Source organism: Argiope bruennichi, chromosome 9, assembly GCF_947563725.1.
Source record: "Argiope bruennichi chromosome 9, qqArgBrue1.1, whole genome shotgun sequence".
Lineage (NCBI taxonomy): Eukaryota > Metazoa > Arthropoda > Arachnida > Araneae > Araneidae > Argiope > Argiope bruennichi.
Window position 1 is genome coordinate 89,547,340 of NC_079159.1, and position 257,240 is coordinate 89,804,579.

General features: G+C 29.5%; 2 protein-coding genes and 6 non-coding genes across 9 annotated transcripts; 5 read left to right on the plus strand and 3 right to left on the minus strand.

The window, feature by feature from the left end:
* Window positions 1-3,482: 3,482 nt before the first annotated feature.
* Window positions 3,483-131,381, minus strand: LOC129984030 (uncharacterized). Of its 2 annotated transcripts, none has more exons than XM_056093784.1 (23): window positions 131,279-131,381; window positions 47,602-47,955; window positions 43,604-43,758; window positions 42,071-42,236; window positions 39,991-40,184; window positions 38,008-38,180; window positions 36,572-36,787; window positions 35,139-35,228; window positions 33,746-33,949; window positions 31,921-32,181; window positions 29,414-29,626; window positions 27,884-28,027; window positions 27,665-27,794; window positions 23,594-23,748; window positions 23,133-23,213; window positions 22,477-22,656; window positions 21,572-21,644; window positions 20,867-21,055; window positions 19,157-19,330; window positions 14,986-15,164; window positions 13,622-13,799; window positions 5,981-6,192; window positions 3,483-4,242 (listed from the first exon to the last, which is right to left on the minus strand). In XM_056093784.1, the coding sequence occupies exons 2-23, from the start codon at window positions 47,907-47,909 to the stop codon at window positions 4,102-4,104; spliced, it is 3,816 nt and encodes a 1,271-aa protein (XP_055949759.1). In that variant the 5' UTR covers window positions 47,910-47,955; window positions 131,279-131,381; the 3' UTR covers window positions 3,483-4,101. The 2 variants fall into 2 exon arrangements, with proteins under 2 accessions (XP_055949759.1, XP_055949758.1); XM_056093783.1 differs by lacking the exon at window positions 131,279-131,381 and adding an exon at window positions 61,164-61,308.
* Window positions 81,826-81,909, plus strand: Trnal-uaa (transfer RNA leucine (anticodon UAA)). The gene has a single exon. It is a non-coding gene; the product is annotated as a tRNA-Leu (tRNA).
* Window positions 131,382-145,990: 14,609 nt separating the features above from the next.
* On the plus strand, window positions 145,991-216,006 carry LOC129985330 (uncharacterized). Its single transcript, XM_056095315.1, has 14 exons — window positions 145,991-146,162; window positions 174,493-175,176; window positions 183,884-184,010; window positions 185,797-185,833; window positions 187,562-187,627; window positions 187,748-187,790; window positions 187,894-187,982; window positions 189,050-189,116; window positions 203,536-203,602; window positions 203,772-203,830; window positions 203,951-203,999; window positions 205,703-205,823; window positions 207,668-207,742; window positions 213,094-216,006. Exons 2-14 carry the CDS (start codon window positions 174,615-174,617, stop codon window positions 213,163-213,165), a joined length of 1,434 nt encoding a protein of 477 aa, XP_055951290.1. The 5' UTR covers window positions 145,991-146,162; window positions 174,493-174,614; the 3' UTR covers window positions 213,166-216,006.
* Trnal-uaa (transfer RNA leucine (anticodon UAA)) lies at window positions 181,835-181,918 on the plus strand. Its single transcript has one exon. It is a non-coding gene; the product is annotated as a tRNA-Leu (tRNA).
* A 5,881-nt stretch (window positions 216,007-221,887) lies between the features above and the next one.
* Window positions 221,888-222,004, plus strand: Trnal-caa (transfer RNA leucine (anticodon CAA)). Its single transcript has 2 exons — window positions 221,888-221,925; window positions 221,959-222,004. It is a non-coding gene; the product is annotated as a tRNA-Leu (tRNA).
* Window positions 222,005-222,978: 974 nt separating this feature from the next.
* Window positions 222,979-223,095, minus strand: Trnal-caa (transfer RNA leucine (anticodon CAA)). The gene is made up of 2 exons: window positions 223,058-223,095; window positions 222,979-223,024 (listed from the first exon to the last, which is right to left on the minus strand). It is a non-coding gene; the product is annotated as a tRNA-Leu (tRNA).
* An 18,492-nt stretch (window positions 223,096-241,587) lies between these two features.
* Trnal-caa (transfer RNA leucine (anticodon CAA)) lies at window positions 241,588-241,704 on the minus strand. The gene is made up of 2 exons: window positions 241,667-241,704; window positions 241,588-241,633 (listed from the first exon to the last, which is right to left on the minus strand). It is a non-coding gene; the product is annotated as a tRNA-Leu (tRNA).
* A 1,077-nt stretch (window positions 241,705-242,781) lies between these two features.
* Trnay-gua (transfer RNA tyrosine (anticodon GUA)) lies at window positions 242,782-242,870 on the plus strand. Its single transcript is given in 2 exon segments — window positions 242,782-242,818; window positions 242,835-242,870. It is a non-coding gene; the product is annotated as a tRNA-Tyr (tRNA).
* Window positions 242,871-257,240: the final 14,370 nt, after the last annotated feature.

Genomic DNA, 257,240 nt, shown 5'->3' on the forward strand with positions numbered 1-257,240 from the left:
TTAACTTTTTGCACTCTAGAGGTGATTCGAGATCAATATTTTGTTGCGGCAACTCTTGCAAAAAATACAATGAACGCAAAGAGTTAATTATCATGATTGTTTTTTAAAATTATTTAAGAACTTAAAGACCATCCTATACCTTGTTACCTTCATTTTCATGTTTTCTTTCAATTTTAATTTAGATTTGCACGTATGTAGTTGAAACTATAAAATTGTGATGATTGTCATTTGTTGTTTAGTACAAAGTGAAATTTTATTTAATTTTATTCTATCAATGATTCACATTGAAGCACTGTATTGAGAATATACAGAAACGAAAAGTGTTTTGTGGATTATAATCGTTATTAAAGGTATTAACAATATTTGATATGAGTTTATTTAAGTTATTTTATTAAATGTACGAAATTATATGTTTGTTTCATGCTTTTGCAAGTAACAAATAATAATTTTGATTGTTTGTAACATTGTTTTTGTTACAGCTGAAAACAATATCAATTCACGTTAATGTTAATTTTAATAATGTTTCCAAATCAAAAGTTAATTCAATAAAATATTTCTGCTCTATATATAGGAGAATCAGCTAAAAGACTATTTAATAACAGAACATATTTCGTAAATTGGTAATATCAGATATTGAATTCAAATATATCACCACATTAGTAATAACTGTCCATTAAAGCACAAGTAATTGCAGCATAACAAGGAATGACCTTAACATTAAAATTTGCATTACATCTTTCTTTTTTTCAATGGTAATATAGACTTTCATATCGAAATTCAGATTTGAAGTATAAAACTTAACTATTTCATGAGGAACTAATTATTAATGATTTGTTTGAAATGTGAATAATTTAATACTAATTTATTAATCCTAAAAAAAGAAATTAAAAAAGATTTAAATTTGTAATCTAAAATATTGTAGTATCATAACGTTTTAGTGTTGAATTGTCTGTCTTAATGTCTGTCATTAATGTTAATTGTCTGTCTTATTTAAAACTTATTTTTACATACACAACAGCGATGCATAGACACCAAAAATTATTTAATATCGATGCTATGTTTATGACTATAAATCCAGTAATTAAAACAATGAAAGATATTGTAAAATGTATTTAAAACTATTTTCACAAAACTTATTAAAATTAGAGAAAATTTGCACAAAAATAAAGTTGGTTTCACCAAAATGCTTATTTTCTAAATTTTAAAATGGCATTAAGTTTAAAATTTCGTAATAATATACTCCAAAGTTTTTGATGGGAAAAAAAATAGGACTAACTTTTAATTAAAAATCTATTGGAAATTAAAAATGCTTTTTTATTATGCACAAACTATCCAGGAAGCACAAACCAACCAGGAAACCATTATATTACAAATTCGGTAGCTCTAAATCTAACGATCTATTGCCCCCCCCCCCAACATACATCCAATGAAAAAAAAAAAAAAAAAAAAACCCATGCTATCATATATATATTTTTTTTCTTTTAGCATGTACATTTTTGTTTGCAGATAACTTTGCCCAAACATGACACAGGTTTGGGGAAAAAATGAAGAGCTGAAGCAAAATAAATATGATTAATTGAATAATAAAAAGAATAAATTTATACAAAAAGTGCTAGCAATATTAAAATAGTTATACAATTATTACCTAAAAAAAATGAGTGATATCAAGAATAATAAAGTTTGATTCCAAAAACACTGAAATCTGCCTTTCCATGGAAATGTCTCATATGTATGCCAACTTATAGCATTATTAATTTTTTATAAAAAATTATATTAATAACATAACACAATAGACACACATACACAAAGAAAAGAAAAGTCATGTTTTCTCCATAACAATCTTTAAATACAAAAGTAATAAATAATAAGACAATAAGTTGAACAATGTTTTTTTATTTAAAAAATTCAGAAACACTTTGAATATATACATAGTCCATTCATATTTCATTATTTGGGCTTGTAATTCTGAATATAACTGAAGTCTCGCAGGTATAATTACAGCCAAATATAAGTGAGTACAATAGTGACTTTTTTTTTAGAAGTTAATGAATAAAAACATTTTCAAGTAAAACGAATTTTGATACAAGCACAGAACATTACTAGAAATCCATTTAAAATATTCAATGACATTTAAATTTATTTCGCACTGGCGATGAAAAAATGCTTAACCATAAAAAAAAAGAAATGTATACAAGTTAAAAAATAAGGTCCAAAGGCTTGTTTACACATATCTTAATAAATTGATTCATTCTATAATTAAAAAATTCTAAAGTCAAATCTCAGTTTTAAAATACGAGAAAATGAATTTGTATTGAGTTTTATTTACATCAAAGCAAAAATCACATTCAGTGGAATTTGGCTAATTCGATTGTTTTAATTTCTAACTTGTTCCTCTAAATACTTCTATTCTCCTGTTAACATAATGGTAAAATATTATTTATAATTCAAATTATAGATTTAAAAATATTATCCTTAATTCTTTTTCACACATCTTTTCCAAGCGATTAAAAAATGAACAATTTTTTAAGGTCATTAATTTACTTATGAACTATGATCAAGTAAAAAATGTATCAAATCAATTTATTATCAACAATCATATAATATTTCCCTTTTTTAAAATAAAAAAATCGAATTCATTATATATGAATTATACTATTTATTTTGAAGATTTATTCTACAATTTTCGTTTTTAAAGTGCAGTATACTGTTTACTAAAATTATTTATATATATGATTATTTTTTAAATTGCTTTAAATCTTTATTACATTATTTTATAAATACATTTTTCTTTTGCTTTTCATTTATTATGATAATTTATTTAAAATGATAATCAAAAATCTTTATTGTTGTATTAAATTTTAAAATTATCATTTCCTCTTGTTGTAGTCATTTTCAGATCTGGCTTTTCTTAATTCAAATTTTTAGATGAATCAAATTTTTATTCCTATCAGCTTCGGATTAGCCAATTTCACTGAATTAATATCATTATGCCATTGTAGCATAACATGCCAAATTTAGCATAAATAAAATTTTAAAAAATCATTGATAATTTTTTTGTTAAAATGTGTTAAATAGTTTGATTGAAGTTATTTTAAGCAAATATGATGATGATTAAGATGTGAAAACATAGTTTGATTTTTTAAGTAGCAATACACACACAATAAGTATTCCTGGTACAATATAATTTATAAAGAAAGAATTATTTTTCCTTTGAAAGTTAAAAGTATTTTTTAATACATGCGAAAATTATACAAATTAAATATATAGCATTATAATATGTGATGTAAAAATGAAGTAAACAAATTTTTAAATTATTCATTCCATTATTTCATATATTTTATCAAGTGAAAATTCTGATCTTTTATCTCATTATTTTAATTAGTGTTATTCACCAATAAAGCTAAAAATATAAAATGACAATTCAAGTCAGTGATCAAGCATATAAAATAATAAAACCTTTTATTAATGAGAAATATATACACTAAAAAAATTACATGAATTTAATTAAACCATTAAAATTTACAACAATATAATCTTTTTCAAAATTTGTACTTGCCATTAAATTTTATTGATTTTGCACTGAAAAATTGGTTGAAAATTTTAAATCCCAGTAAAATTTTAGAAACCAGTTTAATAAATTAGATTGCTGTACAATTTACACTGACAAGTGAATGCATCATTATGATTTCAAGCTTTATTTGTTAAACAACATTATTATACGCAATATGTTTTGCCCCCAATTAAGTGCAGGGAAAAAAAGAAGGGGGAGGCAATCCTAAATTATTAAAAAGAGGAGTATTGCGAGATATTTGGAAAATATAAAAAAAGTCAATTTTCTCAAAAGCTTTTATTTCAGTTTTTCTCCCATTAACTGTTTTATTCATTTTCACCACTCATTTTTTTTGTTTTTTTTGTTTTTGCATCTGAATATTTCTGAAAATAAACAATATTTTCAGCATCAACAGACAAAATATATGCTTTAATTCATTGCAAATGGTTTGAACTTTTTCCATAATAATAATATCAGAAACCAACTTAAGAAACCTAAAGAATTGCTACTTAAAACATTAAAAAAATTATGTATAACCTACAAAATCAACATCATAAAATTGTACAGACTGAGCATCTCACAACTCTGTTTCGTCTGGAGTTATTTTCCCAAACGACCGGACTAGGATCAGGAATTGAGACAGTTTCAGATGCAGTATCATCAGGTAAAGGTACATCATTTTCCAACAAATCCTATAAAGCAAAAAAATTGTATTAATTACCATTGAAAATTAAATTAGTAAAAGCAAATTACAGACTATCATGCCAGCATGAATTTTGGTGGACATTTCATTTGGTTATGAAATCCAAAATGGAATGGAAACTGTTAAATTGAATTGCTATCTACAAAATTTAATCTAAAAATATGCAACAAATAATAATCAAGAATTATCATTTTTTTCTTTGAGAAGTACATATGAGCACACTTGATGAAATCAGGCTTTCAAAAGTAGAAGCAGAATTCCTGTTCTTTTTCTGCATGAAAAGCCTTTTGGAGGATTTTTTTAAAGTTATTCTCAGTATTTTAAAAGCAATTTAGAATATAATAATTTGATGTACCACAACAAAAACAAGTTTATTAAAAAAATAGTTGTGCACGAAATTTCTATCAAGATTACATCATTTCAAACTTGCTTTTATAGATAAATAAGACAAAAAAAAAAAAAAAAAAAAAATTGAACTATAATGGGGAAAAAAATACAATTTGAAATCTAAAAAAATTACTGATTAGGATAATATTTCAAATTATTTCCTTTTTCAGAAGTTTGAAAATTTTATTTTCGAATATACAAAATGTATCATTAAAAGGGATAAAAAAAAATAATGCCATTTTTACACTCTCTGTCTAGAGGCAACAACATGAAATTATGGCTGATCTTTGGTGCCAGGTGGTCATAATAATTTGGGCACTCAGTGTATATCCTAGTATCTTCAGATGACATCTTTGTTAATCAAGAAATAAAAGATTAAATAATCAAAGACTGACAGATTTTTTACGGCCCATCACAAGCAAATTGTGTATAGAAATTGTCTAAACTTACACAAATGCTTATACATGAAAAGATACAAAATAAATTAAAAGAGAAGAAATTAATTAAAACAAATATTTTATCATTTTTAATAACATGCTTCATATTTTTATTTAATATAAGATGATGTATATCAAATAAAAATCCAATCATTTTCATATCCAATTTCATCATTCAAAGATTGAATTTTACATAATAATGCCACTAATTTATAATATTGATTCCCTACACAGTTTCTTGGTAGGGAAGAGAGTTTTACAGATGTTTTAATGACTGGTGAATGCATGCCGGATTGATAATCCTTCCAAAATTGGCGACAAAAACGAAAATCCCTGAAACTACTGGAATTTTGTCAATATATTAGGAGAGAAAATACAATATCCTTCTAAAAGTTTCTTTGACTTGTCACTGAGACTATAAAAGTCTGGGAGCCAAAGCTTAAGCAAGCAATTGAGCGAAATCTCCAAGTGTTAATCACCCGTGGAATTCTCTCCGAGGGCTTTCTGTTGTTGCAGTTGTCTAATAATGATTTGTTGTCCATGTGCTGATGTTTACAGCATATACTGTTCTTGAACACACTTTGTTTGTTTTCAGTTGCTTGTATTTCATGCTTTTTCATCGAATAAAGTTATCCATTGCTGATATTTCATCAAATAAGTAATATTTGTAATAACGTTTTATATTTTTAAATGAATAAAAATTAATGTTTGATTTACAAATTAAATTTAAAAAATAATAATTTCAATATCTTTTAAAGCAAAAACATATAAAAATGCTAGGGCTGGCAAAAAATTTTAACTTTTAGATGCATTTAATAACAACTTCAAATGCACAATATGAGAATGATTGCTATAGAAATTGATTAAATATTTAACTGTTGATATAATGTATACAAAATTTACCTGACTCTCAGTTTGACCTAAAGTTTCAAGAAATTCCTCAGGATTCCTGATGATGACCGGGGTTGATGAAGGAACATGTTTTTCCGATGGAGGGTTTGTCATGCGAGGTGACAGAAATGAAGGTGAGATGAAATGTGAAAGTCGCTCCACTATATTGGAGAACCTACTCTCCCAGTCAGTTTGTTTTCCATTACCACCATGTCCACCAATACCTAAAAGAAAGAACACCAGATTATTTGTTAGTTACAAAACATTAATTGAATAATGCTTTAAGAAAAAAGAATTATTAATTAATAGTTCTTTTTTCAAACATTTATTTGATGCATGCATTATAGATAGTTTATCTCAAAATAATCACTGACTCTTTGAGAACAATACAATCATTGCCAACTCACATTTTTAGTATGAGGAATAAATGGTATTATCCATTGAAACAATAATATTATGAGTGGAATACATCAAAATAACTCATACTCTGAGTTAAAGCTTTATATTAAAAACAATATTTTTTATACAATGCTGAAACATGTAAAAACATCCCTAAATAGTAATATGGGCATTGATCAATATTATGAGTTGTCATTGATTACATACAGATATAACTCTGGGAATATATTTTACAAAAATATGAGAAATAAAATTAACAGGTAATATAGTATAATTTTATTTAATAATTTATTTATCTCCTTTTAATGTTTTTAAGCAGTGCCCAGTGGCCGCTCTAAAAATTTGTTGATGTATGCTAAATGTTACTTCTTAGATGGATGTACATAGAAGGTGCTACTATCTTTGTGTAATTCAATTAGTGTAAAAAATATTACATATTATCCACAAGAATTATCTGTTCTTCTAATAATAAAGATGTACTGCTTATTGATGGATTTTCTGTATGACACACATTATGAAGATATAAAAATTATAAGTATACTCTTGTAAGGTACGTTGAATGAAAACCATATTAAACTTTAAAACAAAGTGAGCTCTGTTATTGTTTTGTTTCAAGAAATAAAAAAAGGTGCTGCAACAATCAAAGTTTTTGTTCAAAGAATAAATATAGTACTTGTTATCGTCGATTAAAAATGGATGTATTAGAAGAAAATACGGATGACGTTATGTAGTTATTCAGGCTTTATTTTGTGCAACCGCTTTCAACGGGTTACAGCATTCGAATGAACAAGATCACATTTGTTGTAGGTGGCGCTCTTGCATGCCATGACGTAACATTCCGCCCGGCGTTGAAATATGCAAGATTTCAAAACACTTTTAATTATACAATTAGCTTACATTTTCTAAAACCAAATAAACTATTCAGATGAAATATTTACAAGTGAACAACAAAATTGCAAAATATATACAAATTGAATATTAAACATGATATAAATACAATTATTATGTACATACAATATATACAACTATCTTAACTATTTTAATTTTCAAAGTTATCCCTTATTGGTAAGAGACAAATTTTTGAAATAGGGCGTGTAAAAATACCTGTGTTAGTTTTTAATTTAACAACTCTTACTCTGCCTTCATTTCCATAAATTATCTCTAAAATTCTAGCCATTGCCCATTTGCAAGGAGGCAAATCATTTTCCTTTAACAATACTAAACATCCGACCTTAACATTATTTTTTTTTGAATTGCCACTTATTTCTTTGCTGTAAGTGGTTCAAATAGTCAATTTTCCAGCGTTTCCAAATTGTTTGAACACATTTGGTAGTATATTGCCAGCGCGACAACCTATTGTCAGAAATGTCTACAATTTCCGGTTCAGGTATTGAAGTTATTGGGCGTCCAATGATAAAGTGTCCAGGAGTTAAAACTTCATATTCATTAATATTATCTGATAATGGAATTAAGGGACGTGAGTTAAGTATACCTTCAATCTGAATTACTATTGTTTCAAATTCTTCAATAGTTGTTTTACTGTTAGCTAAAGTTCTATAAAGATGGTGTTTAAATGATTTTACTCCTGCTTCCCATAAGCCTCCGAAATTGGGAGAAGAAGGGGGTATAAATTTCCATTGGATTGATTCTGCGGATAGGTAATTGGCTAAAGTCTCATTAGTCTGACAAACTAGTTTTTTTAAGCGATTTAATTCTGAAGCTGCACCCTTGAAATTAGATGCATTATCCGACATCAATGTTGCAATGCGGCCTCTACGGGCGCAGAGTCTCTTTAAAGATGCAATGAAAGCTTCAGTCGTCAAATCTGTTACCGTTTCTAGGTGAATAGCTTTAGTTGACAAACATACAAAAATCGCTACATAAACCTTTGAATATATTCCCTTTCTTTGGTTTTTAAACTTTATTTGAAAAGGACCACAAAAATCTACACCAGAATTTAAAAATGGAGAACTAGGAGTTACTCTTTCTGAAGGTAAATTTCCCATTAACTGGTCTAACACCCTAGGCCTTTGCCTAAAACATCTAATACAATCATGGACAATTTTTCTTGCAATACCTTTACCATTTAAGGGCCAGTATTGTAGTCTAATTTGATGTAACAAACCTTGTGCACCAATATGTAGACATTTTTTATGTACATGCTCAAAAAGTAACTTAGTGAATGTATGTTTACTGGGTAAAATTATTTGATGTTTAGATTCAAATGGCAAGTCAGAATTTTTAAGTCTACCGCCAACTCTAAGTAATCCTTTTTCATCTAGGAATGGATCTAAAGATCTTAACTTACTTGTTTTAGAAATATTTTTACCTTTATTTAGTGCATCTATTTCTGATTTAAATTCACTCAACTGAGCTACACTAGCTAAATATTCAGTACTTTTTTGCAGCTCCTCAGTAGTTAAATATTTACTTATCTTATTACGAGACTCCTTAGCTTTAGTGTTGTTAATAAACCTGAAAATAAAGCTAACTATTCTAATTAATTTTATGAAATTATTTGTATGATTAAAGAGTTCATCATAAAAATTTGAATTAGAGTCATTAATATTCAGAGTCACAACACATTTTAGTTCATCAACAAAAGCAAAATCCTGCATGGATTGATTGTCTACTGGTTCATCAGCAAGTTCATCTGGACCAGCAAACCACATTTTATTTCTTATGAGTTCATCTGCACTGCATCCTTTAGAAATAATGTCAGCAGGATTGTTTTTGCTACTTACATGTTTCCAATGACAATCTGATGTGAGCGTTTGGATCTCCGCAACCCTATTGCTGACGAATGTTTTTAGCTTATAGGGCTCAGTCTTGATCCACGCCAAAACAATAGTAGAGTCTGTCCCAGTGAGATAACATCAATGGGTAATTGCAGAATTGGAACTATCTTTTTCACTAATCTAGATAACAGCAACGCAGCACACAGTTCAAGTCGGGGAATGGTAAGTGACTTTAATGGAGCCACTCTGGATTTGCTGCACACTAGACTAGTTTTAAACTGTCCAGATTGGGTGAAGCACTTTAAATAGACAACAGCAGCATAGGCACGTTCTGATGCATCAGAAAATCCATGAATCTCAATGCGAACTGCATCAGGAAGTAGAATAAACCTTTGAATTCTGAAGTTGTTTACTTCCGAGAGTTTTATGTAGAACCTTTTCCATTCTGTCATTGCATCAGATGGTAATTTTTCATTCCAGTCCAATTTTATCTTCCAAAGTCCTTGGATAAATATTTTTGCCTTTGTAATGAGAGGGCCTAAAAGTCCAAGTGGATCATAAAGACTCGCTATTTCTGACAGCACTTCCCTTTTTGAAAAAGAGTCCTTAGGCTTGATCTTTACCTTATATGTAAAGCAATCTTCTTTTGGATCCCAAAACATACCTAATGTTTTTACAGAACTAACACCTTGTTCTTTCGAAAATGAATAGGATGTGGTAGACAGGTTTTGTAATAAATTAGAGTTATTAGCGACCCATTTGTGAAGCTCAAATCCAGCTCTTCCGAGGAGTTCAGAAATCTGGGTTTGAAGATTTTTAGTATCTTCTAGCGTTGCATCACCTGACAGAATGTCATCCATGTAGAAATCAGAACAAATCACATCTGCAGCCTTAGGAAAGTCCTTTTTTTCCTCATCTGCTAAAGCTCTTAAGGTCCTGGTAGCCAAAAATGGCGCAGAAACTGTTCCATAGGTTACTGTAGACAGTTTGTAAATCTTCACTGGACCATCAGCACTTGATTTCCAGACAATACGCTGTAAGTCTCTTTGAGTGGGATCGATCAGTATTTGTCTGTACATTTTTTTAATATCTGCACTAAATGCATATCTGTGCTTTCTGAATCTACTTACTATGGAAAAAAGATCTTGCTGAATAATACCTCCATTTAGTAAAATGGAATTCAGAGAATATCCACTTGTTGTTTTTGCACTTGCATCAAAAACCACTCTTAAGGGAGTTGACGTTTTCTCAGGTTTATATATCGCATGGTGGGGAATGTAATAGTTCACATTGCTATCAGCTTCAATTTTAATCTCCTCCATGTGTTCTAAACTCACATATTCTCGCATAAATTCCTTATATAAGATTTCCATAGTATTATTTTTGTTTAATTTATTCCAGATACCATTTAGGCGCTTGATTGCATTTTCTTTGGAATTTCCTAGTAATGATTCGGCATTTTCCTTTATGGGTAACTGAACTATAAATCTTCCCGTTTTATCTCTTTTATAGGTTTTAACAAAATGCTCCTCACAATCAATTTCTTCACTCTTTGTTATTTCTTTAACATTATCCGGCAATGATTCCAATTCAAAAAATTGTTTAACTGCTTCATCTAAATTTGGTTCACTTACGAGATAACAATTGGCCTTTTGAGGTAACTGGGGAAGAATGCCTGTAACTAAATAACCAAACTTAGTATTTTGTAATATTACATCTCCATTTTGCAGACGAAGTTGCTCAGGTTTTAAAATCTCAAAAAATAGCTCACTTCCTAATAGTATATCAATTTGACCTGGTGTGTGGAAATTGAAATCAGCTAGTTCAATTGAACAGGGAATATTTAATGCAGATATATTTAATTTCGATACAGGAATCTCATCGGTTATTTTAGGAAGAATAGAACATTTCACCATGTGTGAAAATGAATAATCTCGATTTGATACTTCAATGTTAGCAGCGTGTTTAATAAACTGCGTAATTCCATTTATACCAGTTATACCTTGTTTTATTGATTTTAGTTTGATTCCCAATTTTCTAGCTACATCTTCTCGAAGAATACATGAAGTCGAAGCATTGTCTAAGAGCCCTCTTAATTGAACTCTCCGACCATCTGCAGTTTTCACATAAATAAGAAGAGTGTTTAATATAACTGATTTATTCCCTTCTATCGCCTGTTTAGTCTCTCTCGGATTCAACGTCAAAGCAGATACTTCGGTTAGTACGTTTAGTTTCGGTTTCGTTTCTGCATCTGTTTGGCTTTCGCTCGCCCGTGCCCTTGAATCTGAAGTGGTAGCGCGATTTTCAGCTGACTCATCATGTATGAGCGAGTTATGCCTTTTACCGCAACTTGGAATGTTGCAAGAATATTTTGATTTGCAGATCCCCGGGTGAGGTTTAAGACAGTTAATGCATAATTTGTTATTCCTAACAAAGTTCTTTCTGTCATCGATAGACATATTTTGAAAAGTAACGCATCTAAAACGTGCGTGATAGTTTTTGCATAAAATACAAGCTTTAGCATTGGAATTTTTATTATTAACTATAAGTGTTTTCGCTCTTTTAAATATGCTCGTATTTTGTGGACGTTCGTATTTACTTGGAATACGGTTAATACTTTCTAACAAAGAACTTCGCTTTTCTAGAAACTTCATCAAATTTTCAAATGTAGGAATTTCTGCCGTATTTAGAGAAAGCTCGAATTGCTTCCTTGTCTCTTTATCTACTTTCTGTAGAATGATGTTTACAAGCATTAAATCAGATAGCTTATTTTGTTCGAATGTAAGAACCTTTAACGCTCTGATGTTTTTATTAACGCAGTCTATTAAGGCACACAGTTCTTTAGCAGATTCGCTACGAATTTTCTCAAAATTTATTATTTCTAATATATGAGATTCTATCAATTGACGTTGATTCTCATAACGATCTGATAATGCTTTAAAGAGTGATTGAAAGTTATCACTAGACGATTCTAATAATTTAGCTTCTCCTTTTAAGCATGCACGGAGATAATACAGCTTTTGAGAATCATTTAATTGCTCATTGTTGCTAATTAAATTAACAAATAAATTTTTAAAATTTGCAAAATCAGCTATTTTTCCAGAAAATTCTGGTAATGGAATTTCCGGTAGTCGGATTTTAGTTACTGCATTATCCTTTGAAACAGGGTTAATTTTAAATTCATCTTTAATTGAATTTAATAGCAATTTCAGACCTACCTCTGTTTCTTCAATCCGTATATTTATTTGATCAATATCTTCTAGGATGGTTTCTATATCTTCCGACGTTTCAATACCGCAATATTGTTCGGATATCTTGTCCAACTGTGCTTGCAATTGTCCAAGTTTCCTTAATTTCACTTCTAATTCCATTGCGTTAATGTCCTTGGAAGCTGACTTTTCGGCATTAAAACTTTCGATTCTTTTCAAAGTAGTTTTTATCGAGCCTTTCAGTTTATTTAGTTTCTTTTCTGAAACCGCTTCTTGGTCATCGCTTTTTTCAACTTTTTTATCCATGGTATTTGCTCCGGCTCGACGGACCAATGTTATCGTCGATTAAAAATGGATGTATTAGAAGAAAATACGGATGACGTTATGTAGTTATTCAGGCTTTATTTTGTGCAACCGCTTTCAACGGGTTACAGCATTCGAATGAACAAGATCACATTTGTTGTAGGTGGCGCTCTTGCATGCCATGACGTAACAGTACTATCCTTACATACTTTACAAATGTATAACATGAAATATTTGTAGCATTACCCTGCATTAAACATAGCTTCAAAAAGTTATTTGATTAAAATAAGGAAGACAAATTGTAACACAGCATTGAACAAATTTCAGTTGACAAGTATTCAAAATAAAAATTCATTCACTTGCTTCTTTTGAGAAAACATTTATTATATTGCACTTTCAATTAGAAAAACCGGATAGGAGGCATGATTTAGCGTAAAATCTATTCAACTGACCCCATTCTCACTATAAGAAGATTTAGGCACTAAGGAAAATGGAATCGAACTTCATCTGACAGTTTTTAAGAAAAAAGATACTGGAATACATAACCGAAATGCATCTAATAAATAAATTGCTTACTAAAATTCGGTTGAACAAGTCACTTTTTAAAGTTCTTTGGATAACAGCATGCAAAATAAAATTGTACATTTTATTTTAGAATCAAAAAGATATTTCAAACATATTAGAAAAAAAGAATGAAAAATTAAATATACTTCCTAAATAAATGTTAAGTTATAAGACTAATACGGAACCTAAAAATCTTGAAAAGACATTATAGTTAGAATCTGAAATTTGAAATGAGTTTCTCTTAGTACGATAATTCTTATTATATTCCAGAATTTTTCTTATTTATGATAATATTTTTCAAAAAAGTCATTAAAAGAATAAAGAAAAATATAAAGTCGATCAAAGAATTTCATTTACAACAACATTAGATTTGAATAAATTTTATGTCATACTTTTTATAGTAAAAAATTGCTTTTAAGGGCATTAAAAATAATATTTACCACATAAATCAATGTAAACAAGTGAACTGAGAATAAGTGCTAAAGCTCCAGGTGGTGGCCATGGCATAGGTTCCAGAATTATAGGCACTATCGGTTTACGAAGAACATCGGCTAAGCTCATTTCTCTTGTGCACAAAGGTGAAAGGACATAGCGAGGTGTGAGACAACATAAAACAACCTATAAAAAGTTGTTTCCAACTATATTATTTCACTTCACCCAAACGATTAATCAGGCAGGTAAAAATGGACCAAATTTTTAAAATATCTCTTCATTTAGCAGTAGAAGAATATATAATTACACAAAAGTCTATTATAAAAAATGTATATAAATTTAGTTTAATATTAATCTATCTATATGAATTTAATATTATACTATCATCATATTAATTATCTATTTTGAAGATACGATGCTATTTTTGAATCAAATTTATAAACTTGACTTGCAGTCAAATGATAAGTATAACCCTCAGCTAGTATTCTCAATGTCAGATTTAGATAGTTTACAATTCTAGACAATGTAACTCCTTTTTAAATAATTCCTCAATTTAACTTCATATTTCCAAACATTTTTAACTTCATCAATATGTTAATGATTTACTTTTGCAATGTTTTTTTATCTTAGTAACTTTTTAAAACTATACGATTGATTTTAAACTTTTTAAAAATAAAGTAAGAAAATTCTTTAAAAAATTTATCACAATTATTAGTTAATAATTTTCATATTTATAAATCATTATAAAGAAACAATTCATTTCAAACAAATGCAACATCAAAAATTATTATTTTACTTGACTTATCAAATGAAATATAACATTACTCAATGATTAATAATTAATATTTCAACATTAAAAAAATAATTACTTATAATTTACTTAATAATAAAATAAATAATTTAATATAAACATATATTGCAGTCCTATTTTAGAATCCTTAAAATATATTTTTTTCACAAATTTATGTGGCAACTAGTCTTAAAACACCCTTTAATTTACTCTTTACTTCAGTAAAGCTGCCTATTTGGAAATACAGCACTTGGTACTCTACTGTACAAATATTCATCTGTGTATACCAGTCAAACATGAATGAGAATTAAAAATATATAATTATATTTATAAGGTTCATGTTATAATTTTGAAATATAACCATATTTTTGTATATCAAAGTTATAATAGTACTTGATAAAATAATATTTAAAATTTATATTATACTCCAATTGTACCTACATCTTCTCACAAACATGAGCACACAGAACTATAAGTCTAAATATATTCTACCAAAAATACTGATCTAATAAAAAAAGTAAGAAAAAATTATGATAACAAATATAAATGGTCTAAATATTATGAAATTAAAAAAAAAAGTACCTTTGCTTTATTAATCCCTTCATATATCTTCCCATATAATGCTTCACCTCCCTGAAGATTGCCAACATCCATCCAGCAAGGAAAACCAGCAAGCTCTATGCGTCTTCTCAAATGCAAAACAGTATCTTGGGATTCCCACTGATAACTAATGAACACTGGAGGTGAAGGAAGTTCCGGTCCTATCGTACATACAGAAATAATATTATATATGCATACACACAAGTTGTTATCAAAAGAATGGAAACACCTGTGAATAAAGGTGACATTTTTGAATGCGCTTCATAAGCACCAGTTTTTTTTATAAATAGCAATATTTATATATTCTGGTAGTATATGTTAGCTTTATTAAAGTTCTGTAATTCTTGTATTTTTTTCAAAAGTGTTGGACCTCTCAGATTTTCAAAGAGGCCAAATTGTAGGAGTAATAGTAGTACCAAATTGTAGGAATAAATTGGAAGCTTTTAAAATTTTCAATAGTGTCTTTTCTTTTCTCAGTCACATAACTGCTTAAAAATATGTGCTTTACATTATATATATATATATATATATTGCTCATCTTTTTTAATAATTTTTGACAGTTCATTTTTAGAATGTCAACTGATATAGATATGCATTTAAATATAAAAATAACTATTGATTAGTATTTTAAAAAATTGTGGATAAAGTCACTTTCCGTTCCTCCCCCCCCCCTTTGCAGAGGCGGCGATAACAGGGGGGCAATTGCCCCCCTGTCGGAAGCCTCTTGCCCCCCCGTCGGCAAACGTGTTCACCATTTTAGGACGGTTGTAGAGAGTAGCGCATTATCGAATATGATTATTTAAAATCCACCTTAGTTAATATCTTGTAAACAGTTGAAGTGTCCCAAGTAACGGTTAAAGTAATTTGACTATATTCGGCGAAATAATCAATAGGGCGGTAGGCCAATAATATACTGTATTTTGCGGATAATTTTTGATAGACCGAACTAAGAACTGAATGCAATGGATGTCGAAGATATTAAATTCGCAGATTTTCAGACCTGCCGTTCATTAAGCTTATAATTTGTACTACTTTTGGTAATATAACCGACAAGGTAACAAGTGAATAAGATATCGACATGGTGATATTCTCATTTTGCTAGCAATTTATGATCGGACGACTATGAAAATGCGGTGAATGCCGAAGACATTAAATCTGCAGATTTTCAGATATTTGATTGAAATGTCGTTCATTTAGCTTATAATTTACATTAGATTTGGCAATATATCAGACAAGTGAATAAGATATCGCAATCTGCCGGCAACTTTAGGCGACCGACTATGAACTGAATGTCGAAGAATCTATTCACAAATTTTCAGACATTTGATTCAAATGTCGTTCATGAAGCTTTTAATTTGCACTTCTTTTGGCAATATAGCCGACAAGACAACATGTGAATAAGATATGTCCCATTTTGTCAAAAAATTTTAATCTGTCGACTAAGAATTCAATGTGAATGGTTGTTGACGAGTCCAAATTCTCCATCATTTTATTTAAATGTCATAACGTTCATTCAGCATTTAATTTATAATAAATTTAGTATAATAATCAATAAGCTGTCCAATGAATAAGACGTCACATTTTTCCTGACTAATCTTTGTCCTTCGGGTAAGATTTTATCATAGATTATGGAAAAAAATTGTTTTTATCACTTCGATTACCTCCAGTGGATTAGAGAAATTGATGCTTTTATATTATTCATGAATAAGACGATAGAGTTGTTTTCCATAATTCTTCATTCAAATTCAAGTTCAAAAATTTATCGTCATCTTATATATATAATTATTACTTCCTCAATAACGAATTGATAAATTTATTTTATTCATCTCACTATGAGAATTGTCTGATTAAAATCTAGTTAATGGTTAAACTAAATTTAATAAACCATTTAATACTCTTTTCTTTTGACACTCTTGTGAATATGCATGCTAAAAAGTGTTATTTTGCTGTAGCCACATTATGTGAATTCATTATAAATCACTGAATTAAGTAAATTGTATAATTGTAAATTAAATTTATTTAACAGTATCTGTTTTCTTTTGCAATCTAATTTATCAGGCTACAATTATTACACTAAATAAATATTGCTGACTGCAGTTGACGACAAAAAAAAAAAAATATTTGTGGTTTGATAGCTTTTTAGCTACACTAAAAGAGTTTACCCAAATATGCAATTTGTTAAATAAATAAATAAATTACAACCTATCTTCAGACTCTCCATTCAATATTATGACTATATAATCGGGAACGTATCGTTTATATATTATTTTTTTTCTTTCAATTACTATTTGCGGCAAAAACTATATAATTTCAGATGCTTCTAAATTTTTAATAGACTTTGTATAAAGATGCCTTGATAAAAAGATGATTAAAATAGTTATTTTTAGAATATTCATAAATAACACATTAACCCCTTGACATACGAACTTACCTAACTTCCTAATAAGATAGCAGATCTTATTTCGGACAATTAATGTTATTTTTATCCCTAGAATAATATAAGGGCATTTGAGGTAATGATGCATTTTCAAAAGATTTTTGCATTTTAAATTACTTAATATTTCACTTAATTTCAGATTTAAAATTCAATAATTCCATAAGTGATTCAGATTCGCCATTGTATACAAAGGAGTTAAGAAAAATCAATGCATGCAACTAAGGGGATAAAACTCACGTTTTGGGGTGAATGTTAGCTAGCAATAACGTCGAATTAAAAATGTACTTAACCATAGAACGCATGCTTAAAAATGAAGATAGGGGAATTCATATTCAAGATTTAATTGTTTTTTTAATAAAATGCATTGGTTTTTAATCCTAAATATATATATATTGAAAAATAAATACGTTGGGGATCTAACGTTGAAGCAGTCCATATTTCATAAGAATATTTTTCATATATTACATAAAATAGTAAGTTTATACATAAATTTAGAAAATATTTTCTCCAGCTTTCTTAAGGAACAATAACATTGTATCTTTTCAGCATTCTATATTGTTCTTGTCCGATCTATAGTAAATTTTTGTTGAGCACGCACACTTATTTTCCTCGGATTCGAAACACCTTTGCTCGTTGTTGCAATCCTTACTTAACAAATATTTTAGGTAGGAAACTACGCTGAAAAATCTATTTTTGGAGAAAACATCGAATGTGTTTTATTTATTATTCTATATTTCTAAAAAATTTCTTTTATAAAATTTTTTCTTTCAACATTCATTTTATATAGATTCCAGGATAAGAACATGCATTTGTTCATTTAGAATGACATGCCATTTTGGCGCAATTTATGTTCCTATTTGTATACTACAGCCTAGAATAAAATATAATCATATTTTTTTCTAAAATTAGATCTCAATGCAATTAAATCTCAAGAGTTTCATAAAAAATAGGCTCAAATATTAGCGATATTTTGACAGACAGTAAAAGAAACTGAGAGCAACATTTTTTTTTACAAATATCTTTGCAAATTTTTAACAGTGAAAGAAAGGGTCGGTATCTGAGTAAAAAAGAAGCTAAATAATACTTTATTTTCTTTAATTAAATGTAAAATTAATTATTATGAGTTATTTTGAAGCCAAATTAGATATATTGGGCTTGCCCCCCTGTCGGATTTGTCTTGCCTCCCCGTCGTCAAATCTCTGTCGCCGCCTTTGTCCCTTTGTTAAAAAGAGAACTAAATTCATACATCAAATAGCAGTGCTAACAATGGATGAAATTATTTAGTAAATTAATCAACATTGTACGTGTATGGATATAAAATTTATATGCAATAGTTGCACCACATTTTGACATGTATTTTTTCTGGAAAGATAAGGCAATATGTTCAGAAAAGGATAGTGTAGTATTAAATTAACCTAAAAACTAAGATAAGAAGCCTAAAATTATTTATTAATGTTAAGTGAATACACTGTTTCAACAGATGCTCACATAAAACCAACTCGTTCAGAATACTTTTATACATACGAAATTGAGAAGAACATCTATGTTGACTGTATAATGAATATATACATTCATGGAAATTTACATATGAATAAAATGAAATTAAGTCTTATATATAGCAGCTATCTAATTGAACTACATCCTTCATCATAAAAAAATATATTGCACATTATACAGTTAACATAATTTTATATTGAATACATAATATATGTTTACCTAATTCAGCAAAAATATAGTCTGCAACATCTTGCCTCCCCATTTGTTCTAAGCAAGTGATCAAAAGATCAATGCAATATCTGGTTCTTCCATTACTATCAATCCAATTGTTTAGTACTGAAACAGGTGGAATAGTTTCTTCAGCAAATCTTCTAATTTCTCTCTCACTATAACCTGAAATGAATTTTAACAGTTAATAATGAAATTACCAAGAATTTTTGAAACGAACATTTCATTAGCACACAAAAAAAACTTAGAAAAGCGGAAAAAGTCTAAAATGTAAAAGTTCATGTATTTATGAAACTTTTCCATTTATGAAACAGATATTTTTAAAAAGTACCTGACATTTGTAGAGTGATATTTTTTTTGTAACTAATTTAAATTTGCACTTTTCTTTAAAATATATTTTTTTCCCCTTTTAAATATTAAATGCATCATATCATACAGTAAGGAATGGCCATGATTGTCTCACTCCACAGGGCGATATTTAGCCAAATTTTGCATCCTGGGTTCCAAGGTCACACCCAGAGAGCATTGAACAGAAAGGGAGGGGGTGTGAAGAAGCAAGGAGAGAGCAATAGGGGGTGTGATGTCCAGTAGTGTTTGCTGATGTATTAGAAACGATTCTTGAGCCACCAAAGCTGTATATTCTCCAAATGTTAACCCCTGTAATATAATATAATTTAATTGTAATTAAATCTATAGCCCAGAATCTGGCACTTGGTCTTTATTTATGCTGACAGGCATTTGGCCACATCTACACTACATTAACTGATAAATTAACAAAATGGCAACTCGGGCCGTTGTGAAACGCGGGAACTCGTCGTGACTGGACAAGAAAACCTTGCTCATATACAAGCTTACAGTTTTATTTAAGAAAATTGCAAAATCAAATATTGATTGAATTTTTTTAATCTATGCTTTTCAAACATTTCCTTGAAATAAAAATCAGTAAACAATTATAAAATTTCTATCATTACCGTCTCTTTCACTTTTTTTTTTAAATTTAAGAATAGAAAACTTACAACTTTTATTTTTCATATATATAAATACTTTTTAAAAATATGGATGGATAAGAAAATACAGCATTTTTTCAGAATATTTATAAAAAATCACAGTTTCTTTTAGATTGCTAAAATGTTTTAGAAAAATAATTAAAATTTATTTTATTCCATTAAAAGATATTAGACATAATTATGTTTAATTTTCAGATTTTATAATGCTACTAAATTGTAATTACATTTTAAAAAGTATTAGATATAAATAGTGCTTTTATGCAGATTCTTTCAATAAACTATTTGAAATGCTTAAAAAATTTATTTGAATATCAATGATCCTTAGAAAACATAAAAGAAAATTTTGATTCTATGCATTAAGTAGTTTTTCTTCATATCTAATCAAACAAATACATCTCATTAACAGATAAAATTTATTTATTTTAATTATCAGTAGAAAATTGCTTAAATTAGAAGTATTTAAAATTCTATCAGGAAATCAATCTTCTGTATATTTCATTAATTAATTTCTTTTTTGTTATTTCTAGTTCCTTCAGAATGATTCCATTGGAATTACAAAAAAAAAAAAAAAAAAAAAAAAAAAAAAAAATCTTTGAAATATAGATGTAAAAGAAACTTTGATGTATATTTTGTATAATTATTAATAATTTCTTATAACTTACAATAAGCTTTCATAAAAAGAAGAATATTTTACCTAATCTTTTGGCCAAAGCTATCCAATCTTGTCCAGTATTAGCACGAGTTAACATTTTCCCCACAACACTTATCCAGGGTGCTTCTTCACGTGCAAAATCAGCATCATTCCAATAGAAATTTCCTGCAATAGGGGTAGAAGAACCATCCATTGATAATCTGATGCTGTTAGAATATTTTGCTGGATCTCCTAAAGCATATGAAACAATATTTATTGTAATGAGTAAATGTTACATTTAAGATTCCAAGCTCATCATTAAAAAAAAGTGATTGGAAAAATTTAGAATAGAATAAAATATTAGTTCAATAAATATTCAATTTTTAAAAATATTTTAGACATAATTATCACAATTATTTAGCAACTAAAGGAATTAACAACGTCTGTTCTTGATTCCTACCACAGAAACTAGTTGAGCATTTACTGTAAGCTTTCCATTGAAATTCATTTCTGTTGCAAAGCTTTAGCTAGAAATAGTATTTTTTTAATGATCACCATTATGCAGATTTGTTTTCTAGCTAGTCCAATTTCACAGTTGACAAAAAAATTCATTAAAAACTTAATCCTTTCTGAAAATGTATTATTTCTCAAAATTGCAAATTTTAAAGATTTTAAATTTCTTTTCATAATTTAACTTTAATGATTTATAATTAAAAGTTTCAACCTGTCCCATTTAAAATCGCAACTATAAAAATAATTCTTATTTACCTTCAATTGAAGTACTAAAGAAATATTTCTGAATAAAATCAGTTTTCACAAGACGATGTTCACATTCCACAACCTACAAGACAAATATTTTAAAAACAAATTAGAGAATATTAAAGTAAAAAGTTTTAGACTAATGAAATAGGATATTTATTTATCTAAAACATTATAAATAGAAAAATTTATCATTACATAATAATTCTAATTTAATAAATTGGAATATTGTATAATATTTGGTCCATATTGTACAATTTTCTGAATATTAAGATATGTAGAATATTATTTCAATATTGCATAATATTTTCATAAGACTTAAATTTTCAAAAAATAAATTTTGTTTAAAGAAAAGTTTATGCATTATAAATACAAGTTGGGCTTTAAAATATTAATGACATTGAAGAAATCACTTGATATGAGACAATTCAATTAAAAAAAAATAATTTTTTGGGGAAGGCCTATTTTTTTAATCCACTGCAAAAATCTCTAAATATAAATTATCACTTGATCATGGTCTTCATTACACCATGCTCCTATTCTATATTATTGATCGTATAAGATAACTGATATAAATGTCTCAGCATCAAGGTTAGTCAGAAGAAAATGCTTAAAAATATTTAGATCCTAAATCTAATTTATGACATGAAAGTGGATGAATAATTTTTAAAAAGTTTTCAAAAACACTTATGGAATTAAATAAAAATGCATGTCCATTACATTCATTAAAATTTCTTACAGCGTTTGCATAATTAATGAATATCATGTAAAAAGCTATCAATCAAATAACTTCATAATATAGTAAAATTCATTACATTAATTAGTATGTTAACCAAAAGGTAATGCACAGATTTATTTAAATCCATAATCACTGACACTTAAATTGAAAGTAATAAAGGAAAGAATTGACCTGCCTTTTTGGTTAAACAGTCATTAAGAGGCAGAAGATGCATGCACTGTTGATCCGTACATTGCTTTATATCATGTATTTTGCAAGGTTTTGCACATGGACATGGGATATTTAAGGAATATGACATTCTCTTGAACCAGATATCACGTAAATGTTCAATCTCTCTTTCTAGTAAATGCCGCACCTAAAAAAGTCAATTTTGTTACAGAAACAAATATTCATATTTCATTAGAAAATTCTCAGAGTAACAATAATGACATTAATTAAAAAAGTAAGAAATGCTATTATATCAGAAAAGCATGGAAACAACTGGAATTATGTTTTTAAAATCTATTTTTTTAGTTCCTTTTACAGTAACAAATAACTTTCCTCCATGAAGGTTACAGCTGAAAAGACAGAAACTGCAACATATGAAAGAATTAATTTAGGACATGAGATTCAGAAATAAAAAAAATAAAAAAATTTATAATGTCAAATCAGAACTTATTTTTAGAGAAATGGATAAACTTAAGATAATAGATAAAAGACTTACTTTAATAGAAAGGATTAAAAACATTAGTTACAAATGTATCAAGAATATGAATTCACTTTTCATGTTTAGTTTAAATATTTTATCAAATGTAAATATTATTAATATGGTTAACAATAATCATTTGTTACCTTTGAACATATGTGAGGAGAAGGAAAAGATAATTTTATTCCTTCTTCAGCTTCTAAATACTTTCTTTGGGTTATAGTAACCTGCAAAATAAAAGATTAAACTTTTGTTAAAAGTTAAAATAATTTATTGTTTGCTTTGATAGTTTTGCAACAAAATTTCTAATTAGCATAATATCATTTTTGGAAAAAATTAATAACAAATATTTTTGAATAAGTTGCCATTTGCCTTTGATTAGGTAAAATGTTAAGGATACTTCTCTGCCATTTCAATTTAATAAACCACTAATCAGTACATAAGATAATATATCATTTATTTAATTAGTATTTGAAATTTGAAATTCAAAAGGAATGTAAAAATATCGATTTTTAAAAGTAATAAATAATGCTGAATAATTAAAAATATTAACAAACAAATTATTCCAAAAAATTAATAAGAAAAAAAATTGCAATTCTATACATACTTGTATTCTATGTTCATGTATTTTTTGTAAGCGAATGCTATGGTTATAATCAACAGGGACATCATCTCTTCGGGAAAATAAATTTGAATTATCTTTCCAATCATGCCGTGAGGACCACCGAAACAAACGAACAAGAAGTTTTGTAAAAAAACCAACTAGAAAAAGAAAAATCAGTCATTATAAGAAACAATACATATCAACAAAACAATAGAATGACATATATGGTGACCTGAACTAGTTCATTTTAAATAAATTTTAATTGTACTTGCTTTTATTTAATTTCCATGTTTATAAAGTAGTTATAGATAAAATAGGGACATAGTACAATTGATCAGATATTTTCTTTTGCCAGAATGTCAGGGATTCTTAAAACTTAAAACCAACCAACCACACTGCGGCTGTTCTTTTGGACAAGAGTTGAACTTTGACAAAGTCTAGAGACAAAAGCTCATGACAAAACTTTATGTTTATTGTATTAAAGGAAGTACCCTGACTTGGATTTCTGATATTTTAAAGCACAGATAATTTAGAGTAAAATACAAAAACACTTTGTCTGACCCTTTCAGACTGAGACATGAATTAACTCAGGGGTCAGTACTGAGCCATTATTGTTTCCACTATATATTGCTGGCATCGAAGAGGTAATCAGTAACTACTGTAACGTGAGGTGTTTTGACGATGACATATCTTGTGGCATTCTGCTTCTCACTTAGGGAGAATTGAATCTAACATCAATTCTGCACTAACCGAGGTATGTTCTTTTGCTGAAATACATAAACTGACATTCAATACCTCAAAGTCACTGGTAGATTTCTTTACTACCTTTCCTCTCCCCATCTTGTTGATGGGTCGAGCCCTGTACAAACTACATAATACAATTTATTTTTAATGTATTGCACCTTTTATTTATATGTAATTAATTACTGCCCATGTACCTAACCTGCCTTACACCTAACTCGGGTAGGCAGGGGGATTGCGGGTTTGCACTTTCTTTACTAGTAGCAGACGTCTTTCTAACTACCAACCATGTGTCTTTATGAATGGCTGTCAATTAAATTATACAAAAAATGCCAAATACTTGTGTTACGTTTTCGATTAAGAGATATTGAGCAACAGACATACAGAGGCTCTTATAAATAAATGTAGTAAAAGACTCAACATACTTAAATATATCTTTGGACGAGACTGGGGTGCAGATGCTTCTACATCTCTCTGATCAGTCCAATTCTAGAATATGGTTTCCTGATTTACTTTTGTGCCTCAAAAGCTAACTTAGACAAACTTGAAAGAGTGCTTCAAGAATATTTACCGGCCTTTGTAATAGCTGCTCTAAAAATATTGATTGTACTGTACGAGAGTGATCTGCCACCTCTTTCTCTGAGAAGAAGTCACTGTCTTTCAAAATATTGCAACAAGCTCTATAGCCACAATGATCAGCACAGAACTTCTGCTTACCTTCATCCATGGTATAATAATAAGCATTTAAAGAAACACAGTCCTTTTTCCTTCACAAAAGAGATGGGTATACCTTCTGGAGTTGTGGAACTACATTTCTTAAAGTCTTATTGGAATTTTAAGTTTGACCTTGATCGAATTCATTTCCATACTGATCTCTAGGCCAAGGTAAGCAAAAAGTCAGAGTTACCTGAATTTACTAGATAAATGGCTCTAGAAACAATTCATAACATTCCATCTTCGGTTCTGAAAATGTACACTGATGGCAGTAAAGGAAATGGTGGCATTTCTGGTAGTGACGTGCACATAGAGACTCCTTAAGGAGCTACTGATATTTTGATTAGAAATCCTGACAACTGTTCTGTATTCAGGTCCGAATTTATTGCAATCTATGAGGGCCTTCAATATATCGACACATCCTCTGAAGATGTCTTCAGGGACATTTGGATTTTAACGGACAGTCGTGCCTCTATACAGCACTTTTCTCATTGGACAAAAGTGGGGGACAAGACTAACATGAATATCTTAGACCTTATTGCCAGGCTCTCCGCTGAACACTCTATACACTTTCAGTGGGTCCCCTCACATGTTGGTTTAAATGGTAATGAGATAGCCGATAACTTAGCTAAGACAGCCTCAGCTGACATATTTCATGGTGATGCAACACTAACTTATTTTGAAATCACCTTTATCACAAAGGTAGAGTTGAGTGCCCTTTGGAGGGTTGCTCACCCTTGGTATTTTGGTAAGAGTCCTGGTTGGTATCACCGTCTGGATATCTCTAGAAATGGTTCTCTCTCATGTTTTGAGTGGACACACCAAATCCCTCACCTTCCAACATGGCCAGAGAATCTTTGCTGAATGCCCATGGTGCAAGGCAGATAAAACCTCCCCCAATCATATTCTTAAATGTTTAAATTTTAATATTTGAGATTTTAAGGGATTTGTATTGTTTTCAGACTTTTTAGAGATCTTTGATTTAATGGAAGTGGTATAACACAGCTATACCACCTGGGATCAGAAAGAACAACAGATAAAATAGAGTAATTGATAAAAAAAAATGATTGTTTTAAGAAATATAGATAATTCATGTTTCAAAAACGGAGAAACATTTTCAGAATTATACTTTGGCATTTATTTGTCAATGTGAAAATTCAAAAGCAGAGTAAACTAAATGTATTTAGTATTATACATTTCTTACCTTAAAACCCTAGATTTATTTACTGTGTTTATACATAAATGTTTAACCATTCTATTTGATAATATTAAGCATAATTATTAGTATATAAATATTACTTAAAAATAAATTTTAAAAAATGTAAAAATCTAATAAAATTGGCATAGTAATTAAATTAGCAGGAAAGAACGGTACAAAATTTGTTTGTATAGAATCATTTTCCTCCAAAATAACAACTAGAAAACTTCACAAATTCCCAAATTTAAAAAACAACATGCTTAACATATCTTTGGTTGGAAGGATGATTTTGGGATTTTTTTTTTAAGGTTTTTAATTTAAATAAAAATAACATAATGCACAATTAAAATTATTTTTGGTCATGCATTTTAAATGACACCTTTATGTAGAAATAAGTAGAAAGCTAAATGGAGAATATATATATATATATTTCCTATTATTATGTAGAAATAATAGGAAAGCTAAATGGAGAATACTTCTGATTGTTTATGGTTTGTAAATATTATAAATATTCTACTTTCTGAATGCATTTGACATTATATAAATTTAAGGATAAGAATTATTAATAATTTAAAATTCATTTCGTAGCATTTCATTATTTAACATAAATAAAGTTTGTATTAAATATTTCATTTCAAGTTTAATTAGAAGTATTCTCCACTCAACTTTCCTGTATATTTCCAATTAAAGATATCATTCATAATTTATAGTCAAAAAACATTTTAACTGTGTATTATTTTATACTAAATACCGATAAAAATATGTTTAGAAAATAGTTATTTTTATTTTAATATACAGTTACTTCCAGAAAAAAAGCATATTAAAATGTAGAATGAACAAATCATGTGATAAGTAACATATAAATAATTTCACATAGATTCTGACATGTTTCAAACTTGAAGTGTTTCTTTATCAAGCTTAGTTAATAAAATGTGATCCTTCCTTAGAGTTGATGTTCAGTTAATTTTAACTGGTTTGATAACAAACTTTTTGTGTTCTCATAGTTTAAAAATTATTTTAGTGCAACCTGTTAATTTTTTTTCCAGATTTAATTAGACTTCTTTATCAAATAATTTATTATAAAGCAAGATTTTAGCTCTGGTTGAATTATATTTATTCTATATGATTAATAACAATGTTTTGATAATATTGCTTTAATTTCTTTAAAATTGATCTTTGAATGATTGCTTTTACAAAGCATTGTTTAAAAAAATGAAACCGAAAGAAAATTTACAAGAAAAGTAAAACCACTTTATAATGAATAAAGATTGCAATAAATAATTTATTTCAAGGTATCAAGATATTAAAAATTACTTTTCAGAACACAAATTTTCAAATTCCAGAAAGCATTACCAAAAGTGTTTAATGCCTCATCCATTCCAACAAATAAATTTAAAAAGCAAACTTGGCAAATAACAAACCTGGAAGGAGACCAGAAAAATCAAGAATCAAAATAAGGCCTTCAAAATTTGAGCTACATTCCATCTTCGGCTCTGCGAGCCATGGGATCATGTACTTTGGCAGTTTAGGTTCTTCATTTATCTCAGTCAACTGAAATTTAATTTTAAGCCCTTTCAAGAAAAACGTAATTGTGAATATATTCTTATGATGCAATAAATTCTAAAAGTTGACCAATTTACCTCCTCTGGCATTTCACAAATCACATCCAAACTATTCAAAATATCTAGTAGAATTGTCTTATGATGAAATGCATTTGGCCACAGACTGTCTAAATTTTTAGAGAGTATGATATCACTGTTTATTGAATTTTCATTAGAATCATTCTGTAAAATAGTAAAGTTGTATTAGATACAACATTATACTTATTGCTTAATCACTTTTAAAATTGAGAAACTTCGATAAAAAAAAATGTGTCTTCCAACTGTACCATTCTCCAATAAAATATCTCAAAATTAAATTCATTAAAAAACAGCAAAGTATATTCCTCAAAAATAAATTTAAACAATTTTTATTTTCAAAAAATTTAATTTCCTTCTTTTTATTATCTTATTCAATTATAGTTTAAAAATGTGCAACTCGATTCTAGTAAAGTAAAATGCCTTTGCATAATATTTGTTTTGCATAAAGTCATAGGGCCTTCAATACACATTAATAAACTTGTTAACTATATTTATAAAAGAAACTATTTAGTGGATTTACAGGAAAGATAATTAGAATTTGAGTTTTGAAATTCAGCATAAATATACTTTAACAGGTAAAAATACACACCTCAAAGTAAATTTTTTGAAATTTTAAATATCAAGTGAAATTCTAATGTTTCCCTTCTGTAGCTTCCAAAATAATTTTTACACCGTTTTAAAAGTGTTATTTAATTTATAATAATTTAATTGCCATATAATTTTATTACAGGATTTTGGCAACTTAAAAAAAATTTACATGATTTTTAATAATAGATTTTATTGTTGAAATGGAATTTCATTGTTTCATACAATATTCTGAATTTCTTCCACTATTGAAACATAAGGAAATTATATTACCAAACAAGAGAACTTATAATTTGATATAGATTATCTTGGGAATTAAGTTTTTAATAGTACTATGATGTAATTAGATTTGGTTTCATTAGACAAACTCCTCCTTCACTGAGGAGTTCATAAACATTAATTTATATACAGGGGAGTTAAATTAAGCACAATCAATATTCCAGGCAAGCAAGTTGGTAACAAAAGGCAGCTAGTAATTAAACAAAAGTATTGGCAGATGGCATTGATGAGCAATTAAAAGTTAGTGTCATACAGACATTTTATTCATTTATTGTAAGACTATGTTAAAAAATACAAACGCAATGGCCTTATTGAATTTAATGGGATGCAAGAAAATTGCACATTAAGATACAATAGAAATCTCATTTTCTAAATGAATAATACTAACAATAAATGAATCAGTTTAGAACTATAAACAAATACAATTAATTTAAAACCCTCAATGCATTAGAGTCATATTTTTCATTACTCATTTGCAAATACTATTACAAAGGTATATGAAGGAGGAAAAAAAAAATAATGAGTTTACACATTATAAATCTGCAAGTTCTGGATTTGAGAAAATAAAAAAAAAATCACATATCACTCCAGATTCCAACAAGGTAAAAAGTTCAGCACATAAAATTAATATATGTAACAAATAAAAAAAAAATCTAATATCCTTACTTTTACAGATAAATGCATATCAGTACTCAAAAGTTGATAAGCATAACTAATAAACCACTGAGGCTTCAATATAACCATTCCACTAATATCATCAGTTTCATGAAGCTGTTCTGAGCCCATGTGCCATAATTTCCCCTGATGATGATAGAAATGGACCATGGAGTAAAATTCTTCATCAGATTCAATATTTTCTAAGCGAGCCACTTCAGAAAGCTGTTAATAAACAAATGTCAAATACTAAAACAATTTTTACAAAATAAATTAAATTTTAAAAAACACTTTTCCTTGATCCTTTATAAAAGTGTCCACTCACAGCTTATTTCCTTATTAAAATCAGTTCAAATGGTGGAAATGATAAAACATTATGCAGTTAATTTTTAAACTATATAATTTAAAAGAATGTGACTTTCATTAAGTCCTATATAGCCTGTATAAAGATTGCAGAGTAGGACCTTTAATCATAGAATATTTAACAACATAATAATTGATATGATAATTTTTTTATAGTTTGACTTACCAAAATGAAATTATATATTCCTTTCATCCTAGAAATACATTACTGCTTTGTAAATTTTGAGACATCATAGTAAAAGAGAACCATGAAGAGAGGAGGAGAAATCATGTGTTTTAAGCATTAAAAGGCATGAACAATAAATATACAAATATGCTTCTTACTAAACAATAATTAATATACTAACTAACCTGTTACTAAACAATAATTACAATATATATGTTACTACTAATAATAATACACCTGTTTTTTAAACAATAATTAGCATAGTTGATTTTTAAAAAATTAACAATAAAACTTGGGTAGAAAAACTATATTTCATACAAATAAATCTTTTCCTGTCTCAGTATATAAATAATGTGCATAAATTTATGCATATTAAATAATAAATTTCAATTATTCATCATTTTATTAAATATTAAATATATCCTTGTTCAAATATGAAGAAAATATGATTTTCTACATAAAACAAAGTTTAAAGGAACAGTATTTCAGACTTACAGCTCAGAACATTCAAAGGGGGTTAACACAAGATTGCAAAAATTGCAAAATGTTGCATATCAAAATTTAATAGAAAGGTAGAGTGGGTACTAAAAGAAACATCTTAACAAATACCATTTTTAAGCTGAAAACATATCTTATATGTATTAATTTAATTGATACTTATATCAAATGTAAGTAGCTATTACACTCCTATATAATGTGCAACTTGAAATAAATACATGCCGCGACTAATATTGATTTTATATATTACAGCTAAATGATATTTATAATAAAAACTATTTTACTATTTTCCCCTCACAATTAATAAAAGGCATTATTCTTCTCTTTCTTTAAGTTCTAAAATACAGATTACCATTATTACTACTTCTTAAGAACTCAACTTTTTACTCACAATGCTCTGAAAACGAAAATTTTAAATCTACTAACCCAGTATGTATGTTGAAATATTATATATTTTCTAAAAGAATACTTTGCACATTTAAAAGAACGATAACAAAGAATGATATTTCTATAAAGACAATGATGAATTGTTGTTTAAAGAGAGTAATTTTTAAGAAGAAAGATTATAAACAAAAAAAAACAGATATTAAATTATCTGGAACAAGAAATTCACAACTATGAGTTACATTCAATTTTTCTTATGATATCAGAAAAAATAAATCATTGCCTTTATTGTTTTCATTGCTCTCTGTTCAATGGAAACAAGCATACAAAATACAATTTTCTGAAACCTTAATAATTTTTATCAAAATTATTAAATCAAACATCAACACATTAGAAAAAACCCATTTAATTTTATTTCTACTATCACCTGACTATAACATTAATTGAAAAAAAATATTTTTAATAAAATGTAAAGCTTATTACAATAAAAAAAAACATTAATAGTTTGAAATATTCATTTATATTACTGCACTCTTAGGAAATAAATTGATACCTCCCCTCTTATCTCCAAACAATACACACTTAAAAATAGAGCTTTTATTAAAACTGAACATTTTAAAAGATAATTACAACATGAAATAATAATAGAATTAAGGTATGAAGGTCAATAATTATGAAATTAAGGTATGAAAAATAAAGTCATCAGACAAGCTTGCAGAAAATAATCTGTATTAGCAAAATACATTTTATGTGTTTTGTGGTTCTGAATTGATTAAGATTCTAATGTCTTAACTTTTATGAAGGCAAACTTTACTTATATAAGGGGGGGGGGGTATGACATTTTTAAGGAATGCAGAAGGAACTATCACAGCATATTGCCACTTTAATGTTAGAACAATATTAGAATAATATTATGCTACTCAGAAAACTGAAAGAAAAAACACAGACATATAAACAAGATGTAATCTCTAGTATTACAACATACAAAACAAAATCTCTATTGTAAAAAAAAAAAAAAAAAGAGATCTACAAAGATAGAAAAATAAAACTTGCAAATATATATGAATATATAATGTAAGTTTAAGAATTTAATATTCCATTAAAATACCTTATTTATATCAGCAAAATAAACTTCTCTTTCAATCAATCTATCAATAGCTTGCTCAAACAGCATCCATTTTAATGGAATTTCAGTTCCAAAGTGAGGTAGTTGTAAGGAAAGCTCTTGAATTTTCCCCCTTAACTCAACAATCATACTGTCAACAGCTAAAGTCTCAGGATTTCCAACATAATAGAAAGTGGGATGCACAAGATGGTAATACACTTTATCTTGGATGCTTTCTTTAATTTTATTAAACTGATGTTCTACCTAAAAAAAGAAATAAAACATTGAAAAGCATAGTTTTATTCTGACTCCAAGAGAAAAAAAAAATAAACTGCCTAAAATAAAAGCAACTGTAAATGTAACATGATATATAAAAATGAAGAAATAATCTTTAAATGCAAAAATATTTAAAGTCATTATAAACTGTTTGACTTTCTAAAGAAAAATTAAATGTTCTGTTTTCATTAAAATTCATCAATGTGATAAAAAAGAAACTTTTTTTTTGCAAATTATGTATTAAATACAAGAAAAAAAAACCCTTAAAATATAATGGTACAGTACATTCCCGATTATCCGCGGAATTGGGTGGCGCGGCCGTCGCGGATAACAAAAATCGCGGATAATCCGAAAAAAGCAAAAAACGGGTATAGCAAAAAAGAAAACAGTGATTCCAACTTTGAAAAATCGTTTTATGTACAATAAAACGTAAAATAAACAGCAGGAAATGTTTAACTAACGCTTAATATTTTAGTATATCACTCAAAACTAACTTAAAATGCATTTTGTTAATGAAAACAGAAAAGTGCTTTGTATTTACGAGAGGCGTCAAGGATACACAGAAAAATTAATACATATGTACTGTTTTAATACTGTAATGTATTATGTAATTACAAAAGCATAACTGTAAAACTGCACCATTTAAAAAAAATCAGTCAAAAAAAAAAAAAAAAAAAAAACTTTGTGCGGCAGGCGCGGATAACCTGCCCGCGGATAATCGGAAGTCTGCTGTAATTAATAATCAGTTTTATTTAAACAAAAAGGAACAAATCTATCAACTATACACTACATTCTGTATATTTGGTACTATTAATCCATAGTACATACGATCATCAAATCAATCAATTAATAACGATTACAATGTTTAATTCTTTGATGTATATTTTGAGAAGGCTTTAAATATATGTAATGTATTTAAAACACTTTTATGCACGCTTATGTTATTACACTTATATACATAAGTGTTTCAAAAAGTCTATTCTTTTCTGATGCTTAGATTAATTAGATGATTTTAAAATATGTTATTTAGTTAGTTAGATTATAATTTTATGATCAATTTTTATGATTACTAAAACAGTAAACAACTGTGGTTAATAATTCTCTTTTTATTTTCAATATATAGGAGAAATTCAGATTCTAAAAAAATGTATCTTCAATAAATGTTAGCTCATTTCATCATCTCATTTTCAATGAATGTTAGCATGTGCAAGTAAATCATTTAAATATAAAATATTTTTAATAAAATACCAATGTATTAAAAAGTGGAAATTTTTTTGTGAAATTATTTTCTACTTTTTAATCTTAAGATGTATTATTTTGCAAACTTTGGTGGTAAGGAAATGATAATGAAATTGGTGATTAATGAATAAATTCTGAAAATATTAAAATGGTATATTGGCATCAAGAATGCTCATGTGAAAATTATTTTAATTTATTATTAAAACATTGGAAAAACAGTGAAAAAACCTTCATAAAATTCCATCTTAACAACAAACATGAAACAAGTCAAGCAAAATAAAAGTACTTAAAAAGTGAATTATTTGTTACTTACCCCTGATTCAAAAGTTGTTGAATCTTCTTGAATACCAACAATTAAAACTGGTGGGAACAAAGTGCAAATTAAATCATTTATAATGTTTTCTTCTGCCTGATTCTTATTTTCATCTTTTGGATGAGCTAATGAAACATAAATCATTTCTAGCCAAATATTGAGCAAAGAAAGTGTTGTAAGATTGTAGCTGGGTGGAAACTCCATCTGTTTTGAAAAAAAATATTTTTTCATAATTGTAACAAAATATAAATTTTAAAATAAAATTTTTGTACGTTACTATACACATCAAGAGAACTAAGCCTGGTGTAAAGTAAGCTTGAAAAGAAAAGGATCTAATTGAGTGAATAAGAAAACTCAACATAGTTAATTAAATTTAATTATGCATATATGTAATAACTTAAGCCAATCACTTTAAAACATATTTTGAACTAAAATCATTAAAGCAAACAAGTCATATTCACAGACTAAAATGGGCCGATTACATGAAGAACATATTTGGTTGACAAATAATAATACTCAACCTCTAAAATTTCATTGAATTATTTCCTTAAATTATTAAATTTTCAATTTTAATACCATTTTCAAAAGAATTGAATTTTAAAATTGAATTACAAAATTTGTATAGAAACAATGGTTATATAATCTTATATTAATCATACTACAATGATATTCAAGTTTATATGTTTATGTATGCATGTCAAAAATTTGTAGGATTAGTTCTGAAGAGTAAAAATAGATCACAGAAAAGATTCAAGCCTGCAGCAATAGTGACTTTATATCTTGGTAAATCAGTGTACCAAATGATACTATTATGCTAACATACAGAATAGTTATAATTGGTAATAACACATGTATGGTAGTAATTCTCTAAATTACACTCTTTTGGTGAATCTAATAATAAACTGAATAACTCTTAAAGTTCTCCAATTAAAAAAAAGTTCTCATAACATTATCACTGGGCACAGAACTGAAAATCTCAATCATCTGGGCTGTGATTTAACAATGTTTTACAATGAATATACTTGATTTACAAATAAAGTTTAATTTCATTTATAAAACTAATGATTTATGTATACAGTATTATTACTATTTAAAGAGAATTTATTCAATTATAAATACATTTTAATCACAGAAATAAATATACAATTTTAATTTACACAAGCATTATTATCAAAAAATTATGGTTTAAAACAGCTTTTTAAAGTATATATTATAACTCCATGCATCATTTTTCATAAAGAAATTTAATAAAACATTGCGAATATTGCAGTATGACATGAATAATTCATGAAATGTATCAAACATCCTTTCTATAAAAAAAATTAACGAAAAATTTTAAAAAGTTTTTTAAAAAACTGAATCTATTTTCTACAAGATAAACAAGAAATCTTACTCCATAACCTTCAGTACTTTGAATAGGATTGTCCAAATCCTGAGCCAAGTCAAAAACAAAAAGATAAATTGTTTGTGGCGAAAGGAACAACTGTAAAAGAAATTATCCTTCATTTCACTTATAAAATGATTTAAATATATGACAGAGTAACTAATAATTTTGATCCCATAAATTTATGACAATATAAATAAATATTAAGTAAATTTTCTATAATATTTGCAATTCGTAGAATTGATAATTTATAAATAATCTAAAAGCATTAAGTGCTTAATCGATTTTCCACTTCAAACTTTTCTGATAAAAGAAATAATAGTGCAGATATTGTTTAATGCTATATAGTTATGCAAAGTTTCCTAGGTACAAATTGAAAAAATATGCTTAGTATATTTCCATATTTTTAATTCTCTCTTCTTGTTTTTAACCAAATTAGCAATTTACATCAACTTATAATTTGTAAGTTAAACAGGAATCAGCATCTCTGTGAAGCTTTTATTAATAGATTCCAATTTTCCATCTTCTCTTTGTCCATTAATAAAAAAAACCTGTTTCTGTTTATAAATTCGACTACCTGAACAATAACCTTTGACTTCAATTTTATCACTATTTAAACTTGTGGCATTAAAAAAAAAATGAATTTCAGAATTAAATTGAATTAAATCAAATCAGTCAAATTAGCTTTCACTAAAAAAATATTCAAGAAAGAAAAATAAAAACATCAGATATTTTCTTTGTTTATTTTTTTATGAATCATCTGATTTATTGAAGATCTAAACTAATAGTGTCTGAATTCAAAGATAAGCAATTGTAAATGACTTGATTTTCAAATAAGATACAAAATTTTTTAACTGCATCAAATCATACATTTAATATCAATTTCATGCCCCTCTTCTTTCTGCAAATTATAATAATTTTTCCCATTCTTTTTTTACACACTTTTTTCATATACATGCTTGAAAATTATGTAACAGAAAGAAAATATTAATAGAACATGTAAATGCTCAATCAAAGTGGAAATCATGAAATTCTTGTCAATAATTATAAGAGAAAATTTCTTCCATTGAGAATTCCACAGAAGAAATTTGGAGGCTTGAATATATGTTACAAATATATATACATTTAAAATATTATCACTTAATTTTTTTTTTAGAATCTTTCTTTTAATGGAGCTATAAAAGTACATATTTATAACATTAATAGCTAAATCAATAAACAATTTATAGTAATTTAATATTTCTCACTAACAATAAAAGCATAATTACCAGAGTATTATGCTGGTTTATATACCTATTATGCTGCAATTATATACCTAATTTTCCAAAATAATAGACAAGTATAGATATTTCTTACATATATATTAAATCTCAATACATATTTTTAAGTAACTAAAAAATACAATATTAACACAAAATATTTTGAATTTGATAAATAAGTACCTGATGTAAAAATAAATATTTTGGATGGCCACTATAATTCCAGATATTAAAAGTTATGGTGACATTATCAGATGATTGCTTTTCATTTTCCTTTTTCTCCCAAATTTGCTTACATTCTGATTCTTTAAGCATAGCGTCTACCAATTCTACAACACGTCTAGGAAGGTCATCAGGCAATTCTTCATTTTCATTTGAAATGCTGTTATCTTTAGAATTCTAAAATGAAATTATTACATTGTCATAAAAGCAATCTGAATAAAATTCATTTAATTTAATGCAGCAATAAATGGGAAAAAATTTGTGGCGATATAATATGCATGAATTAAGCTCACATATGAATATGAAAAGGAAAATTATTAATAAGATAAATAAAAATGTGAAAAGCAAAAAAAAAAAAAAAAAAAAAAAAAAGATTGATACAAGATTCACAGCTGGTTTGACCAAATTGATTATCCTTTCATATATTTTTGTAGTCAAAAATATTATTCTATAAAAGTTATAATTTATAATTGAAAACTTCTTAAAATATGTCTTGTATGTATGCATTTGGAAAAAGATTATTTATTTGTAATCATTTAATATTAATAAAAAAATAATATTTATAATCATAGAATTTATATATTACTACTATATTAGTTTAAATATAATTTGAATATCAGTTTTTGTATAAAATTGTTCCATTTGTAGTTGAAAAGAGACTGAGAGAAAAAAAAAAAAAAAAAAAAAACCATCAAAATAACCTCTTTTGAACAATCAGACAAATAAATTAAGAATATTTTTACTTTCAAAGATGATTTTGCTAAGTAACAAGCTGCAATTACAAAAAAAAAAAAAAAAAAAAAACAATAAAACTTCATAAAAATTATTTAAATAATCACTAAGTAAATTTCACAAATAATGAAATAATCACAAATTTGAATTAGTTATATGACAAATTAGAAATCAATAATGTAAAATAAAAATTTTTAAAAATTTCTTCAAGCCAAATTTGTTCATATATAACATATTCTACATAAATTCTACATAAAATGAATTTCAATATTATTGTGAAAATATAAGCTCAAAATAACATTATTGCATAATAGATTTGTTAAAAAAATTTTTTTTTGATCTCCTTTTTATAACATAAATGACCTTCTTAAAATAAAAATAAAACAAAATAAGAATACTTTTATGATCAATATAATCGATATAGAAAAAATTTCTTTCCTTAAATAATCATTGCAAATTAATTATTCTTTTGAATTATAGACTTAAAAATCAGATAGTATCAGCTCTATATCAAAAATGGATTATTCAAGAATCTGAAGACACAATTTTTTGTCAATCCTACTGAATGAAATCTATGAATCTATGAATGAAACAAAAGAAATTTGATGAAATAAAGCTACGTATATGAAAGGTTATTAAATTTTGAGGGGATTGATAAAACATACAGATGCTTCTTCTTGTTTTGACATGCTTCGTGACATCTTTGAAAGGCTTGACTGGAGTCTGAAACCAGGGGTTTTCTTTCTCTCTTGCTCTTTGCTTCTTTTTCTTTGTAGAATCATTTCTTTCACAATATTGATGGCAATGGCTTTAAAATATTCTTCATCGGCAGATATTACTACAGCAAATAAAAATATGAAACAAATTATACATTGTAAAATAAAAGACCCAAAAAATCAGAATTACATATTGAAACTACAGTATGTTCCAGAAATATAGATTAAATTTAGTAGAAACCACACTTAAGGAATCCACAAAAAGAGTAGGAGAGCCTTCAGAAGTTTGCAAGGTGAACTGAAAATAGTAGATTTTTTTTAAATATATATAATAGAAGAGATAATTAGATTTACTGTAGAAAAAAATCCATATGAATAGGGCTTTTGAAACTAAATGATGCAGCCCTAATAGTTTTACTTTGAATAGTTCTGGAGTTAAAAAAATAATTGTCCTTCTTGTTCCTTTCTCATTGTTTAATATCTGCAAGCAAAAATTGTTCAGAAAAACCAACTTAAGACATGATATAAATTCACAAATCACCATTTAATTTGAGCATTATAAATGTAGCATTAATTAATGCATTATCTATCTGTTTCTATTTTTTTTAAAATTCTATAATCAAGTTGAAATTTTTTAATGAAAATGGAGTCATAAAAATGTTTTCCAGCCCTCAAAGGTCTATTAGTGGTAAAATTTCATAAATATTGCAATAAAAAATAGGTACAAAAGTAAATTTCATTACTGTTATATCAAAATGTCAAACTCTTATATCAATTAGCTACATCTGATCTCAGAGAGCTGTATATTTTCACAAAATGCCATGTGACATCATTGGTCCCAGTTTCTACACAAAAATTTTATATTTTCAATAGTTTTTGTCACACATTTTGATATAACACTGACAATATGCAAAAATATTAGTATTCAATATAAAAAAATCTTGTAAACATCACTTGGCACAATTTTTACAAGATATTTCAAACATTTACTGTCATTTTTATCTATGGTTGTAGAATTCACCAATTCACCTTCATTTGGGGACAGGAAGACAAAATAGACAAAATAGACAATTAGACAATAGACAATAGACAATTTACAATAGACAAAAAATTCAACTTTTTAAACTCTTTTTAGGAAGCTCTAGACTACTATCAAATCAAAAATAAAAGTAATCTATGCAAATAAATAAAATCATTTCTGATTGCATCCCGAAATATTGTATACTATAGAACTTAAAGCCTGAAATATTATTTGGCATATGTAATTTTTCAAATTTCTTAATTATTACTTTTTTTTCTAAAACAGTAGCTAAGATTGTTGGATATGTAGAGGAATAGCAAAAAGATTATCAGATTTTGGAAACTGAATTATTTCTAAATCTCAACAATCTCTTTGCAATACTTTACATATTTAACAGCTTACAAAAAAACTTAATTATAATATATATATATATGCTATTTTTATTAAATTATTCACATTATAATAAAAGTATTATATTTAGAACAAAGCATTTCTTCAAACTTAAATTTAAATATAATTTTTTAAAAATCAATCTTCCAGGATCAGGAGTCAATTTCATTCAAAATCATAAAAGAATTTCAAAATTCATTTTAAAAAGGAAGTGATCATTAGAAATAAAGTTGCATCACTTCTATTTTATAACAGCCAATTAAAAAAATTACAAAAGCAGATATTGAGAATAGGATACAAATTTACTTCTTGCTTACAAATATTCTGCATTAAATATGAAAATACATTTTTTTTGATAAAAAAATATTCTAAGGTATGACAAACCCGATACATATTTAACAAAATCAATTACAACATCTAACAACAATATTCATCATATGACATTTTTATATTATAAATATTTCTGTTCAAAAAATTAAATGAATAAGAAATACAAAAAAAGATTACATAATTTCACTAACTGAGAGGTGGTTCATCTTCACTTTTTATAACATTTTCATCTTCCACAACATCTTTTTCATCATTATTATTTGCATCTTCTGTTGAAGACTTGTTTTTTACTTTCACTAATGTCCAAGGTTGACCATTAGAATTTTCAGAAGTCTGACAAACACAAGATGTATCAATCCCATCATATTCAGTTTCAAATGTTTCACTGCAATGAAATTAAAATTTTCAAATCTTTCAAAATAATTTGCAAAATCTTATTTAAGCCATTTAAAAATAAAATATGTATTTATATACAGATATATTGTTGCAACATGCATTATTTCACAAATCCTAGAGTTTTAATTAAATCAAAGTAACATACATAAATAAAACCAAGACAAATGATTGAAGATACAATTACAGTTCTTAAAATAATGCAATATCTCTATCAAATTATGCTAGTTTGTAACAATTAATTATAAGCATGGAAATAATTTAATGAAAGATCAAATTAATAATTTGCATTTTTTCAGTGAATATTCTGCATTTTAATATATTTACATATTTTTAAAAATTAAGAAATGAAATATTAGAAATATATTTTTAAGGTACATTTAGATAAAAGTTGAGATTTCTCAATTAATGAGTTTAACACCAATAATAAATGCAGATTTAAAATTTATCAATCTTAGCTTATAAGACAATGGGATATATTATAAAACAAAGACATAATCTAAATAGCCACTCAAAGATAACTTTTCAGTATTATTAATTAATAATTTCAATTGGTAATAAAGGTAATAAGTTTTTTAAAATGACATAAATTGATTTAAAATTAAATTAAATTAATCATCAACAAATTGTAGAAAGATCAAACAAAATTCATACTTATCATATAAATTAGTAATAAAATAACAGAATAAAGTTGTATTTTTTTTTTAAATAAAAAGTTTATATATTTCCAAATTAACAATATCCCCCCCCCTTCTCTTGATGCTTGCACCATTAAGACACAAACTGGTGATTGAAGCATGTGTCTAAAAGAATTGCAATAATTTTTTTAAGACATTTTTTGACAAATATACTCTTTTGGTTCAAGCAATAGTAAAAATCAGCTATTAAAACATATCTAATATGTCCTTTCTTTAGTTTATGAACATGACATTCAAAACTAAAATTATTGGTATTGTTATCACAAATATAGCTTTTTTTGTAATATGATCAAAAGTTTATTTAATTCAGCACAAATTTTAATAATCTTTAATAAGGCATTTTAATAGAGTTATTTAAGATACATATTTCCATTTATAACCTACAAATAATGCTATGATATTATTAAAACAATAATCAATGCTTCCTGATCAGTTATCTTCAAAAGTTAAAAGAGGAGAATAAATTATCTTCAGAAATGCAAAATGGATAAGTAAAATAAAACACACTAGAAAAAACTAATCTCAGCAATTTTTTATTGATGCAGCATCTTATAAATATAATTAATAAATAAATTTGATCTTATTTGCTTTTTATACTATATCTGGGTTCAAAAGTCTAATAAAATCAGAGATTTTGGATTAGTCAATTACAGATGATTTCTGATTTAATTATCTTTAAATCTACAGCAGTTTTTAATTATTAAAAATTAGTTTTGGAGAAAAGTGCCAGTACTACAATAAAACTTTTGCACAGGCAATATCATGTAAAACTCGTGTTTTTTATGAATAAAAGGATAAGAAACGTTGTGGATGATTCATTCTAATTATTTAATTCTTCATTGATTTTTCTAATAGTACATATTTTTAAAATATTCTTTACTACACATAAACAGCATGAAAACAAGTACAAAGAATTTTTTTCAAAAGGGAGAACTTGATGATACCTAAATCATAGCAGCACGATTTTATTGAATATTTTAACTATGATAAATTTCTTAAATATTTTCCTAACAAATATTGAAAATAAAATTAAAGAATGATATAGTAATAATTTTTGTGACTTATATTACTTTTGTTAATTATATTGCCCTTTCCTCTGGAATCAGGATACATAGTTTAAGAAAATGATTTTTGGTAAGCATAATTAATTTTTCATGAAATGTCAGTTTGATTATCATACCTTGATTTGACAAGAAGTTTCTTTAAAACAGTTTTCTTCCCGTCTGGTGGTCCAATTAGTGCTAATCTTGTATGATAATAGGGATTACTTCCATTACTCAATGCATGTTGGTAAGCTTCTACCGCTTCAGGACCCCTTGCAATAACTTCTGTAGGAGCACTTCCAGCTAGCAAAAAGTTAGGTAACATAATATAATGATAAGAAATTATAAATACATGAAAAAAGACAGACAAAAAAATTAAAGATTGAAGACATTGTTTAAATTTTTTCTCAGAGAGACAGCTGAATTTTTATTTCAATTTGTGTAGATTTATTAAATGATGGATATTATTTCATCATTATGCTATATAACTAAACTTATAAATACCAAAAAAAAATTATAAATAGTGTTAATTCTCTATCAATTTATTTTTTGTTTCTCATGCAATATAAATGTGTTTTATAATTTTTTTAAATTGTAATATATTTCTATGTATAAACATGTATTTATATGAATAAAAATGCATAAGTACATTATTAATGGACATTTATATTTGTTTTTGGCATAAAAATGGGGATTTTAAATTCTTTCAAACACTCGCCAAAAAAAAAAGAAATTAAAAGAAATCTCATAAGAAATATACAATTTATTTTTTGCATTAATATAAAAAATTAACTTATAACAACTATTTATGCTTTTGACAAAGAAAACATGATTAAGCCTTTAATTCTAAAAAGGCTATAAATATATTTTACTAAAATTAAACCATTGTGAATGGAACCAGATTCATTTAACCATTTAATGAATGATAAATGTATTCTAATGCTTTATGGAAACAATTCATGTGAAAACATTCTATATGATCCAGAATTGCCAAAGTAAAAGGAATGTCAAATATTTAACCACCATACTTAGTTAATACTCAAATAATTATATTTTATTGTAATTTCTATATTTTTGCAACTTTATAAATGTGCTATTTATTCTCATGAACATGGTTATTACTAGTACAGGAGTTGGATACTTAAGTGCATACTTTTATTTTGCATCAATAACAAAACCACTTCGATTATTATGATTGGTATAAATATTTTTCAATCTCTAAGTTTAGGGCCTACATGAATAGAATATATCAATTTTAATCAAGTTTTTAAAATTTATAATTAGAATTAAAACAAAATTAAAATTTATCTGAAATTTAGTAAAAAAAATGTTAATAAAAAAAAATTTTAAGCAAGATTTCTTTCAATTAAAATTTTATTAATAAGAATATTTTTTTAGTCAGTCTTTTCCTTTCAAACTTGTAATTAACATAGTAATAATAAAGAGAATTATATCTGACACTCAGTTGATTATTTCAACCATGTACTAAAAACATTGTAGAAATTGAATAGAAAATTTAAAGAATTTTTAATTACATTTTATGTAATTCTTAATTGGCATAAAGTAATTGATTTAACAATTTACTTTTAAAAAATTTAAAAAATCATTAATTTTTAAAAAAATTAAAGAGATCAATAACAAATTTTTAAATCAAAACAATGGAAACTTACAACTGGAGACAAATTTTGCAGAAACACTTATCCCATATAAATCCAAGATTATCCATAACTGCTCCTTCACAGGTAAATTATTTATTATGGTGCCTTTATGGTCATTGTTAACAAACAGGTGAAGTTGTCCCTTACTGTTCACATAAAAAGTCAGCCTGCAAAAAAAATTAAGATTTTTTTTCCATGTTAAAATATTAGACAGTGGAAAAGAAAATCAAACATCTTTAAAGCCAGAAAAATATACTATAATATAATAAATGAGATTTTTAAAATGAAAAAGCTCAACTTCTTAACATTAAAAGGAATTTAATGTGTTATAAATTTTTAAAAAATATTTATTAAATACTACAAATTAAACAGACAATGAAATACTAAATTGCTTGACAAAAAAAAAAAAAAAACTTTTAAACCACAAATGGTTCAATAATTATAATAATTCAATTTTTTAAAAACATTTTTTTTTTTTTTTCCATTAAACGTTATTCAAAAGCATTAAAAAAATATATTCAAAATTTTCACTTTTTCATCTAAGTATTTTAGTTAACTTTATTTTAAAGAGAATTCATAGAATGAACAATATAAAAAAATTACTTTGGATTTTAAAAGGCGTATAGGCTTCTAAAAGATGAGTTTTCTCTTGCCTTCTAATAAAGTAAATAACTGAAGACAAAGTTCCAGAAATTTTAATTAGGTTAATGAATGTTTCATATTTAACGACTTATGAATTTATAAATTTATTTGCCTAACTTTACGTTTCAAATATACAGAACAACGTATTTGCAACATGTTATGAAAATTTTTATCTAAACAAGATTCTGAAGTTGTTTATCTTCAATAAAATTAATTAGTATAAAACTATTTTTTAAACAAATGAGTAGAAAAGGTACCAACTTATTTTATTTCTTTAATTAAGCATTTTTTTTTTTTTTTTCACAAACTCCTTTCCTTTTATTTATTCTTACACCATTTCAATTCATCGGATATCGGTAGTGACACAGAAATCAAATTTCCCACAACATTTGTGTTCCGTCAATCCATTGCCAGGTTTACAAATCAATATTAGAACAAAACAATATTTCTGTTTTTCGTCTGCTACAATATCAAAACTGGAACTTTGTGCAAGCATATCATATATGTGGTGACTCAGTTTTAAAACCTGCATTGCACAGAAAACGCGAATATACAGGCATTATATTTGCGATGTTGATTTTCTTCTTCCCTTTTCTGAAAAACAGAAGTCAGAAAGATCGGAAGACATTATTGTCTTGATGTGTATTCCGTTAGTTTTTCTTTTTATGGAATCAACAAAGCAAGGGATTTTTTTATCCGGTAGGAAAAATTTGCAGTGCTGCTGTTATGCAGATTTATAACAGGCATATTGATCCATAAACTATAGTATTATTCCGGATAAATGTTTCTTGCCTGTAAAGAATGTGTGGAAATATTGGCAGAAATTAAATATTAACAAGGAATCTATATTCTTTATTAAACTTTTATTGTATCCATATACAAAAACAATTGGAATCTCATTTACAAATTTAGAAACATTTCGAGCAATTAAAACTGCTTTTATATTGGCCATGAAACTTAAAGTGCAACACTGGAACATGCATAAACATAAATAATTTATCGCAAATGGTATTATCTTTATTGAAAGGATTATCGGTATTTCAAAAGTATCTTCAACTATTTCTGTCTCAATTTATGTCTTATCGCAACTAAATGAGTCGTACTTATGGAACAATAAAGTCTTCAATTTAGTAAAAGCATAATAGTACTTTACATCAGCATTGACGAAAACGTTTATGTATTTAATATTTTTTTAAAAAATATTTTTAAGTATTGACCTTTCTTTATTAATTTTGGGCCTTACAAAAATGGAGATTTTATTTTATTTATTTTGAAAATAAGAGAAAAATTAAAAATATACTTCTGAACAAAGAGAAAACCCGTAATAAAATAAAATAAAATAAATGGTAAAAATTCAATTCAATTAATAGGAAATCACTTTTTTAGCTATTCCTGATCAGTGTAAATTAACTCCTGAATTCTTTGTTGCATTCATTAACATATTGGGAAATTCACAAAATTTTTATTTGCGACTATGATTGTGCTTTAGAATCTTGTTACTCATCGGATATTCTCCATTTGATGATTCTTGGTAAATGAATTAGCTAAAACATTACTTAACAGCTCTATTTGAATGCAGAATTTATTCTTCCAAAGATTTACACTTCTGTATGCCTTTATCTCTGAAGATTTGTTTTGAAATGTTGAATGCTAATTTACTTCGCCTTTTAACTAAAATTATCAAAGTAAAATAAAAAATTATACTCAATTTTTTTACATTCGTCTTATTTAATAAAACATTTGTAATGGTCTCCGAGAAATAATCTCGTACACTATCTAATAAAGATGCTATCTCCCTTCTCCCGTATAAAAGTATGCACCTTGGGAAGGGCATTGAAGTCAAGAATGTCAGATATTCTTCATAGGATAGAACATATATATACATATATATTCCATGCATGTTAGATCATTGGCTAAATCCGGTCTGACTGCCTGTTTTTGAAAACGGTTTGGGAAGATGGAAGAGGCATTATTCGACATGTGATTTTTTTTTTTCTATCTTTACGAAAAGCAATTATTTATAAATACTCTGTACAAAAACACTTTAATCCAACACCCCTTAAATAAGGTATACTGATTTCCTTTTCTACGTTAAAACTAGAATTATGATTGATGCAATAGTTGATAGGTTCACGCAATATCAACATTAAACTCGATGTTCATAAATTATGTAGAAAACACAGTCGGATAATGAACCTTGAACTTGAATGAAAATGCTAATATCGATTTCCGATCAAAATATATTTAAAGAGGGAAACAAATAAGGTAATAATAGGGCATTTATATTAATAATTTTAACGAACAAAACTTTTATTTTCCAAAAAGGAAATTTAACGGTTTTTTTAAATATAAATTTCGTTGTTACAAATTTTAAATGGGCTATTATTTGGATTGCATTTCTTTTTACTTTCGCACATAAAAGTATACAAAGCAAAAGTAATTGTAATAGTCAAAAAAAATATGAATTCGAAATTTTGACAAACTTTCAACTTACAAACCTCTCTGAGTTTGAAAAATACATTTTTGGAATTATGTCTGTGAACACGGTAACTCAAAGACGTGCAGAGCTAAGTGGATGAGATTTGGTATGTGGTCTTCATACTAAATTTGTAATTAAAAAATTTTTTAACGAAATTTCATACATTAGAAGTTTGTCTGTCTTCTGTCCGACTAAACATGTAAAAACATAAAGAGCTAGATGAATAAAATTTGGAATATAATTTTAATATCCAAAGTGTGGATTCATATTAAATTTTGGTACTTTTCCGTTATCCGGGCGCAAGCGAAAAATCACCAAATAATGTAGAATTCCGCCAAATGCATATAAATGCGATAACTCAAAAACGTAGCGATGTTGATTAACTAAATTCGCTATGTAAACATGCCACTAATGTATAGCTCAATGCCAAATTTGGTTTCAATCTTTTGACAAAAACATGCCAAAAAAAAACACATTCGGTTTTTTTTTACTATAGTATGAAGTACAAAATTATCATGGACAGGACTCTGAAAATAAAAATCTGAGTATTCAAGGCCTTTCCCAAGGTCCACAATTTGTCGGTGGGAGATATAACTTTTTTATTAAGAATTATATGGGAAAGCTTCAGGAAGGAAATGAGTGTTTAGCTAAAATTGTGGCAGGAGATGAGATTTGGATTCACCACTTCGCACCTGAAAAGAAACGGAGTTCCCTCAAATAGAAACAATTCACTTCCCCTACTCGAAAAAAGTGTCGAACTGTAATCTTCTGTACTAACTGTAATCTTATTTCACAGAAAGCATTTTTAGTAACATCATATTATTAATTACAAACTTTATAACACTATGGTTCTCTGTTCTGAATCTCCCGATACCAAACACATACATACCTGTTCCCATTTTTCGCCCAGGCTTCAGGCAAAGGCCTCGCCCAGAATCCGGGTTTGGACGTCAAATCAGGGCACACATAGCGCGGCAATTTCTTGTTGACAAATGTGGCGGGGTCCTGCATGGTGACCCCGATGCGAAGCGCTCCAGTCCAGTCTTCATTGGCTCCCAGATGCAGGCAGATGCGGGAATTGATGGACAGTGGTTTGCTGCTGAAAGCAATGCCGTCACAGAAAGAACTGGTGCGGGACGCCCGACTTCCGCCTTCGTCGATGACCACGTTGCAGCCATGGACGTTGTGAAATTTCATTGTGGACGATCATCGTTGACATCGATCTGTCCGCAGCTTTCTACGGCTAGAAATAAGATTTTCGAATTTTTCAGATATTAAGTAACAGAAACTGTATGTTGAAATATGAACTAAAGCTGCAAGAGATACAAATATTCAAACTTATTGCGAGAATCCAGGACACAAGTCTTTTTACTTTATTGCATACGTAGTATAAAGATAATATGGTAATCAGCTAAACATTCGAATTCGAGATATTGACGCATCTCCACATTTTAGACCTTCTGAAGTTCGAAAAACACATTTTTTGGAAAATATCCATCTGTGACAAAGATAATTCCAAAATGCTTTAAGCTAGATGGTTGAAATTTGGTATACAGACTAAACACTTAATTTACAGATTTCTATCGAATTTTGAGCAAAATCTGCTCTGAGAAAATCCGCCTGTCTGGCTGTGCGAATATATGTTTACACGACAGTTAAAAAACGAAAGAAGTTAGATAGATAAAATTCAGTGCACAGATTTAACATCTATACTGTAGACACCTGCCAAATATTGAGCCAAATCCAACAACAGGTTGACTGTCTGTCGGTCTGCAATTTTAGAAATATGCAAACCGATAATTCAAATTCGCAATGACTTAAATATATCAAATTTGGTGTAGAATTTTGTGACAAGAAGTGCTGTTGTGCGTTAATTTTTGTTTCAATCGGTTGGGAAAAACGTGTCTAAAACACAAATTGGTTTTTGGCTACTATGTAACACATGCCGGGGATTAATCGCCGAATAACTCGCCAAGAATGACACGATCGATTCTGTAAAAATGCTAACTTCATGCCAGTGGCTAATATTTTCTATTATATGCCAAATCCATGTAAAGGGTTCTCTGTCATAACAAGTTCATTACAGTGTATGCGAGAAAGTTATGTTTTTTTATTAATCATACATCTGGCGCAGTATAGCCTATTCTGGCTCTTGTGCCAATAAAACAAACAACCAACCAACCAGCGAGAAAGTTATGGGGAGACAATTCCCGGTACTTTTCCGTTAGCTGGGTGCAAATATCGCCAATTGTGAACCAAACGCGAATTTGGCGGAATTCTATATTATTTGGCGATTTTTCGCTTGCGCCCGGCTAACAAATTGTGAACCAAATGCGAATTTGGCGTAAGAAATTTGGCTGAATTCTACATTATTTGGTGATTTTTCGCTTGCTCCCGGCTAACGGAAAAGTACCCGATTCTCGCTGGTTTTGTTGGTGTCTTATCGATACTATTTTTCACCCAATCAATTATCTAAATCAATCAAACATTAACGGAAAAACAGTGACAATGATATGCTCGAAACTTTCACGTACCTTCCCTAGTAAAGGTGCAAAAAATTCCCTTTCCGTGCATAAAAATTGTGAACCTTGAACAAAGCCGCGAATGTTCAAACGTTTTTTTTTCTTGCCTGTGCACTGTGTTTGGCAGTATAGTAATGAAAACCGAATATATAGTTTTAACATCTTTTTCTCGATAGCTTGAGGCCAAAATTTGAAGAGGAACTACGATTTTAGTAACAGGAGTGCATACCAAATTTCATTTATCTAAGTTCTTTCATTTTTGAATTATCGCGTTTAGATGCTGCGAAAGTATAGACCTACAAACGATCAATTCCTTGTCGGATTTACTTCAAAATTTGATAAGGATTTATACTTTAGATGCTAAACTGTGTACCAAATTTTATTCATGTAGCTCCCTGCACTTTGTAGTTATCACGTTTATTTGCACTCAAACACACAGACGAATTTTCTTCGAATGGATTTCGCTCACGATTTGATTGAAATCTACACATTTGATGTAAATAACTACATACAAAATTTCATTCATCTGTATCAAAGCGGTTTTGGATAAAGTGAAAAATAATGTACACCCGAGTTTGTCGCCAATATTGCAACCCATCGGAACGCTCTTCTAGCAACCCTAATGCTGTTTTGTTTACTATTTTTTGCAATGGTTGAGTTGTACATAAACTACAATTGCATCATGAAAAATGTTAAATTAAAAATATTAAAAAATATCGATTAAAGATTTTAATTTTGTTCTTTATTATAATTAAAAGTTTATTAAATAAAGAAAGTTAAGCTTATAATTAAAAGTTATTTTCTTCTTTCTTTTTTTTAATGTGAATACGTACAGAAAATATTTATTCTTTTGCAATTTTTAATTGTCAGTATGTGCTTTAAAAAATCGTCTGCATTCTCATTTTAAAAGACAGCTGCAATGGAATTCTTCGCAGTTCTCGTATTTCTTTTGATGCTCTAACGGTTGGTTCCCTTCATAATTTGTTATGTCGGGAGTATTTCGAACCTGTAGAATGGATGAAGGGTGAGTTAAATATGTATATATATATATTTTTTTACGAGTTGATGAAGTTAGGAAAGGATGTTTGTTTGAAATTTTGTATTGAGAATGGTTTGATATCGAACCGGCAGAAGGTGAATTGGAATATATTTTTTTACGAGTGGATGAAGTTAGGGAAAGGATGTTTGTTTGAAATTTTGTATGGAGAATGTTCCGATTGCTTCTTTCTCCGTTCTTTCTTTTATTTTGGTTATGTGCTGTTTCTGTTATCCACACAATCCTTATGTCCAATGTGCTAGCGAAGCTACTAGGTTCCCTCTCCCACTGCTAGCGAAGGCGTAGGATGTTTTTTTAAGTTAAAAAATTCTGCCTCAATGGTTATCAGTAAAAAGCCCTAATTATATGGCGGGAAATGGTAACCGTAACTGTTCCGCGGATGTATTTGTTTATTATGTCCGCCATTTTTATTGGCGACATGGCATTGTTGGCGCAGCAGGAGCACACTATAATTCACTTTTACCGCGGTTTTGAGTAATCGTGTTCACAGACAGTCAGAGTGACAGATAGACATAATTAGAATAATGTGATTTTTGGAACAAGAAGATTCGTCATAATCCCGAATCCGAACTTTTTGAGGATTATAATATTTTTTCTTGTATACTTCGTCTTCAAGAAATAAGCAACTTAACTATTTATTCTTCGAATTTCTGGCATAATGTAACAAGAATTATGAGTAGATTCTGTAGTGTCATGAGGATCAAATAAGAAAACTGAATGACATCCCAACGCCCAAATGAGCCTACAATTCGACCCAAATTTACAATTCTGGTGTAAAGATCTTATGTTAAAATTCGTCTATATAGCTAATTGCGTTTGTTTGATTGTTTGAATGAGGGGGATTTAGGGATTTTTAGATACAAAGGCTGTCATCCCAGCGTTCAACAATATCTTCAATCAATAAATGTCAAAAAATTTCAAGTGTTGAAGGAAAATATGGAGAGAGAGTTTATCTGCAAATGCTTTGCTCGTGAGTTGTTTGAAATTACAGCTTGAAAGAGAGTTGAGGCCCAACTTCGACCACAGGCAACGTCTTACGCTTGAGTATTTTCGGCAGTGCAGTAAGATATGATCCAAATTATTCAAAGAGTGGCATGTTTCGCAATTTGGTTGATTCGACAGGTTAAAACGATGTAGAAGGCCAGGTGTAATGAGTGTTTTGGTAGATATTCTAGCGCAAATGATGTCTTCTCTTCTATTTCTTGTCCATTTAGCAATATTTTTTATGTCTGGAATTTCACCAAGAATTTCATAATATTTGCTCTGTCTATAGCTGTCTGTTGTTTTTCTTTTTGAGATTTGTTTGATGCGTGAGATGATGTCTTCCGATGCGATCCATTCAATGCATGGGCTGATTTCTGTAACTGATTTGGCGATCAAGTCCGCTTTTTCATTCCATAAAATTGTCGAATGCCCTGGGATCCATAGAAAAGTAATATGTTGGTTAATCTGAGATTTTTCCACAATTTTATGAATAATGGATGGGGATTTATATGAAAATTTTTGAAGTGCTGTAAGAACTGAAAGACTATCTGTAAGAAGAAGTAAATGTTTCTCAGGAACGGAAGCTAATTGCGTTTTTTAGTCAACATGTTTGAATACTCTCGAACAGATGCATCGAAAAGAAATCAATTCGGTGAAGGATATTTGCCAAATTTTATATACAACTACAATACAACAAATGCGTACCAATGCTGCATAGAAGTAGACACCTCAACATGTTACTAATTCCAAGATCTTGTTGCAATTGATGCGGATATGTATAGAAAAGAGAGAAACCTATATACCCCCCTCCCCCTACCTTGTTGCACAATACCATTTTTTACAAAAGTTTAAAAATCAGTATAAATGATATTTAAGTAAAATGAAAGAAATTCATTTTTTATAAACTTACGGACACATTAGGAAAAATACAAAATATGTAGACAACTACTCACTTCTCCTTTCCAATATTTTATTGAATAAAGGAATTGTAGTTTTATTGGTTCAGTAACAAGCGTGACAAAATCAGCGACACTCATTTTTCTTTCTAGAAACTAAACCCATGAAATATCGGTTACTAGTTTACAAACACTACAGTTTGAAATGTTTAGTATGACAAACAGGCTTTCCGTAACCATGGAAACAGGATAAAACAGGGTTTCCCTCTCATTTCGCCCCGCCTGCATGCAAATAGTATGCTGCTGAACATAATGCAAGAAATACGATTTCTTTCCAAGAAATGTCCCGAAGGGAAAAAATAAGGTTAATAAGAGCTTGGAGGTTCTTAGAATTCAAAGCACATGGAGATTTTTTTTTTAAGAACTGTTTCGTGCTTGCGAATGTGTGTGACCTAGTGATGTACTCGGGTATTTAACCAGGCCACAAATATCTTGGGAATCGTAAAAACATGGAGAAATGATGAATAGAATTAGTTCATTACAAGGGCACTAATGGTTTTAAAAAGTTGGCTCTTTCTTTTAAACTTAAGTTTTTATTTTATTTTTAATTAGTAACATTTTTCGAAAGAAGTTAACAAATAAATAATAAAGAAGAATAGATCATATAGTGAAAAACATCATAGCATGAAAATACTTTAAATTTGTCTGTGTGTCATTTTTTTTAAATTGGCTCTGTTATATAACTGCGAAAAGACGCACAACTTTTTTAACGCCGTCGCAATGCGCGCGAGTATAAATCCAGTAACTAAAACAATAACAAGTTTTATTATAAAACATAATTATTGATATTATTAAAAATCATTAAAATTAGAGAAAAAAACTGTACGAAAATGATATTGTTATCGGAGAAGTGCTAATTTTTTTAAATAGTGAAACTGGTTTTATCCGAAGTTACTAAGGGGCATCTAGACTTAAGTCTAATTTTAAGAAACTCCTCAATCATGTTTTATTAATCCATCATCACACACACTGCGTCTTTTTGATCCATCCTTTCTCATTTGTTTAGGCATTCCAGGAATTTATGTAAGATTACACCTGTTACTTCCTATACTTCAAATCACGTCCGGGTCACCAATTTAGTGGTTTGCGATGCGCGAGGATAGAACCTGGGATCTTGTAGTTCGCAGTCCAGTAACATGACCAGAGTACAAAAGCAATTGCTCGGGTAGCGTAGTTGTTAACTGGCTTATATACTATTCACCACACCTTCATATGGGAGCTAGATGAAGATTAGAACAACAGAAAACCATGAAATAATGCATTACAGGAGGTTTGGGATCGAATAGTGCCTCCATGTGCTAACGTTTCAGATTCTTTTAATGTTATGGGTATGACGGCGAGAAGCACAAATTCAGAAATCTTTTCGGTAAGTCTTCCTACTGATAGTGAAAATGATGATAACTCAAATTTGTGATATAGTCATGAAATTTTGGAAACTGATGATGATACAAAATCGGAACAAAACACAGATTCTAAATACTCTTGAAAATCAAATCGAGTCCTTTCCTCTCGTGAAAAAAATAGCAAATCCTTATATAAAATATCTTCTTTCATTATATGAATAAATTTTCTGGAAATTTATTATAAGTATTCATTTTGTTTATTCATTTTGTTCTGAATGAGGAATAATGAAAGTATTTTTTGAGTATGTACAGGGTGGTTATAATTATAATGCAAGTGCTTGAAGGATTGTAAAAGAAAAACTACTTGGAGTATGTTGAAGAAATGTGGTATATGTTATATTTACAACATGGGGAAATGAATTACACAATAAAATAAATTAGTTCAACTTTTTGTCATAGGTGTCGCTTTTTAATGACAGTATTTTATGCATTGTAATTATAACATTTTTCTTTGTTAAAATATGAAATGCGTAATGTATTACAATATTTGTTCAATATATGCATTACAATATTTGTTCAATACGGGATCCTTCCAGTCCTATCAAATGCTGTAGACGCAAGACAACGTGATCCACAGTAGCACCGAATGTTTCCTGCTGAATTTCTAGGATATGTCTGGTAATACTGCTTTTTAAAGCAACAACAGAGTTAGATTTGACCTTGTAGACGCGATCTTTCAAATATCACCACAGCCAGAAATCGCAAGGATTCAAATCAGGTGAATGAGGTGGCCACACATTTTGGAAACATCTGCTAACTATACGATCCTCACTAAAAGTTCGGTGAAGCAGTTGTGTAATACAATGAACAATGTGGGGTGGTGTTCCATCTTGCATGAATATTGTTGAATCGGGACAGTTTCTGTCTTGCAAAGCAGGAATCACATTACTTTCTAAAATTTGAGCTTAACTAGTGCCTGTTACGGTGCAGCAAACTAGCCCTGTTGGTGTAAGATTTTCGAAAAAAAAAATGGACCGATAATTAAGTCAGCAGTCATACCACACCAAACTGTAACAAACATTGAGTGCAAGGGTTTTCCCAAAATAATATGTGATTGGATGAGCACAAATATCCTACAGTTATGGGTGTTGACTTGTCCGGATAAAGTAAAATGCGCTTCATCGGTCCACAAAATCTTTTGCATCCATGATTTGCCTTCATTAATTTTGGCAAAAATGAAGTTAGCAAAATCAGTTCTTTGTTGTGGATCGCCTGGTTGCAAGTACTGCAAAATTTTAATTTTATACGGATAGAGTCTTAAAATGTAGCGCAAGATTTTGAGTACGGTCGCCCAGGGTTTTGATAAAGTCCTTGCTACACTTCTAGCGTTTACAGGTCGCTGATCCACTAACCCTGAATCCATTGCTTTTCCAATCTCTTCCACAACTTCCTGACTCATAGATCTTCTTCCTCTATTTCCAAGGAGCACTCCGAGTTCTCCTGTAGCTTCAAATTTATTAATAATTTTCTTTAAGTCATTCAGACATCGGTCCTTATCTCAAATCTTTTAGACGGCGATATTCTTTTGGTAATAACATTTTACTAACAAAGCACTTTCTACCTTTGACAAAGTCATGACTATAACTTAAAGATACATGAATTTTATCATCATAATGATTTTAAAATTGAAGTGGTATTCATTTTGACATAGTACAGAGTAAAAACAACGTTTTAATAATCTGCAACGTCATCTATTGCAAAAAAAAAAAAAAAAAAAAAAAAAAAAAAAAATTAACTAAATTCTTTTTATTGTGTAATTCATTTCCCCATGTTGTAAATATAATATGTACCAAATTTCTTCAACTTACTCCAAGTAGTTATTCTTTTACAGTCCTTCAAACACTTACACTTTAATTATAACCACCCTGTATATATGAATGAAAGAAAAATTGGGAATTTTTAAAGCTGTATGTTTAAGTTTCTTTTTACCAAAAATTTTCAAATGTAAACTATTTATAAAATATAGATTTTTTTAATTCTTCCAATATTTTTTTACAGGGGAAAAAACTACTTACGTTAAAAATAATAAGTTTTATTGGAATAGAATTGAGAAAAAGGAAATGAATACAGAAAAGGTATAAAAAAAGAGGGCTAAATTTAGTTTCTGTCTCTCTTCTTAAAAATAGCATTTGTATCTTAAATAACAACCTATTTTCATGGAAAAACATTTATGTATTCTGCCCATATTTTATTTTTATGCAAATAGCCAATAAGATAAGGGGAAAGTGCCTGAAGATTTCGGGTTAAAATGACTCAGCGCGTGTGCTAATGTTCTAAAAATGGGTGCGTCTCCTGATAGACGAAATTATGTGAAATATTATTATTTAAATGAATGTGTACTTTATTCTTTAATTAGGCAGCAAATGCCTTGCATTAGTTTGGCGAATTATAATATAGATCTTTGGTGTGATTCTAATATTTTTACTGAATCTTTCGTTTCTGAATATTGTGTCGAATTTTATTGATTAAAATCATAGCGCTTATGAGTTATTGTATTTATATTCAGGCAAAAAATAGACCGACAGAATTATCAACCCCTTGTCATGTTTTATTTAAAATTTGATTAGAATCTATATTTTAGGTCCCTGTGTATCAAATTTAATCTATCTTGTTCATAAAGTTTTGTAGTTATTGAACTCATTTGCACAAGAACAATAAGAATGACAGGTTTCTTCTGAATAGATTTAGTTCAAAAGTTGATAGATATCTACAAATTTCATCCTTAGTCATATATTAAATTTCATCAATCCAGCTCACATTTTTGAGACGTTCACAGACAGACAAAATTTCAAAAGTGTATTTTTTGGACCTGGTGAGGTTAGAAACGCTTAGATTCGTCAAACTCGAGTTCGAATTTTTTTGGCCATTACAATATTTTTCCATACTTCATATACGAAGTAAAGTAAAATTTAAACTAAAGATTAAATCTAGCTATCTCTTTTTTTTTCTTGCTTAACGATCATATACAAAAGAAAATGTTTAATTTAAAAAATTATTATTAACCTCAAATTTCAAAAAGCAATTTATATTTTGGTTCTTTACGTATCGTCTGACGTTTTCACATAAAAACCAGGAAAATAAAAAATATGAAATTTATGAAAATATGAAAAATATGAAAATAATAAAAATGAAATTTTTTTTTCACATAAAAAAAAAATTTCATTTGTTAAAATAGCTCTTGAAATTAATATTCTTTATTCTAATGTTGGAAGAAATTTGTGCTGCTCCCTCAATGGCACCATCCCCAGATTTAATTTCTATGAATTTATACTTTCTAATTTTAAGTACCCTTGGTTCCACCCAATTCTCCCTAAAAATCCTTCAACTGAGATTTCTGCCACAATGAATTATTTTTTTAAAAAAAATCTAGAGAAGCATTGCGTGCGACCTTACATATAAATTGTCTTCCTTCCAAATAACTGCAGAGTTCCGTGCTTAAAACTATGAACTTCTTTCGTTTGCATGTGCTAAAAATTTTTCCCAAGTCATTAAGGATTCTCTTCAAACTGTTATTATAACAATATCTCACAATTAATTCAAAATTTAACAATTATAAACTTGATTTCAAACAAAATTCTACTTGATAAGTTCACATACAATTATCAACTAATTTGTAATTCAGGTATGAGAATATAATTAAATATTCATTCTCTGTCTCTAACAAACTCGTCAATAGAATCTTCATGTCTTGATAAAAGAAAAAAAAAAAGAAAGAAAGAATGAATAAAATAATAGTAATAGCAATAACAAGGATTTGAATTTCACTTTAACAATGAAATAAGAAGTTATAAATTGTGCTTAAAATATTTTTTTGAAAAAGAAAAAAAAAATTATATTACAAAAAATAGGTATTATTGGAAATATAATTTATTCATTATAAAGATGATGTAAAAATCATTTAATGCTATAATATTTTTGAAAAAAGTATGAAAAATGACAAAATTTCGTTTACTTTTTTTATTAATTAAGATTTTAACTAAGATTTTAAAAAAAATTGCTCCGAAGTGCATGTCTTCTGTTCGTCTATCTGCGAATTCTATTTCTAGACTCCGAAATATTTTTTACGCCCGAAAATTAAACAAATTCACTCACTCAAGAAATTAGAGGTATAGTGATAAGGCGGGGAAAAGACACAGACTTTTGATTAATTTAGGATTGACACGACAGGCAGCTAAATCTACCCATAATAGATATTTCTATTAACAATAAAAAATAATATGTGTGCAATTACATTGGAGCGCTACAGGAATAGTTTGTACTTAATAAACCTTACTTACTCTTAAGGATTTCCGCAACAATACATTTTTAAATTTGAAATTTTGATAATCATGTAAACTACTACTATTTTAGAATGCCATTCTGCTCATAGTGCTATGCGACTCCTTAATTTTTGTCATTTCGTATAAAATGTGTGCATTTATTTTGAAAAGAAAGTGATTAAGCTTCTCTTAATCCAGTAACATGCTTGCTGAATCAAAAAATCGTTTGTAAACAAAAAAATATAAGAACGGAAAGAAGATTAACTAAATTCTGATATTTTATATGTTCTGCAGAATCTATTACATGATTTACTTAACATATCAGAGGATTATTGAATAAATGTTTTTCTGACTTAATAATAAAATAAATTTAGCTTAATACAATAAGAAAATTAAACGTAAAGGCAAATGAGCAAAAACAAACGAGCTTTAAAAAAATCCATTATTGTCCATTCCGAAGTTAAATTCTATCTGTAATGATCAAAATAATCAAAAAGTTTACTATAAACTCCTCATATTGGCACAATCTTAACATCGGAAAATACGTCGAATTTTCATATTTTGATCATCAATAATAGAAAAAAAGCGAGTTTGAAATATTAAAAGTAATAAAGACATAGATTTCAATTTCACCTCAACAATGAAATATATTATCACAAAATGTACTTAAAATATTTTTTGAAAAAATGATTGAAAAAGAAAATATATATAAGGCAAAAAAAGTTGGTGCAATATATGAAATAATTTCTTGAATTTTAAAGATGTAAAAATAATTATTGTGCTGAAATATTTTCAGGAGTATTGGTGAAAAAAATATCAAAACTTCGCCTAACTTTTTAGTAATTAAAATCTAATTTAAATTTCAAAAAAAAAAAATTCTATTAGCAAGTAAAATGTTTTCAAATTCCTTTCGATCCTTAGACAAATATAATGAAATTTTATATAATGAATCAGTCACAGATAATATTTTTATTGTTGTCGCATAATGCAGACATTTATTTCAAAATAAATAATTACAAGATTAAAAATATAAAAATAAAATACAAACATGTTTGTTTCAAGATTTAAAATATATTTATAAGTTTTGAGGTTTTTAGACAAATGCCATTACATTGCTTAGCTGTCAAGAACTAAAAACTTATCGTCTGCGTTTGAACAAGATCGTCTGCGTTGATTCTTTAAATCCAGATTTCATTTAAAAAGATTATTTATGATGAATTTATTAAAATTCATAATTATTTCATTTTATGATTCATTAAAAATTTATCGTCGGATTTTTATAATTACATCGGAGTGGGTAATATTGTCTGTTTTCTTAATTAATAATGAAACTAAGATATTTATGAACTTTAAAATGGTGTAAATATAACTATTAATTAGAAAATTTTTAGACACTTTTTATAAAATATCCCAGACCGATTAAAATCCAATGAAAATTACTCTAGTCACCGAATTCACAGAATAATCATGATTAATAAATTCTTGTTGTTTTAAAATATCATTCCGATATAGGGAAAGGAATTACGTATCAATGCACAATACATACTAACTTATATGTACATATAGTATGTATATGCAATATTTTTCTGTTAATAATATAGAATTGCGACTATTTGACACACAGGTGACTGTATTCTGTATATAAAAAAAAGAGAGTAGAATTCACCAGGCCTATTTTTTTTAATAGATCAACTTCGTTTCTTAAATCAACTTAATCAACTTCGTTTCTTAAAAAAGTTTGATATCAGATATTTAATATTCAGTAAGAAAACAATATCATTAAAACATTCCAGGATAATCACGACAAAATCACAAAATACAGAAATGCACATAATTAGTGATGGTTGGTCACGCCCTGGATTACCCAGGAAAATTCCGAATTCTAATTTCTTTTTCTGGTATGAAAAGTCTTGAAATTCAATTAAATGTCCCGAATTATTTTGATTTTCACTCCGCTGCATATTGTTCATATTATAAAAAAGATTAAGTAGAATACTATTGGGAATGAAGAATTTGTTTAACGAATTATCTTTTCTTTGTTTCCTCTTATCTTTCTGCTTTTATTTTAATGAATTTTATAGTGAATTTTAATGTTTAGCTATTTTATTGTTCCTACTATTCTATGTTTTATCTTTCTGCTTCTATTTTAATGAATTTTAATATGTAGCTATTTTATTGTTCCTACTATTCTATGTCTTATCTTTCTGCTCTATTTTAATGAATTTTAATATTTATCTATTTTATTGTTCCTACTATTCTATGTTTTCTTTCTACTTCTATTTTAAAGAATTTTAATATTTAGCTATTTTATTGTTCCTACTATTCTATATTTTATTTTTCTGCTTCTATTTTAATGAATTTTAATATTTAGCTATTTTATTGTTCCTATTATTCTATGTTTTATCTTTCTGCTTCTATTTTAATGAATTTTAATATTTATCTATTTTATTGTTCCTACTATTCTATGTTTTATCTTTCTACTTCTATTTTAATGAATTTTAATATTTAGCTATTTTATGGTTCCTACTATTCTATATTTTATTTTTCTGCTTCTATTTTAATGAATTTTAATATTTAGCTATTTTATTGTTCCTATTATTCTATGTTTTATCTTTCTGCTTCTATTTTAATGAATTTTATAATGAATTTTAATATGTAGCTATTTTATTGTTCCTACTATTCTATGTTTTATCTTTCTACTTCTATTTTAATTAATTTTAATATTTATCTATTTTATTGTTCCTACTATTCTATGTTTTATCTTTCTGCTTCTAATAATAAATTTTAAAATTAATTTTAATATTTAATTATTTTATTGTTCCTGGATTTTTTAAATTTTGTATATACATACTTATTTTTTGGATTTTTTTTTCTACAACATTTTCCTGTTAGATAAATAATCGAGATGCGAAATTTTGGGAAAATCCGATGACTATTATGAAATGAATATGATGTTATTATATTTTATTATGTGATAATAATGAAACTGAAGAGTTGTTATTCTTGCAGACAGTTATACAATTAATCCTAAAAATTTTGTATAAATACAGTTTGCATAAATATTTTTTATTAAACTTTCTTTTATGATTATACAAATTTATTAAAATCTAGTTTCCTCAAAATATAAATTGTGAAAATTTTATCTTCAAATCAAAACAAAAAGACCAAAAACTTCTTATGTACATATTTTCTAATCCCACCCAAACAAAACACAGTTATTTCAACATGAATAAAATATTCAAATGCATAAATCGAATACAACATACTAACCTTGAATATGTCTCCCTTTCCACATAGTCGCCTAATATTCTAAACTGTTTCCTTTCCGTTATTCCGATCAGCGAAAAGAAATCTCTTTTTATTTTCACATATTTCTATCCATCCCGCCAATGGTTTTAACGTCAACACATCATTGCCTATGCGGCCGCTTTCTAATGCCTTTCGTGAGAGTTTGCCTTCTGTTGTTTTTCGCACAATGACACTTAGCCCCAAAAAGCGCGGCTGTCGCCATGGCAACGCTTTTCTCTGTTGTTCGACGCCGTCAATCAATCATAAAGCGTTGCTACGTTTGGGTCGTTACTTAGAAATTCGTATAGGTTATGATACTTTTTAAGGAAATAATTAATAGTTGCTCTTAAAATTCTTCGCCGACACACAAATGATCTATCGGTTCATTGTTCTCCCCTAATGATTGAAAGGGGATGACAATTACCAGGAATTGAAGAGGGGATTTATTATTCGTTATGACCCATTTGAATGGTATAAAATATGTAGAATTTCGATGGAGATAATATATGTGAAATAAAGAGGTCTTCCTGTTTTTCGGAAAAGGGATATTAATCGATTAATCGAGTAACTTTAATACTATCATCTCGTTTAATGGATACTAGTAAATTGGCAGATGTCACCGATTATTAGAAATACTCCCCAATTTCGAATGCTTAACCTGAACTGGAATTAGATGACAGAAATGGACCTGGATTTTCCTGATTAGCAAATAGCTTTTATTAAAAAATGTTGCATCAGTTTAAATTTTTTTTTAAGTTACTGGATCCTTTACACTCAGATGACTTTTCTCAAACATTGTAGTAGATATTATACCATTTTAATTTATCTTGGTTCCGATAGTTGAAAAAATACTTGCAAAGTTATAAAAAATTGTAGATTAGTTTTTTCAAAGAAAAAAAAATTAACTCATAAAAACATACTGTTAATTCTATTACTCAAAGGTAAACAAACTAAGGATGTAACCGTAACTGTCAGTACCAATTTTGTATCAGTTTATTACGAATCTGTAATATTGCTTTTTTTGCAACATCAGTATCATTGCTAATATAAGAAATTTATAGATGTTTTAATGGAAGCTGAATAAATGCTAAGTCAAAGAAGCTCAATATTGGTAACAAACTCAGCGACCATTGAGTGACAAAAATGAAGGTTCTAGGAAATACAAGGTTTATGGCGATATCTCCATTAAGAGTTGAGAGTTCTAGATATTTCTAGAAAACTCATTACCTGCCCGGAGCCTACAAAAGACGAAGAATTCGCACGAAGAAAAGTTCTGTCTTTCTATCTTCTGTCTTTGATCGCAGAGTGAGATAACTAGTTATTTGCGCTCAGCTGTTTTGTATTCAGGACCAGCTTCCTACCTATAAGTGATGTTCTCTGATTACGGCTCGGAAGGGTTTTTACCAACTCCTTGCTTTGTATTTTTCACGGAATAAAGCGTTTATCAGTTGCCGAGATTGTTGGTCTAGCATTTTAATTTCACTGGACAGTAACATTTGAAATGTTAATGGCTTCCAGTAAATATTGTTTGGAATTTTGACGTCAATAAATAACTTTTGAAGTATATAATTTAAAAAATACGATAATTCGTTTCACGTGCCGTACGAAATGCAATTCATTAAAATTGAATCCCACACCAATATTGAATAAAAGCACAATTCTATTATTTGCAGAACTTTTCTTGATTCAATAATATCATTATGAAATATGTTCTTAAAAGAATAACAAAAAACTTTTCTAGTTTATTCAGTAAGTCCATTAAACAGATTGCTTTCCAAGACTTCGTATTCTGATTGACAGGCTCGTTTTCCAGAAAGCATATCAATCCTGATTTCAGAAACGAAAAACATGAAAGAATAATAAAAAAAGGGGAGAATTGTTAACTTCATAAATTGATCACAGAATGGCTAAAAGAAAGGGATATGCACATAAATGCGAGAAAAAGAAAAATGGCGCAGCTTCGAGCCCAGTCGATATTGCCTTGTCTACACGAAAACATCGGAACAGTTGTATAAGCTCACATTATCTACAAAGTTTCAGAAATTATTCTTAAAAGAAAACAGTGTTTGCTATGGAAACCATGTACAGGTTTCCATTTTTCTGTAGAAATGTATCACAGAAACCTTATTATTTTTTTTCATACTGAAAAAATGTAAAACATTCTATTTTGATCTAATTTGGTACATCTTCTTCTTCATTTTCTAGATTTTAAAATTTGAGGTTTTGCTGCAAGAAGAAATTGATTCTTGGTTCTTAATTAAGAATAATTTTAATATTCATAAAATTTATAATGATGGTAAGCTATAATCATTCGAAAAATTATATGGCTTTAAAAATTATATTATTAAAACTTACAAATAATAGCATTGAGTTAAATTTCTAAATTTATTTTACTAAGTTTATTCCCACAATTCAAGTGGATCACTTAAAATTTTTGTTAATTTGAAAATTGAGAGTTCTGAATTCTTTTATATTTCCATACACATAATTCACAGAATACGAACGATTACAACTAATTATGTCTTTGTTTTACGTAATCAACTTTGGCATCATTAAAATTCTTCAAATAATATCCAAAATTGTGTTTCCCATGGAACGCTTGAAATTAGATTTTAATTAGAAATAGTTTTCAATGATTTCTTTGAAAAAAAAATTTTTTTACGTCACTTTAAAATTTAAAATACTGTCCATTCATCGTTTTGTGCAGAAATCGCAACATTTTTTTAAAATTAATGATAGGAATATTTTTAAACATTTCAGGTCATTAACCGATGTATCAAAAGGATTATTTTCTGCAATACAAAAAAGAGTTTTAATTTTAGAAATCAATCCTTTTAAATTCTTTGTATTAATTTCCAAATCGGTTACTCAGATTTCACACTATTACCATATTCACAGCGGTTTAGACCAAACACCAGTATTGCATAAAATAAACAAACGTATATGGGTAGTTAGGTTAAGAAACAATCCTATTTCCATTCATATCGAACGCAAAAGAGGAAAGCAGGTGTTGTAATTAGGTGAAGGAAATAGATGTATTACAAGGTCCATAATAAAGATGTGGATTTAAAACTGCATAATTTCATGTAGCAGAATGAAACCATTTTCGTCATAAATTTCCGGGTACATGTATAAAGGTATATTTTGGTTTGGATATAATTGCGATAATGATTTTTTTTTTCACTCTCACAATTGGAATTTCCAGAATTGTGAAAAGAATTTATTTTTAAATTTTGTTTTATATGATATTTTGGTTGATATTCCCATTCGGAGGGGGGGGGGGCACCCAATATTAGAGTGGTGAGCCTTAGTGGATATAATAATGTTTGTGCTTTCTGAACTCACAACCGATGACGTAACGTACCTCTATGAGGATGGTGCATAACTGCTCGTAATTTTGTGCCCACCATGGTGTTCAATAGTAGAGACTCAGACATTCAGTTTATTCCAGATGCCAAGGCAAGGAGGGGGTAATTGTTTGTGATTAAATGGGGGATACAACGACTGAATGCAAAACATCTTTAATTATTCATATTTTACATGTTGTTTAGACTGAGAAATATTATTTACCGTCAAATTCGTGCGAAACTTCCGTACACATTCAATTCTGCCACTCTAAAAAAAAAATTAATCTTTTGATGGGTTGTTGAAATTAAATATTCAGGATAATTTAATAATATATTTAATATTAAAATAATTTATTAATATTAGCGTATATATAATACATGCATAGAATAGTTGATCAAAATGCAATTATCTTAATTCGCTTTTCATTTTCGATAATTGATATAAAAATATTTTTTTAATGTTAATGATTCTTGGGAATAAAGAGATATATAAATTGTTTCTGTGTAAATACAAAATTGGCAAATATAATCCAGCTCTTTAAAGTGTTTATCTTTAAGATTTATTGACAATTATTGCAAAGGCAATTTTCAATAGAAATGATCTGTCAAATGATTGATAAAGGAAATGAATGATTGAAATGATGAAAAAAAGTATGCAAGGGAAATGATGAACAGCACGATTGCACCAGATAGGGAAAAGGTTAATCGGTTCTATACCATTTCCCAGCCAATTAACTGAGTGGCGACAATATATTCAGAGAAATGAATGATATTTTTCTTGCTCCATTGATTCAGTTTTGCTTGTCATTTAAATTTCTAATCTAAATGAAAAAGTTGTTTTTCTTCAAGATGAATTAATCGGATGTTTAAACTAGATAAAGAGCTAAAAGAATACAAATGGTTGTCAGTCTCTACATCAGATTGCACGCAGTCGTGGTTGCAATCTTTGCAATTTCTTTTCGTAATATTTTGCACAATGTGTCCATTGATTTTTTGCTGTCTTCATTTTTCGGACATAATATCGCTGTACTGATAATTCTGTAGACGTTGTGGACATAGTTTAAATCGCACTATTGTAGAAGATACAAATGATTGTCAATACCTCATGTCAGATTGCACGTAGTCATAATGCAAGCTTCGTTATCTCTCTCCAATGCTTCATACAATGTGTTTGTTGATTTTTGAGCAATTTTTCAAACATATCTCTGTGTTGATAATATCATTACCATTGCTGACATAATTTAATTAGCACAGTTAGTATTGCTTTTAATTTTTTCTTTTAACTTGGATTTTAAACAATTAGCACTGTGCATTTCAAACCAAGTAGGCTAGGTCAGGCTATTAAAAATTCCTATTTTTTTTTTTTTTTATCTACTAATGCCTTGTTCATATTTGTTGACTTTGTATTTATATATAAATGTCCAGTGAAATCTACAACGTAGGGCGGGGTTAAAAATATTCCTGCCCCTTTGGTTCGCGTCATTATCAGTCATTATTAGTCCACTTCATTGTTGGGATTCTGTCTTACTTGACATAAGACAGAATCCCAAAGTCTGTCTTGTGTCAGGTAACTCAGGCATTTTGCTACCATTTTGCCCCTCTAATTTAGTTACGAAAACCACCGGTACTCCAAATGTACACATTATACACATTATGGTACAAATGGAATACTAAAATATTGTATGTTCAAAATTATACACATAAAAAATCTTATATATTTCAACTATTAAAATACATTTCTAGTCAGGAATTTCACTTAACTGTGAAATTTTATAAACTTTTTAAAGGGATTTAAGCCCTTGATGAGCATCTAGCATTCGACAAATTATGTTATCAATTATTTGCAATGTATTTTCCAGGCGATCAGCTTGTTTCTAATATTATTTTGCAGTTCCATTAATTAACTAATTGAATTAAGTACCACGGTAAAAACGTTCATAGAAGCAGTCCGGTATTTACATTATAAAGCTAACATTTTAAAAATACAGATGTTAAAATTCATTAATTTACCTGTGTTATCATAAAGTTTATGATACCAAAACTAAATAGGAAGTTCACTTCGTAACTTCCCAAGAAAGTCTAAAACTTATAATTTTAATTACATTTTTCATGCTAGATTCCAACAAAATTTAATGAGAAAGCGTATCCAATTTTTATCACTTTATTTTTATGCCGATTCATGATATTATCACTTCAGTGATCAGTTATTGTTAATATTTTTTATTTGTTAATATTTGTCAGGTAAATTTTTAAAAAAATTTATCTGACATTGACTGCCTTCCTATTAGTGAATCACTATTTATTTGATGCTATTATAGTGATTTGTTTTATTTGACTATTCTTGTTGTTGTTGTTTCTAATGGCATTTGCCATGAGCAAGCCCGTAGGCGAAGTCAGCGACTTTAAGAGGAAGGTGCGTCTCTTCTTTTTAGTAGCGCCAGCAAGGGCCAAGAGTACGTCTCACCTACCCACGCATCACATTCGCTTGCACAGTCCCTTTTTATAGGTGGGAGGGGGCATATTCACAAATCTCACAGATAGAACAGAAGAACAACCGTACCCGAACTGGAACTCGAACCCAGGACACCCAGATCACGGGGAAGACTCGCTACCCCTATGCCAGGACGCCGGCTGACTGTGCTTGAAGGTTATATATAAAGAAGACTATACTACAAGGAAATAAAGGTTATCAAAAGAGAGAATTGCATGGCCTCAAATATTTTTAAATCTGAATATTATTAACAGGGTCTGAAATATCTGATCTCATATTTCACATAATATTTCTGATATTTAATAATATTTCAGATAACAGATCTGAAGTATTTTTAACACGATAACAGCTTGCCTTAACATATCTCCTAGTTACTTCAGAAAAAGGAAAGTTGTCAAACAGAAATAATATATAGGGTTCTCAGTGAACGAAAATACAAAATAATTTTTTCGGTCGAAAAAATCCTTCTAAAAGGTTATTGGTAAATGCTTTTAGGCTAATACATTGAATAAGTTGTACCTTATCAAAACTACTCACTTAAAAAAAAAAAATCATTCTCTTCCTCTCAGCAGTTCTTTATCTGAAACTCCTGCCATGATATCGCCAACTGAACAAATTTCAAAATTATGAAGTCTATCTCAAAATAGTTTTCGTTTATCTTGAAAAAGTGTCATTAATCTAGATAAAATGCGAGGTAAACACGCCTGTCATTAAGCGGATTTATGAATCTAATCTTACACTTCAAGTGTTTAAATGGAAAACCATTTTCCAGATTAAAACATTAACTTAATTTCAATCATTAAACAAAACCTCAAACGTGGCAATTCCAATAATTTAACTGATACATATTTATACAAATCAAAGGCAATCATTTTTTTAATGTTGAAACGGAAATTTTGAAAAATGATGTAGTGTACTATTAATAATAAAGAAGAACATGTGTCTGAATATGTCACCTTGTTCGTGTACATATAAACTTTGGAAGATCAAATTCTGTAAATTCAAAGAGATTTTCTTGAAATTCGATTTTTAAATTAATCAAATTATAATCAATTTAAAATCAAGCCAGATTTTGGAATTTTTACTTAACTTCTTCAAAAGTATTATTGTTCAAAAATACTTTTAATACCGTTTTAAAATTTAAAAAAATTATTTGATTAATAATAGCAACTAAATAACGCTAAATAAATGTCTTCTTAAGATTTGATAATTTTCCGAGGTTTTTTTTTTTTTTTTTTTTTTTTGCTTAATTTTCAATAACATATTTCATTGCCGCAAAGAAATTCAAACCGTTTTCATTATTTCATAAAATATTCAATTGTGTGATAAAACTCAGAAAAAAAAAAGTTGCATTTATTGTTTGTACAATTTAGAGGCGAAATCGAAAGTGAAGCTCCGATAACGGAAAACAATGCTGTTGGACTACTCGAAAAGTTATGTTTTTAATGGCACTTGATGCACAGGCATGCCTATATAAATTGGCGCTCAGGGCAAATATTAATACAGCGCCTCTCCTCTCTTTTTTTTAAATACAATCCTCACATTTCACAGATCACGAATGTTATGCCGGGGAAGATATAAATTAAATCTATATAAATATATATAAAGCATCTTTTATGTTATTTGATGTAGCTGCCAATCAATGAATGCATCTAATCGCGTCTAGCAGATAATTAAACTAATTATAAGTAAGGGGGAGTGGTTTCCATAAAATTTTCCTACATACTTTCTAATAAAGATGCCACTCCTCCTCTCCCATCGCATAAAACTGCGAATCTTGGATAAAGCCTGGAATATCTTCTTGCATGGTATAGGCGACCAATAGTTAGTAAATATATATATATATATATATATATATATATGTGGGAAAAGGCAACGACCAGCATTAATGTTTGAAATATATTTATTAAGATTAAAGTACAAAGGACAAAACATTACTACATAGAACATAAAAGATACATGAGCGTGAGCTACACGTCTTGCAGTCTCACTGCCCAACTCTCGTCTGCCAATAATGGCGGGAAAGCATCACGTGATTAATGACGTGACGCAACATGGCCAGCATGGCGCCATACAGGATACGGGATCTGTCAGCGCTTCCCACATCGGCCATCATGACAGGATAGGCGACCTCGCCTTATGGTATACAGTACAATGAAGTAAATATATAAGACAAACAGCAAATACAGGAAAATAATTTGTAAAATTGAAATATTCACAAGATAAAACAAATAAAATAGTCATACCATCCGTGACAGCATAAGTATATAGCAATACAATAGCGTGCACTGGAAATATCGAATAACTAACTAAAAATAAAAATAATATTAGTGTTGAACATATAAAAATATAAAAACACAAAATAAACAGAGAAAAAAAAATCAAAGTCTATATCGTCCAAATATACACACACAAAAAGAAGGAAAATAGTTCTCTTTCTCTTTAAGTAGTGTTCAGTGTTTTCTTTTGAAACACAATTCAAGTGATATGTTCTATATTGCTGGACCATGGTTTCATATATTCTGCACAAGTTGAAGTTTTTGATGGTCCATCGAAGAAATCACACTTTTCAACATCGTATGTGTCGTTTGCTTTAATTTTGATCACTTTATATGGTCCGAGAAATTTTTGTTTCAATTTCAGACCAGGGCCAAATTGAGTGCGCTTGATTGCGACGAGATCATTCAATTGAAATTTTTGAGCATGTTTCCTACGCAGATTGTAGGTACGGCGATTTTCTTCTTGGATTTTGAGGATTTGTTGTTTTGCATCTTTACGGAGCTCATCACGCTGTTGGAGAAATGCAGACTGGATCTCTTCGTTGACGATTTCGAGGATTTTTATATCATGCTCAGATTTCATTTTAGTTCCAAACAGAATTTCGAATGGAGTAGAATTGATACTTCGTTGAAATGTAGAATTAATAATTTGCTGAACGGAAGCAACATGGCTATACCATTTCTCAGGGTTTTCTATGGATAGCTTGGAGAGTACAGATATGATAGTAGAATTAAGTCTTTCTACCTGACCGTTTGATCTAGGAAGTCCAGCTGTAATAGCAATATGGGTGATTTGCTGCTGTTCACAATATTCTTTGAATGACGTAGATGTGAAAGCGGTACCTCTGTCCGTAATAATCCTTGAAGGATTACCGAAAACTGATCTTTGGCATTCGAGCTTATTGAGAACTTCAGCGGTGTCGGTGGACTTGGTCGGGTAAAGCCACACAAACTTCGTAAAGGAATCGATGATCGCCAGAATATGCTTATATTTCTTAGAAGTGCTGGGAAGAGGACCCAAATGATCAATATGGTATGTATGAAAGGGAGTATCGTCTTTGTCAAGTGGATGCAAAGTGCCATCTAATTTTCCACGTTTTCTGTTATTTAGAATGCATGTTACACAGTTGCGTATGCATCGTTCAATTTTCTCTTTCAAGTTCGGAATAAAGAATTCTTTGTTTAACATTTCCTGCGTGCGTTTTACTGCAAAATGGCCTCGTTCATGACAGGATTTAATAATGTTGGCCTGCATATCATCAGGTACGACAAATAAATCGATTCCGTCTAAGTTCTTATATAAAATGTTGTTCTTGACTATGTAGTTCTCGTAAGGTGCATTTTGAAGTAATGCTTTTATAGCTGTAATATGCTCATCTGTCTGTTGAGCTTTGAAAATTTGAAGATTGACACAGTCTTGAATGATCATGCAGCATGGGCTTCGGCTAAGAGCGTCGACATGAGTCATCTTTGAACCGGTTCGATGCTCTATTTCGTAGTCAAAATCCTGAAGGTATAATGCCCATCGCGAAATGCGGGAATTCATTTCTTTTTTATTTAACGTTTTGACGAATGCATTACAGTCAGTGATAATTTTAAAGTGTGATCCGAGGATGTAAATTCGGAATTTTTTAAGAGCTTTTACAATGGCGAGTACCTCCAGTTCATAGCTGGTGTATTTTCTTTCGCTGTCAGACGTTTTCTTGGACATATAATACACTGGATGGAATTTGTTATCATCTTTGGATTTTTGTAGTAGGACTGCCCCCAAGCCATCAATTGACGCGTCTGTATGAATTTCAATGGGACTGCCTTGATTAAAAATAGTTAAAACGGGTTTATCAGAAAGTAACTGTTTTAAGCGTAAAAACGCAGTTTTTTGCTGAGCTTGAAATAGAAAGGGGCTGTCCTTACGAAGAAGATCACTAAGTGGTTTTGCTATAGTAGAGTATGAGGGAATAAATTTTCTAAAGTATCCCGTAAGACCTAGAAAACGTTGTACGTCTTTTGCATTTTTTAACTCAGGATAATTAAGAACGGCTTTAGTTTTGGAGGGTGAAGGGAGCAATTTGCCGTGTTCTACTACGTGACCCAAAAATTCAATCTGACTATACAAAAATTGACATTTTTTAAAGTTTATATCTAGTCCATAATCGCGAGCTACTTTTAGAACAGTGTTAAGGCGTTCGAGAGCCTCAGATTCATTATTTGCGGGAATGACGATGTCATCCATATACAGGAGGACAATGCCTTTTGCAATAAGATCACGAAAAACGGCATTTATGTTTCGCATAAAGACAGGAGGACATGAACTTAAACCGAATGGCATATAACGGAATTGAAATTGACCTGTATTTGTGACGAAACTGGTGTAACAACGACTTTTTTCTTTTACCGGCACATGAAAAAATCCGTTACGCAAATCGAGAGTACTGAAAATTTTAGCATTTTGAAGACGATCTAAAATGTCATCAATTAATGGTAGTGGATAATGGTCTTTAACTAATTTACGATTTAATTTTCTATAATCTATACAGACTCTATGTTTTCCATCTTTCTTACGAACTACGACAACTTGACTAGCATAGGGTGAAGAACATGGTTCTATAGTTCCATTTTTTAACCACTCGTCTATCTGCGCATTTACTATATCACGTTCGGCAAAGGGTAAACGTCGAGGAGAGTGGAAAATTGGCTCATCGTCAGTAAGCGTTATATCAAGTGCGATGCTCGTGGTTTTAGTTTTGTTAGGTTTATAGGCTAACAAAATCTGTTCAACCTCATTGCGAGTTTGTTTAGAAATATTCGGACCTATATCAAACGTGGGAGTTTCGGCAGAAATAGCCATTATAAAACTGTCAGTTTCAACAGGATCATCAGATTTAGAAATTTTGGAAAATACAACACCGTCAGGTTTAATTGTCAAATTTGCCTGATTTATTACGTCGCAACCTATTATTAGGTCATAAGTAGTACAATTATTAGGTACCACAGAAATAAAAACAGGAAAACTTTGTCAATAATAATTTCAGATTCAAAGGAACCTATTATTTTAGTTTGGGAAAAACCGAATCCAGTTAGTGTCATCTTGTTATTCGTCAACGGCGGCGATCCTAGTTTAATCCATGCAGAATGTTTGAGAAGTGTCGAAAAACTACCAGTATCGACTAATCCGGAAAGTGTATTATTAAGAATAACAACCTCTTTATGCATATTCGACGGAGAATGCAATAAATATAAAGTGTTGACATTATCCCGTGGGGTAGAACTGTCATTCCGAGTAGTACGATGACAATCGGAAGATTTATGTCCGAAAAAATTACAAGAAAGACATTTAGGACCACGATTACGATTAGGGCAAGACTTTGCGATATGTCCAAAATCGTTACAGTTAAAACAACGCGTCTTACTGTTAGTCGGATTACTAAGATTCAATTTTGATTCTCTTTGTTGGACAGGGATTTTATGTATTGTATCACGTCTTTGGCCGTCATTAGCATATCTAGAATACGACATCTTTGAATTATTTGCGTTCATTGCACTTACGATAGTTTCGAAAATTCGTAATTTTTCTTTAAACTCAGAATAACATTTTGCACCATAAAGAATAATTTTATCAGAAGGAGAACCCTGTATCCCATTTATTGTGTATTGAATAACAGAACATTCATCAATAAGGGTTTCAGACTGATTCGCAATTTCACGCATGGCAATAAAATATTGCATAAAAGTTTCATTCGAGTGCATTTTACGTCTTTCTAGTTGTTTATGTATTTCAATAGAAGTTACTTTATCGGAAAATTCATTAATGAATGCACTTTTAAAAGCATGATAGGAATTTAGATTTCTTTGAGAGAATAAAGATTTAGCTGCGCCGGAAACTAATCTCTTTACAAAGATTAATTTTTGTTGTTCGCTTAAAGAAGGAAAAAGAGAAAAATTCTCTTCAACATCACAAAAAAATCTTTTAATCGAATAGGAATCATTTCCTGTGAAATTTCTACAACTACTACAGAGATCGCGTAATAAAAAACAAAACTGAAGGTTTATTTCATTCATCGTTTGTTTATTCGAGGGATCATTTTCGAGTGATTCCCTTTTGGCGCCAGTAATTAATGCCTGACTGTTATTTATTAATGTTTCGTCTGAAGTTACGGGGATGGGGAAGGAAGAATTATTACCCCCATTACTTGTTGAACTTTCGGTTTCAGAAATCTGTTGAGGAGATAAAGGTTTTTCTTCTGTTTCCGATAAAAAACTAATGTCTAGCGATTTCTGAAATTCATTTAAATTTGTTAGGGCTTTAAAAATATTTTCACACAAATTATCTTTGTTACTTTCGTTTACTTCTAAATGTAATAAATCAGAAACGGAGATAAAATCAGATAAAGAAAAAATCTTCAGCAATTCTTGTTTATGTTTTTCTACATCTAAATTTTCAAATCTTTCAAAATTTCTCATTCTTTTTCGAGAAGAATGGTCAAAATTACTGTAACCTAACACAGAGTTAAGCAATTTTACGGAATTAGTTTTTGCATATTTAAGGGAGTTAGCGATTAATTCACTATCGCCTAGTTTTAAAGACATTGTAATGAATTAAAACAGAACTAATGCACATTCACTCGGGATTAAAATTTAAAGGGAGAATGGAATAAAGTAACGTACTATACTATAAATTACAAACTTGGAAAAAAATTGCGCCTACCTGGTTGGGAGCAGTCGAATAATTCACTCTTAAAAGTTCTTTTTTTTTTTTAAAGCAGCCAGTATATGTCAGCACAGTTGCACAAGAACACGAAGTAATTGAACCTTTAACGTTTCCACTTGAATCATATCCATCCAAAACGTGCACTAACGTCCATTAAAATATCCACGGCAAAAATCCACTCTTATCAAAATTCTTAGCACAATTTGGCGGGATTTGCTAGGGGTATTCACGAGAAAGGCCGAGCCCCCAAAAATGTGGGAAAAGGCAACGACCAGCATTAATGTTTGAAATATATTTATTAAGATTAAAGTACAAAGGACAAAACATTACTACATAGAACATAAAAGATACATGAGCGTGAGCTACACGTCTTGCAGTCTCACTGCCCAACTCTCGTCTGCCAATAATGGCGGGAAAGCATCACGTGATTAATGACGTGACGCAACATGGCCAGCATGGCGCCATACAGGATACGGGATCTGTCAGCGCTTCCCACATATATATATATATATATATATATATATATATAGTTAGTAAATATACATGCCAAAGTATATAAATAATTTTGGCATGAATTTCGTATTTTTATTAAATCGATCGTGTGATCCTTGGCGATTTTATTGATGATTAATCTCCGACTAACGACAGGTACTTGAAAATCAAATTTGTGTTTAGACACATTGTTTTCAATTGATTAACACCTAACTTTGACATAGAACTACAATTGTAGTCACAAAATTACATATCGAATTTCATATGATGATGATGTCGTGTCCGCGTTACCACGAACAGGGGGTGCAGTAGCTTCTGAGGGTAAAGACCCCTGAGCACCCGATGGCAGAAGTCTGACTTCTAGCTTATATGTCTGACTTCTAGCAGAAGTCTGACTTCTAGCTTATCACACATTAGCTTGCACAACCCCTTTTTACAGGGGGGGGGGCACATTCACACACCTCACAGATAGAACACAGACTCGAACCCAGGTCAAGGGAAGACGCGCTACCCCTATGCCAGGACGCCGACCTGAATTTCATATATTTAAATCCTTGTGGTTTTGAATTAAACCCATTCATATGCTTGGGAAAATACAGACTAACAAACAATTAACTCCTTCACGAATTTAGTTCCCCATTTGATAAATATCTACACTTCATATGTTAAATCCGTGTACCAAATTTTATCTTTGTTTTGTGCTTAACGAGTTAACTTGTATTTGGACAGTCGGGCAAACAGACTTCTACTGACTGAATTCCTCACAAAATTTGATAGAAATTTACAAATTTGGTGTAAAGACAGACTGCATGTCATATTTCACCAATCTAGCTCAAAGCATTTTTTTAAGTTATCATTGTCATAAACAAATATACAAAATTTCAAAACATATGTTTCTCGAATTCCGAGAAATCTAAAACGTCAATATTTCGTGTCCGAATTCTTTGACGAATACAATAATTTCTCTATACTTCGTATAAGAGATAATAAGAAATCTATTCAGTGATTATAAAGGCAAATACTATTAATAAAAATTTGTTTAAACTTTAGCATTTAGAATTATATTTCAGAAGATATTGACTGATATGTCGAAATATATGTGATTGTCTTTGAGAGTTCTCCAAGATATTTCAGTTCTGTCCCTGATAAAGTCATTGTAAAGGATATTAGCTTTATATCTTTCTTCTATATTACACTTTCGCGCAAATCACTACTCAGATTTTTTTATTTAAACCCTTTTGAATTTGTTAATGTGTCAAAACTTCCTGAGCAAATTTCTTAAAACGACTTTAAAAACTTTCGAAAACATAATTGTTAATTATTGTGATACATCCTTATGATGCACTTTAGACGAAAGAGCAGTCCGCATTTAATGTCCGTAGTTCAACAATCTTTTCTAATACCAAAAGCGAAAATGTATGTGTATGGTCATTTGCATTTTACAGGTCAAGCCATTTGAATTAGTGCTATTAAATTTGGCCCAAATTTACTTTGGAGAGCTGAAAGGTGGATAGCGAAGCGATTTTTTTTTTTTTCGGAACTCAAGAAAAAAGTTAATTAATTTCTAAAAAAATGAAGCGAAATTTCGGTGGTTGTAGTGATAATTTCCGAAAGAATTATCGTGCTAAAATAATATTTATATCATCTTAAAATTTTAAAAAATCATCTTTTTAATGATATATTCAGTCCTCCCCCCCAAAAAAATTTAACAGTTTTTAAAAATATTTTTCAATACTTTTTTTGAAAAAGAACATTATATCTCAGAAAACTTTTTTAATCAAGAATTTTATTTTAATCTAAAACAGTTAAACAGCATTAATGATTTTATAGCTGACAAATATTAAATCTACTTTTCTTTTTCTATAAAATCTGAAGTATTAAGTAGTTTTAATTCGAGATTAAACTTGTCGTATATTTATTAAGAATAATACATGAGCTACTTAAGAGTTTTCATACTTCTAAAGCTGTAGATATCTTTAATTGAGCATATCAATTAAAATTGGTCATTATTTTAAAATTAACACAATTAACTTATTGGGTAACACAGTTACGGTTATAATTTATTATATACATTGCATATTCTTATAAACAATGCTATTATTATAATTATTAAATGCATGTTTATGTAAGTACTAAAACTTGCAAATATTACTTAAAATGCAAACGTTTTACGTTTGTTCATTTCATTTACTATAAAAGGACATGTTACGATGTGTTGTTTTGTAATTTGCCTGGATTTTATTATAGTTTTTAATTATTGATATTAAATGCAGGAACATTAATTACGCAACAATGTTTCATGAATTACTTAAAAATGAAACTCTAATATCCTTTGAAAAGGAAATTTCAAAAAATTTCACAAATTTCACATATTTAAGAAATTTTACAAATGGAAAAGTATCAATTTTAATGCCAGAAACTGAAATTTAAATAAAGAAATATTTACTGCCATGCAGAATTTAAGAAACGTTTTTAATTTAATTATACAGTATATAACTCTTTGATTTTAATTCTAAAAATTGAAATACATGGAACTGAAGGATGTAAAAAATCCATCTAAGTGCATTTTTTAAATAATTAATAATAAATTTTTTATTAAATTTGAGTCAATAATTAGTAATATAAAATTTAAATTGATTATTGAATTCTTTTTATATTAATATTGAGTTGAACATTTAACTGGGATATTATTTCACAGCAATATTCGACATGCGTTATATAAAGAAAGTGTGTTTCAAGAACTCGGATACCTTAATTCAACAATCGATGCAACAATAATTGAAAATTTAAAAAAAAATGAGTATAGGATATTGTACAATGAATTTACTTTTTTATGCTGAATAAAAAAAAAATTCAAAAATACTTGTTTGAAATTAAATAAAGACAACGAAATTAGAATGCTATAATTTAAAAAAATAAAAGTAAAAATATGGCACACAATTTCAATATCGAAAAATATTAAAAAATGTTATGAAATTTGTACTTTTTTCTTCTTCTTTGGATTTCATTGAACTTATATAACTGTATATACAAGTTGCTCTTTCAGTCAGTCATTATAAAATACTGTGCATTAATTAAATGATGCATTAGATAAATTTTACCATTTTGTCTATTAAAGTTCTTATATTGAACTAGCTTATAAGATAGAACTGAATTTCCAGCAAAGTATTCCATGTCAAACATAGTTTTAAAGGTTTTTTGTAAAAAACGATCAAAATCTGTTATTGCTACCGCCTACGTTATTCTGCATTTCTATTCAGTCTTCTAAAGATAACGAAAATATCCTATTAATAGTTTGTTATTTTATCCATGACGTCATTTTGACGTTTGACATCATGACGTCATTTTGACATTTGACGTATTTTATACATGACGAGTTATTATTATTTATGATTCTTGCTTTTGGAACTTTTATTTTTATCGAAATTTATTTCGAGTTCTTCTGATTATGTTTAATTTACAAAATTTTTGAGCGGTTTATTAGTATTTTCAAAACACTAAACATTCTTCTCTGTCTAATTGGAAGGTTTAATGAATAAAAATATGCTATTATGAGCTTCTTTATGTCAAATCCGATGCCTTAGTTCTTTATTGTTTACGTTCTAGATATTAAACTAGAATATCTAGTTACATCAAATATTATCCTCATGATTCATTTATATTAATAGGATATTCCTGCTTATGATTATTATTTAAAATCAGCGGAAGTGGTTGTTGTACCAACATTCAGTAATACACAAACAGAAACTAACTTCAAATTACTAAAAAACGCTGGATCATCAGATTCTTTTGACTCGTAAAATACGATAGGATCTTTTATCACAAGTGAACACGTTTAAATTAAGGGTAAATAATATCTTAATTACTTCAAAGATACTTTTACTCTTTCAAATGAAAAACTCGCATTTTGTATAACGAACACTCTTTATTCACATTATTTACAAGCAAGAATTAGAAGTTGTAGTTCTTTTTGCAGAAGAAGTGGAAGTGCTTTTCGTGACAGTGGTTTCCCCTAAACTTTCTCACTTACTTTCTAATAAAGGAATTATCCCCTACTCTACCCGCAAAAAATTGTGGATCTTGAGTAAACAAAAAACGCCTTGCATAACATTGGCATATAATATTTATGAAATATTAACATCTGGTGAGTATTTAGTACTTTTACTGAATCTATTAGGCAATTCTCGGCGAATTTTTTTGGTAATTAATTTTTGGCATGTGCTAAATAGTATCCGAAAATCAAATCTGTGTTTTAGACACATTTTTCCCTAATTGATTGAAATCGAAATTTGTTACAGAATTACAATTGTAATCGCAAAATCACGTACCAAATTTGATATATTTAAGTCACTGCGTTTTTGAGTTATCGCGTGTACATACTTTTGAAAGTACAGACTGATAGTCGATCAATCTCCAATAAGTTTCAAAATTTTATCCGTCAAGCTCAAAGCTTTTTTCAACTATCTTATAAAAAGACAGACAGACAAATGTTAAAAATGTGTTTTTCGAACTCAGAGTGGTTTATAAAAAAAAAATGTAATTTTTTTTTTTTTTTTTTTTACTTAAATGTCTTTTTTATTCCTCGATTTCTCGCCTCTGATAATAGGGCCCATCATACTTGCCTCGCTTATACAACCCCTAGTTACACCACTGCTATGATGTCACTGATCTCGATTCCATTATCAATGTTCATGCACTCAATAGAAAGTGTCTATAACGATTGTCTGAATTTTATGCATTAACAATTTTCTTGAAGGAATCACGGACATCAAGTTATGCATATAAGGTTTTATTAATTGAACTGTAACTAGTATCCCAACTGGTCGTTAAAAATAGCTAATTTTAACTGTTAAAAATAGCTAATTTTTAACAGTTTTTCGAAAATTAATGTTTAATATTTTGCATAAAACTATTTGAAAATGCGCATGCTTATATGTAAAAGAAATCATATTTATAATAGGAAATATTCGCGTATTTCGTTGAGGTGTCTTAGAAAATATATTCCACTTATAATCATGAAATCTGGTCTCAAATAATTGTTCATGGTGACTCAATACACTTCGAAATTGGAATTTTAAAATTTAATACAGAAAATTTTTTATTTTGCGTTTTGTATTATTTTGGAAGTTTGTTCACTTTTGTCCATAGAATCGCTTCTAATGTTTGTCGAGAGAAAGAAAAATCAGTATACTATTTAGGAGAACAAATAATTTCCGATCTAAATAATTTATTTTATATCTCTGATATAATTAACTGAGTTGGAGAAATTTTTAAAAAATAAGTTATATCCTCAAAAAAAATTTTAGAATTAAAAATAAAAATGATGCCTTCAATACTCTGATTTTGTTAAGTTTTTCAAATTTGTTTGAAATCAATATTTCAATCATTCTATCTAATTCAAAACAAGATCGATTACAATAACTTTATTTATTTATTTTTGATTATTTATTCTCCTGGTGAATTGAAAAAAATTTCTTCGCTGACATTTGGTAAAAAGAGTGGAATTTCACTTTTTCGTTAATTTCGCAAATCGCCTAATTAGAAAAACGAAAAATCAAATTTTTTTTTTTTTAAACTAATATAACTTCCAATAGATCGTTTACAGCAAACCTTTTATTTCAATGTCTCTCTCTCTCTCTTTATTTTTTTAAGAATGTCTTCATCTTCAGTTATTTGTTTCAATTTTTATCGTCTGTTGTTTACCAAACGAAATCGTTGTAACAAAGAAAAAGAAGTTTGCAAAATAAATATTATTTTTTTTTCTCTTTTTTTCGTTTTATTTCCTTATGTTATCGTGGTCTTGATATAACTGGCATTTATCAAGTCTCGGGCAATGCCATGCGAATTATGCTAGGAAGAGTTTTTTCTTTTTCTTTTCTTTTTCCCCGACAGAAATTAATAGTTTTTAATTATCTCTATTAAAAACGAGTCTGTGAATTGAATTTCTACCGAAAACAAGACTAATTTCTTTTATTACCTAATAAATACATTATCTTTGACTTGATGCTATGAATAAATAATACAATTGGTGAAAGTAAAGAAAATAAAAATTATTAATTTTAAATTCTATGACGAGATAATACAATAGATAAAAACATTGGAAATAAAAAAAATTATTAATTTTGAGCAATTAATTTTCAATACTGGTCTTAGAATTTGTATACCGAATTGAAATTTTGTTTCTGAACTTCAATTCTTTCATGAATAATTTAAAAATATGAACGGTGAGCTTCTATTGAAAAAAAAATTCGATTCAAACACTAGTCTGAAATTTGATAACATGATAATATTTTAGGCGTGATCCATCTATCCTTATTTTATTTTTTTAATTTATCCTCAATTCTGTAGCAACTATAATTCTAACACAAGACATATACTTAAATTTGGTAAAAATTTACTGTACGGTCACCCTTGGCGACTTTTTCAAAATCTCGCCACTAAAGACAAAAAACGTGGTCGAACGAAAATTAAATAATGGCGGCTATATTCTGTTGTCCAATAGGGTTACTGCAATTACTTTTTAGGTCAGATAGGGGTTGCCATATAAAAAGATTTATCGCCAATATAAAAAAATCGCGCCAAGGGTGACCGTACAGTAAATCTGATCAGCCTAATCAGCCAGCATTTTCCTAATAAATATTTTTATTGCTTTGAAAAATAATTTTACTTTAAAATTTATAAGGAAATTATGTATTAGTCTAAGAAAACGTGAAATAATACGGAAAATTTCGACTTCTTTGAATATCAGGTTGCCTGAAAAATTTTAAATCCGCTACTTCTTAAATTTTAAAGGTGCGATTTTTTTCAAAGAAAAAAAAAGGGGGGAGAATTGAAAAGTTAAAGCAAAGAAAGAAAACCCTACTTATAATTTCCACAAAAGTTTGATGTTATATTTTTTACACTAGATGGCAGCAGGGATTTACTGTTTTGCGATCGTCAAATTGACTTAATTATGTCTACCTCTCACTCTGCTTTCAACTTTCAGTTTCAATTTTTTTCCCTATGTCTTAATGATTTTCTAAATCTTTCATCCATTATAATCAGTTTAATTTAATTTTATAGTTTATTATAAAAAGTTTCATCCATTCAAAAATCTTTTATTTTGTAATAAATTGTCCGATTTATTTTCAGTTTGAAAATTAGATTGCTACGGAAATAATAATTAAGAGATCATTTTTTCATAGAAAATCCTCTTGAAAATGCATAAAATGAAAACAGTTATATAAATTCTTTTTCAAATGTAAAATTTAAAATAAATCAGTGAAATGGCATTCAAAATAAAGAACAGGTGCCACGTTTAAACTTTTTTCCCCCTTCGTTAAACGTAGTCAGGATGGCCGAGCGGTCTAAGGCGCCAGATTTAAGCTCTGGTTCTCGAAAGAGAGCGTGGGTTCGAACCCCACTCCTGACAAACGCTGAATTTTTTTTTTTTTTTCCCCGAATGTTTGAACTTAAATTTTAGGATTTCTGTTTGCATGATCCGATAAACCATGCACCTGATTATATGAAGTCTTATTTTTTTTATATTAAACGAAACAAAGTTATTGGGAAAAGATAGCAAGTTTAAAATCGTCTTTTTAACTATGAAATATAATTATTCCAACTGAAATTCTATATCTGCGGATTTTCTTTAAGCTAATTGGAGACTGAGAAAATAAATGATACTTTATCTATCTATGGGACACAAATTTCCTAAAATATTTAAAAATCATTTTTTTTTACTAAGAAAGTAAACAACTTAAATAAACGCACATTTAAAAAAAAATTGACAAATATGCTTATAGATAGTAGGTAGATTAAATAAATATATAATTTAATCAGAAATATATCAATTAAAAATAAATATATATTTTTTTTACAGATATTTTACAAGACTTTAATTGGATATTTTATAAAAATCAATCTAAAATTCAATGTTTTTTAGCAATAATTTCGAAGCCTATTATTTCCGAAAACCCATTTTTACACCAGTTAAAAATTCAAAAAATAAAAATTTTTGTTTTTGCACAATTTTTTTCTTTAATTTTGATAAATTTTTAAAAATGTTTGAGCATATTTCTCTTACATTTTTTTGTTTTGTTTTTAGTTACTGCGTTTATATTATTAGTTATTGCGTTTTACAGTTACTGCGTTTAAACGCATATTTTGTGCATACTATCGTTGCCTTAATGAAGAAAAAGGTTTTTTGAATATTATAGTGACAGACGATTTAAGTTTCAAACATTATCGTACTAAAATGTTTCGAATTAAAATATTGAATCTATTTCTCTCTTTTTTAACTTATTCTTCAAGTTACTTTTCCCAACATAATTTTTTTTTTAAATTTTTTTATTTTCTCGTATAACTTCTATAGAGAAAGTATAGTAATCGTCAATAAATTCGAATTCGAGATTTTGACGAATCTAAATGATTTAAACGTCCCTAAGTTCGAAAAACACATTTTTGCAAAACGCTAGTCTGTCTGTGTGATAAAGAGAACTAAAAAAAACTTTGAGCTAGACAGTTAAAATTTTGTATGCAGTTTTTACACCAAATTTGTAGATTTCTATCAAATTTTGAGCAAAATCTGTAGAGATGAAGTCTGTCTCCCTTGCTCTTTGAATATAAGTTTACACTATAAGTACAAACCAAAAAGAGCTAGATAACAGATCAATTGCACATATTAAACATCTATAATCCAGATACTGTCTAAATTTGAGCCAAAACCGTCGGCGGGTTGACTGTCTGTCTATTTGCGCTTTCAGAAACACATGTAAACGCAATCATTCAAAAAACGCATTTACTTAAATATATCAAATTAGGGCACGGGGTTTTGTGACTACCACTGCAGCTTTATGTCAAATCTTTGTTTCAATCGACTGAAAAAAAAAAAAACCCGTCTAAAGCACAAATTCGATTTTCAGATGCTATTAACGGCTTGCCAGGGATTAATCGCTAAAAAATTAGCCAATGACGACACAATAGATTGAGTAAAAATGCCAAATTCACGCTAAAATTTAATATTTCATAACTATTGTACGCCAGTGCCATGCAAAGCGTTCTCTGGTACGGCAGGTTCATTAGAGCATGAGAACACTTTTTGGAGAGACATATCTTACTGGTTGTCTGTAGTGGTACGTACGTTTAAATTTATATAAATTATTATTTTGGGAACTGAAAAATAGTTAGAACAGTTTTAGTAATATATAGTTAGAAAAGTAAAGTTTGGTTTCAAATTTATTGAAAAAGAATTGCACTTAAGCTTAGAGTCATTATCTATTTCATAAACCGGTGATTAAGCTTGTATTTCTGTTATGTCTTTAAACAATACGGTATCATTTAGGATAAACATGAAATCTAAAATCATTTTATCTCTTCCTAAGATTAGAACCTAATAACACATGTCTTATCTGCCTTAATAACCTAATAACACATACTTTAGAAAAATTATTTCCTAAGTCATATCCTTTAAACATGCATAAAAATTAATATGCCAGAATTAATTTTTTTAAGTGCATTGCATTTTAATTTAACCTCTTTTCTTAAATTTTTTTCATACGAGTAGGGAGCGTTAGTACTTGCCAACTCCCACGAAGGTTACGGACGCCCTTCCAAGCTAAGCTCGTTTCTCACACTCACGCTCTTTCACTAAGCTCGTTTTCTAAAACTCACTTTCTCCCTGTGCATCCAAGCATAATTACAGAAGGAAAAAAAAGTGGTGGAGGAGCATAATTGTTTTGCTTTAACTTCAATCAGTAGATAACAAAATTTATTGATCTTGGGGACGATACCCCCTCCCTCGATATTATAAATTTTTTGAAGGCAAATCAGTAATTTTCACACTTTTTAAAAAAATATTTTGCCTTTTCGTCTTTTTATTTCTTAATTCTAACTTTTTTGAAGAGTAATGGTGTCACAAAAACGAAATAATATCAAGGAACAAAAATAAAATTATGAAAAGAAGGGACGGTAAATAAGAATTTAAAGATAAGAGAATCCTAAAAACAGTTATTTAAATTTCTTGGTAAATAATTTGTGGTATGCCATCTTAGCACAATTATATTCTTTAAAAAAAAGGCAATCTTATGGATAAAAAAAAAATACTAAATTAATTTCCGTTTAATATTTTCCCCTTAATCAAAGCAGGATAAAGTTTGCTGGTTTAGAAAAGGCTTTTCGCTCGAGAGAAAAGGATAGCAAATATAAATTATCTAAGTATCAATAAAAAGATTATTTATTAAGAAGTTATTGGTAAATATCAATAAAAAGGAAAATTCATATCAAAATTTATTTGTTACCTAGACAATTATCAAATGAACAAACCAGTGGTATTTGTCGTGAAATTCTGAAGTAAAATCAATCATCTCTTCAATTCTTGATTGAAGGAAAAATTTAAACGTAACAACTATTTCAAGTTTTTAGATTCAACACTTCCAAGGTTCCACTTAGGAGCCATCATTCATGATGTTTAACACCCTACTTTGTTTCTTTCACTGCTGTGTAATTAATTAGATGACACTGCTGATTTTATTCAACTAAGAATCTATTCATCTCTGAGTTGATTATCGCTTTTATATTATTTTTTGTATCGAATTATAATATCCATGAGTGACTCAATGTTTTATGTCACGCGGTTAAAAGAAAAGATAATTCATAGCACGAGTGATTTCGAGGTATTAATTTTAAGTCGAGAAATTAAAGAGCAGTTAATGATAATTTTGAATATTGCTTACAAGGCATAAAGTTGTAGGTTGTATAAAAATTATTTAAAATAATGAATATAAAAAAATCGAGTCATTTTGCAGAACTATTGATATTAATTTAAAAATAAAGTACTTCGTTCATTTATTTCCTAAAGGCGGAAAAATTTACAAGATATTTTTACATGTATATAAATGAAATGCAGATTCAACCAGTTGGAGTAGTCTCCTCAAAACTTTCTCGCATACTCTCCAATAAACTTGCCAGAGAATACATTGAATGCCACTGGCTTATAATAGTTACAAAAAAGTTAAACCTTTGCCGTGAATTTAGTATTTTTATTACATCTATTGTGTAATCCTAGGCGAATTTTTTAATGCAATTAATTCCTGAAATGCTGTTCATAGTATCCGCATAGAATTTGCGCTTTAGACACGTTTTTTTCAACCGATTGGAATAAAAGATTTGACACAAAATTGCACTTTAGTCACAAAATCTCTTATCAAATTTGATAGTTTTAAGTCATTGCAATTTTGAATTGTCGCTTTTACATATTTCTGAAAGTACATAATGGTAGACATTTAACTCCTTGTTTCGTCTTGCACAAAATTTATAGGCTTCTACACTTTAGATGTTAAATCTGCGCACCAAATCTTACATATCTAGCCCTCTTCGCATTGTTGCTATCTTGTTAACTTACATTCTAGCAGTCGGGCAAACGAATTTCCTCAGAACAAATTTTACTCAAAATTTGATAGAAATCTGAAAATTTGGTTTCAAACGTCTAGCTCAAAGTGTTTTTGAGTTATTTTTGTCACAAACAGACGGACATTTTTCAAAAATGTGTTTCCCGAACTCAGGAAGGTTTAAAATGTGAAGATTCGTCAAAATCTCGAGATCGAATTTTTGACGATTACAATACTTTCTCTGTACTACGTATACGAGAAAGAAAAGAAAAAAAAAACTTTATAGTAATTAGGAAAAATCAAGTTCTTTTCTTTCTCGAGGGAATAAAGACTATTGGCCTTTCTTTCTCTCTCTCTCTCTTTAACGACTTTTGAGTACTTAATGCATTTTTTTTTTTTATTTTTCTTTATCATAAATATTGCGTTTGATAGTTCATAATACGATGAACACTTCATTTTATTATCATTGTTTCTTTTTTTAATTTATGTAAAGCATAAATATAAGCGAGTATGTTTGCTTGTTTACTAAAGTTTTATTAAGCTTCAATTACATATTGATTCCTTCTCATTTTTGTTCTAACAACAAAATAGTTATTAAAATTATATAACGCATCTTGTATTAACACATATGTCTCTTTGAAAACTGTAAACATTTGTAACTGTAACTGTAAACTGTAAACATTTGTAACTGTAACTGTAAACTGTAAACATTTGTAACTGTAACTGTAAACTGTAAACATTTGTAAACACTGTACACATTTGCAAGTTTCTATAAAATAAATTTAGGTTAAAAATATTTCTAGAAGAAAACAAAGTAACTGAAATTTGTCCATTCATTTCTTTAATTTTCAATAATTATGTGCTCAAGATATCACTGTATAATTCTGTAATTATATTCATTACAATTATTGAATTGTTCGGAAGATATGCTTGAACAATTTTAAGTAAAATTGGCAGTCAAAAAACTCTGTCTGCAAGTTATACATACATTTTATATCAATGTGATTTTTAAAGGATTGTAAGCACTTTATCCCATAAAAATAAGAGAAAAATCTTCCCTCTTCCTTTAACATCTTTATCCCTTTTGAAATCTACTGAAACGCCCCCGCCCCCTATATATAACTCACTTCAATATCCCAAACAACCACTAAGCAATCAATTTTATTCCCCCCAGAAGAGAAGGGGTGTGATAAAATAATTTACATGAATTATGCTGCGGTCACGAAAAATTCCCCTCCAAATACATCAAAATAAATCGCCCAATGAACAAAGACGAGATAAGTTACTGATTTTTTTTTGTCAGCTTTTTCACAACTGGCTCTTATGTCTGTAACATACGTTATCGACTGATTGAAGCTTTTAAGTTGTGTTAACACACGATTAAACAGCAGTTCGTCAAAAGATTTCGCGGGCAATATGTTGAGGCATAAAGAATGGCACAGATTGCAAATGTCCCATTACTTTGCACAGCACTTGTTCGAGCTGTGGGAAAGACACTGTTTTATAGCCTAAAAACGTGTGCCACTCGCTGAACGGACTGGCATCGAGTGAGTCAGGAATACGAGCTGTAAATGATGAAATCTGTTTTTATTCTCATACCGAAGCTATTAAAAGAACTTGTAACAAATAGCTATTTCCGCTGTCTACTTTTGGATTCTTAGTTTATTCGTATATATATATATATATATATAGGGATTTGCTAGGGGTATTCACGAGAAAGGCCGAGCCCCCAAAAATGTGGGGAAAGGCAACGACCAGCATTAATATTTGAAATATATTTATTAAGATTAAAGGAGAAAAAATAAAAAATTACTACATGGAACATAAAAGATACATGAGCGTGAGCTGCACGTCTTGAAGTCTCACTGCCCAACTCTCGTCTGCCAATAATGGCGGGAAAGCATCATGTGATTAATGACGTGATGCAACATGGCCAGCATGGCGCCATACAGGATACGGGATGTGTCAGCGCTTCCCACACACACACACACACACACACACACACACACACACACACACACACATATATATATATATATATACAGGGTGTCCCAAAATTTATTGTCCAAACTTTAAAAATAGGTAAAATTAATATAAGGAAGCATTTTTTGTACAGCAATGTGGGATCAGAAATGGAAAATTTCGGCAGAAAAAAAAAACCAAATGAAAAGAAATAACATTACAGTAATTGCTCAAATGTGCCACCAGCAGCATCGATACAGGTCTGGTATTGTCTAGCAAGTGATTGGTATATTCTTTGAAAGGTACCTGGTATTTCATGAATAGTTGCAGCAGCAACTGAAAATTTTTAAAGTGAGATTCTCATCAGAGTCCACTGGAGTCTCATAGACACTGTATTTTTCTGCTTTGCTTGTACTTACTTACACTTACTTGTTCAGCACACACTTTTCATTTCCGAACCCATATTGCTGTACAAAAATTGCTTCTTTATATGCCTTTTATCTACCTTTAAAGTTTGGCCCATGAATTCAGAGACACCCTGTATATATATATATATATATATATATATATATATATATATATATATATATATATATATATATATATATATATATATATATATATATATATATATATATATATATATATATATATATATATATATATATATATGTGTGTGTGTGTATGTGTGTGTGTGTGTATGTGTGTGTGTGTGTGTGTGTGTGTGTGTGTGTGTGTGTGTGTGTGCGTGTGAGTGTAATGATACTTTTAAAACTAAATTAAATCCTAATTGATTTCCTAATTTTTATCTTAAATTAGCCAATGTTAACTTAATTCTAATATTTTTTTTTTATTTCCTGATCCAATTCCCACTTCTTTTTATATTTTTTTATTTAATTATTTCTAACACGCGCTCAGCAAAATTGCTGATTGCGTCGTTCCCATACCAGAAACGAAGGAACAAATGTCCTTAACACCTGCACACCTTTTTAAAAGGATACCTAAGATTATCTTGCCTAAATTAACACGTGTGTTGCATTCGTGAATCAACAAAGATGAGTGCAGACAGACTAACTATTAAACGATATCTCATTAAATTATAAATAATATTACCAAATTAACATCAACTTATTTTTATTCAAATTCTAGTATCTTCTGAAACAACAAACACAAAAATTCCGTAATATATCACTGTTGCCAATCTGAATTAACAACTATTTACAAAATAATATTTATAATTATTCAACTACTCGTGAGTTACTTTTAAATTAAATATTTATAATTTATGTCGCAACATATACTGCCCTATAAGAAACGAACGTTACGTTAAAAAGTAGGAAGTAAATATCGTCAAAATTTAAATTTTGAATCTCAATGGCATCTTAATAATTCTACCTGTTCGAGACTGTCTTAAAGTCGATTTAAGATCAGGTTGAGACACACATGTCATGTATTCGAAAAGCAGATTATCAAATTTCAATATAATCATAAAAATTGTTGACGATTTACTCTATACGTTATTTAACCTAATTATTCGTATCGTAGAAATTTTGCCAAAGATTCCTGACTTTTTAATTTATAGAATTTTAATTCATAACTTCAGAAACCCTGAAAGATCAATTCTTAAATCGCAAGAAACAATTAGATTTCCAAAGCAGCTTGAAATGAAATAAAACTGTATATATTTATTCTGCCAAATTTATTGAAAAAGGAAAGAAAATAATTTTATCAAAAAGGAGCGACGTTACTTTGAAAAACCGGTAATTCCAGAAGAAACTGATTTCTGGATTTACCGTTATCCAAGAGATTTATATTGCACTATAAAAACCCATCCAATATATATTTTAATTTTTTTTTTATTTCAAGGTAAAAAAAAACAACAAGCGGGAGTAGTCTTCTCAAAACTTTTTCGCATACTCTCTTATGAGGATGTTAACCCAGAGAGCGCTTTGCGTACTGAAGTTATCTTTGGCATAAATTTAGCAATTCTACTGAATTTATTATAAAATTTGACACGAAATTATATTTGTAGTCACAAAATGCCATGCCATATTTAATATATTTAAGTCAATGAGTTTTTGAGTTATCGCGGATTTCATCGGATTTGACACAAACTTTGACGAGTGTCCATACTATAGACGTTAAATCTGTGTACCGAATTTTATCTATTTAGCTCCTTTCGTTTTGCAGTTATCGTGTTAAATTATATTTGAACAATTGGACAGACAGATTTCCTCGAAACAGATTTTGTTCAACATTTGATAAAAATCTACAAATGTGGTATGTAGGCCGTATGCCAAATTTTATCCTTCTAGTTCAAATAATTTTTGTGTTATCTTTGTAAAGACAGTCAGACGGACATTTTTCAAAATTGTATTTTTCGAACTTTGGGAGGTCTTAAACGCGGAGATTCGCCAAAATCTCGAGTACGAATTTTTTGACGATTACAATACTTTCTCTAGAGTACGCATGCGAGTACAGAGAAATGATTTAAAATGTCTAATCTCTTCCCAGTAATGAATACAAATAGCCAAATAAGTGAGATTTTTTGGCAGTGCCTGCACAAAATAAGCTAGCTTAAAAAAGTGTCAGTAATTAAAATACTTTGTTTATTATCTCAGCTTAAAATTAAAAAAAAAAGGGTAGCAAAAAAAAAAAAGTAATTATCGGCGAATCTCTTAATTAATTGAAAAAAAAAAGTATTCAGCACATAACTTTCCGAGAGTAGCTATTACCTTCCAAAAGGTCAATGAGGACACAGAAAATGAATGAAATTCCACTTTATTTGGGGGCTCGCCGAAATGCACTTCAAAGAGCACGGGAGTGGAATTCACTTCAAAAACAAGACAATTAAAAGCACTCCCTTAAAAAATCATCAATCGATAAACAACAGATCGGGCACACATAATCACCAAAGAGGAAGTACTTGTTTATGGCCGCCCCATCTTCAGAGCAGAATGGATGTCCCACGAAACTAATTGTCCACGAGGAGTTCATGTACATAAATACGTCAGCATGCGACGTCGCAATAACCTCTTTTAAAGTGACGGATGTAACAATTAAGGGGCTAATCGGTTCACTCAATGTTCCCGCATAACTCACCCTTAAAGGGAACGGAATTCGAGCCATTATGGGAGATATGCGATAGCCGGAACATGTATCGTGCATAAAGGAATACCCATAAAGTGGTACAACAAAATTAAAACGGCGATTAGTTTCGATAAAAACTGATCCAGAAGTCAGGATGCAGTAAAGTTATGGGACAGTAGATTTCTGGGAGTCTTAAGTTTTAATAAGCTTAGATTCTCCGATCCGGGCCGTTTCGGTTGAAGTTTAGCGGACATCGAGTAAATATTAAAGTTCGTTGGATTCCGAGTGTGCAATAAATAAGGTTGCAAGCAGCCTTATGAAGGGATGTCGGAGGAATGTGCAAATGCTTCCATAAATTAAGGAAAAGGCTATTCTTCCATGTAGTTAAGGAGTCGCCTTAATTTGAGTTGATGAAAACAGTAGGACATGAACAAGAGGGACTGGAAGATGTTGCAAATGTAGTCTAATTGGTCGATATTGTCTTCCCTTAGTTTGCTTAGGTTAGTTGATGGCTCGTTTTTCTGTTTAACATAGATGCTTAGATGAAAAGGGAAAGAAATGTTTTCAATGCTAATAATTGAGAAAGGTGCATATGCTTTTATAGTAGGGTGAGCTTTCTATGTATTAAGATAATTCGAGTGAAATTGCCCTGAAGGTTTTATATTATCCTCATGTTAAATTAGATTCATGTTCTGGAATATTGTAGAATCATTTGGAATCCAAATTGCCATAACAAAAATCAAATTATTGAGTATATTCAAACCAGTTTCTTGCCGGTATTTATTTTACAAGGAAAATGGATTTTACTCTCAAGATATATCTTCTTCTTGTCTACATGATAAGTTTAATTTGCCTAGTTTTTGTTGTAGACGAAATATTTCTTGTGTTCTTTTCTTTTAGAAGGTTATCAATGGTTCGATTGATTGCATTCATATTCTGACATCTATAAACTTCGCTATTCCTGTAAGATCTTTAAAGAACCAGATACTTTTCCAAATGTTTATTCTAAATTTAATTATATTAAAAGATTTTCTTTGTATAAATTTTATAAAACTTTTAACAGGATTTCTGGGTAACTTGACACTCATCATATGACTCCAAGCGTTTTTAAAGCGACTTGTTCTAAACACTTATCGATTTGACCTTTTCCCTTTTTTATTGACTTTATTATTTTTGAAATTAATTCCTGAACTACACATTATTTTTAACTATATATATATATATATATATATATATATATATATATATATATATATATATATATATATATATATATATATATATATATATATATATATATATATATATATATAATCCTTGCTAGTTCTTTGCATTTTCATTAATATATGCTTCAGAACTTTGTAACTCTTTATTCTTTGTTGCTCCTTTTTTTAAGTATGTTTTAATTTGCTTTGTAGCTGATACTTCTTGTGTGTTTTTAATTAATGCACTCTGTAAATGGAGTCAGTCTCTGTAATGTGCTTATTTCAAATAAATAAACAATAGTGTCATTGAATAAATTATAAGGTACTTTATTTTATAGAATGCAAATCTTGATTTGCTATTTTTTATTTTATTCGTACTTTCGTCTAACAAAATTTTTCTTCTTTACGTTTCAAAAATGGTAGAAACTCGCAAAATTAATATTTGTAAAATCAATGAAAGGGGTTTAATTCTTATTAGAACTATGGAAAGCATTGTTGGAAATTAAGCAATAAATAAAATAAAGATCGGAATTCGGAGGAAAAGAGCACAACATGAATTGATGCCGTAAAAACATTTGAAATTCTATGATGGGAAAAAATAGTTTTTATATGATTATTTTTAAACAAGCTATAGACGAAAACTCCCTAAATTTTGCTTGATTTTCAATTAATTCAAATTCCATTCGCCAAAATTTAAAAAAAAAAAAAAAAAATCACTCTGAGGCCTACATTTTTACTATCCAATGCATATTTGTGTCAAATTTGGTAATTGTAGGTCTGTACAGTGTCAAAATTTACGTTTTTGTTTATTTTATAAATAAATATATAATAACGTATTATAAAATTTATTTATAAACATTATTTTATAATAAATATATTATAAAATAAAGTTTTGTTTATTTTATAAATTTACGTAGGTCTGTACAGTTACAAAATTTACGTCACATTTGTTTATTTTATAAATAAATTTTGCTATCTTAGTCTATTTTTTTTTTCACATTTATAATCACACACACACACACACACACACACACACACACACACACAAAAAAAAAAAAAAAAAAAAAGTGGAACCGATTGACTAGTAGACAAATTTTAAGATTCTCTAACATAAATAAACATAGTGGAAATAGCACTAGAAAACATAATGGCAGAAAACAAACACAGAATCTTTCTCTTCTTTATTTGCTTTTATGTCAAAGTAAAACTTTCCAAATCAAAAACCAAAAGACAATCTTCATATCGCTTTTATAAAGGGGGGAAAAAATTGCATCCTCTCAGATGAAACTTTCCAACTGGCGAGCTTAAATAAAAACTCGTCCCTTAATCCTTGAACAAATGTTTGCCCATTTGGCGGGAACAAGCTGTTCTTCGAGAGAGAGTAATTGTAATTTATGTTTTGTGTGCTCCGCGGAGTTTGTGTAACGAGGCCTTCCTCTCCGGATAATAGGGGCTCCTCACGCGCACCGAACGGATTATCGGATGTGTTCTTGATCTCGCCAAATCTGCGAGTGTGAATTAAAGCTCGTCACGTTCCTTTGTCATAAGAAGCGATGAGATTTGGCGTTGTTGGCTGAAGCACAAAGTGATGGAGGTTATCAAAAAGATGGCAGCTATTTATAGCTCTATAAAAGATAAAATAAAAATAAAAAAATAGTAGCAAAATATAGATCATTTTTGGAAGCATTATTTAATTAGGAAGAAGTTTCTCTTTGTCTATTTTATCCTATTTGTATAAGACAATTGTTATTTAATTACATTTATATAAAAAATGCCTTGATTAAATAACAAGAGCAATATTTTTATGATTTTTATAAAAGAGATTTAATTAATTATTGGCGACACGTATTGTCAAAATCATTTGCCAGATTGTGAAGCGTTTTATTTTTAGACTGCATTTCGTCATGTTTAAAGATTTCGGAATTCTATTTATTATGATGAACTCAAATATTTGCAGAAGAATTTAGCACGTATTGTTTATTATTATTATACGAATTATAAATAGTACACGGTATTTTAAAATGTTTCTCCAATTTTCCTTTCTATTAAGTGATTATGCTGACTTTGATTTACTTTTGCATTGGGCTTATTTTCAAGATTTTTTTTTTTACATGCAAAAAAAAGGGGGGAGGAGAAAAAAAATAAAAATGAAAGAAAGAAATGCAGGTCTATTAAAAGAAGGGTTGCTATTATTTATTGCTAAAATGGCTTCTGCACTATGGAACTCACTGAGTGGCCTGTAGTTAATATATCGTTCCATTTTCGGACAGTTTTTTTTAGCAATTAATACCTGGCATGCGGTTAATGGTGTCCGAAAATCGAATTTGTGTAAAACAAAACTACATTTCTAGCCACAAAATACCATATCAAATTTGATATATTAAAGTCATTGCGTTTTTCAGTTACCCCAATTACATGTTTCTGAAAGCACAAATTAATATATAGCCATTCCTTGTTATATTTGGCCTAAGCTTTGATAAATATCGATACTGTAGATGTTAAATTTGTATACCAAATTTTATATATATAACTTTTGTTTTTCAGTTATCGTATTAAATTATATTCGAACAGCTGGACAGACAGACTCCGAGGGGATTTTATTCAAAATTTGATAGAAATCTACAAATTTAGTGACCGTATACCAAATTTCATCCATCTTGCTCAAAGCGTTTTTGAGTTATCTTTGTCACAGAGAGTCAGACGGACGTTTTTTAAAAAATGTGTTTTCCTAACTCTGTGAGGTCTAAAACGTGGACTTCAAAATCTCGAGTTCGGGTTTTTTTTTTTTTTTTTTTTTTATGATTGCTAAACTACATATACGAGAAAGTAATAAACGGAATATTCACCTAAAAAAAATCTCTATATATTATAAAAAATTAAATTTAATTTTGGGCTTATTTTTAGGATTTAATGAAATGGAACTGGTTTTATAAAATATGCAAATAAAATGATTGTGTATGCATTTATTTTCAGAAATGAAAACTGATTTTTTTTTTTTATTATTATTATGTGAAAAAGAAAACATAGCTTTCAGAGTAAATAAATTTCATCATTTCGGGTAGCGGCAACTCGACAATTCACTTTATAACAAATTAATGGCCGCGTTTAGGCCAAAAGAAAAACGCGGAGATGCAGAAATTTCTCATTCATCTTACACATGCATGCAAAAAAAAATTTCTATAACCGTACATGCAGAAGGCATGAATGCACACCCCTTGAATTTTTCTGCACATAGAGAAGAAGAAAAGAAAAAAATCTTTGGACAGCCTATATCTACAAAAACAATCCACTATGTAGATAAATGGAAAAAAGCTCCGAACTATTGCTCTTGCCGATTCATACTTTCCGCTCTAGGCCTTGCCAAAAAACAAAGAAAAAGAGCGAGGAGGGTGTTAAATGCGATTTGGAAGGGGAGGCAGAGGGGCGGCGGAATATCCCTTTTAGAGTGTCATTGCGGTGAGCTGGAGCAATTTGCCTTGAACGGTTTTGAATTCGGGATCGGAGAAGGCCCAGCTGCTATTTATCATGTGCAACCAACAACGCTTCTCCTCTTCTCGCTCGCCTAGTAATGTGCTCTTGATGCTCCTTTCGGGATCAGAAGGGTTGCCAGGAGAAACTTTTTTTTGAGTCTTCCGCCACGCCAACATTACGCCAAGCTACTGCAAGTGAATAAAGTGGCTGCTTATAAGGCAAAAAGAAGTTTTATTTATATCTTTTAGAATCGGAATAGTTTTACAAGTTTAATTGAAAAAAAGGGCTTTATTACATGATTAATCGTATTTACATTGCTAAAATACTTCTTATTCCATTTATGAAAAAATTTTTTAGCGATGCTACAGTTTTCACATAAAAAAGAAATTAAAGGGTGTCCCAAAATTAACGTAAGATTTGAATTTGCCACCATTTGAGCAGTAAAGTGTTGGCAACCCTATTAAAAAACCATTTGACAGCTGATAGTTTAAGTTTAGGATTAGTAAAAATATAGTTAGTAATATATGACTAACTACATTTTCATTGTTAAAATACTTCTTATTCCATTTATGAAAAAAAAAAAAAATTTAGCGATGATACAGGTTTCATATAAAAGACACAACACTGTATGTCCCAAAATTAATGAAAAATTTGAATTTGCCACCATTCTTCGAGTAAATTGTTGGCTATCCTATTAAAAAAAAGCAATTTGACACCTTATAGTTTAGAGTTAGTAAAAATGGAGTTAGTAATACGTGACTAACCACATTTTCATTGTTAAAATACTTCTTATTCCATTTATGAAAAAAAATTTTTAGCGATGATACAGGTTTCATATAAAAAACACAACACTGTATGTCCCAAAATTAATGAAAAGTTTGAATTTGCCACCATTCTTCGAGTAAATTGTTGGATATCCTATTAAAAAAAAAGCAATTTTCAGCTGATAGTTTAGAGTTAGTAAAAATGGAGTTAGTAATGCGTGACTAACCACATTTTCATTGCTAAAAGGCTTCTAGATTCCATTTATGAAATAAAATTTTAGCGCTGCCACAGTTTTAACGTACAAGAGAAAATAAAGAGTGTCCCAAAATTAGAGTGAAATCTGATTTTGCCACCATTCGGGTAGTAAAGCATTGGTTACCCTATTAAAAAAAACATTTGACAGCTGATGGTTTAGGGTTAGTAAAATCGGAGCGTTACACAATAGAACAACGTGTTAACGCGAGATTTAAATTAACAACAACAACAACAAAAAAAACATAGTCCCCCCTTTCAAGTTGTTATATTTTGATTGAATTATTAAGTACACAGGTTAGAGTGATATATGGAATAACACATAGGGCAAATGGCTTCCACGGCTTGCTGGCACATACGCAACTGCATTGTTGAAATTTTGCAACGCAACGAATATCGAAATTTTTCATGACATTTTGCGTAATTGTGGCTGAATTTTTTTGATGCAGCGTTGAATTTCCTTTTTCTATACATGTGTGTTTGTGGATTTGTTTGTATAGACCTTTGGCATATGCTTCAAATAACCCATAAAAAGAAACCTAATGGTGTTAAATCACACTATCAAGAGGGCCGATTATCAAATTTTCGAACTGTGGCCGACAGACTTTCATTATTTTTGAAATATTGTTCAACAATGAAAACACATTGTTCTATCGTGTATTCATACCAGCCCTACTAACTAACTAACCCTAACCTATCAGCTGTCAAATATTTTTAATAGGGTTGCCGACATTTTACTGCACAAATGGTGGCAAATTCAGATCTTGTGTTAATTTGGGGTACCCTTTAAAATTAAAAAAGAAAGTAATTTGTAAATACAAATAAATATGTTTAATTAGCGACTACTAACTTGCATTCCATGACCTTATTCAGCATTTTCAAGAAACAACACTAAATGAAACCATTTTATTGCCTCACTTACTGAAAATGGCAAGTTAGAAATTTATAACGATTATATTCTGATATCAAATTCAGAACGATTATATCTGATATAGAGTAAGTACATTCAAGTCATCAAAATATCTTTAATGCTTCCTGCGTACACTCCGCTGAGACTTAGTTTAAACAATCTGACAAAAGATTAAATCATTTCAGATAAAAGGAAAGAGGAGATTGAATGTGCAAAAGATTCTGGCAGGTGTTAACCGATAATCAATATTCTTCTTAATAATACTCTATTATCAAAATGATAGTTCCTTAATTTCGCTGAGAAAGAAGGCGTTCTTTCTAAAATTCTCACGAACATATAAAAAGTGATCCACCTGTTATTCGTAATTTGCTGATTACTATTATTATATTTAGTTGCCCATACCGAAAACACGTTTAAAAAAAGCTTAGAGGTACAGAAAATTAAATATTTGGGCTCTGTTCGGAGCTTTTACTATTTTTTGTTTATTATTTAGAAAGAAAAAAAACCCTAAGAAAAAAAATTGTGTGTTCTTAAAAAGAAAAATTTTATTTACTAAAATAAGCCAAATCAAATAATATTTTATCCATATTTATAACAGTGCATAATATAAGCAGAAATCTTCAATATTAATGTCATATCCAATATAGCCGTTTAAAAAGGACTGGAATTCATTTAACACTATGATTCCAAATAATAGATTAACGCAAGGAAAAATATTTTTAAATTTCTTGGCAAAATTTTAAAAAATAGATAAAAAAAACTGTGTACTAAAGAGGAGGAACAAATATTTCAAAACAAAATTTGTAGATTTAATGGAACAAAAGAAAATGCATGGTCCAATGAATGTAATAGTAAGCAAATAATTTTATTATTCGAAAGATATTCTCGAATTATTTTAATTCCATCAAATTTCACTGTTTTATGAAGAATCAAATATATATATATTTTAAATTCATGATTTCCAAAATTCATTAGCTCATATTTAAAAAATATTAATTTGAATTTGAAAAAAAAGCGTGGCCTAAATAAAAATGAATAAAATAAATAAAATGAGAGAAATTTTAAATAAAGAAAATTGCCAACAGCGATTTTGCATCACTAGGAAAATGTTAGGCGTAAAACGAAGAAAAGTCGCCAGATATGGCAACTTGGCGATTAGTGTTTTGAAAGATCCTATACAGTGATGGAATTGATGCCGGGATTGAAGCTGATTGTCTCTTTGGGCTTTTATGGTCGAACCTTAACGACATACAAATGTCTACTTAGGATCAAACTTTTTTTTTCTTGCCTTCCTTTACTCTTTCGCATAAACGATTAAAAGAAAGAAAAAAAAAAGAAGAAAAAAAAAGAAGGATGTGCGAATTTTAAAAGTCATATTTATCACAACAGGATAAATATCAATAGATTTAAATTTTTTTATATTTAACAGCTCGTGACAAATGTGCAAATGAAATATCATTTTAACTGTTTTAAATGTAACAATAAATTTAATTCATTGTTTGTAGAAAATATTTTATTTTCTTTAAACGTGTTTTTCAAATTTAAAAAAAAAAAAAAGGAAGAAAAGAATTTTCCAATTCTGGAGCTTTTTTTTTTTTTTTTTTTTTTCGTCTTAAAAGGAATTTGAAGACTTTTTTTAAAATCATTTATTTAATGTTTTGAGGTGTCAGTTATATATATATATATATATATATATATATATAATTTTAATGAATTTGTAGTAATCATCTTTTAAAATAAAAATGGATAAAATAAATAAGTTGCTTATTTGAATAAAGATAGTATGGGGAATCGAGAATGCTATTATAACATAATAGCATAACTGTGCAACATTTCTCATAAAATGAAGAATGTAAATGAAATTTAAAAAAAAAAATGATAACATAAAATAAAGCTGTGAAAATGAAGTGAACAAAAATATGTACTTTATTCTTTTATTTTTCTTCGTAATAAAAATATCGTCTGATAAACTTAAATGACGAAAATCAAAAAAAAAAAAAAAAAAAAATTGCTAAAAATGAAAATGGTGTTAAAAGGATGACAGAAATTGAGAGAAAAGTAAAATTAGGAAATTTTCTGCAAATGATATTCTTAAAATTTAAATTATTTATAAACTATTTTCAGGATTCTGGAATATATACGTTGTCCTTTTGCCAATCAATGAAGTACAACTTCTTCAATGGATCTGCATTTCCTGCCTTCCTGTCAGCGAAGAAAATGTGAGGAAAACAATTAAAAATCAATGAAAAAAGTATTTTGATAATTTTATTTTAAACTGGAGAATTTTGGCAACCAGCCGTTTTGCCTGTATTAATGCTCGTTAAAATTTTTAATTAAATATTTTATGAAAATGTGTCTCTTAATAGCTATTTCAACAAATTATTGATAAAATTATTGAACAAAATATTATTAAAATTTTGATAATCAGATGACTCATACTATTAAAATGCCTTCAGTCGTTCTGTTCATTGTATTACATGTCTCTGTAATTTTCTGTCAGCCAGCCACCACAAAAATTGTAATAATAATTGTAATTCTATAAATTTTGATCGGAATAGCAGTGATTAAACTTCAATGAATTCCAAAACTTTTTTGTTTAAATCAAACACGTTTTTTTAAAAATATTTTGATACAAAAAACTGAATCTTCCATTTAAAGTCTTATGTGTACAACAGAATAATTTTCATGATTTCAGCAATATCTCAAAGAATTATTCAACAAAAATTTCTCAGATTCATCATAAAATTCAGTTGTTGTTTTTTTGTATAGAAATAAGATTATTTTTTAAAAAAATTTACCTCAATTTAGTAAATTGTATGAAAGCGCCAAACAAATTTCTCAACAACAAAGATTTTTTTTTTTTTTTAATATTCTTTTTTTTTATTTTTTTTTTTTTCTATACAGCACTGATCCCCTCTCTATAATCATCAAAAATAATACTAGATGTAATGAGTCACCGATAGGATAACATGAGTGTCATATTCCAAAGTTGTGTTTAGATTTTCTTTTGAATATTTCTAACTTTAAAATCTAGAGCAGTAGAGAAATAATCAAAAATATATATTCCTAATATTTCTGAGAACCCTTTAATACTTTTAAATGGAGAATACTACTACTACTTTTGAACTGAGCAGAAATTTTGATTAAATAATTTAAAAATTCACGATTATTTATTTCATTTGCAATAATTTTTGCGTCTGTTGTTTCCACTTCAGCGAGAAGATATCAACTTTTACCTTGTGCTGCCATCTGGTGTTTACAAAAAAGGCAGAAAAATGTTTGCATGGAATTGTACGAATGAAAATATTGCGTTTTTGTTTTCTCGTATTCAGATCATACAAAGAGAAAATATTGTAACTGTCAAAAGATTCAGCAATGAAAATTTAACGATGTTTTTGATCTGATTCCAAAAAATCTAGTTTTGAAATTATATCTCTCTATCTGCGAACACGAGAGCTGGAAACTCTTTGAGCTAGATAGATGAATTTGATAAATTGTTCTTACTTCAAATGTTTATATCCTTATAAAATTTTTACTGAAATCTGTATATAAAGAGTGCATCTGTTTGTGAATGAATGCGATCGCTACAAAACGTAAAGAGCTAAATGAATAAAACTTTTTAATATCTAATGCCTAGATCCTTGTCAAATTTTTGAATATAATAGAATTTGTATATATAATTATATCCAAATCATGTTTCGTTTTGAAGATATTTGATATTTTTGTATTGTTATAAAAAGATTAACAAAATCATTTCAATAAAAAACAAAAGATTGAGTAAATAACAAATCCTTACTATAACCTCTCTCCACATTACATATTTATGATCGGTATTTCTTTATAATATAAAAGCCAAACAAAAAATATAATGCTTTAAATATGACGATTTTGTTCCGGTCAACTTACAGAAGAATTTCAAATTTGTTAGAAAATATATCTGTATAGAAACGAAGCACAAAATACTCACTTTCTGCTACATATAGGGATTGCAATACCGGACCAAAATTTCAATACCGGTATTCGGTATTTTTTAAATCTTAATACCGGGATACCGGTTTTAATACCGGTATTAGAAATTTTAGAAAAAGAAAGAAAACACAGGTGTTTGTTTTATTTTCCAGTTTTGTTAGAGAGTGTCAATATCACAAAAAATAATTTGTAACCTATAAATTATAACAGTATATAAAGAATCAGAAGAAAGTAAAGAAACATCTTATTTATTTAAATAACAAAAAAATGTAAATATCCCTATTCAGTGTGGTACTATTACAAATTTTTGAAATGTGATCTTAAAAAAACAATGCATCAATTGTACTGTCATTAAACCTGAAAAGTAATTTTGTGTAAAAATGACCAGCTGTCAAAAACGCTCTTTCGGCATCTACGCTAGTTGGTGGTACTGTTAGCAATGCGCGATATATTTTTTTCAAGTATTTACATCTAAATCCCTTTCACTATCGACAGTAGTGACATCATAATCTTCAATAATAGAACCGAATTCTTCTGAATGTGGATAGGTTTGTGGGTAAAAAAATTTAATAAAATTTACTCTAAACTTAATCAGATTTGAATTGGTTATTTTCTTTTCTTCTTTTTCATTTTCATTTTTAAAATCATTATAATTATGTAAATACCATAAGACATTTTATATTTCGGTATGCCTTTCTTCTGTGCGATTTTTCATTGTAATATATAATTCTTCAGATAGTGATGTGTGCTGTTCTTTCAGTGACTGCAACATGAAATTTATTGTTGCATTAGCTGTTAATAAATTAAAATCTCTCAGACATAATGTCTCAATTGTCAGTTTTATTGGAAGTAGAGCTGATATAGTTCTGGATATTAAGTCGAATTCACTATCTGAAAAAATAATTTACAAGTTTAAGTCGATTATTGCTTTTTGGATTGGATTTCTCAGTTTCAAAAATCGTTCCATCATTAGGAGTAAACTGTTCCAACGTGTTTTAGAATCTAATATTAACATATATTCTATTTTATTTTCAGTTAGTATATATTTTATTAATATATCCTTTTTATAGGGAAACGCTTTAATATCTTAACAATTTTTCGAACTTTATAAATTATAGGAAGCAATTCTTGATATGTTAATATTTCACCCTCATTAGCAATATCTTCTTCAACAATTACATTGTTATTATCTTCATTGTCAATATCACTTTCACTCTTATTCTTTTCAAAGTTGGAATCCGAAATTTCTATAACCACAGTTTTTGGGTTCGCCTGTTCTTTATTTTTTTTGGTATAACACATCTATTACTCCTAATTGAATTCCATGTGCATAGCACAACTGCTGATTTGCATCAATCAACTTTCCAACTTTTTTCATAATTGTTGCTCCATCAGTTCGTTATGGATACAATATTTTCTTTCAAGGATAATCCATGTTTCGCTAATTTAGATTTAAGCAATTAATTAAGCCATTAATTAGCTAATTAATTTCGCCCGTTAGGGAGACATAAAAACCAAAACGTATACTACATTGCTATGTTCGCGATACCTGAACATATAGACAATTTTAAAAATTTCTAGTAAATACCGAAAAACCGGTATTTAAACTTGTGAATACCGGTATTACAAAATTGTACAAATGGCTCAAAATACCGGTATTCGGTATCCCGGAATACCGGTATTGCAATCCCTAGCTACATACATTATTGTTTAAACTGTTAGTTATACCAAATATTTTTTGGCATTGAGCGGTGTACATAAAATTTCAAAATCCCTAAGTAGGGATCGTGGCAACTAAGAGGTTAATGAACTCTAGGGACTCAAGAGGAGTAAAAATCGAAAAGAAACATGATGTCGCAGACCATGTTGAAAGGATAAAAATCGGGAAAAACGCATGCAAGTTCTAAATAAAGAAAATATTGACAGGGCACATAATGCATATATGAAGACAATCCCCAAACGCTATACCATGAAACTCCCAAAAGAGGTTTAGTGTCAACACGTGAGCAGGAACTCTCAATGATTACGCCTTACTGCTCAAACTTCTGAATTAAGCAACCTACCTTGTTTTTCTGTAGCGCTTTTTCCCGTAAAATGCGCAAAATGTGCCGGATTAATCATCTCAATATTACATACACAAGAAAACGAACGGGATTCTCCGGACGGCATGGCCTCCACTTTCGCCGGATCTTAATCCTTGCGACTTTCTCCTATAGGCGCATCTTTAATCAATCGTTTATGTGATAGGATGCAATGGAGGATCTCATCGCGCGAATTTTTGTCCCAGCAATGAACGTCAAAAGAATATCTGGAATTTTCTAGCTCTTCTGAAAATCATTTTTAAGTCGTTATAGACTGACGTTATAATGACATCAGCGGTCGCCATTTCCAACAACTCTTGTATAATTAATTCAATAACTCTTTTTTTAATTGTTGTTGTCCTTTTGGTCATTCAAGCGTGATGTTTGGACTTGAGAACGTTTTTCTGTCTTAAAGTGATTTGTGATACCATGTTTCATTATAATTTTTGTTTTCCATGATGTTTATTAACAATCCACTAAATTTGTCGTCCCATTAACAGAACATTCTATGTAATAAGTCCATTAACCCGTATTTAGCCATATTTGAAATAATAAACTCACTTCCCACCCTTTTCTCAAGATATAACCAAGTACCACTTGAGTAAAGCATTAGTATCCTTTCCTGTAACCTATTCTATTACTTCAATTTACATAGTTATATTTCCTATTAGTTGAAATGAAAATCTACTACAATTTTTAGGATTAACCAAGTGAATTTTCTGTATTTAAACAAGGAGTACAGAACTCTAAAGTAAATAACAATATTTAACACAATCCCCGTATGTTGACTTCGAATTGAATACAATTATACAACATGGGAGCCATTTAGCATTTTTATAAATTTCAAGTTCATCACTATAAGCAAGCGCATTTTATTTTCCCTTTAAAATTGTACCAATGTAAACAGATGTACTATTTATAATGCGATATGTAATTAAAAAAATAGCCTTAGAATTTTTATGTTTGTTTTGTGAAAACAACTATATTTCAGAATGTGCATTTTGTAGTTTGTTCGCGACTACACAATTGAGCCTTCACAAATCCTTGCGAAATTGGCGGAGAAATAGACATTGCGTTAAATATGTAATAAGGGACGGCAAATAAGGTTTTTAAGAACTAATAGAAAAAATAAATCAAATTAATTTTTTTAAAATTTTTTTAATAAAATGATAGAAACAAAAATCTGTTAGTATTCTTTTTTTGATTAATTTATTTCACAAAATTTTAATGAATATACAAATAATGGATCGATAATTTTTTTAAAATTTGTAATGATGTTTACGCACATAGAAGGTTGATTATAAACATATTTATATATAAAAGAATCATTGTTTAAAAATAAATCATTTGCTTCTTTATTACAAAACTCCATAAAATTTCATTGATCGTTTCAATCGATTATGAATTTTTCTATTTGAAGGGTATAACTCGTATTCTTCTATATAAATTTACTTTTAAATCTCTTTCCGGGGTATAAAGGAATAAAAAAAAAAAGTTAGGGAAACCAGAGCATCGAGATTGACACTTAAGTGAAAGAATAGATTAAAATGATGTTACGGGAAGTAACAAAATTAAAGGGAAGCAATGCACTCCAAGATAAACGATTTCACCCGGATTGAATTACACCCTCCCCTTTTTCCCTACACCCAACTCCACCCTCATCTTTTAACACAATTTCTTCGCCGCCCAGTGTAAAAGCCACAAAGTCACCTTTCAAGGCAAAAAGGGTTCTTCCCAAGTTCTCTTGGAATGAAATATATATTTTATACCAACCCTCCTTATTTTTTTTTGAAGGGGGGGGGCTAAAGAATGTATTGGGAGGGGAGGGTAGAGAAGAACACTCCGGAAAAATCAGTCAGTGAGTTGATCGGTTTAGCTGTTTCACAGTCAGTCAAAAGTGACATTTTACTGATGAAGTCCTCCACGTTTTCCTGCAAATGGAATGACCCTTCTCTCTTTTTTCTCGCCGAAGCGCTTTGTAAGCCAAAGGGAAATTCAGGCACCCCTTACACATATTAAAAAAAAATAAAAGTGGAAGGACACCAAGTGAAAAAAAAAGTTTTCTATGAGGAGGGTTGGGGTGCCTCCTCGCTGAAGGATTGAACCGGAGTTATTTCAATTTGCCTGAAATTTCTTTCTCACTCTCGCTGAGTGCGGGGCACATGAGATGGATTTAAAAAAAGAAAGTAAAATAAAATGGTGCTCAACGTCTGGTGTATCTGTTTCTTCTAGTACTGGGGAACGAAAAAAAAATAAGGGGGGGGGGGGAAGGAGAGTAAAGTACGTCTTTTGGTGTTATTCTGTCCTTTTTCTTGATTCTGTTCCACTTTCTTCCTCATCGCTTTTATTGAATCGGTAAAACGCTTATTTACCAGCGATTTACTTAAGTTTGAGTTCCAAGAAGAACTTTTTGACTCTCAACTCCACAATTGTTCTTTTTTATTCTTATTTTATTGGGTGACAAATTTAATTTGTTGAGCTTTTTTTTGTTTGCTTGTTTAAATGTGAACTTTTAATGCGGCGATTAAAGTATGAGAACTGTTTGAAAGATACAGGCCTGAATAATGTAGAATGTGTGTGTGTGTGTGTGTGTGTGTGTGTGTGTGTGTGTGTGTGTGTGTGTGTGTGTGTGTGTGTGTGTGTGTGTGTGTGTGTGTGTGTGTGTGTGTGTGTGTGTGTGTGTGTGTGTGTGTGTGTTTATACGTTTTATCTGAAGCCTTTATTGTATTAATGAAGATGAAATATGCTGAAATATAATTCTAATGAAGGTGAAGATTGCTGTAGACTTTTTTTTTATTTGCTTTAATATTTATATACTTTTTTTATTTAAAATTTAAATTTCAAACAAGGAATCAAAGCTGTATTCTCCCTGTACGCATGACATCTTTCTTCAACCCAGCAACAACGAAACAGCAAAGATTTATCTATTGGGTCTAGTGTTTATTATTTAAACAATTATGTTATTGCGCTTTATCATTAGTATCAATTATAAAATGGCGAGCGTTCCTCCCATTTAGATTCTCCTGATAAGTGTTATGGAGACTATATGAGAAAGATGCATTATTTATCGATGTACTTTAGAGCAGGTACAAATTCATAAATTTTTGAGAAAAAAAACGAAAAAACATTATTTTGCATTTAATTCTCTAATTCGGGGTGCAGTGTAAATTAGGCAGATTCATTATAGGAAGATTATTTTTTACTATATATATATATGTATATGTATATGTATATGTATATGTATATGTATATGTAACCTTCTAGTTGGATGGGGATTTAAATGGTGTTGTTGAGCATTTTCATTCCCATAATTTCCTTACTATTGTAGACAGAAAAATAGATCAAATTAGACGCATAAGCGTCTCATTAATACAAACAACTTTTGTTCTAAAAGTTTTACGATAGCTGCAGTTACTTAGAAGCTTGGATCTGAAAAGCTATTTTCAATCGTTCACTTCATCTGTTTTTGTCATTATTATTGAAATGGATAGATTGGGATTTTAGCATCAGCAGCTCACTTCGGCTGTTTCTACAAGATCTATGTTATCAATTTTGAAACGAAATAAAATAAAATACTTTGAAATTGCTTAAATACGCATGGATAAAATATTTAATAGCTTGAAAAAAATTAATTAAATAAAAAAAGAGTAGAAAATGTATTGTCAACATTAAGTAAAAATAATCCATCTCAAAAAGTTTTAAAAAAAAGTGCGTGAGCTTCATGCATTTTATTATATTACAATTTGCATCTTAGAAGTGAAAATGGAAGCATATTTGTGTTGACTTTATTTCACTTTTTAAAAGAAACAAAACAGTTTTTAAAACAAGGCAAATCAACCTCTGTTAATAAGAGACAACCATAGGCCGCAATTGAAGACAGATGTCTCCCATAAAATCTTGCCATAGCAACGAAATCTCGTCTACAATTGAATTTCTGACTTGAAAGACTCGCTATATCCAGAAAAATTTGAATTAAAAAACATTAAATACGTGATCTCGTATCTAAACTCCTTGTGGGCCTTTGTTCATCGGTTTATTTCACTTTATGGTCGAATAAAGAAGAGAGATCAATTAAAAAAAACTTATGTAATTAACATTCCATTTGGTGCTCTGTCCTTAAGAACTTACATATGGTACAATCCATAAAATTAGTTTGAAAAATTGACAAAAATTAATTTTGGCATCAAACAATAACTTTTCTAACTACAGTTGAATCACACTTCAATGATCACGACATTACAGGATATTATTTGCAAGCTTTATTAGAAAAGATATTTTCGAAACATTACATAGGCCGATATGAGAATCATATTTATTATAATCCACCGACTATGATTCTAATAGAAAAGATTTTTGAATCATATGAAATTATCCACAAGTTTATATATCCAAGTTATCCAAGAAGCTTACTTGTCTCTGTACGTAAATGTGGTTTTAACGATCTTTGAAAAGTAGAGGACAGCGTGAAAAAAAAAGGGGGGGTTGGGGAATAACCCCAGAAAATCATGATAATAAGATCGAAAAGAAAATCGCAGGTGCAAGCCTTCCTAGCGGCAAATTTGACAGGGGGTAGGCACCAGGGGGTGGTTTATCGAAACGTGAGATGTTGAATGGCACACAATAAAAAAGGAGGAGGGGGTCTCTTCGAATCGTTTGTCAAGTAAGTCAACCGCCACCACTTCTCATGCGGACTCAATAGATTTGACTTTCCAACAGAAAGAATTTTATTCTGTCATCGTCGTGCATTGTGCCGGTGCACATCAGTGCACCTTTACAAGACGGTTCAAGCGTTACAATCAACTTTAGTAGCAGTTTAGGCCCCAAAGAAAACGGGGTTGCCGACTCTCTCCGTCCACATTAAAAGGGGGCAGAGGGGGATGATTGGCAGAGTTGCAGCTGGAAGTTGGGAGAGTTAAGAACGCATGAGCACTTTTTGTGTGTTAAGAAGTGGTGGGGTAATAACGACATCTTGTGTGTGACATTTTTTTTTATATGCTGGGAGTAAAACGTTGTGCATTTTTTTAGAAGATACTGCTATCAACGTTATATCAGTGAATCAAAAGTAAATCGTAATATCTATGTTAAATGAAACTACGATAATGTCTATTATTGATAATTAGAACTATATAAAAAGTATTAAAAATTGTAATTGATAGTGTATCTATCATATACACGAATGATACATACATGATCTGTTATCATTGAAGAATGCTATGTTAAATGAAGCAACGATAATGCCTATTATTGATAATTAGAGCTTTAGAAAAAGCATTAAAAATTGTAGTTGATCGTGTATCTATCATATACACAAATGATAGATAGATGATTTGTTATCATTGAAGAATGTTATGTTAAATGAAACTACGATAATGTCTATTATTGTATCTATCATATACACGAATGATAGATAGATGATCTGTTATCGTGGAAGAAGTTTTGGTTAAATTAGTGATTGTAATGGTGTACAAATGATTATTATATTCGCTTTTTTTGCCATGTGTATTTACTAACTTTTCAGCAAAGACTACGAATTGAAATTAGTTAAAACTAAAAGCCAGCGCTGAGTGCGTTTTCTGTTACTGGATTAGATATCGTCCATGATTCAAAATTTGCGGGATCCAACACTAATCAGCTTAATTGTAGTAGTAAATGGCCTTAACTGAGATGAGATGCTTCCGGAAATTTAAATCTTTATTTTATATATATCGAATTCCCTCACCCCTCCAGTTTTAAAATCCTTTTTCCAAAATTAATTGCCCCCTTTATTGGTTTATATAAAGATGTATGAACAGATAAACTAAATATATAATTGGAACATCAATTATAACAAATAAAAAAAGATTGGAATCATGGAAAAATTTGAATTGGAAGAAGAATCCTAATTATTTCATTTAAATTGTTTTTACTAATTGATTTTTTATGATCTCACCAGAATTAAACCAATCAGTAATTATTAACAAATATTAAATATTTTTATTCGATTGAATTGATTTCACGTGACTCATAATTCTCATAGCCATGGTTTAGTTATTTAAAAAGTGTGGTAAAAATAGCTAAATAGTTTTTAAAAACTATGGTCAAAAAATGAAATAGTTTTAAAAAATGGTTACATTGTTTTAAAAACTTTTGTAAAAATAATGTTATCAACTGATGTCGAATCCCCAAATGTATTGTTTCTTCGATAAGATATTGGTTTACATTAAAAAAACAAAAGGATTGGTCTACTCAGTCAAGGTTATTAATATATTATTATTAAAAATAATATCACTTATCTGCACTACTGTACTAGATACATTCAATAATGACACACAAACACTAACCACGTTGTTTATACTTAATGATATAATGAGGGCTGGATAATATATATACATACATATAATCTAAATGAACTGCTAAAATGATATTTGAAATTAAAGTTCTCGCCAATATGAGCGATACTATTCCAATTCTGGTAATGGAAGTTTGCTTCGCAACTAAATATATTTCCCATAGCTCTGTGTTCATAAAGTAGGATAGGGGCCTTCGGGCCCTTGAAAAGTTCTGCTATCGGGTACTCACACACTCTGTGACATCTATGGCTGAATGGAGGGGAAGTTATTATAGGGCCAGTCAACACGTTCCCTGCACACAATGGGAAAATATATGGGAGTAGTTGAAAAGTATCAGATAAAAATGAACAATCCAGTGTCGACAGTTGAAAACCGAGCCTACATCGACCAATTTACCGCTTCTTTGACATGTCTTGGCAAACGCTGAATGAAAAACTTTTTTTTTTTTTTTTTTAATCCAGTCGGGATTGGAAGAAACATTGAAATTCATTTAAGAGTAAGATTAAGATTTAAAATTTTATAAATTCTAGAAAGACATTTGAGATATCCGCGATGATTTACTTTAAATGTATTTCTATATTATTTTGAAAAAAGGTTCTCTGGCTACAGTTTGTTTATAAACAACATGCATAGGAACTAACAATTATGTCTTTACCTATTTTCTGACGGCATTTCAATTATAAATACAGATTCTAATACGGAAATAATAATGAAAAGCCATCAAGTCACTTAAGAAAATATGAAGAGTTGTGAACGAATTCGGAAATTAAAATTAATATCGAAGCTGTAAACTCTTCTATTGGCGAAGGCAAGACTCGAAACCTTCTAAAAGACCACTTCAAGGAAATATTTCATACATATCTCGGTTTTCTGGGAACAAAAGTATTTCAAAATATTCTAAACTTGCACTGAAGAATTTTTTCAAAACAATTCCGCATCATATATATGTTACCGTTAAAGTATATAATGCAGTCATTTTATAGAATACCTAGTTATTCCATGAAATAACTGATCGTGTTCGTTAAAGTGTGTAATATGTTATTAATTTGACACTTTAACTAGTTATTCTATGAAATAACTAGGTATTCTATAAATTAACTAATGAGAGACAGTTAAAGTGTAAAATAAACAATTTATCTAAAATGAAATTAAACTAATGATAGACAATTAAAATGAAAAAGAAGCAATTTATCTCATTTACGCAGTGTATAAATGGTATTTATGGAACGTACCATAAAATCATTTGTTACAACAAGGATTACTAAAATGACACTTGGAATTACAAAGAACATTATTTCTAAAACAAAAACATTTTTTGTTGACACACTGGGTTTTACACGAACATTTTTTAAATCCCTGACCAGTACCTAAACTTTAGCTGTAGCAACCGACCGGAGCGATATTTCTACATCCGGTACTTCTTCGATTTTAATTGATTTTTGTTCGCAGACACTGAACTGGGATCGGGAATATAATTGTTTTATGCGGCCGTTTCTTGTGCCCAATTGGAAAAATCCTTCTTCGGCTATTTTTATGATGATAGCTAAAATAGATTTGGCATCACCTTTTCCTCTGTCAACTTCAGGCACTGGGATACGGACGCTAAACACCACAGAGGCTTCCGAATGAGATTTATCCGACATTAAATTCATCTTTTTCGGCCTAGAATAGTTCATAAATGCAGTAGGGGTGGAAGGTAAATGTATTTGTCGTGCGAGATATATGATATAGATTATTTTACACTTTAACGGGCTGCAGATCGTTATTCTATGAAATAACTAGTTAAACCATGAAATACAAGAGTTTTACACTTTAACGGACACGATCAGTTATTTCATGGAATAACTAGGTATTCTATAAAATAACGGATTTCATACTTTAACGATAACATATATACCGATTCACAAAGTCCATTTGAATCCATTGTAAACTCATCCAGACAAAGTCATCCTTTGGTGCTCAGTTCAATAAAATTATATTTTAAATTGCTGGATCGCTATTTTAACATCCCTCTTTTATTGGATTCCTGGACATGTTGACATCCTTGGGAACGATCAAGCTGATGTTGCCGCAAAAACAGCTAGCTCAAATGAAGAAACATTTGTCCCGTTTCACGAATTAGATAAAACTTTAAAGCAAAGTTTACTCCGAATATGGCAACATACCAGGGACTTGCAACTTGATAATAAATTGTATCCCATCCAATCATCTATTTCTGGTTTTAAAGCTGACTCTCTCAGCCGTAGAATGAGTGTTGTGTTAACAAGGCTTCTAATAGCTCAATACTTATTCCACCAATACTTATACCCGATTCCACCGAAGAACCGTCGTGTAAGCGGGTCAAGAGCATGTTAAACGTCCTGGCCAAACGTCCTCCCGCTGGTGTGGCGTGGTGTGGAGAGGGGGGTGCCAGCTCAGGTGTCGTCCTCGCCATCTGACCGTGGTTCAAAATTACGAGGTCCGTCCCAAAATAGTCCTAGTGTTGCTTTAAAACTGGACGTTAATATAACTAAACTAAACTAAGCTCAATACTTATTTTACTCACAAGCATTTACTTCATTCGGAAATAGTTCCAATTTGCTCAAAATGTAGTACCATAATTCTGTTCGGCATATTATATGTGAATGCCTTAAATAACGCTTCCTAAGAATAAAATATTTCGGAAGAGATTATTCAAATTTGTAAGATATAATTGGCGAACCTTACCATGTCAATATATTTTCATTTTTACTTGGCATCAATTTTCGTGCACAATATTTAATTTATATTTTCTTTCATTTTATTCTTTTAACTTTGCCTCTCCTTGCTGTTATGAATAATTTTTATATATTTTAACTCGAGTTTGACACAGCTTTGCCAGTATTGGCGATTGCACCAGAAAAAAATCAACCAATCAATCAATAAAAAAGACATGACAAAGTATTTTAAAAAATGCTATGTATGCATGGAGATAAGTCACCTTTCTCGGGATCAGCCTATCAAGATCTCACAAGTTGCCGAAAGTGATGGCAAAGAAAATATTATTTAATATATAATGTTAGATCATACGTATAACAAAAATTATTATAGTTATAATCTTTATTTTAAAAATAATTGATGAATATTAAGAACCGACACAATAGCCCCAATCATTAATCAATTTTTATCAATTTTTAGTTTATATGGAAGCTCATGTCACCTTAATATAATAACAAAAGCCGCCTGCCACCGCTTAATGATAATGATAGTCATATTTTTTAAAAAGATAATATATTACAAGTAGATGATAATGACAGTCGTATTTTCAAATCGAATGAAAATGTGGAGTGTGTCGTCTTGGATACACAAGGGACAGTCACAACTAAGTAGTACATTAAAAAATACCTACCTAAATTACTCGAAATTTTAAACAGCCTGCGACCGAAGTCAAGAATGGACACATGATTCATACATCATGACAATGCTTCAGCTCACCGCGTCAAAGTCCAATGACGAGTATATTTGGCCATTACAGGATTGAATCTTTTTGAACACTATCCTTATCTTCCAGACCTTGCTCCCTACGATTTTGCATTGTTCCCGCATGTGGAAATGAAGTTGAAAGGGATGCGGTTTTCTTGGGACGAGGACTTTTTGAGTGCTTGGTACAACAAGTGTGCCTACGTTTCTAATAAAACTTGGCAGAGCTGGTTTAAGTATTGGTTTCGGAAGATGGAAAGAAACACTGAATGTGGAAGAAATTACTTTGAAAAAATTAAATAAATAAAGGTGGGTTTACACATTCAGGTATAAAACGGCCAGTAAGACAACGCGTGCACAGAAAGGGACTGATTTATGTTAGCCACAATAGATAGATTCCGGTATTCTATGCTTGGCTATAAATTGCCGTTTCGGCGTTCAGGCATTTGTCATTTTCACTGCGTATCGTATTAAAATGATGGATGTTTAAACAAAGAAACATGGTAAAATAAAAATAAAAAGGTAAACACACCTAAATTTGGAAAACTATAGAAAAAAAAATGAAACGTACACACACACACACACACAACCTCGCATCAGAAAGAACAAAGAGCAATAACAGCATCTTTCAGCCTTTCGACGCATGCGCTACCTCCTCGGCCGTCTTATAATTGGCCGAGTGTAAATTCATTTTAACGCTATATAGCAAAACTTAACTAATGATCTTCACATGTTAGGAATAATCACTCTTATAAGGTAGTTGCTGTTCGTGCTATAAACTTATTTAACGATAATGCTGTTTCATTTTCGACAAATTTTAAAGCATAGGCAAAAGCAAATATCTTTAGAAAACTTACTGATGAAGAATCATTAATCATAATTAATGAATCACATTATTATAAATTTGTTTGAGCATTTGTTTTCGGAATTGGACTCATTATCTTTTACATTGATCGTATGAAACAGAATTTGTTTCACTGAATGAGTATTTCGCAATACGAATAAAATTCAGGAATAAATTATGCTCCTTAAGTGAGGTTTCACAATTTTTAATTCACATTGCTTATTTATTTCATTTTGTATTAGTATTTGCAACTCATAGTTAACTGGGGTTTTTTTTCGTTGGTCTTTTTTTATTTTGCAATTTTTTCATTATTTTACTTAATTATTCATTATTTATCTTGGTTTTTAATTAGTTTAATCCCTTTGTTTTATGGGCTGCGGTGGCCTGGTGGTAAGGTCTCGGCTTCGGAACCGGAGGGTTTCAGGCACGATACCCGATTACACCGACGAACCGTCGAGTAAGTGGGCCTTTTGCACATAGATCTGTCGGGGCAAACGCCCTCCCGCTGATGTGGTGTGAAAGTTTGGAGAGCGGGAGCAAGCTTAGGTGGCGTCCTCGTCATCTGATCGCGGTTCAAAAGTACAGGTCCCTCCCAAAATAGTCCTAGTGTTGCTTTAAAACGGGACGTTAATATAACTAAACTAAACCCTTCTTTTTATTCGAAAGATAAACTTGGATAACTTCACAATTGCTGAGATTTTTTTCATTCTATTGGTAATGATGCTATATATATTTTCAAAGACATCCTACATTTCATTCTATCTATTCCATCCACTTTACCTATGATTCATTAATAATTGCTGCATTCTTCTTTTCTTATTACAACACATTTTTCACAACTAATATCTCCTCTTTCTTATTTTTAGTGAATAAATCTCTTGTCTGTTTTTGTTATAAAACAAACTGTTTTGATTTAACGCCAGACAAGCTTCTATAAATTCTGCACACCATTAAAATGATGATGGCTCCAAGTTTTCTCAGAAGTGGAATGATTATGCCGTCCAACGTCGAGCAGGTGGAAAAAATATGTATACCACTACAAAGAAGTTTTTAAAGCATATCCCAAAAAAGGAACTCATAGATTCAAATGGTCTCATGTAATTCCCAGTGCCGCAACACTATGCATTTTTCACTGTCATCATTTCGGTTTCAAATACCCCTCTGTGGGTGAAATTAGGCTCTCATTTGCTCCATTTCGACTTTGTCTTCCGGAGGGTTTGGTGCAGGTTGTAACGAATCTTATTTATAGGTCAGAATCAGTTAGGTTGCTTTTAAATCTGGAATGGAAAACGTTAATGTTTTGATCCTACGAAAGAAATGTCGAGTTAATTTGATTTTGTCTCTGAGATTAATCTATTTTAGAAAGTGGTGATGCATTTTATGCACACATAAACTAAGCAAGAACAAGTTTGATTTATTAAAATATTAATTATTAATAAATCGTTTATAAACCTTTAACATAACAACTATTCGTCAAAAAATGGCATTCATTTATTGTATCCATCAATTTATTAACAAAATATCATTTTTCAGACAAATGACTTCTTAGTAGTGCCGAGTCTTTTCATTTGATTCAATTGGATTCATACTTAAAGTCGGATCGATTAGAAAATCCTAAAATGCTACTTGTTCGATTTGGGCCTTAAAAAGCTTCGTACTTACAGACTCCTGGTAAGCGCATGGTTTCCGTCATAGGTTAACTTATAGTGATTTAGAAACAGTAAATTGGTTCTGGTGCATAATATGATAATTTCACTGCCTGTTGTTGTTAATAATTTATCTAGGAAAAATGGCGCACAGGGCATTTTTTTGTTATTTTTCTCTTCTTAACGTAATTGTTGTTATTGTTGTCGTGTCTATGTATACAGTGCTAGTGCAAAAGATTAGAGTCCTCCAAAAGCCTTGGTGACAAGATCTGCAAGTTCTGGAGCCCGATGGCTATGGAGGACTTCGATTGAGGGTGCTCCAAGTTGAAAGAGGGAACCGATAATGGCCTGGCAGTCAAAAACATGATCTGGAGTTAGTTGCGAATGGGGACAAACGTAATTAACTTCAGGATAAAGGTGAGTAAATGAATTGTCCCCACATTTTGTGGTATATCTATACTACCCATGCTTTCCTACCGATTGCTATGACACTAAAACAGCACAGTTATGAATAGGAATTTTTCTTTTCTCTGCAATGTCTGAACCCAATAGGGAAATTATCACTAGGCATCCTAGGTAACTTTACAGATCCGCTGGGCTGAAAATTAATTACTAGCAAGTTTATTTTTTTAGACCAGCGGGTGTGGCCTTTCACGCCTACTCTAATAAACATGTTATGCCAGAGAACTCTTTGCATCTCAATGGCAAACAATAATTAAAAAATATTAACTTTTTGCTTGAATGTAGCATTTTTACTGAATCTCTCATGTCATCCTTGGCGAGTTATTTGGCGATTAAGCCCTGGCATTCCGTTAATAGTATCGAAATTGAATTTTTGCTTTAGGCATATTTTTCTCAACTGATTGTAACAAAGATTTGCACAAAACTGCCCTTGCAATTGCAAATTACCATACCCAATTTGATATATTTAAGTCATTCCGCTTTTGAATTATCGCGTTTACATGTTTCTGAAAGTACAGACCTAAAGACACTCAACCCATTGTTGGATGTGGTTCAAAATTTGACAAATATCTACATTATAGATGTTAAATTTATGTACCAAATTTTATCTGTCTAGATATCTTCGTTTTGTAGTTATCGTGTAAACTTATATTCGAACAGCCGAGCAGACAGACTTTTTCTAAACAGATTTTACTCATAATCTAATAGAAATTAGTAAATTTGGTGTAAAGACGTACACCAAATTTCACCCGTCTAGATCAAAGCGTTTTTCAGTTATCTTTGTCACAGACAGACACACAATTTCTAAAAATATTTTTTTCGAAATCAGGGAAGTATAAAACGTGGAGAATCGACATAATCTCGAGTTGGAATTTTTTTTTTTTTTGACGATTATTATACTTTCTCTGTATTACGTATACGAAAAATTAAAAAAAAAAAAAAGCTACGAACCTATCTGTCAAATAAATAAATTTGTAAAAAAAAATGCACATTTTGTCTATTTAAAATTTTAGGAATTTATTAAAATTTTAGGGCCGACTTTAGTTAAACATCGAATGCATGTTTAAATAATACTGCATACAAACTTGGACCTTACGAAATCATAATAAATAAATAAAATATAATATTTTTTTTAAAAATATCGCATTTTAAAAATTAACCCAAAATAAATCATTAATATGTTGATTGAATTAAAAATATTTTGAAACATGAAGTTGAATTGACCAGTTTATTAAACAAAAATGTATCACAAAGTTTCTAAATCTGCCACTGGTTGGATCTCAATTGAAGAGACGAGTGACTGTGGTTCCTCGTTTCCATTCCAAAACTGTGGCCAATGAGAATAATCTTTACACATTACATTATGTGATTTATAATTTCTTAAATTGTGGCGAATGAAACAAAGCAGCGAAAAACGCTGTTGTCAAGGGCTATTTGTTTAAGAACAAGAAATCCTTTTAAACTTAAACTTTGATTTTTCAGAGATATAGATCATTGATTCTCCGAACCGTGATAACTCGAATACGAAAAAAGCTAAATGAATGGCACGTGGTAAGCAATCGATTTGTATCCACAGGTTGTCCATTCACGCTCAGACTATCTAAATATTTAAAAGCTATAACGTAAAAATGCTGCAAGCTAAATTAATGCATTTCAATATGTTTATTTTGAACCGGAGTAGAAAGAAATTTAGAAATAATACCGCCAAAGGATAGGTTATTGGTCTACTTTTTGAACACAATAACTCAGTAACGTCAGTAATCAACATAAACGAAATTTGAAATTTAATTTTAAAGACAAAATTACAGTTCCGTATCAAAATTTAAATATAACCTATCAAACAGAAGCTTAAAATGCATGAAAGAATTTCTTTACTATAAGACGAAGTTAAATAGAAAACTTGTCCTATTGTTGTAGCATATGAAGAATCCAGGAAATAAGTATTCCCTTTGGTTTCTAACTGAAATTAATTTAAAGGAAGAAGTTAAATATGTTAATTGAAAATTCTTCAGCGATATATGATCAATTTTATTCCTGCCAGCATTTTTTTTCTTTCTGCCTATATAAAATGGATAACACACAGTTAAACAAACAAACAACAAAAATTAAATAAATAAAGCAATGATATTCTTGAAAAATACAATTTCAAAGATATTAGGAAATAATATAGCGTAGAATCATCACATATTAAACATATAACACATGTGATATTTAGAAACTAAGTTCCATTTTCAGTGCACGTCACTTTTAGATCGTTGAGTTTTGTGTCGGCTGTATGTTGAATGTTTAAAATGCTTATATCTAATAAATAAACTTAAAATAACTAAATATTCCGCCGCTTGTGAGGTGCAGCTCCATGTAACCGACTGACCGTTTGGGTTTTCGTGCTAAAATACGAATAAATGCATTTTAAAAAATATATATTAGATTCAGGGCGGCTTAATTTATTAAAATCTCTCTCTCTCTCTCTCTCTCTTTATATATATATATATATATATATATATATATATATATATATATACACATATATATATTATATTTTCGAATGCAAACAAATATATAGAACATAATTCGGAGACACAATTGCAATCCAAATTTTAATGTAGATATCCAATTCTAGTAATCAGAGCATATACCAAATTTCATCATTATAGCTCACTTTATTTTTAAGCGGTCACATTCACCTCTACTTGGATAGACTAACAGATTTCCCATCGTCGCATTTCATCCAAAATTTGATACTCGGACCATCGCATTTATAATGTGGCGTTTTTATCACATATCGTCTATTTCATTCTACTTAAAAGTAATCATGTTAAGATATATATATATATATATAATTCTAAAAATATTCGAAACTCGTAGAATTCTAAAACTCATAGATGCCTGAAACGTTGAAATTCATTCAAATATTGAAGTCAAAACCATTGAGAATCTACAACTCTTTTTCTATACATCCTCAGCTCAGAAGAAAAAAGGAACGAAACCCATGATCAAAATTGATCCATTTAAGCGAAACACACAGAGATTCTCTCAACCCCGATCCCTGCGTCACTTGGCACACGCCCCCCGCCACTTGTCTACTTTGCGAGGCATTCGGAACTATTTTCCTGGCACAAACACTTATTCGTATTAGATGACACTAAGCGACGCACATGAAATACGAGCCCGATGCATGCGTCGCGGCCAGATTTTCGAGAGAAAATCCCAAAAAGTTGTTCTCTTCCCTACAATAACAAAGCAAGGGGATATTTTATTTGATATCTCATCTATCATGCAAAGGTATCCCGTGTCCCCGGTTTTTCTCTTCGGTTTTGATTTGGAAATATGAAGGAAATTGAGGGCCCTCTCCTGCCGGCATCATTCATCTGTTTCGAAAAGCGGTTTATGTGTCTGGGGGTCCGTTTTTCTTTTGTCTTAGGGCTGGCTGGATGCGTGCTATGGGGGAAAAAGAGAAATGGTGTGATTAGTAGTTTTTAGGTTTGGGGAATGGCAACATTTTTTCGAAGACAGTCTAGTTTATCTTAGAGCTTTCAATGTTGGAAGAGTATACCGAAAATGACTGAGGTTTATTGACATTCGGAGATTCATTACTTGTTTTATTTGATGAGTTAATTCAACAAGTCTCGTTTTGAAGACAAAAGAATATTATTTTTGAACTGGACCGATAGTTTTGAACTGTGCTCAGATGACGAGGCCAAGTTCCTGCCTGCACCTTCCTTACTGTGTGGCCAAGATGGCCTAATGTTAAAATATCAGATATCAGATGTTAAGATATCAGATATCAGTTAAAATATCAGATAAAATATCAGAAATCTTGGATATTCGGTTCCAAGTTCGAGTTCGATTATCCTGAATATCAATATTGCATGCGCGCTTGGTGCACATTAAGTCTAAATTCAAGGATTAATCGTTTCCCTGTTTGTTGGAAAGAATATGTTAGTTCAGGCACTGTCCTCGTCAATTGATCGTAGTTTAAAGATATTTGTCTGAAATTATTATCCAAAAATATTGGTATCACTAACCCTTCCAAACAGAATATTTGTATAACTAAACTCTACACTACATCAATGCAATTACATTTGTTCTTGGTGGATTCAGTATACTCTAAATTCACGCATGCAGAATTTTCATTAGAATCCGTTTTGGAACTCTTGACTCTTCAGGTATGAAGACGATGACTTCTACCAGGTTATCACAGCCTAAGGTCAAAGAGGAAGTATTTTTAATTTAATTATTGTATGTACACTTTTATATTGCAAATAATACATTTATTACCGAAATAAAAAGAAGAAAAGTTAAAAGTGTTTTAGAAAGCTACAATATTTGCTCAATTGTGAGGCGATTGTATAAACTTAAAAAACATCTTTTTTTTTTTTTTTTTTAAAGAATTTATTTATGCAGGCAGTTTTTTATACTCTTTTATAATTGAACCGCTTTATAGGAGGATCTTTCCTAATTAGTAATATCTGAAGGATCAGCATCAGCTGCATGTGATGAGTGGAGTAATATATTCCAATGAAGAGCTCTCGAAATTCTTTTACTAATTTTTGAAACATGTGACATGGTATTGCCAAGATGGAAGTTACTTTCATCGTGTCTTTCAGCATATTTCTGGACATCTTTGTAAGATTTTACAAAATGAATAATAGTTTTGTTTGGCATGGATTTTCTTCCAATAACACTTCAGTTATTTACTCTTAAGTAGCATAATTTGTTCCCCAACTTTATTCGTAACGTGAAACACTAGTTTAGCGAAATAACTTTTCCCTAGAAATCAATGTAAAATAGGACAACGCTTTCCAACACGAAGAAGAAAGTACACACACACACACACACACACAAAAAAAAAAAAAAAAATTGTAATGGCACATACACTAAATTTGTAGATTTTGAGAAATTTTATTCAGAGAAAGTTTGTCAGTCTGGCTGTTCGAATGTAAGTTAAGACGAAAAATTACAAAACGAAGGGAGCTAGATAGATAAAATTCGGTACACAGATTCGAATTTTGGATATAATTAACACCTGTCAGGATAAAGCGCCAAATAACTCGCCAAAGATGACATGATAGATTCAGTAAAAATATTAAGTTCTCTTAATTTTGCGTAACTGTTGTACGTCAATGCTATGAAAGTGGTTCTCTAGCATGACAAGTTTATTAGAGAGTATGCGAGAAAGTCTTGGAAAAACCTCCTATGATGGTTTTTGTGTGTGTGTGTGTGTGTGCGTGTATTTTTGTTGCTATTTTGGGGGAAATGTTGTTTGTTTTTTTGGTCCCCCCCCCCTCCCTCTGTCTCTTCTTTTCTCATACACGTCTGATATGTTGTTATTTTCAAGTGTATCAATTTGAAGGGTCTTGTTTTCCAGCGATTTCTGAAATGTTTCATGGTATAACACATGCATGGTATTACACATTTCTAATCTGTTTCATCTTTTCTCGATTTTTTTAAGTTCTGCTTCCTTTTCTCTCCATATTTCTACTTCTGCGAGGTACCCTTCACTTTTCCATATCTTTTCTCGTACAGGCTTTGTACGTATTCTTCTTTTTTCCTAACTTTATTTATCCTGTTATTAATAAACCCTTCTAAGTTATAAAAATACATACAAAATTTCATTCGTGTAAACCAATTATAAATCAATTTAATAAAAGAACATTCAACTTAGGGATTAAAACAAAATCGTTCTTGAGCCTCCTTGTATAAACTAAAATCAATTATATATAAATAATTAGGGTTGAATCCTAGTTTAGTGTGCTCCCGATTTTGTCGCCAATATGGCAACCCCAATATACAAGCGAAAGATTTTTTCTAGTAACCCTAATACTGATTTGTTAACAATGTTTTTTTTCCTTTGTTGAGTTGTACATCTAATACAACAGTTTTGTAAGAAATGAAAATTAAAAATAATCGGCAAAAAATCATCATTAAAGAATTTAATTAAATTTTTAATGAAAGTATTATTATTGCTAATAAAACATTCAGTGTTATTTATAAAGTGAACTATGAACAGATAATATTTATCCTTTTGCAATTCTTAACGAATTATGTTTTATATTTAAAATCGTCTGTTTTTTCAGGAGAGAAACTAAAAATAAAAAACATCTGCTCGAGCTTTTTGAATCGTTTGTCTTCATTTCTCACCTTTTCATTTTAATATTATCTTACCATTCTAACGAAATGATTTGCAATTTGTTATTCTTTTCGTAGATTTCCCGTGTTTATGCGATAGGTCTGTGAGTGTTCAATTCGATGTCTGATTATTGGAATAATGTTATGGTCAGTAATATTACGAAAGGATATTGTATATGTGAATTCGATGTCTACATTTCGAAATATACATATATCATGGCCCCGACGCAACGACCTTTGCATCACTGAAAAGTTCTGCCGTTCATTCTGTTTTATAGAAATTGTTTCCCGCTCAAATGAAGAATTAGCTGAACCGGGTAAGTGTATTTATTCTATCAAATTTCTTCTTAAGAAATTCATCTGTCTCTAGTAGCGAAGCTATTAGGAACGGGTGCTTTCATTTTTCCTTCTGCTGTTTTTTTATTCTCAGAATCCTTAAATTTAATGAGCTAGCGAAGCTATAGGTTCCCGGTCCCGTTATTAACAAAGCCGTTGGATACTTTTAAGTTAAAAAATCTTACTCGGTGCCTTCTTCAGATTGCATTCAGAAGGCATTGCAAGATTGAATTTTATTGTTTAAGGTACAGAAATTTTTGTCTAAAGTACAGTTGACGCAGTCGGTTTGCTGAAGTTCTTTGATTCAGAATTCAAAGGAGATTTCGAACTGTGACCCTAAAGGGTTATAAAAGAAGTTTTCTTAGATAAAATAATCATAATGAATAAATCTCATAATTTTAGTAAAAATGGTGGGTAACTGTAAATACTTCACAGTATTGTTTAAATGGTTAGCCGTCTTGATTGGAGATTTTGTTTTGCTGGCATCCTTGGCGAAATACGGGACCAAGTTTTTTTTTTTTTAATTTATAATTTATTTCGAGTAATTTGCTTTAGAATTTTTCGGACGAATTTTGAAATAAGTTTAGACTATATTCCTGCTCATTTGGTTCAACAATCTTTCGATTTCTCTTCAGGCTATGACGATTAAAAATTAATTAATTAATTTTTAAATGGATAAGCGATTTTAAACTATGATCCTCGTTGTATTAATTAATCTTTAAAGTGGCCGAATAGTCATTTTCGATTTTTATATTCAGTTCAAAAAGAATAATTTATTTATATTTTCTATAAAATAAAGAAAAAGAAATAAGATTTCAAAGATTTGAATAAATGCAGAAAGAATGTGGTTTATTCATTTTAAAAGCTACCTTTTCAATCCATAAACCTATTAGGTCAAAATATGTATCTATTTTCGGTTTAAAACTTCAGTAAGCACTAATTCAATTGCAAAACGAAATAATACGTTGATTTTGTCGAACCCATGCAATTTTTTTAAAGGGCTTAAAATTTAGCTCGCTAAATTTAAGCTCTGGTTTTCGAGAGAGAGTGTGGATTCGAACCCCACTTCGGACAACTATTGCGCTTTTTGCCTTTTTTAAATCTGACTTGTAAAATTAATACTGTGAAGTAGGAGGATTTGAAATATTAATCTTATGTCAGTCTCATTAATTTTCTTCTTTGTGAATCGATTTTTAATATAAAATAATAAAAAGTAGAAACAACAGCACGTCGTCAGGTTGGCCGAGAAGTCTAAGAAGCCAGATTTAAGTTCTGGTTCTCGAAAGAGAGCGTGGTTTCGAACCTCACTCCTGATAATGATTGAGCTTTAAGAATTTTGTTAATCTCAGTTATAAAATTGATACCTTGAAGTAGAAGAATTAAATATATTTTTTTTTCTTTCAGTCAATCTTTACAAATGCTTTTTTTTTTTTCCGAATCGACATACATTGTGAAATATTAAAAGGCATAGACGGTGTAACGACGTCAGGATGACCGAGCGGTCTATGGCGTCCAATTTAAGCTCTCGTTCTCGAAAGCGAGCGTAGGTTCGAACCCAACTCCTGACTGTTACAGCAATCCTTACAGGTATAGAATTGATACCATGACTCTCACCTCTAAAATTGTCTTTTTCAGATTTTCTTACAATTAGCTCTAAAAGTAATACTTTGAAAAAGGAGCATATTAAACTGTTTTTCCGTCCATCTTTATACTTTCTACTTTTATTTTTACCCAAATCTTTGCTTTCTAATTATTATTTAGTTAATGAATAAAATCATTGGAATTCATCAATCAAAATTATAGTATAATTTTGTTCTATGACTTCAGTAACTAAAGCGGATTAACTACATATGTTTAAGAATAGTTTGAACAAGTTTTTAAAAAATTTCTATGATACTGCCGCTGACAGAACGTTCTTTAATATTGTATTTATTTATTTCTTAGCAATCCTTGACGGCCAGTTAATTTGCCGAAAATATGGCTTAATTTTAATTAAAACTCTTATTTTTATTGGAGATTATTATGATAGTGGTTTTTCATGATTTCCTTATAATAACAATTTTAAGCATCATTTTGTATTAAGTACAGATGCCGTATTATTTTAATGACCTTTCCCCTCTTCTATTTATTGTGTTATTGAATATTCTTGGTGGTGAAAAGTCCCATTACTTTATAGTGTGATCGAAAACTTTAATGTCTGGGAAATCTATCTCGAAATTGCACATTGTCTTTCGTAATATAATTTCACTTTCTATTACCTCATGCAAACTCCGCAAATATTTAGTGGAATTTCTTTCCTTCTTATCTATTAAATATTTGATGAAACGATAAAAATGATTTAAATTTAATTCAGCAATGGTAATTAAACAGAAAAATATTTTTCAAAATCATGAAAATTCAGGAAAAGTTTTTTTTTTAACAACTAATTATCATTTAAAAGCTCCTTTTTTTAGTTTTAAAATAATACAAAAAGCATTTTTGTGAAGTAAAATTTTTAAAAGTTATACCTGGATTACTTTTTAATTAATTAAAACTACAATACTTTTCCTTTTGAGTAGCATATTCAACTTTCCAAATTATGTCTATGTCCAGTATTGCAGCTCTAAATCAAACAATATGGACCTGTAGAGACAAACACGCATACACGCTGTTAAGGCAATCTGAAAAAAATCTGTTACTTGTCTTGCACAGAAAAGGAAAGGATGATGTCCTAACCAAAAAGCAAAAGGCAAAGGACTAATGACTATACAAATATCCGTCTCCGGGAAGCTATAGCAAGCTCTTCTAATATCAAAAGCTCAAATAGGAATAAACGATATCTATATTTATAAATATTGTAATCCTACTTCATTTTTGTCATTTCATCGTAATCGATTTTCATTTATTTTCTAATGTGGTAGAGTTTTACAATTTTTTGCACTTATATCTTTTGGGTGACAATACATCAGTTTAATATTTTCATAACTCAATTATCAGTTAATCAGTTAATTAATTAAAATTAATTAAAAGTTAATTAATTTATTTATTTGCTCCATGTGACGATAATTCTTAAAATTTTGATTTTAAGTTTCCATATTATAACATTTAATAATGAATTATTTACCAAAAGGTGAAAGCAGAAAATAACCAAAATAAAATGTCTACTTCTTAATGCGATAAAATAAAAATGTACTTTCAAATTTCTTTCATTAAATTTATTTGTTCCTTAAATTTGCTCAATTAATAAATTGTTCCTTCACTTAATAATTTTTAATTTTCTAATAGAATCGTGTAAATCAATTTGAATTAGTATCAAAAATGTGAGAAAAAAAATTCAAAAATTAATTTTGAAATATGATATTTAATTAGAATTAATTAAGAATTTTTAATTACTTAATAAGGGCTTATTGTTAAAAATTTATGTGAAGTAAAAAAAAGTGATAAGTGAACTATTTTATTAATTATTAAAATATGAATTATTATTATTATGAAATCATTCAAATATGCTTCCTTGTACAGAATAATATTGAATGTAAAACTTACTTCAAAGATGCCTAATAGAAACATTGGAAGATGCGCAAATTTAGGTGGCAGTCTAAATAATCTTGAAATAAATATCTGAACAATCATTACAAAATGCATGATTTGAGATTGGCTATGAGCAATCATTGTTAAAAATTATTAGAAGAAAGAGGCTGGATTAAATAGTCTATTATCTTCATTTCATACTTCAATTAGAATATAGTAATATAACATAACAAATACAATTTAACGCATTTTTGTAAAAAAAATAATAATAAATAACAATAAAGACAATAAATGATTAAAATAGCATAGCAATTATAACATAATCTATATTTTAAAAAATGAATTAAAAAAATAAAATGAAAAATTCCTAATTTTTACTTGAAAATTAAATAGATTTGAATTGCTATATATATATAAAATGAGTTGATGCTAGTAGTTAGCACAAAGATTGATAGTGATAGTAATTTCGATTTCAAACAGGCCTTAACAACTTAGATGGTGGAGAGTGTTAAGTGATTATAATATAATCTTCCTTTCAACCAAATCTAAATGTCAGTCAAATTTAGGCTCTGCCTCTCGAAAAAGAGCATGGATTTCGTAATCCATCCCTGTTAACGAGTCTCCCCCCCCCCCCTCTTTTTATCTTGAATCCGCGAAGGAAGACAAAATATGCAAGCGCTCAGCGCTAATTTTTTTTTCTTTTCTTTTTTTTCTTTTTTTTTTTTCCTTTTTTTATTTTCTTAAGATTTGATAAGAGTTCATAATAAATTCTTAATTATTTATTTTTATAAGAATTTAAATAAATTTTTACCGTTCGCATTACATTATATCATTTTGACATTACATAGCACCATATCAAAATTTCTAAAAATTCTTTTCTTCTTTCTTTAAAAATTTCTTTTTTGATGTTGATTTCGTATCCTACAATTTTTAAAAAATGCTCTACACAATTTTTTTTTTTTTCATATTCTTAATTACAAATATTCTTAAAATCTCTGACAAAATGATTTTATTTATTCACATTTTTGAAGAATGAACGTTTCCATGAAGTTTAATCACTCTTTTTTTTTCTCTGTGTTTTTATCAAAATATTTTGCACTTAAAATTTCCTTTCTAGCTTTAATTTTCAAAGGTAATAAATAAATTTTTTCATTTTCATTGAGTCTTCAGTGTTTTAGATTGAACTTAGTTATTACGAGTCATATATTTTTTCATATAATTTGATATTTTTCACTTGAAACTTTTATGTAATTCTACGAAAATTCGTCACGAAAAAAAAAAAAAAAAATTCTTTGCATTGCAGATTTAAAAATGCATGCTTTGCAGAACTTTTCATGAAAATAAAATCGGTTGATATAATTTTATTTCCATTTTATGTCTAACATTGGATCTGGCCAGATCCGATTCCTCTTGGATTGAATTTGTATTAGGGTTGGATGAAGTCATGTGAAGTACCAGCGCTTTATTAAATGCACCAACTGTAGATAAGCTTTTAATAGTTGTGTGACTCACCTATGAACTCGCACACAAAAAAATTGCTCCAGCTAGTCTCCACAGAGCAACCCTAAAAGATGACGAAATGCAGGAAGATGAACAAGGGGGGATGGGGAGTGTTGGGTCTGGCGGAGCATGTGATCGCTCTATTGGGGTGCAAGCGACCAGGTAACAGGATAGTGCAGCAGAGATGCAATAAATGAAAAAATATTTTGAAGAAGTAGGTGAGGATGATCAGATAATGAATTGGAATTATTCGAACGGGAAAAGGTTAGTTTCCATCCAAAAAGATGTTAATTTTCTTTTGAATATAGCATAATGCAAAAGAAATGTATATCTTAAAATAATTTTATGTGATTAACGTACCTTATTGATTTTGAAGTATTTTTCTGAAAAGCTAATATTCCCTATTCTTTTTATTATTTACTAGTTATTCACAAAATTCGAACATAATTTAAAATAAGTACCGCCTTGTAGATATTTAAAATATAAGATTTAAGTGAGTATATTAATAACACTTCATTTTTTGAAATTCAAATTAAAAATCAATAATTTTTCGAAATCTTTTTTATTTATTTATTTAACAAGAATATCCTCAAAGGTAGAGTTAATAGTAAAATAAACAGAAATTTAATATCCAAATGGATGAAAAATTTAAAGAAATAGTTCTTGTCAATGATAGAGCGTGATTTGATCGAATTTAAGAGGGAAATAAGAATGGGAATATCAAGGGAAATAAGAAAGTTAAAAATATTTCATTTCCTTAATACTTTTTATTCTTCCTTCCACATATATTTAGAAATTACAATTATTTTAAATTCTGCACAAAATTTAAGTAATTCTGGTTAAACATCTTTTTAAAAATTTATTTTCTAAAAGATTCAGATTCTGTACATAATGGAATAATTATCGTTCATTGTTAAAAGACGTAAATTAAAATGTATAATTATTAAAATGTATATTAAAAGATTGTAAAAAGCAGTCATAAATGTAAGTTACGTGTAATCTGAATTTTCTACAAAAACTAATCTTAAAATCAATAAATATTAAGGTGCGTATATGAAAATAATTTACAATTTGAGCATTTTTCTCATTTCAAATTATTGCAAACGTAATAAAATATATCTCAATAAATTCCAAGTCATTTTGAATATCATAAGATATACAAGACAATATTCTATTGACGACAATATTCATTCTGCAGTTTTATCAAATTTGAGACTTTGAGGGAGGAGGGGAGAACTTCAGAAGATATTAAATTTTATTTTTCAAAAATATTGTTAGTGTTTAAAACCAAAATTGAATAAATATATGATAGATAAAATCCATGAATGAAAAATATAAGTCCTCAATAAGTTTTTTATACCATTTCTCATATCTATTTAATTCATTTCCCCATTCTATTATCAATAGTTTAACTTAAATTTAAGACACAAAGTGAATCTCAAATCTTCAATCAAAGTCCGAAGTGATAGAGAACGAAAATAAATTTTTATTAATTTATCGCATTGATTTGATAGCGTGATGACAAAAATAAGATTCTAAAATTAGAAGAATATTTTGCTTATTTAGAACTCCAATTTGTAGAAAAGGATAAAAGTATCCTTTTTCAGAAAAGATTAGAAACTCGGATGTAATTGAGTGAAAAATACGGTTCAAGTTTATTATTATAATAAATGCTCAAAATCAACTGTATACTACATCAATATATATGTAAATTAATGTTTATTTAAATGCTATTTACACAAATTTACAATTTTATCAGATTTTAATGATATTTGTTCTTTTAAGGCTACGGGAAGGGCACTACAAAGTTCGAAAGTTATTTTAAATTAAACAAATTCTTGGAGTTTTTTCAACTGTATCAAAAAATGATATCTCATTTAAATGATTTTCTATGTAAAAAAATAATTAATATTTAGAATTTAATTTGGGGCACAATCTATAAAAATATTTTGATTATTATGATTTAATTCAAACTGATTTCATTGTTCCACTAAGCCATTCAACCTGTATTTTTGTCAATAATATTAGAACTAAAAAAAAAAAAAAAAACTTGCTTTTTTTTTTGGACATTTACACCGATTTACAAGATTTTTGTTTTCATTTTTATTTAGTTGCACATATTCTTTTTTTAACTTCAAATGCATGCGGTGTAATTTATAATATACTGATTCCGCTCAATTCATAGTTTTCATAGTCTCTAATAAGAAGATGAAATTTCAAATCAATGCATTGTATATTAATAGATTTATAGCCAGGAAAGCGAATAATCTAGTAACTAAGAGCAACTAGTAATCCAAAGCGTATCAAAAATTCAATTTCTTCGAAAATTATCGTAGAAACTATATAACAACTTTTTTTAAAGAAAAAAGTAAATGAGTACAAAATCGGTTCTCTACTATCAGATAATTATAAGATATGAAATAAATATTAAATCATTTTAACAGTGGATAATTTTTTAAAGGTTAGTAATTTTTAATTAATTGTTAATAATATCTATAATTGTTAAACGCTGAAATTGAGTTTTCAACACCTGTGCTTCAAGTATTCAAAAATTTTTAACATTCCCAATAGATGGCAGTACCTGCATTTTTAAAACAGCGGTAATGCATTTGAGTACATACAAATATGGCGCAAAAAAGAAATAATATTCAGGAAAATGCTTCGCTGGTAATATTTTTTTCTTTCTTCAGTGAAAACAAATGTTCTTGAAATACTTAATTTTTCAAAAGATTGGATGCAATGGTTATATTAATCAAAAATCTATTAATTTAGTAAAAATACTTAATTACATGAAATTAAAAATTTAAACCTGACGAAATTAAGGATATTTAAGAAGAAAGATTGTGCTTCATATTTGTGAGGTTTACAGAAAGAATGAAAAGTTGAAAATACGATACAGCAAAAGTCAGAAGATAGATGAATTGGATATTTATGTTTTCAATAGTGCTAATCACCATTAAAAAGGTTCATGTACACAAAGAATGGAATATTTATAAGACAAAATAACATGTCTTAGAGGGAAAGTTGAAAGCAATTTGTGGGAAAGCTGAACATGAAATCATACCTAAACGATTCGACTGAAATTAAGTGCAGACAACATTTCCGTTAAACCAGCTGGTCACCAAAAGAGACTAGCTTAAAAATGTAATTATTAAAAATAAATTTCAATTTGAAAAATCTAAAAAAATTATTAATTTATGATATCAATCTTCACCATTTTCATCCAAAAAATAATTCTTTGCTTTAGAATCAACAGATTAAGCAATGTTAAAAACGATGTTATTTAAATAATAGCAGCGTGTAATGCCATTTTTTAAATTGTATTAATAACAATGAAAAGTTATTACCTTCCTCTCATCACAAAAAGGTAATTTCTCAATACTTAAATTTGAATAATAAAATTGGCTTTTTTTTCAAATAAATATTTAACCAAATTATTATTTCAAATTTTATCAAAATATCTAGTCTTTACAAAAGAAAAAAAATTATTAAAGCATAAAAAAAATCACTGAACATACCTTAGGACATTAAAGTCACTTTTAAATGAGTTTTCAAAATAACAATAATGCTGATTGTAATAATGATGAATCAAAAATTCGGCCGTAGCGAATTGCCATCGCAAGGCTTCTTATCCGGAAAAATTGCGGGAAGGATTTCGCATCAAGATAGTATTTATAAATCGCTTGACAGGAAGTTTAAATCTGGCCTCGATGTTTTCGCTTTGGAACTTTCGAAGAACGTGAGAAGTACAATGACTTGCTTGTACGCAGGATAATCGATCTCAACACAGAACATTGCCTCAAAATGATTAATACTAAAAGTTTGAATCTTAGGCTTTAAGTGACTTTTATAGTTATATTATTCATTGAAAAATGTTGAATTTTTTTAACAAATCCTACTCATTAGATGGGCGTTGATAAAAATAAAAAAATGTTTATCTTAGTTTTTAAGTTAATTTGTATTTAGATTCTTATATTTGTAATAGCGTAATGATGGTCCACGTAATTTCATTTGTATTGAAAATTAACAGCTTTTGGCGGCAGCTTGTTTATTTCGAATAAGGATTTCATTTGATTGTCCTTAAATCAGGTATGTACACTATTTGACTTTCATTGCGACATTAAAAAGTATTGTTAAAACAACATTGCAAAAAAAATTCAAAATGCAGAAAAAAATTTATAGCAAAACTAACTTATTATCATTAAAGCTTTTTTCTTTAATTTACTAAAATTATATAAAGATTAATTTTGTGCAAAGCATTTTCGGAAATTTCCGCGTGAAATTCTGCATAATCCGAATTGTGCACTCCAACTCCCCAAAAATATTTGTGTGAACTTTTGGTAACGCTAGTTCGAACAATCCGGCTTGTAAAAAGTCAACAAACAGATGCAAACAAAGAGAGACATCCATCGATTCTCCCATATTATCACTAGAAATGTGCTTATTTTTATATTAACAGATCTTGTTTAGATTCTATTAAGAAATTCTATGAAATAAAATTTAAAAAGAAAAATTAATAACGAAATTGCAAAAGGATATGAAAACAAATCAGAAACTTCACGCCTTGGCTCTTAACCGAGAAAGAAAAAACTAATTTGGTTCCAAATTTCAAACGCATATACTTTTTAGATCATACATTTACCCTCTAACTCTTTCCTATTTGTAGCTATCTTGTTCACTTGTGCGCGGACAGCCAGACAAACTTCCTCGACAGAAATTTCTTAAAAATTTAATCGAAATCTACAAATTTTCCCAGTCTAGCTCAAATCATTTTTAAGCTTCTTTTTTCATTTTTTTTTTTTTTTAAATTTGTGAAGGTCTAAAATGTGGAGATTCATCAAAGTTTTTAGTTCGAATTTGTTGACGATTATAATACTTGCTGTTCGTATACTTCGAATATGAGAAAGTAGAAAGGATCTCATTAAAATCTTATTATAAAATGCTTCTAAGAATATTCGATGAAGAAATATAACAATGCCAAAGGTAATGAAAGTTATTAAAATACTCGTTTGAGCATTTAAAATTAAGGAGCTATAGGCATTATTAAAATCACGGAGCTACAGCATTATTACTACATCTAAATTAAAATCTTCTGAAGGTTTTGATAAAATAATCTCTTGAAATGTAATTAACTTGGAAGTAATATTTTTTCTAATGGAAAAAAAAAATAACCAAATATAAGTATTAAAATAAATATGGAGTAATTAACAAGAATTTATTCATTTATTTCATTTCATAAACCGTTTACGTTTGTGGTACTCTAACGCATTTTCCTATACTCTGTTTCACCCTAACTTGGCAGTATTGTAAAAGGCAGGAAATGTGACGCTCCGCGTTGGGAAAGAGTTCCCCATCAATTCCGACTTTAAAATAGTTAAAATGCTCAGAAATATATCAAATAATATCATAAATTACAGAAATCCTTTTTTTATCAGTATGTATTTAAAATTATTCTCAAGTTAGAAGTGTTTATCTGTTAAGTATTTTGTAAATAAAGCGAACGAATAAAACGAAACGATTTACATAATAAATTCCACTTTGGCTAGAACCGGTCTTCAAGGTCAAATATTTGGCGCGCTTTTCTTTTACGTCTCCGCCAACTCAGCTTCATTTAGTTCCCAACCATTATCATCTTTCGTACTTTTTTATTCTCGCTTTTTTACCAGCTGATATTTTTGATACTATTAATCACATTAGTAGTTATTAGTTTTGATTGTTGAATATTTATTCGATTCGTCATTTCTATTCACTTCTAAAATGTCTGAAAAAGAAAAAGTGTTATCACCGATTTCGCTCAAGACGAGTGAAATCAACAAAAAGTGCAACATAAAAATAGAAATAAAGGCATCCAGTCCTTTAAGTACCCCTGGAAAGAAGCAGCCAGGCTCAGTAGGTAAACATTCAGGTCATTTTATGAAAAAGTAAATATGATGATGTAAAAATGATGATTTTACATTAAAATATGATGATTTTACATTATCCTGTATCTGACGAAAAATCCATGCATTTATTCGTAGAAATGAGATCCCAACATTAGATAAAGTTTTAAAAGATATGAACGATGATACAGATATCTTTTCTAAAAACATTAACCGAACTACGCTTTACAGAATATTGAAAGATTTAGGGTTTTCTTTTGAGAAACGAAATGAAATAACTTTAATGATTTATTAAAATAATGTATCAATAATATTGAACAAAATAATGAAAATAAGGAAAAAATTAATTCTCTGATTTAAAATGATAATATAATAAAGTAAATAAATATTTACTATTTGGCGAAAAATTTGCGAGATAAAGTTCCGCCAGCGATCTGCATTTCTAGTAACTTTATAGTTTAAGGTAACCCAGTTCCCCTCACAGCGACTGTGATTCGGCATGCCTAGAATATACACTACTGCCAAGTTAGGGTGAAACAGAGTATAATAACAAATGAATCATTTTGATTTTATTTATGGCTGAAGTTATTGTAAGCAAATCATTAAATCGAGCGAGGAAACAATCAAAATAGATCTTCAAAAAATATACATAAGTTTAAAGCAATCCAATGGAGAAAATAGTAATCATTTAATGAGACTTAACACTCAAGAATTCTTTCTAGTTAAAATTAACTTCTGAGAATACTGAGATGTTTTTTTTTTTTTTTTTTTTTTTTTGCATACATTTGATAGATTTACTTTACAAAGGTTGAACAACTGTCGTTATCGAAAGTCACTGGACATGGACAAGATAGTCGGCAGACATCATGAGGTCCATTCTTCACAGCGGGACCAGATAAAATACCTAACACTGTAAAAAACGGCGCCTTGTTGTTAGCTAGTTGACTTGTGCTGGCTCCCAGTTGCCCAGTCCGGCACCAGATCTTAAAACACTTCGGGGTAGACATTAACGACATTCTGCACAACAGGCCAGCGTGAGAAAATAAAGACACCGCTGCTTCCAAGTATTGTCATAATTAGTTGCCTTCAGTCATGTTTTTTCTCAGCGTCTGACCACCCCTGGTGTTGTCCTTTGTGCAGTTCTGTACACTGGATTACGTAAAGGCATGATATATTGGTTTATGACCCTTTTATTCGAGATGGGAAGGGGCCTTTTAAAAGCGGAATATCGGCAAAGTTCAAAACATCGTGATTCTGTCTTCCCCTCCCTCTTCATGTTATTTTATTTTATTGGCTGCGTGGAGACTCAGATTACCATAGAAAAGTGTTTATGCTGGATGAAAGGTGCTGACGGAAGCGAAACCTATGAAAAGCACAAAATAAATGGTCTTGCTACTGAATTACGAGCCAAGAGGGCTTTTATATTTTATGACCTGTGAGTGCATAATTGGTTGGTAAAAGACGCTTTTTTAGACACCGGAGTAATTTAGAGAGAAATGATATGGACATCATGGCTTGAAATATGTCTTATCCGCAGTGTCCAATTGTGATTATTAGGGAAAAAAGTGCTCAAATAGAGAAAACTTATTAAAAAACATTGATTTTTTCAGAAATAAGAAAAATGGGGGGGGGGGTGAATAGAAATTCAGAAATATATATATATATATATATATTAAAAAAACCCATTATTTTTATTTGTTTGTTGTTAGTCGGATATTTTTTTAACATTTTCTAGACTTACAACCTTTCCACCTTACAACCTTTTTATCGCTTTGTCAGAGTTGCATTGTATAGGACAGTGATTGGTAAATTCATTAGTCAACAGTTCAACGATTGAAATCTGTTTTGAGGAACACATTTTTAAATTTAAATTATATAGGTAGGTATGTTGTTCTTCACTTAAATAGGGCACTCTTAAGCTAGCACTTACTAAAAACATCATTAGTTTGATCAGCGTACTTTCGCTGTGCCATGTAAGCTACGATTTGCCGACCACTAGTGTAGGAAGTCAAAAGATGTTGATCTTTTAATCACATCTGTCGTGAAACTAAGTTAATATACAACATAATAGTTGTTGAACAAAGAGCTCAATGATTAAAATAAAAAAGTTAGTTTCTTCGGGCGAACACGCACAAATATAGAGAGATTTCATCTACAATCCGTTGTTCAATAGTGATTTATTAACAAAAACATCAGTTTCACTCGAAAATACTGTAAAATCCTCATTTTATCTTCAAAAACGATCTCCCCAAAATAACTAGCAAGACTTCGTTGTCTCTTGAAATTTGATGAAAGATTTGTTTTCAGTTGAGGCAGTTTTCTTAACTATTTTGAATAATTAATATCGGAAAATTAAAAGCAGTTTCTGCTATAACTCGCAACCGAGAAATTCATTTACAAAATCCTACAGATGATTGAATACATAGTTTGAGAGAATATCCAAATAAACAAAATCCACCAATATCAAAATACTTATGGAGCAGGAAAACCTCTAGGAAATTAGAAAGCTTTATGCCATCAGAAAAAATAAAAATCGATTTTCCAGTTACAGGCTCATAAAATAAGGGACATTACACAATTCAAATAAATTTATGATGTGTAATGGCCACATTTGGTGACCCACAGATTCGACGTGAGAATTAATTATGTTTCATTTTAATGAAATATCTTACGCATAATTTGATTTTTTATGAATCTCTCAATAAAATATTTTCACTATCAAAATGCGACAGATCTCAGAGCCGTGTAGTTTCAATAGCTTTACACGGCTCTCTTTAATGTGTGCATAAACACTTATGAAGTTGGGTCCCATGCTATCAAAGTATCATTGGAAAATTTATAATGCCGATTGAATTTCAAAATGCCCATTGTCCTTTACGATGATGTAATTTCCCTTTCTGATTCTTCACGTAAATTGGATATATGATAAACACATTCTTAATGCTTTTGCTTTCAATAATAGTAGAAAATCATTAGGTATTTGATGAAATTGTAAATGGTTTGAATTTCTTGACAATGCACATTTCCACCTTCCTAAATATTAGCATATTTGTGCCAGATATGGTAGCTCTAAGCCAAGCGGCCTGATTTGATGAGCGCCAACACACACGCACGGATACATACTCACACATATTCTCTTTTAGTTTTAGTAAGATACAGATAAATTTGAAACGCATAAAATTCATTAGTAAATAAATCAGAAAAATAAAAACACATAGTTTTGTAATTAATTATAAAAAAATTTCATTTTACTCAAATCGTGTTTTTAAAGTTCACATTCGAATATATATATAACTCATTTCATTATACAGCTATGAAATCTTATACGTTTCTTTTATTTATTTCTAGGCAGTTATGTGTTTATTTTTATAGGTTACAAGGGAAAATGCCGTACATATTTTTTCGATTTTTAAGCTGCATGTTATTCATGTTTCTCCATTTTTTAGTTTTAAATTTATCAATTTCTAAGTAAGACTGTTGTAATTAATGATAGAAAGATTTCATACAGAATGGTTTCTTTCTGAATGTATTGTGGTTATCTTACAGACGCAGCAACACAGTTTTGATTTGCTTTTGAATATTTTAAGGCACAAATCGTTTTATGTTCTTATGTAATGGAAGCATTATGTTCATTCTGTATATATATATATATATATATTAATTCATGTATAGGTTCTATTTAGAATAAAGTCCCTTTATTTATATCTTAAATTTTGACGATTTTTGTCGTCAAAAACGCTGCATATTTTTTATGCTGAACTCTTAAGAGAATCCTTTCAAACACTTTTGAGGGAAGTTTTATTTACTGAATCCATTTTAGGTTTTGTTTATTTTGTGTACAAACACACGGTGTTGTTATTATTATTTTTTTATTTGGCGCAAACCAAGTTAGACCATTATTTATTTATTTGATACAAACCAATGAGCTTTCGAATTCCTCCTCATTTCAAACAGACTTGTGACAATATAAAGGACAGTTGATGTCATAAAATGAACAACGTAATGAAGGGATGGGGGGGGGAGATAGAGATCATCAGCGATTTGAGTGTCATTAATATAATATCAAGAATAGAACCATCTTCCCCTTAATCCCCAGAATATTTTCCTATTTAAAAGACCGTCTTTGTGAAAAGGTTTCGAGTTTCGTTACGATGACCAATTAGAGTCGACGAACAACAAGATTCTCACAGTCCATCTCGCAAATGGCTACTGTCCAGTGCTTTGCGGCAATTCGGACCACCCCGGGAGATTACGGACTCTCCTCCCCCTAGTTTATAGCAGGGGAGGAAGGGTCAGTGTTGTCTTAATCGTGACAGGCCATTTATCCGATCCGAAGGGGGCATCCTCTGACTTGTCCGTAGGATAGAGTAGTGTGGGAAAGTTAACAAGTGATTGTAAAGAGTTGGAGAATGTTGGAATCCGAGGAACACAGATGGCGCCTTATCACTGAATTGGAGCTTTTAGCTGATCAGGTCGGTTTCCTTTGATCTTCCATGTTAATGTGACTTCTTTGTTTGTTTTGGTTTTATGCAAAAGTCACTCAAAATATCTGTATATCTCTATCTTTCCAGTTTTAAAAGAGAGAAGGAAAGAAAGACACATAAAAAGAATTACATACCCTCGTAGAGAGAAAGAGCTAAAAGGAAAAGGGAACATGGATGCCAAGCGCAGGTGTAGGCTAGGTGAGGGATGGGTACCACAAATATATCTAAAATGATTCACTTTAAACCACAAAATGATTCACTTTCAAAATCAAACATGTAAAATCCGAAAAAAGAATCAATGTGTTTTGGTAGTCACTTATCCTTGCTAAAAATCACTGAAAATATCCAAGAGGATCTTTTTTTAATTGATTAATAAAATTTGGGTTTAGTAATACCAAATTCTCTGACTGTGCTCTTAAACAATATTAATCAAAAATTGGCAGATTGATGTGTGCTTTAGCAACGAATTATATGCGGCTGTCGGATTAATTGCAGAAAGTTTTCTTGAGATTTTCTTAAAGCGAAGAACATCTACATGGACCAGTTTCCACTAAATGCCATTAGTTGTTTTAAAATTATTGTATGATGGCAGATAAAAAGTATTGTTTAATTTCATTAAAGCTCCGAAATTTATATTTATTAGAAGAATAAAAATGTTATAGGAAAGAATTATAAAAGTGCTTACAGAAAAATCCAGTTTGTCCAAACTGAGTTTTTACTAAGATGGAGGGAAAAAATAGTTTTTTCTCTCGCCCAATTCTAATCCACTTTTATGCAATTGATATATCTTCTGTATTTGATTAAAATAATTCTGTATTTGTTTTGAAATAATTATCCACCTGGCAGAACATAAAAATAATAAGTAATTATTGCGCAAACATTAATGCGCAAATTAAGCAAGTGTAGATTATATTTTATGATAAAGAAATAATGGCATTAAGTCGCGTGACGTCATAGTATCATAATAAATAAAGCTGTACATGCCATCTAACATATAACTGTATCTTATTGGGGGTTGTAACGTAGCAACAATCTTTTATCTCCTGCAACACAGGCAATAAATTCAAAAATTAAATTGGGGTAGAATATTTGATGCAACTGAAGCGGGCTGGATTTAATTTTACTAACATTGAGAACTGACTCAGTTTTGCTAAAAACTGAGTTTAGAATCATACATAGCTCACATTAGAATTATATATAAAAAAATAATAGCAATTAGATTTAAATATTTTTAAATGCAACAATTTCTAGGACCTAAATTATATATATTGTTCATGAAAAATCCAAATTCATTTATTGAATTATATATATATATATATATTTAGGAGTCATTGTTCATGAAATATTTCACATACTCTTTTTTAGACTTTTTGCCTTCTCTATTTGACTTCACGTGGCGCTCATTTTCGGGGGAAAGCTCGCCAAGCGCCCGCAGCGGTCGCCAAGCAACCCTGAATTATCTGTCGGATGTCGGATAGAAATTGGAGAATCCATCCGAGCAGCAAATGAAATGATTTGATGGTAATAGCAATGATAATGGCGACAGATAATGGCGATTAGGATGGGAGGTATCCCCTTAACAAATCTTTGAGTTACAGCGGGTAACTCCTACCGTTTATTTTAAGTATCGGTTCCATCGGGAATCTCGAAACAATTAGTCCGTATCTCAAGAAATGATGATGTTATGAGGGCAAGGAGAGGCTTTTCGGGGATACAGAAGAAAATATAATTTAAAAGTTTAGCACTATACTTAAAATATGTCCGCATTGATTTTAATTCTTCAAAAATTTAAGGCATTCAACTCATTACCATTTATAACTTAATTAAAGATTAATAAATTCAAGACTGTTATATTTTACAACCAGCTTTTGTGACAGAGATTAGATTTGTTTTTGATTAAATAATTACATTATCAAATGTACGAAAACTTTGAGATTAAGAGGAAAAAATGCAATTTATCATTGTCATAAAATAAGTAATTTATTATTCTATTTTATTTGGAGAAAACGCATTACCTGCCGATTTAATGATTTTGCCAAATATTCGCTACACATAAAATTAGCAGTTCTACGAAATATGCCGCGTAATCAATAGATATAATTTTTACCTTCTATGACTTTTTGAAAAACTGACTGATGCAAAATTCGTGAGCTAGAAATGCAACAACAAAAAATAATGATAATATAATATAATAACAAATAAAAGTGTAATAGAATATTATAACTGAAAAAAAAAAAAAAGATTGAGTCGTGCATATTATTCCAAAATCATTTAAAATTTTGTCAAACGTATCCAAGTTTAAACTATTTTCTAAATGTGAAAATTATCATGGATGAAAAATCTACTTATTAGTTTCAAAAATTCATAAAAGAGGGAGAGAAGAATATAAAATTATCTTCTCCACTTCATTATCATTTAGACCCTCAAGACTTTCCTTCAAAACAACATTTATGCTTTATGCTGAAAATCATTTGCCAAAAAATGTTTTTTTTTCTAGATTGACCTATCAATTAGTTATTATATTTAAGATGATATTATTATTTTAATGTAACTATTAAATATTTTCAATGCAACAACATCGTCCGAAATCTTTCTTTTTACTTTCTCGTATACGTAGTACACAGAAAATATAGTAAGCGTCGAAAAAATCGAACTCGACATTTTAACAAATCTCCTCCACGTTTTAGACCTCTCTGAGTTCGAAAATCACATTTTTTTTTCTTTATGAATCCAAATCATAATGAAATAATCAATCAATCCAAATCATAATCACAATAATCGCTTTTTTTTATGTGTTGTGTGTTCTGCTGCAATAGATATACTTTAAAAAATTTATTTGATATTGCAATATTAAAAATAAAGCACTGATAAAAGAAGGTAGGGAGTACAGTGTAAAGTTTATTATACATAATCATACAATAAAAGGCATTATCATCATAAATTTGTAAGATTTGATGTACATATCCGACTTTCGCTATTCATTGATTTTATTACCTCTCATTAATGATCTATTCATCAAAAACTGAATGTGTGACCTTGGCCTTCTAAAGGGTTAACAACATGGGTGCTGCTCTTTGAGAATGAAATTCAGAAATCTGAATAAACTTCTGGCTTAGTTTGGAATGAAAGAACTTTTTTACAACTTTAATCGTATAGCTAGCTGATAGACATCTACAAACCAAACTAAAGGCAAATAATTGGATCTATATTCTATACACATGTGCATCGTTATCACAAGAAATAGAATACCTTCAGTTTCATATTCAGTAGACTTACAATTAACTTTATTGGTCACTTCCGTGGGAAAAAAAAAAAAAAGCAAACCCTTTCTATAATTTAACTATCATTGCTTTATTTGTAACTGAAAAACTGTGGGAAAAGAAAAAGAGAGAAGAGATAAGAAAATCAGGGAGGGAAATGTGTATTCTCGGAAAGCTGAATTACAACCCGAGAAAGGCGCAAGTGCGTTCTTAATATATAGGGATTTTTTTTTTTAAACAGTGATGAAAATGATTAAAAATAGTCTTGATTGAACTCATTGGTTAATTTAATAAATGAATTGTTTTCATTTATCCTTAATAGAGTCAAATCTGTGATAATTTATGCGATTAGTGTAATTTGGACTGTATGAACATTTTTCAATATGATTGTGAAGTAATTAAAAAAAATAATACATTTTTATTGTAGTTTGTGTATCTTTAAAATAAATTTTAAGAAATATACATCAAAGTAGAGAATTCTATTATCCGACTATTTAAGAAAACTGGTTTCCTGTATTAATAGTTTTCCTGCCAAATTCTTTGAACAATTTATGCATTCTGAAATTTACTTTTTACACTAAAATTTACACTGTAAAACCAATTGTGATATTTTATGCGTTGCATCATTCCTTTCTCCTTCTTCCTCCCCCCCCCCCCTCAAATATGATGCAAAACCTTGTGCACTTAAATCTTGCTCGTTTTTTAAATCAATAATTGGTATTTTTAAAGTGTTTTTATTGGATATTTTTTCTTACTTTTCTTTTCTTGTTTGTTTTGCTCCATTTCCAATTTATGGGCATTACTAGAGATTTCCAGTACTTAACTACATTAGTTTAGCTCAAGATAATGATTCCATTGTTTTAAGCAGTTCAATTTAAACAACTGATTGTGGTCTCATTTGAGCAGCTTTTGGATAATGATGAAAATGATTAAAAATAGTCTTGATTGAACTAATTAGTTAATTTAATAAATGATTTTTTTATTTATCCTTAATAGTATCAAATCTGTTATAATTTATGCGATTAGTGTAATTTGGAATGTATGAACATTTTTCATTCGATTGCGAAGTAATTTTAAAAAATAATACATTTTTATTGTAGTTTGCGTATCTTCAAAACAAATTTTAAGAAATATGCATCAAAGTAGAGAATTCTATTATCCGACTATTTAAGAAAACTGGTTTCCTGTATTAATAGTTTTCCTATATAGTAAACCAAGTATATAGTATATAGAGTAAGTAATATATCATAGTATTAGTATATAGTATTAGTAAATAGTATATAGTATAGTAATATATAGTAAACCAAGATTTACTAAACTATATCTTAAAATGATTTTAATATGATAATTATTGCAAATTGTAGCCAAATAATCTTATATTCTGAAAACATAATAACATATCTATATTGCTTATTTTTACACAGCGCAAGGATTATAGATCTTTTGTTAACATATTTAATCGTTAGTATATCATATAAATATTTATTCTCTAAATGTGATTACGAAGAGCACATAAGAAAAATTATTCCATAGACCATATTTATATTGTTTCAATACCAGTTGCCAATTTTTTAAGCACAAATGTTCAGTATAACCAAAGGTACGACAACTATCCAAACAGGCAGGGATCCGAAATTAACAACTTTCCCCCACCTTTTTGCTGAAGTATAAAGATGTGACGTCACACATAGCATAAGATAACGATCATTAAGATATAAATACCATGTTAGGAAAAATAATGATATACCATGACATGACTTATTATTGTGTCCTTCTAAAAATATTATTCAGCTTATTAGAGGTCACGAAAGAGTTTTGAATCAAAAATTGAAAGACTAAAAATATGGATAGTTATATTGGTTAATTTAAGATTTATAGCTTAGTTCTTTGAGTACTAAGTTGAAATCTTTACAAACAAATTTAAAGAAACATTTTAAAAATTTGACAAAATTCATGATTTTTCTTTTTTTTTTTCGCTGTGTTAATAATGGGAAATTTCATTCAAATCTCAAATATTTTTTTAAAAACGAATAATGGCTCGAATATAATTAATATGGCAAACAACCTTCATCCAGAAAATGAAATATTATGTTCGAAACAATATTTTACGAGTATAATTTACATTCGAACACGAAAAATATTATTTTAAAAGTCCACAGTTGCTTTTAAATAAATAAATGAGATAATAATTGTGGAATATAATAGAAATAAACGACTTGTTAGCGTCATTTTTACTTTCTCATATATACGTAGCATAGAGAAAGTATAGTAATTATAACTAGAAAACGAAGAGAGCAAAATAGATAAAATTCAGAACACAGATTTAATATCTGTAGTGCATAAGCCTATCAAATTTTGAGCCAAATCCAGCTATGGGTTGACTGTTTGTCAGTCTGTACTTTCAGAAATAAGTAAACGCGATCATTGAAAAACGCAGTGATTTAAATATATCAAATTTGGTTTGCCATTTTGAGACAAGTGCAGTTTCGAGTCAAATGTTTGTTTCAATCGGTTGAGAAAAACATGTCTAAAACACAAATTCGATTTTAAGGTATCATTAACCACATACCAGGGATTAATCGCCAAGTATCAGACGATAGATTTAGTAAAAATGCTAAATTCACGCATAAAGTTAATATTTCATAACTATCATACGCCAGTGCTATTTAAGGCGTTCTCTGGCATGACAAATTTATTGGAGAGTATGCTAGAAAGTTTGGGCGAGACGACCACTTCTAATGGTTTAATAAATATAAAAACCATGCACATACGTCTTGGCGCCATTTAAAACACTAGTGAAAATCGTAATATGCATCATTGCTTTCAAACTAAAAATCAAACACTTCATTACCGAAACAGATAGTCGTACAAGAACCATTATGCTTTCTGAATACAAATATTTGAAAACTTGATCATCAATACAGGTACATTGTATTTCATTAATTTCAGAAGATGCTGTATTATTTTAAGTATTTTGATATTGGGAGGGTGGGGGAATGTTGAAAAAAGTGTTGGAAAAGATGATTTTAAATACAATGTCACCTTTTTCTTCTTTTTTTAAAAAGAAAAATGCCGTTTTTTTATTTAGTAAAAAATGTTTCATGACAGGAGTACTAATTACTTTATTACCCAAATTTTTGTAAGATAGGAAAAAAAAAAAAAAGCGAGTGAATATCATATTACAAGTAAATGTTTTATTAGTTGCCAAATCATTAAAAAAAACCTTTTCAACTTTTCTTATTTCCTCTGTTATCTTTCTTACCTTCAGTGACAAATCGACAAATAAATAATTAGGATGATTGATCACAAGAAAGAGTAGTTAAAACGTTCTTTCTCTCTCTTCTCCATAGATGGATGGATGAATAATTTTCTTATAGCACAAGGGTCAGAACTGACCAAGTTGCTCCAAACAATGAGTTCTCCATACAACAACGAGAAGCACTTCAACAAAATTATGAATGAACGTAGCTGACGCATGGAAAAACGTAAATAGTACCTTTTACATGTTATTTAGAGATATTGTTTGAAGGCAGATTTAGAGCTTCCAATGCATGTGTGACATGCGTTTTCTTTCTAAATATGTTAAACGTCTGTTAAATTAATTCGGTTCATTCAATAAACTTATTTCAAAATTGCTTCATATTTATACTACTGTGAGAGAAACATGAAATTAAAACTGTCGAAACCGTATTTCCATTTAAATAATATTATGAAAATGATATTTGAAAAATATTAAAATTGAATAATTAAAAATGTGTGTTTTTCTTTAATTATACAAATTTTAGTGGCATTCAGATTATATTTCATTCTCTTTTTTCGAGTGTCATAAATTGTGACGAACAATTTCAAATTAGAAATTGAACCTGTGATAATTTATGAAATATTTTGTATAAAAATGAGAAAAATATTTTAACAAAAGTCTTTTTACATTGTAACACATATTGAAATAAATTAAAAAAAAAAAAGATAAGTACCCTCCCCCTTTATGAAATGTCAAATTTGATGTAAACATGAATGACAGAAAATATAAAGAAGATGCAAATATATCATACGAAGATGCAAATATATCGAAAACAAATATAAAATCCTGAGAAGTATTGCATAATTAAATTGATCTTAATATTAAATTTTTTCAACATTGATGAGAACGTAATAAAGAGAATGACATTAAATAAAAAGAGGATTGATTGAGTGTTCTCAACTTTTATTGGTTTTGACGTTCTAATGGAAACTTGGTTCTCATTCATTTCTATATTGCGTAGTAACTTAACTTCATTTCGCATCCCCCTCCCCACAAAAAAAGTGAATTACATGCAAAAAAAAACTACTTTAATAAATACTAAAATAAAATATTAAAATTAAAAATCAGAATAAAAAAAACTGAAAAATCCGAATGTACAACAAAAAGCATAAAAACAAAAGGTAAGGTCGGAATAAATCAGCGCCCAACTTATTTTAATACTTGTCAGATGGCGTTAGGGGCGATTATTCCGAGCAGCCAATCGGAGGGGCCGGAAGAAAGATCGTCTGCCGGAAGGTGGGAGAAACAGAAAAGTGATACGGAGTGGGGGGAGAGGGAAAACACGGACCACTCATGGGGAGGGGGGTGCCAAGGAGGGTCGCGAAGAACGTGGCGATCACTTTCTGTAAAAGCAGCCACCCCATTCAGATGTCTACGGCACAACCTGGCAAGAGCACATTCCAATGCCGATAGTTATTCAGATTTTTATTTTTTTGGCTGCTCGAAGTATAATCGCCTGGTATTTACAAACAAAAAAGGTAAGATATTTATATTTTTCCCCCTCATATTTTGAGTTTTTTTAAAGTTATTATTATTTGAAAAAAAATATGAACTTTCAATCAAAACGAATTGAAGATAGCGTGACAATAAATAAAATTAATGGTAGCTGAAATATAAAGTTTTTGCAAGTTAAAAAACTTTGGAAACGTATTAAAAAATTCAACCCGTTTTTCTTTTCCATGGAAAGTTTGAAATTTTAATTGTATGTGCGTATGTGTTTCCCTCCCAACTCCCCCCTTTTTTTGTTTTGCCTTTCTATAAATCTGGTTCATCAGGAAATACTGTACATAAAATTGCTCCATTAAAATTAAATATTAAATTAACATCCTAAAAATAAACAAAACTATTTATGTTTGTTGAGATTATAATAATAAATAGAATATTTGTAAATTCTGCTGATTTCTATTGTAGAAAAATAAATAAATAATAGATGATAATTTATACATAATATATACTATTTGCATGGCTTCTTAATGATTTCTAAATTAACATTGAAGCGCCTTTTTTATTTTTTATTCACTTTATTTTATGTATTTATTTATTCGCTAGATCGGAATAGACATGTCAAAAGCACAAACAGCATTTTAGTCCCACAAAATGATTTTGCCAATAAGTCGATGAGTGAAACGAAATTCATAGAAGAGCATGATTTTATTCTATTGACATATTTTTAAATGAGAACAAATCTGAACGATAATTGTTATAAATAAATTTTTTTTCTGCCACAAGAAAAAAACAATTCTGTTTGAATGAATCAGATAAATGAAATTATATCAAAGCACATCACGCCGTCCTATTTTTAGCCCAAAAAGTTATATCATTTGATTTACTGCATTTGTTTATCAAATTTTCATGCTATCTTGTTGACGGTTTTTTCTTCTTATGGATTTAAAGTAATTAATAGAGAATTAATAAAAAATATTTATAATATTTATAAGCCTGGTAATTTTGATTTATTCTTCAACATTTAAGCGCTATTTTTCTAATATTATCATGATGTGAAAACTAATAATTTTTCAATTCTTGGATCACTTGATTTAATTACATGTACATGTTTATTTATATTTATTTACTAGCAGTCTTTGACAATTACCTTGTTCCCTTAGAATACTGATTTTCCTAGCCGTTGAATTATTAGTACGGAATGCGCTTATTTAAAATTTCACCTTGTTTTTTGATAAGAGTAAAAAATATGAATTTTATGAATTTAGCCTATTATAAAATAATATATGCACTGATTAAAAAGGGTTATACATAAGGAAATAAAAGAGGAAGTAGAAATCCTACATCTGAGTTGACGTAAAATAAATAAATAAAAATTAAAAATCTTCATTTTAACGCAGCGAAAGCATGCGACTGAATAGTTGTGGATCAATGAAAATAGTTTGAATTAACAAGGAAAACATTGTTAGATTGTATATCAAATTAATTTTTTAAAAAAAACTCTTTGAAATCGAAAACTTTTGTTGAAAAAAAAAATTGATGTATTTTAAAATATAAGCTTTGAAATTTAAGATAATGTAAAAATAATTTTAATAAATAATACTTCGAGAAATATAACTTTAAAACAACAAAAACTCGCTTAATTGTTAATTAATATATTTCAATTGTTTGGAAGGAACATCCGAGTAATCGTATCAAATTTGACCAACATTCATTTAAAATTATAGATTTGTATAAACGATGTACACACGAAAATTCATCTTTATAATATCAAAATTATTCAGAATTGACCAGAAGATAATAATACTTGTTTTCTTTAAAAAACGCATTTTAATAATGCTCCGAATTTAGCAGCATAATTGCAATGAAATTTTAAATCTACGATTACTTTTCAAAAACTGAAATTATGCGAAAAATTCTCCTTACAACCCCAAAGAAATGTTAACTTTTTTATTTTCTGTACACACTGAATGCCCCTTTAACATAATACAATGAATAGTAAAGTAAATTCCCACCTGGTACTACCCCGGGAGGCTTAACTTCAAGAAGTCGATGAGTACCTTTGTTCGAAAGTACTGACCAAGGGATTTCATTCTCGCTTCAGTGCTCACTGACATTTGGTCATCAATTTTCGACTTACTTCAAGGGTGGGCCTATACTAGCTGAGACAGGATTTGATTTTTACTTCGGACATGTTGAAGTTAGATATCATGCGATCAACTTGTCATCCTGAAAATCATACACTTTTAGAATCATATCCTTAAAAATAACATTGCCACCTTCTCTGAGTATATTATCAATTTTCTCAATTCTTTATATTTAATAATTTGGATTTCCATTTTGTGAAATCATTTAAAATGTGCGATGTGATAGTAAAAACAAAGGGTTATGAATGAATGAGTATTTCGGAACATTCTTTTATTTCTAACTATATTCTGAAATTTACAGTTGGCAGTTATTATTCACCGAATAGTATTAAAAAAATTACTTATCTATGAATATACTATATTTCATCAATCTCATGCAACTAGACAAATTTTCGTATTCGCGTATAAAATACTTCGATTTTTTTTAAAGATTTTTATAATTAAGTTGAAATCGAATGTCATTCAGTTAAGATATGCTGAGTTAAATGTTTCCATTCAAAATGGATAATTCCTTGTTGTTTACGTTTACTTCAGGGAATACTTCCCTTTTTGTCCACAGCAATATTAATTAATTCGGTTTGCAATGAAACAAGTTGCGTGAAAAGATTCTTGTAAAGGTTTAAAAATATAGGATCAAGTTTAAAACATACATCTTAAAACTTGGGGATTGTTTCTGTAACTGCGAACCCTTTGAAACGTATTGAAATTGTAAAAACTAATGCGATCTTCTTCAGAGGATGTAAGAAAGAAAAAAAGTCACATTTGTTTTAATTGAAAAATTGAGACCTGCCAATAAAACAGACTTTTATGAAACTTTAAAAATTTGCACATATATCTTTAAATAATTTAAACGCTATTATCTTTGCTTTACTTTTTGTTTCACTTTAAGCAGTGCGTCTTATGCATGAAATTATTTTTGGTAATCTATTTTTACAATAAATTCAGGTATAGAAATGTTATATCTGGATTCTTTCCATACTGGTTGTCATAAAAAAAAAAATGTATTATTATTTTTTTTAAAGTGAGGATAATTTATTACGTTCATTTATCGTAAGAATAAAATGAAAATAAATAAGTAAGTATGTTAAGTTAACGCCATTCTAGGCTTTTTAAAATCAATCTTATCCAAGCTAAAATTGTCCTTTGTTTGATCTATATTGCAGCAAGAAAAGTTAATTATAAAATAAATTCAAACCAATACTTTCGGGCTGATGTAAAAAATATAGAAACTATAAGGATTTTTTAAAAAACTTTTTTTTTTATCTCAATGGTTTTCTATGTTATCACACTTACAAACAGATGGGAATTAAAGTTCATTAAATAGAAAATTCGCTAGTGGAAGTTCTTAGCATACATTATTTACAGTTCTATGAAATTAATAATGAATCATCTAATTAAAACCTTCAAAGATAGTGAGCTGCAATTTTGGAACACTGGAGTAATAAAATCAAGTCACAACACTCGAATAATTATACAAATATCACATTATCAAAGAATTTAAAATCCAGTTTCTCCTAATTATATCTACAGCATAACAAAACATCGGAAAGACTAACAAAAAAAAAGTAATTAGCTACAGCATTATTATTACTCCATGGAACTCTTGAGTATGCGTCAGTATATCGAAAAGTTAGTTTGTCAGTTGAGCAGAGGAAGTAAGTCACAAGCAACTAACTGGCTTTAGGGCACAAAATCGAGTTAGGGAAATAGGATTGGGGAAGCTATGAGTCTGCGATTAACAAAGCGGGAACGAAAAGAATATTTTATGAAAAAAGTTTTCTAGAGTAGATAATGGTAATTAATAAAAAGAGAAAAGATGGAAAGGGGGGAAGGGGGCGTAAAAAGAATGCATAGGTTTGTCGTAACAAAATAAGGCACAAAAATGATTGGATAAACTTTATTCCACACAAATAGCGGCTGTTGTTCAAGATCTACTACAAACCTATTTTTTTATTTATTTTGTCGGCCCAAATCAGCATAATTTGAAATTTAAAAGCAGAAAGATTATCATAAAAATTTTGGAAGATTTTTTAAAAAATAATTTGAATTACTCCAAATGCATTTTAGTAATTGGCTGACTTTAACAAATATGAAATCGGATGTCTTAAACAACGATAATTTCAATTACATTTCAAAACACGAGAAAAAAATAATTCTGAAAATTTTGACTTTTTCATTTTTTACGTATGTATACTTAAATGAATTTCAAGTATTAGCTATATACACTCCCACTTTCTTGGGGGCGGCGAGCCTCCCCCCACCCTTCAAAAAATTGTCCGACTAAAGATTATATATATTAAATGTACTATTTAACTGGATTTTTAAGACGTTCTCACATGACAAATAGCTGAGGGTCTTTTCAAGCCAAAAACCGGCAATGTTTTATCTTTTATATTTAAACTACGTTACCGTTGAAACTAAATTTATAGCTATCACTTGATTGACTTCTTGAAATATGAGCATTGATTTTTTTTCACGCCATTTCCAACTAACTTCGAATTTTATAGATTTCAGTATCTAACTAACATTGACTAATTATTAAGATACTTATTATTATATTAAATTAAAGTATAAAAAATCTTATCCAGAAATTTAGGAAAATTTCCATATTTTTGAAAAGGAATATACAGTGAAAACACTGAGAGTGAATGCTTTTGTTTCTTCAAAATGATCAAATATTTATTTTATGCAGGTTTAATATTTAAATGGTATTGTATTGCATAACATATTCTTATATAATTTATTCCCTAAAAGTATATGTATTCAAAAAATGATTTTAATTCAGTTTTACTAAATTTAATTAGCATAATTTTTTTGAATAAAAGTTATATGGAAAGAGAATTTTTTTTCCATGTAGAATGTTAATTACCTCGCATATAACACTTTATTAAGAGACTGAAAATAATAGGAAAAGATGGAAGTAATCGGAAAAAAAAATAATAAATCGGAAGCAATTTTATTAAGTGTTTTGAATGCCAAAATATGCGAATAATACTTCGATAGTGTTTATTATTATTATTTTCAAAATATTTAAAGTTTTTGTTGTCATCATTGTGACATATTCCTTGATATGCATTTTTGTAATTTGTGTTAAAAAAAATACCAGATAAAGCTACATGCATTCTTAATATGTTATTGTGATAAATACATTAAATAGCTCTTGATTCGAATAAAGTCGGTCTTATCAAATTTAAATCCTCATTAATAAATTTCTTCTTAAGTTAAAGGATATAAGGCGGACATTTTCCATTTATTAAATAAATTACTATATAGGAATTTTTTTTTCACCCAAAATTTTCCTCCTCTGTCTCATTAATCAAAATAGAGTTAATTTCTTTTTCCAAAAATGAGTATAAAGTTGCTAGCAAAGACCAAAACAAATTTAAAGTATATAAAATTGAGTATATAAATAAAGAAATCAATATGAAAACGAAAGTAACGCTGTTATATTAAGACCACAAATGTTTTATTCTTATTACACGACATTTAAAATAAAGCGATTTAACAGAGTGGATAATTTCTATTATAAACTAAAACAAGCTAATCTATTTTATAGTGACAATTAATCACCTTAATTGGTTAATTGTTTGCTTAAGCGAGGAAGATAATCATAATAACTGGAATGTGTAGTATATATAATATAAATAAAAATATGATGCTAATCAGAAAATTGATCTAAAATTTTCTGTTTGATTTTGTTATCTATAAAGGATTGTTAGACATCAATATTATTAATTGCATCCTTCTTGGAATAATACGGAAGTTTTGGAATCTTCAAAGTTTAACCATTAATCAAATTTCTTTTGATTTGGTTTTCCTGAAGTTCCTTTAAAGTTATCTCTCACTCAATTAGGAAAAACCAAAACAATTAAAACATTAATCTGATACTAGAATCTCATGTTGGATAAATAAAAAAAAAAAAAAAAAGAAGACCGGTATGATTTTTCCAGCTAACTTTTTATGAAGACAGTGAGAAATTAAGTGATCTCAGTAAGAGAAAAGTAATAAAATACAGTGAGTTATATATGTTTTAACTTAATATCAATCTAATAAATATTTAATTGTATCACATTAGAATTCAAAATGCAATAAATGTTTACAAGAAATATCTTTTATTCTATTTAATGATTTCTCCCATTTAGTGTTCACGTTAAGTTATTAATGCCAATATATTAACAATATGACTGGATTTTTATACGATGCAATTGTTACAAGTGTTAAAAAGATCTTTACAATTATGGAAACGAAGCTACGCCGGATTCTAAGCATCCCAGTAGTTCTAAATCTTTGAATTGCGCTTTTCATTAAAATATTATCAAAGAAAACATTAATTTCGAAAGAGAGGAGTTGCGCTATTTGAGTAGGAAAAAAGACCAATTTTATTACAGTCATCGGTTTTATCAGAAATAAATTAAATATTTTAACGCGCTATTCAAAAAAATTACCATGTCAATTGCCTTTTTCTATCAGCAATTACATTACGAAAACTAGAGTAACGTGTATATTTACAATGTGCTCTTAAACAAAAACTTTTCAATTATGTGGCGATTGCTGTTCACAGAGAAATTGAATCATCCCTATATTAAAAAAAAATTATGCTTATATTGCGATGTTAATTACTGAGAGTTAGAATTGTTGACACAAATGATGCTCATCCGTAAACATATACTAACCCATTTTCTACTTCTTTCCTTCCTTTTCACTTCCCCATTGATAGCCTAAACATCTCATCATAACAATGGATGCTCGCTGATTTGTTGTCGTTTTCAATTACACAGAGGCATAGCTAGTGGATGCATCATCAGAAGGTGGTTCGCCACGGCCATCAATCACGACAAACTGCAAGACACTGGGTTCGAGCTATCTAATTGAAAACCATTAACCACCCGCGAGTGCGTTATCTTCCATTGGTAAAAAAGCGTGGGAATATTTTCATATTGACTTCTTAAAAAAAATAAAACGTGAGAACTATCATTCCTTCTATTTCATTAACTGTTCAGATTATACTCGGGTAAAATTATCATCGCTGATAAAAATAAAATTGAAAGTACATGTCTGTTTATTAAAAATATTCCGAGTACACACCATTGGACTTACAGATATCAATCTGGTATTAACATAATTTGGACAGTGGAAATACGCTTCGATTGTATTAATTTTTATCAATTAATGAATAAGAGAAATTTTGATTTTTTTTCACTATAACATTAAAAAATATTATGGCATGAAAATAACTTACATGATCTCAAAATTATTAAATTATCTTTTCAATTGCACTTATTTATTTTCACCAATATTCCCTTAAATTATGATAACTCCTATGTATAACTTGCAACAATATTTTTCATTATTGCTGATAAAGACCAACTCTTTTTTTTTGTTGTTCATACAAATATCCAGTCACGTGTTTCTTGTCTATTATTAAAAGTAAAAAAAAAAAAAAAAAGATTTTGTTTAGAACATTTATTGGCAATGTCATAGTTAATTTTTATTTTGTTTCTTCAAATAAATATTTTTCCGGTGAGGAGGAAGTCTCAGTTAACGAAAACTTTTCTAAAATTTCACATAATTTAATTTTTTACCGACATCTTTCAATCTGGATTACAAGTTTTACCATATGCTAATATACTGAATTTGGATATTCGTTTCAGTGGCAATACTAATATGCTTTCCTCAACACGTTGAAAAAATGATCATGTTAAAATGATGGAAATTTATTAAAAAAAACCTACCATAATTAAATCGTGCGGAACCATTTTAATCCCAAAATCATTAACTTTACTTGAAGAATAAAGGAGCGATATTATATCATAGTATAGGAGAAAATACAATTAAATGTTAAATGCCACGGATAATTGAGTATTTTTTATGTAAATGTGAAAGCCTGCATTTTAACTTCATTTAAAAGGTATCAGTACACAGCAAACAGAACAAGTGTAAAGATATTAAAACTATGTAGCTACAGTGTTTTACCACAGTTTAAAATATTTGTTTAGGGAACTCTGAATATCACGTTGAACTTAAGAGAATTAATTGAAATTCAAGAATTAAATGTAATACAACCAACAGTGCCAATGAAAATGCTAATCGTCAAAGATGATTGACTTTAAATATATTAGGCTGGAAATAACTTGAAATAGTATTTATTTAATTCAAACTATACAAACACTTTAGATATTTGGAAACTTTCATTTTAAGAAGCCAGAAATCTGACACTGTCAAAAAAAAAAAAAAAAATGATTTTGCAACCCCAAATGCACAAATACAAGCAAAAATTAAAAAATTAATTCCAATGATTTATTTACTAAAAGACAAACTTAAGCTATTAAAAAAAAGATAGAAATCAGAAATTTTCAAAAATTTATGACTTAATAAAAAAATAAATAAAAATAAACCTTGAAAAATAAACCTTGAAAAACCAATAAAGAGTTCTCTTGATGCAAAATATTGGTCAGAAAAGAAATCTAAAAAGGGTTATCCTTAAAAAATGAGAACAATAGTTATTTCGTATATCAGATTTCTCATATAGTAAAAAAAGAATTCTTTTATTGCAATATTCCTTTCTTTTTATGTAAAAAAAATTTATGGTCCTGTGGAATTAATATTGATGATTTTAAGAACATTTCCAGTGGTAGTGCTTACAAATTCCTAAAAACTTCAATCTGTTTCAGTATATACTCATTCCAGGGATACGAAACAACAAGACAAAACCTTCAAATTCAAATTTTATCTTAAGACTCAAAATTCCATAAAAATGTTTCCAATATATATAACATGAACTGCTATTTCAGCAAATGTAAATGGAACCTTAAATTTTGTAGCACATGTTTTAATTTTTTTAATGGATGATGGCTGAAAATATTATTTCGCTGTTTTAATAACAAGCGAAAAACAAATTATGTGCCAGTTAGTTTTAATTTACAACTTCAAATTTAATTGCAAATTTCGCATTTAAAATATTTTATTAGCATGCTTTCATATTAGCTTATTAAAGATTGAACATTAACAATAATAAAAATTAATTAACCAATATTACTTTTGAGGCAAAGAAAACCTAATTAATAAAACCTAACCTAACCAATAAAACAAAATTTCAGTTAAAAACATTTAATTTCTTCAGATTTTGGACAAAATACTATAATAATCCTTACCCTGCATTTGCGTTTATGATGTTTGATTAATAATTGAACAGCAATTTTTTTAATAAAAATCTAGATAAACGATATTAATTTTGTAAAAGAAAGTTACAATTATAAAATAAAACATAAACTAACAACAAATTAGTTAAAACTAATTAGTTTAAACTTTTAAATAGATTATTACCTAAATAAATTACTTTTAATACATTTCTACAAATGTATCATTCAATAAAATTAGCATAATTCTGCAAATACCTTTCATGTATTTGCTTTCATAATGGTTGATTAACAATTGAGCAGCAATTAAAAAAAAGGTAAATGAACAACATTTCATTTGTAAAAAGAAACTAAACCGCTGATATACGATACCAATCAACAATAAATCGTTAGTTGGGTCATATTTTTAACAAAATTATACAAATAATTTTTTTTTCGTTCATTTCATTTCATAATAATTGATTAACGATTAAGCATGGATTTTTTTTAAAAAAAATTATAAAAAGAAACTTAAAGCAATAAAATAACCAATCAACAAGAAATTATTAACTACATCGATTTTAATAAGATTCTATAAATATTCTTTTTTTTTTCATTCATTTGTTTCATATTGATTAAAGATTGAACAGCAATTCAAAAAAAGTAAAAAAATGAAGTTCACCTTCCTCGAACAGAAATAAAATACGATATAAGTTAACAGTAAATTGTTAATTCATTGAATTTTTAATAAAATGTGCACACAAAAAATCCTGTGTTGTATACAATAATTCTGCTTTAAAATGTTTTGAAATAAGTTTTCGTTAGTGTAGTTATTTCAAACAAAATAATGAATGAATTTTTTTATTCCATCATGTGTGATTTAACTACTTTTCGTATAACCGGTAACTTGAAATTTTGGCATTTCATTTATTATATTGTTTTTTGAAAAAACAAATCGCGAAAAACAAACAGCAAAAAATTATCCTTAATGGAATATTTATTGGAATTTGAGCTCCAAATACTAATCTGGAAATAACGTCATTTATAACATAGCAAGACTCGGATGTTCAGATTCACAAGATAATTTATCCCATGATACCTTTATCAATAGTTTCTTATCAAAATAGAAGAAAAAATAAATAAAAATATCAACATTTATTAATAAGTGCCCAGAAAATTTCTTGGATGATATATATATTTTTTTAATTTTAAACTTGTAAGTCAAAAATCTTATTAAAAAAGTTTTGTTGAGCAGTAAATGATTTTCAATATTAATATTAATTTGAAAGAAATTACATTGGTTGGAACATTACATTGGAACAAATGTAAGAAATTTTTTATAACTTTTCTATAAAAAAAAGTGCTTAAGCATTTAAAGCTTTGAAAGTCCGTCGAAGTAGTCAAAATTTTACTTTTTATTTATTATTTAAAGTTAATTATTAATACTAAAGTATTATAATACGTAATTTTAGATATAATTATCTTGCGTTTCCTGATTCGTTTACACACTTGGTTTTTATTATAATTTTATTTTCATTAGCATTTGTAAAATTTATATATTTTTTTTTTCGTTCGTAGTCAGATAAAATAATTTCATAATTTCACCTGATAAAACTCCTAGAAACTCAAAGAGTCTTAATATCTATCATCGTAATTTATTCAAAATATAAATCTATGCTTTATCTTTCGGAGAAAGAAGTTGTCCCACTTACGAATTCTTAGCGGACAGTCGCTCGTTCCGGTCGCGGCATGCATTTCACCGACCGTCGGGGTTTCAAATCCTTCGGTGACTGTCGTGCTCTTCTCGGGTGGTAGAAACGGACTCTCGCGGGACGTTTGCTTCTCCCGGATTTAAATGTCAATCATGCGGAAGATGTGGATTCCACGGCTTTACAATAGTCTTATAAAAATACTTCTTCACTCTTTTTACAGCCATCATTTTAACATTGTCCCAAAATTTCAGTATAACGAGGAAAAAAAGGACACTATTTAACATTTTTTGTGATGAGTTAGTAGAATTCATTACAATGATAGCAATTAAGCATTTAATTTAACATTTAGAATTTGGTTTTCATGCTTGATTTCTGCCTTTAAGCCAACTAATTGATTATTTTCCTTAACTATATAATTACAAATGAAACTATAAAACTCTTTAAAAGACTCAAAATCATCTAACAATCATAAAGAAGAAGCAATATTTTTTGCTTTCAAACAATTTACAGAATTTGGAGAAAATTCAAGCCAAAAAATTCTTCCTTGAAATGCGGATGACGTTTCTAATCTCCCTAAGTGGAAAAAAAAATATGTCTGTCTATCTGTGAACACGATGATTAAAAAAAATGTGTTGAGCTAAAACCAGAATTTGACCCTGAATTACAATTGTAGTCACAAAATCACTCCCCAAATTTCATATATTCAAGTCACTGCTATTCTGAATGATCTCGTTACGTATATGTAAATGAACAGACAGACAGATGGTCTTTCATTTACTTCTTTCTTTGTTTTCTTTTCTGGATTTTTCTGGAGAATTTGGTTTTTGGATGTTAAAATTGTAAACTAAATTTCATTTACCTAAATTGTATTTTTTTAATTACCGCATTACAAAAGTACAAACCCTCTATCTCCTGACAGATTTCATTAGAAATTTGATACAGATCTATATTTTGCATTATAAAACTGTGTACCAAATTATATATATATATGTTTCTTAATATTTTGTAATTATCGTATTCACGTGTACTCTGACAGCCAAACATAGAATTCTTCAGAATAGATTTCATTCCAAATATGACAGAAATCTACACATTTGGAGTACAGAACATGTATAAAATTTCATACGTTCAGCTCAAAGGGCTTTGAGTTATTGTAATTGCATGCAGACAGACGAATAGATGTACTTCCAAAAAGTATTTTTCGGATTCACGATCTGAACTGTGAAAGTTCGTCAAAATCTTGAGTTCAAATCTTTTTGGTGATTACAATACTTTGTATACGAGAAAGTAAAATAGAGGCAATTCAAACTCTTACTGAACAAATGAGAAGTTTTTGTTGGTATTTAGAAATGAATTATCTAAACTGTAGAAGGTTTACTTAAGTATTATCTTATGTTATGATACGGAATAGTAAAGTTTATAAATATTTTTGGGATTCCGAAAATTAATGAATGTGATCTTATTTTAAGTGAAATTCAAAAGTGAAGTCTTGTTTTATTTCAGAGGTTCTATCTGATAAAAATTTCAAGCAACCCTATCGATTCATGAGCAACAACAACAAAATTTTTTTAAAGTATTTAAATAAGAATCAAAAGGATCTTTAACAAATAAAAATTAAGTGATTTATCCTTCGACCGTTTATAATCTCTTGCAACATTGAAATATTTTGGATGAGAAATGACAGAAAATGATCAGACGAAACATTTTTGATAGTTCAATAAATTAGTGATATATAATATTTTAGAAAAAAAAAAGAAATTTTCCATTTTAAAATTATGTAACATTATTTATTTATTTTAAAATTATATAATATTATTTTAATTTATTGCATTATTAAATTTACCAAAATTAAAAACGTTTCGTAACTACCCTTTTTTTTTTAACCATTTAATCACTTCTAATGAATTCGGATAACTGGTTATCAACAATGCATATACTTCAACATATTGTTTTTCAGACAAACATCTGAAAAAGAACACCTCTGTTTACAAGATCGACTGAAATCAAAACCCCACTCCAGATTTGGAGTGACTTTCACTGGAAAAGTTACCAACCCTCGACCGTAAACAAACGGCCCTGCTTTATTCCTCTGGATTAACCGCATTTCATTATACGAACTTTGCCATACACACTCTCAAGGGATCCTGTCCCCCGCCAATTGTTAGATGAATTTCATAGCTGCTCTGTAGAGCAGCTGCTCTAGGATGATGGGGAAGTAGGGGATACCGCAAAATGGGATAGAGATTGTAATCGAATGTCAACCTTCCCGCGTTCATATTTATTCCATTCTTTTGTGATATTCTTTTATGTCCCCAGTTCATGGTTTTATTAACGAGTCTCGTGTTGATCTCTGGTCAGCAGCGTAGAAAGACTGTAATTTTGCAGCCATTGCCGAACAATTCGGATTTCAATTTAATGCATTACTGTTTAGGATATTTGCTTTCTCCAATACGTAGTATAGAGAAAATATAGTAATCGTCAAAAAAATTCGAACTTGAGATTTTGACGAATCTCGCTGTTTTAGATCTCCCTGAGTTCGAAAAACACATTTTTGGAAAATGTCCATCTGTCTGTCCATGACAAACATAAGTAAAAAACGATTTGATCTAGACAGATGAAATTTGACCGATGACGGATGATCTTTACACCAAATTTGGAGATTTCTATCAAATTTTGTGTAAAATCTGCTCAGACGTCTATCTGCCCGGTTATTCGAATATAATTTAACACAACTACAATATAAAAGCCGGCACCCTGGCATAGGGGTAGCGCGTCTTCCTCGTGATCTGGGCGTCCTGGGTTCGAGTCCCGGTTCGGGCATGGTTGTTTTTCAACTGTTCTATATGTGAGATGCGTGAATGTGCCCCCCTGTAAAAAGGGGCTGTGCAAGTGAATGTTATGCGTGAGTAGCTAAGACGTACTTTTGGCCCTAGTTGGCGCTACTAAAACAAGAGACGCTCCCTTTGCTTAAAATCGCTGACTTCGTCAGCGAGCTTGTCCATGGCAAGTGCCATTATAAACAACAACAATATAAAAGTGAGCTAGATAGCTAAAATTCAATACATAAAATTAACATTATAGTCCAGACACCTTTCAAATTTTGACCATCTGTCGGTCTGTACTTTCAGAAACATGTACATGTGATAACTCAAAGACATAATGACTTAAATATATAAGCTTTAGTACGGAATTTTGTTACTACAACTGTAGTTCTGTGTCAATTTTTTTGTTTTAATCGATTGCGAAAACGCGTCTAAAACACAAATTCGATTTCGGATACTTTTAACCGCAATCTATGAATTAATCGCCAAAGATTACATGATAGATTCGGTAATAATGCCATATTCAAGCCAAAGGTTATATTTCCTAACTTTTGTACCTCCAATGCCATACAAGACGTTTTCTGGGATAACAATTTTATTAAAGAGTAAGCGAGAAAGTTTTTGGGAGACTTCTCTCTCTGGTTTGGAGATGATCTCATTTGTATGATATATTGAAGCATCCATGCTTACTTTGTTGATTGTTGTACTAACAGAGTACTCTGGGGAGGAGGGGATAAATGTATTTTCTAAATAGCTACTCTTTTACAGAATGTATGATATCTGATATAATTAGTGAATAATGGCTGCCGGATATTATTTGATTGTTATGTAATTGTCCCAAATTATTTGTAGCATCTGATGAACGTGTCTGAGTTAGCGATTCGGTTTCTAAAACTCTTATCTGAATTCTTAAAAGCAATCTCTAACCCAGGAAAATGGTCATTTTGAACCTCTCATTTCATATAGGAAAATATATGTCTCAAAGAATTAAGGCATCCATAACGCATTTGACCCACGTTCTCTTCATTTTGAGCCAAATAATAAATAGCATTATTGAATATTCGTCATTGCTATAAATGCCAATCATTAAGTAAATCAATTCCTTTTTCTTCGGATGTTTTCAGAATCGTTTGGATTTCAGCAGAGAAACATTGTCGATTGCAGATAAAGAAATTTATCAAATGCTTAATGCAAAATTTCATATGGTTTTATAGCGTATTTCTGCGCACGAATGTAAAATTTCAGAATCACGCCTATATCAATGTAAATAGGTTTAATTCACTTTGAGCAGCTAATAAGACACTGTGTATTGGTTTCTTTCCATCGAGATGTATTATATAGGCATAATTTGTATTTTCCCACTCTTGCAGGAATCATGTTGGTGCTTTGAGCTGTGAGTACTTCCTGTTTTCGAATGTCACTGTTTATATTTAAAAATAAAAGCTAGTTTATAGTTTTTAGATACATCTTATTAAATTAAGCTTCTTTGTGAGCATCATGAAATGTAAGTGGTTGCAATGTAGCCTTTGGACAAAGATGCTTCAGGAGGAATATATTATTATTAATATGTTTTGGGAAAAGGACATTGCTTATTTCTATTTATCCTCAGCAGTGTATAACTTATAACATTTTAATCAAATTTATTTGTTTCAAAATCAGATATTATTAATAAGATTTAGTTATAAGACAATTCATTTTTTATATTGTAAATAAAGTACACGATTGTGCAGCAGACATAAGTTCTTATAAATTGCATCGTGTTTTTTTTAAATCAATGCTGGTGCTGATTTGCATTGATATTCATTCATCTGCAATGTATTATCCGCAATATGAAAGAAATTTCTCTTGAGAAAATTTCTGGCATCTTTAGAATTCATGAAAGAAAGAAATACATGATCGAAGTAGGGAATAACACGGTCTTGTGTGATGGTCAGAGCTTTTCAGACTAATAAACTTCCCATTCCTAAAATTTTAACCGTTGTGAGTAACTGATCTTTCACAAAAAAGCTTCTGGTAAAGCATTTTAAGCTTTATATATTGGAAGTCAACAAAAGGGTTGAATGAAGATCCCCTGCCAAAGTCTTGGTCTACCTCCCAAGTTGTCTCAGCTGGGATCCTGGCTACCTTTGGAGAAAACACAAATGTGTGAATGATATTTTTTAATCCCTTGAATGGGGGATTCTCCTGTTCTGAAAAAGTGAATTTGAATGGTTAAGATACTTCAGAATTCTAGACACTTTCGAGAGAAAAAAAAAACAACACTGTCAGCCCATAACATCCATCAGTATTTGCAAAAGAATAGTCAAAAAGCCAGAAGCTAGCAAAATAATTGCCTTGTCGAATTATCCTTCATCGTATGCACAGGAGACTCAAAATGAAATTTTCTTTTCAAGATTCAATAGCAGTAGACAAGTATTAAATCTATCAGAAAAGAAAAGATGCACAAAAGACTGCTGTTCACTTTTAGTATGTCAAAAGGGACAAAGTACAAATATCTGTCTTCGTCAAGTTGCAGTAATTTTCCTCACATATCTTAGAGTGACCAGTGGCTTATGGCAATACGATCGTATTTGGTTCTTGCACTATTAATGAAAACTCGACCACGCTTAAGCCCTTTCGTATTTAACAAGCGAAATGAAGAAAGGGATACGATGTATTAATTCTTACTCTTCCCTTTTCCCTCCTCAAATTTTCAAAATCAAATGTTCTTCATTAATTTTAATATATTGAAATAATAAAAAGTCGCTTATAAAAAATGTACAAATAAGTTTTAAAAATAATGTTATTCAAAATAACAATAAATAAATAAATAAAAATAAAAACTTTTAATGGAATTTAAATAATATTTAACGATATAATCGAACATTTTTTTTTAAATTAAAAAACTATAGGGTTTTTTTTTTCTTTATATAAAATAACTTGAAATAAAACTTGCAAATAGTAATTACTTGAGAATTCTACTGAAGTAATACTTCAAAATTTAAATTGATTTTCATATTTCATATGCATACTTGGATTTTAATATGAATAAAGGTGGGAACAATAAAGGTACACAATAAAATTAATCAGAAAATACTGCAAAGAAAATCTGTAGGAATACAATTTAGGGACTACTTCCTAGGCAATATCCTACTTTGACTATTTAATAATCCTTCTTAAGCTTTGTAAAATCACACAAATAAAATTAAAAGTTAATTAAATGTTTTATGAACAATATAATGTAATCATAAAAGTAATTTTCTGTTATTTTTTGCTTAGTTTATTTCAAAGCATTTAGACTATTTCATTAAGATTTCTTAGAATGGATATCGATAATAATTGGGTCATTTAAATTTTCGATAATGTTTCCACCCATTATGTTACTTTCCTTTCCTTCACAAACTGAGTTATTAAATAATGGGAGTAAATGATATTTTTAAACAAGTTTTTAAGTATTAGATTTTTGTTTTAATAACTGAATGATAAAAAAAAACTTTATTCATTAAATTTCTGTTTACAATATTTTCTCATAAAATAATTTTGTCAGATATGTATATTATATATTTAAAATATCTAATATTCTTAGCCCCTTTTTTAAATAGTATCAAGTCATTTTGCTACGCAAAATTTTAAAAATTGAAAAAAATCATTATAATTATTTCACCAAGATCTTTTTTTGGTTTTCCTGCTAACTTATCTGTAATTATCTATAATGTCCATTTTGTAAATCCTAACGTCTGCTTATTACGTGTATTCTAAAGAGCAGGGGAGGAAATATAGGGAAAACAAAGACCTAGCAAAACATCAATCACTTCATTGTACACCAGCTTTCAAAAGTGCGCATAAATTATTTTTAGAACATTTCATCGTATTTACAATCAGTGGCATTTAAGGTGGGAAAGAGTTTTTTTGGATGGAACGCTTCGGCGTATTTCAACTCGGCAAAACAATACCATGTGATGACGAATCGACGAAACCCTGTCACCAAAATGTCACACTAAAACATCTGATTAATTACAAAAGAGTCATTATTGATTTCCTTGGGTTGCTTATTTTTCGGGAAATCCTTTCCAATTTTTTAAGTTCTTTTTCGCTTTCTGAATCATATCTTACGTTCTGATCAGTCAAGCCGAGCACAAACAAAAATAAATCGGAAAACCGCAATCAACATTTATCTTAAAATAACCCTATTTTACTCATCGGTTGACATTTTTCAACAGCAAATTAACGGGAAGTAATTCCATTACTTTTGACGAAAATAGAAGGTCGGGAGAAAATGGCGAGGGGAAAAAAAATTCAAAAGGGCGGGAAATCCAACGCAGACATTCTAATAAACACCGATGCAAAACTCTCTCTTTTCCAAAACTTTTGATCGTTTTCCTAACTGACAAATCGACGGGAACGAAGTGACAGGTATCTTTTAAAACAACAATGCCGCAACAAAACATGGTGGTTGGTGCAAAATCCGGACTCCGTGGAACAAAAAGAGGGGCCTGAGGCTGTACAAAACAAAACAAACACAACACGTTTTAATTAAATGTTTTAGAAGCTCGGTAACGTTAGTAATTACAGGCAGTGGCCGGGGGAGGTAGCAGCGTTTTTCAAAGAGCAATTACTCATTTTGCAGTGTGAAATTTTCGCGCTGGAAAATATCCCATTTTTAATTAAGCGGTTTGACAACGCGAGTACGTTCGTTCCCATGATGTTTAAATAACAGAGTCGGCAATACCAATCTTGCTTTGGTTTCGCCGTATTGGAGATAGTTATCATTAATCTGTCACCACGCGGTCTTGCAGTGCGTAAGGGGTTGTGGGATAAGGCTTGCAAAGTGAATTTGCATAAAGTCATCAGTTTGCGCCGATCTCTTAAAATAGCGGCTAAAAGTGTCATTAATTTGGAAAAGCGTGCGGTTGGACCCCCCCCCCCGCTTTCTTCCAATTGATGGATTTCGAATCGCCCAATAGTGCGTTGATACGTTGGAAGAATACATATTTCAAAAAATGCGAAAGGATTTACGTTATAAATCGTTATTTCGCGCTGGGTGTTTTAACAGGCGAGTTTTGAAATCGTATAAACTTACGTTCCAGAGATTTGTGTTATAGAGCAAAAATAAGTATTTAAATAAAATATGGTATTGAAAAGTCGATGATCGTGTTATTGCTATTTTAAACGCAATACACTGTTATCACAGAAATTTGAAACAGTGCCCGTTTGCCATTATTCCACTTGCAGTAGAAGAGGTATAATTGAAGATAATTTTGTATTTCTATAGAGGAATGACTGTTCTTTTATGCAAATCTGCAGATTTTGGCGATCTTGAAGGTATACGTACTCTTCAAGATAAGTTGAAGACTATTGTAAGTATCCAAAAATCAGAAATTAATTAAAGAATATAAAACTTTCTAAATAAAAATTTAAAAGTTTTAGTACTTTTAATGTATATTTTCCGAAAATATTATCTCGCAACATTGTCTTAAAACAGAAAAAATTAATATTTCCCTCATTTTAATATATTTTTTTAATTCCATTCAATACGCAATGTGTAGCAATATTTTTATTGTTGTAACAAAATTTAAAATAATTTTACTGTCCTGTAAAGCTATAATTTAACAGTTTTATGATATGAGTTTAATCAATGAAATTTTCAATAAATCCATTTCATATTAATAGTTTAACATTGAAGGAAACAATTATTCTGTTCCAACAAGCTAGTCTTCAAAAGCGATTAGTCTGGGTTAAGAAAATATACATGTTGGAACTTTAAAGCTTAGACGGTGTTGGAGCAACAATTTTTGCACCTACAAAAGTCAGAATGTAGATCTCAGAGTTTTTTTTTTTTTTTTTTTTTTTTTAATTTGTACTAAAATAATAAGTCATTATGTAAGAGTGACACTTTTCTGTAAAAACTCTCGAAACCATTATTGCACAAAACAGCTTTCACATTGTTTTAAAATTTTAAATGGTATAAAAAATCAAACTTTAACATTAAAAAATCGCCTTTTATATGATGCAATTTAATTGTATTACTTTTGCATGATACAATTTTTTCCCTGGAATTTGGAAATATTTTAAATATAACTTTTAATCAACTTCTCAACACTAATTTTCTATATTGCAATGAAATTTAAACTGTTCCCATTATTTCATCAAATATTTAATTTTGTTATTTTCTTTTATTGTTGAAAGCTAAAGATGATAAACACAATTACAATTATCGCATCGAAAATTAGCTCAATTTTTATTTCACTTTAATGCAATAACTGCTTCATGTTTGCTGTTTGCAAATCTTCTACATTCATTTTATCAAATTCTTATGAAAGGATACATTTGTACTCCTGAATAATTACTTTCTATACTGCATTACTTACAAATTAACAACATTTTCATTTTACTTTACTCCCTCCACCTAAAAGCGAATAGCTTGGTGGTATTTTTTTAAAAAAATCATACAACAAAATTTATTATAATCCCTTTATTTTTCATAAATTTAACTTGAATTCAATAAACGAAAAAATAGAGAATTTATTAAAGTGCAATTATGTGGTTAGATGTCTTGATGAACTTCAAAACGATATTCTAATGTTTGAAAAGGAAAAGGTTGTAGTCAGGGATAATTTCACAATTACTTTCAGTGCCATTTTTGCTTTTGTTTCTTTCATCGTAATAAGCTTTATAATTTGCTTTTAAAGCTAATCTTCACGAATAAATCATATAAAAAACTATTTAGTATACAGACTTTATGAGACAGCATAGTATGTTGTAAGTTGCCCAAAAATCTTGACAAAATGAATTATTTGTTTGAAATTTATCAATGGCATTTTTTAAACTCCTACCATTTTTTCAAAATCAAGGATATGCACGACTCTGTAATGAAAAATTCCAGCTTAGATTCAAAACCACTCTTATGAATCTTTCGTCATGAGTCCTGCATCCCCCGACTGCAATTTCTGTGGACCCCTCGCAGCGGTGCGTTGTTACGGAATGAATGGTTTTCCGGAGCACTGCCGAATAAACGTTGACGCGGCGTTCAATATGACGTAATAAATAGCTCTTGCCCCCTGGCCCGTTGGGAACAGCAATTAATTGGTCCCCTTTTAAAACATGTTACGGCCCTAATCGCCACCTGATGGATAGGCGCCGATTCATAATTTCGACTTGCGGTTGGTGACAACAGCACCCCGGATTTCAACATTTTTGAGGGTGCAGTCCATCGCTTTTCTGAATTTTAGTATGTTTCTGTATTCAATTTTCAATTAATCTTCCATCATCATTTTGTGAGTTAAACTAATGAAATATTGCTCAGTTGCAAATTAATTAATATTTAATCAAAACGGAATTTTTAAAAGTCTTTAAAGTGAGTATGTAAAAAAAGTAGTAAAAATGTGAGTATCAGAAAGTTATCAATTATGTAACATAAATTGTTTATTTCATCTTATCGTTCTTTATAATTCCTTGAGAAACGAAATAGTAGCAAGTCCCGTTCCTTGGATCCATTACTAAGGATAAGTGATTCCAAAGTATGGAATTTTGTTTGTATAGTAATGTTCTCACTACGCTTATGGATTTTTTTACTTCCTCTTATACGTAGTATAAAGAAAATTTTGTAATCTTCAAAAAATTAGAAATCGAGATTTTTAAGAGTCTTCACGTTTTAGACCTTTTCAAGTTCAAAAAACGCATTTTTGAGAAATATCCGTCTGTCTGTGACAAAAATAACTCAAAAACGTTTTGGCTTAGACGGATGGAATTTGTTGTGCGGTTTTTATACCAAATTTACAGACATCTATCAAATTTTGAATACAATCTGTGCAAAGGAAATTTGTATGACCGGCTGTTCGATTATAAGTTAACACGATAACTAAGGAACGAAGGGAGCTAGATGGATGAAATTTGGTACCCAGATTTAACGTCTATATTGAGCACACCTATCAAAGTTCGAGGCAAATCCAATAAGTGCTTGATCGCAGTGACTTCAATATATCAAATTCGCTATTTGATCTTGTAACTATAAGTGTAGTTTTGTCTCAAATTTTTGTGTTCCAATCGCGTCTAAAACACAAATTCGATTTTTGGATACTATTAACCGCATTTAAAGAATTAATCGCAACAAACTCGCAGGGATCACACGGTAGATTCAATAAAAACGCTAAATTCCCACCAAAGGTTAATATTTCGTTTTACCAATTCCATAAAGGGTATGGAATATGCATACCCTTCTGGTGTAACACCTTTATTAGAGAGTATGAGTTTTGGAGAAACCAGTCCCACTGGTTTACTAAAGTTTATTTCTTTTGGAGTAATAATTGTCATTATAACCGCTATAAAAGAAACAACAAATAAAATTCACTACATTAGAGCCCCCCTCCCCCCTTTTTTTTTGCTTACCTAACCTTAGACTTTGTTTACAAGTTCCGTACAAATATATGACATGTTTATATTAGAGTAATATCTCTGATTACCGAGAAGCACCACAAACGTCAAAACTTTATTACATGGTATTCAAATAATAGTGAAGTAAGCGTTAATATTTTTTTCGTATATATTCATCTATTTTATCAAAGAATAGTGTACACCATGTGCAAATGAAAACATACAGAATATTTGGCACTCAACAGTATAAAATTTAAAGTGGCTACTGGTGAATTACTGAAAACTTAAATTTTGATGTATCTAATTTAATGAAAATAAACGGTAAAGTTTTAAAGAATCGTTATTTAAAACTTTATTACGTTTTCTGCTAGAAAAATCGTCTTAAATATTTGCAATAGTCTGTTCTGGGAATTGGAAGATACCTAGACTAGAGGGACCGGATTTTTTCTAGAATATGCTGAGTTGAAATCACCCCCCCCCCTTACAATGACAAGGTATGATCAGAACATATTTAAATGACAAGGTATGTTCAGAACATATTTATTTTCTACGGTGGGTGTCTGCTTAAGACGCACTTCACTTCTTTCTAGAAGGTTGTGTCATTTTCGGAACTATTTCAGAAATACCTGCTTTATTGGAAAATGTTATTGAATATACTCAGTCAGACATTCCATAAACTTTAAGAAATTATGCATGATATTTACCAACAGCATCTGTAATCACTGTAGTTGTTAGAAGTTAAATCCATTTTCTTTTCATCTAAGTAAATAGAAGTTGTTACTAAGTTAGAAAAAATATTGTAATCGTCATAAAATTCGACCTCGAGATTTGCACGAATCTTCATATTTTAGACCTCGTGTAAGCATAATTTAATAACATTTTGAGCTTGATGGATAAAATTTGATATGTGGAATTCCAAAAGTTAGAGATTTCTGTTAAATTCAGAGTGAAATCCACCCAGAAAAAGTCTTTCTGTCCATCTGTCTGAATATAAATTAATACGATAACCGCAAAATGAGATGAGCAAAATAAATAGCATTTGGTACACTAATTTAACATTTAAAATGCAGATACCTATTAAATTTAGAACCAAAATCCGTCAAAGGCCTGACTTTCACAAGCATGTTAACTCGAAAGCTCAAAGATGCAATGGCTTAACTACATGAAATTTGGTATGTAATTTTGCAATTTCAATTGCAATTTTGCCAAATTTTGTTTCAATTGCGTCAAATTTTGGTTTCAATCGGTTGGAAATAATGCATCAAAATCACAATTTCGATTTTCGGATATATTTTGCTAATTGCAGCCTATTTCAAAATATTTAAGATGAAGAAACATGTGCTTCAAGATAACTCTTTCCCAAAATATTTTAAAAAAATAATTCTAAATTGCGAAGAATTATATTCTGTTATATAGAAAAGTGTTTTGAAATAATATTCCAAAGTACTGTTTCTGTTTAATGTGCAGAAAAATATTTTAAACGTTCAGTCTTTTTATCATGTGAGAACATATTGTTTTGGTTAGGGGATTTTGAAGCTGGAAATCGCGTAGGCAATGAATAAAACATAAATGGCAATTTTCATCATCATCTTTTAATCACATATTTTTTTACCTGCTTTTACCAGTATTGCATTATTATTATTCTTATTTTTTATGTTACAGCAGCTGCAATATATCAACCATTTTACAAATTGATATTTGTTTGCAAATAGCTTTTTTTTTTTTTTTTTTTTTTTGGAAACTGATAATGAAGAGTACTTTAATGAGCTGCCGTAGAGAAGAGCACGTTAACAGAATTCTGTATTTTTATTTTTTTATTTTATTATTTATTTTTCTTTTACAATTTCGCTACTATCATTTAAATGCAGCACTAAGGTTGAAAGAATGTATTAAAAAATTTTCATTCTAATTAAGCCCCTGAAATTACGGGTTGCCATTGAAGAAATGAAAACTAACAGCTTCTTTTTTTTCCCCTGTAAACTACTCGAGTGCTTATTCATAAAAGCAAACGGCAAAGTAATTTTGAATAAAAAATGTTTTTATTAAATTTAAACTTTTTATAAGACACTTTTTTAAAATAAAATTTTATTGCTATTAACATCCTATACATTGTTTCTGTTATAAGCATTTCTTTAAAAATTTTGTTGCTGTCAATATCCTATACATTATTTCTGTTGTCAGCATTTTTTCTTTCTCAACTAACACAAAACTTACAGCGATGAACAGGTTTATAACATCAAAGAACAAAGTACATCAAATAAATCTGCTAAGTTTTGAATGAGTTTATTGTTACCAAATAAAAAGTGCTGGATTTATGATTTATTTTGCTTTCGATTCATGACAGTATTATTTATCTGGATTTATTATGCTTTTCTTTTTCTCTCAAGATGATATCATTTTTTAATCAAAAAAGCTAAGATTAGAAGAGTATTTTATGTCTTAATATTTTAAATGATCCGTTTAACTTCAGAAAGGGTTGCGCAGAATAATATTAAGTTACGGAACCCCACATGAACTTCTTCCAGAGTCTTCAGCATACTAGAACAAAAATAAATAACAAAATCACTGTGAGGAAAAATTTAATTACAGTTTAGCGTCACAATATTTACCTGCAGAAAAATCCAGTCATGAGAAATTTCTATAACTAAAAGGAAGTCATTGAGATAGATGTTTTTATTACAACAATCCAAAACAGTAACAGCCAAACAACTCCAGAAATGCTTTCACATAACGTCATTCGGTTCTCACCGGTAACTTCCAAAGATAGAAAGCCTGGACATCGAAATTCTAGAATATATTTGACTGAAAATATGTGGGTAGAACTGTCAAAGAGCGATTATCAATACCTTTGTTGACCACAATTGATCTACTAAACACCCCGCTCTGGTATACAGGACAATTCCCATCCCCAAAGCAGAAGTCTCCCTGCCCCGTCCTGAAGGTAGTCAGTTACAAGTGACTTACGACCCTAATTGCTAGATTTAAGAAAAGGCAGTTCCCAGAATATGACTTCACGGTAAATGCAAAAAGAGTCGTAACTCCCCCTTTCCATGAGTGACAATGTGGAGAGTGACTGTCAAAGTCTGTGGACAATAGTAATTTTTTGAAGATAAACGATCTTCGCCTAGACGCAGTTTTAATTGGATGGTTGCAGAAAAAGGGTAGGAACACTGATTTATTCTTTTGGCGACAACAAGTTGGAGATAAATTGATGTCTCTTTCACTTTTCTGAAGGAAAAATGCAGAAAGTGTTAAAGGGGTTGAATAGCTTCTTTGTAAAGGGCATGAGAAGTTTGGGGCTTGTCTTTTAGAAGTAATAATTAAGGGTAGATAGAGTTTCTTTGGAGTTTGAAAACAGCTGCAGTACTTAGCATATTTGCACGGAACTTACTGGAAAATGGTGAAATTCTTTGTAGATCAGTGGCACTACTTTATGAAAGCAGTATGTAATATAGTCGTCTTCGGTTTCTAATTTTGTTTTAAGCTGCATTCATGTTATCAAAGATATTACTCCCAGAAGATGATAAGTAACAAAAGCAGTATCGTTCATTTTTTTAAATTTTTCTCAAAGTTATTTACTTTTTAATAGTTTCTTGAAACTTTTAAAAAAGTTTTTAAAATTTTCGATTAGCTACGTTTTTAAAATTTTGATAGATTTTCATCATTTGTATTATTGTATAATTTTCATGCAAATTGACTATTTTTTTGGGGGGGGGGGTGCAACTAGCTAATGATAGGAAAAAACGAGTAGGCATCATGATTTTGTATAATATATTTTAAAAATGAAAATTGCTTTTATATAGAGAATTGGGGATATATAGAGCATTGTGGAAAACTTTTTCTTACTGGTTTTATATTTCATACAAGCTATTTAGGATGCCCGATTTCACATGGGTTTAGCTAACACCAAATATTGTCAATCGAAATAAACGATTCAGTTATTGAGCTTTAGTTGTTTTACGAAACTCTTTGCAACTGTAACTGATCTAATCCTCGATTACAAAGAATTATAAACTATCATATATTTAGTTTAAAATTCTTAAAGGAGTTACAGTTATTATTATAGGTGAATTGCACGAGAGAATGCATTTCCCCCTTTTTAAACAAAAAACTCCAATCATTTTAAGTATTGTCAGAAAAGTAAACATAGCATAGAGGTGCAATATCAGAAACCATTACATCCGATCTGAAATCAAATAAATACAGCCATATCACAAAAGAAAGTGGAACAAAAAGAAAGCAAGCAGTATTGAATCCGACAACAGTAAGGAATAATAAAATTGCAGGATCCCCACCCCTTTCTACTCCAACCGAAGAGGTATTCTAACAGTTACGACTTTCGCCGTAAAGGCGGGATTACAAATAATTTTCGCCCCCTATTTTTTTGCAAAGTAAACATTTTTTCACGTGCTTTTATTTCACTGCCTATCCCCCATTTCTTATTTTATGCAAGGGGGTTACAAATCCTTCGAAAGTTGCGAAAGGCAGAATCGGCGGCAATCGCAAAAAAACAAAAGCCAAGGAGGAAAAGGGGATAAACGATATCGATAATAATAGCAAAAGGAAATCATAGTGGATCCTAAATATATATATTCAAGGGCCGTTAGCAGCGTCTCTGAGCGGTATTTTCATCAAATTCTTCCCCGCCACATGAAACCACGGGGAAAATCCTTTCCCAAAATCCTTTGAGCCATTTTGAAGGAAAGATTTTGGAAGCAGTCGCGGCATATCTCTAGAGATGCACGGATTTTTTTTTGTGGTGCTTATAGAAATCAAGGCTGGGTGAGCTATTAATGAATTTGTTATTTGCTTCAGTCTCTCTTGACCTTACTAAATCCTCTCATACAAAATGTTCTGTGGGTTTTCTCGCTTTGTTTTGATTTGTATTAATATGCAATGAAGATTAAAAAAAAAAGCTCAAGAAATCAGGAAAGCAACAATTTCTTAAAATGTTGCTTCTGGTTATTTTTTTTTTAATTTCAAATTTTTATAAGTTTCTGGAAGCTCAACAAATTTGGGATAGGATAATTCTTAAAAAAACTAAAAATATCTGGATTATCCACCAAATTTGCCTTTTTTGTCTTCTTCGTTATTTTGATATTAAAAGTGCGAAGAAGAACCTCTTTATGTGATATTGAGATATCCCTTCATGTTTTTTGAATAGGTATAAAATCACAACATTTTACAATTTCGTTTGTTTCTTATAGCTAGCCCCCTAGTTACTAGTTTCAAACTTGTAAATTAGATTGCCACATAGACTGGATTAACGATTTCAGTTATTAAAATCCTAAGATTATTTTTTTATAGACTAACTACATATTCAAGAAAAAGTTTGCCTCATTTGTCCGTTCTTTTAAGAAATAATATGAGGTTCACTTAGCCTCACATCATTGTAATTTGTATACTTGGCATTTTCTGAATTCAGTAAATAAAGTAAATAATGTCTTGTCAAAATTACTTAATATTTTGTATACATATTTTATTTGGGAAAAAACACATGTAAAAAATGTTTCTTTTTTTTTAGGCCACTTTGTATGATAATATTAACATGATAATGTTTATAGGCCTATTATCTGCAAACTGAGATACGCGCCATGAAAAATTCGTTCGGAAACCTATGTGAAGCAGAAGTTTGGATATGGAGTTAACAAGTTTGGGATGCAGTTATTGTTTGGTTATTAGCCACTTACTAAGAACACATTCTTTTAGATTAATCAGATTTTAATTAAATATATTGCAATTTTATTATTACAAAAGTATATTATTATTACAAGTATTAAGTATATTATTACAAAAGAAAATTATACCCCTTAAAAATTTTGCTTTTTGTGATATCAGTTTTATCGCCATACAATTTTCCTCTGATTTTAATAAAATTTTTTAAAAAATTAACAATATTTTATAGCAATACTATCACTGTTTTATTTACTGGTTTTATACTTAACAGCAATTTTAAACCCATTTTTTGTGTTGGAATATGCAACTAAATGCAAATTTTGTAAATAAAATAAACAAAATAAGTATGAAGACTAAAATATTATCATGTTACGATACACTGGTTTGATTTCTTTTATTTTCATATTATGAATATTTAATTGCATCCCTTCCCTACTTTCTGTCGAAATGTGCATTTCACTTGATAAATATAGAGAAAATACTTTTAAAAAAAATCCTTGTTAATAGTATTTACCCTGAATAAAATGATAAATTTTTCTTATAGATTGGATAACTAGCAAAATGATTACATTCTACAACTTTATAATCTAAATCATCTACAGTTTCACATTTCCAAGAGTAAAGCTCAATACCCAAGAATCCTATATTACACAAAGACGGAAAATAATGGATCCCAACTCCTATACCGATGTCAACAAGAGCCCGCAGTCAGCATTCTACAGTGCCCTCTCCAATTCGGTTTGTTTTCCTATGCCAGTTATGTACAATCCCATAAACTCATACCCTTTCGCCCCCTTCCTGCCTATGCATCATCCCATGCTGTCCAACCATGGACTCCAGGACTCCCACTTGCTCTCCAACAGTGATATCATGGGCAGCAATCAGCTCACAAAAGCGGAAGACATGAGCAACAGGGCTTTGGCTTACTTGCACAGATACCAAATGAACAAGTGCTTCTTCTCACCACCCAGCAGGAAGTCCTTGGGGAAATATTGTGTAACCCCTCCCTCTATGGTGGATGATTGCGGCAAGCTGTCTGGAAGTAGCTATGGGATTCAAAGTAGCGGTGATTCTAATGGCAGTGGAGTCCTGCCGTCACTGACCAGTGCTACGTCACCTACGAGTGGCGGTTACATGGATAAAGAGTGCTATTTGTCGAGTCCGAGCACAGAAGTTGAAGAGCCCGATTCATCTGGGAAATGTTCTACAGATGTTATTGAACAAAAAGGTGAGTTTTTGCTTTCAATTGTTTTCACGACTTCTGTTTAAAAAAAATTAATTCATATGTTGTCTTAAACCACTTAGTACTTCAGTAATGACTCAACAAGTTGTAATTAAATATAGTTAAGTTTCATTGAATTATTAAATAGTCATATGGCATTAACCGCCAAGATTTGAAAGTTTTCTCTGGTTTTATGTATTAAATGTTGACTAAATAAACTTTGATAGATCATTCATTTGATTTTAATTTCACATTTATTATATTTGGATACTTAAAGGTTTCTCGGCACCTGAATGAAATTTGAAATAAGTCAGTAAAAGCATTATTACACTTACTTAGTACTATTAATTTAAATGACTAGTCTGAAATTTTGAAAGTCCCATTTAGTATATTCGATTTCCAAGAATCAATTAGTTAGAAACGGTTGTATCCAAACCAATAATAAAATCAACTTTAGGATATCTGAGAATTCAACATATACCCTAAAGAGAAATATTCAATAATACTAAAAATTTTATTATTTAGTTTTTGAATAACTTTAATTTTTAGGTTATGCATAACCTTAATTATTGTTTTTATAATAATAAAACTAATAATTATGATTTAAAACTATTAATTGAATTACAAAAAACTAACTTTAATTATTAGTTTTTAATAACCGAATAATTCTAAAAATTTTATTAAATTAGTTTTTGAATAATTTTATTCATATCTAATATAAGTTATTTTAAGTTTAAAATTCGAATAAAAAATTCCTCATATAATCTTGATATTTTTTTTATTACTGAAAACGGTCAATATACATAATAACTGATAATGCATAGGTTTTGCATTCACTGAAATTAAATAAGCTTTGTTAACGACAAATTCAGGTGTTAAAAAAGTGCCTGATTATCATCAGAGATTAAAAAAAGTGATTTAATCTTTTGATATTAAAATTCGTCGAATCACTACGATTGTATTCCTCTTGATGCATTCCTCTTGATGCCAAAAGCGATTTCTTCATCTTAGTGTGAATCGATTCTCAAACCTAATTCAACGATTAATTTATTTGATAATAGTAAGGATATACAATTTCTGATCACTAGATGGCAGCACGAACATTAAAATACAAATGAGTTAGGAAGTAATTGTAATGGTTGATTTGCATGCTTCAACAAATTAATTTAAAATTTATATTACTAACATCAAAAAGATTGATATACAATTAATTTTATCTTATAAAAATTCAGAACTATATGAATAACTTGTAGAACCGGGATTCTTGTGATTCTTTTACTTTCTTAAAAAGTAAGTTTTAATAATTTATTTCAAGCATTTGATTGAAATGAAATTAATTTAATTTTGGAAAAAATTGGCACTTAAGTACAAAATGAAATATGTAAGTAACAATTATTCTTTTAATGCAATCATACCTTCAAACCCAATAGTTCTTTTTTTAAAAAAATAAATCCGTTTTTTGTTTCAAAAACTTTATATTCACCGATATATTTGTCTTTCCATTTCTTATTACGAAGATTAAAAATTTCGCAGAATAAAACCAGATAAATTTTTAAAATAAAAGAGAAATTTAAAACATCATTTACTAAAAAATGCTTAAAGAAATCATTTATTTACCAATTAAATAAAAATAAAATTATCCTCAACAATACCTAAAAAAAAAAAAAAACATTTCAAATCAATTGGCTTAAATATATTTTTCTAGGCTCTTCAATACAAGACCAAAGGCACCGTACTCCTTACCAGATTTCAATAAACTTCAGCCGCCGGAAAATAAATAAATAAACAAATTACATGCCTACTCTACAGTTATGTCAAGCACCTAACACATAAACTCTTTACAATGAACAAATAATCAAAGGCACAGGACTACCAACAGTCGATTTTATGCGACTTCGCCGATGCCAAACGATATCGAAAAAGTAAGAAGAAAAGGCCAAATGATAACACTAAACATTTTAATAAACGTACGAACAAATTTATAAGCTCCGCCCATTTTAATAATAAATCTACCAATCCGCTTTTTCCGCCACTAAATATATTGGAAATAAGTTGAAGGCGACTTTTTATCTTTTTGCGGGGCTTATCAAAAGCAATAAAAAGGCTCCTTGCCTGATCATCAGATACAAAACGAGTCAGTGAGTCGGGAAGAGAGGGGGACGAAAAAAAAAAATAAATAAATAAGAGCGGAGCATTTATCTTGAGTAGAAGTAGCATTCCTTGACAAGCGAAGTTCTTCATCAAAGCGACCTCTAGTTATTGGTTCTAAACGGTCTGATACTCAGACATACGTTTAAGGAATTTGTACTCTCCGTTTCTTCATTTTTCCTCTCCGCTACCTTACTCAATTTTTTTTTCTTTCTTTTTATTCCTTATATCGTGGGAGGGAAAAAAAAGTGGTTTAAAAAATATCGAGTTGGCTCTTTAACTTTATTTTTTTTTTCTCCTTCGAGTATGAAAATCTGCTTTTCTCCTTACCGACCTTTTTTTCTTTTTTCTTTTTTTTTCCTTCATTCTTATTATCGTAGAAAGGGAAAGCATTTGTGGGTTTTCGAATCAGCAGAGCTGCAAGTAAATAATACTGATAAATTTTATTAAGAAAAATTTTCTATTTCATCAAAAAAGCTTAAAATTGGTTAAGTTGCTTTTTTTTTATATAATATTAATGGCAATGCAGCCAGGTTAATATAGCTCAGCAGTCAGATTTATCAAGGAGGATTTCATGAAGTCAACCGATATTTTTAATTTTATACGTCCGATAACCGATATTTTTGGTAAATACGTCACGCCATTTTTAGAATTAAATGTTTATTTTAATTGAAAGAAAGCTGTGTAGCTTAAAAACAAAAGCCAGATGAGCATGATAATGACTTCATCAAATGAACTGATTCCAGAGTGCAGTGGCGTAGCGAAGATAAGTGGCGCCCAGTCCATTTAAATATTTTTTTTTTCGTTTTTTATCCTCACCTGTTGAACAGATAAAGGTACTCTGGGAAATGTAATCCCGCCTCATAATCATATTTAGCTTTAAAAAAAAAAAAGACAAAAGCGCATCATAATTTTGTTCTAGGTGTTTCTCTGCAACCCCAGTGACATTGTGGCAGAACTTCGGCTTCAGACAGAAGGATTCGGGTCCTAGAAAAGATTCCACCAAATAGCCCTCGTGTATACGGTCCTGGTGCACTGTAAAACCCTGTTCCGATGACCTGTGCCCGCTTCTAGTCTGGCACATTTTCCCTTCTTTCGTCTCTTTTGTGATTTTCTGGAATTCTTTGATGTTTGTTCGTTTTACCGACAATTTGCGGGATAGCTTGCGAAGTCCACGGGCGGGGCTGGTCCAACAATGGATCAGTTGACAGTAAAGAAATTTTGGAAACATGGAATTTGATTCCAGATACATTTAACTATTTGAAGAAGCTGGCTCATGCTATTTTAATCACATTTTCATCTGCCTATGCCTGCGAGTCATTATTTACAGAGATGAATAACATTAAAGACTCGCTTAGAAACCGTTTGGCCGATGACTCCCAATTCAGCATGCATTCTGCTAAAAGTAACACCTTACAATCCTAATATAAGATGTTTGTCATCTAATCTGCAACAACAGAAGTCACACTAATGTTACTTCATTTTGAATTACACATAACTAAAATATTTGCTACTATACAGTGCAAAATGTATTTTTCGTAGTAAAGAAAGAGTTTTGAGTTGTTAGTATTTAATTTTATTTTTCCAATAATCATAAGTCAAAATTATTTGACGGCATGTCTATACCACATTGGGCATCTCTTTAAAAAAAAGGGGGAACGTTGATCCATAAAGGTTCCCACCCCCGATATAGGAAGAAGGTATATGTTTTAATTATTTCTACTATTAATAAAGGTGAATAAGCATATATGCGTTGGTGCCCTGCAAGACATACCTTTTGGCCTATAGCTATCAAATTTGGCATGGATATATTTAGGAAGGTAGGAATGTGCACTTTAGAGAATCTTTTTTTAAAAAAAGTTTTAATTAATTGATTTTAAAACGAAATTTAACGTTTTTCTTGACCATAATTCCGCAAATATTATGGCGCAAAATTAATTTTTAAATCATCTGAAAATTCAAAAAGTAATCTTCTCAATGATACCAATTCAATGCTCATGAAAATGATTCTTGCAAAACTGGTGTTTCCTAAATTTTGATAATTTTTAAGAAATATTTTTTGACTAATTTTCAATAGATTTTTTTACTAATTTTCAAACAACTGAAATTTAAACCATTTTCCTTGTTTCATCACATTTTTAATCCCATGGTTTTCTTTCCATTGCTAAAAGCTAAGGAAGAAAGATTCTGTTTAACATGTGTGTAAATGTAAAAGACAAAAAAAGTAAAGTTACATAATTACGAAAGTTAGATGATCAATGAACCAGACATTTTTGTTTCTATTAGCGCTACGATGTAAGAATTAGTTTCAATTAAAAATAGTTCATATGTAAGCAGCTTTAATGTGTATGCGAATTTGTTTAAAAATAGCTTCTTAACAAAATCAAAGGCATGAAGTTATGCCCTAAGAGATTTAATCGATATTAAATACAAATCAAAACACTCGACGAACCAACTATGGACAGATTTTTTTTTGGGCGGGGGGGGGCAGATTTAAAGGAAAATTAAAAAAATATAAGGAAATCCTCCACTCTTACTTCCATTAAAATTTTGAAAAGACAATTTTAATTAATAGAGATTTTCTGACAAATAATAAAAAGTTTAACTGGAATTAAGTAAATCTTTCCTAATTTTAGCTTCTGGCTAGAGGAGGAGGCTAGATTTGACTTTTCGAGTTAAATAGATCTTGTTTTCTATGAACGAAGTTCCCAATGTGCATTGCAATTAAGTGAATTAATTTTCCTTAATACGCATTATTAAAATATTGATACTTTATTAATATTTCATGGTAAGATATCTGGTATTTAATATATAAACTGATTCCTTTCCCTTTTCGAACCAAATAAGAATGGAGGGAATATCCATGAGGTTAAGTGCGTATAACCGGAGATTATTCTTACCCATCTGATTCAATTTTTATGTTATAGTTCGAAAAGTAACAAAACGAACTTGTATTATATATATATCGTATAAATAATACAAAATTATTGACAAAGGTATTGTTTATATTTCTTCTTTCCATTTGAGGATACCAAATCCAGTACATGCTATATATTCTAGCTTCACTTCTTATTTCAAATCTTAAATTATTTGTATATCTTAATAAACTGAGTAAAGAATTTATAACAAAAAAAAAAAAATGAAAACAATTGTTATGATTTTCCCTCTTTGCATTTTAATCCAAAATATATGCCAGTTATAAACATCATCGGCATTCAAAAGCTTAGAATAAATATGAAGCTTTAAACCATTATCAAATGAAATTAAAAACCCAAAGACTTTTCAAAATTTGCGGAACTAAAATAAGTTTCAAACTTAGAAGAATCCATGAGAGTATGTCCCTGTATTCTGATATCTAGTGATATATAGATATATAAAACAATATACAAATATAAAAAAAGAACATTGTGGAGAACAGGAGATAAAAAGAATAGCTCCAGGTAATTGTTTCTTTGTCCAATGTCAATTGATAATGTTATCGATAGCCCAAGTATCACGTTTCCTACTACTCAGGAAAGACGGGAGGGAAAAAGGAGAACATGTTCAGCAGACTCTCCCCCCCCTTCTCTTCCCAACATTTAAGTCAGGAATTTCCCCAAAGAACTATATGCAACGTACTAAAACATTCAGATTAAATTTCAAAAATAGTAAAAACGCATATGCTTTAAAATCGTGCAATAACAAATAAATAAATAAAATAATATTAAAAAAAAGATCGATTTTAGAAAGAACTGCAAATAGTCACTTTTTAAACACATAAATTTGTAATAAACGAATTTTAAAACATCAAGTTAAAAAAGGTAATTTAAGAAATTTTTTTAAATTACCTACGAAAACTTTGTATCGTATATTACAGGTTTTCAGATTTCATTTTTTTATTAATTTGCTTGGAGGGGAGTTTTTTTTTATTATTGTTAAATGATGTTAGAAATCATTTATTTATATTATTCTGAAATGGGCACATTAAAATTCAATTTTTATTATGTATATAATAACTTATTATAACATTCTTAAAAATAATAATATTCTTAAAAATTCTTTCTTTTTTTTTCATAAAATCAATATAGATATTATTAAAATATGCGTATTCGAAAAAAATAAATTATTATTCGAAAAACTAAAAAATATTAGAAAAGAATTTATTACTCGACAGCATCGTTCAGTTTATAAAATATCATTTTCAATTTCGATAAAACAAAGAAAAACTTTTAAAATTTTACTGATTAAAAATAAAAACCAGTTATTTGATTTTAAAAAAAACATTTTTTTAAAACAAAATGTCGCTAGATTGCACCACGTGTATCCATCCGACTGTTATCTTTTCTGCTTGGAATAACGCCAGTTCTTATTTGCAAAGTAAATGAATGAGCTTTCACAATCAAAAAGAATAATGAATTCTATTACAGATGTACGTTCACAATTTGCAGAGAAAGAAGCGAATGCATGCGTGGGGGGTGGCGGTGAATTAAATACTATATTGCCTTGATAAATCGACTTCCGTTCACTCGTTTAACAAGTCAGGATGGCCGAGCGGTCTAAGGCGCCAGATTTAAGCTCTGGTTCTCGAAAGAGAGCGTGGGTTCGAACCCCACTCCTGACAAAAATCTTTCGTTTTGTGGTAAAATGGTTAATCTAAGTTGCAGTGTTTTGTGATATTGAGTTCAAGAATGTTTAATTCGCAGGCGTTTTTCCTATAATAACATGGTTTACAGGGATATTAATAGCTTGAGTATAAATAATTCTATTTAAGCTTTTTTTTAAAAATGCTGCTTTTTTTTTGTAAAACTTAACATCAATTATTCTATTGTTCATACTATATTAAATAAAATAAGATAAATGTTAAATATTGTTTTTACATTATTATTAATGCATATATTGAAAATACGCGAAGATAAAGATGTTCTGATTGCTATTTTGAATCGTATATATATATTCCTGCTCTTTAATGTGGAAGAAACGATTTAAAAAAATCTTTAACTTTTTTCAGATTCTTGAAACAAAATCTTTTACAACAGAAAAAGCATTGAATATTAATGTACCTACTAATAATAAAAATAAATGTTTGTGTGTTTTTCGACAGGCCAAACTGTTAGACACGTATATGCTTTGGAGGGTGGAAATGTGTACCACTGAGCGATTTTTTTTACTTGAAAAAAATCGCAACTTGGTAAACATTTCGATAAATTTTAAAAATCTTAGTTAATTAAAAATGTAACTGGTTTTGGAATTTTTCTGCAATAATTATAGAAAATATTATTCTACAAAAATAAAATTTACACTGTTTCAATAATTAAGAATAAATTTTTTTAAACGTTTTTCACCCGATTTTCAACAACAGATTACATAATTGCTTGAAATTCAAACTGTTTTCATTGTTTAATAAAATATTTAATCGCGGGTTTTTTCCCCCCAAATCGTCGAAGAACAAAGGAAAATTATATTTACCTTTTTATTATCTCTATGATACTATGGGCGTGTCTTCTTTAGAAAGATTCTCGTACATAATAAATAGAATTTAACTAAGATAATTAAAATAGCAAGGCTTTAATGTCAGACAATTTAGTGGATCATGGACATGAAATTATATTTAAACGGTTTGTTTGAAATGAAATAAAATCAATATTATCGACGAAATAGGAGATTGCCTGTGATATTAAAGAACAGACAGAACCAAAGAACTAATAGCCCGACATCTGATACTATTTCAGCAGTTTTTATTTCATATGAAAGTTCATGATTTTATAGATACACATCAATGCCCCTCATAACACATACAATTTATATTAATATATAGCATACATATTTTACATTATTAATTTATTTAATTTTAATTACATTTTATTTTCTGGCTTATTTTTTATTCGATTGATTTAAACATGCAATGCAAGAAATTTCCACATAATTCATTTACAATCAATGCATTGATTTCGAAATAATATTAATTAAATATCACTTACTTATTTCATACTTCAGCCAGGTATGTTACTTGTTATTGAAATATTATTAATTGAGTAAATGTACATTTTTCTTTTTTTTATATTTCAATCAGAAGGGATATGTTTTCAATTTGAACAATAGTAACTGTAGAATAAAAAAAAATAATCAAAGCGTTAGCGTTTACTTTTAAGTAATTAAAATTAGAAACAGAACAATTCTAATTTTGCAATAATTTTGTTGCCGAATGGAAAAGTCTAATGTGCTAGATTTAAAAAGGAAAAAAGTTGTTCTGCTATTTATTTTGAAAATACGAAGATGAAAATATTTATTTGTTTAAATCCGGAAAGCTCCCGTACAACTGGAACTAAAAACCAATTAAAATACAGTTTCTTAAAAGAATAAATAAATGAATATAAATAATACTAAATATAAAATATACTTATAAAAATAATTTTTAAAAATTAATTTTGTAAAAAAATATTAGTTATACTGACATTTACATATTTGTGCCAAACGATATTTTTTTTATTTTGAATTGTGAATGATTATTCTTTCAATATTCGCTCATAGGTGCAGTTTTTTTTTCTTCATAATTTATATCGTTTCATAATTTATATCGTTTTTGCAGTGATACCCAGGTGGACTTGCGATTCCAGTCAACCTCCGGTGTGCCCAATTTGCGGTAAAACGTTATCGCTACAAGATTTAAATGATCATTATCATTTAGAGTTAGACAGGCTTAATGATCTTATGAGGTAATATTTTCTTTGACATTTTTATATTCCAGCAAAATACAACTGATTTAACGGATTTTGATATTTTTAAAACAAGAGTTACTTAAAGAAATGCATAAATATTTTATTTTATTCCGGTGTAAAGTTCCGAAAATATTTCATCAAATACAATACGTTTCGCTAGTCCGATATTAAGAATGTTCTGGTAAATTTTGAATAACCGGAATAATATCAGAATGATCGGAATACTAGATTTAATAGATCAGGTTTTGTTAAAATGGAGTCGAATTCATGTGAAAGTGACTCTAAATGGCAAACGTAACAGCGGCTGCCATCTAAACATGTGACAAAATGTCACATAGCCCGCAATTTTGAGCTCGAGTCAGACATCTACGGTACAGTTTTCCAATGTTTATATAAGAGCCTTGTTTATTTAAAAAGCTTTAGTGTTCAGCTTTTGGCTATAATTTAAAAAAAAAGAAAAACACCTCTTAAATACAAACGTTTAATGTTTTTTTTATCTAATTAATAATCATGAGCTAATTAAAGCATGGATTGCCAAACTTCGACTAAACTTACCCCATACTGTGTTATATTAATCATAGATTTTTACAATCTATGAGCATGGAATTTATTAACTTTAAAAAATAATCTATTGTATAGTTTTAATAAAATAAAGAAACATTTTATGAAGTAAAAATTGTCAACCTAATTGAAATTAGATATTTTAATAAAAGGAATATTTCTTATATCGACTGGCGTGATGATACGAAATAAATTAGAATACAGTATAAGAATTAATAAAAACAAAAAGAATTATTAAATTGAATTTCAAACGTACGAACAAGAATGATGCTAGAATTATACAATAAAAGCTTCAAATTATTTTCTTTTGCAAGCAAAAATTATACAATAAGCAATAAAGATTCTAAGTTGTTCACTGCTGCGAATCGAAATGTGTCCGTTTGTAGAACTCCTTCAAACGAACCTTTTTCAATTTCTTAAAACAAATTACTTATAATGGAATAATTCATTTTGGCAAATTACAGCACTAGAGTTTTTCTATAAAATTATGCGAATTAAATTATATCACAAAATATGTACTTTGCAAATGGTTATAATTCTGTAATGGAATGCTATAAAGTTATATGAATGTAATGAGCAATTTCATTATAGAGTGGGGCTTGGCCAATTCGAATGTTTTTAAATCGGGTTAATTGAAATCGGTTTGTTAATTGAAATTTTTTTCTCTGCATCTTGGATTTCTTATAAATATACTATAATATATTTCTTATAAATATACTATATACTTATAAACATTATAATACTCTTTATAATTCGAATTATTTTTGGTTAATTCGAAAACAAATAAAAATTGCTATTTATCAATTGTTTTGGGACTTATGAATTTTAATTGTCTCTGATTGTATATGAAGTTCTTCACTGACGTGAGGTATTTATTTTTGTACATTGTACTGAGTGAAAAAACAATGAAAAAAATATTTCTTTTCTTTTCAAATCTTTGATCTCGTTAGATGTAAGTTGTACTTTTTATTTTGAATTTTTATTGTACAATTCTGCTCTCAAAATACAGAATATTGTTGGTTTATTAAAATCGTCATTAAAAGAATTCCCATTACTACTTTTTAATTCATATTATTAATATGTTTTAAAATTAGTATTATATTATATCCCACTGTTTTAAGGCTTAGTTGTTATGTATTATTTGTTAAAGTTAATAATATTTAAAATAAATAAACGCAGGGCTGTTTCTTTAAATTTTAAATCTATATTTCTTCCTAATTAGGAAAAAGGAGTGGTTACTTGAAAATAGTCCCGATCAGGTAAGTCGACATTTATTGTTTTGTGAAATAACTTAATTAGGATATTTTTAATACTTAATTATATATAATTAGATATTTTGAAAGATTGAAAAATGTTCAGCTTAAACGAAGGATTGATTGCGAAGATCATGAACCGAAGTATTTGATGAACCAATATTTTTCGAATTTTCAATACTGCCTAACTTAAGAAAAAAAGAGAATAATTACGATTCTATGCTTCGGTTGAAAAGTATTCGGAAGTCGTAAAACATGAAATGTCCCGCGTGCATATCAGTTGATTATTTATGTATTTTTAGAATATCTGAAAAAATAATTAATATACGGCACATTCGCATTTTTAACTATGTAATTTAATTATAATTAATAATAAAGGTTTTAAAATACTGAAAATCAAAAATGTAATTTTTTAAAAAGTTGGATAAGTAATTTTTTTTTCCTCTTTTCATAAACTGAAACATTACTCTTCCAAAAAGAAATTTTTAATAAACTGAAAAAATTATGAAAAAGAGAAAATTGTAAAGGCGATTGCAACTTCTTACGAACAAACATGGTACCTCTTGTTCTCTGTTTCGAACTCACTTCCATCACTTTATTATTTTTTCTTTAAATATTTCAATTCAATAAAGGCTTGTAAATGTCAAAATAATAATTTTAAAAAATAGTAAGAGTTCCTGTAATGTTCTATAAGGATAATGGAGATGTAATATAGTCTGTTTATTGGAGTAGCGACAGGGGGAGCAGGGAACAGATCCTAAGAGAGCGCTGTGGAGACAAAATGTTAAATCCCCTTCCCATTTCCCGTTGCTTTTACGGATATGGTGCTATATATTTGCCATCTGACCCATTGTAGGACCATTCCCCCCTGCAGACGTCGATCGGAAGCTTCTCGCAAACTGTCGGTAAAATGAACAGACATCAAAGAGCCCCGGATAACCACAAATGAGTGAAAGAGTGGAAAATGCGCCGGGTATACGAGTCAGTAAGGCGTATACGAGTCATGGGAACGAGGCTTTAGTGTGCTGCAGTTACTTGTAAAAGCTAAATAAGATTGGCGATTGGCGGGAAGGGGGTGGGTAAGAAAATATTATGCTTCAGCGCCATTCAAATTTGTTCATCATTGATGATAATAATAATGGAAGAAAAAATCGGCACGTTGAGGGAATTATTTATTTATTCTCACTAGGCACTGTGCTCTGTTGAACAGGTGACAAAACAATAAAGTACCCCAGGGATTACTTATCCTCCCTACACCACTAAATCTATTAAATTCTGGTGCGTTATCAAAGTGACAAAATTGTGTACCCTTGATATCATTTAAACCTATTAGACCACTCATCACGACTATGGAAGAAAAAAATTATGCAAGGATTATATATCCTTGTCACGTCACTCAGTCGCAATTTCAGGAACAGCAAGATGATTAGTTTGATGCAAGTACTTAGCAAGATGCTTAGATGCAAAGTTTAAACCATGTCCGAGGCTTGATGTAAACATGTTACACCATGGACGATGACCATGACAGAAAATTTTCGTTTTAGGGAACCATTTATCTTTCCAACGCTACTGAGTCAGTTAAATCATTATGCGTTCCCCAAAATATTATACATGTTTCTTAATAAGAAATGGCACTGTTAAAGTACCATTATATAAATAATTGTTTATATGTTAGCGTTAGAATCTGATTAATTTTTCTGCATGTGGCTGATCATTGTTAAAAAATTCTTTCAGATGTCAGATCTGAGACTCCCTCCTTATCACGATGTAGAGAAAAAATGCCCGGAATTTCGAAAAGAGGTAAAGCAGCAGAAATTAATTCTTCATAGAAATATATTAATCCACTTCTGTTAATTGATAATTTTAGTTCTAAATTACAAATCAATGAAAATTGAATTATAACATTTCATTTTATTGCAGACTTACTTAAGGGTGAAAGCCAACAGAATGAGCAGGTTAGGAGGTCGGTATCGTATAAATAAATGTATTATATATTAAAAAATGAATAATATATAAATGGATGCAAATTTTAATGATGAAAATATTTTCTTTTTCTATAATTTAAGGTGGTGGACCGCGAGCGAAGAGGCAATGTTATGAAGAAGCCAAGCAACCATGGAAACATCACCGAGTCAGTCAATTATGTAGTCCAAAAGTATGATAATACTTTTTTATATTTTTCTGATATTTTTCAGATTTAAGATGAAATTTTGAGACTAATTTTCCTATTTTCTGATGTGATATTCCTGGACATTAAACATTATTTTAATGTTTACAAAAATTAATTATCAGTTGCTTAATTGAATTGATTAATTATTCCATAAAAAAGAATTTGAAAAAAATTAATTTCAAAATTCCATAATTTTGATATGCAAAATCTTGAAAATCAAAAATTAAAAATTAAAAAATAAATAAATAGGGAAAAAAAAACTAACTAAGCAAATTCTATTTTTTAAACTGTTTATTCAATTCCCGTTTAAACAATTGTTCGTTTTTATTTACATTATCAAAGCAGCAACGAAATGTTGAGGTACAGAAATGATTCACTGAAAACAAAAAACAACCCTACTAGTTGCAACAAATGTTTTAAAATATCATATGCAAAACTTTATTTTTTTTAAAAAAAATAAACTCTACATAATTATTTTTCAAGCTAACGTAAGTTAAGTAATAATTAAATGGTTCCGTGTAAATTAGAAAAAATTTCAATTTCTACTGCTAAATGTAAAAAACATTTTTCTAATTTCAAATATTTTTCATGTATAAAAAATATCAATTCCTGGTGCTAAATTCAAAATAAAATTTTCAGGTTTTAAACACTTGGAAAAATAAGTTTTCTGCTTTTTTCAGTTCTTTGAATAAATATATTATAGCATAGAAGAAATTATTAGAAACTAACACTAGGGCGATTTTGTTTTGAAATTAAAATTCAAGTGAAATGAACTTGGAATATTAAAATACTGCTAATACTTTACTTCCAGCTAGGATGAATGAAAATTCACCCTTTTCATTTGAGTGCTAATTGGATTTTGCGTTAAAAAATGATATTTGCTTTGAACCTGTTTGAAAATCTTTTATAAAGGCATCTGGCAATATAGGACTTGTTCATTGCATACATGTTGGTGTATTTGTTCAAAGGGAATAAGATATTAATTTTTTTATTAATATGATGAAGTTATACAAATTAGTGGTCTACATAGATTTTCATTTTTTGTATTTCAGCAAGAACATATTGAAGAGTCTTCGACGCAATCCAGTCATCAATCCATGCTCATGCTAGAGTTGACAGGTAATTATTTTTTCTTTTGTGTCTTTATATATAACCCTAAAAATATTATTATATTTATATTAATAAGCCATTGCAGAGACTCTTACTTAACGCAAATTTCGGGGGCTGGTTTCGCCCCACAAACTCTTAAACCAGGCTTTTTAATTAAATTATCTGTTTTTAAATCATTAATACTGAATTGTTTTTTGTTTAATATTTATTTAAGCTGCTTTTAAGAGACATTTACTATGAGTAACTGACTAATCCCACTTGTAAAAAATGTTGTGACCATCCAGCTTCACCGGATCATATTCTGGGTTGCATCGGACTTTCTAAGGGAGACTTAACATTCGAATCCCTTATTATTATAGATTTCTTGCCGCTCAACAACCTACTGGAGTGACAAAAGATCTGACACATGCCAAATCTTTTGAGGATAGGCAACAACAATATGACTAACTGAAAATTAAAAAAAAAAAGTTTAATTGAGACAAACTTGGTTTCTGCAACTATGTATTGGAAAATTTAAATTTAAAAATAATTTTCAAAAATAAAAAAAAACTTCTTTAATAGATTTTCAATGTTCAAATGTAGTTTGCCTGTCTGTTGATTTGTGAATCAGTAAGCCAATTCCAAAAGAGAGAGAGAGAGAGAGAGAGAGAGAGAGAGTAGAAAAGAACGCGGTGGTCTGTAAACGAATTCAGAAATATGAAACAACCCTAAGAATAATATCCAATAAACCCCTAAGAATAATATCCAATATATAATAAACGTTTCTTAATTTTAATTTCAATAATTTCGACAGCATGGAACAAAGGAATAAAGTGTATAATTAGTGAAACTAAATACACCACAAAAAATATACATATCAGGGTTCCTAGGCATTTGGTTAATTTGCATATCTGATAATCCGGTCTTGGTTGGCAAACCAGAGAGTATTACCTCAGTTGTCTACAACATCTACCTCGAGCAAAAACTTGTTAACATTAAAAAAAAAAAAATACGAAGCGAGTGTATTGCGAGAAATTTGAACCATCATTATTTATTTGCAATATTAAACTTAACTTCCGATTTCATGTCTTGTGTAAGTACTTGACCCTTTACCCAAAACCGCTTCCTTGAAATAAATTTTTTATCTATTAAAAAGTATGAAACAAATTAATTTGTGACTTCTGTTTCTTGCTAAGACATTGCTATCTCCAACCGTTGAATCTGCAAGCAAACTCCACATCCGAATAACTCTTCAAACAGCGAAAATACTCCATAATATCCCCGACAGAAGATCTATCGGTTAATAATACTAACCCATAAAACACGGAAATGTTGCATTAAACGTCCACTCTCGTGCCGAAGGAGGAACTTTTCATTTCATCCCTCCCCCCTCCCTTTTCCGGGGGACAGCGATGCCACATGCCGGGGAATAATTTCATAACCGAAAAATGTCCACATTTGTTTTGGCGGGCGAGGGCCCGTCGCTAAACGTTTTCCATTTTTGCCGCTTCGCTGTGCAACGTCCGGATACGAATGCGCTGCCGTGATTCGCCTCTTGTAAAAATTGCGCCGAGCTCTCTCTTTTCGGTGTCTCTTTCTCCCCCTCTTTCGCTCTCGCGCATCCATGGCGCTGTAAAAGACAAAGCTTAGCCAAGCGGAGGGAAGAGGATATTAAACTGTGTCCCGAGGATTTGGCGACAAGTTGCTCCATTTGGCTCATTCACAGAAAAGATAGCAGAAACGTTCCAGCTCTTAAGTGCTTTTTCATGTCCTCTCGACTTATTTAAAAGTTATGTTGCAAAATCAGGCATAAGTTTATTCAGTGCTTTAATATCTTCATTTATCTGATTTCATTAAATAATTTAAATTATTGAAACTTAATTAAATTAAAAGCTTTTAAAGCTTAATTTTTTTAACTATTAATTATAAAGCAGACAAAAAAGATAAAAAATGACATGAACCGTATTTATATTGTAGCGTGATAAAGTTTTAGGTTTAATTCGTCTTTCTTTCTTTCAATTACTTCCCTTAATGTTAGAGAAGCGATATCGTGAATGTACACACAAAAAATATATTTATTATCGTAGCAAAGTGGGTGAGTATAAACCCAGCAACTAAAAGAATAAAAAATATTGTTGTAAAATGTGCATAATTTTTTAAAGAATTTATTAAAATAGAGAAAAAAAAAGAAAATATCACTTTTTGAACATTAAAGAGGAGCAAAAATGGTTTTTGAGCAGTAATATATTCTGTAGTTAATGGAAAACACGCACACACTTTAAAACGTTGATTATTTTTTAGTTAAAAATCTACTTACCGTTTTGAAAACACCTTCCTCAGCGAATATTTACTGTACAAGAAACAAACTACATTCCAGATTTTTAGTTGTTCTAAACCTGAAGATCTATTCCGTATCAAATGATTGTTACAATTAAAAGAAAAAATGTTACAATTTATAAATAATTTTTCAACTTATAATAGACATTTCATGTTAAAAATGAAATGGCAAACTTTACTACATGGATCAATAAAAAGGATCAATTCATGCGCATGTGATAAATGTCAATTATGTTTGCGCGCATGCATGGGATTCCATTAAGCATCTTGTAGGGAAAAAAAGCGACCTGAGAACAGACGCCAGTAAACACGTACAGTTATGATTGTCATGTCTTGATTCACATAATGAATCACAGGAATTGTGAAACATAAAGGTGAGATGAAGTTAAACCAACTTAACTCGGAAATTTCAGCAAACTATTTCGTAGAGTTTTCTAATGTAAGAAGGAATTAAAAAAGGCCACTATACAAAAAAGAGAGAAAAGAAAAAAAAAAAAAAAAAAAAAAAAATTCAATAGTAAACACTTATGTAAAAAAATCTCACAATGCAATTTTGGTTTAAAAGATAATATTAAACATGAAAATCGAAAAGTTATTTATTTCTTCAAATTGCTGATTCATTCGAATTGCGTATATAATATAATATTACAGCTAAAATTGTCATATAACGACTATAGCAAAAGATAGAAAATCATTTATTGAATACCGTATAATTCGAAAAAGGAAACCTTTTATTCTTTATTTTATGTAGGTACTAGATATCACTGATCTAAAATGTATTCACTTATATCTATTCAACTATGTCATAAAATTAAAATATCTGACAGAATTAAAATGTATATTTTGTCAAATCCCCGAAAATGGCTCTCCTATCTGACAATTTTTCCGATATAGGTGTACTGATATAGTTATTCAATGCAAATTAAATAAATGTTAAAGGAAATTTTAAATCGTTTTAAAATATTTTAATAATCATTATTTATTGATTTTATATTCTATATATTCTAAAAATATGTGTGGATCTAAATTCAAAACAATCGAGGATTATGTAAATCCATATTTTATGCATCAAAAAAGTTATCTCCGAAAGCTTGATTAAATGATTGCCGTTGTAAAAACAAAAGTAGAAACTGAGGGTGAAGATCTAATGCCGGCTACTAATACATTAGCCATATTCACTGGCCACGGCCCAATCATACCGCAAGGAGGTATGTTCAGTCGTCGGAGTGAGGTAGCTTGTGATCCCTCAACATTGTTATAGCCACTAGAGAATCAAGAATTTATTCGATAGTACGACAGGAAGATTGGACCATACTCATAGATTAATAAGTATATATTTGATGCAAAGTAGAAAATGCTTTTAAAAACTACTATTTAATGTACTATTTGTTTATTTCATTAGTTGGCACTTAATGAAAAGTACACTGGCATTTTTATTTCGGAAGAAGCAGACATGTACTAAAATAAATTTCGCTATTTTTTCAATCTGAACAACTAATTACATCAAATTTCATGAAATTTTTTTTAGCAAAGTAAGCATTTTTTTTGGGGGGGGGGAGATTAGAGAGTGATGGGCTTCTCAGTAAAAAGAGTATTTTTCTAGTGTTCTCTTTTAGATGTTTCTTCCTTTCAGTTATTTTTTTCTGGTGATGATTTTTAACTTGTGTTTTAATTGTCCTAATATATTTTGATTCGAGAGCTCTAATGTTTCAGTACATTGTTTGATTTAAAAAAAATTCATTATTTTCTACTTCACCTCTATTTCACTGAATGTTAAGCTAACTGGAGCATGCACAAAGACGCAAAGGGTTTTCGGACCTGAAAATAGATATTACTCTCTTGTTCAAATTCGCTTATATAAATTGGGATATTTTGTAATCAATAACATTACAAAGTATCACAATTTCTAAGCAATTATTTTAATTTTGAGTTCAAAACTGAATGTATGTTTATTTATTTGAATTCCACGCCTTTATTTATTTGTTAAAATTTCGTATCATTTAACAATTAATTTAAAAAATGGCGCAATTATATATATATAGTAGATATAGAATATATCGAAGAATATATACAGAAGAATTAACTGCATAGTTAAAAAAAAAAAAAAACTTTCTGTTAGATAGATTTAATATTTTATATATTTGCTCAACATTTATTTTTATATCATCTTAAAATTTCAATAATTAAATTTTCATTAATTTCTAAACGGCTAAATCTTTGATTTCAATTAATTTTTAAAAATTAATAAACGCAATTTATAGCAATGCCTTTATTCCTGTTAAACCTATTTTATTGTTTAATCGCATCTTTCACTCGCACGTTTTTGCTAATATTAGACTCAAGTTTTCTTTTTTTGGACATTTTTATGTTTGCTTTAATTATTCAGTACATTTTAATACATGAACACAATAACTTATCTTTAAATACTATCGTTGCTTCTTTTACTATTTTCCTTAATTTTATCTCAAATTTTAGTTGCTTAAAATATTTAGTGTCTAGTTTGATATATCTTATGTATTTTCATGATTGTTTCTTTCCTTGAGTTCGATGAATAAGAATCTTATCTAACTTAATAAATTTATCGGTATTTATTGAATTACTACATTTTTTTTATCAGACCGGCTTTATTTTTTAACACGTAGACAGACATTTCCATCTCGCTTTGACGAATTGCATATATATATATATATATATATATATATATATATATATATATATATATATATATATATATATATATATATTTAAGCTTCATAGTATCTGTAAATCTAGCCCCCCCTACTAATCAATGACTTGATTGAATATTTGCTTAAATTATTTAAATAGCATGGCCCCTAAAGGCTGGTTGTGAAATCTGTGTGAAATCAATAATACTTCCACAATAAATAAAAAAAATAATAAATAAAACGTGTGATAATACTTTTAAAAAAATGCAATTATTTTTATGCATTTTGGTATTCGTTTAAATGCACGTGCATCATCTTTCAGTGAAAATTATTTTTTAAAATTTATCCAAAATTTGTAATTATTGGATTTTTTATTTTAACTAGCAATTAATATTAATAGATATACGTTTTTTAAAAAATAAATAGAATAAGTATAAATTAGTTAAGAACAAATGCGAAGAACAAGAACTTTTTTATGTTTTCTTCTCTTAAAACTGACATTTTCTTAAATTTAAGATTAATCTTTTTAAATTGCTAGTACCAGCGTAGAGATTTCTTATTTCCTTTATGACCAAATATATGTTTCCACTTTTAGAGTGGATACACTGAGTAAACTTTATATATATAACAAACTTTGAGAATAAGAATGATTATTTATCCGAAATATTTGATAATAATATGACAAAAAAATACATTTTTTTTTATTTAAATCAATAACCTTAAAGCTGTCTTAATGTTTCCATTTTTACGAAGCATAAACATTAATAAATAAAGGAATTAATTGTCATATTCTTTTTCTCCGGTTTTAATAACAAACTCCAAGAATAAATAATTCTTAACTATTTCTTGCTAAAACTTTCAACGCTTATCAGCGCCAAATTTCATTTCAAATTTGGGACAGAAAGAAAATGTGTTCGATATAAGACACATAAAAATATAGACTCCGCATAAATAAAAGGAGGAAAAAAATGCCTGCATAAAGTTTCAATGAACAAAAGACAAAGCGCTTCCGAGAAGTCCTGTTGGCGGTTCCCAAAAACACTCCGTCCTCCACTTGGCTAAAAATCCCCACAAAATCCCAGCAACCCTTCTCGTCGGTTGGTTGTGACAAGGTACAAATCAACGCAGCAGCAATATCGTGATACCAGGGATGATACCCACTGCCCCCCGACCACCCACTCAAACATTTATTGCCCCCAGTGTCTTAGCCGCGTAACAAAAGGGAAGGGGGGATGCAGCAGAGTCTGAACATTCCATTCCGGGCAGGCAACTTTTGCCCCGTTTTGCCCGAGTAATTTATGAGAATTTATTTGAGTCGATGGTTCGTTGAAAAGATGCCACTCAAAGTCTGCCTTTGAAGCGCTCCGTTATGTCCAAACAGGCAGAACAGTGGCAGTGGCGTTGAGAGGGGGGATCGCCCAGTTGGAAATCAAAGTGAGAAAATTACCGCTTCGGGCTTAATTTCGCCCCTGGTTTTGGTCCCTGTGTTAAAAGGGATTTAATTAGCGAAGACTTGGCATAATCGTAATCGTTTTGAGAGTGAGTGGGATGGTCGGTTAGTGCAGCTTCCGGCAAGTGTTGTCCGGAAATTCTTCCGGGGGCGATGGATAGTTGGATCGGGGTCTTTGGGGTTATTTACGTGTTTTCGATAATAATAGATGGATTGGATTGTTTGTATTGGATCTCAGAAAAGGGCTATAGTTGCTGACGGTTCATTTGTTGTTGTATTAAAAAATTTTATTTTTCTGCTATTTGTATTTTTTACTTTATGTTTTAGATTTTAGTTTCGATTTATATGTATGCGTATTTTATATCGAATATGTAAATGGGAATTTATATTCTTGAGCAATTATATAAGCGTATTTTTTTGCAAGAAACCTCTTACGGCTCACAATTAAAATCAACAGATAATAATTTATAATTTTTTTCTTAATAGTAGAATTTCTAACTACAGAACTTATTTTCAAACTAAAAAGAACAATGTAAAACCCATTCTTTGCTATTTGCCATGAACCAATATGCAAGCTTTGAGAAATGTTATATTTTCTATTAACTAATTCATGCAAATCAAATGCGACTTAACACAATTACAGGATTGTTCGACATGTTCTTAAAAAAGTTTCTGAAATGAAAATTAATTTGTCTTGGCAAATTTTTTATCTTTCTCATTCATCTTTCGAAAAGTGTTCGCATCCGCCTTTCGAATTTTTTGATTCACTTTTCAGAAACAAGAAATTTGATACGAGAATTTTTGAACTATTTTGAACTATGTTTTAAGAAGAGCACATTTCATAAAATTCTTCCTTCAAGCACTAGGCTGGGAGGGAATTGCAAGCATGTCAAGTAAAAAAAAAAAAAAAAAAAAAAAGACTATTTTTCTTCGTTGCCAAATAAGTAGGGTAGTAAAAAAGTGTAAATTCTGTGGATGATAAAATATTAGGACATGTGTAGTTCCATATGTACCTTCATTTAGTTAATAAAATATTATTTAAACCAATCATTTACTTCAATAATATTGAGTACAAACATGGATTCCGGGCTGTCTGGAGTTATAGCAGATAAATAAAATTAATAAAATATATAAAAATTAGTCTCGAATCATGTTAAGGTTTTTTTGTTATTAACATGTTAAAAATGTGCCAAAATATGAAACTAAATTGTTCATTTTATTATAAAATTTTCATAATGTACACTGCCTAGGGCCACAAAATATTTAAATCAGCGCATCGATAGTAAATCGTTGCATCCGGCTTTTAATAATTTCCAAAGGACTTAGATATGGAATCGCAGATTTTAAGCGGGACGATGGACCGGATTATCAAAATAGAAAATGTATTCAATTGCTTAGGGGTTCCTATTTTTTTCCTAGTTTTTTTTTTTTTTTTTTTTTTTCCCTTCTTTAATTTTCAGGATCAAGAAGGTTGGTAAACTTTTATTTCGATTAATTCGATTGCATTAAGAACCTAACATGCCCATTGAAACTCTTTTTTAAAAATTACTTTACGTTTAACTAAGTTTCAACGCGAATTACTGAAACCAATTCTTTTGAAGTAAAGACTTATCTTAACTAAAATATCTTATTTCAATTTGTTGCAATGTTTTGTTATTTGTGTAGAGATTAAAATTAGGGAAGATTAGAAAAGTTATTAAGCTAAATAAGAAAGATTAGAATAATAAATAGAAAGATTTATTAAGAAAGATTAGAAGCAGAAACTAATTAAGAAAGATTAGAGCCTAATTTTTAAAGATTAAATCAAATTCACCTTTTTAAAAAGTCAAAGTTGAAAAAAACAGAGAAATCGAGGTAAATTTAGAACATATCTTCAATCGTGAACAAATATATTAAAATCGAGTTTGTTATAGCTCATCCTGAATGTCTGGTCACTTTAAACATCAAGTAAAAGTTGAATTTTTTTTTTTTTTTTTTTTTTTTGTCCTTTAACTTTTTAAATAAACTTGTAAAATCCTGTCAATTTTTTTCATTATGAATTTTTTGAATACAAATTTAATATAAGATGTAACTTAAGATAAATCGAATACATTCAGTCTTTGGGTCGGGATAGATAGATAGAATTCGAAATGGTTTTAGCTATTCTGGAAGGTTGGCTTTTCCATTTTAACCTGCTGACCTAACTTGACTGTTCTTCAAGTTAATTCATTTAAGCAATTTTTTCCTTTTAGTCGCCATAAAAATGAACCTCAGTCTTATAAAAATGAAATAAAAAGTCTTGGCTGATTAAACACAACATACATAAAAAAAATAATTAAAAAATGCGTAACAATAGCATTTGAAACCATAGCGGCCTTATTGGCTTGAAATCTCCAGCAACATAACTGAAGACTGCCTAAGTGTCATGTATCTACCTAATAATAATGCCCTTCAATTAACCAAGTAAATATGCTCTTAAAAGTCGGAATCGTAATATTCCATATGCGACCCTTAGTTCGAGCCGACATCAGTTAAGACAGAATGTAGAATACAAGACTACCTATGTGAATTTTGTTTGGTTTACTGTGAATAAAATTTCACTAAATATGAATTAGAATACTTTTGTACACTTGCACTTGAAATCAATCACATTTAACAGAAAAACGCAATGCGATATGAAATTTAATTTTGGTCCGTAAAACCCTTGCCACCAATACAACAACAAAAGACAAAACCTCTCCCCGCCACACTAAATTAACTGCTCACCTCCCCGACATCCAAAAGGGGTAAGTACCATGAATAAATTCACGATCGTGTCCAGTTCACCCTTCCACCCCTTATCCGACAAGGAAGGTGGTTTAATTAAACGTCCTACACGCGTTACATAAACTCCAACTCGACCCTCATCAGTCCTTTAAGATGCAAAGTAACACCTCTTAACATCTCTCCGGCCACTCTACATTCCTGCAGAGTCGTTAAACTTGGGCCAATATAAAAAATTCCTAAACTGGAATTCAGGGAGCGTTTTCTTTTGTTTTAGTTTTCACCTTTCCCGCTTAGCGCGGGAGTAAAAATGATTTCGTAAAATTTAAGATCCGCTCCTCCCGAATTGCTGCATACCTTTTTCTTAGTTTTGGAGCGCATTTCTCAGTGTTCTTGTCTCTGCATTTTTTTTTTTTTTTTCATTATCTGTTAGGGAGATTGGAGAGTGAGTTTTCTTCTTGGTAAGTTAGCGAGAAGTTGGTTAAGGGTTGCCGTAGTGGAAATTATTTAGTCATAAGTGGATCTAAAAGTTCGCCAAAGTAGAGCCAATATTGTGAAATCTTATTTTTTAAAAAAAATCTTGGCTGTATTTTTTTAAAGATTATTTCGAAATGTCATAAGTAATGTAATTTCAAAGAAAGAAAAGTTTCATTGGTAAGTACAACGAAATGTGTATATTATATCTATATTAGCTCTCATTTAAGGGTATGGAGACTGCAGTTCTAAATAAGGTCAAAGAAAGAAAAAAAAAAAAAAGTGGTGTCGAGAGAATATGGAAATTATGATTTTCGGCCATGTTCGGGATCATTAGAAAGAAAATATACCTGAAAATTATGCTCTTGTCATTACAAACATTTTTATAAGAAGAAAATTAATTTCTCACATTCATCAAGAATTTCATAACGATTCTCCAAATTCATTGCATAGCGAAATTTCTAGGGCATTGTTTCTTAAAATATAAGAAATATACTATAATTCTCAAAATAAATGTATCAGGTTTTTTCAGTACTTACAAAAATAGATAAATTAAGTAATAAAAATGACAAAACAAAAATAAGGTTAAAAAAAAAGAGAAAGAAAGATGTTCGCAACAATACAAAGATTATTCGCAATTTTGAGCCTCAGTTTTAATTTTTTTTTAAATGATTTAATTTTAATTATCAGGGTATTCTAGCGGGCCTGGTGGTTTAATTCGTCGGAACAAATATCCTTTCGCTGGTGTGGAGCTGAAATTTAGAGAGCAGAGTGCTAGCTTAGAGGTTGCCCATCACTTGATCGAGATTCAAAATTATTTCCCAAAGTAGTGTTTTAAAATGGAATATTAACATGGCAAATTAAACTAAAACAAAACACTCCAGAAGAAAACTAGATCCAAATAGCAGCGAATTTCAAAAGCATTCATTTCAAAACTTCATAACATGACTGTCCTAGATAAACTATATGGAGGATGGGCAGATAACTCATAGTAGAAACATAATCATATAGTAATCCAGTTATAGTCTTGATGTATATTAATTATAAATAGTAAACTGTTAAAGAATTGAACGAGTACTAACTTTACAATGAACATCCAAATATCGATTAAATTGATATGTGTGACTGAAAAAAAAAATGATCCTACAAAAAGTGGCCATTTTACCATATTTATCTTCTCTCTCTTTATTTTTTAATCATAAGATTTTAGTGCATTGAAATATATATCAATGAGATCTGCTGGTCTTTAACTAACTTTTTTTCCCCACTCCTTTCCTATACTGTTTGTTTTTCATCTGCCAGAGATCATTTGTATTTAACGCCAGATTATCAAACAAAAAGAGGCAACTTTTGAGAAGAGCAAGGTGACGTGATTTTTTTCGTTACAAGGCATTTCAAATTTCAAAATATTTTCCTTGGGATTTTCCCCCCTTCAGGTTTTTAAATTCCTTTACATCTCACTAAGATCCGATTTCTTTCATTGTTTTAATCACGCACAAGTTGATAGTCCTGACAAATATTGAATTTAAAGTTCTTAAATTTTCTTTTTACAATTTTATTCAAAATCACTAAGATTTGTTTTTGTTTTTTTTGTTCGCGAAGTAATGAAATCAGCTCTTGAATGTGGCTAGCAACTTGAATGTTTTTTTATTTTTTTATTTCAGTTATTCAAAAAATGCTTATATAATTTGATTTAATGTCTATTTCACGTTTTTATGTATGTCACGTTAACTAAATTAAAATATTTGGTTCTGGAAGTAGGGGAGTAGAAATGCGACTGAAGGGAGGTAACATTTAGGGGGCCTACCGAAGAGCTCTGCCTATATGACGAACATCTTGAACATTCATGGTTAGGTCCTATTTCTTGTGATATAAATTAAACGAGACGCATGAATCTATAATATCACCACACTATTAGCATGTATAATTGCTACATATCATCTAAAATTTTTCAATTTATTCTGATTTATTTGTGCTAAAGAAAGAAATTCGGAGAAGAGAAGCGTTGATCACTAGTTTTGTATCCAACATCTCAAAGTATAAAACGGGTTAAAGAGGTACAATTCCCATTTCCTGTAAAGCGAAAAGTTCTCTATCATTGTAACCCCTTTTGACTCTCATTTCTGGGTGGGAGTGCCACACAAGTGAAAAGGAACTAAACTCCCTTTATAACGCCGCTCTTTTATGGCACAAAGCACTTGTTTTTCGCGCCCGAGATGATTTGGGCGCCAACTTCCTCCCAGTGATTAGGAAGAATTCAATATAACGGCTGGCGTAAAACGGCCGATTACGGGTTTTAAATATTTCCCTCTCACTTTATTACGTCACTTAAAGAGATAAGCAATTGAAAAGTATCGCGGCGAATTCTCTCTCGTGCCTTCCCACCCCGTTTTTTCTTTTCTTTTTCCTTTTCTTTTCTTTTTTTTTTTCCTCCTTTTTGTCTCTGCGGGAGGGTGTTTCCATAGCAACGCAAAGTGTGGAATTGCATATTTTCTTTTATTTTCATGAAAAGTGAAGTACTTTTTTAGAGCCTTGTGATGATTATCCCTCCAATATATTGTTGACAGATAAATAAGTCTTCATAATTTTGATTTAATTTTATAAATTAGAAATTTTACGCGTACTAGATATAATTTTGTTATTGGCATATTTTTTAAAATTTTACTTTAAAGGTCGGCAATAAAAGAATTTCTGATTTCGGGGCTAATTGGATCATTATAATGTTCATACTTTTGCGAGCCAAGGATTGTAAATGTATGAACATGAAGTACATTAAAAATTAAAAGTTACGTTTCATTTTCAAAAATTAAATCGTGCAAAACGAAACGGAAAAATCTGTAGAATTTCATACGTATAATTCATACAGTTTAAACAGAAACAATTGGTTCCAATGCGAAAATAATATTATTTTTTCTCAAACTATTTTTCGTAAATCATGGTAGTCTTAAAGATACTTTGAATCAAGCTCAGTGATAAGCTAAATATTGAGGTCGTTAAGAAACATAACTATTTTCTATCAGTCGCGAAATTCAGTTTTAATAGTCACATTGCTTGGTATTTTTTCAGAAATTGCACCAATTTGACAGTTCTTAAGTTTTTAATTAATTTACTTATTTACTCTTCTTGAATCATGTTCCTTTTCGCTGCTGGTTCGATAAAGACTTCGGGAGCTTAAGTTGTTATTTTCTCATAAAAGGCACTTCAAATAAGGAATTGCTCTTGCATGAGCATTTGATTCAGCTTCCTATCCTTAACGAAGGTAAAGAGAAATTTAAAATTTACCATTATCTTCCAGCATCATGAGGTCTCCCCCTCCCCCCCCCCCATGTAGCGAACAAGATAACTACAAAGAATGGCGAGCTAAATAGATAAAATTTGTTGAACAGTTTGCTACATTAAATGAGGATCCATAAGAAATCATGAATCAAATTCGTCAAAGAGTTGATAATCTGATGATCTGTATATTCAAAAACGCAACAACTTAGTTGAAATTTCGTATGTGATTTTACTGCCCAAATTCTAACTTTGCATTAGATTTTGATTTCTATCGATTGAAATAAAGACTGTAATGTCTTGATCTAGACTGATCAAATAACGAAGAAGAATTTCCAGACAATTCTTTATTTTAAAGCCCTATATATACAAAGAACAACTTGTTCTAATCATGGTTAAATAAATAGTTATTTACACCTGTAGTAGGAGATACAACAGTCAAAGTCGAAGGCTTTCTTGAAACTCAGTTGGTTCTCAGTGGGTGTAGTCCAGAAGTCCGTCTGCAATTCGTTTCTTCTCTCATAAAAAAACACAAAAAACTCCGCACTTTATTTCGGCGACAATCTCCGCCTCTTAATTTACATTGGTCAGTTGAGCTCTCTTTCGGCTAATCGAGGTTCAGCAATATGCTCTCTCAGCGGCGCCATTGGGTCGTGGAAAGATCCTTTCACAAAGAGAAACATCTAGCATCCAGATGTGTGGACATCCCTTTCTCTTTGAAGGTGCTATCGATACCTCTTGGATGAGGAATTCCACATGTGGTCTTTCACTGTAGTTGTTAATGAACAGATGCGGGACCACCAGGTGAAAAGATCCACCATCTGGTTATCTCGAGGGGTTTAGTAACTAAAAGCGACGACACAGCTGGCTGTAAATGTCTTATCAATACTGGGAAACTGGGAATGTTACATTTCATCTAAAATTTATTCTCTGTAGTTTCTTTCTTTTCTTTTTCTTTTTTTTTTTTCACTATATTACTAAGCACAAAACCTTCATATGTGAGAGTCAGTCACTTTATGTGAAAATCGGAAGAAGCTGGGGAACACCACTTGTTTTGCCACATTTCCGTCTTTTCCTGGTTTCGAATTCTTAAAATAATAAAAATCTGAGCACTCGTTTAGAGTTTTCATGTGGCGTTAAAGAGAGGAGCTAATATTTATTAAGGTGTATAGAATGTTTCGGGAGATAACGTGTGGTGGCATACAATTTTATTTTCAACTAAAATTTTATTTTATAAATTGTAGTTTTATTTTATTACAATATTACTTAATTTTACTTTCAATTAATATGTTATTTTCATGCTTGCTACCTAAAATAGTTTTCCACTAGATTAATATTTTGATTAATCTTTTAAGGTCTGCTTATTATCGACTTTCTTTGGTAAATGTTATATTATATTTAACAATGCTCGTATCCCACAGTCATCATTCATTTTTACATCTGAAGATTTCACGAATTATTTTAAACTTATTTTAATTGAATGAATTTTTCCTCTCTTCTTTCTTAGTGCAACAGTTGGCTCACCGTTCAGAAGCACGAGCAGAAGTTGCAACAGAAAATTATGGCCCCGAAAAGTATCCTTTCTTCCTCGAATTCTAAGAAAAATTTACTCGCAAATCGATCATCAGATAGTATAGATTTCAATAAGCATTGAAATTATAGGAGTTTCTTATAATTAATGCTCAAACTAATTCAATAGATTTTAGTTTCTATTCCGTCAATATTTCTTTAACGTTTTATCAGCAGAAACATATCCCATTACCCTGGGCAATTGCAATCAAGCGGAGAAAACTATCATGAAGGTAAGTGTATTGAAACAGAGCTCACACTTTGTTTTCATTAATTTCCTTATAATATTTTCTTAATTTTGAATTCAAGCTTATTGTACGTTACTCATTCGATTCAATGATTATTTTTCCTAGATCAAAATAAAACAGATATGGCTGATAGTTCATGTAATGGATTTAATAAGTAAGTATTTTTGCCTCCTTCTTTATAAGTTGAAAATCTTATTTTCCTCATTAGCTGCTTAGTTATTTATTTAACGTTTTGCAATAAAACTATATAATTTTAAATTTACAATCTAACCTTGTATTCTAGAATTACTACTGCTGATAAAAGATTTGAAATTTATCCGAACTTCCAGTCCAAAACATGGCATTTTGGTCTTGATTCTTTGTCTTTTTAAAAAAAAATTGGTTTCTGTTATATAGCATTGATAATTTTCTCACAAAATTATGTGAGCATAAATCAGTAACTAAGGCAATGAAAATTATTGTTATAAAATACGCACAAAGTATTTTAAAAATTAATTTAAATTATTTAATAAAAACTATACAGAAATAAAATTAGCATAATTGAAAATTTCATTAATTTTAAGTTAGTATAAAAATGGTTCTGTGTGCCTCGATATTACTTTTAAGAAAACACGCTCATATTCCGATTAAACTTTAATTAAAATTTTAATCAGAATTAAGGAAAGCCTTTTCTTAGTAAGCGCTTATTTTTAAGAAGTCACTAAGAGCCATATTTGTAGATTTAGATCCAGTAATCTACCTTTCAAAACACTTTGACCGATTTTATTATTTTCAGATAGTATGCCAATCAATAATCGTTATTGATTGGCATGGTTTAAAATTCGCCAACGATTTTTTTGTCCTTTTTTTGTTTTTTAAATTCATTGATGTGATTTGTTTATTTTCTAAAACTAATTGGTTATAAAAAGGTTGCACATTTTAGTATATTCAGACTTTAAGAAGTCATGCTTTTCCTTTTATTTTATTTATTTCATTTTAATGCCCCGTTATTGAAAGTTGAATATAAATAGTGGTTGATTTAGGTGTTTTGTGGCCCTAGGCAATTCACACTTTGAGGTTCCTCTCTTAATGAACTAGTCAGTTTAGTTTTTCACATGCTAAGGTTTTATTTTAGATTATTTTTGTTTTAATAACCTTGTGATTTGCCAGTTCAGGTGTCACCTTCGTCATCTGACTGGGATTCAAAATGACGAGATCCTTCCCAATATAGTTCTAGTGTTTCAACAAGACGATATGGTAACAAAACTAAATTAAAACAAACGTGCCGAATCACTTAATGAAATACGAATGCAAAATGAACAATGAAAAAGTAAAATTAATAGTACCTGCTTGATGGGGGAGTTCGGTTACAAAGTTGCGAGAGATGAAGTCCCTTTTATGGAGACTATTGATGAAGATAAACTGGTGTCTGATATTCTGTTTCAGATAGACGAATGCGAGAAAGAAAACTGTGAATCGAAAAACGGACCACGGAGGAATAATTGGATTGTAATAAAAATAATTATTTTAAACTCAGAGCAATTTTCCCAATTTCTCTGTAGAACGCTACTGTTAAGAGAGAGATAAACAAATCAGATATGGTAAATTTTGATTCACGTCCCACTCAGTTTCTTAAAATAGACTCCTCCGATATTATGCAATTCTTACCAACTCGTCACAACCAGACTAGAATGAATACATAGTAAAAAAGTAAACAAAACCAATAGCTCCACCTAGCAGCAATACTGGATACTACTTTATCTATTAAATCGTTGCAAGGAAACTAAGACATAAATTAATTTTGAAGCAGAATAAATCGAGCCTGATTTAGAATTCTAGAGCAATGTTCCTCTAATCTGAATTCTTGCTCATCGATAGCTTAGAGGTGGGATCTTGTCAGCCCTCTACCTATAGTGATTCAACACAGAGGCAACATGGAGAAAATCGTTCTGATGAGAATCCTTGTTCCAGTGTGGATATAAAGTGTCAAGTTTGCATGGTGAGTAGATTTCTTTTTCTATATTTAAGATAGTTCAGGTTGTATATGAAGCGTATATATACTTATGACAATTGAGCAGCTATGGCCTGTTGCTAGAACTCCAATTTACTTATAAGATAAGCATTGTTTATCGGTCCGCTTTTGCACACAACATACCATCTATGTTGTATGAAGGCGGTTATCAGATATCTCGGGTGGAAACGTCTTCAAATGTGTTATACACTATTATGTATTCCAAATCAAAGGAGATTACTAATAGTTCCAAAATTAGGCTCAAATCAAATATATTGGGTAAAAGTCTGAGGCTATTGTTCGAATATATTTTATTAATAGACATTAAAGCTTGAAATTAATTTATATATTTTACTTTATTTGTGCAGTCATTTATACTACTGCAATAAAAAAAATATCAGGATATTATTTCTATCAAATATTATTTTTATGAAGCACTCAACAGGATTTCGAGCAAATTTTTTTCATTTCATCAGTATACTCAAAAACTATGACCGAAAGGAGGAACAACATTTGAAACGTAAAATAAAATCACATGGGGTCAGATGAATAGGGAGTTTCTGGAGCCGCATTTGTTGAATTAGTCAAAACGTCAAAGTATGAAAATCCTTGTTCGAAGTCCATTAATTATCTTTCCAGTTTTATAGTGTTCGGCAAACATTTTTTATGAAAATGCTGCATCATGCTTAAATAATATTCTGTATTGGTAAACTCATTTGGTAAAAATTCATAATACGCAACTTCATTATATTCAAGGAAAGAGGTCAATTATTGAACGACTTTAAAGAAGTCACCATTTAAGCACAATTTTGTGTTATGTATGTTTTTTTTTTTTTTTTTTTGTATCAAACTTAGACCATATCATCCATTACAAAGCATTTCTAAAAGAAGTCTTGATTCATCGGAGGGTGGATTTGAATACACTACTAATTCTATCATATTCTTTCAACATTTTATATTATTCGATTACACTTGCTTTTCTCCCACATTTTCCAAACGTTTTGTAGCTGAAATTTCACTGTGTAAGCAATTTAAAACATGCTCTTTGCTCCAATATCAATGAAGGTAGAAAGTTCTTACTTCATTAAAAAAATTTATTTTAGAAGATATAAGGGCCAAGTACCAAATAATACCAGATATCTGTATCAGTCATAAAAATATTTGATAAAAATTTCAAAACGATTTTAAGTTTTCTCTCTCTCTCTCTCTCTCTATATATATATATATATATATATATATATATATATATATATATATACATATTGTTACAAATTTTTTTTCTACAAATACCATCAATCAATCGTAATAACCCAGCGCATTTAATCGCTAGTTCAGCAGTTTGCTTGCTGTCTTATCCTCTAGTTTCTCTACTTGTCGGCGACTCCGACTACTCTCACACACGACTTACCCTGCAGCTTCAGGGTGCCCGTCTTTTATAGTTCCGGGAGGCGGGGCTAGAATCTTCTAGACCAATCAGGGCGTACCTGGCTGTATCTCGGGTTTTAGAGGATGGATCGTGAAAGTTCTCGAACTTTCCAGTATTATCCATTTAGTCGCCAAACTCACCAAATTCGTCGCCAAATGGTCGCCAAGCTCAGCACGCACAGGACAGATCTTACAACGGTTTTAACGGTTTTTCCACGATGACACTATTCGTGTCGGGTAGCAAAATTACAGACTTGTAACAATATATATATATATCATAGCAATGCACTTGTCATCATTAATTATCCCTTCCTAAATTATCCCAGAACACTCATGCTTTAAGAAATATGATTATGATAATTTTTCTTTAATTACTTTTTGTAATGTAACTATTATTATTATTTTAGGATTCGTATAAGAAACCTGTGGTGTCCGTATGTTGTTGGCATGTACATTGTGAGACCTGTTGGTTAAAAGCATTGGTAAGGTTTCATTTATTACTCAATATGTATAGAGTTACGATTCTATCATTTGATAAAGTAAATAAGAATATTTAAAAGTATTTTATGACTTAAAATAAAGGATCAGAAAAAAATTTGAAATATAAATGTTTATTAACTGGGAAAAAAACCCATCTTTTTATTCTTCATTTCAAAAGAAGTGATACTTCAGTTCATGGTAACAGAAAAAAAATATATATATTTAATTCTAAATTCGAGGGATAAATATCCAGATTAATCTTTATTATTTCTTATTCGTTCGTTTACTGTTTATTTAATAATGCTGTTAACAAATTAACACTGATCAATATATGAAATTTTATTTAAAATATTCTTTTAGAGGAAAGAAAATCAGTACTAATCTTTGAAATAAATAATGATAATAATGAATAAATGAAAGTAAAGAATAGTAACGATTAATCATTAAGCTTTTTTTTTTTCCCTGAAAATTTGTGTATTAATATCAATTAAAGAGCAGCAGGGTTGAAGCTCTTAACCGACGACATTAAGTTGAAAAGACTCTTGATTCAGAAACATACCTGTTCAGGAAGTTTAATGGTGGAAGTAAATTGTAACAAATAAAATATCTCAGTAGGAATTAACACTCAAAAATAATAATTTTTGCAAACATATTAAAAATTTAGGCTGTAGTGAATATGTTTTAAAACCATTTACAATCAAAAATCGAAATTTTACCATAGTATGTTTTACCATTTTAATATAGTTGCTTTCATAATAACATAAATTTAACCAAATAATGAGCATGTCATTTCACTTAAGCCGAAAGTTTAATACGAAACCTTTTACTGACGATTCAATCATATAGTATTTATAGCATTTAAGAGCAATGAAAACCGTTTTGCAATTAAATGCGTGAACCTCCCCAAATAGGGAGGTAAAAGTCTGTACTCCATGCGCCAAGATTTTTCAGTGATTGAAAGCAGACGTAATTGATAAATTCAAATTACCAAAATGTTTCAATAAAACTTTGAATTTTCTATTTCTGATTAATTCATGTATCATTTTCCAAATGTTTAGTTTTAATATTTTTTTTTCGGGTGGAAAAAGAATTGCATCTTCCCTCCCTTTTTTTATGCTCCTTAAAATATAATGGCGTGAAGAGCAAGGACAAAATAATAATAATAATAATAATAATTTTCATTTATAAGCAACAGAGTGCATATTTTGAATTTATTTTATTGAATTATTTTATTATTTAATTTTTCTTTATTTTTTTTTCAAAGTTTCATTGTACTTTGTATTGCTAAAAGAATACAAATAGGTTTTTAAAAAGAAACTTATTTCGTGAAATGAAAAAACGTTAATAAAAAAATGGCTTTATCCTCTTAAATTATACCTAAGCATCTCTTTAAAAAAAAATAGTCTTGTTTAAGCACATTATAGGAGAAAAATAGCAAGCTGAAAAGGGTAAAAAAAAAGCTCGGTCATTTAAAAATTTCTGCTTCAAATATTGTGATAAATGATGGAAAGCCGTTAATGACTTATGCAGAAAGAATTTAAATTTATCCACACTTAATCACCCGGCCGCTGTCAAGCCATTTGGGCCGTTAATTAATTAATGTAAATTTTAATCTGTTGACGGCTAAAAGACTGCTCTAAATGAACTCATTAAAATCCTACCCCTTTTCGCACTCACTACTTGTTGCTTCCCCGGGTCACTAGGGTTGCTGCACCATTTTTTTTTTTTCTTCCTCCCTTTATCGGCTTAGTCGAAAGAAACTAAGGGATATTTCGCCAAAGAATTATTCCTTGTATCCTTTTTCTTCAAAAGGCAATAACGGATAATTCAGAGGCAGAATGAGTGCGGTTGTGGCGTTCTTTATATTCTTTGGCTGCACTGTATAGTAGTTGATAGCTACAATTACAATAAGTGAAATGTGTGACATCACATTCATCATAAATATATTCGAATTGAGGACCAAATGTATCCTAAGGCGATACAATTTTCAAGGAACTCACCCTCTTACTCCTTCGACTTCCAAAATCAGATATTTTTAATGAATTCAATTCATTCTTAATATAGATTGTTTTCAAAAGCAAACAATAAGGCAGACTGAAATAACAAGACATTTCACTATCGCACTCGAGCAATTTTCAGTATCTCGTGCATAAAAAGATTTACACGGGAAATCCCCATTAAAACAGAATGGGAAACAATTTAAAAATTACAATAAAACTATCCGTATACCCCAATACAAAATTTGCTGGGATTATGGATTTGTGAGGGAAAAGGAAAGAAACGATCTTAATTGTCTCCAAGCAAATTCGAAAATATGAAAAAAAGTCTTAAGAATAATGTTTCAGAATTTTAAACGATACTTGATTTTATTTTGAATAAGTTCTAAAGCACTATCTCTGTAAATTAAATAACAATACAAATTTGAATCACGATAAAAATACCACAATCCTGCCCCCCCCCCCCCACACACATCCCCATCTCATACGCTAATGACTTTTCTTTAGAAATTTTTGGAAACTTACTTACTCTTGAAAAGTTTGTAATGTACAGGTTTTTTTCCCCCTCAAATTCAGAGAAATTATTCAGTGAATTTAAAAAGAAGTTCTATACTTGATGATTCCCATAAAAATTAATTATATAAGTAATAGCTATTAATTTTTATAATACCTATTAATCTATATTATTAATTTATTACAATCTGTATGTAACATAAATTGTAATAAATTAATAGTATAGGTTAATATAAAATCGCCAAGTAGTTTAGACTTGCGCCAACTTGCCTACAAACCTAACGGGAATCATTAAGCAGATTCTCCAGGATATTTCCGTATTTTGGAAAAAATTATGAGAAGAGGACTGAAGGATCCATTTGAGCGATTTCTCAAGGACTTTTCAATGTCTTGGAACAATTGTATAATCCAATAAGCGTAAAAATTTCTTTTTTGTAAATTGATGAAAATCCCATATATATATTTAAAAAAAAAAAAAAAAAAAAAAAAAAAAAAACGTTGTCTATTTTAGATAGTAAATTTTTTACTTTTACTTTACTGCTTAAAATACTATCTACATGGGCTTGTTGGCGATAGTTTAAAAACATGCGAGATGCATTTGGCAATAATGTTACACAATAAAGATAAATCGCCAAATATGGTGGAACATTTCTTTACGCAAATGATGTAGTTCGCATTGTTTACTTCAATCTGAAAACCATTTTTTCCACAAGTCTAGGAAGTTTTTGATTTATGGTGTTTAAAAGCGAGTCGGGCGTGAACGAAGTAAAACATGAAATGCAAAATTTTCTTTTTCTCGCCGTTACGAGAAAAATTAAGTAATGAACAAAAATATGAAGTTCGGAAACTGTTTTCACCACCAACAATATTTTGTTTCCCAGCGGTTTTAAAAAATGACGGAAGTTTATTTTGTTTAAATAAACCTGTAGCTGTATTTTTGGTTTGGAATAGAAAAAACTCAAAGGAATGAGAAATTTAAATGCATTTTAAGAAAACATGAATTTAAGGAATTTAAATTCCTCAAATGCTGGCATTTAGCTTGAATTTCAAAACTAATGACATATTTTAGCTCTTATATAAACTGTTTCTTCCCTTCGTAAAAAAGTTATGTCTAATGTTTGGAATGTTACTTACCAGAACATAGAAATACAATGTTGAGTGGAATTTTTGTTAATTTTTTGTCTTAAATTTTTTTATAAGTATTTCATTATTTTTCAGAGGTAACAGTCGTATAAACTATTTTTGCTATGAAAAATGTAGAATATTCGTAGACATCTAAGTTTCCTCTTTCCCGAGTTTCGTCTCAGTATTCAAGAAAATCTTCCTAACTCTCACCCTCCCCTTTAAGAGTGTTTACATGCTGAAGTTATTGTTATTTTACTGAAATTACATCGCCATGTTAGAATGGCATTTCAAAGCTCTAATTACCTTGTTGGTATTTTTATTCCCTTATTCTGTTGGTTATTATATGCGCAATTGCTAGATCCCAGCTAAAGAAATAATACAAAAATCTGTTTATCCCTTGTGAATGGTTGGGATGGGAGGGGGGACCCTTTTTAGACTTTTTTAAGATTTAACCACAATACTTTTCTATTTCCCTTTTTTAGAAAGATATATCCATATTTCATTTCAAAATTCTTTCATTTGTGCAAATTCAAAAAATTCCTGCTAATTGATTGCTTGTATAAAGAGCCTTAAGCAAAATTTTATTAAGTTTGTTCTTGTACAGTTATTTATTTTATTCTTAATTCAAGTTGATGGATGAATACTGCTGCTCCTTACCCCCCTTGGATTGAGCACCACTTCAAACCAAGTCCAAGAGATCGGAAAAAGAGAGGTGCAGTAGCTTCTCAGGGTAAAGTCCCCTGAATACCCGTCGGCAGAAGTCTGACTTTATCTCATATGAAGATAAACGCTCGCTTACACAACGCTTTTTTACAGGGGGTTCTTCTACACACCTCACAAATAGAACACAGGGTAAAGAACAATCAGTCCTGGTCGAGCCCCGCCCAGATCACGGGGAAGACGCGCTAGTCCCAGGCCAGCAAGCCGTAATGGATGAATACTTTATAAAAAAATATATTGTAGTCCAGGATGAAATTTAGGATTATCTAAATGTTTGAAACAAAAACAGAGCTAAGGAAAACTGAGGGAGGGAGGATGTGCAAACCAAGTTCGGTCAACACCATGAAAACTTCTGTAAAATTTGATTCTTGCAAAATTCTCCTATAATGAAAATTAAAAATAAGAAAAATGAATATATATATATATATATATATTAAAATTAAGTAACGTAATATCAAAAGAAAATTTTACGTCCGATATTTACAGAAGAAAATTCGTTTAATTATCCCAAGGACTTTCAGAAAGTGCAATTTTATCTAGATAAAGCTACACGTTATAAGTACCACTACTTCTTTGAAAGCAGTAAAGAATAATACAAAATACAAGTATTGCAATTATCCTTTTCAACATATTTTTTGAGAAGAGGTCTTTCTATGTATAAGTCCTGGACCACGGATGGACTTTATAAAGTAGTGGAAGAAAAATATAAATCAAAACGCCAGGATTTCCAGCCAAAAAAAAAAAAGTGTCCTTAATTACTTTCTGGTTACGTTATTGTACAATATTTAGTGAATATTGTATAATGTCTTTTTTTTTCATCAAACATAAATTGCGTTAGAATTTAAAGCACATCATTAACTGATTTTAATGTCCCACCAAAGTCAGTCTGATAAAGACTGAAGTGCTTCTAGCAAGAAATTGGGAAAATATATATTAAAGAACTTTGGATTATTATTTGTGGTGTTATATCATTATAAAAGTGTATTTTTGATTTCTAGGGCAACAAGAGAGTATGTCCTCAGTGTGATACCATTACGTCACCTTCTGACTTAAGACGGATCCATCTGTAACTGAAGCCAACTACGCCAAGGAAATGCGACCATTGGCATTATTTTTTTCTCTTTATCCACGAAGTGATTTCAATGTCTTTTTCGTTCCACCACATCTGGGACCCCAAATACGCTTCAGGCGACACATCAATGAAAGAAACTAAAAAAGCAGCTATGCTAAGCAATGGAAAGAGTTTAGAAATAATCCAAGCTACGGATTATATATAAGTTACGGATTTCACTTTAATATCTTTATTGTGATAATTTTAGAACTATTTAGAAGGCACGGCAGATGAGACAAAACCCTTTTGTAGAAATGCAATACAACATTCCCATGGCGGTTGGAAAATATAGTGAGATCTTCTTTCATTTTGATTGCAGGACTTCAGAGAAAATGCGATTATGTAAATGGTTATTTATGAGTCACAACTTACTCTAGATATATAAATAATCATCATATATCAAATTTATAAAAAAATTATAATTTATTATTTTTTGAAAATTAACATTTCTTTTGTTATTTTTTTTAAAAATTTCATTATGTATTCATGCAATGCAATTACACGTCACTTAAGCGTACATATTTTCTCCTTGCATTATTTTTATTTTTTAAAAATAATACTTTCTCTCTCTCTCTCTCTCTCTTTTTTTTCTCTATTAAGTAAAAGAGAAAAATACTTTAAGTTATGAGGAATATGAGAAGGCTAAACAGATTGATGCTACAGAACAGTTAAAAACATAACATAACCGATAACATAAAAGTAAAAGTTTAAATTTGCACATGACAGGGAATAACACTTTGTAAAGACATCAATAGCAACTTCAGTAATTCTGTAAAAGATTTTCACTTTTTAAAATAGTTTTTTTTTACCCTTGTCATTTTTTTCCCTTTCTTCTCCTGATAAATAATATAATAAGAAAAAAAAAAAGTTAGCGACTCACTTCAAAAAATAAAAGTTTCAAATTATTTTTTTTAATAAATTAAAATTTTGGTGCGTGTTTTAAAAGCAGGATATATGTGACTTCATAAATGATTCCTTGTTTTCATTCGGAACATATAAAATGAGAAATGTAAGCGATGGTTTTGTGCGTAAGCACTGAATAAACTTATTTTACATAAATTGTATTTCTTAGAATCCGTCAAAATATCTCGTATATGACTCCAATATCAAGTAAATACAAAAAAAGATTAAATTCTTGCTAAAAAACAGTCAGATAGAATATATTTTAATTAGCAACATTCTATACTTCAACAACAAAAAATATTTCCTAACAATAATGAACCTTATTTTTCTGTTATAAACAAACAATGAATCATTTATAATAATCCTCTACTGATAAGAAATTCATTTTAAATTAAGAAATGCAGCAAGCGAAGTAATAAAATCAGAAAATGAATTTCTTCTGAATTTTAAACGTGCTGAGATGTTTAAACCCAGGTTTTGATATTGAATTCTGAAGAAATGCACAAACATTGGAAATGTTCATGTTAGAATACTAGTTCACAAGTGTGTCTCTGGTCTGAATGAAGTCGGCCTCATCTGTTCAGATAAATTGAGATATCTGAAGTTATATTTAAATCGCAATATAGTTATGGGGGTCTTAAATGTCTTTACACATTAGTAACAAAAAAAAAAATCGCTCAACTGGAGGTAAAAAAAAAACAAAAAAAAAAAAAAAACTGAATATTAATTGTAAATTAATGAACGCTACCTTTGTGTTTTATCAGGTTTAATCAATAAGCTAAAGAAAACTAATTAATTGAGACCATATATTATATTTTATATTTGATTAAAAAAAAACCCAGCCGAAATTGAAATGGACTTTTCAAGTTTTTCTTTCGATATTTTCAACTGTAACATTAGACTAAGTAGATTTTCGTTGTCCATAGTAATTTAAATCTTATTCTCGCATTTTTTTATTATGATAAATTCTATACGACATAACTTATTTTGTTTCTCAGTAGGCATTGCATAAATCTATATAAATAAAATATTGTTGAGAAATAAATAATTTAATTTTGTAATTCGTTTTTGATTGAAATTAATTCAATATTTAAGGAAATTTAATCCTTAAATGTGTAATTTTATGAATCGACTATTAAATTATTAATAAAAGACAAAACTGGTATTGTCGCAAATGTGAACTCATTGTGCAATGTAGGATCAAATTTGGTTAATTCTTGGTTCGCATTCTTGAGTTAAAGGAATTGACTCAAAATATAAATTACCTGTAATGTCATTGAATGGCGAGTGACGAGGTAATTCAGTTATATTAACGTTCAGTATTAAATGACACTAAATCTATAACGATAAGGATTGTTTTGAAATGACACTAAAGTTTAGTAATTTCGAACCGCATTCTGATGATCAAAGAAGCACTTGAATTTTCATCCCTTCTACAAACATCCACACAATGGAAGGGTATTTGGCCTCATCGGATTTCATGCACATCAGACCTGGTTACACAGAGGTTGTTTAGTGGACTCGGTTTTCTGGCCTGGAACTCTCCGTTTCTAAAGGCGAGATCATAAAGTTAAGCCACCGGGGTCCTAGGAGCGAGTGTTTAATTTATTCGTCTTTAGCAGCAATTTTTTAGCCTATTTTAATCCATTGTTTTCCTTAATTCATAATATTTTCTGCTAAATAAATTTATTTATTTGTTATGAACATTTCCAGTGCTGAAAAGTAAACAAAGGTGAATTAAATGCTTTTATAAATTTTATTGTTAGACATCAGCATTGTTTTATGTATTATATTAAAAATACACTTCTTGTAAATCTTTTGAGCGATCAAATACTTCATTTTCTGTGATCAAATTTGAATTTTTCTTTGTTTAGCTTGCTTATTCTGTTTTACATTTGTACGAAAATGACTGTATTTAAAAAAAAAATTGTAATTAGTGTAAAATATATACAGAATACGTTGTAAAAAGAATTAAATCAAAATACTTAGAAAGAAAAACTGTGAGAAATAAAACTTTTCACCGGCATTTCTGTGTTTTTAATTCTCTTCTGTTTAACACACGATGAAAATTATAAAATGTTGATTTGATGACGCTTTTTAAAATTCTAATGTTTATATATTAGCATGCCTATTTGTAAACTGTGACGTTCCGGATACAAAAATCGTTTCAAATATTCCATGCGTCACTTAGTAACTTCTCTGGTAAATGGACACTTTTTGAGAAAGAATTTTGAAATTTTTTTATTAATTATACTAAAAAGTTTTATAATTAAAATTTGGAAACTTTCAATGTTTTTTTTTAAAAATAATTTAGATTTTTTTTGCACAAAAATCATTTTACATTTTTTTTAAATTCAAAAATAATAATAATAGTAACTTTTCAATGAAATAAAAGTAAAAAATTAAATAAGTAAATTTTGAAAGTAATTTTTTTTAATCGTTACTGTAGAATTCAAGAGTTTTTTTTTAAAAAATATTTCTTAACGTATTTTACAATAAAACTTTATTTGATACACAGGAGTATTACCACGATTTAAATACAATATTTGTTTTCACTTTATCATCGTTATAATCGAGTAAATTTTTAAAAATTAACGACAAACCAAGCAATATTATCATGCTGCAATGATTTAGACTGGAGGCACGAATTTCCTATAATTTTTTTTAAATAAAGATATTTCTATTCATGTTGAATTAGAGAATTTATGTTTTCATTTACCTGTGCGTTGCCAGTCCATTTATTAAAAATATTAAATATATTTTTAATTATAACCTTTATTTAAATGCATGTTGCCATTGTGTATGGTGGGAAGATTGAATGAATTTAGTGTATAAGTTTACAAATCAGCAAAAATACTTAGCACTGGCGTTTATCAGATTTCTTTCCAGATTACTTTTTCATAACCCATAAAATTTTTCTTTAATCGAAAAGTTGGGGAGAATAATAAACTAATATGAAATATTATCGAATAAATTGCATTGTTACTAGAATTTAAAATTAATGTCTGAGTAAAATTACAATAATAAAAATACAATACTAATTATACCAACTGACACATAGAACATAGAGAAAAAAAAAGAAGAAGAAGAAGATCAGTTGTATAATTTAGTATGCAGTTTAAATGATCCAAAAGAATGTTTTTGAATTTTAGAATCTCAACTTGAAAATAAAAATTTATTTGCTACCGAGGAAAAGAATTTTTCTCAAAAAGAATCATTTGTATTTTTATCGATATTCTTGGGTTCGTAGCTTACATATAGTCTGCTATGATCCATCTTAGTGAAGATTATTTATTAACTAGCTGACCTGGCAAACGTTGTCCTGCCATATAAATTATTTCTAGGGAATATTAAAAAATAACGAATATATTGTAAGTGTGCGGGGATGGGATCTATGACAGAAAGGGGAATGGGGCGCTGTAGACGATGATCGCCGATAAAAACAAAAAAGCACCAACCATTCACTTTCTCAATACAATGAATTTCATTAACGTAGCGAACATATATATTGTTTGATCTCTTAAAAGTTAAACGTAAAGTGAAAAAAGTAATATATTTTTTATCCTAAAGTATAAAAATGAAATAAAGAAAATCCATATTCATTTCGAAGAGCAATTGAGTGTACGATATTTTTTGTTAGATATTGCTAAGAGTTTACAAGAATCTCGTAGAATATTGGTAAAGTTTTTGCTTCATCTCTTGTAGCTCAGTCAGTAAATTTAAAAGAATCCTACGAAAATCTCAATTTTTTTTTCTATTAAATATCAGGAATTTAGATGAAAAATTTATTTGAAGATTTTAACTGTATTAATAAAATTGATAATGTGTTTATATAAAAGTGCTCAGCTTCTTTTGTGAAAAGGGTACCAGATTTAGGAATCAATACTGATTAAGGAAAATAAAAAATGTATACTAAGAAAAAGTAATTCGAAATCAGGATCAAAGAATGCGATTCAACAAAACTTAGTGGATCTGAAAAAAAAAAAAAAAAACATTTTGTACATAAAAAAAAAATGGATCATAGAATTCCAATATTAACTGATATTTTACAAAATTCATTTGAAAGCAAAATTTAAAAAAAATATAAGACATTTAATGAAAAATAAAAAATATGAGGGGGGGGGGATGAAATTTGAGTTAAAAGCATGATCAATTTAAAAAATCAGAAAGTTTTAGGAAATGACAGGACGATCTTTTTTTTCATGAAAAAACAATGTAATGAAATGGCATATCATGTAATAAATCACTGCACGATTAAGAAAAGAAATTATATAGAATTTTAAAGAACTAGGTAGTAATATGAGCATAAAAATGCACTTTCTGGACTCTACTATCTTCTGAATTTACCTAATAATAATGATGCGTCGAGCGAGAAAATGAGCCTAGGAGTATGGAATGTGAGTATAATGACAAATTATGATTGGAAGTTAAAAGTAAACTTTGAACTAGTTTCAAATCCGAGCGTTACCTCAAAGGAAAAGTCTTCGTCTAACCATTAGAATGCAATTTCTTTTTAGCTGCAATATTGTTTTTAAAAGTTGTTTGTTTTTAACATAAACATATTTTAATATAACATACTTATTATTAGTAGAAATGTTGCTCGAGTCAATAAATCTCACAAATTTGAGTCAATTAATGAATGCATCTATCAAGTAACTTTCTATTTCGAGGTAGCCATTGACATGGTTTATATCATCCAAACTAACAACATTCGAAGCTTATTAATTCGGTCATTTTTAGCCACAAAAGAGACGAATTTTTTTCAGTAAAGATTATTAATTCGGTCATTTTTAGCCACAGAAGAGAGGAATTTTTTTCAGTAAAGAATTAAAATGTCAAAAATATTTTACTAAATATGACTAATCTGACTGGTATATTATATAAAAATAAAGACTTGGTAATATTTTCAGCAGTGTACTTTTTGACTCAAGTAACATTAAAAAAATTATTCTTTGCGTTATTAAAGCATTTTTTCAATTAAAATATATGTTTATCTCAAATAGTTTAGAAAATAGCTATTCGGGCACAATTAAAATGGATGCCCAGTGTACTTGAAGGATTTAGTCAGATTTTTGAATTTACTCTCGTTATATAAACATTCAATATCAATCTAACTATATCACACCTTAAAGCAAAACTGTATCAGTCTTCCCATGCAGCTATCAAACTGCATACATATTAAGCACATACATAGACTTGTTATGCATCTCAGATTCAAAATATGTTCCGGTCACAAAGGCACATCTTTCACTTTCAAAGCAAGAATAAATCTTTTCAAATGATAACTTTTGTTGAAATTCAAATATACAGGGTGTCCCAAAAAAATGTATACACATTTTAGCAGCTGATAACTAAGTTATTTCTTCTTTCTTTAAAGACTGAACCCATTGAACCGAGTGATGGCAGACAGACTTGAATTTGAAGAAAGGAAATTTATTCTAAAACGCTACTGAAAGTATGAAAATGGCGTAGAAGTGCAAAGACAATTTAAGAGGGAGTTTAACAAAGAATCACCTACACGAGTTACCATCACTCGAATTAGAGATAAGTTTGAAGCTGATGGAACTGTTCAGGACGTCCATAAAACTGCAACAATTGTTCAATTGAGGGCAACCATTGAACATGAATGTACGAATATCCCTAGGGAATTGTTTCATCATGTGTGCTATTCCATCGCTTCGCGTTGTCAACAGTGTCTGGTGCAGAACGGACATCAGTTTGAGAACTTGCGATAACAAGACAATAGAATGATATTTGTAGAATCTTTTACATGTTGAAAATTATTCGAATTATAATAAACCCCAAATTTACAATTATTTAAAGTGTGTATACATTTTTTTGGGACACCCTGTATAATAATAATTTTTATTTAAAGGCTTTCAACGTAATAATATCGTTCTATATCATTTGAAAAAAAAATTATTGTTTAATTGGTCATTATCGTGACCAGTTGGACTAAAATTTGCAAAAATGTTCAACATAATATTTTATCTCGCTTTCTTTTGACGGCTTCCTCAATAAATTACTTTTAAACTTCAAATTTGATAGACATATAACACGTACTATTTTGAAAGGTTTAAGTCACTTCGTTCAATGAACAATGTGGTTCCCTAATTTTCGAATCGGGAATGTACACTTCGAAGTAATTTTTTTAAATGTTATTACAATTTAATTAATTTAAAATTAAACTACATTTTGAAATTTTTATACAACTTTCGATTGTATTATTGCACACACACAAAAAAAATATCATAATGTTTAAAAAAATGTATTTTCAATGCTATCAGTTTGTTTGAACAGCAATTAATTTTTTTTGCTCAATTTTCAATTATAGATAATGTTACAGACTTAAAATTCAAAATGTTTTCATTGTTTCATGAAATATTTAAACCCTTGCTTTTCTTCTTCTATTGAAAACGGAGGAAGAAAGATTTTGCTTAATATATGTGCAGTTTACAAAACAATTTTTAAAAAAGTGAAGTTACAATAACACAAAATTTAAGCGGGAAAAGATACAGATATTTGCAATTTTATTAGTACATTGTCATGGAATTAGTCTCCATTAAAAAAGTTCAAACACGAAGAAGAGAATACATCTAAAACAATTAAAATAACATCGCTTTCATGTCAGACAATTTAGCCTTCATTATAGGTTTTAGGAATGAATTTTTGTTTCCTAAATTCTAGTTTAAAAAAAAGGATTTTTTTAAAAAAAGTAAGTTTTGAATAAGAATTATTCAAACCTTTATGTGACTTTACGCAACATTTTATTTTTATTTTTTACCTTTATTTATACTAATAGCACATTTACTTTTCACTGGAAAATTTATAGCCAAAAAAGCAGGAATTAAGAAATACGACGTTTTTCGGCATCGGCTTACAATTTTGCTCTTTGGTATTAAGTCAAAGTGAGATATTTTAATTTGTTGAGAAATTCCGAGAATTCTTTTATATGATTTTATAATTATGAAGGAAGTATTATAATCTGAAAAGAAAAAAAAATTATCCAAGGAATTTTTTTATTTTAGAGCTCTATGCGAAAAAGCATTTTCAGAAGCATCTATTTACTTAAAAAAAAAAAGAAAGAAAGAGGAAAAAAAAAAAAAAAAAAAAATCGGTCGAGCCGGAGTTTAACTAGTGACATAAGGATGACTACATTTTACCTTCCCTAGTCCACCGTTCTGCCAACTGAACTATCGACAGTTTGGGACCTCCAGCACAGTAAATAAACTTACGAATATAACAGCATACTTGCATACTAAGATACAAAAAGCTTGAATGAACCTACACAAAATATTAATGTATTGCAATTTCGAAACATAAAGTGAAGTTTGTTTTGGAGACGCCAGACAATGTTCAAGTGATTTTGAACAAATAAGTAGAGTTTTAGAGATTTTCGATATCATAAAGAGAATTGGATAATTAATAATGGCGTTATCTTTTGTTTCCAGCAAACCAGAAAATGAAAAAAAAAATAATTTCCATCAAATTCGGTTATTTTCCTGTCATTATTATTTTTTCAATTATAAAGAAACATGTTTTGTCATATTTGGAGATTCGACATTTATTTTCCACAAAAGAATTTCCAAAGAAAGCAAACTATGTTACTGCATTTTTTTTTTTTTTTTTTTTTTAGTTCTTTGAAAATAAAAAATTTTCTCAGTGCCAGTTTCCTGATTTATATTTTATAATTCCAAAGAGTTAATGATAATTTGAAAATGTTTGATGATTCCTATAGAGATAATGAATGTGAAGCAATATTACTTCCGCCTCCTCATGTCAGGATGGCCGAGCGGTCTAAGGCGCCAGACTCAAGGGCTTCCCTTGCTCTGAAGCAGAGCGCTGAGTGTTCTGGTCCACGAATGTGGGCGTGGGTTCGAATCCCACTTCTGACAGTTTATTTTGCTCTTCTCCCTTAAGATGGCACCACGGTATTGAGTGATGTTTTTTTTAAATTTTTATTTTCAATTCTGATATTTATTTAAGAAATATACTGTGTTAAATTGGAAAGTTATTAATTGAATAATCGAAATAATACGAGCTATCAATAACAAAATTCTATTTATCATATCAATTAAATAACTATAAAAATGTTCTTTAAATTTTCTAAAACATATATTATTATTCTTTTTTTTACTTTAGAAATTTTTTAGAAAAAAAAATGTTATTATTTTAATTAGACTTGTAACATTTGAATTGCTTCATCAAATTATTACTGTTTTTCACTTATAATAATAATTGTTCTTTAAATTTTTTAAAACCTTTTTTTATTTAAAAAAAATGTTATTGCTCTAATTAAACTTATAATGTTCTAATAAAATGTTTACTGTTTTTCAATTTCAATAATAAAAAACAATTTAAAAAATAAAATTTTGAATTATTTTTTTAAAAAAAATTTAAAAGCCAAAGGGAAAAACTTTATATCGCTACAAAAATTATTTTTTGTACTTTAAAATGGCGAAAAATTGGTTCAACAATAATTTCCGTTGTTAATGTCGGAAAACTTCAAGGTTTTAATTTATTTCCAAATAATTAAAACAATATTAAAATTGCGGCATCGAAATGTAATGACACTTAAATGAAATGGTTAAATACTATGAAAATGCACTGAAGGTTTGATAACTTAAAACTTTCTATTCAAGTTTTACATTTTTTGCAAGTGCATCGATTTCGATGGATCGAATTCCTTTTTTTTTTTGGAGGCGGGGAGGGGGGGGGGGAGAAAGAGAGTTGCATATTTGTTAACATTGACAAAATGAATTTTATTGGCCGATACCCTCGCACTCCTTTTAAATGAATATGTGAATTAAAAATGCAAAGCACCAACCGTTACCATGTCGCCATCTTCAGGAGGAAAAAGAAAATAATCTGTCAGAAGTGGGATTCGAACCCACGCCCACATTCGTGGACCAGAACACTCAGCGCTCTGCTTCAGAGCAAGGGAAGCCCTTGAGTCTGGCGCCTTAGACCGCTCGGCCATCCTGACATGAGGAGGCGGAAGTAATATTGCTTCACATTCATTATCTCTATAGGAATCAACAAACATTTTCAAATTATCATTAACTCTTTGGAATTATAAAATAAAAAATAAGGGAATTGCCACTGAGAAAATGTTTTACTTCCGAAGAAATAAAAAGATAAAAGAATTTTCGCGGAAACATAGAGTTCTTTTGTAAATTTTCATGGAAATCGTCTTATGGAAAATAAGTTTCGAATTTTGAAATATAATAAAACAGATTTTATTACAAATGAAAAAAAAATAATAATGACGGGAAAATAACCAATTTGGTGGAAATTTAATATATAAAAATCTTATGTCAGGGTGTTTGTGTTCGAACTCCTCCGAAACGGCTCGAGCGATTTTCATGAAATTTTTTATGTGTATTTGGTAGGTATGAGAATAGGTCGTAAAGTATATTTCACAACACTAGGTAATTAGGGTGTTCCTATCCACGTTCACCGTACACTGAGGAGATCAACACTTGCTTGAAATCATCGCCACTGTGACGTAATGTTGAAAACATCCAGCTAAAAATAAACACGCGCTTCAAAATGCTACAAGATCTATCTGCTGACACATTCTCGGACTAATTATTAGATATCGGTGATGGAAAAGTTGCTGTCTATGAAAATGCTGGATGCATAAAATTTCCCACTAATTTCTGCACAATCCCATCGACCGCATATTTCCCGATGTACGCACATAATACATAAATCATGGGTGGCTGGCAGAAAGAGTCATTTTGGCAGCAAAAAATGTGGACGTCGACGATTTAAACTTCAAGATACAGGAGTCGTTGCCAGGCGACTTGGCATCATACAAATTGATCGATACAGTTTGCGATGCTAACGAAGCTGCAAATTATCCAACAGAGTTTTTGAACTCACTGGATTGGCCAGGCATGTCACCACACCTTCTACGACTGAAAATTGGATCTCCGCTTATTTTACTTCGGAATTTGAACCCACCATGGCTGTGCAATGACACGCGATTGGTCATTAAAAAATTGATGAAAAACGTTATCGAAGTCACCATTTTGAATGGTAAATTCCGAACCGAAAATGTTTTGCTGCCACGAATTCCAATGATTCTCACAGACGTGCCAATCGAATTCAAACGCGTTCAATTTCTTATTAGATTCGCATTCGCAGTGACAGTCAATAAGTTGCAAGACCAAACGATATCTGTTTGCGGTTGAGATTTGGACCACCATGTTTTTCACATGTGGGATGTTCTCCCGTGGACAAACTATCGAGCTTATTTGTGTTGGCTAAAGACGGACTGAGAAAAAATATCGCACACTCAATTGCTCTTCGAAATGAATATTGATTTTCTTTATTTCATTTTTATACTTTAGGACAAAAAATATATTACTTTTTTCACTTTACGTTTAATTTATAAGAGATCAAACAATGTATATGTTCGTTACGTTAATGAAATACATTGTATTGAGAAAATGAATGGTTGGTGTTTTTTTGGTTTTTATCGACGATCATCATCTACAGCGCTCCATTCCTCTTTGTCATAGATCCCAACCCCACACACTTACAATGCATTCGTTAACAACCAAAATACTCAATAGAAATAATTTATAAGGCAGAACAACGTTTGCCGGGTCAGCTAGTTATTATTATAATTTTCTCGTTTGCATGAAACAAAAGAAAACTTCCTTTTCCCTTTATGCTGTCGAAAACCTCTAAAGCTCTACTTATTTGTTCGAAATCACTTCTTCATTGTCTGGCGCTTCCAAAACAAATCACCACTTCATGTTATGAAATTGCAATGCATCAATATTTTTGGTATGTTTATTTAAATTTCTACTGCGCAAACGCAATTCGATCATCGATAACTCAGCTGGTAGAGCGGTGGAATGTAGACATTGAAATGCTGTTATCCATAGGTCGTTAGTTCGACTTCGGTTTTCCCTTTTCGTTTAAGTTAATAGATGCTTTTGAAAATTCTTTTTCGAAAGGAAAAATATGATTGAGTGAATATGATTTTTTTCCTCATGATTTCTTAACAAACATCTTATAAGAAACTTGAAGAATTGAATGATTTAATAACGTATCACCTGAACTGAATTTGTTTGGTAAATGCTACGTATAATCGGACTAATAAAGAGAAGTTAGTATGTTTAATCTGTTTTGGAACCTTAATAAGATTTAAAATTCCTTATTTTATCTCGCTCTTAAGATGATAAGAAAGAAGAAAACTCATTTCAGATAAAAAGATATCAATAAAGTTGTCATCGCAACCGCATGATAAACGTAAGCACTCCAAGCGCATCTTCGATTCGCTTATTGTTGTAGGCAGGGTTATGATTTTACGATCTTTTCCCTCCTGCAAAACCCTCAATGAATTCTAAAATCGTCTTTGCGTATTTGAGATACATTCCGATATTAAATATTTATAACTAGCGAATAGCTAGCTGTATAATCTGCATATTTAAGATTTTTTTAAATTCTTTAATTTTTATCCAATGTAGTTGATGTCCCTGGTTTTGCACCAGTATTTAAATCTTTTCATTTATAAGAGTTTTAAACATAAAAACTAATTTTGTACAAATTATTATAGTGAACATAACCTTTTATTGACTTATTGCTTTTGGGCTTTGGTTACTTCCACTCGTTTGAAAATAAAAGACATATCAATTTTTTTTTATGCATCGTTAATTTTTTTTAAATAAACAATAATTTTTTCAAAAGATATGAAACAAAAATTTCGAAAAATAATGGCAGAGAATATCAGAGTTTCTAAATTTTAAAATAATTAATAGAATTTGAAAAAGCACAAAAAGAAATGCGGTATTACTAAAAATGTAAAATTTTGAACTTTAAGATGATATTAAAATATTTGTAATACATTTATTTGCTTCGAAACTCGAAGTTAATCTTTTTTAATTAATGAAAATTGAAGAAAATTGCACGCAAAGAAATTTAGTATCACTGAAAAGATAAAATCTTGAATTTTATGATGGTATTAAAATATTTGTAATAAATTTATTTGCTCCGAAATTAATATAGTGAGACGATAATGGTAATTTATTCAGATGATTTCTATCTAATTGAATGCGTAATTAGCTTTTGCACTTTGAGAAGTTAACGGTATTTTTTCTCTTGTCCTAAAGTATAAGTGTACAAAGTTGGTTGAAATTGGCCCAGTCGTCTAGGAAGAGATTAAAATATGCATATATACAAACATATACATAGACATAGACATGATTACTTTTATTTATATTCAGATTATACTGTTTAATTTATTCCTCCAATTACTACATTTCTGAATTAATTTTTTTCTTGATTATCTTTACACTTATTAATTTAGGAATAATAAGGTAATGAAATATCGAAAGGTTAAATAAAAAAGAATATTTAATTCAAATTCTTAGATCATTAGAACAAAATATCCTATCTTTAAAAAAAAATCTTTTGTTTAATTTTACGAAGCCTTACGGAAGTAATTACATTTTTTTAGATTCAAACTAAGCACACATTATCCATAGTTTATGTCTGCAAATAGGTCCCATTTCAAATGTTAGAATTCAGTGGCCAGAAAACATGATATCAAAGAAAAACTACCACCTATCAAGTTTCCAATGAACGTGACGTTTCACACAGTTTAAAAAGAAAGTTGATTTTTAGCCCAGAAATTTTTAAAGATTCTGACAAACTTAATCTATATGGCTGAATATGTGGTCATATTTAGAAAACGTCACCCCTTTTAAAAACTGGAGTTTCTCTTAAATTCAAAAATTATCCACTGAGGTACGAAAAGCAGGCTTTGAACAGGCAACCAAGCGATTATTTTGCTCAAAAACTTTAGAATTTTTTTCTTACCTCGACTCTTTTCTGACAGGTGATTACGGAAGCGGAGCTCATTAAAAGTGATTTTAGGTGAAACATCGTCAGCAAAAATCACATTTAAGGGAACTTTTCTAATTAGCAATATCCGCTGACTAAGTGAGTACCGCTGTTTTGCTCGACCTTTCACTGCCTTTTTTTTTTTCAGCCTTTTCGTTCCGTGCATATACGCGCCAGTAAACTTGAACTACATAACAAATCTTAAAGTAATTAGTGTTTACTTTATAACCTACAGTTCTTTAGAATATTAATCCTTTCTCGGATACTTTTTCGGAGATAAAATATGTTGCCTTCAAAGAAAAAGTTAATAAATATTTCAAAATTATGTTTCTCGAAAATCGTCTGCGATGTCTGTTTTCTTTTTCTAGGGCCAAGTAAAATCGTCTGAATAGAGCAAGAAATCTATTAACTTGAACTGAGGTGGAAGGGGGGGGGGGTTGAGCTCTGTAATTATTTTAAATATCAAACATCTTTCAAGAGTTTTGTAAGACATTAATTTAACAGATATATTTTACTTTAATTTCCATTCGTGTCGTCAAATATGCATGAAAAATGAAACATAAAACTATCAATGATATTATAATTAATGCTAAACGTAGAATTGTTAATTTAAATATGCAGTACACTCCCGAGTATCCGGCCTAATGTGGCGGAAGGACTGGTCAGATAACAAATAAGCCGGATAGGCCAAAGTTCTATGCATTCATTCCTTTACACACCAATACCAGAAGATAAACTTTTTATCCAAAACTCACTGTTATAATACGTATTTTCTCACTTCTTATTGAATACTAAGCTCTTCAGTTATCTCATTGTGAACGTGGCCGTGGCCCGTTGAATTATAGAAGCAGTTGCCGGTAATGTATCGAGTTCAAATAGAAGGCTCTGTACTGGTAGTTTATATATGTTTATACACTGCACTCCATATTTCAAGAATTTATTAGAGAAAAAGGATATAAACCCTTCACATTTTAACATGAATTCTGTAAAGTCCAACTTACATGCAGGAAACATTAATAAAACATTAACGTAAATCGTAGGCCTAGTTTTTAAGAAAATTTGCTCAAACTGCTTTTATTTTTCGCTGGTAAACGTTACACAGATATAAAAGGTAACCCTAAAATAAGAATAAGTTTTCAGGTTTTGAAAAAGTCTTTAAAAAATGACTTAATAGACACCTTCCTCATTTAATTACAATAAAAGAAAACTAGACCGGATAGTACGGAAGCCGGATAGTCGCGAGCCAGATACTCGGGAGTGCATTGTATTTCCTTAGAATACACTTTTACTAATAATACAGATGAATGTATCTGTGGGCTTTTGAGGCCAGACTGTTTGAAACTTGACACATAATATACATTGGCGGATGGCAATGTGCACATTGGAGCGGTTTTTTTGAAATTTTAACTAGATTTCTAATTAATTAAAAATTAAGCTGAATTTTGATATCTATTAAGGTATAAAACCTAGTAAATAAAATAAAGATGGATTTCTGAATGAATTTTATTTAAACTATTGAAAGAACTGACAAAAAGAAATCTCAATGATTTTGACGCATCAAAAATCATGGGATATGTCGAAATCTACTATTTAAGAAGCTCTCTAATTAATATAACAAAGAGTTTATTAAAATGCGCTTGTATTTATAACAGATATTTTTTCCTTTTCTATTTTGGACCAATGCCAGAAGCAAACTTCCCAAAAGTATCTGCATTTTCTTAAATATAGTCTGTAATATCGATTTATTATACTTGTTTTTCTTTTAAAAATTTTTTATTTTTATTTTCAAAAAATAGTTTTTGACCGTTTTTAAAAAAAGTTTTGGAATGGAAATATTTAATCAATATTTTTGAGTAGAAGGTAAGAAGAATAAAAACTGAAATTTCTAAAAAGATACAATTTTATTCAAAAATTTTCGTAAATCAATCATCAATAAAATTTCCAAAAATCAAGCATTTTCATCTATCATTATTGTCATTTCGAAAAATTATTAATGTCAGTTTAATCAATATTTATCAATTTATTCTTTTAATTTAATTACTCATTAAATTTTCAAGTTCCCATTTTGATTTAAGGTTTTGTTTCTTTAAATATTGAGTCAATGTTGAGTCAACGTCAAATTAAATACAATTTTCGTAATACATAAAGTCAAAATTATGATAAAATATGAAAGTAAATAATTTCATGAAAAAAATATCCCTCTCTCTCCTTCCCCCCCCCCCCTCTAAAAGAAAATTAAAGATTATTATCGGGAAATACTTTTAATATTATAGTCTTACAAATAACGTCTCAGTAATTTTTTCAATCTTCAAATGTTATTAAAATAATAAGTGGAAAATATCATCAAAAATAGTTATCTCTTGCCTTGATCAAATATCATTTCTATCAGCTTCCTCTAAAATTAAAAAAAATAATAAAAATAAAAATAACGAAGAAGAGGGTCCCTAGTTATTTGAGAATATGTGATAGAAGAAATCGTTTGCCATGACACTCAAGTCTTAAATTTCAACGAATACCTTTTCATATCGAGTTTCAAATGGCAAACAGGAGTTTCCCGCCATCTCCAGAAATAAAAATAGAATAAAAGCGTTCAACGTTCGCTGACCCCAGCATATACGCTTCTTCTTTTACCTTATTCAATATCAACAACGCATACAAGGAAATACAAAGAACGAATGCATGCCACGGGCCTGTCAGAAATACAAAATTTAAATCTTGGACATTCGCTATAATCTTACTGGCCGTGTTTTTCGACTCCCCCCACGTGCCTTTTTAAAGATGCATACGGTTTTCGATTTCGCGCTCTCGATGTAGGAAAAAGTGGCGACTTGGCGACAATAAATGTCATACTTCATTGCATCGATGGCTCCCTGAACACTCGGATATATTCGGTTGCGGTATAAACATATTATTCTTGGCGCGAATGGTGAAGTACATGTGCTACCAACATACGTAGTTTTCAGATTTTTTTTATAATAGAGATCTGAGTTTTTTCAAATTGTAAAGTATTATAAATAAGAAGGAAGAAGAACATAAGATTTAAATATGGAAACACAGTAATCCAATAAATTTTAATTTTAGATATACTCTAGAATTTGGTTGATACGAATGAATTAATACAAATTCATCGGTTATTCGAATTTTATCTGACTCCCTGAATTTCTTGTTAGTATTACATTAAATATGGTTAGAATTCGCCAACAGATTCTGAGACGACCGCATTTCGACGATTCCATCTCATTAAGGGGTGAAACGCGGAACAATGAGTGCATTTCCGGTATTCCCTTTGACCTAGGATTTCCCCTATTAGATATTAGTAAATGTAAGCATTTCCTCCTTTCATCTTTCTTTCCACTCCTATTTTGACGAATTAAACCCATCCTAACGCGGAGGGTTTTACAATCCGTTGCTGAACTATAGCAGTTTTATTTAGTTATTGTTAATTCAAGGAAAAAAATGGGGTTTTTTTCCTTCTTTCCCCCCCCTTCTATTGAATTGTTTCATTAGGCGTTTGTGAGCGTATCCTGTGTCTTCAAAGAGCGTATAATTTCTTTATGCTCTTTATTTCCCTCGAAGATTTTATTGGTGTAAAACGTATTTAAGATAAAAGTAAAGATTTTATTGATTAAAATTTTCTTTCAGAAATTCTGTTTTTTAATTACTTAAACTAAATTTTTCTTATTAGTGGAGATGTGCTGCTATTAAAACTGTTGAATATTAAAAATAAATCTTTAGTGAATTTTTGTTTTAAAAATTATCGTTTTCTCTTGCTGTATTCAATTCTATTGTAGAATGGTCTTTTTTTAAAAAAATATTCTAATTCTTACTGTAGGTCCTTCAGCTTCGAGCTAGCCTCTTTCTACTGAAATTATGATTTTTTTTAAATATTAAAAAATATAATTAAATCTGTACTGATGCAGTTAAATTACATATACTATATACAAGTACCTATAAGTAACTATAAAGTTCCTAGAATTATCGAAACTCATATTTTCTTTCTTTTTGCGTACAATATTTTTCTGCAATGACTATAACAGAAAGGGTTACAGTGCTTCCTTTTTCCTATTTGTCTAAAACGCATTTTTAAATAATTTAAGTAATTTATTATCATCTGTTAACATGATGTATTTTTTTAGGGCTGGTAAGGTTATAGAAACTTTATTTTTTAGTATAAAAAAATGACATGGTGTATAGAGTTTCAATCAAATTTGTGGCTTACGCAAGGGAAATCCGGGAATTTTATCCCAAAAATTCCAAATTTAGTTCGCACCGCTAGCGACAGATTGCACTGCCAGGCAATGCGCAAAAGGTATAGTTAAAACGAAACACTTGTGTTGCATGAATCTGCAATCTTCGACGAAGCGAGTAACAACTCAACTCCGTGTTGAAAAACAACAACTTGGAATTAAAAAACTTGAAAAACTGAACAACGTTGTGATCAGCATCTGAAAAGATTCTAAACTATTTTCTTTCGGAAATGCAGTCATTTAAATTTAATATTATATAGAATAACTTGTCTTGTCGTAGAAATAAATGTTATAGTTTATTTTTTCAAGGAGAGTAGTTTTTTTCGATCACAGTAAAAGAACCCGTGTACCGTAGGCGAGTACACGACAACTTGAAATCGCCGTTCTGTAACTCATTTTTGCCTCAAACTGTTGCACTTTGTTGCTGTAAATGAAAGTAACTTTGAAAACATCGTTGTTTCATTTTTTGAAACAATCTTTGCACTACTTTAATATTGACTTTTATTTTACCTATTTTGCAGCGCCACCTGTTAGTCGCAATGTTAATGAAACGTGCAATTTGGTTGGATAAAATTCCCTGATTTCCCAAGAGTAATGCCGCAAACGATATATTTCTATGCCATTCCGTAAACATATATTTTTACGGAATAAGTCTGAAATCTGTTTTATTTTTTAGTCTGAAGTATATAAGTCTGAAATCTGTTTTATTTTTTAGTCTGAAGTATATAAGTCTGAAATCTGTTTTATTTTTTAGTCTGAAGTATATAAGTCTGAAATCTGTTTTATTTTTATTACTGAAATATTTTTATCTTAATCATTTTTTGAATAAGAAATAATTTTCCATTTATTACAATCGCAAATAATATTTGATTATAATAAATATGAATGTTATGTGTGCCTTTGTGTTCCACAGGCCAGATCAAAAGCTACCAAGTTTGGCATATATATATATATACTGTGGAGGAAGGAAATGTGCATCTTAGAGGGTTTTTTTTGAAATTTAATTGCAACTTTTATAGAAAATTAAATAGAATTTAGGGCTGTAACTTTCGAAAATATTATATTTCAAAAATTATTTTACAGCATTTCAAGATTACAACAAACTGTCTTTTCAAAGGTACCAATGTTTTTATTTATAAATATTTTTTCTATATTTAATCAATTTTTAAAATATATTTTAGGCGTATTTTCCAACAAGAATTAAAAGAATTATGAACCGATATTAAACGTGTATCTAATAATAATGTACACACACACACACACACAAAAAAAAAAAAAAAAAATGAAGAATTCTGGAAGAAAATCAAAGTAAAGCCATTATTAAAGTTGTCACTGTTAAAGCTGCAGATATAATTTTGATTTTCTTTGGCAGTCCGAATTACTATCCTGTTTTAAACACAAAGCATTATTGGGAAAGCAGGTTTCAAGAAAGGAAACAATACATGTACTTAAATCTGGGAAAAATCTATGAAAGATTTAAATCTATATATAAAAAATTATCAACATGAAGAAAAATGCCAATTAAAAATCTAATTATTTAAAAACCATGCGAAATTTCTGCATTTTCCCGTTATAACTGTGGAAAATATTATAGCACAAAAATTATTTCTAACTCGCCTTAAAATTCAAAAAATTATATTTTGAGGGATATAAAATTTTTTCTGTACAGTTTTTCTATTTTTAGATAATTTAAAGAAAATATTTTAAAGCGTATTCTTCAACAGTATAATCCATGACTGAAGTGGAATTCAAATCGTTTTCATTACCACTACTAATACTTCATGCAGTTTTTTTTTTCATTGTTGATTATCTTGATTTAAAGATTTTCGGCTTATTTTTCTATGCTGAGTAGGTTTCAGTATAAAGAAAGATTTTAATAAAAACTTTGAAATTATGTTGAACTTACAATTAAGATTCAATTTCAGAATCAAACTATGAAGAAATTTTTTTTAAGTGTCCATTCTTAAATATTATTGTTATTTCCAGTGATATAACTAAATGCATAAAAATAAAAATTTTAAAAAAAGTAAGGAAATGTATAAGACAATGAATGGAATCATGTCAAGCTTCCTAAATAGTGGAAGTTATATGCCAATAAAAATTGAAATGTAAATTTCTGTTGAGGAAACTATAAAGGCCAGGTAACATGAAATATTTAACAGAAATTTTTAAAAATTATTAATCCCGATAAGCCAGCTGGTCGCCAAAAGTGGCTGTAATTGATTTTATAATTTTTCCTAAATTTGATTATAAGTAGTTTAATCAATACAGAACCTAAGTACAGAAAATTTCTGATTAACCATTGTAATAAATGGCCCGACAACCGATGATAATCTGCAAAATGACCGAATTGGAAGCACAAATCAAAACGAAAATGCTTTTGTTTTTAATTAGGGGATTTGCGCATACAATTATGATTAAATATGCAAGAGACTTTCGAACAAGTATGTTCCTTCACTTTTTACAAAAGAGAAATATATATATATATGTTAAAATGCCTCTTTTTTTGTGATTAAAGGTTTTTTATAGCAGAATTTTTAGATTAAAGCTCTAAAATAATTGAGAATCTACTACATCCAATTATATAACGATGTGTATCTAAGGAAATAAAAAAGAAATTAATAAAAAAGAAATTAATAAAAAAGAAATTAATAACTAAGGAAATATATTTTAAGGTTTATTTCAAATAAAAATAAACTATGATATTTATATCGCATTAAACGGCTAATAGTGCTAATCACTTCAGAAAAGCGACCGTTATTATGGGATATATCACCCTCTTTCGTATTTTGAATGGCCTTGACATTAAAGTGATTAAGGCACCGTGCCATTTTTCTATCCGAGCTCTAGGGTAAGGAAGAATTTTTCCCCCCCTGCTCTTTCTACCCATGTCTTCTTAGAAAAAAAAAAATGAAACTAAACTTATGATAAAACATAGGAACAACTTTTTTTAAAGCGTTTTACAATAAAAATAAAATAATGACACTAACTCTTAAAAAAATATTTAAAAAAATTTCTCATAAAAATTAATATTCGCTTTTCCTTTTTGAGCTCTCCCTGCACCTACGTTTGCTTTTCTTTCATTCATGGGAGCTTTTTTTCTCCCCCGTGTAACAGTTTGTTTTAAAAGTGGGTGAGGGGATTTCTTTTTCTTTCTTTTCTTCTTCTTTTGTTTTTGAACAAATATCTCTTCTATCGCAGCAGGTACCGTAATTTCCCGACTCACGAGACTACACATAAAAAAGAGAGAGAAAGAAAAACTTCTTGTAGAAATACATTAATGTGTCTCAGAAAACATTTTTTCCCCCTTGCTTAACCGAGAAGTCTTAAAACTAATGTGATATTTGAAGAAAGCAAAATCCGCAGTCGTCATATTTTTACATTCATTCTTGTTATAATGTATCTTTAAATGTTCTTATTTATATTTGGGTTTTTTTTTAATGTTATTACTGGCAATGTTATCACTAGCGCTCAAGATTGCATTCCACCGCGGAAAATGTAACACTGATTTCTGTCCTGTGCACACATAGCTCCGATTTCCCTCTGACTTTCAGACAAATTGCAGAACAAAAGTATTACTAATGTTTAGTGGAATACATCTGCTTGGTGAGAGATATGCGGCGATATTTGACTGCTAACAATATATATCGTGCTTCACATCACACTTGATATAACTAATGATTTGTATGACACAGTTCTCATGTGTGCATCTGGCATTTGTCTGGCGAATCGTCCTTTCATTGGTGCCCTGTGGAAGATTGGTTTATCCCAAGATTCAATATCCCAAAATGGGCAATATCTCATTTATGAACATATGTTTGTTTATATTCCATTGTTTTATGAACACATACCTTTGCTTTTTGGTTAGGATCACTTATTTTAGTGTACTGTCTTGCTGTCATTTAATTAAGTTAGGAAAATTTTTGATCGTATTGTGGAAATTTGAAATTTATCAGAAAACAGTTGTCACTTTCAACAAAGGTTTTCTTTTCTCCAAAACTCACAGGCCGCTCAATTGGGACAATAACCGTAAACTAACGAACACAGATGTGCATATAACTGTAATATAATTAAACATTTATCGATACTTACGTGTTAACGCCACAGCAGCTACAGATTTGGCGGTTTTTGCGCTAATGCGCCAATAAAGAACTTAATCTGTAGCCGCTGTGGCGTTGAATTTTGAAAGTGATTGGCGGCACTTAAAAACCGCCAAATCTATAGCTGCGGTGGCGTTAATACGTAAGTACCCATTTATATACATAAATAATGCACTTGGATCAATAACATAAGCATATTTTGTAGATACTTGCTCATTTAAACTGAACTTAATCTTATTTCAGATATTACTTCTACTAATGCATACAGTCATTTCAAATACATTTAAAAAGCTTTCGCTTAAAACCTATTTCCTAATAGACATTTAGAATAATATCTATATTACTTTGCCACTCTGGATTAATTTACAGAAGAGATAACTCTTGTCGATAAGGGTTCCTACATCTTAATATTTCTTTTTCTTGATCATCTGAAAAAGGGAATGAAAACGAAAGGAGTATTTATCAAATTAGGCTTAGATGTCATCAAGACAAAGCAACTGATTCCGGCAACGTTTTTCTAAGTAAGTCATGGCTCTCAGATGCCTAAATCTTTATAGAAATCCACGAATTCGATGATAAAACTACAAACCATATTTCAGCAGTCTAGCTCAATGAATTTTTCAAGTTATCATGCTTAAAAGCAACCAAAAATGCGTGCGTCAAATTCAAGAAGGCCAAAACTTGAAGAAACTTGTATCGAAAACTTGATACAGAATTTTTTTGACGATGTAGAATTCTTTCTCTTAGCTTTCTTCGTATATGAAAAAGTAAAAATTAACAGATAATTTTTTTAATTAAAAAAATGAATTAACGTTTAATGAATCCTTCCTTTGACTTACACAAAATTTGTTTAAACTACAACTTCAGCTGTTGTTCATTAGTTACCGTTATAAACAATTTCACTAATTGTCCGAATTATAATTAATTTCTTCTAATAGAAGTCAGCACATTCGAAGTGTTAATATTTATATATAAAAATATATGTAAATATATATATAGATAGATAGAGATATCTGTTACCGGCAAAGTATGAAATCCAGCATTCCATAGAATGCCTAGGTATTATATATAGTGCCTAAAATCAGCCTGCAATGTATGAAGCGATTAATATTTCACACATTTTCTAGGCATTATAGAATGCCTAAAACCAGCCGGCAATGTATGAAACGATTCATATTTTACACATTTCCGAGACATTCTGTGGAATACCAGATGAGAAACCAGCAAAATATGAAATACATCTTCAATTCGTATTACATAGCGAGACACGTGACTTTCAACACGTGCCTCAGGCTCAGAATTTGTCAATTGCAATTTGAGGTTTGTTCGGGAGTGTCAAAATTCGCAATTTTATTTAAATTTGTTCAACAAAAATTAGTTTTTTTTTTCTTTTTTATTGTGCTGCATCAAGCAAGCTATAATGTTGGAGAAGCAGTCATGGTCTATAGACATGAAACAATTCGTTGAGGAACTGTCCAATAATAGCCCGTCTAAACGAACCACTATCTTTTTAACAATAACAACTGGCACACGTCTCAACGTACACATCTTCTAGTATTAATAGATTCTTTAAAAACTGAGCCTTAGCAAGAGCTGTAGTTACTTTTTGAAAGCTGTCAAATCATCAATAACTTCCCGAATAAGAAGACTGTTTTATTCCTAATAAGAAATCGAATTTCTGTTCAAAACAGAAACAATGATAAACCAACTAAGTATTCAGAAATAACACGAATAATTAAAGTGATACCACTGTCTGTTTTATATCAACTCAAGGAAATATTTTTCTCTAAACGACCAAGCACAGTGTACAAAAGACTAACATGTTTTATTGTATTTTATATGTATGTCTATATGGAGGTTCACCTGATGTAAATATCATTCACGACTTTGTTAAAATGGGCGTGTCTCCGACGTTTTGTGGCAAAACATATTTGTCAAATTTACAGCTTCGGTTATTAAGTGCCTCTCTAACTTCTCTGGTCTCCATTTCAGAATTTATGGTTTTGTTTGCATTTGGCAAAGAGAGTGTTCCCTCGTGTAAAGGAAAGTAGTAATACGCATGTGTTACCTTAAATCTCATAGAACTTGGCTTGTAAAATCGATATGACTTTCCTAAAGGGTGGGGGAGAAACACAGGGTTAACATTGCTTTTTTCTTTCTTTCAGAAATATAAAGTGTGATGTTAAAAATAACTTTATAAAGATTCTCCACTCTCTTAGCTCTAAATCTAATTTATAAACTATTATCGTTTGACTTATACTTCCTAAAAACGTTTTAAATAACAAAAAGAATAATGTTTTATACTAGCCGCCGTTTGCGACCAATGGGTGTACCAAGATTGATGGTTGCTACCAATTTCAACTAAATGTTCTTTATGGCTTCCTCTCGTAAATAGTAAGAAAATTCAAATTTTGTTAAGTATGTAAATCATATCATTTTCGAAACCTAATATCATTTTTTTCATTGTACTAAGTAATTACCTAATTTTCTATTTATGTCATTATAGATTCATTATATTATGGAAAAGAATAATAATATCTAAAAATGGAAATACATTAAAATTTTTTCACCATTGTATGAATCTGAAGCAAATTGTAAACTGACATAAACTTTCAAAAATTTTATTAAAAGTATGTCTTATACGAAAACCTCCTCAAAATTGAGAAAATAGACCTATTTTCATTCTTTATCATCTTGAAACTTTCATTAAACCTGTAGTCAAGGCTAGAGGGGGCATGTCTTTATGGATATCTTGAAAATTCGTGAATTCGTATCATTATCTTAAATAGTGGTAAAAAAAATCCAAGATGAAATATTAACAGCAACATCGAAAATTATTTGAGTTTCACTTCAACAATAAAATAAATATGTGAAATACGCTTAAAATCTTCCAAAAATTGATTTAAAATAGAAAAAATATAGCAACAAAAAAATGGGAAGAACTGAAATGATAATTTTTTGGATTCTTAAAGGAATTGTTGATGTTCTACATGACAAGCCCTTGATTTTGAGCTATCAGACTCAGGCACAGATACACTTTAAAAGACGAGAATGTGAACCTTGAAGCGAATTTTTTTTTTTTTTTTTTTTGGGGGGGGGGGTAGGATTTTTAGAATTTTAATTAATTCAAATTTAAGTTATTGAAGTTTTTACCCCTCATAACATCTGAGAACATTACAACACAAATTTAGGTTTTACACCATTTTAAAAATTTAAAAAATGTCATTTTAATATTACCAAATTGCTGTGAGTTTTTTTTAAATATGTTTCGTATAATTTTCTGCAAAAGATTTCAATATTGCTATAAAACTGAAACTGTTTCCATTGTTTCGTTAAATATTTCATAGTGTGATTTTCTTTCTTTGCTGATGAGTAAGAAAGAAATATTCTACTTATTATCTGCATAACTCTTTTTTTAATACTGCTATCTTCCTATTTATCTTTCTATCTATATTTCTATGTGCAGAATAGGAAATAAGCCAAGGAAAACCAGCCAAGATTAGACAAGATAGGAAAAAACCAAGATTTCCTAGAAATTTTCTTGCATGCTTTCTACCAAAGATGTTACCTTTCTTTCCAAAGCATCATATTTAAATCTTAGACAAGTCCGTGAAAGCCACAAGTACTCAGATTTTTATCTTCAATAGACGACAACAGTAAAGCACTAGCTTCTTCACAGAGCACAGAAGAAATTCAATATACATACACTTCAAGGTAAATCATTTCAAATTTCCTGCCTTATTTAGCATTTCGTGATCAAAAACACCGATGAGTGCGTTCCACACTTATTCAAAGTAAACACAATGGCAATTCCTCGATTGGTAATTACAGCAGGCCTTTTCTATATTCTCGAAAAATTCCTGAATTTTGTACATAAGAATAAAAATTTCTAGATGCTAAATCGTTAAATACGTCGCCAAGTTTATCGCCAAAAATGTTACATTTTGTCGCCAATTCGTAAACCACATTAAGAAGCAAAAATACTTTCAATGAACATAATATGTCGCAATAGCTAAATTTCTTGATTTATTTAGTGAATATACCGGTAACAATAGCTAACAATACAATAATTCTTTAAAAAAAATCAGTTGTGATTTTTGAAAAAATGTTAAAAAAAAAAAAAAAATCTCGTTCAGGTTCTCGTTCAAGTTAATAGTATTTATCGGCATTTTATTCAGTTTACAATAAATTCTAGAAAGAAATAAGAATAAGGTATACGTATACAATAATGACATTTATATAAGAACTATAAACTGATGGCTGCATGGGCAAATATAAGACATATTATATAGATAAAGGAAGCTTTAAATGCTTTCAACTACGAAATTTGGTTACAATCAGAGAGCCAGTGCTAATATTCCACGAAAAGTTCGTTGTATTGAAAGGCCGAGATCACTTACCCTTACTTCGTACAGAAGTGCATGCATTTTAAGGTACTCCAAGGCTAATTTTCTGCAAATATTTCATGAATTAAAGATAGCGACAAAACGTTTCTTTTGATGGCTAAAAGATATTTCTAAAAAAGAAGGAATAAAAATGATTTTGATAGTAATGATTTTAGATATTGTTTAAATCATACAAAAAGAATTGTTTTATTTGAAAACTATTATTTAAAACAAGTGATAATACTCTGCACTGTTGTAACAATTTCCTATTTTTAACAGTGCATTGTTTAATTACTTTTCATCTATTTTTAACAATACTTTACACTGTTTAATTACTTTTCATCTACTTTTAGCAGTAATTTACGTTGTGAAATTTTTTTTTCATCTATTTTTAACAAAACTTTACATTGTTAATTATTTTTCATCTCTATCTCTACCAAGGATAAAGGAAGGGCAATGTATCTGTGTGTTGGCTTTCTAAAGGAAAGACCGCTGCATTTAGAGTCATGAAAATGTATCATCTAGAGTTCCCCATCTCGGAATTATTTTCTAAAAGCTTAATCAAATTTTTTATTAATTAAAACGTAAGATTAAATTTAAAAAAAAAAACTTTTATAAATGTTGCATCACAGGAGTGATTTTTACACCATCTGAAAATTAAAAATACATTTTAATGAATTAATATTTAGTTACCTTAGAGGTTTTTTTTTTTCCCCTTCATGTATTGTTACCGCCTTGTTGGCGCATTTTGTAAGGAATGTAGCAAACCTACGCTGACTTGGCTTCAGTGATAAAATTATTGTAACCCTGCTGACATGGGGTCAGTTTGAAAAACAGTTTTGTACTGTGGTGTTCGTTGCGGGGTCGTTGCACCTCGATGAAATAAAAAGTTGGCTTTCGAATTGTCGTTTGATTTTTGAAAGAATACAGTCCACTTATTAAAAAATTTAAATGAACCAGCTTAACTTATGGTAAATTCGTACCATGTATGTTTTACAGCAATAGCTTTCTTTTTTGTAATAAAATTCTCATCACTGTTAGTGAAAATATCTCGGGTTTGGTTTTAATTCTATTTTTGACAGCTAAAATTTAAAGACTTTTTCCTTGATTCGTTTTTTTTTTTTTTTGTATTGAAATATGTTTTTAAATTGGATTTTAATTAAGATTTTGATTTCAAAAAGTTTGGTGGTGATTACAGACAGGGATTCATTTTAAAAGTAAGTAGTAATGAACATTTTTTGTTGTTTATACAACTAAATCTAAACCCTTTTGTTCTTTTCTGAAATATGCATAAATAATCATTCGTAAATGTAAATGTATAAAAAAAAAAATGTATGGCTTTTTAAGCTTAAATTGTTTTTTTTATAGATGTGCACTGATTTTTTAAAAAAAATATTAAGCTATTTCAAAAGTTATGAAATATTTTCAATATTATACAAACAAAAAAACCCTCCGATGCTAAATGGTTTCATTAATTAATATGTATGCAATAGAAAAAACAAGTTATTAAATTAATTGAAGTTTAATCATTTCCTTATTCAAATTAAAACTCAAATTTTATGGTGAGATGATAGATAGATAGAACTGGACATGTACATAGTTAAATGAACAAAACAGGTCTAGAACTTCTAAAATAACACGAATTAATCTCTATCCAAATTTCAAATTTAAGAATACTTTACTGACTATCATTAAGAACAAATTACAAGTGTAAGACGTTATAGAAAATTTTCTAACTTTCTTGACGAATCAGATAGTCTAAAAAGACGGATAGTAAACAAAACATTATTTATATAAATATACTTTACTTTGAAGAAAAATAAGGCTATATATAAGAACCAACTCGGAACGTGGCGCCATCTTCAGGAAGAAGAGCAAAATAATCTGTCAGAAGTGGGATTCGAACCCACGCCCACATTCGTGGACCAGAACACTCAGCGCTCTGCTTCAGAGCAAGGGAAGCCCTTGAGTCTGGCGCCTTAGACCGCTCGGCCATCCTGACATGCTGAGGCGGAAGTAGTATTGCTTCATACTCACTGCCAATTTCAATTCTTCAAAGTTATTATTATTTTTATTTATTCTATGAGATGAAATTAGAAAGATGTCGCTGCTGATAAATTAAATTTTTGTTTCCGATGAAATAAAAATGAAAAGATATTTTAAAATATCACAATTTGTTATCGTTGTAAACTCTGACTACAGTGTTTTAAATTCTGATATAAATTACGGCACTTCTTATACAATAATATTTAAAAAAGTTATAAAAATTATTAGAGTTTTAGTATCATAAATAAATAGGTAGTATAAATAATAGTAAAAATATCTTGTATATTTTTGTTTGTTTTTTGTTGTCTTGCATACGAAGCAGGACTATATAGCCCTAGGAGATGCGAGGCTCAGGTAGAAAGAATTTTCGGTAATACGTGGTTTCCAAATAATTTTCACTCAGAATATAAAATTAATTTAATAAAAAACAATTTTTAAAAAGTGTGTTTATTTGTAAACAAAGAAATAAAAGTGTTCTATTTTAATAATTTATTTTTTATTTTCCATTCTTTAATAATTGTTATATACATTATAGAATTTTGAAATTAAATTTTTTCTCAAATTCACTTCCAAATAGTACCACTAACATGGAATTAAAATTTACTTAAATTAATGGATCAATTCAAAAGTAAATTCTGAAAAAAACTAAAATCATGTACAGTCAAAGGAAATATAAACCTGAATACTCTTTCAAAACTCTTCCACATCAAAAAGAAGAGAAAATTCTATTACAAAGAAAGAGATTCCTTTAATTACATTCATTAAAAATTCCAAATTAGAAGCAGAAATAAGTAATGTATATCATATGTACAATTTATAAAAATAAAGATTTTTTAGATTTATATCAAAATGTTTAGTATTGTGTGAATGACTGTAATATTTCAGAAATACTTTTTATTTTCGACTATATATATATTCATGAAAAAAATATTCAGAAAGTGCTAAGTGACATTCTACTAAGAAATTAGGCAAAACTCCTTAAACTTTCTTGATGACTTGGGTTTCAGATGTTTTTTATACTTACTCTTCAGGTCTGTCGATAGCTCAGTTGGCAGAGCGGTGGACTGTAGAGGTAAGCAGGTTGATATCCATAGGTCGCTGGTTCGACTCCGGCTCGACGGAAATTTTTAAATCCTGTTACTAATCCTATCTCTCAAGAGCATTTTAAAATAATAAGGCTTATACCATTTTTTAAAATTTTGTTGGAATTTTTATTTAATTCTTGATTTTTATTGAGGGGAAAAAAAATAAAAATTTCTAATTAATCTATGAAAAAGTGTTGACCTTGTATTTACAGTAATATAGATGTATTAACAGGACCAATCTTCAAATCTTTTATCCTTAATAAGCCGCCTTGCTACGAGTTAGTTTGCCATGTTGGAAGACTGCTAAAAATTAATTTAAATATCATGTGAAACTTGATATTAATAGCTTACTCAGTAAAATACTTTTAAACTTTATAGTTTGAAAAGCACGTAAATATGCTATTTTAGGAGCCTTACACCTTTCATTGTGTTATGCATTTTCCGAAACTTTTATGTATATCATTATACATGCAGTTACATCTTAAGAAAGAACAGCGATGATTAAAAATAGCAGAACTTCAAAAAAATTTCGCCATTATTTGATTCTGAATCTAAACTTGAATTGCATATCAAAATGTAAGAACATTCATTTAAAATATGCAATATTTTGAAGCCGACGCAACATAAAAAAAAAAAGAAAAAAAGTCGAATCTTCATATCTTCATTATCAACAATGAGGTCAGGATGAAATATTAATAGCAACAATGAAAACGATTGCAGTTACATTCAGCAATGAAATATATTGTTATAAAATGCGCTTAAAATATTTTTTATAAATTTATTAAATATACAAAACAAATTTTATGGCATAATGTTGAAACATATTTTCAGAATATTAAGATGGCATAAAAATCATTTTTGTATTGCCATTCTTTTTTGGAAGTTATGGTAAAAAGACTTCGAACTCTCCTCTAACTATTAATTAATTAAAATTCTAATGACGAAGTTTACAAACCCTCGAAGATCAAATAAAGTCTGCAAGTGAGAGTATCCTCTCCCTACGACTTTTTCAGATAGAGACACAATATATTCCATTTTTTTATTTCATAATACACTGCGAGGAATTGAAAAGGTATTTTGCACATCCTGGAATTGTTCATTGAGTCATAACTCTGAAACATATCTACAATTTCGATCACAAGATCTCTTGTCAATTTTTTTTCATCTAATTTGTTGTGTTTTTAAGTTATTACATTCATAAAAACATGAACTCCTGAAGCGATGTGGTATTAAAATTTAGTGCGTCTTTACATTTCTGTTTAAAAAATTATGCAACAAATCCCAGCCAGTTAAATACTTGTATTTTAAGTATTGTGTTTATATTCATTCAGAAAAGCAGACTTCCCTTATACTGACTTCGAATTTGAACTTACAGAAATCAATAAGTTTGGTTCATATTGTTACGAAATTTCCTGGGGTTCGTTTGGATAGTGGAAGTTATATGGTGGAAAACGCTCAATCAGCAGGCGGCAGTAGAAAATAAAACAACGACGTTTATTTACACGAAGACACACGGACAGCACAAGGACGACAACTATATACAGCACAAGAAACGATTATCTTCAGCCGAGACGTGCAGCATACAAAACAGCATAAACAACAGTATACAAGAGACCCTACTGCCGACAGTAGCACACAGCTTAGTTCAGCACTAGCTTCACTCCGTCGCTGCTCCGCTTAGCTCTGGAAGGCCAGTTCTTTACCGTCGATCCCGACTCCACTTTTTCCACGGCTACTCGGCAGCTGTGGCTGGGGCTAGAAGCCTCTCAACCAATCAGAAACGTTCGAGGCGTAACTCGGTTCCTAATGGACGGAACGGGAAAATTCTCAATGTTTCGGATATAATCTATTTTGGCGCCAAATTCGTGGCCAAATTGTCGCCAAGCTCCGGAACCTCCGACGCGACACCGGACTCCGTCCAGTACAGATGACTGTAAAACATTCTTTCCGATGGTGGAACCAACTATGCTGGGAAGCAGCATTACAGATTCGTAACAATATATTTAATTCTTCAAGCTCAATACATTTATATCGTTTTTACTGATAGAGAACTGCAGAATATTACCTGCCGTATATAATACCAGCCGACAGTGAAGGAAATATAGCTTTTTCTTTGTTAAAATCTAATAAGAAGTTAAATGAACTTTTTGGAAAATTCATGGTCTTCCCATAATCTTCCCTCATTATTTAGTCTTTATTAAATATATTTATTATCCCCCCCCCTTCCCTCGTCTAGTAAAAAATTGTAGATCTTAAGCAGGAACATGAAAACTACACGTGCTCGAATTTTTCAAACTTCCTCACATGAGCGCTTTGTACTGCATAATATGATGAAGAAAATCTAGCACATATTTTGGACGCTTTCCCTCTCCCTCTCCTGATTGAAACCAAAATTTGATGTAGAAATACAACTTTAGCAACAAGTTCACATACCAAAATTCATTTATTTTAGTCGCTGTGCTTTAAGATATCGCATTTACATGCATGCAAATGTAGAGACCGACAGACTGTCAACCCGTGGATGGATTAAGATCAAAATTTGACACAAATCTGTACTTTATATTTCTAAATCATGATCTAAATTTTAACTGTCTAGCTCTTTACATTTTATAGTTGTGATCATTTGCTCTCAGACATATATATTTCCTCTGAATGGATTTCGCTCAAAATTTGATAGAGATCCATAAGTTTTGTGTATAGATCGCATACCAAATTTCAATAATCTAGCGAAGTATTTTTGAGTTATTATATTCATAGACTGACAGATAGAGTAGAATGTACGAAAAATGTCTTTTTTCTGACTTATGGAGTTCTTTTTCAAATTCTTGAAATGATTTTTGGGATGATTACAATATTTTTCGTTTCGCATACGAGAAGTAGTAAGATATTTTAAAAATATATTTACAGATACTAATAGAATAATTAGATTAAATCAGAAACCATTTTGTTTATCCTTAATGAAACTGTTCCTTATTCATCTTATTAATTCTATATATGGATTTTGGCTTGACAAAACATTGTATTAATGCTCTATAAAATTTTCAATTAAATATTTTATATAACTTGGTCTCTGAACAGCTTCTGCAGGAAAATATTTTTAAGTTTCAAATTTTGATAGTCGTAAAATTCACTCATACTATTATGGAGGCCTTAAGCCGTTCTGTTCATTGTATTATGTTTCTCTCTATCGCTCTGCCAGCTTCCGTAAAATCTCAACTCTAAATTAAAATGGAAATGATTAAATTTCAATTAATATAAAAACATGTTTTACTGAAAACCATGCATGGTTTTTTTTAAATACGAGTACTGGAAATAGAGCTCTGGGGCATCGAAATCTTATGTTCACTACAGAATAATTTTCATATTTTATTTAATGTCTCAAAGAATTATTTAACAAAAAATGACTCTGATTCAATTTTTTGTTTAACTATCAAAAGGATTTAAGAAACGTCAATAATAAAATTTCATTTTGTTTTGGTATATAAATATACTTCAAAAAATTATGAATTTTTAACTTTATGCAGTCTTTTGACCCTATATTCTGCGTAATATTCTTGACACTCCAACTTTTAAATAAATAAATAAACGTCTTCATATTCTGTGATAAATTATCAGACCTATTTATGAAATTTTAAATATTGCAATTTTAGAACAATTAGCATTTTCGTAACTTTAGCCAATCTTAAGAAATCCTAGGCACTGATTGGTATGTCTTTGAGAAAGTCGATGAAGTGGTCTAAAATCGCCCCTTTTTATAGAATATTGATTTTTTATAAATCAATCAGTTTTAGTGACTGATTTAGTTGATTGGAGAGCAACTGTTTTTATTTAAAGTATCAGTGTCTCAAGAATATTTTGTTAAATATATTTCACAGGGCAGAGGATCTATGCCAAAATTTAAAATTCGAAATTCCTAAGAATATTTATTGCTTTAAGTTACATAAAATAAAATTATTTATTTCATTTATACCAATTTTTTATCAAATGTATGTTTATTACTCATGGTTTACAAATTAGGTTATTATCCAATTGAAAATGGATAAGTTGTTTATATTAAACCATGTTTGCCTTAAATAAAACTGATTTATTGAAAATTAATAATATAGATATCTTAAAAGAACACAGAACACTTTTTCTTGCATTTATTTTTTAGAAAACATCATATTTCATTTCATACAGACACGTGCTCATACAAGTTCCTGATATTTAATTTTTTTAAATTTTAGCTTTTATTTAGGCCTTTTAAATTTTAAATTTTAGTTTTTTAATGTAATGGCAACAGTTCATAATAGCTAACTTTTTCTCATGCACGCATGCCGTACTCGTGCAGGTTAAATTTTATTTTTATTTTGTGCAAGCTCAATTGCTGGAAAATATGATTGGAATATTTTTTAATTCATCAATAACAAAATCTTAATTTATAGGTTAACACATTGAAAAGATAATTTTTTTTAACTTTAAGGTAATGTAACAATTATTTTTGTGCTGTAATATTTTCAGAAGTTATTGTAGAAAGATGCCAAAATTTCACTTAATTTTTTTAATGAAAATTCTAACTAAAATTTTTAAAAAAATCACCCTCGAGGTGCACATTTCTACCGTTTTAAGTTTAGTATGTATATGCCAACTTTAATAGCATTAGATCAAAGGGTCTGAGTAGAGCGCCCACACACACACATTCATCTTTATTATAAGCAAAGATAACTCAAATAAATTACCAACATTTTATCATTAATTCAGAGATAAATAACATAAATGAAAATACATAATTAATCCATTCAAGAGACAGCAACTAAAACCGGATTCATAACTGAAAAGAAACCATGGCAAAATCTTAACTTTTCTCTTTAAAAGCTCATAAACTTCGCCAAAACAATTCTCTCAGATTCCGAGAACCCTACACTTAGATCTCGCTTTAGTAACCAGCTACTTCGCAAATTAAATTATTAATTACGTAGTGATTAAAGTGACTAAAAGTAGGGGAAAAAAGAACAAGCAAATTGGCCGTTTTCGGCTGGGAACTCGACCGCACCAATTAAAAATAACTTTCATCATTCCTTTTTAATAAGGAAATGCTTTTACTGCGATTGAAAGCATTTTTTTCCTCTTCTCTTTTCTACCTTAATTTCAGTTCTCGAAACGGAAAGACAGAATTTTTTAGAGATGGCAACGGCGTGAAATAAAATTATTTCCGGCGTACGAACAAAGATGTTAGAACGTTAAATGGAGCAGCTGTGGAAACATAAATATAAATCATCCGAAAATGTTAATGCAAACTAAGGGGTTGTTTTTGAAAGTGAATCGGTTTTGATTAGAATATTTCATACGCAAATGAAAGAAAGCTGTATGTTAGAGATTTTTGATGATTGGATTGCTTCAATGAAATTAGTAGTGTGGTTAAATGCGGATTTAGGCTTTGTTGATTGATACGTAGAACAGAATAATGAATTTCGAATCGAGTTAAAGATGTTTTTAAGAAATTTCCAGAAAGGACTTATTATTTAAAAAAAAAATGTTTCTCATTGAATTTGGCAAACGCAACAAATAAATGTTGGATGAAATGGAATGAATTAAAACTCTTCTGTTAAATGTAACATTTAAGAACAAGTTGCAATTTGTCACATCACTTTCTAATTTTCACAGAACTGTAATGTTATTGAGGGGAGAACGTTATAATTCTGCTCACAACTATTTTCTGGTGTGAAAAGCTTGCGAAATGATTTTGAACCACTTGCTTTCATAGTGGAAGAGATATACATAGTGGAATAAGAAGCATCACCTTCTAATTTCTCTTTTTTGTTAGATCATTCCTGGGTATTGTAAAAAATCGAATATGATATTGAGCATTATTATCTTAATAATTATCTTGTAAATGAGCATTATTATCTTGATAATTATCTTGTAAATGAGCATTATTATCTTGATAATTATCTTGTAAATGAGCATTATTATCTTGATAATTATCTTGTAAATGAGCATTATTATCTTGATAATTATCTTGTAAATGAGCATTATTATCTTGATAATTATCTTGTAAATGAGCATTATTATCTAGTACCTAAAATACTTTATTTAATTGGTAGCTTGTTTATTTTATCGATTCATCTAAATTATATTCGAAGTACTGATAAGGGAAAAGTGTGATAATAAAAGTGTGATGTCTAAAAGTAACTTTTTTTCTTTTAAATAAGGAGGCCAGAAAATCGGAAAAATTGGAATACTTTGAGAATCCCTGAGTCCATTCCATCTTATACGAGTCAAATTTCTATTATCTAATAATTCGAAAAATCACTTTAGAAGAAAGCCCATAAACAAGAACTCGCTGAACAACTCCATGAAGGCTGTTTTGTGGGCATTGATAAATTGTGTATACTTTTGTTGAACTGAACCAATTCAAACTGATTTCAGTAAATCAATAAAAATTGCTGGTTTGGATTGGTTGATGTTGTTTTTTAAGCACACTCTGTCCATATGATAGAAAAAAATAAATTCAGGAGCATAAAATCGATGATTTTAATTTAGAAGAAGTCAAAAGCTATTTTAAAATTTACAAGCAATTTTTGAAAAGTACAAATAATCGAGAAGCAGATCTATAATGTTGACGAAATCGAATAATAAAAGCATAAGAGCCTGGGACATTTGGGACAAAAATGGGCGAAACAGTTTATCGCCTCAGAATCCTGAATAAATGCAAATAACGCTAAATGGTTTATGCTTTCAGTGATGTGAGACTCTGAAAATTACAAAGATGGTAATGAGTTTACTTATTCAATTTTCTCTGACAGAACTCATAAAGATTGCTGCGGGTGTGAAAGCTGTGTCAACTTTAACTTTGTTATCATAATGTCATTTACTAATGTTCATTATTTTAATAAATTTTTATTTATTTAAGAAAAATAAATGAAGATTTTAAATCAATTTGGATTAATATTTATATTTCTGTTTATAGAGTTCCTAAACAATGGAAAGAAGTGCTTTTATTCCTAATTCGCAAGATTTCAGCTCAAAATCGTATGCGCGGTATTCTTTCATTCAGCGTGTTGGATTGCCAGTTCTAGAAAGTAATACTGCGCAAGTGATCTTTTTCAAAAATTGATTATTTAAAAAAAAAGTGATTTAGTTATTCTAAAAAGAGCTATTCTTTCTTTTCACTTAATGGGCACATTTTAATGAATATTGAAAATTGGCAAACAAAAAATCATTACTAAATTTAGCATTATAAAACTCCTTTAGGTGCGTAGAATTCTCCCTTCTCCCCTATTCAGATACTGAACTCTTTTTTAGCTTTTAACAATGGAAAGAAATCAACCGATTGAAGACAAACACACATTTTATTATTATTGTTATTGTTATTAATAGAGATGAAAATAATAGAACAAAATTAAGTCCTTTTCATTAATAAATATTATTATTATCATGCATAAATATTACTGAAATAAACATTACTAAGCTTATTTTAATTAAAAATTGTTTTATTCTTTTGTATGAATTAGATTTTGTTGGTAGAAAAACTATCATACGCATGAAGATTGTTGTCATAACTTAAGCCAATTCAGTTGGACAGACAGACTACCTCTGAATGGATTTCTTTAGAAATGTGATAGAAATCTATATTTCTATCACACATTTCTACAATCTTGTAGAGACTTCATTCATCTCGTTGAAAGTGTTGTGGTGTTATTTTGTCCACAAACAGATATATATATATATATATTTATATAATTATGATGATTTCTCTTTTTTAGGCTTCATATAGAAAAAAAATGTGGCAAACTTTTCAAATAATTTCCCGCCATTATTGCTGGTGTAAAGATTTATTTTTTTATTTTTTAAAAACTACATTATGTGATGGGTTTCATAAGTTTTTTATTTATTTACTTATTTTTTTGTATTTGCAGATTTTTTTATTTGGTGTGAATTATCTCCAAAGACCTGCTTTCGACGAAAAAATCCCGTTATTTAATGCCATCTACTGAAAGGAAAGGAATGCAATTGCATTTAACTTACGGGCTTTCAGATAACAGACAATCGAAGGACGTTTGAGCATTCATTTTATCACCGATAAAATATCGTACGAATAAGACCGACAGATTAAATATTTCGGGGTTAAATCAGATGGGTAACAATGGATGAAATGTTTTAACTTTTAGAAATAGCTCCTGAAAACAGGAAGAAAAAGCAATTAAACTAGATTCAAGCCTTTCGCCGAAAGATCGTAGCATGATTATGCTTTATGATTGATTCGTATAATTTTATATTATTTCTAAAAATTTATTTTAAATCACAGTAACAATGATAAACCAAAGAAATGCGTTTAATGTCGCGGCAATGCGCATACATATAAACGCATTTATTAGAAACAATAACAAATCGCCTTAAAATATATTTAAAATTAATATTCATAGCATAATAAATAAACCAGCGTGAATAGTCTCCCCAAAACTTTCCCGCATACTCTCTAATAAAGGTGTTATTCTAGAGAATGTCATGCTTAGTTAGTATTGGCATATTATAGTTGCGAAATATTCACCTTTGGCTTGAATTTAAACATCTGTAAATGTAAACATCTCCTCCTTTCATTTTTATTCTCTTCCTTATTGTGACAAAATAAACGCATACTTATGCATGCGCACAAGGGCGGAGGGTTTTCTAATCCGAGAACGAACTGAAACAGCCTTTGGTTCGCGGGGACATTGATTATCTTTAATTTCAGATATTACTGCAGGGTTATGATACCTTGAAATTGCCAGATATAAGAGACGTGTTCATTTAATGGTTCTACATATTCTCCACTCATGAAACTTCCTAATTAAAACCTGTACCACTACATTATTTTGCTATTAAAAACTCAAATACCCGTTTCACCTATTTTCTAAATTTCGAAATATTGTAATTTCACTTTTTTATTTGTAATTACGCAGATATTGAACATAATTCTTCTTTTTTTAGCCTTCAACAATAGATGAATATCACTAGATCAGATAGTGGAAGAAACAATGAAAGCTTCAGGGCGACAACTGGAATTAGAAATTATAATACTATTGTTGGTAATAAGGCAAAAAAAAAAAAAAAAAAAATGTTTTAAGAAATTACAAAAATTCAGTAAAAATTCACAGGATTTTTCAATTGGTATCATAAAAAAGACAATGTTTCATGTTTTGAAACGGTGTGAAATTCATTTTTGTGTGATAATATTTGTGGATGTTTTGACGGAAAAACGCTAAAATTTAGCTTAATTTTTAATTAATTAAAATTCAATTTGAAATTTCAAAATATGGCTCCTAAAAGCACATTTCCACTCTCCAATTTATATATGTGCATATATATATACAAGATATATATATGTATAAATTTGGTCGCTGTAGATCAAATGGTCTGACCTAGGTCTACCGCCAACACACACACATACATATTCATTTTTATCATTAATATAAATATCTTTTTCTAACATGCTTTCTAATGGAATTCTCAACAAATGTAATTAATCGAATGTCTTTCTTTGTACTGGAATTTTTACTCACTTCTTTATGTGGTAGAATTTTGAAATTATGCACACGTTTGTATTCTCTATAACTATACATAAATTTAATTTTTTAAAAAGAATTTACTTCTAAATCAATCTATCAAATTGTCTAAATCTTAATTCAATGTTGGTGATACCACTTTATAATAAGTTTGAAAAAAAAATTCAATTTTACGATTTTATAACGTATATAACATTAATCAATGACAGTAATATAAAAAACTATTTTAAAAAACTATTTTTTTCACTATTAAACAAGCTTTTTAAAAGTATTTTTTAAATAAAATTTATGTTATATTCTGGATAAAAATTAACTATAAGCCAGGTACGATCGAAAATAGTTTCCAGTTTAACCCTACTTCTCCTAATGACGGCCCAGAGTCTCACTCATTAGCTGTGCTTGCGAAGCGATAAAATTAATTGACGAAACTGATTCAATTGTTTAAATTAGGAACTCTTTAGAAATTTCGTTATACGATACCTATCGAAAAAAAGACGGTAAGCAAGTGATTATTGATGACATATCTGAGGGCTATAAGCTTTTATCTTGAATACTAATAGTCTATCTATTGATGGCGATCTTCAGATTTGATCCTTGAATCTACGGTCACTAAACTTGGCAAGATTAATTTGAAGGTCAAGAATGTGAAGTTCTTAATCCCCCCCTCTCCCCTTCTTTATTTTTCTTTTTTCTTTTCTTTTCTTCTCTCTCTCTTTTTTTAAAGTTTTCATTCTAATTTTATCTATTTAAAAATTAAGCTAAATTGCGACATGTTCGAATATTTTTTCGTTAAGAGCTTCCAAAAGAATTATCGCACAAATACGATTTTTATACTATTTATAAATACAAAATTTATCTTTCTAAACGAAAAGTAATATTTCGTTAAAATAATAATTCAATAACTTTTTGATCACAAAAATGTTTTATTTTATAAATGTGAAATATAAAAAAATGTTTTCTGGTTACATATATTTGTCTTTTAAGTACTCTGTAAAATCGGCTCATTTTTAGAATTAACGCGTTTTTTTTTTTTTTTTTTTTTTTTTAAATTTTAAATAATACCTCTTTTTTTTATGCCTTTTTTTTTTCTCCTTGCATTTCAAATTGTTTCAACAACGGAACAAGAATTTTAAATCGATATGTTAGGATTGGCAGCAGATAACTTCTTTTATTTACAGTTCTGTCTGTATCAAATTTAATTTACATGCTTTCAAATTTGGAAGTGCTAATGGCGTATACCTCTGAACAGTGTACCTATTTTTTTACTCTTAATTCATGAGCATTTCATTTTTAATTTTGTTATTAATTGTTTCGTGTAAGGAATAAGTTAAAAGCGCACATGTTTTTAACGAACATTTTGTATGGTTCATAGTGTTACGAAATTACCGGGGGTTCGTTTGGATAGTGGCAGTTATATGGTGTGGAGAACGCTCAATCACCAGGCGGCAGCAGAAAATAAAACAACGACGTTTATTTACACGAAGACACACAGGACAGCACAAAGACGACAACTATATACAGCACAGAAGACGATTATCTTCAGCCGAGACGTGCAGCATACAACAACTTTCTACTGCAGACAGTAGCGCACAGCTTAGTTCAGCACTAGCTTCACTCCGTCGCTACTCCTCTTATCTCTGGAAGGCCAGTTCTTGATCGTCGATCCCGACTACTTTTCGACTCCACTGGTCCACGACTACTCAATTCACCACCACTCCCAGGCAGCTGCAGCTCCTTTTATAGGTCTCAGAAGGCGGGGTTAGAAACATCTCAACCAATCAGGAACGTTCGAGGCGTATCTCGGTTCCTACTGTACGGATCGGGAAAATTCTCGATGTTTCGGGTATAATCTATTTTGGCACCAAAGTCACCAAATGGTCGCCAAGTTTGTCGCCAAGCTCTGGGACCTCCTATGGAACCAACTATGCTGGGAAGCCGCATCACAGATTCGTAACAATAGTAGCCACCTGTTTGAGTCATTATTCTTATCCGATGTCTTATTCAAAAATAAAGTTCATTATGCTCAGATAATTCATAAAAAAAAAAACTTCCTTACTTTTTAAGAAGATAATTGCAACTCAAACTGCAAATTTTGAATGTTTAAACGTTAATTAAGAATAAAAAATGCATGCATTAAATTCATGTTGCCTCTTCCATATAATTATTTACTTTTAACTACTTAAATTCAAACATAAAAAAGCAATTTAACTTCGATATTGCAAGGACATTTAGTTTTCAGAAATTTCACTTTATTAATTGCCCAAAGTGAGCAGTATCATTTGAAAACCATGCTAAAATGAATGCTTTCTTGGTTAAATTTCGGCAAAATAATTGTTTGAAGCTTGTGTGTATATGTATATATATATATATATATAGTTACGAAATTTCCGGGGTTCGTTTGGATAGTGGAAGTTATATGGTGTGGAGAACGCTCAATCAGCAGACGGCAGTAGAAAATAAACAACGACGTTTATTTATACGAAGGCACACAGGACAGCGCAAAGACGAAAACTATATACAGCATAGAAGACGATTATCTCCAGCCGAGACGTGCAGCATACAACCAGACTCTACTACAGACAGTAACGCACAGCTTAGTTCAGCACTAGCTTCATTCCGTCGCTGCTCCGCTTGTCTTTGGAAGGCCAGTTCTTTACCGTCGATTCCGACTACTCTCCATTGTCGATTCCGACTACTCTTCTCTGTCGCTTCTGACTACGACTCCTCAATTCACGACACTCCCCGGCAGCTGCAGCTTCTTTTATAGGTCTCAGAAGGCGGGGTTAGAAACATCTCAACCAATCAGGAACATTCGAGGCGTAACTCGGTTCCTAATGGACGGATCGGGAAAATTCTCGACGTTTCGGGTATAATCTATTTTGGCGCCAAATTCGCCAAATGGTCGCCAAGTTTGTCGCCAAGCTCTGGGACCTCCTATGGAACCAACTATGCTGGGAAGCCGCATCACAGATTCGTAACAATAGTAGCCACCTGTTTGAGTCATTATTCTTATCCGATGTCTTATTCAAAAATAAAGTTCATTATGCTCAGATAATTCATTTGAAACTTATTTCGATAGATAGCTTTAATTCTAAATTATTCTAATTAATTGTTTCGTGTAAACAATAAGTTAAAAGCATGCATTTTTTGAATACTTTTTGGTATGTAAAAAAAAAGAAAAAAGTGCAATGCTTGAAATGCAGTTTGGTTCGTTGTAACCAAAGTTATTTTTGTCTTTATTCTTATTTTGCACAAAAATAACAGCTCATTATGCTCAGATATTTCATTTCAAAATTATTTCATCGGATAGTTTTAATTACAAATTATTAGTCTAAAATGCAACAATAATAACTCCATTAAACTACTTTTTAATTTTGAGATTAATTAGATGAGTTTACAAGCTGGTCGCCAAAGGCAGCTAGTATAAAATAAAATCGGATGAAACCGGAATTATAGTTTGGATTAGGACACTAGCTCTTTCGTTTCGACATTTATTTTAAAATATATAGTTTTTACTTTCGAAAGATATATACAAAAGGGTCCTATACTACTTACTTGAACAAAATTACTTGTACAAAATATTTGATGATACTGATTAATTTATTAATGACTTGATCTAGAGATGAATACGAAACAAGACTAAATATTACACTAGAAATCAATCTGAAAGAAACAATCAAAAAATAAAGCAGCCGCAAGTGTTTTGAATTAAAATTTAAAAAAAAATACAAGGAAAAAGGGCCAATCAAATGGTTTCATCAAATGGAAATGAAAAGAATGTAGTAAGAATTAAAATTGAAGGTTGACCGGACTGATCAGTTTTAAATATAAGTTAGTTAATCAGATATCATCAGAGGAACACCAATCTCTGGGGGCGGGATCCTTCAAAAAATTTATGTGAAAGAAAGAAATACCTAGATGCACGCTAAATGAAAACAAAATTATATATAAATATACACACAAAGAAAATAGAAAATATATGGGTTCATGTTTTGTTTTCTGAAAGAGGAAAGACTAGAACGCCAGATTCCCACATTAAACTAATTAAACGAAACAATTGTAACTATTGAAAACAACTTTTTAATTTTGCAGTTAATTAAATGAGCATACCAGCTGGTCGACAAAGGCAGCTAGTACAAAATAAAAATAGGTGAACAGCTCATCGGGCATGTAGTTTGAATTAAAGCACTAGTTCTTTGGTTTTGCCACTAAGCACTTCTACTTGATCCCGGTTCGCTATAAAGAACAAGCTGTATAAAATTTACAAAAATAACTCAGGAGAATTTTAAAATACGATTTGAAAATTTTATTAAACTGTTTTTTTTTTTTTTCGGCAATTGAAGACATTACTTTACCTGAATCAAATTAAGAATTATTTGACAATTACCATGACACACGAAGTAGATTTGCAGCATATCAACTGAAAGAGTCCTGCATTTTATAGATAATGTTATCGTTTCAAAATTTTCGTCATCAAAAGCTGTGCGTTAAATTCAAAAAAAAAAAAAAAAAAAAAAAAAAAAAACCCGCAAAAGATAAAAAAACGCAAACGAAAAAAAAAAAATTTTTTTTTTTTATAAAAATTTTGTTACAAGTTATATTAAGTTTTTATCACTGTTATTTTATGCATATTATATTTGATAATTTACTTTTTGCAAACTATTTTTATAGAAAAAAGTGTTATGGTATTTTTTATAAACTTTTTAAAATTTCGATATAAAGAAATAAAAATAATTCATACTTATTTTTTATGTTCGTTTAATGGTATTTAAGCTTTTTAAATAATATTTGTGTTTATTTAACAATAAATATTAGGAATACCTTGCTAATTTTAAGTTTAAATTTATTATTCTTTTTTTTCTATTTATAAAAAAATCTATATT

Excerpts from the sequence above, each read along its gene's own strand:
- LOC129985330 (XM_056095315.1), top strand. The coding sequence starts at position 174,615 with ATGGATCCCAACTCCTATACCGATGTCAACAAGAGCCCGCAGTCAGCA. Across the intron at positions 187,791-187,893 it reads CAGAATGAGCAGGTTAGGAG|GTGGTGGACCGCGAGCGAAG; the intron begins GTCGGTATCGTA and ends CTATAATTTAAG. Across the intron at positions 207,743-213,093 it reads CCTGTTGGTTAAAAGCATTG|GGCAACAAGAGAGTATGTCC; the intron begins GTAAGGTTTCAT and ends TTTGATTTCTAG.
- LOC129984030 (XM_056093784.1), bottom strand. The coding sequence starts at position 47,909 with ATGAAATTTCACAACGTCCATGGCTGCAACGTGGTCATCGACGAAGGC. Across the intron at positions 35,229-36,571 it reads AATATTTATTTTTACATCAG|TTGTTCCTTTCGCCACAAAC; the intron begins GTACTTATTTAT and ends TTTCTTTTACAG. Across the intron at positions 4,243-5,980 it reads TAGGTCAAACTGAGAGTCAG|GATTTGTTGGAAAATGATGT; the intron begins GTAAATTTTGTA and ends TTTGCTTTATAG.